This window comes from Saimiri boliviensis, chromosome 3 (genome assembly GCF_048565385.1).
Source record: "Saimiri boliviensis isolate mSaiBol1 chromosome 3, mSaiBol1.pri, whole genome shotgun sequence".
In the NCBI taxonomy this organism is placed as follows: Eukaryota; Metazoa; Chordata; class Mammalia; order Primates; family Cebidae; genus Saimiri; species Saimiri boliviensis.
In genome coordinates, this window is record NC_133451.1 from 130,724,758 (window position 1) to 131,013,115 (window position 288,358).

At 40.4% G+C, this 288,358-nt stretch overlaps 2 protein-coding genes, 2 non-coding genes and 1 pseudogene across 7 annotated transcripts; 3 read left to right on the top strand and 2 right to left on the bottom strand.

Annotated features, from left to right (window-relative positions):
• The first annotated feature begins 8,160 nt into the window (after positions 1-8,160).
• Positions 8,161-127,712, top strand: SPMIP2 (sperm microtubule inner protein 2). The gene is made up of 4 exons (XM_003927931.4): positions 8,161-10,063; positions 61,006-61,238; positions 74,473-74,531; positions 127,410-127,712. The coding sequence occupies exons 1-4, from the start codon at positions 10,000-10,002 to the stop codon at positions 127,681-127,683; spliced, it is 630 nt and encodes a 209-aa protein (XP_003927980.3). The 5' UTR covers positions 8,161-9,999; the 3' UTR covers positions 127,684-127,712.
• On the bottom strand, positions 35,610-36,335 carry LOC101034104 (proteasome activator complex subunit 2 pseudogene; annotated as a pseudogene).
• Positions 127,713-133,660: 5,948 nt separating the features above from the next.
• LOC120367791 (small nucleolar RNA SNORD55/SNORD39) lies at positions 133,661-133,739 on the top strand. Its single transcript, XR_005582075.1, has one exon. It is a non-coding gene; the product is annotated as a small nucleolar RNA SNORD55/SNORD39 (small nucleolar RNA).
• A 1,010-nt stretch (positions 133,740-134,749) lies between these two features.
• Positions 134,750-277,353, bottom strand: FNIP2 (folliculin interacting protein 2). 4 transcript variants are annotated; one of them, XM_010338558.3, is made up of 18 exons: positions 277,044-277,217; positions 209,568-209,694; positions 206,677-206,844; positions 204,299-204,399; positions 204,121-204,192; positions 202,131-202,231; positions 201,885-201,974; positions 200,322-200,393; positions 183,943-184,072; positions 176,637-176,838; positions 176,243-176,331; positions 174,763-174,909; positions 174,475-174,644; positions 168,537-169,857; positions 167,478-167,634; positions 144,440-144,640; positions 140,210-140,325; positions 134,750-138,299 (listed from the first exon to the last, which is right to left on the bottom strand). In XM_010338558.3, the coding sequence occupies exons 1-18, from the start codon at positions 277,148-277,150 to the stop codon at positions 138,221-138,223; spliced, it is 3,450 nt and encodes a 1,149-aa protein (XP_010336860.2). In that variant the 5' UTR covers positions 277,151-277,217; the 3' UTR covers positions 134,750-138,220. The 4 variants fall into 4 exon arrangements, with proteins under 4 accessions (XP_010336860.2, XP_003927979.1, XP_039335062.1 ...); XM_003927930.4 differs by lacking the exon at positions 277,044-277,217 and adding an exon at positions 234,291-249,100; XM_039479128.2 differs by lacking the exon at positions 201,885-201,974 and having other exon boundaries at positions 277,044-277,353.
• Positions 246,624-246,730, top strand: LOC120367831 (U6 spliceosomal RNA). Its single transcript, XR_005582106.1, has one exon. It is a non-coding gene; the product is annotated as a U6 spliceosomal RNA (small nuclear RNA).
• Positions 277,354-288,358: the final 11,005 nt, after the last annotated feature.

Below are 288,358 nucleotides of genomic sequence, written 5' to 3' on the forward strand. Positions count from 1 at the left end.
GATTCCTGACCCATGAAAACTGTGAAATGATAAATATTTGTTGTTTGAAGCCACTAAATTTTAGAGTAATTTGTTATGCAGCATCACATAATGAACCCCCCCATTTTTGTTCAGTTCCAGCCTTCCAACTTCTTCAGTCTGCCTTCTCTCGGCCTTTCTCCACCATAGCTATTGCCACCCACATTCCTTTTACTTCTTTTGTGCAAAAATTTAAAACTATCTCCTTTAGGTGGCTCTTTTAAGCTATGCCCTAAGGACTTCTCCTCCTTCACTTTCAACGGCCTAAAAATAATAAAGAAAAGTTTCAACCTAAGCTAAACTTTACTGCTAGCTGTTATAAGAACAATTTTTTTCAATTTAAGAAAGTGAGTAATCCAATATACATAATGTATCTACAACTTCATCATGTCAAAAATACCTTAGATTTTTTATATTTTATAAAGTTGAGATTAAACATCTTGATTAAATAATCAACTCCTTGAATAAACTTTTTATAGTAATTAGACAAATTATGTTCAAATATTTTATATTGAATATTTTTATTTTTGGCTTACATTTTATTCGGATTATTGCAACATGTTCTTGTGTGAGATGTGTCTACATATGAAACCCTCAACTTACCAGCCTTCTGGGCTCAGCTATAACTCTTTTTTTTTTTTTGAGACGAAGTCTCGCTCTGTTGCCCAGGCTGCAGTGGCATGATCTCCGCTCACTGCACCCCTGCACCTCAAGTGATTATCTTGCCTCAACTTCCCAAGTAGCTGGGATTACAGGTGCCAACCATCACACCTGGCTAATTTTTGTATTTCTAGTAGAGATGGGATTTCACTGTGTTGGCCAGGCTGGTCTCGAACTCCTGACCTCAGGTGATCAGTCCACCTTGGCCTCCCAAAGTGCTGGGATTACAGGCATGAGCCACCATGCCCAGCCAGCTCACCTATGACTTTAACACACTAAAGAAAATGCCTTGTGCCACCCTTGTCCCATTCATTACCTTGAAGAATGTTATATTGGAGGTAGCAAATAACTTAAAATTAGGCTTTTCCTCCATTGTTCTGGATGACTGGAGCACAGAGAAACTCTCACATCTTCCCCCTCCAGGGCAGTGTGTCCCTTCCCCACCTGCCCCCATTCTTCCCATACTTTTCTTGTCCATCTTGCTGTTTTTTCCCCCAGTTCCAAAGCTCCCAAGTTCATTCCCCACCACAATTTTATTTCTCCTTAATACAGAGCCTTTTGAATTGATTTTGTTTTTACTTTTGCCATCTAGGTTGTGTGATAGCAGGGAGGGGAGGGGTCTCCGCTTCCAACACAAAGGAAATCCCAGACCCATTTGTGTTTTCTTTCTCAGATACTGTCCTCCTCCTCAGCTCAAACTTCCTTGCCACTGAAAATAACAGTCTAAAAATGTATACTAGAGTTTAAATTAAATGATAAAATCTTGATAAACAAGAGAAGTCACTTTCTCATCGAAATCTTGCTGAATTTACTAAAAAAGAAACATTTTCAAAGTGGAATATTTTCTTAATCCTGGCCCAAACACTCATTTTATAAGCCAGTTTATAATCTATTTCAGGTAAATGGTAAAAGCTGTTTTTATATTATAATTATAAGACCCTCTTTGGGGATCAATATTCATATATTTTAATGTTCATTTTATGGCATGGCAAATATTAGGAGGTTATGTCTTCTCTTGCAACATCAAAAGAATGACACTGAAACTAATCCTGGATTATAGCCTGCTGTAAATTATGCACCTCAGGAAGCTGGATGAAGAGGAGACACTCAACTTCAGACATTGGTACTAAGGAGGAACTGCAGAAGGACTTTGTATTTCTAGTAGAGATAGGGTTTCACCATGTTGGTCTTCAATTCCTGATGTCAGGTGATCTGTCCACCTTGGCTTCTCACGCCTGTAATCCCATTACTTTGGGAGACCAAGGCAGGTGGGTCACTTGAGCTCAGGGGTTGGAGACCAGCCTGGGCAACATGGTAAAACTCTGTCCTTACTAAAAATACAAAAATTAGCCAGCTATGGTGGTGCATGTCTGTAATCCCAGCTACTCAGGAGGTTGAGGCTCGAGAATTGCCTGAATCCAGGAGGCGGAGTTTGCATGAGCAGAGATTGCACCACTGCACTCCAGCCTGGGCAACAGAGTGAGACTGTCTCAAAAAAAAAAAAAAAACACACACACACACACACACATACAAAAACCAAGTAAAACAAAAGTACCTAGCGAGGCCCTAGCCAGTCATCAGTGTGCTTGCTAAATAATTAAAAGAGTTGTCACCCAAAATTGTGCTGTTTTGTGGGAGCTCAAATAAACCTCCTGGGGACCCGCTTAAGAAAGCATCTCATAGCAGAAGGGACTTGTTGAGCCAAGGAGTCCAAGTCAGAATGGCTGCTCCAAGAACGGAATAGTAGCCAGAGCCCAGTGGCAGTTGAGAGATCTGGGGATCAGAGATTAGCAGAATTTCACTTTGGCCAATGGCCAATGTAGAGAAGTGCTCCACTGGCTTAGATAAAACATGTTTGAGCAGCAGCCTAGAAGAGAGTAAAGAGAGAAGCATGAGCATCTGGGACCTCCAGAGACGAGCTGGTGGACGGAGAAGAGGAGACATTTGAAAGGAGGTTGATTTTTTTATAGTTACAGGAGTGGGAAAGATATTAAACTAGGAAAGTATTAGGATTGAATGATATGGTCACCTCATTTGCACTCACAGGCTGGGAATTTGCAATAGCCTGCAGAGGGAATAGTTTCTAACTATGATCAGTTTTTCATATGGGGGAATTTCAATTATGTAAAAATAACATTTTGAAAAACATATTTGTTGAATATCAAAATTAGACTTGGGTTATTAAGACTCCAAAATAATTAGCCAGATTTGGGAATCAACATTCTGAGTCCTGGATGTACAATAGGGCAAAACTTTGACACTAAACTGTAGAACTCACCTCTTCAGTGAGTAATTCCGTGTCATAACACTATTGTGCGGATAACAAGAAAACCTTGGGGAAAGTGTTTAGCACAATGTCTGGCACATAGTAAGTGTCCAATTATATTTGTTCATTGATCAGTGAAAAAGGCTTCGCCAGAAAATTAAACTGGTGGGAGGAGAAAGACCACATAAAACACTAGAGCAATCTTCAAGGGCTTTTGATACCCACAACACCATGAAAGAGATGACAGTTTCTTTCACAAGGCAGAATAGAGAGAAAAGCATTCCGAACTGAGAGTCAGGAGTACTGGGGATTTTTGGTTGTGGTGGTGCTTCTACTTCCAATTCCCCTGGTACCTTTGGTTAACTCCTCAACTAACCTTTCCCAGTGTCAGACAGCTCATGGAAAAAATAAGAGGTTCAGTCTCAGTAATAGATAAGGTTGCTTTTAATGGTAACAACTCACACGTTTATAAGATGTGACCATTATTGTTTCTATAATACTGGGTTTAACTTACCTGTTGTTTTTTAAGTGTGTAGTATAGCAATTAGAAGATAGCAATTATAATGCTTCGTGTATTTAATTTTAAAAACCGTATGTCAGCCGGGCGCGGTGGCTCAAGCCTGTAATCCCAGCACTTTGGGAGGCCGAGGCAGGTGGATCACGAGGTCAAGAGATCGAGACCATCCTAGTCAACATGGTGAAACCCCGTCTCTACTAAAAATATAAAATATTAGCTGGGCATCGTGGCACATGCCTGTAATCCCAGCTACTCAGGAGGCTGAGGCAGGAGAATTACCTGAACCCAGGAGGCAGAGGTTGCAGTGAGCCGAGATCACGCCATTGCACTCCAGCCTGGCTGGGTAACAAGAGCGAAACTCCGTCTCAAAAAAAAAAACGAAAAACAAAACTGTGTGTCTACAGAAAAAGCCTAAATGTTGTATAATCCCCAATTAAATTAAGTACAACTGGGGGAAGTTGGGTTGATTGGCCTAGCAGGAATAGCCCCACTATACTCCCAGAGTCATCCTACCCAAATTAGAGTTAAATGGGCCAGAGGAAGACTACAGACTCTTTTGTGAGCTGGTGTTACAAATTCAAATACAAAAAGTAAAGTTATGATGGTCACTGTTTAAATTTGTGTTAATCGTCTGTGTTTTTTCAGGGAAGAATGGGGTGGGTGGCAAGGATTCAGGGCCACTGTGATGAGACCAATATTACAGCTGACATTTATTGAGTGTGTACCATGTATCAGGCACTGTGGCAAGCATTTTACATCCATTATCCCATTTGACCTATGGGTAGGCACAATGATTCTCATTTCATAGAAAAGCAACCTACCAATGTTACTCAGAAAAGTTGTTGGGATTTGAAGCCAAGTCTGTGGCTTTATTCAGTGTGTTTTCCAGATTATTTACTGAACCTAGAATACATGGAAAAGACATAAAAATATGTGGTACTAGGCTGAGTGTGGCAACTCACAAGTGTAATCCCAGCACTTAGGGAGGCTGAGGTAGGAGAATGGCTTGAGCCCAGGAGTTCAAAATCAGCCTGGGAAAGAGTGAGACATTGTTTCTACAAAATGTATAAAAATTAGCCAAGTGCAGTGGCACACACCTCTAGTCTCAGCTACTTGGAGGCTGAGGTTGGGGGAATTTCTTAAGCCCAGGAGTTTGAGGCTGTAGTGAGCTATAGTCCCACCACTGTACTTTAGCCTGGACAACAGTGAAACTCTGTCTCAAAAGAAAAAAAAGAAAAAAAAAAATATATATATATATACACACACATACACACACACACAAACACACACGTTTAAGTACCATGTATATTTAAGTACTATACACATAGTACTTAAAAGTATAAGGAAAGGTTCACTGAAACATAGTGACAAAGCTTCCCAGTTGGCAAAGTGTGCTTAGTAATAGGATATTTGAATGTTATTATGTAATTGTAGTATATTCTGACCTGTGTTCCTCTAGAGATCTATCACTGCTGTATGAAAAAAGCTTCTAGTTTGTATCTTCTGTATCATTAAAATGTATACCTTGATTATTTCGCAAACTGTTAAAACAAGATATTTTTACAGGGCCACTGCATTGGCCTCCACAGTTGTAACTGGTGAAGTAGTTATCAACTCTGAAGTAGCTATTAAATTATTGAAGCAAGACAATAGCCAAAATGAGCAGCAAACTCTGAGTTTCATTAGATGAGGCAACTATTGATTCATGAACAACAGAGATTTTCTCTAATAAAAGGCATCTGGTGGCCCATGGAAAATACTTTTAGTCTCAGCAATGAGTTCAGTCGCTGTCACAATATTTTATGACACTTTGGGCTTAATTTTAACTGCTCTATTAGCCTGTTGTGCAGTATGTACAAATCCACATCTAGTTAATGCCATCAATTTATTTATTGGCCTCAGTTTTCTTTCTTCTGTTTTTCTCTGTTATTTTGGGATGCTACCACTCACGAGTCAGCCAAACTAGAAAACTGGGGGTTGTACTTACTCTTCAGTGCACACTCCAAATGTGTATCCTCCATGCCTGGCTTAGTTCAGGCCCCATCTCCTCTTCCCTGGACCCTTCAGCAGTTACCTCCTGGGGCCCGGACTCCTCGCTTTTCTGAAGCCCATTCTCCACACAGTCAGGTGGCTTCTATTTAAATCCAATACCAACCAGTCTCTGCCCATTTAAAATCTTTCAGAGGGCCAGGTGCGGTGGCTCACGCCTGTAATTCCGGCATTTGGGGAGCCTGAGTCAAGAGGAGTGCTTGAGCCCAGAGTTCCAGACCAGTCTGGGCAACATAGTGAGACCCTCTTTCATGGAGTCCCAGCTCTTCTGGAGGCTGAGGTGGGAGGATGATCTGAGCCCAGGTCAAGGTTGTAGTGAGCTGTGATTGAGCCCCTGTGACTCAGTGAGACTCTGCCCCAAATAAATAAATAAATACCCTTAAGGGTCCTCATTGCCTACAGAGTAAAACTCTAGCCTTACCTCCCAGCTTACCCTGTTAGTCATGACTCTCCAGCAATGCGGAACTTGTATTTTTGCTGTGCACAGTGCTGCTGGCTGCTTCTCCCCTCCAGCCTTTGCTGAAGCTGTACCCTTTGCCCCAAGTGCCCTCACCACCCACCCCAACCTCCAGCTCCCTGTCCCTTGTCTGGATCCTAGCCATTCTCCACAACACAGTTCAAAACTCGCTTCCTCAAGGAAACCCTGCCTCACCACATCGTCAGCCCTCAGCTTCTGTCTGAGCTCCAGGCAAGTGATCCTCCTCTCTGTTCCCCTGACTCGAGAAATCAGGTATTTACTAAACGAATTACTACAATTATTACCCTTACTGCATTGTATTGACATTCTCTGTTTACGTGTCTCTTTAGAATGTTAGCTCCTGTGTCTCTTTAGAATGTTAGCTCATTTTTTAAAAATGTAGGATGGAACAAAGTCAACAACTTGATAGAAAAAGAGATAAAGACTAGACAATTCATAGTGTATAATGCACAGGTCCCTGACTCATGTGAAAACATGTTCAATCACACTAACAAAAACAGAGGTGTAAATTACTGTTACCATTTCTTACCTGTCATATTGAAAAAAATTAGAAAGTTTTATGACGCAGTCCGTGGGTGAGGCTGTGTAAAAATCGGCATTCTCAGGTATTGTGGGTGAGAATACAAAATGGTGTAACCATGATGGTGGCAGGGTTAGCAACACTGAGCAAAAGTACATGTGTCTTTTTTTTTTTTTGACCGAGCGATATCACTTCTAGGAATCTATCCCAAAGATGTCTGCAAAAAATCTGAGAAGATGTGTGCAGAAAACGACACTTGGTAGCAATTTTTTGTAATAGCAAAAAAATTGGAAACTGCCCAAATGACCACTAATAGTGGACTGGTTGAATAAACTGGTAAATGCATTTTGAAGCTGTACTAAAGAAGTGAGGGGGGAGAAATATCTTTGTAATGCTATGGAGTGATCTCCAGATGTATTGTTACGAGAAAAAAGCAAGGTAAAAGACACTATGTTCAGTATGTTACCATTTATTTAGGAAAGGTAAAGATATTTTATATATATATATATATATATATATATATAATTCCTCCATATATATGTTTGTTTTTGAGACAAGGTCTCACTCTGTCACCCAGGCTGCAGTGCAGCTCCCTGTAGTCTCAAATTCCTGGGTTCTCAAGTGATCCTCCCACCTAAGCCTCCCCAGTAGTGGGACCATAGGCACAGACCACTGTGTCCAGCTAATTTTTGTAGGGACGGGGTCTTGCATGTTGCCCAGGCTAATTTCAGACTCCTGGGCTCAAGCAGTTCACCCATCTTGAACTCCCAAAGTGCTGGGATTACAGGTGTAAGCCACTGTGCCATGCCTTGTAGTTCTATTTTTAAAAATGTTTCCTGCAAGAGAAAAAGGAGGGAACAGGAAGAGGGAACAAGGGTAGAAGGTAGACTTCTCTGACTATCTTTCTATCCCTTAAGGATTTTACTTTGAAACTATGTAAATATGTTACTTGAGAAATAAAATTTTAAATTTCTAAAATGTGAAACGGCACAAAACAAATGAACCTAAATATATCTCGAATTAGTAGAATAATTTTGTGAAGAAGAACTATCTGGTTCTTCTCTCGTATTTTCCCTTCCCTCCAGCCTTTGCCATCAGAATGTTTGACCCTAAGCCTGCAACAGATTAAAGTTTCTAACAGTCTCCAAGGCGAAGCAGAAGCCCACATTTCCCATGAAGGGTTAATGGGACGTCTTCCAACAAAAACCGAGATCTCCTTTCTTTTTTCTTCTTCCTTTTTGAGACAAAGTCTTGCTCTGTCACCCAGGCTGGAGTGCAATGGCGCCATCTCAGCTCACTACAAACTCTTCCTCCTGTGTTCAAGTGATTCTCCTGCCTCAGCCTCCTGAGTAGCTGGGATTACAGGTGCACACCACCACACCCAGCTAATTTTTGTATTTTAGTAGAGACGGGGTTTCACCATGTTGGCCAGACTGATCTCGAACTCCTGACTTCATGATCTGCCCACCTCGGCCTCCCAAAGTGCTGGGATTACATGCGTGAGCCACTGTGCCTAGCCGATCTCATTTGTTTTCTGCCTCGTTTACCAAATAATTATTTTCTTCATTTAGGTTCCTTCTTCCTTTCTCTTCTCAGCATCTTTAAAAACACAAGTGACATGTGCAGGCTTCTCTCTTCTAGGAATATCCAAAGTTGGGTACCTTGGAAAATGGTAGTTCCAAATACACAAATAGGAACTTTTCAAAGAAAGATACTTTCAGCTAGAGATAGAGAGCCCTTGACTATAGGAACCAGAATTAATTAACCATAGAAAAAGTAGGAAAGCTTCTGAAACTGTAGTGGGCCAGCAGGGAGGTAAAAAGAGTGCAATGCAGGTCAGGACCAAAGAAAATGACAGCAAAGATCAGTAACACAACAGTGAATGATGATTCTAGCTGCCCACACTGGGGAAATATATTCAGTTTCTGGCTAGAAGGGTTGAGTGATTAAAATGAGAAGCACTCTTGTATAATACATTTGTGCATATGTGTTTACGCTGTCTAGTTATCTCAGGTCAGGTTCTCTTGAAGTTGGGGGCAAGGTGGTAATTTGGGTTCAATACCTGTGAAAGGAAAGGAGAGGAAGCAGGATTGAACAGAGGAAGAAGAAGAACTATGATAAGGGCTCAACACAGCTTTTACCAACCTGATGACAAATGACTGGTCTTTATACTAATCACCTGACAGGCTGTCCTGGAAAAGGCTTGACCTCAGGCGGAGGAGGCAGCTCTCTGCAGCTAAAGCAGACACTGAAAGTGCTGACAGCTGGACGCTGTCTGCTGACAGTCCTTCCTCAAGCTGGGCTACAAGCCCTTCTTTGAAAGGGAACCTACCTGGGTAGCACATCTCTTTGCCTACCATAAGCCTACTGTAACCCTTTCCAGAGTTAATATAGTGTTTTGCTTTTAATTATCAATATATAAAAGGTATTACATTTACAGTAGAGAACTCCATATATTTAGTGTTGAATACAAATTTACTATTAGAATTTATCTTCAACAGATTATCAGATGGTCAATATATTTCTGTGCAAGCTAGGATTACTGTTCATTCATTTATTCATCCCACAAACATCTATTAACTATTTATTGCATACCAGTCTCTGGAAATTGAAATATAAATAAGTATGCTTTCATTATAAACTCCTAGAAGTCAGAGTCTAGTGGGGAGGTCGATAAAATAGACAAATAATTAATGTGATGAGTTAAAAAGATAGGTCTAAACACAGTGCTATAGAGGTTAAAGGGACATGAAGAAGAAAGTACTTAGCTGTGCCTGCAAACATACTCCTAGAAGAGCAGATGTGAGATGGGCTGTCAGAGAATAAGAAATATTTGCATAGCAACATTACAGGAAGAGCAAATTGTATGTGTAAAGGCTCAGAACAATGAAAAAGCATTACACAGATTGAGAACCGCAAATAAATTGACATGACCCAAGGACAAGCAGTGTTTAAGGAGGGATTGAAATATGAAACTGAAAATATATCTATACCCAATTATCTCATTCATTTATGTTATTTTTTTAACTGTATTTTATCTTACCAGTGTTTGTCAAATATATTTAACCATGGTTTGTGGGGGCTTTTTGTTTGTTTTTTGCTACAACACATTTCTGCAAGACATTCTTTGTGAAATGTTGGAAGACAGTGTTGATTGAGCCTGCCAGGTTATCTCAGACATAAGCACATACTGGATCTAGTACCTGAACAAGTGTGTTCTAACTTGATATTGACAAATAAGGAAAAGTTACTACTGGATGCAAGTTCTGGGAAGGCTATAGCAGTATCTCTATGCCCTTGGAGATTGGAACGCAGAACTCTGCTAAGAGGAACATCCTATCTCCCTGTCACAAAGAGTCCTTAGCAACCACCTGGTTCAGGTCACAGGCAGGGAGAGGAAGGACTGCAGAGTGTTTTGTTCTTTCTATGCAGCTTAACTGATTTGAAGAAGCTGAAGAAGAAAGTCAAGTAGCACAGTTAAGACTTCAGCCATGGCATCTGTATTGTACCAAAAGCCAATATCTACTACTGTGGGAAAACAAATGATTTTTACAGGTAAATAGTTTTTGTGTATGCTTTCACAAGGAGATCTAAACTTACTTTTTCTCTCACATATATGATTATATATAATGGACATAACAATGAAATGATCACTTTTTTTAAAAAAATCTGTTTGTTTTTTTGTTTTGAGACGGAGTCTCACTCTGTTGCCCAGGTTGAAGTGCAATGGTATGATCTCAGCTCGCTGCAACATCCTCCTCCCGTGTACAAGAGATTCTCCAGTCTCAGCCTCCCTAGTAGCTGGGATTATAGTCACCCACCATCATGCCCAGCTAATTTTTGCATTTTTGTAGAGATGGGGGTTTCAATATGTTGGCTAGGCTGGTCTTGAACTCCTGACCTCAGGTAATCTGCCCACTTTGGCCTCCGAAAGTGCTGGGATTACAGGCGTGAGCCATGTACCTGGCCCACCTATGTTTAATTTACATGATACTGCTATCTCATTATGCCCTCTCAGTCTGATCATCGGTATCTTGTCGCCGTAAGCATGTCTTTAACACACCAGTTGTCACTGTATTTGAGGTAACTTTCACAAAGGAGTATTTTTATTAGCATAGCTTTTATGGTTTGTGCAAGAGAAACTTCTTCAATATAATAAAAAACATACTTTTCATCAAATTTTTATTACTGATTTAAATTTCTCAACATTATAAATGACATATTTGATTGATAAAAATTTGAGCAAAATATGCATTAAACCTAGTTAAGTTATTAGTTTGTGTTTTGTTCCTTCAACTTTAAATATTTTGGACAGTGTGTGCCAAATTATAATAAAATCTAAAAATAGAATATGACTACTTGTGATAAGTCTATAAGACATAAACTAAACTTGATCTTATTTTCTTTTTTTCCAATTTATTAATTTATTGAGACAGAGTCTTGCTTGTTGCCCAGGCTGGGGTGCAGTGGCATGATCTTGGCTCTTTGCACCCTCCACCTTCCAGGTTCAAGTGATTTTCCTGCCTTAGCCTCCTGAGTAGCTCAGACTATAGGCAGGTGTCACCATGCCTGGTTATTTATTTATTTATTTATTTGTATGTTTAGTAGAGATGGCATTTCTCCATGTTGACCAGGCTGATCTCAAACTCCTGACCTCAAGTGATCTACCTACCTTGACCTCCCAAAGTGTTGGGATTGCAGGGGTGAGCCACCGTGCCTGGCCTTTTTTCCCCCCCAGATTGTGAGCATATTTTACAATGTTACAGAAAAATAATCAAATGCATTATTTATGGTGGGCATTTATGATTTGTGTTGCTCATCATCCATCTCATTCACTCCCTTTCTTGTGACTCACCCATCTTTGGGAAAACCATCTCTTTCCTCACTCTTACCCCTTTTTTACTCCTGTGACAAGAACTTTGTCAACTAGAATGCACTGCTTATCTGCGATTCTTTTGCCTTTATTCTTACAAACTCCATTCATTTCCAAAGTTAATTAGGCCCACACATTTTCTCTCTAGCCTCTTCGGTAAGGTGGTTTTATGCACTTGTAATATAGTTAGATTTCTTGTCACAGTCTGAATTCCTTCCTGAAATCCCATGATCTCCTAAATAATTTTTTTTAAAATTTGCATTCATTAAGGTTTGCTCTTTATGCTATAAAGCATATGGGGGTCTTGACAAATTCATAAGACCATGCATTCACCATTAGAGTACCATACAGAATAGTTTCAACACTTGAAAAATCCCCTGGGCTTCACCTGTTCATTCTCCCCTTCTCTCTTTCTCCCTAGCTTCTGGCAACCACTGATCTTTTCACTGTCCTACAGTTTTGCCTTTTCCTGAATGTCATAAAGCTGGAGTTATACAGTATGTAGTCTTTTCAGATTGGCTTCTTTGCCTTATCAATATCAATAAAGGTTTCTCCATATTATTTCATGATTTGATAGCTTATTTCTTTCTTTTTTTTCTTTCTTTCTTTTTTTTTTTGAGATGGATTTTCGCTCTTGTTACCCAGGCTGGAGTACAATGGCGTGATCTCGGCTCACTGCAACCTCCGCCTCCTGGGTTCAGGCAATTCTCCTGCCTCAGCCTCCAAAGTAGCTGGGATTACAGGCATGCACCGCCATGCCCAGCTAATTTTTTGTATTTTTAGTAGAGACGGGGTTTCACCATGTTGACCAGGATGGTCTTGATCTCTTGACCTCGTGATCCACCTGCCTCGGCCTCCCAAAGTGCTGGGATTACAGGCGTGAGTCACTGCACTCGGCCTGATAGCTTATTTCTTTATATCACTGAATAATATTTCAAAGTGTAGATGTGTCACATTTTTTTCATTCATTCACCTATTGAAAGACATCTTGGTGGCTTCCAATTTTTGGCCATTGTGAGAAATGCTTCTATATACATTTAAGTGCAGGCTTTTGCATGGATATGTTTTCAAATGTATTTGAGAAATGCCTAGGACAGTAATTGCTGGATCCTATGTTAAGCCAATCTGTCTTCTAAACTAGCTATACTATTTAATAAAAATTTCCATCAGTGATGAATCAGAGTCTCTGTTGCTTCGTGTTGTTGTCAGCCTTTGGTATTGTCTGTTTGTTTACTTTTTGCAATTCTATGTAGTTGTATCATAGTTTGTTTTAGTTCATAATTTCCTAATCACCAAAGATGTTAAGTATCTTTTCATATACTTACTTGCCATCTGTATATATTTGTTAGTGAAGTATCTGTTTATATTTGCCTATTTTATAATTTTTTTTTCTTACTGTTGAGTTTTAAGAGAGAGTGTGTGTGTATTTTAGAGACAAGATCTCACTATGTTGCCCAGGCTGGTATCAAATTCCTGAGCTCAAGCAATCCTCTCACCTCAGCCTTCCAAATTGCTGGGATTACAGGCATGAACCACTGCACCCAGCCCAAGTTTTGTATATATTTTGGATACAAATGTTTTATAAGTGTTTCATGAAAAAATTTTCTTACAGTCTATCACTTGTCTTTTTATTCTTTTAACAAAGTCTTTCACAGAGAAGAAACTTTTAGTTTTAATAAAATACAACTAAACATGTTTTTTCTTTTATGGTTTTTACTTTTGATACTACATTTTAGAACTGATCACCAAAAAACAAGGTCACTTAGATTTTTATCCTGTGTTTTCTTTTAGACATTTTACAACGTTATGTTTTCATTTAGGTCTATAATCCATTCTGGAGAGATTTTTGTGCCTTTTAAACTTTTAATTTTAATCAGCCAATAAATTTCCTCTTTTCCTTAGCCAGTTTGGGTTGGGTTTTCTGTCATTTGGGACTGTGCAAGAGTCTTAATACTTAAAATTTCTTATAACTGATGCCAGTGTATCTGCTTAGTTTTATGTATTTACATAGTTCAAATTCTTGTCACCTTTGATGGATATCTGTCTGTCATTATATTGACATATAATACTTAGCTTCATAGCCTCCTGTATTTTATAATTTCTCAATCTTCACTGTTACAAATTTATGTGAATACTTTGCATAAATTATTTTTCTTGTTCTCTTATCTTGTGGTATATTTGTAGAGAACAGAATTAGCAGGTGAAAGATACAAGCAGATGTATAACTTATTAATGCCACAAGTTTTAGAGGATTGTGTATACTATGAACAATGTATATGTATTTAAAGCCCATCAAATTATTTTTTTTTCAGACAGTCTCCCTCTGTTGCCCAGGCTGGAGTGAAGTGGCATGATCTCAGCTCACTGCAATCTCTCCTGGTAGGGTTCAAGTGAGTCTCATGCCTCAGCCTCCCGAGTAGCTGGAATTACAGGGGCACATCTCCATGCCCAGCTAATTTTTCACATTTTTAGTAGAGTTGGGATTTCACCATGTTGGCCAGGCTGATCTTGAACTCCTGACCTCAAGTGATCCATCTGCCTCGGCCTCCCAAAGTGCTGGGATTACAGGCATGAGCCACCGCAACCTACCTTGCCAATATTTTTAAAAATCATTTTTATTTACTTTTAATAAGGATATGTCAATCCGTTTTTGCCTTTGCCTTTTACAAACTTTATTGTGACTATTTTAAAACGCACACCAATGAACTCCTACTTAGATGTCACCCATATTCAACATTTATCAAAATTTTGCCACATTTGACTCACATCTCTCTTGTCTTTTTCTTGTGCAAAATATCTTAAGCCCAGATGTCATATTATTTCATTTATATATCTTATTTTTTGAGATGTGCATCTCAAAAAAAAAAAAAGAACATATTCTTACATAGCCACATTGCCCTGATTGCACCTAACAGAATTAATAACCATCCTTTGGCATCATGTAATTAACAACTCCATAATAAAGTTTTCCTGGCTGGGCTTGGTGGCTCATGCCTGTAATCCCAGCACTTTGGGAGGGCGAGGAAGGTGGATCACAAGGTCAAGAGATAGAGACCATACTGGCTGGCCAACATGCTAAAACCCCGTCTTTACTAAAAATACAAAACAGGAGAATTGCTTGAACCCAGAAGGCAGAGGTTGTAGTGAGCTGAGATTGTGCCACTGCACTCCAGCCTGGTGACAGAGTGAGACACTGTCTCAAAATAATAATAATAAAATAAATAAATACAATTTTCCTGATTGTCTCTATAATGTATTTTTACAGTTGGTTTTGAGAATAAGGATCCAACATACATTGCATTCAGCTATGTTTTCTCTTTTTGTCTCTTTTAAACTGGGCCAGTCTTCCCTTCTTTTTTTTCCCTGCCATTTATTTGTTGCAGAAACTGGATCAATTATACAGCAGAAATGTCCAACATTCTGAATTTGTCAATTGCTTCCTTCTCACATCATTTAGCTTTTCTTTTATTCTCTCTAAACTGGATTTGGCTCTAGAGACTTGATTATAAGCAAGTTGAACTCTCTAGGGATATTTGTGTCTTAGATGGTACTCCAGTCAATTCACAGAAATCAAACTTCTAAGCTGTTCAAGATTAGTAATTTTAACTCCTGTAAGGCCCATCACTTACTACCTTTCAAACCTATTAAGGCTTAGAGCTCTTTCTTTTTTTTTTTTTGAGACGGAGTTTCACTCTTGTTACCCATGCTGGAGTGCAATGGTGCAATCTCAGCTCACCGCAACCTCCGCCTCCTGGGTTCAGGCAATTCTCCTGCCTCAGCCTCCTGAGTAGCTGGGATTACAGGCACGCGCCACCATGCCCAGCTAATTTTTTGTGTTTTTAGTAGAGACGGGGTTTCACCATGTTGACCAGGATGGTCACGATCTCTTGACCTCGTGACCCACCCACCTTGGCCTCCCAAAGTGCTGGGATTACAGGCTTGAGCCACCGCGACCGGCCCTCTTTCTTTTTTTTTAAATCTGTTTTTAAATCTTGTAAAAACATTGGTTTAAGTGAAGTACTCAGGCTGGGCAAACAAAAGATTGATTTAATCTATGCAAATATTGTTTAGTTGTAATAAAAACATGAAAAATATCTTGTCCCTATTAATAATTAACGTAAGACAGTAAAATATGAGAAATAATTAAAACATTATTTTGGATGTCGATGTTAAAAAAAAAACACATAGGAGGATAAGAAAATACTGAGAAATTTTGCAGCAATCCTGAGAGTTACTGTAGAGCACTTTTAAGGGTTTCATAGGATTTTTATTGATTTCTGATTTAATTTTAAAGTGAACTTTTGGCTGAACATGGTGGCTCATGGCCTGTAATCCCAGCACCTGGGGGGCCAAGGCAGGTGGATCACTTGAGGTCAGGAGTTTGAGAACAGCATGACCAACATAATGAAGCCCCAACTCTACTAAAAATACAAAAACTTGCTGGGAATGGTGCTTACCCCTGTAATTCCAGCTACTCGAGAGGCTCAGGCATGAGAATCACGTGAACTCAGAAGGCAGAAGTTGCAATGAGCTGAGATCACACCATGGCAATGCAGCCTGGGTGACAGAGTGAGACTTCTTTTCAAATTAATTATTTAATTAATCAAATTAATTAATTAAAGTTTTGCTTTCTCTTGGCATAAGTATAACACTACTCTTTTTTTTTCTTTTGAGATAGGGTCTTACTCTGTCAACCAGGCTAGAGTGCAGTGGCACTATTATGGCTCACTGCAACCTTGACCTCCCTGGGCTCAGGTGATCCTCCTACCTCAGCCTCCCTAGTAGGTGAGACTACAGCATGTGCCATCATGCCTGGTTAATTTTTGTTTGTTTGTACAGATGGGGTTTCACCATATTGCCCAGGCTGGTCTTGAACTCCTGGGCTCAAGCAATCTGCCCACTTTGGCCTCCAAAAGTACTGGGATTACAGGTGTGAGCTACAGCACCCAGCCAACACTAATTTATTATTGATAACTACAGTTATTTTAATTTTCATTTTTAAAAATTTATATGGAGACTTCATTATTCTATGTGGTGATTCATAGTATGTATTTATCTGGTATACTTTGACTTCTTTGGTATATTTTGACTAATTTGATCACTCATTAAGTCTTATTTTTCTATCAAATTTTGATGTGTTTCCTTTTAGAATACATTTTTGATGCTAGTTTTTTATCCTATATATTTGAAATCCAATTTAACAAATTGAATGCCAATTAGATACTAAAAACTTGGCCATGAGCATTGGAGGATACGAAAATATACATGAAAAAAGTTCTCTTTTTTCTAGAAGCTTATAATCTATTGCATAACAGGAACATAATAGGGTTGGTTTGCTCAATTTAAATATCCATCACAGCATAGTGTGGCATGCAAAGGAAATACAAATCCAATTCCAAAAACCCTGAGAAATAAAGAAAAATTACCTCACATAACACTATACAAAGCTCAGCCATATGTTTTGTTTTGTTTTCCTACTCATTTCTCTTCTTTTTGAGTATCATAGTTACAGCATAAGTTACTTCCTGCATTGCAGTTGGATCTTGGAATTTATTTAGTTTTCAACTAATAAAGGGATCGAAATTCTTTTTGAAAAAACTATTAGTGGATCCAAAGCCTTTTTAAAAAGTTGATATATAACATATACTCTATTAAGTACATTAATTTGTCTTCAGCTTAATAAGGGAGCAACTTTATGTACACTTTTATATTAAAATAGTGAATATTTTTATCTCTCCAAAAAGTTTCTGTATTTCCTTTCACAGTCAATCCTCCCACAGTCAAACGCTGTTGTGAGTTCTATATTTCATGTTTTCGATAACTGTGAGTTTTAATCTAATAATGCAAGCTAATCATCTGTACTTTTTTTTTTTTTTTTTTTTCTTTTTTTGAGATGGAGTTTTACTCTTGTCGCCCAGGCTGGAGTACAACGGCACAATCTCTATTCACTGCAACTTCCGCCTCCCAGGTTCAAGCGATTCTTCTGTCTCAGCCTCCTGAGGAGCTCGGATTATAGGCACCCACACCTACGCCTGGCTAATTTTTGGTATTTTTAGTAGAGATGGGCTTTCACCATGTTGGCCAGGTTGGTCTCGAACTCCTGGCCTCAGGTGATCCACCCACCTCAGCCTCCTAAAATGCTGGGATTACAGGCATGAGCCACCGCGCCCTGCCTCATCTGTACTTTTAAAACATTTATTTGCTGGCTATTTTTCCACAGAAGTTTTAATACCAATTTGCTAAGTTGTATAATGACGTAGTGGGAAGATTTTATAAATAATGTTTGTTTTTTTGAAATGGAGTCTTGCTCTGTTGCCCAGGCTGGAGTGCGATGGCATGATCTCGGCTCACTGCAATCTCTGCCTTCTGGGTTCAAGCGATTTTCCTGCCTCAGCCTCCTGGGTAGCTGAGATTTCAGGCGTGTGCAACCACGCCCAGCTAAGCTGTGTATTTTTAGTAGAGATGGGGTTTTGCCATGTTGGCCAGGCTGGTCTCGAACTCCTCAGCTCAAGTGATCCACCTACCTTGGCCTCCCAAAGTGCCAGGTTACCGGTGCAAGCCACCGCGCCTGGCTTAGATAATGTTATTTTTGTATTACAAAGATTTTACTACAAAAACCTTATAAACAAAATTATAAAGAAAATTTTAAAAATACTTTAGAGCATGGTTATATATTTTTAAAACATCTTTATATACAAATGACATCATTTGCTTACCTAGTCCCAGGTCCTATGCAATTTTGAAGTTTAAAACTTGGGCTGAATGTGGTGGCTCCCACCTATAATCCTAGCACTTTGGAAGGCAGAGGTGGGAGGATCACTTGAGCCCAGGAGTTTGAGACCAGCCTGGGCAACACAGAGAGACTTCATCTCTACAAAAAAATAAAAATAAAAAAATTAGCTGAGTGTGGTGGTGCACACCTGTGGTTGCAGCTACTCAGAAGTCTGAGCAGGAGGATAGTTCGGTTTGGGAGGTTGAAGCTGCATTGGGCTGTGATCACACCACTGCACTCCAGTATGGGCAACAGAGCAAGGTCCTCCTATCTCAAAAGTAAAAAAAAAAAAAAAAAAAAAAAGATTAAAAATTACATTGATTTAAAAATACATTCGTTAATTCAGATTTTTCTTCATTAATTCCTACTTGGCCCAAATTAAATATAGCTGTGGAATAGTTAATATAGGACATAAAATTACAAAGGTACTATAACAGATAATCTAATTTCACCTATTTTTTCACATGGGAATACTCAGGGTTCAGGAAAGTTAAGTGACTTGCTGAAGGCCACACAGCCTTGATCAGAAGGATGGAAGCCTCTGCCTGCTCCCTGTTTATATGGGATATTTATGTGCCTTACATCCAGATTACTGACTAAATAAAAGTATTAATGTATTTAGTCAGCCATCATAGATCTACTAGATAATCTGCTCATGTAAACTAGAAATATTACAGAACTCTACCTTACAAAGGAGTGATCACAGCAGGAAATTTCTGTTAGAAATATATTAGAATTGGAAATACTCTCTAGGAAATGGCCAAAAAAACGATATGATGAATGAAGCTGTAAGTGGTAGGAGAAGTACATAAACGTATATGTAATTTTGAAATTTATTGCTCCATTAGCCAGCATTTCAGACCCACTTATTCGTCTTATTTTTTGCTCTGTGAAACTGTCATACTAATAGTTATGTCTCATATTCAATTATTTTAAAAATAGAAAATGACTTCACACTGAATTGTCTGTGGTTTCCTGTTTGAAGAAATAATAAAATAGTCCTACTGCAAATTCAGCTTAAGTCCCTGCACTGTAATCCACAAGGCAACTCTTTTAGATTTTAAAACACTGATTCATGACAAAACCTTACACACTTTAATAGCACTGAAATAACAGTTGACTAAACTGCATTTTATTTTATTTTTATCTGAATTGTATTCTGTTGTCATAGCATGCAGTTTGCTCTGAATCAAAATCTGTTCTATTATTTGAAGATACAGTGCAGACAATATACATATATCCTTACCATGATTCTTCAGCCTATTCAAAAATAATAAATTAAAAGCTAAGAGAGTGGGAAATGATCTTCTGATAGAATATAATGGGCCATTTATTTAAAACAAAATTGCCAAATATCTGGTTAGCTTAATCATATCCAGTGGCAGTGATTTATTTGCTTACTGAGGGCATATTAGATGCTAGGCACTTCTATCATACAGCAAAGTGGGAGACCTTATTCATTTTCCTCCACCAAACAGTTATTTTTATAAAATGTAGTATTACTTTTACAAAACCATAAGAGTTACATGAAAGCTTTATCTATAGGTGAAAGTAGCTCCAAATCAATCCTACCTTAAATTGATGGTCATCTAAATCAACACAATGTGATTTGCAGAAAAAAAAATCAGTTGCTGCCATCCATTTGAAAAGCACCTGAACCAACCCCTTAGGAGAGGACTTCTAAGGAAAAGCTTTGTCTTATGTGCATGTTTTTTTGGGTTTTGTTTTTTATATGCATAAACATAAATACACACAAGTATAAATATACGTATATAATATATGTAAATATATAACATGTAAATATATGTGTATATGTAAATATATAACATATGTAAATATGTATATGCATGAGCTAAGATGGGAGGAGGATTTATTTGCCTTTCCATGGCTTGATTTAATTTCCCAAAGTTGATACCTTGTAGGTTGTTAATATCACTTCTTTATTTTTTATTTTTTTATTTTTTAGCACACATTTATTTCTTAACCAAAGGGATAATCCTAATTAATTCAGCACTGAAATAGCTGCATGTGAAGTGTTTGTGATAAAGATAATTGAACACAGTAATGAAAAAAAAGCAGCAGTATGGAGATTTGCTCATTTAACTGAGCTTATTCATTCTTATAGCTAATCCTGTCCAAAGTGATGGTGGAATTTTTATTCTACCTTTTTATAGATCCGAGAACAGGTGACATTGTTCATGACACATTCTACCACAAATGTTCCATCTTTCAATTTTCTTGTTATTGTTCTTTTCTTCCCATCCCTCTCCTGATGCTGAACCAATGCTCCATCTGCAAAGTTGCAGACAGTCTGAGTTTTTCTGTCATGAGCTACAGTTTCTTCAAACTTCTCTCCTAGGGTACAAGAAAACTCTGCTGTTTTCTAAGTGCTCTTATGGTGAGGTTTTTGCCATCACAAATGATGATAACTCTGGTTTGGCCGTTGTGCCCATTTTTCTCAAAGCTGTTCTCCTAGTTCCTCCACATATTCATCAAAGCCTTTGCTGTTCACCAGCAAATCCAAGATCATGCCACTGCACTCCAGCCTGGGCGACAGAGCAAGACTTGGTTGGGCTTGAGAGTCTGCATTTCCATCAAGCTCCCAGGTGATGCCCACCCTGCTAGAGCCAGGACCACACTTTGAGTAGCAAAGATCTAAACTATTCTGGCTCCACCATTTACTTATTGTTGTGACCTTGGACAAGATACTTACCTGTCTCGGTTATACCACCTGTAAAATGATCGTAATAAAATCTACCTCATAGAGTTTTAAGTGCGGTATTGTGTGCAGAGTACTTAGTGTCTGGCATGTGGTAGGCTTCACATGTGTTAAATATGTGTATGTATATTGTCACCTGATATACATCGCAAGCAATGTAAGTAAACTGATGGCTACTGGGCCTAGACGATGAAGTTATTTGTGATGCTAATTATTAACCTGTTAAACACTGGCTTTTTGGATTTTCTTTTAAACCTGATCTAAATAACATTAAAGAAAAACAAGTTCCATTAAAAGTATTTTATAGTAGAGCCTGGGCATGATAGCCCATGCCTGTAATCCCACCACTTTGGGAGGCTGAGGTGGGTGAGATCACTTGAGGTCAGAAGTTGAAGACCAGCCTGGCCAACATCTGTACTAAAATGGCAAAACCCCATCTGTACTAAAAACAAAAAATAGCCAGGTGTGCTGCCAGGTGCCTGTAGTTCCAGCTACTTAAGAGGCTGAGGAGGTAAGTTGCTTGAACTTGGGAGGCAGAGGCTGCAGTGAGCTGAGATTGTGCCACTGCACTGTAGCCTGGACAACGGAGTGAGACTCCATCTCAAAAAAAAAAAAAAAAAAAAAAAAAAAATTATCATAGAATGGCCGAGTTTGGAATTCTGCCTATAAACTTCAATAGTTTACATAATCTTGGTTGATGAAAACTCTATGTCATTCCATAGTAAGAAAGAAAGATCTCATTAAGGTGTTCTAGTGGGAAGCTTTTAACTACAGGTGTCCTTTTGTCTGTTTACCCCAAGTCCTTTCCCTTTTCTTTTTTCCCTTTTCTGAAAGAGGAGAGGTAGCAAGTGCTGAACTACAGCAAGGAAGCACTTTGCCCTTAACTCCTGCTGTGTATGATCCTAGTCAATTTCATTCACAGCAAGTGATAAAGGATAAAGTGCCTCACTGTCTTGCTAATCCCAGTTGCCAGCAATTATCTCAGAAAAGGTAGAACCTTTCACTGTGCCTATTAAAAGCCCCCTTTAACCAAAGGTATCACCTTTTAGAAAATATACCTCAGGGAAAAGTCTGCAGTGGATAGAAGATTATCCATGCCTTCAAGAATAATGGCACTGAAAAAGACATCAAATCATTTAGTTGGTCAAATCATTTATTTGAGGCAGTACTTTCTAAAATAAAGGAGATAATTTCTGGAAAGGACAGCATTGCAGGAGTGGTGGTCATTTGAGAGGAAGAAATGAACAGCTGATGGATGCCCCTGCTCTGTAGTAAGGATTGAAACTGACAAACATCACATCATGTCTAGCTACTTTGTTTCCAAGCTAAGTCTGTATAGAACTCAATTCCTTCCTAGTTCAGGATGATGCCTAACTGGAGCTCTGACAAGGACCTACAACCTTGGGAAGCCCGGTAGAGGAGAGAAGAGATCTGCTTTATTGCTAAGTTTTATTCTTGGCAATCAGGTGACCTTCTTGGGCTGGAGGAGCAGAGAGGTGAGGGCAGAGCCAGAACAAGAAGTCGCTGGAACAAGTGCAGCAGCTTCTAAGTTTATTAAACAATGATCAAAACTCACAAATGCATAAATGGAGGCAAGGGTGGTTACTGAGGAAAAGAGAGACACAGTGTGCCATAAAATGTAAGCCCACATGCCTGTAATCCCAGCACTTTGGGAGGCCAAGGCGGGTGGATCACGAGGTCAAGAGATTGAGACCATCCTGGCCAACATGGTGAAACCCTGTCTCTACTAAAAATACAAAATTAGCTGGGTGTGGTGGTGCACACCTGTAGTCCCAGCTACTCGGGAGGTGGAGGCAGAAAAATCACTTGAACCAGGGAAGCAGAGGTTGCAGTGAGCTGAGATCGTGCCACTACACTACAACCTGATGATAGAGCCAGACTGTCTCAAAAAAAAAAAAAAAAAAAAGTGAGCCCAATCCTGTTTTTGGGTTCTTTGTGAACATTCTGTCCATGATACAGCCGTCCTGTTGGTGGAATTAGAGGATGACTCTAGAAGATTGTGAGATTTAGTCATAACATCTAGCTTTTATTTAAGTCAGATTATCTCCAAATTTAATTTAAGTCAAATTATCTCCAAATTTGTCCAGTCTTTTTTGTGAGAGGAAGTGACATAACCACAGGGTCCTCCAGAACCAATAGGATATAGCGAATCAGGGATTGGCTCATGTGATGATGGGGGAGAAAGCCTATGATCTGCTGTCTGTAAGCTGTAGCACCAGGAAAGCCAGTGTGGTACAGTTCCACTCCAAACCCGAAGGCCTGAGAACCAAGAACACTGATGTCCAAGTGGAGCACAGATTTGCCATTTTTCTACTTTTGGCTCTATTCATGCCCTCCAGGAATTGGACGATGCCCACCCACATGGGTGAGAGGGTCTTCTGTCCTCAGTTTGCCAATTCAAATGTTAATCTCTTCTGGAAACACCCTCACATATACACCCAGGAAAAATATGTAACGAGCTCTCTGAGCATCCTTTAGCTCAGTCAAGTTGACACGCAGTATTAACCATCACGGTCTTTCTGCAGGGAACTCTGAGCTAACTGCAATCCCGTGTCTACGGCACTGCAGAGCGAGATGTAATATGCGTAAGAACCACTTATGGAGACACTTAAGAATGCAGAGTCTCGGGCCCTATACCCCAGATTGTTTTGGGGGGCCTGGGAACCTGCATGTTAAAGAAGCACCCCAGGAGACTGTGATGTAGGCAGTCCATGACACACTGGGAGACACAATAGACCCAAGAGCGGTAGGAGCTGTGCCTGTTTCACTCCCTGAAGCTCACATGTGCTCCAAGTCTACCGCTCTTTACCATCTAACTTGAGGAGGAAGATCAGAAGGCTTGACTTGCAACCACTGATTTTTTTAAGCCCACAATTAAAAAATTAAAAGGATGGCAACATCCTTTTAATTGTGATTATTATTTAACTTAATTATTGAAATCAGTGTGTATCATACCATTCCATAAATGATGATGTAAAAATGGAATATGTTTTCCACCCAGTGAATGACGGCACTGGTGACAGGATAACTAGGAATCTAAGCAGTCAAAACTCGTGCAAACAAATCTGACGTTAAGGGAAGATGAGTGAATGAATGCTGGTAGCATTTGGGTTACATAAATTCTGTGTTCATTGCAAGGAAACAATACCTCCCACATCTCTTTCTTTTAGGGATTTCCAGATTCTTTCAGAGTTCCATTTACAAGCTAAGCGGCTATCACCACCCTCTTTTCATAAAACGGAAACAGAGCAAAGTAGGCATGCTCATCATCTGGGCTGAATAAAGAAGTTAAAAAAAATAAAACGGTCTATGATTCCAGATCACACCAAGGAACTGACATGGTCGATTTCATTTATTTTGTTTTCTGAGGATTCTATAGCCACTTAGAATGCAAGATCCACCACTGAACCAAACTCACCTTCCTCATAACCACCACTCACCATGGTATACACACTCTTGGAGGAATGAAAATGTCCTGAGGAATGCCAGCTCCTCTTGTCTGCATGGATACAAAACAATCCGTTACAGATCTTGGGGATTTATTTTCTCAAACTGAGTATCTTAGACTCCCTTGTAGTGAGCTAAAAATAAATAATATCATTGACCCAGGCATAAAACTACTCAGAAGATAGAGATTGAAATGAGGATTTGCAGTAGATCTTGTAACACCGTGTTGATTCTACTTCTGTTTCTGAAGGAAGGAAGATGCTGTGGAATTATTATCTATATATATGGATTGTGTGTGTGAAGACCATCAAGTATGAAGTTACATTATTCTATATATTGGTCAAGAACCCCATTAATCATGGTTAAATAAGCAATTTCCCTGCTGCTGCTCACCCGGGAGCACTCTGAAGCATGAGCACCAGCATGGAGCAGCTGCTCATTCACAAATCAATACAGGACACTGAAAGCCTCTGCCTCTGTGCTTTTGTGATGGAGGCTCACATGTGTCCTGATCCACAGCATCTTAATGTGAATGGCTTTGTCCAATTGGCCGTTACGGCTGCCTCTTATAGTACCTGTGTTTTAATGGCTTTGGAGGATGACTCTAGAAGATTGTGAGATTTACGCATAACATCTGGCTTTTAATTAAGTCAGGTTATCTCCAAATTTGGATGGGAGTTTGTCCAGTCATTTCTGTGTGATGAAGTGACAGAACCACAGACAGAAACGATACATGGTAAACCACTGCTTCCCCCCAAAAGAATGGCAGAGTGCCTTAGCTTAAATGTTTGGAAGCTGAAGCATACATTTGGGGCTGCGATAGTGGCCTTAGGAAAATTATGTATTGTGTGAAAAATGACCATCTGTTACAGCAGAGTTCAGAGTTCACAGAAGGTGGCATAAGGTAGCTCTGCAAATAACTGGAAAGGAAAAGACTCCCTCACCTCTAACCACCCCAGGGGCTGAAGGTCCAAGGGCAGGGATACTTCAGAGTGAGGAACTCATTTTGTCACATCTCAATTGCACATAGCTGAGTAGATAAAATTCTGAGCAAGTGACTGTAACATAAGGCAGCTTCAAAGTCAACTTATACCGTAAGTCATTTCTGTAGTCGGTTCATTAAAAGGGATCACAAATGTTTTGATCTCTGCTATCTCCTGCCCTCACCAAATGACTGATAGACCCTTAACCTCTCCTACTTCCCACCCACCCCCTGCTTATCTCTCCACACCTTCTTTCTCTTCTACAATTGCAAAGAGATGGAGGCGATAAGAGACCTCTTTGAGTTCCAATAATTCTCATGGGTTCCAGCTTGGCGGAAGACTTTAAAGCCCACTGACAATGCCTGGACTATCCCAATCCACTCCTGAAGCAGACACCGTACTCCTAGATTTGTATGATGTGTTCTTATTCTAGTCCATACCTGGCTTTGTCTTGCCTCCCTGTGTATCTTATAAGCTGCCTCATGCTTTCCTCTTCACCATTCTCAAATCTGCATTGGGTTGACTCGTTGGCTCTGAGCTATTGCTTGTTCCCCAGCGTTCAAATCACTTTCCTTCCCTGGTGTTGGTGAACTATCCACTTGGGTATATCACTGGCAGAAATTTCCTTGTGAAGCAGCCTATTTAGGCAACTCCAGCTGGGGAACCAAGACTTCTGGAATTCTCTTTTTGGCTCCAGCTTTACAGGATAGTGAGACAGGACATACAGGACATACCAGAACGGCCCAATACAGAGTACACGAAAAAAATTGTGTTACGTAGGGTGGGAGGAATCACCTGAGCCCAGGAGTTCAAGGCTGTAGTGAGCTATGATTGCACCACTGCACTGCAGCTTGGGCAACAAAGTGAGACTCTGTCTCTTAAAAAAAAAAAATTGTTGGAGGAAGGAGTAAATGAGTGAACTAATTTGCAGGGGCTTGAGAAGTTTGCCGTCTAAGGCCTTTGTGTGTGTGTGTGTGTGTGTGTCTTACTGTTCATAGGCACTAACTTACATGTTTAATTGACTCTTCTATCCAGAGAGTCACCCTGGATAACTGTTTATCTTTCACCTGGGTCAATAATAATCTCAGCACAAAGACAGTGCAGAAAAAAAACTGTCATTGTACACTGTTTTTGCTCACTTTTTCTTTGCCTGGAATAGGGTATGTTGATGGAAAGGAGAGGAGTCCTCCATAGTATCTTTTTCGTTTCTCATCTAACATTTCTCTGCTACTACTTTCTCAATGATTTATATTATTTGCTCACTAGTAAAGGACTGCTGAGAGCAACATCTAGAAGCAGATTTCAGAGAAACAGCTCCCACCTGCTTCCTCCAATCCATACTCCAAGCACCCGGGCCCCTCCCATCTCATCGCTCCCCACAGAGCTTTTCAGGGTGGTAGTTATTTACGCTCACTGCCCTTTGGAAGAGACAGGGATTTGCTTTCTAGCAGAAATGGAAAAGTAAAGGTGTTACAGATGCATTGTGGGAAGCAAGGGAGGGAATCACGCAACTGAAACGGAATGCATGTATCCCCCTTCTCCAGTGGCCCGTCTGCGGCTCACCTAGTGTCTCCCTGTGGGGGGCAGGCTGCTGTCAAAAAAGCGATATTGAAAGCCCACTTAGACTCCCACTGTAGCCTTTTTTAGCTGGCAAACACACTTGAAGTAGCCAGGCTGCAACCACAAGGGGTAACCAAAGAAAAGGTAGAAAAATAAAATAGAAGAGATGGCCATCTAGAAAGCCTCCCTAAGAGACAGGAAAAATAAATACATAACCAGCGTAATCCCTGGTTCTTTTTGTTAATTAGAAAATTGGGAGCTAGAAAAGGATCTGAAATTTTTAGATTGCTGAATTTTCCGCAATAATAACTAACATGAGAAAGTAACACCTGATGGAGCAAAAATAATGTTATGTTTTCATTTGTGAACAGCAGAATAATAATAAGCGGGTTAAAGGGAGTTCAGCTAATTAGCCCATGGTTATAGCTTTAATTTCTTCCTCTGTTGTAAGCTTTTGAAGTGGGTGGGAAACTATGAGGTTTTTAATATGGATCAATAGGATGTCATAAGGATCTGATTAATAGAGCTTGGCAGTGATTTTGGAAATCTGCTTTACACTGCATGTCTCTTACACAGAGAACAGGAAAATGTAACAGATTCCCATTCCCACATTTCACAAATATTTGATTGTATACTTGTATTTTTTTAAATTACAAATTCTAATTTTTTAAACTTGTGTGTTGACTTCATCAGTCTCAGTCCTGCTCAGGACCACATATTCCATGACTACTACACACTGACCACACCCTTCTCTGAATTTCTTTTTCAGTGAAAGGTGGGATCACCCAGCTTTGCTCTAGTTATTCAGTGCATAAGACTCTTTTCTTAGCTAGATTATAAGCTTTCTGAGGACTGGGCCAAGCTTTCTCTTCTTCTGCCGCCTTCTCATCCATCAACATGTCACACATGTACTAAGCACTTACTATAAATTTGAACAGCTATAATAATCATTCTAATTGCACAAAATTCTGGGTTTTTAATCTTTTATCAGTATTTTAATGTATATTATTCATATTTATGTATAAATTACAAAGCAAAGCATTGCAAAAAGCTAAATTTCTTTGTCCCAACTCTTTTTTTTTTTTCTAATAGAATAGACTGTTTCTCTTTCTTTGATCTAGCAAATCTTGAAACTTTTATATGACATGTGCAAAAGCATTAGGGCAGATGCTCAGAAAGTTGCAGCTGGTTTTATTGTCTTTGCTTTTCAAAAGGGATAAAGTGATACTGAATTAAATTTTATTTCTAAATGCTTTGCTGCACCTGAAAATAATTCTTTCCAAATGAAAACTTATTAGCTGTATTTTAAAAACTGAATTATTCCTACAGTGATGTAGTGCTATCATAAAATATGTTGCTTAGAGGTCTGCACATAACTGGTTTGCATGAGGCATTGGATTTTTCCTTTCCTTCAGTAAAGAAATTATTTTCCGCCGGGCGCAGTGGCTCAAGCCCGTAATCCCAGAACTTTGGGAGGACGAGGCGGGTGGATCACAAGGTCAAGAGATCGAGACCATCCTGGTCAACATGGTGAAACCCTGTCTCTACTAAAAATACAATAAATTAGCTGTGCATGGTGGCGTGTGCCTGTAATCCCAGCTACTCAGGAGGCTGAGGCAGGAGAATTGCCTGAACCAAGGAGGCGGAGGTTGCGGTGAGCCGAGATCCCGCCATTGCACTCCAGTCAGGGTAACAAGAGCGAAACTCTGTCTCAAAAAAAAAAAAAGAAATTATTTTTATAGCACGCAAATATACACATATATTCATTTATTCACAAATTTTTACTGTGTGTTAGGACACAGGCATTCCTTGCGTTTGTATACTAGTCAAGGAAGGGAAAGAGACAGAGGCAAAATAAATCTGGGACTTTCCAATTCTGCTAGTTTAGAGTCAGTTAACATCTGACAATATTGTTAAATTATTTACATTCTTGCAGGACTTAGGAAACCCCAAAATGGATTTTCCTGTAATTCAGTAAAAATGTAATTTTATTACCATCACTGTAATTATAACACATGGAAAAAATTAAGCTGCAATGCATAATGAAAATTTAAGAGTTATGGAAAGGTAGATGTAAATCAAGCTTGTCCAACCAGTGGCCCGTGGGCCGCATGCAGCCCAGAATGGCACTGAATGAGACCCAGCACAAATCTGTAAGCTTTCTTAAAACACGAGTTTTTTTTGCAATTTTTTTTTTAAAGTTCATCAGCTATGGTAAGTGTTAGTGTATATTATGTGTGGCCTGAGATAAGTCTTCTTCCGATGTGACCCAGAAAAGCCAAAAGATTGGAACCCCTGACATAAATGATGAAATACCCATCCGACACATTGGAAAAGCCAATGTAAAGAAAAAGCATAAAATGCAGACTTTTACACTAGTGGCTGATAGGCTGGCAGCACATCATGACAACATGGTTAGTGTGTGTGTTTAAACTGGTTTCAGGAGGAATACATCCACCTAGAGTGAGTGCCATTTTGGGGCTGCATATTAAAACATGAATGGTTTAATGTCAGGGTGGTGCTTTTCTCATTCTTTTCTTTTTAAAAAAAATCATGTTAAAAAGTGATGGGGAGGAAGGCAGCAAACCATACTGCCATGTGTGTACCTACGCAACAATCTTGCATGTTCTTCACATGTACCCCAAAACCTAAAATGCAATAAAAAAAAGAAGAAAAAAAAATCATGTTAAACATAACAGAAGTTATCTTTCAGTTATTTTAAAGTGCACAGTCCTGTGGCATTAAGTACATTCACATTGTTGTGCAACTATCACCCTGTTCATCTCCAGAACTTTCTCATCCTGTAAAACTGAAACTCTGTCCCTATTGAACACTCACTCTCCGTTCTCCCTTCCCCTAGCTTCTGGCAACTGCCACTTTACTCAGAACCTCATTAAGTGAAATCATGCAGTATTTGTCTTTTTGTGACTGGCTTATTGTACTTAGCATTAGTCCTCAAGGTTCATTTATATCACAGCATGTGTCTCAATTTCCTTCCTTTTTAAGACTAAGTAGTATTGCATTGTATGTTGCTATGATCTGAGTTTTTGTTCCCACCTCCAAATTCATATGTTGAAGCCCCAACCCCTCAGTGTGACTGTTTTGGAGGCCAGCCCTTTCGAAGGTAGCTGAGGTTAAATGTGGTGCTAAAACAATCTCATAGAACTGGTATCCTTATAAGAAAAGAAACGGGCATCAGATTGTCCTCTCTGTCTTCAGCTGCATGGAGGAAAAGCCATTTGAGAACATGACAGGAAGGTGGTCTCATACCAGCTGGGAAGAGAGGCTCACCAGTCACCACCCTGACAGCACCTTGATTTTAGATTTCAGGCCTCTGGAACTGTGAGAAGATCAGTTTCTGTTGTTTAAGCCACCCACTCTGTGGTATTTTCTTATGGAATCTTTAGGGAACCAATACGTATGTATTCACCACACGTGGGTTGCCTCTGTACCTCTTGACTATTGTGAATAATGCTGCTATGAACATGTGTGTGCACATACTTGAGTCCCTGCTTTCACTTCTTTTGGGTATATACCCAGAAGTGGGATCACTGGATCTCATGGTATTTCTGTTTAAGTTGTTGAGGAATCACCATACCTTTTTCGGCAGCAGCTACACCATTTTACATTTTCACCAGCAATATACAGGGGTTCTCATTTCAAAAACATTTAAATATATTTTGGTTACTGTGAAGAACCTGTGGCTACCGAGGAATGATTGTAGATGTGGGACTGCTGACAGCATATTCAAATCTGTAAAGTTCATTTGCTGTCCTGTAAGCAGTGATGCAACAGATGCACAACACTGCTTTTGAGGTGGAAATCGAAATAAACAGGATCCTTGGTGCCATTTTGTATCAGCATAACTTGATCAAATATTGGCCAGGTGCAGTGGCTTATGCCTGCAATCCCTGCAATTTAGGAGGTTGAGGTGGGAGAATCACTTGAGCCCAGGAGTTCGAGGCCAGCCTGGGTAACATAGTGAAACCTTATCTCTACAAAAATCCAAAAAAATTAGCTGGGCATGGTGGTAAGCACCTGTAATCCCAGCTACTCAGAAGGCTGTGGTGGGAGGATCATTTGAGCTCTGGAAATCGAGGCTGCAGTGAGCTGAGATGGCACCACTGCACTCCAGCCTGGATGACAGAGTGAGAGCCTCTCTTAAAAAAAAATATATTTCAACATACTGTGGTGCTAGGTTAGCTAAGGTTATTTATATTAAAAATAACATGTCTATTGAAAACACATGTTCTGGTCTTTCCTCTCTGGGTACTGTGAAGGTATCAGATTAGGTATCATCTCAGAGCCCATACCCCCTGAATTGAATTGTGGTATTTTCAATCATGATGTTATTTGTTTTCAACTCCACACTTCACATAATCATGTAGCTCATAAATTAAGTTTATGAATATATTTCTTCACATAGCCCATGATCTCTAAGTGCCGATACTCTTTGCTAAATAAAATATCTTTAAAAATTTTTTAATGGAGGTAGGGTCTCACTATGTTGCCCTGATTGGTTTTGAACTCCTGGGCTCAAGTGATCCTCCTACCTCAGCCTTCCAAGTCCTGGAACTACTGTTCTTGGCTTTAATTTTTTTCTTTATAATTATTTTCAACTTTTATAGATTTAAGAAGCCATTTGAGGAATAATTTTTTTTTTTTTTTTTTTTTTTTTTTTTTTTTTTGAGACGGAGTTTTTGCTCTTGTTACCCAGGCTGGAGTGCAATGGCGCGATCTCGGCTCACCGCAACCTCCGCCTCCTGGGTTCAGGCAATTCTCCTGCCTCAGCCTCCTGAGTAGCTGGGATTACAGGCACGTGCCACCATGCCCAGCTAATTTTTTTGTATTTTTAGTAGAGACGGGGTTTCACCATGTTGACCAGGTTGGTCTCGATCTCTCGACCTTGTGATCCACCCGCCTCGGCCTCCCAAAGTGCTGGGATTACAGGCTTGAGCCACCGCGCCCGGCCTGAGGAATAATTTTTATAAGCACAAATTAACCCAAAGAAAATGACAAAATACTAACTTTTGTAATAGTGGTTTTTAGTATAGCATCACTACTCTCTAAATACTTCAATTAATCCAAGATCATGATAAAAGCTTTTAACTGTTCTATACTATTCTTTACCTCCTTCGGCACACATCAAAGAATGGGGATTTATATTTCAAATATTCCGTACCCGTTAGGCATTCTAAATGTTCCCTAGAAATTATTTACAATGATTACATTTCCATTTTTCAGCCTACCTCAGTTGAAAGACAGAATTGAAGTAAAATTGGCAAGTGAAAGTCAATATTTAACTTGTACTTCACTTGGACATTTTATTCTGGTTTCAAGTTTTGAGGTAAATAATTGATTGAGGGAGGGGAGCAGGAGTCAGCTCTGTTTTGTTCAAGTTTCCTCAGGATTTTATACTAAGAGAGAAGTCATGCTGTTAACGTTTGCTGAACATGTAAATCTAGGAAGAAGAGAGAGTAAAATTTGATGACCATTTGGACTGTGAAAGATGTTACTATTTTAGAATAATTGGGGCTGAAACTCACAAGGTTATAATTTAATAGGACTAAATATAAAGCTTGAACTTAGAGTTTAAAAATCAACAATCCAAGTAGAGGATAGGTAAGACATTATGCAATCAGTTGGTGGGGAGTTTGTAGCTGGCTGCAGACTGGAGGTGTGCCCAGAGGTTGGCACAGTTGCCAAGAAAGCTGACACAGTGAAATGTGGTATTCGCAGAGAGCTGTGTTCCAGAAACAAACGCTGCCCTAATTGGACCACATGGTAGCATTATTTTTGGTTATGCATGCCGCATCTTAAGCCAGATGTTAATAAATGGAAGAGCATGAAGAGGCAGGACAGTGCAGAGCCTGAGAATGTCGTTACATGAACACCTGAAAGAAGTGGGGAAGCCTGATTTGCAAAAGAGCCTACAGTGAGCCTTTCCTGGGATCTGACGGGCTATTCCAACGAGACAGGGATTCTTTACCAGAATTCAGAATTCAGACTACAGTGTGACCGTTACAGGAAGGCAGATTTTAGTTCAATTATGGAAGAATAATTAGATCAGCCCAAAAATAGAATATGCTCTTGTTACTGGAAATATTTTGTCAGTTGGATGAGCATGTGCTGTCAAAGGGAGTCCCACACAGAGTGCAAGGTTGTACCTGCTGACCTCTGAAGGCTGCACCAATCCAAAGCTCCCTTAGAACGTACTGGAAACCATGTGTCTCTGCCAATACTGTATATAGTATAGCTGAATTTAAGGCTGTATTTATGTGATTTTCAAACATACAACTAGCCATGCAAAGTAGATGAACATGTCCACTAATATAACAGGGCATACATTTATTTTAGCATAGGGATTTTGCCCATGATCTCTGCTGCAGAAGCAACCAGAATTCACAAGCAGTTTTTCTGTTTTGTTTTGTTTTGACAGGGTGTCCTCTTTCTCTCAGGCTGGAGCGCAGTGGGACAATCACAATCCCTGCAGCTTTGACCTCCCAACCTCCCATACTCAAGTGATCGACCCACCTCAGCCTCCCAAGTAGCTGGGACTACCTACGCGTCTGGCTAATTTTTGCAATTTTGCAATTTTTTTAAAAAAACAGAGATGGGGTTTTGCCATATTGTCCAGGCTGGTCTCAAACCCCTGGGCTCAAGGGATCTGCCTGCCTTGACCTCCCAAAGTGCTAGGATTACAGGCACGACCCACTGAGCCGAGCCAGTAGAGCTCTTAACTAACCCTTATCAGAGTCTCTCAATAGCAACTGAAACATGGGGACATTTGAAGATAAAACTACCTTTCTATACAGAAGAGCAGCAGCTTGGTGTTCTTTGTTGATTATAGGAATATATAAATTGCAATTTCAGAGTCCATAATTAGATGCTTTGAAGAATGAGAACACCAACATTGCTAATCTTGGTACACTAATTAATAACTATTAGAAATTACTTGGCACTTCTTTCCCTTCAGAAACTACAGCAAGAGCATAGGGCAGGGGTCCTCAAACATTATGTGTCAAAAATCACTTGGAGGGATTGTTAAGATTGCTAAGCCCCATTTTCATGGTTTCTGTTTTAGGAGATATGAGGTGGGGCCTGAGATTTTGCATTTTTAATAAGTTCCCCAATGAGGCTTATGCTGTTGGTCAGGGAATCACATTTGCAGAACCACTGGCATAAAGAATGAATGAACACTGTATAAGAAGCCATGCTCTAATCAGAAAATGGCAAAGTATTTATGTGACTGGTGTGTGAGAGCCTGTTTGTACTTTCTTGAGAGAAACAATTATTAGCATTTCTTTCCAACTTTGCCTTCAGTGACATCACACAATAGTTTGAAGTTGACCGTGGTGGAAATGTTTATACCACAGATACTCGTAAATGCTAAAACCATAGCTTTTTCTCTTGAGAGCCCAGTAAACCACTGCTATAGCCTCGAAGCAAAATGAAAATATTGGATGATCGATGCAATGTTTCCCAAATTCACTTCACTCATAGTTTTATTGAATGTTTCTTGAGTCCTGGCTATAACCACAGCAATAGTTTTTCAATTATAATGTGTTGAAAGGGCTTAACAGGAATGGAATTCATGAAATAAAGTGTATTCTTGGATTAAAGACGACAATGCAATTTTTTTCTAATTAAGAATAGTCAACATTTGATCCACTTCATAAATGCGTATTAAAATTGTAACACGAAATGAACATAGTGATCATTAAATATATGTACAATACTAGTTCATCAACATCTAACATTTGCCAGCTGCTTAAAATGGGCACTGTCATAATTCTTTACATGAATTATCTCAATTCTTACAAAAGTCTGTGATGTAGATATGTTATCCCCCACCTTACAGATAAAACACTGAGTCAGAGTAACAGGTATGCGATACTGAGGTATCAGTGTGTATATGAAAGAGGTAGGTATGTATCAGATGATCTCATAGGTAATGTCCTGGAAACTTCACATACAGCATTTCTTTTCTCTTTTTTTTTTGTAGCAGAAAATGGTTTTGTACATGGTATGAAACAATAGAAATTCAAAACCTAAAGATAAGAGTTAGCTCTATCACTCAACTCTTTAAAAAGTTTATACAAATATGCAGTCAAAACCAACAAGGTATTGCCCTAATAAAGTTACCTTCAACTGGGCCAAACCTAAGGGTGAAGGTGGCTTCGGGGGTCATGGTGGAGGCAGAGGTGGCTTTGGAGGCTGAGGTGGTAGCAGAGGAGGCCAAGGAGGATTTGGTGGCAGAGGCCGGGAGACTTTGGAGGGTGAAGTGGCTTCCAAGGGGGCAGAGAAGGAGGAGGTGACCACAAGCCACAAGGAAAGAGGACGAAGTTTGAATAGTTTCTGTCCCTCCGCTTTCCCTTTTCCATTTGAAAGAAAGGACTCTGGAGTTTTTACTGTTACCTGATCAATGACAGCCTTCTGAGGACATTCCAAGACAGTATACAGTCCTGTGGTCTCCTTAGAAATCCGTATAGATAACATAGCATTTCTTTTTAAAAAGTTTGTACTTTACCTATTTATTTATTTGGGAGAGATTCAGTATGTTGCCCAAGCTGGACTTGAGCTCCTAGGCTCAAGAAATCCTCCCACCTCAGCATTGCAAGCAGCTGGGACTACAGGCACATGCGCCTTGCCAGGTGAACTATAACATTTCTTAAAGGCATTTACTGATAACTACATCATTATTATCTAATTACCATATTCTTTTTTTTCCCCCACACAGTATATAGGTTGTTTATTTTCCTTTTAGTCCTGGAATCAGTACATAGATGGCTTCTCTTCACCCTTTGGGTTGACAGTTTTCTCCAGATTGCTGCTGATGGTATGATGAAGCTCAGTGTACAAGGCCCTGAGCTCCCCATAAGCTGCCTCATCTTGCTCAGGCCCCAAAGCCCGGTAATCTATTACATGAATCTCCTTGGAGGTCTTGGCCACAACAACCCGTTGTTCTGAGCAGTACTCGGAAATGGTTCCACTTTGGTCTTGACGGCATTCACCCTCGCCAGCACCTTCTGGATTGCTACCATAAAATCATTTCCATTTTCAATCTTGGGGATCAGGTGCTGGATCCATGTGGTCAACAGAATGTATTTCTCTTTGATACACCAGACTTCTGGCTTAACCAGGGCAAGCAGAGACAGGACCTTCTCATTCCCAGGGAGAAATCCACACTTAAGGACTTCTTCTCCTGCTTATCTGTTTCCATCTCATCATCCTTGGGTAGAGGGCCTGGGATAGGGATGTCCAATGGGGCCCGGAGGGAAGTCAGGGCAGCTGCATTGAGGAGTCATCTTGCAAAAGCTGATTAAGGTATATGATTTTCTGCGGCAAGAATCTCTAGAGGAATCCTCAGCCTCCTGCAAAATATTCTGACTGAACACCTCCAACTGTTTGTGGGTCTCCCCACTCAGGTGCACTCCACACGGCTTGGCCATGCTGCTGTGGTCGCTAGATCTCTGGTCTCCTAATTTCCATGTTCTTTTTTCTTTTTTTCCTTGAGATGGAGGCTCGCTCTGTCACTATGAGGGTTCGAGTGATTCTCCTGTCTCAGCCTCCCAAGTAGCTGGGACTACAAGCACCGCCGCAAGGCCTGGCTAATTTTTTTGTATTTTTAGTAGAGACGGGTTTCACCATGTTGGCCAGGATGGTCTCGATCTCTTAACCTTGTGATCTGCCCACATCGGCCTCCCAAAGTGCTGGGATTACAGGTGTGAACCACTGCGCCCAGCTCCGGCTGATATTCTTAAATATGTTTTAGAAGCAAATACTGCTGGCATCAAAACTTTCACAGAACAATATTAGAACAACACTGGCATTCTAGGGAAAACAATGGTAAACATTGGGTTAGTGGCATTAAACTGTAATAACCTGACCAATCCTAACCCTTTTCTGTTGAGCTTTGCCTCTCAAAAGGAGAACCCTCAGCCCTCGTCTGTGGTTCGTGGACGTTATCAATGCATGCCACTTTGACCTCCCAATTTCTTTGCTTTCCTGATGTTGTCCTACCTGTGTTTAACATATGTGAAATTTATATATTATTAGTAAGTCGTTGGCAATCTGTAATTGCTCTGACTTTAAAACCTCTGTCGGCCAGCCGTGGTGGCTGACACCTGTAATCCCAGCATTTTGGGAGACCGAGGTGGATGGATCACCTGAGGTCGGGAGTTCGAGACCAGCCTGGGCAGCATGGCGAAACCCCATCTCTACTGAAAATACAAAAAAAAAAAAAAAATTAGCAGAGCGTGGTGGCAAGCATCTGTAATCCCAGCTACTTGGGAGGCTGAGGCAGGAGAATTGTTTGAACCCGGGAGACGGAGGTTGCAGTGGGTAGAGATTGCCCCATTGCGCTCTAGCCTGGGAAACAAGAGGGAAACTCCATCTCAAAACAAAAAAAAACCCACTTCTGTCTTTAAGTTTTTTTAAAAAATCTCTTTGATATAACCAGGTTGCAACCTGGGAATTTCTATCTGTCACCACTTAGTATCATCTTCAATTCATCTTTTTCATGTTCAGTAGTTTGTTCAAAGCCATAATATGACTAAAAATAAGTATTAGGTTGAATGAAAACCTTGGAAAGTTGGATGCCAGCATGTACAACATATCCTGTAGGGAGTGTAATCTCACTTTAAAAGGAATCCAACTGTGAGCAATTCGCTGTAGAAAGCTGGGGGGCAGGTTTCAGGGATGAGTAACCAGTTGAACTTTAAGTTGCATTGGCAGGGTGTGGTACCTTTTCCCACAGGTTAAAGCCACTAGTTTTTCATCTTGCATAAACATGGTTGCTCAAGTTAGTTTCATTTTGGTCTTCTGAATGACCCTTCTATGCTGCTTCTCTTCAGCCTAAAGTTAAGTACACTAAAAACCTCTCCCTCTCTAACAAACATTGCAACAAGTTTTCCAAATCTTAGTGAGCCAGTTGTAATTATCCACCAGCTTTAAAACTGTACCATAGAATTTCACAAGTTTCTAAACTCTAGACCAACACTGTTCAACAGAAACATAATTTGAACCACATATAATAGAACATTTTCTAGTAGCCACATTAAAAAGTTAAAAGAGGCCCAGGCACGGTGGCTCATGCCTGTAATCCCAGCCTTTGGGAGGCCAAAGCAGGCGGATCACTTGAAGTCAGAAGTTTGAGACCAGCCTGGCCAATGTGGCGAAACCCCATCTCTACTAAAAATACAAGAATTAGCTAGGCATGGTGGTGCACACCCATAGTCCCAGCTACTCAGGACGCTAAGGCAGGAGAATCTCTTGAATCTGGGAAATGGAGGTTGCAATGATCTAGGACTGTGATACTGCACTAGCCTGGGCCACGGAGTGAAACTCCCTCTTTAAAAAAAAAAAATTAAAACAGGTAAAAATAACTTTAATAATATACTTTGTTTAATCCAATATATTCAAATAGTTATCATTTCAATGTGAAATCAATATTAAAAGTTATTAACAAAATGTTTTACATTCTTTTGCACTAAGTTTGTGAAATCTGGTGTGTACTTTTGACTTACAGCCACAATAACACATGTGGCTAGTTGCTGCTCCATCAGAGAGTGTAGTGTAGAGTTGTTAAAACTCAGATTAATATTATCTTGGAACATCCACGTATCTAAACACCCTAGTTGATTTTTTTTTTTTTTTTTTGCAACTAAGTTTCTGGAAGGAGGTATTAATTAAACACTCTTGACCCGGTAGCTTTAATACCAGGTCATATAATTAATAGTTAGGATGAATAATAATGAATGAATTATGGTGAAAAACAGCTAGAAACTTACTGTGTATAAATATGTGAGTAATTTACTGAAATTTTGACCCAGTACAAAAATAGAACAACCATGTTAGATGCCGGAATTTCCATTATTATTTATAATCAAGTAGAGTCTACCCAGGCTAGGAATCTAGGAACTTACAAAGTGGCTCTTGATTATTTTAACATTTAACAAAAAACTAATGACTACATCATGCCTGTAATCCTAGCACTTTGGGAGGCCAAGGAAGGCGATCACCTGATGTCAGGAGTTTGAGAGCAGCCTGGCCAACATGGCAAAACCCCATCTCTACTAATAATACAAAAATTAGTCGGGTGTGGTGGCGTGGGCCTGTAATCACAGCTACTTGGGAGGCTAACATAGGAGAATCGCTTGAATGTGGGAGGTGGAGGTTGCAGTGAGCTGAGATCGCACCACTGGACTCCAGCCCTCCAGCCTGGGCAACATAATAAGATTCCATCTTAAAAAAAAAAAAAAAAAAAAAAAAAAGTGAACACAGAGTAGGTTCAGACAATTTCTAGTTTCTCTTCAAAATGGACTTAGCTTGGCCTGGGCAACATGACAAAACCCTGTCTCTATCAAAAATACAACAAAAAATTAGCTGGGTATGTTGGCACACGTGTGGTCCCAGCTCTTTGGGAGGCAGAGGTGGGAAGATCACTTGAACCCGGGAGGTAGAAGTTGTGAAGGCTGCAGTGAGCCGAGATTGCGCCACTGTGCTCTAGCCTGGGTAACAGAGTGAGACCCCATCTCAAAAAACAAAAAACAAAAAACAAAAATGGACTCAGCTGGTGATGACTTGTCAGAAGTCTGTGGATTCGTCTAAGTCCCTTTTCTATGTCCAACATTTTCTTACCTGGTCTAGGTTAGAATGTTCTTGTCCCCATCAGCATTCACAGAGCATTCTTATCTTTGCCTTTTAAGTCCTGGGGAGTGGTTGTTTGAGCTACCATTCTGACCCTGTTAGCTGAGCGGTTAGCATTTCTAGTAGCTGTGTTCTCTTTAAAGAGGAATATTTTTCTGTCTACCTTGAAGATAGGAAGTAGATTTTAAGCCCTCTTTTATGGAAGAAAAGATATCTTTCTTTTTTAGAGTGAAATGAAATCTGATCTCTTTCATCTCTTTGGCACCATGACACTTCTGTGTAAAATCATTAAATATTTCTCACAAGGGTAGTTCAGGGTATTGAATTTAATTATCTGAGGTGCCATACTGTACAGCCTACAATAGCATTAGCATGGTAGAAGATATGGACATGAGGGAAGGTGATGGAAATAACAGAAGGGGTTAGAAGGTACATACTATGGTGATAATAGCTATCATCAGGCATCTATTATATGCCCCATACAGGACTAGACATACCTCACATATGTTACATACAAAACCTTACTTAATTCTTACAACAAATATATGAGGTTGTTAGATGTGGTTTTATTTTTCAGATAAAGAAACTGAGCCTGAGAGATGGTATTTTGAAGAAGGTTATGAGCCTGTTATGAAATAGAATTAAGCTGAAGTATGGCCTGTTCTCTTTTCATGCTGCCTCCCAAAAAAGCAGAGCAAATGAAAAAGGAAACGATTTGCTGAAAACCAATTGCCAACCACAAGAAATATCGAATGAAAGGTCATAATGTGAATTACACAGAGAGTGATATAAACTTGGCAGGGAGAAATAAAATGTTTTGTCATTTCCCTGTGTAGCAGAGAGGGAAGAAAAAAATGGAAGGAACAACAAAAACAATGGTTTCCTGAGGTGATCATAAATGTGCTTTCACAGAGAATGAAGTTTTAGAGGAACAGTGGAAATTGAAGAAGTAGGAAGGACTGAATATATAGAAGTGATAGACAAGAATGATTAGGAGACCAGAGAGGGAGAAAAAAAATTCAGGTAACCATCATAGCACTAACTTTCAAACTTTTCTGACTACAGTTCACAGTAAGAAATACATTTTACATAGGAACCCAGTTAACAACAATCTTTGTGTGTGTGTGTGTGTAGTGATATATATCATTGAAACAAAGTTGCAAAAGCAATTTAGTGAAAAAGTGATCATCTTTTACAAATGGTGCTAGAATAACTGGATATCCATATACAAAGATAGTTGAACTTCATATCTCTTCTTATATACAAAAATGGACTTGAAATGGGTCATGGACCTATATGTGTAAACCTAAAACTATAAAACTTTTAAAAGAAAACATGGGAGAAAACCTTTGTGAGATTAGACAAACATTATTTAGGCTGGGCACAGTAGCTCACACTTGAGACCAGGAGTTGAGACCAACCTGGGCAACATAATGAAATCCCATCTCTACAGAAAATAATGTTTTTAACAAAAGAATTTTTAGGTATAACACCTATGATATGATCCATTAAAGAATAAGTTAATAAAGTAAACTTTATCAAAATTAAAAACGCCTGCTCTTCACACAACACTTTTAAAAATGAAACTACAAGCACAGATTAGGTGAAAATATTTGGAAGGTACCTATCTGATAAAGGACTTATATTGAGAGTATATAAAAAACTCTTGGTTTGGGGCCGGGCGCGGTGGCTCAAGCCTGTAATCCCAGCACTTTGGGAGGCCGAGGAGGGTGGATCACGAGGTCGAGAGATCGAGACCATCCTGGTCATCATGGTGAAACCCTGTCTCTACTAAAAATACAAAAAATTAGCTGAGCATAGTGGCACGTGCCTGTAATCCCAGCTACTCAGGAGGCTGAGACAGGAGAATTGCCTGAGCCCAGGAGGCAGAGGTTGCGGTGAGCCGAGATCGCGCCATTGCGCTCCAGCCTGGGTAACAAGAGCGAAACTCCGTCTCAAAAAAAAAAAAAAGAAAAAAACTCTTGGTTTAATATCCAGCATCTATAAGGAACAGAAACAAATTTACAAGAAAAAAACAAACAACCCCATTAAAAAGTGGGCAAAGGACATGAACACTTTTCAAGGAAGACATACATGTGGCCAAGAAGCATATGAAAAAAAGTTCAATGTCACTGATCATTAGAGAAATGCAAACCAAAACTACAATTAGGTATCACCTAACACCAGTCAGAATGGCTATTATGAAAAAGTAAAAAAATAACAGACGCTGGTGAGGTTGCAGAAAAAGGGAACACTTACAAATTGTTGGCTAGTGTGTAAATTAGTTCAACCATTGTGTAAAGCAGTGTGGTGATTCCTCAAAGAGCTAAAAACAGAACAGCCGTTTGATGCAGCAATCCCATTACTGGGTATATAACCAGTGGAATATAAATTCATCTGTCATAAAGACACGTGCACAGAAATGTTCATTGCAGCACTAATCACAATAGTAAACACATGGAATCAACCTAAATGCCCATTGCTGATAGATTGAATAAAGAAAACATGATACATATACACCATGGAATACCATGCAGCCATAAGAAAGAGTGAGATCATGTCTGTTGTGGGAACATGGATGGAACTGGAGGCCATTAGCCTTAGCAAACTAATGCAGGAATAGAAAACCAAATACTGTATGTTCTCACTTCTAAGTGGGAGCTAAATGATGAGAACTCATGGACACCAAGAAGAGAACAATAGTCTACTTGAGAGTAGAGGATGAGAGGAGGGAGAGGAGCAGAAAAAGTAACTACAGGTATTGATCGACTTACGACCTATGCAACTTACGACCATTCGACTTTACAACCACAATCGCTAGCCAGGACTGCTCCGCGTCTGCCAGCGCAAACGTTGCCCAGCTGGGCGTACGACAGTGCGGACCAGCTTCCGGCAGCACTACCATTTTTTACACCTGTATTTTGTATTTTTGTATGCACCTGTATTTTGTAATTTTGTATGTTTTGCAAATATTAAACCAGTTGTACTGGTAATGCAGTGTTTTACTTAAACCTGACGAATGTAAAAATAAGAAACAAAATGGTGTAGAGATGATACAAATGACATAAAATGAACAAAGAAAATTATTATATACAACAATAATGAAAGAAAATTAGGATAAAATATGACTTAAAGATTTTTACAACATCATTTCACAGTACTGTACATATAGCCTACTCAACTTACGACCAAATCATGTTACAACCGGCCTGTCGGAACCAATCGTGGTCGTAAGTCGAGCACTAGCTGTATTGGGTACTAGGGTTAGTACCTGGGTGACAAAATAATCTGTACAACAAACCCCTATGACATGAGTTTACCTATATAACCTGCACATGTACCCCCAAGCCTAAAATAAAAGTTAAAAAAGAAACAACTCAAGTCTCTCAATAAAAAGATGAGACAATTAAGAAATGGGCAAAAGATTTGAACACTTCACCAAAGAAGATATGTGGATGGCAAATAAGCAAAAGATGCTCTACATGATTAGTCATTAGAGATTGCCAATTAAAACTGCAATGAGATATCACTATGTACCTATTAGAATGCACCAGGTGAGAAGACCAAGTGTTGGCAAAGATGTGGAGAAAGTAGAACCTCATACACTGCTAGTGGGAATGCAAAAATGACACAACCACTGTTGAAGCAATCTGGAAGTTCCTTTACACATTAATACATCTTCCATATGATCCACCCATTCCGCTTCTAGTTATTTACCCAAGATAAATGAAAACAAATGTCCATAAAAAGATTTATGGACAAGTGTTCATATCAGCTCCAAATTGAAAAGAACCCCAAAGTCCATCAACAGGTAAAAGGATAAACTATTACATATCTGTACAATAGAATACTACTCAGTAATAAAAAGGAATAAACTATTGTTATGTGTTATAATTTGGATGATCTCAAAATAATTATGCTTAGTGTAAGAAGCCAGAGAAGCCAGGCACAGTAGCTCACGCCTGTAATCCCAGCACTTTGGGAGGCCAAGGTGGGCAGGTCAGTTGAGGTCAGGAGTTCGAGACCAGCTTGGCCAACATGGTGAAACCCTGTCTCTACCAGAAATACAAAAATTAGCTGGGTGTGATGGCGTGCACCTGTAATCCCAGCTACTCAGGAGGCTGAGGCAGAAGAATCGCTTGAACTTGGGAGGCGGAGGTTGCAGTGAGTGGAGATCGCACTGCACTCCAGCCCAGGCAACAGAGTGAGACTCCGTCTCAAAAATAAATAAATAAAATAAAAACCAGACAAAAAAGAGTGCATACTGTATGATTCGATGATCAAATACTCGAAACCACAAACTATAGTAACAGAAAGCAGAAAAGTGATTGCCTGGGTATGGGAAAAATGACTGTAGTGAGAATCCATAGATAGAGCTGCTACATCTCACAAATAAAAACATCGAGTGGCTAAATTTGAATTTCAGATGAATAAATTTCTTTAAATATAAGTATATACCATGCAAATGTTTGGGATATACTTATACTAAAAATGATTCATTGTTTATCTGAAATCCAAATTTAACTGGGCATTGTGTACTTTAACTCTGACAACCCTGTTCATGTGTGTACATATACGTATATATAAGTGTATAGGTGTATGCTTCAAATATGTGCAGTTTATTGTATGTCAATTACACCTCAATAAAGCTGGTTTTTTTAAAAAAAAAAAAGAAAGAAAGAAATTGAAGTTAACGAAGGAAGACAAAATGACTTTCCCAAGTTCTCTATGCCAATGGCAGCAAGGTCAAAACCAAAATCTTAATTGCCATTTTCCCTGTTCGAGGTTCTAAAAAATAAAAAATAAAAATTTTTTTTTAAAATGTTTATTTTCAGGGATGGGAAAATAAATCCTGAAAGTAAGAATATTCAGATAAAGATATTTAATTTGTAAATCTTAAATCTCATGTGGCTTTACCCACCTAATATTTCACCTGTTTATAAATCCATTTTGCAAGCTAAGTGCTGAAGCATAGTGAAATCCATTTTTGGAATGAATAAGAAGTCCCTTTATTTCAGTCTTCTTAATGATCAGGAAGCACAGCCAGTTCTCTGGCTGTCTCAAGTAGAGAAGGGCAAAGATTTTACAAAGGAGATACAAAAAATGTAAAGATTACCTGTCTGTTAATTACAGCTTTCTTGCTTTACACAAATATTTCTCAATAATCCAGATTGCAGGTTCACATACGTTTTTCTTACAGCATACTTTGAGCTATTTTCCCTTTATTATGTATTTGCAAGATTGAGAAACACCGCTTACTGGTCTAAATTACCCTGGCCTGAATTGAAGTCACTTACTGCCATCTAGAAACAGACAAGCTCTTCCTAATGTACTGTTTATCTAGGGAATTGCCATATTTCACCCAGGCTGAAAGTGTCATTTTCATAAATTACATTTAACTTGTCTATAATTGTGATACTCTTTGCTGTTGATGCCTACATTTAAATTTATTTTCTCTTTTTGAAGCAGAGGTAGTATTAATTCAATGGTAGTTTTTTTTTTTTTTTTTTTTTTTTTTCACTCTGTCTCCCAGGCTGGAGTGCAATGGCACAATTTTGGCTCACTGCAGCTTCAACTTCCTGACCTCCTGGACTCAAGCAATCTTCCAGCCTCAGCCTCTCAAGTAGCTGGGATCACAGGTGTATGCTACCACGCCCCGTTAATTTTTTGTTTTTTATTGTACTTTAGGTTCTGGGGTACGTGTGCAGATGATGCAGGATTGTTGCATAGGTACATACATGGCAATGTGGTTTGCTGCCTTCATTCCCCCGTCACCTACATCTGGCATTTCTCCCCATATTATCCCTCCCCATGTTATCCCCCACCTTCCCTCCCTCAGTCACCGCCAACAGAACCCGGTGTGTGATGCTCCCCTCCCTGTGTCCATGTGTTCTCATTGTTCAGTGCTCACCTCTGAGTGAGAACATGTGGTGTTTGATTTTCCGTTCTTGTGTCAGTTTGCTGTGAATGATGGTTTCCAGATTCATCTGTGCACCTACAAAGAACACGATTTTTATTTTTTGAGGAGACAGGATCTCACTATGTTTCCCAGGCTGGTCTTGAACTCCTGGACGCAAGTGATCCTCCTGTCTGGGCCTTCCAAAGTACAGTCATGAGCCACCACGCCTGGCCTTAATGATGCATACATTTTACAACCTATGTTATTACAGAGTGGAGAAGTTAGAGCACTGTTTCCACCCAGTCCAGTGCTGGTTGTGCTCTTTGGATTACATCATAATTACCATCATGACTCAGAGCAGTAAAAGAGCAATGCATACCTCTCAGCGCTTTCCAGTGTGGGTAAAACCAGGGCGATTCTTACCTAATGGTATTTCCAATCTATCTGTATAATTTAGTGTCATCCCCACTTTTCTATTTTTTTTTTATTGTGCTGGCAAATCTATTTTATATTCATGTATTCTCACTGGTCACTTACACAGCTCTAATAATAAGAAAACCAATTAACACAAAGGCAGAGATGAGATGGGGCCAGTTGACACTGGCAATGTAGAGGCAAGCAAGACTTTCCACTGGGACCTGTTATTGTCCAAATAAAAAGTACGATTATTTACAAATCTACCGAATAGTCCATTTAAATGAAATACTTATTTTTGCAGTTATGTAATCAATTAAGTATAATAAATAGAGAAGCTTCATATCTAAAATAGGCAAGGAGGAGGTGTAAGGTAAAAGATAAATGTGAAAACCACTGTAGTTCAGGGTGCAGTAAACCATGGCTCACGTGCCAAATCTGGCTTGCTACCTGTTTTTATACAGCTAAAAATGGGCTTTCACACTGTAAGTGGTTGAAAAAAATTAAAGAAAATTATTTACCAACCTATAAAATGATATAAAATTCTAATTTCAGTGCCCATAAATTAGATTTTATTAGAACACAGCCACACTTACTGGTTTACATATTGTCTGCTGCAGTGACAGGGTTGAATAGTTGTGATAGTGATTGCAGGTATGACCTACAAGTCTGCAATCTGACCTTTTCTGAAAAAAAAATATGGGCCGGGTGCAGTGGCTCATACCTGTAATCCTAGCACTTTGGGAAGCTAAATGGGGCGGATCACCAGGTCAGGCATTTGAGACCGGCTTAACCAACATGGTGAAACCTGTCTCTATTAAAAATACAAAAATTTGTTGGGCTTGGTGGCATGCACCTGTAATCCCAGCTACGCGGGAGACTGAGGCAGGAGAATTGCTTGAACCTGGGAGGCGAAGGTTGCAGTGAGCTGAGATCCCACCACTGCACTCCAGCCTGGGGGACAGAGTGAGACCCTGCCTCTAAACAACAAGAAGAGAAGAGCTCGAATATGGAGGAATACCAATAATTGCCCTCTCTCTTTCGTTTTGTGAGGATGGCTCTCAGTGAGCCCCTAGCTTGCCTCCAGTTCTATCCATTGCTTTAGCGTAAACCCATATCCTTGGCTGGGCTCACACCTGTAATCCCAGCACTTTGGAAGGCTGAAGCGGGACGATCACCTGAGGTCAGGAGTTTGAGACCAGCCTGACCAACATGGTGAAATCTTGTCTCTATTAAAAATACAAAATTAGTTGGGCATTCTGGCACCTGCCTGTAATTCCAGCTACTTGGAAGTCTGAGGCAGGAGAATCACTGGAACAGGGAGGTGGAGGTTGCAGTGAGCTGAGATTGTGCCACCGCACTCTAGCCTGGGAAACAAGAGTGAAATTTCGCCTCAAAAAAAAAAAAGAAAAAAAAAAAAGAAAGAAAGAAAGAAAGAAAAGAAAAAAAAAGCCATATCCACAAGTATGACAGTACAAACACCAAACTAATTATGATTTAGCTAGCAATTAAGACCAAAGAAGAGAAAAGAAGTAACTTAAAATAATTTTGTGTGATCGTAAAAGTAAATTGCACAAGAACAGTAAAAAGTTGCATTGTGTGTGTGTGTGTGGGGGGGGGGGTTGTTTTCTCTGTGAAATGTTTTCCTTTTTGCTTTGTAGCTGATTACCCAGAGGCCAGCACACTCTTCTCCCTTTCCAGAGAGCCTCCATTTTATTTGGGTGTCTACCCTGACCTCGCATGACTCAGGATTAAATTCTGAATCATTGAAGCCAGTCATCCAAATTCCAATTCCCTTGTCAGTGCTTGGTTTTAGGAAGAGATGACTCAATCCTGGTGAATAAAATGAGAGAGGAATTTATCTGAAGTTTTCTAGGAAGGGCTTCCCCGCTGATGAAACATACACACACCCTCTTGAACATCATTGTATCTGCTTATGATAGCTGAAACCATGACAGCCTCCTTGGGACCTCAAGGGGAACTTGCTAGAACCTGGGAAATGGAGGAGGATGCTGTGCACACAGATGGAGAAGACTGTGATTCAGAAAACATCATGGAGTTACTGAAGAAAGCAACCCTGGGTTCCTCCTGTCTCAGAAGATCTTATTATGGGACATAATTTTCCTTTCTTGTTTATTCCATTTTGCAATGGATTTCCTATTACTTGCAGCACTCAAATGGATTTTTATTTGTTCTACATACACAAATCTTGATAATTTTTTTCATGAAATATCTAGAGCCTATGTGAATGGTGAGAGTTTCTTATAATAAAATAGACTATATCATGTACATTTATGCTAGGAAAATTGCAAGCCAAAATAAAGAAAATGTAATTTACTTATTATCTACTTAAATTTTCCCTTCAGGTGAGATGGATATGTGGCGCATCACCTGGTTGCAACATTTTGTCAAGATGGGTCAGTTTTACTTTCCAACTGAAAGTCCAAGGATATTTACAAAATTTTTGATTCTGCCTTCTTTCTCTGCTAGCCAAGAAAACTATCGAATTTTATATTTTTGATTACATCAGCAAATTTAATGATCAAGAAGTCATTCAGCCAATATTACCAAGTATTTGCCTGGTGCATTGCACTGATCAGAATACTTAAGAGGTTCCAAAGCAAATGAAACATAGTGTGAGTCTCTAATGGGATTAACTCTCAAGCAAAGAGACAAGACACATACCAAAGGCTAGGACACCTCAGCACACAAATGAAACAGATCAAATTGTACTTAACGTTTCAGTGAATAATGTTTGCCATGAAGAATAGAAAATAGCAGTGTGTGTGTGTGTGTGTGTGTGTGTTTCTGTGACAGAGTCTCACTCTGTTGCCAGTCTAGAGTACAGTGGTGCCATCGTGGTTCACTGCAACCTCCATTTCCCAGGTTCAAGTGATTCTCCTGCCTCAGCCTCCTGAGTAGCTGGGACTTACAGGTGCGAGCCACCAAGTCCAGCTAATTTTTGTATTTTTAGAAGAGACAGGGTTTCACCATGTTGGTTAGGATGGTCTCAATTTATTGACCTTGGGATCCGTCTGCCTCAATCTCCCAAAGTGCTGGGATTATGGACATGAGCCACTGTTCCCAGCCGGAAAATGTTTTCTAAAAAAGGTAAGCATGGTCTTTAGATTGTATGGGAGGCCAGAAAAACAGGCCATGTCATAATGACTCTTGTCCACACTAAGCCAGCACTAGGCACGTGGTAAGGTGCCATCCATGTTATTTTAGCCATCAGTCAAGTTGTGCATAAGTGTCAGGTGAACTTTCTGATTCTTTGTGACTGAACGCCAATTTATAATTCTATGCATGATTATGTCAGTTACCTAATTGACACAATAATCCCACAAGTTTATTTTTAGAAGCAGTTTGATTAGTAACTGCTGCCCGTAATGTGTTCAGGTTGCCCACAGGAAAGTTTGTTTGACTACAAAAAATAAAAGTAACAAAGTCCAGGCATAGGGGCTCATGCTTGTAATCCCAGCACTTTGGGTGTCCAAAGTAGCAGGATCACTTGAGGCCAGGAATTCAAGATCAGCCTCGGTAACGTAGCAAGATCCTGTCTTTATTAAAAAGAAAAATGGAAAAAAAAAAAAGAGAGAGAGAGAGAAAGTTTATCATTTGAGATTAGAACTAAGGTATGTAGCAAGGATGCTTTTGCCTGCTGTTTATTTTGGTCATTCAGAAGTTTGATGAACTGAGTCTTTCAGTTCTTTCAGTGGTTAGACCCATTGCATAATTGTACCAACTGAATTGAAATGCAGCATTTAAAAATTTTCCAGTTCATGAGTCCATTCTGTGGTAAATATCAGAATTGGAGAGTCTGATTCACATGAGCAATTGTTGTAATTAATCTCTAGCAGTACCTCCTTTTTTCTTCCTTCTACGTGCACATGTCAGACATGCCCATTAGAGTGCATTTCATAGGTTCGAATCCCACTACCGCCCTCTGGCCTTTACCTTGGCTTGATTCCCTGGACAAGCTCAGCTGTTCTGCAGTGGGCAAATTATGCCTATAGTGTCAACAGATTGTTAAATATACTTATTGAAACCCTCATTTCTAAGTTCTACTTGATTCCTTTTAATTTATTTCTTTGGTGGGTTTCCATTTGGTTGCTGAACTAGAGGATTGACCTCATGAGGCAATATTATAAAATGAAATAACATTACTGTGAGCTGTCATCTTTCTATCTCTAAATACTAAAAATAAATGTAGTGAAAAGCAATTCTTCCTCTGACCTTAAACTTAAGTATCTTAACATAAATCCCAGAATAGGAGGGTTTTAAGGCAGTTCTGGAAATTAAGTTGCTCATTAGAAATTTAAAGAAATACTTGTTTCTCACCCAGTATGACTTTATATATTTTCAGTCTTATAATGGAACGCTTTAATTCACTTAATCGGCAATTCAATATCTGTTTCTTTTGTGGATATCCTACGTTCAAAGCACAGTGCTGGCCATTAAGAATTAACAGAGATAAGTAAGATAACAACTGCTACCCTCCAAGAGCAGCAAATGGGGAAGATTCAGTAAATTTGATATAGAAAAGAAGTGAAATTCAATGAAACTACCATTGACATCATGCTGAGTTTTAATTTTGACTTGAGAGAATTACATATGTTCTCCATAGAAGGAAGCATTTACAATAAGCCTTGTAGGATTTGGTTTAACAATGAGAAGAGGTTAAGGAAGGTATTACGGTCAAATTGTGAAGACACTATTCTGCAATCCCAAGAAATCTGAATGAACACAAATTTCCAAGCACTGGAGAAAATCATTTCATGTTTTTAAGGAAAGGGAGTATTTAATGTTATCTGAGTTTTAAATCATTCTTGGCAGCTGTGTGGATTAGAAACGAAAGAAACTAGAGCCAAAACTAGTTAAGGAGGCTGTGGTGAATCCAGATGATGAAGGACTGTTTGCTTCTAGCACCTGCCTCTCAAAGAATGTCAGTTTCCTGAAGGCAGGGACCTTTGTTTTTTTCACTGTTATATTCCAAGCACTCAGAACACTGCATGACATGTAGTAGCTGTTCGTAACTATGTGTTGAAGAAATAAATCAGTGAAAGAATAAATGAATGAACTAAATGAGACAATGAAACGGCAGAGAATCCCAGTAACAGCATGAAAATAGAAATAAATAAATAAAAAAAGAAACTGAAGAGGAATCAGAGATTTGCTTCAGAGATGGAATTTTCCCCTTCTCTGTTAACACATTGTAGTTGGGTTCCTTTTTTTTTTTTTTTTAGAGACAGGGTCTCACTCTGTTGCCTCGGCTGGAGTGCAGCGGCATGATCATAGCTCACTGCTGCCTCAAACTTCTGGGCTCAAGTGAGCCTCCTGCCCCAGCCTCCTGAGAAGCTGGGACTACCCAGGCAAGCCATGGGTGGCTGGCTAATTTTAAATTTTTTTTTGTAGAGACAAGGTCTTACTGTGCTGCTGAGGCAGGTCTCAGACTCCTGCATTCCAGTGAGCCTCCAATCGTAGCCTCCCATGGTGTGTGACACACCATGCCCAGCCTTTTTTTCAAATGTTGGCAGAAGATGAAGTTTGTTGGACTGACTGAACACACACACACACACATAAACACACACACACACTTGGGTTGCAAAGCATGTGCACTTTTCACCACACCTTCTAAAACTAAGTGCTTTTGACTCAGTACGTGCTGTGGTTTAAGTGTGCGCACCTCCCCAAATTCAGGTGTTGAAATTTAACGGCTGATGTGATCGTATTAAGAGGTGGGGCCTTTAAGAGATGATTAGGCTGTGTGGGCTCCTCCCTCATGAATGTAATTAAAGCCTTTATAAAGAAGGCTTTGCAAAGCCTCCAGCTTGCTTGCCCTTCCACCCCCTGCCCTCTCGGGGTCTGGTGTTCCTCCCCTGCAGAGGGTGCAGCAACAAGGCGCCATCTTGGAAGCGGAGAGAAGCCTTCATCCCATGACCCGCCGGCACCTTGATGTTGGACTCCCAGCCTTCATAACTGTATGGAAACAAATTTCTGTTCTTTAGAAGTTACTCAGTCTCAGGTATTTTGTTATAGCAGCACAAACCAAGAGAGCTGGCAAGTCATGGCTTTTTTCAAAAACTTACTGCAGCCCACAGAGCAACTAAGGAACTAACTACGGATAAATATCTACTCTCACGTTAACAGCAGGATGCATGTAAGTGACCCAGTAGGGAAAAAACATCTATGTTTAAATCAGTTTGGGAAACACTGGGTTATGTAATTGTAAATAGTTTATTTACCATAAGACTTATCAGAACTCTTAATATACTTTCATATGCTGTGAATATCTACAAGGCAAATGTATCAAGCTGTGTTCCCAAATGTATTTGACTATAGAGATCCCTGCCATACACACCACCACCTTCATGGTGCACTCATAGGAGCAGAATTTGATGAAGTATTTGGGAAAACACTGGCCTGGGTCTGGGCACAGTGGCTTGTGTCTGTAATCCCAGCACTTTGGAAGGCCAATGCAGGAGGATCACCTGAGGCCAGGAGTTTGGGACCAGCCTAGGCAACATAGCAAGACTCCATGACTACAAAATAAAAAATAATAATCAGCCAAATGTGGTGGCCTGCACCTGTAATCCTAGCTGCTCAAGAGGCTGAGTCAGCAGGCTCCCAGGAGCCCAAGTAGAGTGAGGTAGGATTGCATCACTTTACTTCAGCCTGGGTGAAGCAAGGTTCTGTTTCTTAAAAAAAAAAAAAAAAAAAAAAAAAAAAAGGGCATTTTCTGAAGGGAACACCTCAGAGTAAAATTTAAAAAAAAAACCTGGCTTAAACATACACTGCAATTCTATTAAGACTAACACAGTTCTTCTGTATTAGAAGAGATTGCAAAAAGTTCCTTATGACAGAGTTTTGTAAATGAGACCTCAACACCTGTCATATGGAGAGAGAAAACAGGTTTTCATGCTCTGACAATTCTGTGCTTGATCAAAGCAGATCTAAGTGAAAACCTGAAGCAAATGAAATTGAAGCTACAATGTGTTCATCAGAGGAAATTAGCCACTCAGTGAATACTCGGTGCATCATGGGAGTGATAGTGATTAGGAAGCTGTGAAAACACCTGCCAAAATGGTGTTTCTGAAAAACCCTCACATTTTCCGATTCTTTGGAAAGCTGAGATTCGTTTTCTGAGCACAGGCTTGTTATGCCTTGACCATCCTATCAGAGTACCTGGTCCGCTGTCAGAAAGTGGATCAGAGCCCTGGCCTACCTTGCACTTTCTGCAAATACTGAGATCCCTGATTTAAGAGCAAAAGGAAAGGAGCCACAGGAGCTGGGAAGGACTGAGGCAATGTTGTGACCACAACACAGATTCTATCTCCAAGGTCTTCGGTTAACTTTTGGAAAAGAAATGAAGTTTTTTCTGTCCCCGGTCTGCCCATACACTCCTACACTGATCTTGGTTCTGGGGCTTTGGAATTTCTTCCTGTGCCAGTAGCTTCATTGTCTATTTTTAATCAGTAAGTACCATTTCTTCCAGAAAGTCTTAGATCTCCTTTTCACTTTCACAACATCAACTTTCAATACCAATTTTAGCTGGGCTTGGTGGAATGTGCCTGTAGTCCTAGCTATTTAGGAGGCTGAGGTGGGAGAATACCTTAAGCCCAAAAGTTCAAGCCTCAGAGCATTATTATTGCACTTGTGAATAGCCACCACACTTCAGCCTGGGCATCATAGCAAGACTCTGTCTCTGTTATATATATATATGTATACACACACACACACACACACACACACTTTAAATTCTGAGACACATGTGCAGAACGTGCAGGTTTGTTACATGGGTATTTACGTACCATGGTGGTTTGCTGTGCCCCTTGACCTCATCATCTACGTTAGGTATTTCTCCTAATGCTATCCCTCCTCTAGCCCCTCACCCTCTGACAGGCCCCAGTGTGTGATGTTCCCCTCTCTGTGTCCATGTGTTCTCAGTGTTCAGCTCTCACTTATGAGTGAGAAAATGCAGTGTTTGGTTTTCTGTTGTGTTTGCTGAGAATGATGGTTTCCAGTTTCATCCATGTCCCTGCAAAGGTCATGAACCATCATTTTTTATGGCTGCATATTATTCCATGGGGTATATGTGGCACATATTCACCATCCAATCTATCATTGATGGGCATTTGAGTTGGTTCCAAGTCTTAGCTATTGTGAACAGTGCTGCAATAAACATACATGTGCATGTGTCTTTATAGTAGAATGATTTTATAATCCTTTGGGTATATATCCAGTAATGGGATTGCTGAGTCAAATGGTATTTCTGGCTTTAGATCTTTGAGGAATTACCACACTATCTTCCACAATGGTTGAATTAATTTACATTCCTGCCAACAGTGTAAAAGCATTTCTATTTCTTCACATCCTCTCCAGCATCTGTTGTTTCCTGACTTTTTAATGATCACCATTCTAACTGGCATGAGATGGTATCTCATTGTGGTTTTGATTTGCATTTCTCTAATAACCAGTGATGATGAGTTTTTTTTTTTTCGTATGTTTTTTGGCCACATAAATGTCTTCTTTTAAGAAGGGTCTGCTCATATTCTTTGCCCACTTCTTGATGATTGTTTTTTTCTTGTAAATTTGTTTAAGTTCTTTGTGGATTCTAGATCCTACTCCTTTCTCAGATGGATAGACTGCAAACATTTTCTCCCATTTTGTAGGTTGCCTGTTCACTATGTTGGTAGTTTCTTTTGTTGTGCAGAGGCTCCTTAGTTTAATTAGATGTCGTTTGTCTGTTTTTGCTTTTGTTGCTGATGCTTTTGGTGTTTTACTCATGAATTCTTTGCCCATGCCTATGTCCTGAATGGTATTGCCTAGGTTTTCTTCCAGAGTTTTTATGGTGTTCTTATGTTTAAGTCTTTAATCCATCTTGAATTAATTTTTGTGTAAGGTATAAGGAAGGGGTCCAGTTTCAGCTTTCTGCATATGGCTAGTCAGTTTCCCCAACACTATTTATTAAATAGGGAATTCTTTCTCCATTGCTTGTTTTTGTCAGGTTTGTCAAAGATCAGATGGTTGTAGATGCGTAGTGTTATTTCTGAGGTCTCTTTTCTGTTCCATTGGTCTATATATCTGTTTTGGTATCAGTACCATGCTGTTTTGGTTACTGTAGCCTTATAATGTAGTTTGAAGTCAGGTAGCATGATGCCTCCGGCTTTGTTTTTTTTTTTTTTTTTTTTTTTTTTTTTTTTGCTTAGGATTGTCTTGGCTATACAGGTTCTTTTTTGGTTCCATATGAAAGTTACAGTGGATTTTCTAATTCTGTGAAAAAGTCAGTGGTAGCTTGATGGGAATAGCATTGAATCTATAAATTACTTTGGGCAGCATGGCTATTTTCATGGTATTTGATTCTTCCTTTCTGTGAGCATGGAATTCTTTTCCATTTGTTTGTGTTGTCTCTTCTTTCCTTGAGCAGTGGTTTATAGTTCTCCTTGAAGAGGTCCTTCACATCCATTTTAAGTTGTATTCCTAGGTATTTTATTTTCTTTGTAGCATTTGTAAATAGGAGTTCACTCACGATTTGGCTGTTTGTCTATTATTAGTGTATAGGAATGCTTGTGATTTTTACACATTGATTTTGTATCTCGAGACTTTGCTGAAGTTGCTTATCAGCTTAAGGAGAGTTTGGGCTGAGACAATGGGGTTTTCTAAATATACAATCATGTCATCTGCAAACAGATAATTTGACTTCCTTTCTTCCTATCTGAATACTTTGTATTTCTTTCTCTTGCCTGATTTCCCTGGCCAGAACTTCCAGTACTATATTGAATAGGAGTGGCGAGAGAGGCCATCCTTGTCTCGTGTTGGTGTTCAAAGGGAATGCTTCCAGCTTTTTCCCATTTTGTGTGATATTGGGCTGTAAGTTTATCATAAATAGCTCTTATTATTTTGAGGTATCTTCCATCAATACCTAGCTTATTGAGAATTTTTAGCATGAAGGGATGTTGAATTTTATCAAAGGCCTTTTCTGTATCTATTGAGATAATCATGTGGTTTTTGTCATTGGTTCTGTTTATGGGATGGTTTATGTTTATTGATTTGCATACGTTGAACCAGCCTTGCATCCTAGGGATGAAGCTGACTTGATCGTGGTAGATAAGCTTCTTGATGTGCTGCTGGATTTGATTTGCCAGTATTTTATTGAGGCTTTTCCATTGATGTTAATCAGGGATATTGGCTTGAAATTTTTTTCAAGTGTATCTCTGCCATGTTTTGGTATCAGGATGATGCTGGCCTCATAAAACAAGTTAGGGAGGAGTCCCTCTTTTTCTATTGTTTGGGATAGTTTCAGAAGGAATGGTACAGATCCTCTTTGTACCTCTGGTAGAAGTTGGCTATAAATCTGTCTGGTTCTGAGCTTTTTTTGGTTGGTAAGCTATTAATTACTGCCTCAATTGTAGAACTTGCTATTGGTCTATTCAGGGATTTAACCTCTTCCTGGTTTAATCCTGAGAGTATGTATTTGTTCAGGAATTTATCCGTTTCTTCTAGATTTTCTAGTTTATTTGTGTAGAAGTATTTATACTACTCTCTGATGGTAGCTTGTATTTCTGTGGGATCAGTGATGATATCCCCTTTGTCATTTTTTATTGTGTCTATTTGATGCTTCTCTCTTTTCTTTTTTATTGGTCTGGCTAGCAGTCTATCTATTTGTTGATCTTTTAAAACAAATCCAGCTTCTGGATTCACTGATTCTTTTGAAGAGTTTTTTTGTGCCTCCATCTCCTTCAGTTCTGCTCTGATCTTAGTTATGTCTTGTCTTCTGCTAGCTTTTGAATTTGTTTGCTCTTGCTTCTCTAGTTCTTTTAATTGTGATGTTAGGGTGTCAACTTTAGATCTTTCCTGCTTTCTCCTATGGGCATTTAGTGCTATAAATTTCCCTCTAAACACTGCTTTAGCTATGTCCCAGAGATTCTGATTCTGGTATGTTGTGTCTTTGTTCTCATTGGTTTCAAAGAACTTCTTTATTTCTGCCTTAATTTTGTTATTTAACCAGTAGTCATTTAGGAGCAGGTTGTTGAGTTTCCATGTAATTGTGCAGTTTTAAGTGAGTTTTTTTTTTTTTTTTTTTTTTTTTTGAGATGGCGTTTCCCTCTTGTTACCCAGGCTGGAGTGCAATGGCGCAATCTCTGCTCACTGCAACCTCCGCCTCCTGGGTTCAGGCAATTCTTCTGCCTCAGTCTCCTGAGTAGCTGGGATTACAGGCACGCGCCACCATGCCCAGCTAATTTTTTGTATTTTTAGTGGAGACGGGGTTTTACCACGTTGAACCAGGATGGTCTCGATCTCTTGACCTTGTGATCCACCCGCTTTGGCCTCCCAAAGTGTTGAGATTACAGGCATGAGCCACTGCGCCCGGCCTTAAGTGAGTTTCTTAATCCTGAGTTCTAATTTGATTGCACTGTGGTCTGAGAGACTGTTAGGATTTCTGTTCTTTTGCATTTGCTGAGGAGTGTTTTACTTTTTATTATGTGGTCGATTTTAGAATAAGTGCTATGTGGCGCTAAGAAGAAGGTATACTCTGTTGATATGGGGTGGAGAGTTCTGTAGATGTCTATTAGGTCCACTTGGTCCAGAGCTGAGTTCAAGTTGTGAATAAAGCTGTTAATTTTCTGTCTTGTTGATCTGTCTAATATCGACAGTGGGGTATTCAAGTCTCTCACTATTTCTGTGTGGGAGCCTAATTCTTCTTGTATATCTCTAAGAACTTGCTTTATGTATCTGGGTGCTCCTGTATTGGGTGCATATATGTTTAGAATTAGCTTTTCTTGTTGCATTGATCCCTTTATATTATGTAATGCTCTTCTTTGTCTTTTTTGATCTTCATTGGTTTAAAGTCTGTTTTACTAGAGACAAGGATTGCAACTCCTGTTTTGTTTTGTTTTGTTTTGTTTTTTTTTTGCTTTCCATTTGCTTGGTAAATATTCCTCCATCCATTTATTTTGAGTCTATGTGTGTCTTTGCACGTGAGATGGGTCTCCTGAATACAGCACCCTGATGGGTCTTGACTATGCAATTTGCCAGTCTGTGTCTTTTAATTGGGGCATTTAGCCCATTTACATTTAAGGTTAATACTGTTATATGTGAATTTGATCCTGTCATTATGATGCTAGCTGGTTATTTTGCCCATAGGTTGATGAAATTTCTTCATAGTGTTTATGATCTTTACATTTTGGTTTGTTTTTGTGGTGGCTGGTACTAGTTTTTCCTTTCCATATTTAGTGCTTCCTTCAGGAACTCTTGCAAGGCAGGCCTGGTGGTGACAAAATCTCTCAGCATTTGCTTGTTTGTAAAGGATTTTATTTCTCCTTCACTTATGAAGCTTAGTTTGGCTAGATATGAAATTCTGGGTTGAAAATTCTTTAAGAATGTTGAATATTGTCTGCCACTCTCTTCTAGCTTGTTAGGGTTTCTGCAGAGAGGGCTGCTGTTAGTCTGATGGGCCTTCCTTTGTGTCTAACCCAAGCTGACAATGATGTGTCTTGGGGTTGCTCTTTGTGAGGACTGTCTTTGTGGTGTTCTCTCTATTTCCTGAATTTGAATGTTGGCCTGTCTTGCTAGGTTGGAGACGTTCTCCTGGATAATATCCTGAAGTATGTTTTCCAACATGGTTCCAGTCACTTTCAGGTACACCGTTCCTTTTCATTCTTTTCTCTCTAATCTTGTCTTCATGTTTTATTTCATTAAGTTGATCTTCAGTCTGATATCCTTTCTTCTGCTTGATTGATGTGGCTATTGATACTTGTATATGCATCAGGAAGTTCTCATGCTGTGTTTTTCAGCCCCATCAGGTCACTTGTTTTATTCTCTAGACTGGTTAGTCTAGCTAGCAATTCCTCTAAACCTTTTTCAAGGTTCTTAGCTTCCTTGCACATAGACCAATGGAACAGAATAGATATCTCAGAAATAAGACCACACGTCTACAAACATCTGATCCTTGACAAACCCGACAAAAACAAGCAATGGAGAAAAAATTTCCTATTTAATATATGGTGTTGGGAAAACTGGCTAGCCATATGCAGAAAACTGAAACTGGACCCTTTCCTTACACTTTATTCAAAAATTAACTCAAGATGGATTAAAGACTTAAACAAAAGACCTAAGACCATAAAGATCCTAGAAGAAAACCTAGGTAATACCATTTGTGACATAGGCATGGGCAAAGACTTCATGACTAAAACACCAAAAGCATCAGCAACAAAAGCCAAAATAGACAAATGGAATTTAAACTAAAGAGCTTCTGCACAGCAAAAGAAACTATCATAAGAGTGAACAGGCAACCTGCAAAATGGGAGAAAATATTTGCAGTCTATCCATCTGACGAAGAGCTAATATCCAGAATCTACAAAGAATTTAAACAAATTTACAAGAAAAAAAACAATCATCATGATGTGGGCAAAGAGTATGAACAGATACTTCTCAAAAGAAGACATTTATGTGGTCAAGAAATACATAAAAAACTCATCATGACTGGTCAGTAGAGAAATGTAAATCAAAACCACAATGAGATACTATCTCATGCCAGTTAGAATGGCAATCATGAAAAAGTCAGGAAACAACAGATGCTGGAGAGGATGTGGAGAAATAGAAATGCTTTTACACTTGGTGGGAGTATAAGTTAGTTCACCCATTGTGGAAGACAGTGTGGTGATTCCTCAAGGATTTGGAACTAGAAATACCATTTGATGCAGCAATCCCATTACTGGGTATATACCCAAAGGATTAGAAATCTTTCTATAAAGACACATGCACACATGTTTGTTGTGGCACTGTTCACAATAGCAAAGACTTGGAACCAACTCAAATGCCCATCAATGATAGATTGGATGATGAAAATGTGTCACATATACACCATGGAATACTATGCAGCCATAATGAAGGATGAGTTCATTCTTCTGAGGGACATAGATGAAGCTGGAAACCATCATTTTCAGCAAGCTAACATAGCAACACCAAACACCGCATGTTCTCAATCATAAGTGGAAGTTGACCAGTGAGAACATATGGACACAGGAAGGGGAACATCACACACCGGAACCTGTCAGTGGCTGAGGGCGTTGGGGAGGGATAGCATTGGGAGGAATACCTAATGTAGATGATGGGTTCATAGGTGCAGCAAACCACCATGGCACATGTATACTTATGTAGCAAACCTGCATGTTCTGCACATGTATCCCAGAACTTAAAGTATAATTTAAAAAAAGAATTTAAGTGATGTTTTTCCAGACCTTCTCTTATATCTGCTTGTTTCACCCACTTCTATAATTCATTGATTATTTTTTGTTCATTGTTTTACGTTTAAAATATAAATACTTCTTTCTTTAGTCATCATCTGTTATAAGCTATCCTCATCTAACAGTTTTCTCCATTTTTCAATTTTTGCTAATACATTTGGGGAGTATTCTAATACTCATTTCAGATTTTTATCTATCTAGATAAAATACCTCAGTGTCTGAAGGCCTACATTCTGCAAATGTGGCATTTGTTAAATTTTAGTATATATCAAGTCTTTTTGAGACAGTCTTGCTCTGCTGCTCAAGCTGTGCAGTGGCCCAATAGTAGTTCACTGCAACCTCCACCTCCTGGGCTTAACAATACTCTTACCTCTGTCTCCCAAACATCACAGGTGTGTGCCACCATGCCTGGCTAATTTTTAACTTTTTTTTTTTTTTTTTTTGTAGAGACAGGGTCTCACTAGTTATCCAGGATGGTCTCAGATTCCTGAGCTCAGGAGATCTGCTCACTTTGGCCTCTCAAAGTGCTGGGATTACAGGCATAAACCACCACATCCAGCCCATGTCTATAATAAGTTGATTTATAAACAAAGCAGTTTAGTGGGGCAATGTAGAGCCCAACCTTCACATCAGCCTGCCTGGGTAACAGAGAGCTTGTTAGCTGTAATTCTGGACAAGTAGCCAATCTTTCTGTACCTCATTTCCCCCATACATAAACTAGGGAAAATAATTTTGCAAATCTTATTTGGTTATTAATAAGCATTAACTGAATTAACATATCTAGAAGGCTTGTAATAGCACCTCGAACATAGTGCCATGTAAATTATTGGCTATTAGCATTTCCAAGGTTAAAATAGAAAAAGTATCTTAGAATAAAGGGTGGAGAAGTTTTAAATACTTTTTCTTTCACAGGTCCAGACTATGTAAAGGATTATTTGCCCAAAGTTCATCAACACACTTCCTATGTAGGAGAACAGCATCCCGTGTTAGAAAAAACCGGAGATCTCAGATATTTATGGAGGCCTGCCTTGAATAGAAGCTTCCCAGCAAAATATAAACATGAGTACGTTGGCGAAATTGGTTGGGGAATACCACAGTATAATTTTATCAACAGATCAAGACTGGAGAGTGGCTTTCATATCAAGGTATTGCTCTTAAATTTATGCTCTTCATAGTACACTGTTTTCTAAATTGAATTCTTTATGAATTTGCTTCCAAAGGAAATGTCGGGTGCTTGATTTCTCATTGAGACATAAAGAGGTTCGAATTTTGCAGGAAGACAAATGTGTGAATAAATGCATGGCTCCGCAACACTCCTGGAGCCCCTTTAATGCACCAAGGGAAGGGTATGAAGAAAATGAAGCCATGGATAGTCCAGAAGCCTTTGTGTTTGGCTTTGGAAGGTGTTCTGATTCACATTCAGGCTGAGGCACTTGCACACACTTCCCCCATCCTAGCACTGCGTCGTGCGTGGGTGGTACAAAGAGCAGCCGGTGCTGGGCATAATCTACAAACCTAACACATGCATCTCAGATCTTTAAGATTCACTGTATAGATAATGCCTTCATTTCAAGTGTTAATAATTCAGTGTATGTTGTCAGAGGGTTTTAGAAACCTTGTCTTATTTCCCTTTGGTGATATAGACATAGGCATGAGGTCACGGTGTCTCCTCTGAAACAGAAGAGTATACAAATGGTTTTAGAAGTAAAATCTGAGAATTTGGATATTTTTTTCCAGGAAGGCCTTTGCGTTGTTTGAAAATTGGATGTATGAATCATGCAATAACTGAATTTCCTCAAATTCTTAAGGCAAACCAAGACAGTCTCATCTGGTAAAAGTTAACAAAAGGAAAACTTTTTTTTTTGTCTTTTTTGAGACAGAGTCTCACTCTGTCGCCCAGGCTGGAGTGCAGTGGCGCGGTCTTGGTTCACTGTAACCTCTACCTCCGGTCAAGTGATTCTCCTGCCTCAGCCTGCCGAGTAGCTGGGACTACAGGCACGTGCCACTGTGCCCAGCTAATTTTTGTATTTTTAGTAGAAATGGGGTTTTACCATGTTGGCCAGTCTGGTCTCAAACTTCGGACCTCAGGTGATCTACCTGCTTCAGCCTCCCAAAGTGCTGAGATTACAGGCATGAGCCACCACACCCGGCCGGAAAACCCTTTTTCTGGACCAAACCATTGCAGTCTAGGAGGGTGGATGGGAGTGCAGTCTTAGGGGTTACACTGTGACTTAGGTCTAGCTCTGTGACCTCGGGCAAATGAGTTCACCTTTCTGCATCTTCGTCTGTTCCTCTTCTACAAGTCAGTATTCAGAGGCCCATTTCACAGGGTCACCTGACTGACTATCCTAGTTCTGCCACCTATTAGTGTGTATGGTCTTGGTTAAGTTCATTTACCTCTGTGCTTCAGTGTCTTTTTTTTTTTTTTTTTTGAGATGGAGTTTCCCTCTTGTTACCCAGGCTGGAGTGCAATGGCGCGATCTCGGCTCACCACAACCTCTGCCTCCTGGGTTCAGGCAATTCTCCTGCCTCAGCCTCCTGAGTAGCTGAGATTACAGGCATGCACCACCATGCCCAGCTAATTTTTTTGTATTTTTAGTAGAGACAGGGTTTCACCTTGTTGACCAGGATGGTCTTGATCTCTTGACCCTGTGATCCACCCGCCTCGGCCTCCCAAAGTGCTGGGATTACAGGCTTGAGCCACCGCGCCCGGCGCTTCAGACAAATGTGTGAATAAATTTGTCTTCATTATAAAATCTTAGTTCTAGGTTAACGGGTACACAATTTAATACTCGTAAAGCGCCAGAAGCAGTAACTGGCGTGTGTCAAGCCCTTTATGTGTTTCATTGTTATGCTGTGAGGACTAAATGTGAGAACACAAGGAATGCAGTGGGCACGATCCTGACACCAGGCTGACATCCAGATTTTAGCTGTTAGTACTGTTGTGGTTGTATTTCATTATTTCATTAAATTTAATATTATATTTAGCATATTGTAATATGTTAAAATGCCAGGGCCAAGAAAGTGCGCCGATGATAAGGAATGTCTCTTACAACATATTCCAAAGAAGACCGGTTTCTGAGCATGTGACAAGCTGAGTATAATGAATGCTTTTAAGTTCTTAAACTGTGTCCTTTTCCACTTGGGCACTAAAAAGGAAAATCTGAAATTTGATTAAATAGCAAACTAGCCACCAGCAAGAAGAGTCCGGCCCCAAAGCAAGGCAACTGGTTTGAATAAAGTCCAGAACTTGCGTTGTGTTGGTGTTTCTCATTGGGTGATGATGCCCTGCTCTCGGACACAGCCCTCAATCTGTCAGACCATCTTGAGTGTGTATAGCCTCTCTTCTTCTTTAACGTAAGGACCCATTTTTCTGCTCAAATGAACTGCAATCAAGCATTCTTGCGTCTTTAAAGCAAGCTGGGAATCCGAAAGAGACAATAGCTGTGAGTTAGCCTTCCAGGAATGTATTTATTCCGTATATTAGTATTTCTTGGACTGCTTTTAATCACTGCACTGCTGGGTAATGGGGTCCTCTCTGTCTCTGAGATTGTGAGCCATGCAGTGATTTTCTTCCCCAGCTGCGGCACCCTCAGAAACTGCTTGGAATATGCTGTAAGGGTTGTTGTTTATCATCTGTGCATTTTCTTGGCCCTGGTATTTTAACAGTAATTGTTTTCAAGGGTCTACTGTCACAGATAACAATCTTGAACAATACCTTAAAGCTCCTTGGACTTAGAGGTTTGTAATAGGGAAAACGAGATTCACTGAGAATGACCATACATACTAGCATTGAAGCATCTATAATTTCCTTATCAATTCAGATCTAGGTTTTGTCACTAGGGCTATTAATCTCTCCCTTTGCATCTAAGGCATACCTTTCTGTTTCCATCCAAGGCAGATCAAAATATCTTTTTTTTTTTTTTTTTTGAGACAATGTCTCATGCTGTCAGCCAGGCTGGAGTACAGTGGCACACTCAGAGCTCACTGCAGCCCCCATCTCCTGGGCTCAAACAGTCCTCCTACCTCAGCCTTCTGAGTAGCTGAAACTAGAGGCATATGCCACCACACCCAGATAATTAAAAAACAATTTTTTATTTTTCTTTTATTTTTATTTTTTTTTAGTAGAGACAACATCTATGTTGCCCAGACTGGTCTCAAACTCCTGAGCTTAAGTGATCCTCCTGCCTCAGCCTCCCAATGTGCTGGAATTACAGGCATGAGCCACCATGCCCAGCCCACAGTATCTTTTTTTGCATCTAGACTCAGACTTTGATTCCTTATCAACCCTGTGCTTCAGGCAGCTACTTCTAAAAAAATCAGACTTGGTGCATTAATTGACACCTGAGCTGATACATACACATACACTCCATACATACAAACATGTTCCTAATTACGACGAATACACAAGAGTGGTGGCATTAACCCAGGGCCCGCCTCACAAGGGAGCTGGTAAACTTCTCAGTGTGGTGTCACTGTGAGAAATGTCTCAATCCACTTCCTGTTCTTTTCCAGTTTCTTACCTGTCTGTACATCGTTTCCATATTCCTTGCTCTTCCTTGTCCTGTAATAATCCAAATCAAAATGATCACTTCTTGTTTTAGTCTAACTATAGAGACTCCTCAGTGTCTCTTGTGGCAATTACTCAGAGCTTAGATTTTAAGCAAACTTTCGTCTCCTGGATTTTTATAGCTCTAACAGCTGCTCTGCCTAATTTACTGCTCCAGGTTTATGTAAGACTGGCGGCTAAGGACACTCAGGCACCTCCAATCGAGTCTTGGTAAAATGCCTGGAGCAGCTGCCTCCTACCAGGGAATGGTCTCTCTCATTTGGGGCACTAGGAGGGGTTCTGCAGATCATCTGGCTTTTTGCAGGAAGATAATAACTTCCATGCTGAGTGACACCTGAAAAACTTTCCCCACGTTACGGAGGTCAGTAAAAATCACAAGATCGAGTTTCTTTTCTGGATTTTTAAAATGTTTAGCTATTTCCTACTCTTACATGGGTTACAATGCAATAATAATAAATGTATCTATAAACCAGAACAGACCATTACTTTTATTATCTCAGATTTAAGAGCAGCACATTCTTTTGAAAAATGAATTTGGTCTCTGCCAAACTATATGCAAGAATATATGGAGACAACTGAAACAATTTCTTTGGTTTCAATCCCATGCTAACCTGAGGAACTTTTCTAACTACTTCTTAGCTGGTCGTGTCTCCTCCTAGCTGGTGGTATCGCTGGCCTTTCTTTAACCCAAACCACAACAGGGTCTGCTGGGTTCCTAATGTCCATTTTCTACTCCTGTGCTCTGACCTCGTGACAAAATAATTTACTTGGTTTTCTCACAGAAACAATGTTATACTGAACAAGATGACTAACTTTTCATTGGTGTGATCCCAAAGACAATATTAAATCAATTAATCATAATATAACCAATATATATCTTTTAAAAACTCTAAGAGGTAATAGAATCGTGGGAACCCATCAATATATTTATAATAATATGATATAATAAAAACCAAAATTTTTGAGGCTTTGAAATCTCTGCCTCGATTTTAAGTGTTAAAAGTTCCGCTCTCATGAAATAGAATGTCTTTGTGACGGTTTTATGGATATTTGAGCAGACTTCGGATGAAATGTCAGATTTCTCGATGGCTAAGGAATAAACTCATCCAAGGTTGGTTTATTAGGCATTTTGCTCAGTGAATTTATTTTAAAAAGGTAAACATAGAAAGAGCTACGCTTGATTGTTGATTAAGAATGGTGCTGTGGTGATTTACAGCTGAGGAAACTGAGGGATAAACAGGTGAGGTTCCTTGCCTGAGGCCACACAGCTTGTAAATGGGAGAGCCAGAATTTCAACCCAAGTCATGTGAAATAAGGACTCAGAGGAATACAGGATGTATGAAATGCAATGATAGGCAATGAGTTAGAATATTAGGTTGGAACCACTTTATAAAGTACACAGCTGTGTTATTTTTCTATAACGCAGGGTCAGGCTGGGGTCGAACCTACTTGCCTTTCTCTTATAAGGTATACAGCCCTTTCTTCATGGTTCCCTCAGTTGTCTCGTAGCATCTGACTGGCATCATTTGCACACAATATAATTCATTTATAATATCAATAAATAGTAGAGGCTGGGCACAGTGGCTAATGCCTGTAATCCCAGCAGTTTGGGAGGCTGAGGCAGACGGATCATTTGGGGTCAGGAGTTTGAGATCAGCTTAGCTAATAAGTGAACCTGTCTCTACTAAAACACAAAAATAAGCTGGGGGTGGTGGCACATGCCTGTAAACTCAGCTACTCGGGAGGCTGAGGCAGGAGAATTGCTTAAACTCAGGAAGAGGAAGTTGCAGTGAGCCAAGATCGTGCCACTGCACTCCAGCCTGGGTGACAGAATGATAGTCCATCTTAAAAATAAATAAAATAATAAATAGTAGAGATGATGCCATCCACATATTTGACATAATAAGAAATAGCTTGATACTAGTTATTTTTGAATTTGTATTTTATAAACACTATTGCCTTTCAAAACATGCCAAATACAATTATTGGCATTATGGGGGAAAAAAAATGGAGTTCTCACCAAGCCAAACCCTCTTTCCTTGCACTAACTCCATGTAATCTTCCAAACTACCCTCTCCTACATAACAGTATCCTCTGTGTTTTCAGATTCATCTGGGAAAAACGTATTGCCAGCACAGAGTTGATAAGTCTGTAAACCACCAAAATACGTATTTCAGAATTTCTGCATTTTTTAATCCCCAAATTCTCATTTACCTTGGGGTTCATCTAGAGCAATCATAAAAATAGCCGCCAGTTTTAAGTCTCATTAAAATTCCTAATCTCCAGATGTTGTTATCAGTATAGACGATTTTAGAAACATAATAAAGCTTCCTTTCTCAACTAAGTTATAAAAGCAAAATAGAAAATAGCTTTTCTAAAATTAGGCATGTCTTGGGAGGGCTGCTGTTCTTTCCCAGATGAGTGTGTGTTCAGTATCACTTTTTACTTGCGTTTATTTGCATCCTAACAGTTTGTGGTTTAATATAAAAATAATTAGCACCTTTCATCCTTAAGGGCTGTATAAAGCAATATGTCTTAGGATACCAGCAGAAGAGGCTTTAGTGAGAGAGTACCACGTGCTGACCATCTGTGAGGCAGGAGAAACATTGATTGTGGAGACCAAATAACCCTCCTTTTTCTTAAAAATAATATATTAACATCATTAACCTCCTTATATACAGATGTTACATTTTCTCCATTTTACAAAGCTTAGCTTTATGGGACTCTCAAATACATTGAAGGAAACAATTTCCTTATAAAATTGTACTTGTGTCTAAATTTCCAGATTCTAAATTTTATGTTTGATGCTTCCTTTTTCTAACAGACCACAGAAACATCACGGGAGGCATGTATCACTGATTTGCACTCTCTGTGCTGTGTTCAAAGCGGTTCCACAAAGAATAATGCATTTGGAATGGAGGCTCTCTTGGTAGCCAGCAATGCTGCCACATTGCAGGGGGCATCCCGGCCCCAAATTACCTAGCCTCTCAAACACAGGGCTCTCTCTCTCTTTTAGAGGAGACTTTCTAGAAAATTATTAGCAAATTGGAGAACAAAAGTCCTAATCATCACATCACTTGTTAGGATGTGAAAATTTAGGCGAAAAAAGGAAAGAAAGAGAATCCAAGTAATGTAAAGCTTGGTAGATGATTTTATCCCTTAATTTAGGCAGGCTAAAAATACATTGTGGGTAGTTATAAACTCTTATAACTATTATTGACATAATATCTGGAGTATGTGCCTAAATGTAAATATCACCTTTTTAAAAAATTAAGCTTTTTAAAGTTAGTAATTAAGCATATGTCATAGATTTTTCAACAAATGTTATTTGATGATAGTGACATACAAAGCTAAGAAAAGATTCTATAACTTAGAATAGGTGCTAGTAAAATTGTGGTATGACTCCATAGATAGGCTGTTAAGTATATTGTCAAAGAATTCTGAAATTTGTGTGTGAGCCAATATCCCAAGTGCAGGTGGATCAAATACCAGGACATCTGTTTTCTAAATCTGGATTAATCCTGTGCTTTTAAGATCATGGGAGGAAACTCTTTAAATCATTGTAAATGTATGACTCTAGTTTTCCCTATTATTCATATACAACACTCCCAGGGTATCTCAGCTATATTGACAAATATGCATAGCATGCATAGCAAATGATACCAGAAACCTGGAGATTTCTTTTCCCAGGATTAAATATGGGAAACCAAGGAACTTTAATTGGGGAAGTTTAGGAACAATTCATTAAATATAGGGGGCCCCCACTCCACGGTCTCAGTTCTGTGTTTGGGCGTGAAGAAATTGCACTGAAAATATACGCTATAGAAATCCACTGTGACCACCTACTTGGGAAGAATTCATAGGAAAATTTCGCTGTGGAAGTTTAGTGGGACTATTGTCAATAAATGCACTGCACAATCCCAGCCACATTGCAATGGCTTTAAGCAAGTTGAGGTCTGAGATCTGTTGTATGTGTCTTTGTACTGACAACTTCAATCGCGGTTCCCTCCCACCATCTCCTAGTGCTTAGCATGGCATAGATGATTATCAGTAAATAATGAGAAATCTTTTTTTTTTTTTTTTTGAGACGGAGTTTCTCTCTTGTTACCCAGGCTGGAGTGCAATGGCGCGATCTCGGCTCGCTGCAACCTCCGCCTCCTGGCTTCAGGCAATTCTCCTGCCTCAGCCTCCTGAGTAGCTGGGATTACAGGCACGAGCCACCATGCCCAGCTAATTTTTTGTATTTTTAGTAGAGACGGGGTTTCATCATGTTGACCAGGATGGTCCCGATCTCTCGACCTTGTGATCCACCCGCCTCGGCCTCCCAAAGTGCTGGGATTACAGGCTTGAGCCACCACGCCCAGCATGATGAGAAATCTTATGCAGTGTCTTTGTTGAAAGAAATTTATTACTGTTGAATGAACAGTAAAAATTTATTACTATTGAATGAACAGTAATAAATTTTTAAGTGTGTTAGCAACTAATCTACGCCCAGCTTATTCAATAAAATCATTCAAAACTATTTACCTTTTATTTAAACAGAAACTTAAGGAAACTGGGCACAGTCTCCCTCATATCAAATCCCACGTTCATGTTGCTTCTTCTACAACCTGTAGTTGTAGAGCCGATTGGACAATTAACTTGGGAGAGTACATTTTCTAACCTTAGAATTAACAACAGTGTCAGACACATTAGAAAACTCCAAGGGTGAGTACAGTTGCAAAGTAGGCCCTTGATAACATTTCAGAAACTGTGCTGAACACATGTAGCATCTTGGAAGTACTTGAATAGCTTTCTGTTGCTTGAATAGTCCACTCAGATTTCAGACCCTGCTAGGAATCATCAACCAGCTCTGGATAAAGCGCTGATAACAGAATGGTTGGTTATCTGTCTCAAACCATAACAATTCCCAAGAAAATCATTTCCGGTTTTTCTTTTTTTAAAAAAAATCTTCGTGTATTTTGAATTATAGCATGAATTAAGGAACCTATTTATCTCCTTGGAAGGATAGTGGGAAAAAATAACAAATTTATCTTTGTTATTGTTGTTGTTGTTTTTTGATTTCCACCCACAGCATTGAAAAATATGCCTTTTCTCTGAGAATTAATGAGGCACTTAGCATTCATATCGCTTCTCAGGGTAAATCTGTGTTTGTGGTCTGATAGGGTTTGGCTTTGTGTCTCCCTCCAAATTTAATTTAGAATTGTAATTCTCATAATCTCCATCAGTCAAGAAAAGGACCTGGTAGGGGGAGGGTCATTGGATTGGAGGGGTGGTTTTCCCCATGCTGTTCTCCTGATGGTGAGTTCTCATAAGATCTGATGGTTTGATAAGGGGCTTCCCTCCTGGCTCTCTCTTGCCTGCCACCGTGTAAGACATGCCTGCTTCCTTTTCTGCCATGATTATAAGTTTCCTGAGGCCTCCCCAGCCATGTGGAACTGTGAGTCAATTAAATTAAACCTCTTTTTTTTTTTTTTTTTCCAGTTTACCCAATCTCGGGTAGTATTTTCATAGCAGGATGAAAATGGACTAATACATGGCCTTAGTGAAAAATGGAATGTGGCTTTCAAGCTAAAATAGCCAGTTGAAGAATTTTTTATATTCCCTCTTTTCTCCTTTGCATGCTAGTCTGAATACTGTTTTTTTTATAATGCCTCAGTTTTCCCATGTATGAAATGGGGATTATGTTGGTTTTCTATGGCATAACAAATTACCAAAAATTTAGCAGCTTAAATCAATACTCATTTATATGCTCACAGTTCTGTAGGTCAGAAATCCAGGGATGGCATGACTGGGCATGCCACTCAGCTCTCACAAAGATGAAGGTGTTAACTGTGGCTGTGAAGCCGTCTGAGGCTGGGGCTGTCTTCGAAGTTCATGTGGTTGTGGAAGACTTCTTATGGTTGTAGGGCTGAGGTTGTATTTATTTGCAGGTTGTCAGCCAGGGGCCATTCTCAACATTCAGAGGCCACCCAGGCACCTCACCCAATGACCCCTCCACATCTTTAAAGCCAGCTGTGGAGAGTCTCCTTCATGTTAAATCCCTCTAATGCTTCAAATCTCCTTTGCCAAGAAGAGCCTAGGTCTTTTTAAGAGCTCTCCTGATTAGCATACGCCCACTGAGAATAATCTCTGTTTCTTCAAGTCAGCTGATTTGGGACCTTAATTACATCTACAAAATCCCTTCACAGTAGCACCTAGGTTAGTATTCAGTTGAGTATCTGAGAGAACACCTGTCCACCAGAGGGGGAGAATCTTGGGTGTTCTCTCAGAATTCTGCCTACTGGCTGGACACAGTAACTCACAACTATAATCCCAGCACTTTGGGGGTCTGAGGCAGATGGATATCTTGAGCTCAGAAATTCAAGACCAGCCTGGGCAACATGGCAAGCTCCTGTCTCTACAAGCTGGGCATGGTGGTGTACACCTGTGGTCCCAGCTACTGAGGAGGCTGAGGTGGGAGGATTGCTTGAACTTGGGAGGCAAAGGTTGCAGTGAGCTGAAATTATGCCACTGCACTCTAGCTTGGGTGACAGAGCGAGACCCTGTCTCAAAAAAAAAAAAATCTGCACACCATAGGGTAACAATAATACTTTAGAGTATTGTTAAATGGATTGAGACACATGTAAAGCACTTAGAATGCTCAGCAAATGAGATGAGGCTGAACAAATGGGATATAGTATTATTAATGTCTCTGTATACTGTATTTTCCTGCCTACATGGATTTTGAAATTATAGTGTTACAAGCACACTAGAAACATGAGAGACTATGTTTCTCATTATTTGGATACTCCACAGAAAGCAGAGATACTGGGGCCACATGAACACACTCACAGAATCCAATGTTTAGTCTATTTGCTGCAAGTTGATGAATTCAAATTATTTAAAAACTACAGTAAAAGACCAGGATATCATTCATGTTGGTACTCAAGCCCATCTATAATGTGGCATAAAATGAAATATGTATGGGTCTCTGCATTGAACATTTTTTTTTTTTGCTTTAACAAGAGAAATACATCACAGAATCCATGCCTTAAACACTGACATTTTTCAGAAAGAATTGTTTCTACTCATGCTCTGAATGTAAAATGAATACTTCAGATGCTCCATTCATACAAAGGCCTTTATGTCCCCTTTCTCCCTGCAATAGTTCCAGTCTAGAATAGGCAACATTATGCAATTTGGTGACCCTGCTGCAACAATGGAAATGCTTCTCACAGGCTGTGGGAAAAAGACACCTTAAGGGGTTAACAGTAATATTTTGCAAATTGAGGCAAGTGAAGAAAAAAATACATTAGCATAAGAAAAGATAGCCGTAGGGAATTTTCCACTCAAATGTTTGATACTAAGAGTTCTGTGTTACCAAGGAGGAGGCTACAGAAGAAAACCCTTAGTGTCTACCGCATTCTTGAACTACATTGCCATTGTATTCATTCTATGGGTGAGAAAGACCTCATAGTTAGAGAGATGGAAAATTGTTCTTTCTAGTAAGAAATGTCAAAATTGAATATACTAAAAAAAGCTCTTGGATTGTTGCAACAAAGCAAAAGGATTCCTCAGGAACAGTCCCTAAAAGACTTCCTAAATGTGTCAGGACTAGGCTAGAGGTTAGAGATTAAAAATGAAAATCTTAAGCAATGACTTTAATTTTTTTTTTTTTTTTTTTTTTGGAGATGGAGTTTCACTCTTGCTACCCAGGCTGGAGAGCAATGGCGCGATCTCGGCTCACCGCAACCTCCGCCTCCTGGGTTTAGGCAATTCTCCTGCCTCAGCCTCCTGAGTAGTTGGGATTACAGGCACGTGCCACCATGCCCAGCTAATTTTTTGTATTTTTCGTAGAGATGGGGTTTCACCATGTTGACCAGGATGGTCTCGATCTCTCGACCTCGTGATCCACCCGCCTCGGCCTCCCAAAGTGCTGGGATTACAGGCTTGAGCCACCACGCCCGACCCGACTTTAATTTTTAACTAGAATGAGCCCCAAATGTCTGCAATTAATTTAACTCAAATGTAACAGTTTTTACTCATTTTAGAAATTGTGTACCTCACAGTATGTGAATGTAGTTAGCACGTATTTCCCTTTTGTTAATACACAATTATTTGAAGATTGATCTGTAGGAAATATCCAAACTGGAGTTGTAATTATTTTTGTTGAAAACATCCAAAATAAGTGTAAAAGGTTCTCACTGATTTAAGATAGAAAATATACTAATTGTTACCTGTTTCTATGAAGACGTTGAATTGGTTTTTAAATCAATCTTTACTCTTAGAAATGACTGGCCAGTTTAAAAAAAATGATTTATTTAAGTCTCAGTTTCATTGGGTTTAACACTACAATAAGCATAGCTGTTTAAATAAATCCTGATATATTTTGTTAAGATAGAGAAGGACCGGTTTATTTTAGATAACAAATTGTTTATGATATTAGGCACTGATAGCTATAGGAGGAATGGAAAAAAGACGTGTTGTTTTGTCTCTGAAAAAGATCTTCCCCAATTAAGAAGATGTAAGTTTTGGTTATTAAAAATAAGAATAGCATAAAATCAAAGATCATCCAAGTCCTGCAAAATTTATCCAGACGCTGATGATAAAAGTACTTAGAAGTCAATGTAAGCTCAATTTTCAGGGAATCGTGTCAGGAATCAATTGAGAAAGATGTCCTATGATCTTTCTATCATATGCAGATTATTTTCAAAATTTCTATGGAATAATGACCTTGTTTATCTTGTGCCTTCCTTTGTTTATTCAATTTATGTGTGAACATTAAAGAGATTAAGTTTTCAGGTCTTTATCCCTGAGAAGATGACACAAATGAATTTGCCTTCTCAAGCACAAAATAACTCTATGGTAGTCAATAAGGAAAGTCATTCTAAACTGAAGCTTGAGGGAAAAGGAAAAGGGAAGAGAATGTAAAAAGTACCAAGTAACGTCATTCCTTTAATGCTGAAATTTTTATAACAGGATTTTGCTACTTTTTGAGATGTTATGAATATTGCATCCCATATTAATGTAAGTAAAAAATGCATTCCACAACTGAAGTGAAATACTTTTTGATAACTCATGTCATGGTTTCTGAATCCTAGTATAGAAACTTGAGAAATGGTTATAGACCAAGACACTTTTCAATATAAATTTGACACTTTTATTCCCCGTGCTTGTTTACAAGACGTGCTATTCATTGGATAGTTCCTGGAGGAGTCACTATGTAGCAGCCACTCATTCATTAATAACAGATCATTTCAATGCACATGGGAGGGGGTGAGAATTATTTTTTAATCTGGGAACCGGCTCTAAGCCACTGAATACGTTATTGATACTCTGAATTATTCCTTCTGAAAGGCGTTTTTAGATCCACACTTTTACCATAGTCTGTCTATAATCCAGCTCTTTCCTACGTTTTTGCTACCACATTTTCTGATTTCATAAGGAGAAAGTAAAGTGAAAAGAGCTAACCTGTTTGAGTCTAAATGACAATAGTAGTTTAGAATGCTCTCTTATTTAGACATAGAATCATAAAGATGGAAAGCAGCTTATTGATGATGCCTTACGCTTTTCTTACTACCTGCCTAATACCCCTCATTTCAAAGGAAAGTAAAGCACATCAGGTCTTGTTATTTTACTTCTTGTACTTTTTTCTCTCTGTTCAGGAATCAAAAGACTATGTTCTTCCCTGATCTTCTTTTAGCTGAATTTAGCATTTCCTATTTCATTTTCCAGCCTGACCCCCTTTTTGTCTAGAAATATGGATACTTAGACATGTTGCCTATTTACTTTGGAATTAGGGTACATTAATTTTCTTCCTTTTACAGTATGCAGAACTAAGTCAAGCTTCTATTGATGCAATAACCCACAGATATCAAAACCCATGGTAAGCAAATATGACTATATTTTTTATTAATCAGTGTGTTTTTTCCTAATTTGGTAGCAGGATTCATTTTTTTAACTTTTAATTATATTATCACTTTCTTTTTATTTCATACAGGTTTTTTTAAATTTGTGAATTTTTTGTCTAATAAACACAGCAAATCTCCACTATCTGCTAAATATTAAGGGCAGAAAAGGAGTAAAGCAAGCACAGTTAGAATAAGAAACTTAGAATATAGTAAAGAACAAGAAACAAGCCTGAAGCTATTAAGAATGGCAATGGGGTTAGTAGATTAGCTTTAACTTTATAAATAATTATCTCTGTAGAAGAAACAACAATATTAATTTTTTTCAGATTAAAAAAACCTCATTTCATGCTGTTGACCTGGAAACCATCATAATGGGTAATCTTGGTTGATAAACATAATCTTACTAAAGTCACATAATGGCTTCAATTCGTGTTATCTTGTGACAGCTTCTGACCCAAATGAAACATGGGTAGCTCAAGGCATGTTAAATTACAGGAAACAAGCAAAAGCTGGCCTGTTGTATAGGTATAATGTATGATTCAGAGTCCTAAGAGGGAAAAGATCAATCAGCATCGCTCTTGCAAGACTGCAGATTGCATATTATCTTTGTTATCATAGGTTTTTGAAGGTAAGGATTTCTATGGCCTATTTTACTTCACTTTTAATTGTTGAAGGATTCAGCTTTTAGCATGTGCAAAATCACTGGATTTTTATTAGCCCTGACATGGCTATACTATACCAACATAAACTGCATCAAATAGAAAAAAGACTTCAAACTCCATGTGAAAGTCTGTTAGTTATTTCAGAACAAAAAAAGACCTTAGTGGGCAATTCCTGTAACTTATTAAGCATGTACCATATTTAAAGCCACAAAGAAACAGGTATACTTTATTGCATGAATAACACGTATTCTCATTAAAATATTCTATTTCATTTATTTAGATAGCATTGCAGGCATACAGTGTAAATACCCTGTGAAATATGTCCAAGCAAAGAAAAACATTAAAGACAACTGAAAATCAATGAAACTTCAAGAGGCATTGTGATAAAAACATGAAAATGTGTTGCGTTTATTTAAACATTAAAAACTTTTTGGAAGGTATCTGAGAAACACCGAAGCTCTGAGCATGTTCTCTGAATGAAAGAATGTTAGCTATATTCATTTCTAGGGAATATGCTATGGGTTCAACTGAGTCATGAGGATGTAGAATGCTTAGGAAAGAGACCTTGTATTTAGGAGACTGCAGATTCAACTAGGAAACGGGATATACGTGAAAAAAAAATTACTTTGCAAATACCGAGAGCCAAATTAATAATGAATAACTAGAAAATTACAGCTAGACATTTTTTAAATTAAATGTATTAACAACCCCCTGGACTCCTCTATAACTCCTGGCTTGGGTCCTATTTCTAACTAGTCAGAAACCAATAACCTGAATACTGCTTCCTTCTTGAGACTATAAGCACCTACCCTGTTTCAAAGCCCTTGATAGCAGGATACTCTTGAATAGGGCCCTGTCTCAGACAGGTTCAGGTGTGTCCCACCCCTTTGCATCCTGTAAGGTGGCCTGAGAGCCATCTTTCTCCTGGGCAAGGTTAGTGCTTAGCCTCCCAACCAATTTTTATGTTCTGCTTTTTTCAGTCAACAACATTCACTCAATACGTTCAGCAACTCCTGAGTTCAAAGCACTGTTAGATTCTGTGGCCAACATGGTGAACCAGCCAGCCTCAGTATATGCCCTTCCTGGAACTTGAATTCTAGGGGAGGAGACATACATTAAAGCAACTATGGCTTTTTAAAAATAATGTCTTGGCAGCCAGGTGCAGTGGCTCATGCCTGTAATCCCAGCACTTTAGGAGGTGGAGGCAGGCAGATCATGAGGTCAGGAGATCAAGACCATCCTGGCTAGTACAGCAAAACCCGTCTCTACTAAAAATTCAAAAAATTAGTCGGGCATGGTGGCATGTGCCTGAAGTCCCATCTACTTGGGAAGCTGAGGCAGGAGAATCACTTGAACTCAAGAGGTGTAGGTTGTAGTGAGCTGAGATTGTGCCACTACACTCCAGCCTGGGTGACAGAACAAGATTCCGTCTAAAAACTATATATATATTGGCTGGACACGGTGGCTCACACCCATAATCCTAGCATAGTGGCTCACACCCCTAATCTGCTGGGAGGCCCAGCGAGACAGGACGATCGCTTGAGGCCGGGAGTTTGAGTCTAGCCTTTGCAACATGGCAAAACCTTGTCTCTACAAATAATAGAAACTTAACTGGACATAGTGGCTGTGCCTGTCCCAGCTATTCAGGAGGCTGAGGTGGGAGGATGGCTTGAGCCCAGGAGTTTAAGACCCACCTGGGCAACATAGAGTCCTGATCTCTACAAGAAAAAAAATTTAAAAATTAACCAGGAGTGGTGGTGCATACCTGTGCTCCCAGCTACTCAGGAGGCTGAGGTGAGGTGGGAGGAACGTTTGAGCCCGGGAGGTTGAGGCTGCGGTGAGCCTTGTCATGCCAGTACACTCCAGCCTGGGTGACAGAGCCCCTTCTCCAAAAATAAAAAATAAATGACAAAACCCCAACCATACTGTTTCTCAAACTTAAAAACAAATTTTTTAAAATTACAAATGTAAATCATGCTTAGGGTAATAAATAAAAAATATAGAGCTATATTGAGCAAAAGTTAATATCTGACCCAAATCCATCCAGTTTCTGATAAAATAGTTCATTATAAAGAATACAGGATAAAGGAGGTTTTTGCAGGGCACCCACCTGGTGAGGTGTTTGCTGAGGGAAGTGATTAAACTGATGCTGAAAAGAAAGGTGAGGCTGGGTGTGGTGGCTCATGCCTGTGATCCCAGGACTTTGGGAGGGAGGGCAGGGCAGGTGATCACTTGAGGTCAGGAATTAAAGACCAGCCTGACAACATGGTGAAACTCTGTCTGTACTAATAATACAAAAATTAGCCGGTTGTGGTGGTAGGCACCTGCAATCCCAGCTATTCAGGAGGCTGAGGCAGGAGAATTGCTTAAACCCGGGAGGTGGAGGTTGCAGTGAGATGAGATTGTGCCACTGTACTCCAGCTTGGGTGACAAAGAAACTGTGTCTCAAAAAAAAGAAAGAAAAAGAAAAGGTAGGTGACTATAAGATCATTCCTGCCCAAGAGAACAGCATGAGCCAGGCCCTGAGGTGGGAAAGAGTACATCAAATTACAACCTGTGCTGCAAGACCATATAGAAAGCAGTGAGGAGAGTAGTGAGATGAGGATCAGATTTTGTAGACTCTTGTGACCCAGGCTAGAGAATTTGGATTTTAATAAACATAAGAACAAAGAAAATTCATTAGAAGATGTAAAATAGAAAGCAACATGATCCTAATTGCTTTGTTAAGATCATTCTGGAATGTTGGAATGCTACATGCAGAATGGATTGGAAGGTGACAAGAACAGCTGTATAAAGATCAGGGCTGGGTGCAGTGGTTGACGCCTGTGAGCCCAGCACATTGGGAGGCCGAGGTGTGCAGATCACACGAGGTCAGGAGTTCAAGAGCATCCTGGCCAACATGGTGAAACCCCATCTCTACTAAAAATACAAAAATTAGCCAGATGTGGTGATGCACACCTGTAATCCCAGCTACTGGGGAGGCTGAGGCAGGAGGATCACTTGAACCCAGGAGGCAGAGGTCGTTGTGAGCTGAGATCATGCCACTACACTTCAGCCTGGGCAACACAGTGAGACTCTTATCTCAAGAACAAAAAGAGAGAAAGAAGGAAAGAAGAAAGGGAAGGAAAGGAAGGAACAGCCAGGAGACAATTTCATTTTTACAGGGCCATCTTGAGTTTTCAGTGGGCTTTGCAAACAAGCCAAAACAAATGTGATTATGGAGAGCTGGGGCCAGGGGAAAGGTTCAGTGGAGCTTTTAAAGAAAGGTGGGCTTTAAGTAAAAGGAGAAAAGAGGAGACAATATTAACTATAATGATGGGAAGTAAAGCATGTGTGTACAGCAATCTGATGAAGCAGATTTAACATTAATTATACAGCTGAAGAAACTGATGTCAGAGATTATGTCACATGACCAAGGTCACAGAGCTCACGTTTCAGTCCAGGCTGACTGATTCTGTTGGTCTGGGTTGGGATCTGGATTTGGACATTTTGTTTATCTTTTTTTGAGACAGAGTCTCGCTCTGTTGCCCAGGCTGGAGTTCAATGGCGTGATCTCTGCTCACTACAACTTCTGCCTCCCAGGTTTAAGCCATTCTCCTGCCTCAACCTCCCAAGTAGCTGGAACTACAGTCATGCGCCATCAAGCCTAGCTAATTTTTGTATTTTTAGTAGAGATGGGGTTTTGCCATATTGCCCAGGCTGGTCTCGAACTCTGACCTCGGGCGATCCACCTGCCTCAGCCCCCCAAAGTGCTGGGATTATAGGTGTGAGCCACCGCATTCAGCTTGGGCTTGGACATTTTAAAAGAGCTCTACCAATGATTGTGATGTGTCACCAGGGCTGAGAACCACTAGTGACAACTGAGAAATGAAGGGGACTGAGCCTTGTGGAGTGCCCACATTGAGGGCAAGATAAATGGGAGCCACTAAAGAAGAAAAGGAGCCTTATAGGTCAATTCCTGTAGAAGGCTACATACAAAAGCCAGCGAAGAATTTGGAGAGGAAGAGTTTAATACAAGGAAACAAAGAAATCAAGGAAAACACAGCAGACAAATATTTAGGGGTGATCAGTGGCCTCAGAAAAAGCAGTATGGGAAAAGTAGGATGCTTTGAGTCAGCGTCACTCGTGCTGAGGAATGTTTGTCTACTGACATAATGCAGGCAAGTGTCCACTTTTTATGACGTGAGAAATTCAGTTAGAGCACAATTACAGGATTTCCTCCATTTGAAGGCATATGTTTTACATTTTAATATCTTGAAATCAGGATGTGTTTTATAATAGTTGTTTATAAATGCAGTGTTCAAATGTGGTACCTCCTTTTGTCCTCCTGTGCAAAACTGTATTAATGGCCATGTGCATTGGCTCAGTCCAGGCATAGTGGCTCATGCCTGTAATCCTAGTACTTTGGGAGGTCGAGGTGGGCAGATCACCTGAGGTCAGGGATTTGAGACCAGCCTGGCCAACATGGTGAAACCCGATCTCTACTAAAAATACAAAAATTAGCTGTGATCCCAGCTACTCAGAAGGCTGAGGTAGGAAAATCTTTTGACTAGAAGGCAGAGGTTGCAGTGAGCTGAGATCATGCCACTGCACTGTAGCCTGGGCAATGGAGCAAGGCTCCATCTCAAAAAAATAAAATAAATTAATGGTGTGTTATACAATGAATTATACCTTAAAGACTGATAAATATGTAGTTTAGCAAATATGAAATGATGACTGTGCTAAGTACTCAGAGTTTGACAATTTGTAAGCAGACTTCTTGCTCTCAGGTTGCTCACAGACTTTTCATGGCAGATGTAACAGACGATTTCAGCACAAGGTTCACTGATGGAGACAGAGTAGTTATTAGGTTAACTGTTTTTTGTTTGGGGTGTGTGTGTGTGTGTGTGTGTGTGTGTGTGTGTGTGTTTTAAATCTTTAATCCATTTTGATTTGAAAAAAAATTTAAAGTAAAGGAAATACACTCTTGTTTTAACTATCCCAAGTTTCTCTAGATATGTGACCTGATGATTTGTTTATTTTCAAACAATCTCTTCTGTTTGCAATGTGGTGTTTCCCTATATATATATCTACAGTATTTCTAATTTCAACAAGAAGAATAAAAAGCCTTAATAGGAAATAGAGGAAGAGTTTACAGTCCAATTAAGAGAGGTCATAAGAGAATGTATTGGCAAACAATGAATTGCCAGGGCTTTTGTTTTTTTCTCTGAGGTGAGTGGATTCTGTAGCAGCTACTCACCACTACTGAAGAGCACACCCTATTTTCTAGGCCTTTAATAAATAATCTGAAGACTAATTTCAGAAATGCCTCTGTTTTTCTTTTCTAATGAGAGCAAACTTTCTTTTGTGATCATCTTTCGTACTAGATGTTTCTGAGTCATTGAACTCAAGAAAAACTATTTCCAGGCATAGGACTTCTTTAGCTCTTTGGAATATAACTTATTAGACAGCTGGGTATGATATTTATCTCAGAGTCAGTGGGTTTCTGTGAAGCTACAATGATTCAAAGGTAAACGAGTTTGGAAAGGGACAGTGTTCTTGTAATTCTTTTGTATTAGTCTGTTTTCACATTGCTGATAACGACATACCGAAAGGAGATCATTTTGGAGCTCTAAAATTTGCCCTGCTGGATTTTGGATTTACATGGGCCCTGTAACTTCTTGGTTTTGGCCAATTTCTCTCATTTGAACAGCTGTATTTACCCAAACCTGTACCCACATTGTATCTAGGAGGTAACTAACTTGCTTTTTAAAAAAATACTGTGATTGTTGTATGTATTACATATACATTGAAAACCCTGGGAGAAATGATATAATCCTTGCTTTGAACCATCATACATATTTTAAAGAAAACATTGGGAGTAATACAGTCTATTTTATTTCCCAAGACATTTCTCATTTTATTTATTCTTCCTTGTTCCCTGAAGTTCCAAGTTTCTATCTGGTAAACTTTTCTTTCACCTGAGGAACTTCAACAATTTTTTTTTGAAAGACCACATCTGCTGGTGACAAATTCTTAGTTTCCCTTGATTTGAGAATCTTAAATCTGTAAGTAGACTGTAGTAGTTTGTTTTCACACTGCTGATAAAGACATATCTGAGACTGGACAATTTACCAAAAAAGAGATTTCACTGGACTTCCAGTTACATGTGGCTGGGGAAGCCTCACGATCATGGCCAAAGGCAAGGAGGAGCAAGTAACATCTTACATGGATAGCAATAGGCAAAGAGAGAATGAGGAAGACACGAAAACAGAGACCCCTGATGAAAACATCAGATCTTGTTGAGACTTACTCAGTACCATGAGAACAGTATGGAGGAAACTGCCCCTGTGATTCAATTATCTGCCTCCAGGTCCCTCCCACAACACTTGGGACTACAACTCAAGATGAGATTTGGGTGGGGACACAGAGACCATATCTTTTTGCCCCTGGCCCCTGCCAAATCTCATGTCCTCACATTTCAAAACAAATCATGCCTTCCCAACAGTCTCCCAAAGTCTTAACTCATTTCAGCATTACCTCAAAAGACCACAGTCCAAATTTCATCTGAGACAAGGCAAGTCCCTTCTGCCTATGAACCTGTAAAATCAAAAGCAAGCTAATTATTTCCTAGGTACAATGGGCCTGCAGACATTCAGTAATACAACTGTTTGAAATGGGAGAAACTGGCCAGAACAAAGAGGATACAGTGGCCACAAAAGTCCAAAATCCAGAGGGGCAGTCAATCTTAAGGCTCCAAAATGATCTTCTTTGACTCCATGTCTCACATCCAGGTCATGCTGATGCAAGAGGTGGGTTCTCATGGTCTTGGACAGCTCTGCCCCTGTGGCTTTGCAGGGTACATACAGCCTCCCTCACAGCTGCTTTCACGGTCTGGCATTGAGTGTCTGCAGCTCTTCCAGGTGCATGGTGCAGGCTGTCAGTGCATCTACCATTCTGGGGTCCTGAGGATTGTGGCCCTTTTCTCCCAGCTCCACTAGGTGGTACCCTAGCAGGGACTCTGTGTGGGAGCTTTGACCCCACATTTCCCTTCTCCATTGCCCTAGCAGAGGTTCTCCATGAAAGCCCTATCCCTGCAGTAAACTTCTGCCTGGGCATCCAGGCATTTCCATATATTTGAAATCATCTAGGTGGAGGTTCCCAAACACCAATTCAGGCACCCACAGGCTTAACACCATGTGGAAGCTGCCAAGGTTTGGGGATTGCCCCATCTGAAGCCAAGGCCAAAGCTCTACATTGGCCCCTTTCAGCTACAACTGGAGTGGATGGGATACAGGGCACTAAGTCCCTAGGCTGCACACAGCACAGGGACCCTGGGCTCAGCCTACAAATCCATTTTCTCCTAGGCCTTAAACCTGTGATGAGAGGGGCCACGTGAAGACGTCTGACATACCCTGGAGACATTTTCCCCGTTGTCTCCAGGATTAATTCAGCTCCTCATTACTTATGCAAATTTTTGCAGGCATCTTGAATTTCTCAGAAAATGGCTTTTTCTTTTTTGAATTGTCCAGCTGCAAATTTTCTGAACTTTTATACTCTACTGGCTTTATAAAACTGAATGCCATTAACAACACCCAAGTCACCTCTTGAATGCTTTGCTGCTTAGAAATTTCTTCTGCAAGATACCCTAAATCATCTCTCTCAAGTTCAAAGATCCGCAAATCTCTAGGGCAGGAGCAAAATGCCATCAGTCTCTTTGCTAAAACATAATGAGTCATCTTTGCTCCAGTTCCCAACCAGTTCCTCATCTCCATCTGAGACCACCTCAGCCTAGGCCTTATTGTCCATATTGCTATTAGGCTTCTGGTCAAAGCCATTCAACACATCTTTAGGAAGTTCCAAACTTTATCACATTTTCCTCTCTTCTTCTGAGGCCTCCAAACTGTTCCAGCCTCTGCCTATTATCCAGTTCCAAAGTTGCTTCCACATTTTTGGTATCTTTTCAGCAACGCCCAACTCCTGGTACCAACTTACTGTATTAGTCCATTTTCACACTGCTGATAAAGACATACTTGAGACTGGGAAGAAAAAGAGGCTTAATTGGACTTAGAGTTCCGCAAAACCTTCTGACATAATAGTGGCAAGAGAAAATGAGGAAGATGTACAAGCAGAAACCCCTAATAAAACCCATCAGATCTCCTGAGACTTATTGACTACCATGAGAACAGTATGGGGGAAGCTACTCCCATGATTCAAATTATCTCCCACTGCGTCCCTCCCACGGCACATGAAAATTATGGGAGTACAATTCAAGATGAGGTTTGGTTGGGGATACAGACAAACCATATCATCTTTCTACTCATGATTTAATAAATATTTTTTTCAAGTCATCTTTTCATAAAAAGCATGGAATACTGATTCATTGGTAAATTTTACTTCCTTTCAGTGTGTTAATTTCCTTACCTCAGATACAGTGGATCAGTAAACATGAAATACTTAAATATAAATCCTTAAAGTTAAAATGTCAAACCAGCAATCCCAAATTACCCAAAAAGTGTTTGTCTCCTGTACAAAGCAAATAGATTCTGAATTTCCCTGCTATTTTATAGGTCAGAAAGAGGAATTTAGGACAAAGTACTTTTGGAAAGTCTACCCTAAGTCTTTTCCCCTTTTCTTCACCCTACATCTATAGTGAGAATCTATGGAAAACTACCCAAGGTTCTGAAATCACTGAGCAATCTGAGCTTCCATCCATCCCTGACATATTTCAGCTAGTCACCTAGTTACGGAAAGCATTTCACTGCAATAGGAACTCACACATGGGAACTTGGCTCCTCAGATACCGTTTCCCACTAATCTGACATTCTCTGTAGATCTATAGATCTAGCTTGTCAAATATTTTCTATTCTTTTCTGTATGCATTTTTGGGGGAGGTGGTTGTGCTTTTCGTTGTACTTGGAATAACTTTCAAACTTTCTCACAAAGCATTCTCCCTGCGTCTGTTTGTTTGACTTATTCATCAAATGGGGAATTTAACATTCTTTCTTCATTCAATAGTTAAATCTCTGCACTGCTTAATGAGGAGCCGCATATAGAAAGGTGGTCCCTTAAGGTTATATTGTTACCTTACCTTTACTATGTCTGGATTTGTTTGGATACACAAATGCTTACCATTGTGTAACAATTGTCTACAGTATTCAGTACAGTAACATGCTGTATAGGTTTGTAGCCTAAGAGCAATAGGATATACCAAATAGCCTAGGAGGTTTGTGTAAGTGGGCTCTATGATGTCCACACAGTGATGAAATCACCTATGAGCACCTTTCTCAGGACATATCCCATTGTTAAACAATGCGTGACTGCATTTAGTAAGCACGTACTAGGTGGTAAGCACTACAGCAAAGCATTTAGAAAACTAAGATAAATAAAAATCTGGCACCTACCATCAAAAAGCTTATAACAGGGGAAATAAAAATAGGATATAAAAATGGCAGTTTAATATGCCAGGATATGTGAAGCAGTGTGCTATGGCTGCTCACAGGAGGAAACATCTCCAGCTCTATGGAAGCTCCAAAACATAAGCTTGAACATGTTTTCTCCTTTGTGACCCCTTTAACATTCCCCAGACCCTCCCTTCAGTCTGATTTTTTTTTTTTTTTTTAAATTGTACTTTGGGCTCTAGGGTACATGTACACATCCTGCATCCTGCAGGATTGTCGCATAACTACATACATGCCGTGGTGGTTTGCTGCCTCCACCCCACCCCCCCAGTCACCTGCATCAGGCATTTCTCCTGATGTTACCCCTCCCCATACTCCCTGCCCCACGCTGTCCCTCCTCTCCCCTCCCCTCCACCCCTCACCTAGTCCAATGAGTGTTGTTCCCTTCCCTCTGCCCATGTATTCTCATTGTTCATCACCCACCTATGAGTGAAAACGTGGTGTTTGGTTTTCTGTTCCTGTGTTAGTTTACTGAGAATTTTCATTTCTAGATTCATCTATATCTCTACAAAGGACACAAACTCATCGTTTTTTTATGTGCATAGTATTCCATGGTGTATATGTGCCACATTTTCTTTGTCCAATCTATCATTGATGGGTATTTGGGTTGGTTTCAGGTCTTTGCTATTGTAAACAGTGCCACAGCGAACATATGTGTGCATGTGTCCTTATAGTAGAACAATTTATAATCCTTTGGCTATATACCCAGTAATGGGATTGCTGGGTCAAATGAAATTTCTATTTCTAGATCCTTGAGGAATCGCTACACTGTCTTCCACAATGGGTGAACTAATTTACACTCCCACCAACAGTGTAAAAAGTGTTCCTTTTCTCCACATCCTCTCCAGCATCTGTTGTCTCCAGATTTTTTAATGATCACCATTCTAACTGGCATGAGATGGTATCTCAATGTGGTTTTGATTTCCATTTCTCTAATGACCAATAATGATGAGCATTTTTTCATATGTTTGTTGGCCTTATATATGTCTTCTTTTGAAAAGTGTCTATTCATATCATTCACCTACTTTTGGATGTTTTTTTTTTTTTTTCTTGTAAATCTGCTTTAGTTCTTTGTAGATTCTGGATATTAGCTCTTTGTCAGATGGGTAGATTGCAAAGATTTTTCCCATTCTGTTGGTTGCCATTTCACTCTAATGATTTTTTTTTTTTTTTTTTGGCTGTGCAGAAGCTCTTAAGTTTAATTAGGTCCCATTTGTCTATTTTGCCTTTTGTTGCCATTGCATTTGGTCATGAAGTCCTTGCCTATGCCTATGTCCTGAATGGTGTTGCCCAAGTTTTCTTCTAGTGTTTTTATGGTGTTAGTTCTTATGTTTAAAGCTTTAATCTATCTGGAGTTAATTTTTGTAAAAGGTGTAAGGAAGGGGTCCAGTTTCAGCTTCCTGCATATGGCTAGCCAGTTTTCCCAACACCATTTATTAAGAAGGGAATCCTTTCCCCATTGCTTGTTTTTGTCCGGTTGTCAAAGATCCGATGGCTGTAGATATGTGGCATTGCTTCCGAGGCCTCCGTTCTGTTCCACTGGTCTATATCTCTGTTTTGGTACCAGTACCATGCTGTTTTGATTACTGTAGCCTTGTAGTATAGTTTGAAGTTAGGTATCGTGATGCCTCCAGCTTTGTTCTTTTTGCTTAGGATTCTCTTGGCTATGGGGGCCCTCTTTTGGTTCCATATGATGTTTAAAGTGTTGTTTTTTTTTTTCCCAATTCTGTGAAGAAGGTCAGTGGTAGCTTGATGGGAATAGCAGTGAATCTGTAAATTACTTTGGGCAGTATGGCCATTTTCATGATTCTTCCTAATCATGAGCATGGAATGTTTTTCCATCTGTTTGTGTCCTTATTTCCTTGATCAGTGGTTTGTACTTCTCCTTGAAGAGATCTTTTGCCTCCTTTTTTTAGCTGTATTCCTAGGTATTTTATTCTCTTTGTGCAATTGTAAATGGCAGTTTGATCATGATTTCGCTGTTTGTCTGTTGTTGGTGTTCAGGAATGCTTGTGATTTCTGCACATTGATTTTCTATCCTGAGACTTTGCTGAAGTTGCTTATCAGCTTAAAGAGGTTTTGGGCTGAGATGATGAGGGCCTTCTAAATATACGACCATGTCATCTGCAAATAGGGACAATTTGACTTCTTCTTTTCCTAATTGAGTGCCTTTCATTTCTTTTTCTTGCCTAATTGCTCTGGCTAGAACTTGCAATACAATATTGAATAGGAGTGGTGAGAGAGGGCATCCTTGTCTAGTGCCAGTTTTTAAAGGCAGTGCTTTTAGTTTTTGCCCTTTCAGTATGATATTGGCTGTGGGTTTGTCATAAATAGCTTTTATTATTTTGAGATATGTTCCTTCAATACCTAGTTTATTGAGAGTTTTTAGCATAAAGGGTTGTTGCATTTTGTCAAGGCCTTCTCTGCATCTATAGAGATAATCATGTGGTTTTGTCTTTGGTTCTGTTTATGTGGTGGATTACGTTTATAGATTTGCATATGTTGAACCAGACTTGCATCCTCAGAATGAAGCCTACTTGATTGTGGTGCATAAGCTTTTTGATGTGCTGTTGGATTCAGTTTGCCAGTATTTTATTGAAGATTTTTGTATTAATGTTCATCATGGATATTGGCCTGTAGTTTTCTTTTTTAGTTGTGTCTCTGCCAGTTTTGGTGTCAGGATGATGTTGGTCTCATGAAAAGAGTTAGAGAGGATTCCCTCTTTTTGTATTGTTTGGAATAATTTCAACAGGAATGGTACCAGCTCCGCTTTATATGTCTGGTAGAATTTGGTTGTCAACCCCTCTGGACATAGACATTTTTTGGTTGGTAGGCTATTAACTGCTGCCTTGACCTCAGACCTTGTTATTGGTCTATTCAGGGTTTCAACATCTTCTTGGCTTAGTCTTGGGAGTATGCAAGTGTCCAGGAATTTATTCATTTCTTCCAGATTTACTGGTTTGTGTGCATAGAGCTGTTTGTAGTAATCTCCTATGGTAGTTTGTATTTCTGAGGAATTTGTGGTAATCTCCCCTCTATCATTTTTTATTGTATCTATTTGATTCTTCTCTCTTTTCTTTTTATTAGTCTAGCTAGTGGTCTATTTTGTTGATCTTTCCAAAAAACCATATCCTGAATTTACTGATTTTTTGAAAAGTTTTTTGTGTGTCTGTCTCCTTCAGTTCTGCTCTGATCTTACTTATTTCCTGTCTTCTGCTAGCTTTTGAGTTTTTTTTGATCTTGCTCCTCTAGCTCTTTCAATTTTGATGATAGGGTGTTGATTTTAGATCTTTCCTTGTTTCTCATGTGGGCATTTATTGCTATAAATTTCCCTCTAGACACTGCTTTAAATGTGTCCCATAGATTCTGGTACATTGTGTCTTCATTCTCGTTGGTTTCAAAGAATATTTTTATTTCTGCCTTCATTTCATTGTTTATCCATTCATCATTCAGGAGCGAGTTGTTCAGTTTCCATGTGATTGTGTGGTTTTCAATGCTTTTCTTAACCCTGAGTTCCTTTTTTAAAAAAATTGCATTTTAGATTTTGGGGTACATGTGAAGACCATGCAAGATTGTTGCATAGGTACACACATGGTGGTATGATTTGCTGCCTTCCTCCCCATCACCTATATCTGGCATTTCTCCCCATTCTGTTTCTCCCCAACTCCCCACCCCCTGCTGTCACTCCCCTATTTCCCCTGCTACAGACCACAGTGTGTGATGCTCCCCTCCCTGTGTCCATGTGTTCTCATTGTTCAACACTCGCCTATGAGTGAGAACATGTGGTGTTTAATTTTCCGTTCTTGTGTCAGTTTGCTGATAATGATGGTTTCTAGGTTCATCCATGTTCCTACAAAGAACAAGAACTCATCGTTTTTGATGGCAGCATAGTATTCCATGGTGTATATGTGCCACATTTTCCCTGTTCAGTCTATCGTCAATGGACATTTGGGTTTGTTCCAGGTCTTTGCTATTGTAAACAGTGCTCCTATGAATATTCGTGTGAATGCGTCCTTATAGTAGAATGATTTATAATCCTTTGGGTATATACCCAGTAATGAGATTGCTGGGTCAAATGGAATTTCTATTTCTAGGTCCTTGAGGAATCTCCACAGTCTTCCACAATGGTTGAACTAATTTACACTCCCATCAACAGTGTAAAAGTGTTCCTATTTCTCCACATCCTTTCCAGCATCTGTTGCCTCCTGATTTTTTAATGATCACCATTCTAACTGGCATGAGATGGTATCTCAATGTAGTTTTGATTTGCATTTCTCTAATGACCAGTGAGGATGAGCATTTTTTCATATGTTTGTTGGCCTCATATATGTCTTCATTTGTAAAGTATCTGTTCATGTCCTTCACCACTTTTGAATGGGCTTGTTTGTTTTTTTCTTGTAAATCTGTTTTAGTTCTTTGTAAATTCTGGATATCAGCCCTTTGTCAGATGGATAGACGGCAAAATTTTTTTCCCATTCTGTTCGTTGCCGATTCGCTCTAATGACTATTTCTTTTGTTATGCAGAAGCTGTGGAGTTTGATTAGGTTCCATTTTATTTTGGCTTTTGTTGCCAATGCTTTTGGTGTTTTGGTCATGAAGTCCTTGCCTATGTGTACGTCCTGAATGGTTTTGCCTAGGTTTCCTTCTAGGGTTTTTATGGTGTTAGGTCTATGTTTAAGTCTTTAATCCATCTGGAGGGAATTTTAGTGTAAAGTGTCAGGAAGGGGTCCAGTTTCTGCTTTCTGCACATGGCTAGCCAGTTTTCCCAACACCATTTCTCAAACAGGGAATGCTTTCCATATTGCTTGTTTTTGTCAGGTTTGTCAAAGATCAGATGGTTGTAGATGTGTAGTGTTACCTCCGAGGCCTCTGTTCCACTCCATTGGTCTATGTCTCTGTTTTGGTACCAGTACCATGCTGTTTTGATTACTGTAGCCTTGTAGTATAGTTTGAAGTCTGTTAGTGTGATGCCTCCTGCTTTTTTTTTTTTTTTTTTTTTTTGGCTTAGAATTGACTTGGCTATGTGGGCTCTCTTTCAGTTCCATATGAAGTTTAAGGTGCTTTTTTCCAGTTCTGTGAAGAAGGTCATCGGTAGCCTGATGGGGATGGCATTGAATCTGTAAATTACATTGGGCAGTATGTCCATTTTCATGATATTGATTATTCCTAACCATGAACATGGAATGTTTCTCCATCTGTTTGTGTCCTTTTTTACTTCATTGAGCAGTGGCTTGTAGTTCACCTTGAAGAGGTCCTTTATGTTCCTTGTAAGTTGTATTCCTAGGTATTTTATTCTCTTTGCAGCAATTGTGAATGGCAGTTCGTTCTTGATGTGGCTCTCTTTAAGTCTGTTATTGGTGTATAGGAATGCTTGTGATTTTTGCACATTGATTTTGTATCCTGAGACTATGCTGAAGTTGCTTATCAGTTTCAGGAGATTTTGGGCTGAGACGATGGGGTCTTCTAGATATACAATCATGTTGTCTACAAATAGAGGCAATTTGATTTCCTCCTTTCCTATTTGAATACCCTTTATTTCTTTTTCTTGACTGATTTCTCTGGCTAAAACTTCCAATACTATATAGAATGGGAGTGGTGAGAGAGGGCATCCTCATCTAGTGCCAGATTTCAAAGGGAATTTCTTCCAGATTTTGTCCTTTCAGTATGATATTGGCTGTTCATTTGTCATAAATAGCTTTTATTATTTTGAGATACATTCCATCAATACCTAGTTTATTGAGGGTTTTTAGCATAAAGGGCTGTTGAATTTTGTCAAAGGCCTTCTCTGCATCAATTGAGATAATCACATGGTTTTTGTCTTTGGTTCTGTTTATGTGGTGAATTATGTTAATAGACTTGCATATGTTGAACTAGCCTTGCATCCCTGGGATGAAGCCTACTCAATCATGGTGGATAAGCTCTTTGATATGCTGTTGCAGTCGGTTTGCCAGTATTTTATTGAAGATTTTTGCATCTATGTTCATCGTGGATATTGGCCTGACGTTTTCTTTTCTTGTTGAGTCTCTGCTGGGTTTTGGTATCAGGATGATGTTGGTCTCATAAAATGATTTGGGAAGGGTTCCCTCTCTTTGGATTGTTTGAAATAGTTTCAGAAGGAATGGTATCAGCTCCTCTTTGTATGGCTGGTAGAATTCGGCTGTGAACCTGTCGGGACCTGGGTTTTTTTTGGGTGGTAGGCTCTTAATTGCTGCCTCAACTTCAGCCCTTGTTATTGGTCTATTCAGGATTTTGGCTTCTTCCTGGTTTAGGCTTGGGAGGAGGCAAGTGTCCAGGAATTATCCGTTTCTTCCAGGTTTACTAGTTTCTGTGCATAGAGTTTTTGTAATAATCTCTGATGGTAGTTTGTATTTCTGTGGAATCTGTGGTGATATCCCCTTTATCGTTTTTTATTGCATCTATTTGGTTATTCTCTCTTTTCTTTTTTTAAAATATGGCTAGTGGTCTGTCTCTTTTGTTGATCTTTTCAAAAAACCAGCTCCTAGATATAATGAGTTTTTGAAGGGTTTTTTGTGTCTCCATCTTCTTCAGTTCTGCTCAGATCTTAGTTATTTCTTGTCTTCTGCTAGGTTTTGAGTTTTTTTGGTCTAGCTCCTCTAGCTCTTTCAATTTTGATGATAGTGCGTCAATTTTAGATCTTTCCTTGCTTCTCATGTTGGCTTTTATTGCTATATATTTTCCTCTACAGACTGTTTTAAATGTGTCCCAGAGATTCTGGTATGTTGTGCCTTCATTCTTGTTTGTTTTGAAGAACATCTTTATTTCTGCCATCATTTCATTGTTTATCCAGTCAACTTTCTAGAGCCAGTTGTTCAGTTTTCATAAAGTTGTGTGGTTCTGAGTTAGTTTCTTAATTTTGAGTTCTAACTTGATGGCACTGTGGTCTGAGAGACTGTTTGTTATGATTTCCGTTCTTTTGCATTTGCTGAGGGGTGATTTACTTCCAATTATGTGGTCAATTTTAGAGTAGGTGTGACGTGGTGCTGAGAAGAATGTATATTCTGTGGATTTGGGGTGGAGAGTTCAGTAAATGTCTATTAGGTTTGCCTGGTCCAGGTCTGAGTTCAAGTCCTGGATATCCTTGTTAATTTTCTGACTCGTTGATCTGTCTAATATTAACAATGGGGTGTTAAAGTCTCCCAATATTATTGTGTGGGAGTCTAAGTCTCTTTGTAAGTCATTAAGAATGTGCTTTATGTATCTGGGTGCTCCTGTATTGGGTGCATATATATTTAGGATCGTTAGCTCTTCTTGTTGTATTGATCCTTTTACTATTATGTAATGTTCTTCTTTGTCTCTTTCGATATTTGTTGTTTTAAAGTTTATTTTATATGAGATGAGAATTGCAGCTCCTGCTTTTTTTTGCTCTCCATTTGCTTGGTAAATCTTCCTCCATCTCTTTATGTTGAGCCTTTGTGTATCCTTGCATGTGAGATGGGTTTCCTGGATACAGCACACTGATGGGTTTTGGCTTTTTATCCAATTTGCCAGTCTGTGTCTTTTGATTGGACTATTTAGCTTATTTACATTTAGGGTTAATATTGTTATGTGTGAATTTGATCCTGCCATTTTGCTGCTAGCTGGCTGTTTTTCTTGTTAGTTGATGCAGTTTCTTCATTGTGTTGATGGTCTTTACCATTTGGTATGTTTTTGGAGGGGCTGGTACTGGTTATTCCTTTCTAGGTTTAGTGCCTCTTTCAGGAGCTCTTGTAAAGCAGGCCTGGTGGTGATAAAATCTCTGAGTACTTGCTTGTTCGTAAAGGATTGTATTTTTTCTTGACTTATGAAGCTTAGGTTGGCTGGATATGAAATTCTGGGTTGAAAATTCTTTTCTTTAAGGATGTTGAATATTGGCTCCCACTCTCTTCTGGCTTGTAGGGTTTCTGCTGAGAGATCTGCTGTGAGTCTGATGAGCTTCCCTTTGTGGGTAACCCGACCTTTCTCTCTGGCTGCCCTTAGCATTTCTCCTTCATTTCAACCCTGGTGAATCTGACGATTATGTGCCTTGGGGTTGCTCTTCTTAAGGAATATCTTTGTGGTGTTCTTTGTATTTCCTGGACTTGAATATTGGCCTGCCTTGCTAGGTTCAGGAAGTTTTCCTGGATAATATCCTGCAGAGTATTTTCCAGCTTGGATTCATTCTCTTTGTCACATTCAGGTACACCTATCAAATGTAGATTAGGTCTTTTCACATAGTTCCATATTTCTTGGAGACTTTGTTCCTTCCTTTTTACCCTTTTTTCTCTAATCTTGCCTTCTCGTTTTGTTTCACTGAGTTGATCTTCAACCTCTGATATTCTTTATTCTGCTTGGTCAATTCAGCTGTTGAAACTTGTGTATGCTTCATGAAGTTCTCGTGTTGTGTTTTTCAGCTCCACCAATTCACTTATATTCCTCTCTAAGTTGTTTATTCTCATTTCGTCAAATCTTTTTTCAAGGTTTTTAGTTTCTTCTTTGCATTGGGTTAGAACAGGCATCCCCAAGCTATGGCCCGCAGGCCGCATGCAGCCCCCTGAGGCCATTTATCCGCCCCCCCGCCGCACTTCAGGAAGGGGCACCTCTTTCATTGGTGGTCAGTGAGAGGAGCACAGTATGTGGCAGCCCTCCAATGGTCTGAGGGACAGTGAACTGGCCCCCTGTGTAAAAAGTTTGGGGACGCCTGGGTTAGAACATGTTCTTTTAGCTCACAGAAGTTTCTTATTACCCACCCTCTGAAGCCTGATTCTGTCAATTTATCACACTCATTCTCCCTCCAGCCTTGTGCCCTTGCTGGTGAGGAGTGGTGATCCCGTGTAGGAGGAGAGGTGTTCTGATTTCTGGTGTTTTCATCCTTTTTGTGCTGGTTTCTTCCCATCTTTGTGTATTTATTCACCTGTCATCTTTGTATTTGTTGACTTTTGGATTGGGTCTCTGAGTGGATGTCCAGTTTGTTGATGATGAAGTGATTTCTTTGTGTTTCTTAGTTTTCCTTCTACCAGTCAGGCCCCTCTGCTGTAGGACTGCTGAGGTCCACTCCAGGCCCTGCTTGCCTGGGGATCACCTGAAGCAGCTGCAGAACAGTAAGGGTTGCTGCCAGTTTCTTCTGCTGTCTTTGTCCCTGAAGGATACCCACCTGATGTCAGTCTCAGCTCTCCTTTATGAGGTGATTCTGGATATATGGGGGTCAGGAAGCTGCTTGAGGAGACATTCTATCCTTTATAGGAGTTCAAGTGCTCAGCTTTGAGCTCCATTGTTCATTCAGAGTTGCTGAGCAGGTACGTTTAAGTCTGCTGCAGCTGAACTCATAAACCCCCTTTTTTCCCCGCAGGTGCTCTGTCCTGTGAAGTTAGGGCTTTATTTATGAGTTTCTGTTGTGCCGCTGGCTTTTTTCAGGGCTGCCCTGCCCAGTGAGGAGGCAACCTAGTCACTGTCTGCCTGCAGAGGCTTTGCTGAGCTGGTGTGGGCTCCGCCCAGCTGCCATATGAACTTCCCTGCAGTCCTGTTTTTATGGGTGTAGTCAGAACTGCCTCGGCAGTGGTGGCCCACCTGTGTAACAGCAGAGTCTCTCTGTAATGGCGGGCTGCCTCAGTGATGGTGGGCTGCCTCAGTAATGGCAGACTACCTCCATAGTTGTAGAGTGCCTCCATAATGGCGGACACCCCTCTCCCACAGAACTGGACCACCCCGGGTTTAGTTTTGCTTGCTGTGACCTCTCAATCCAGAGCATTTCTGATTGCTGTTTTTTTTGTGGGGGTAGGACCAGCCAAGCCTGATCACCTGGCTCCCTGCCTCAGAGCCTTTTTTTTTTTTTTTGTCTCCCAGGTGTTCCAGTCGCCTGCTGAAAAGGCGCCTGGATCTGTGTGATTTCCTGTGTGGTGACCCACTGCACCAGCTGAAATGGCTGCACTGAGATTTGTGGCACTTTTTTGCCCGGGAATCTCCTGGCCTGGCTCCCTGTTTCAGTACCCTTTTCTATCAGTTGAATGGGTGACTCTGTCTTCCCCGAGCTCCAATCACCAGCTAAAACAGTGCCTGGACCCATGTATTTTGTATGGAGAACCACTGCGCCAGGATGCCAGCCAAAACAGCCACTCCGGCTGAAACAGCCACACTGGCTGCACCACCGAAACAGCTGCACTGGTGACCCATGGGGCTCCTCTGCTTGGGAATCTCCTGGTCTGTGGGCAATAAAAATCTCCCTGGAAATGCGGCATCCAGTCATCCTCCACGCTTTCACTGGGAGCTGCAATCCTGAGCTGCTCCTAATCAGCCATCTTGGATCCGTCCCTTAATCCTGAGTTCTAATTTGATTGTGCTGTGGTCTGAGAGACTGTCATGATTTCCGTTCTTTTGCATTTGCTGAGGAGTGATTTACTTCCAAGTATTTGGTCAATTTTAGAGTAAGTGTGATGTGGTTGGTGCTGAGAAGAATGTATATTCTGTGGATTTGGGGTAGAGTGTTCTGTAAATGTCTGTTAGGTCCATTTGGTCCAGATCTGAGTTCAAGTCCTGAATATCCTTGTTGACTTTCTGTCTCATTGATCTGTCCAATATTGTCAGTGGAATGTTAAAGTCACCCACTATTATTCTGTGGGAATCTAAGTCTCTTTGTAGGTTTGTAAGAACTTGCTTTATGTATCTGGGTGCTCCTTCATTGGGTGCATATATATGTAGGATAGTTAGCTCTTCTTGTTACCTTGATCCTTTTACCATTATGTAATTCCCTTCTTTGTTGGTTTAAAATCCGTTTTATCAGAGACTAGGATTGCTACCTCTGCTTTTTTTATGCTCTCCATTTGCTTGGTAAATCTTCCTCCATCCCTTTATTTTGAGTCTATGTGAATCTTTGCATGTGAGATGGGTCTCTTGAATACAGCACACAGATGGGTCTTGGCATTTATCCAGTTTGCCAGTCTGTGTCTTTTGATTGGGGCATTTAGGCCATTTGCATTCAACGTTAATATTGTTTTCTTTGAATTTGATCCTGCTATTTTGTTCCACTGGCTGGTTGTTTTGCCTGTTAATTGACATGGCTCCTTCATTGCATTATTATTTTTTACCATTTGGTATGTTTTTGCAGTGGCTAGTACTGGTTGTTCCTTTCCATGTTTAGTGCTTCCTTCAGGACCTCTTGTAAGACAGGTCTTGTAGCAACGAAATCTCCCAGAAATTGCTTGTCCATAAAGGATTTTATTTTTTTTCACTTATGAAGCTTAGTTTGGCCAGATATGAAATTCTGGGTTGAAAGTTTTTTTCTTTAAGGATGTTGAATATTGGCCCCTACTCCCTTCTAGCTTGTAGGGTTTCTGCCAAGAAATCTGCTGTGAGTCTGATGGTCTTTCCTTTGTGGGTGACTCAACCTTTCTCTATGGCTGCCCTTAGGATTTTTTCCTTCATTTCCACTCTGGTGAATCTGATGATTATGTGGCTTGGGCTTGATCTTCTTGAGGACTATCTTTGTGGTGTTCTTTGTATTTCCTGGATTTGAATTGGCCTGCCTTATTTGGTTGGGGAAGTTCTCTTGAATAGTATCCTGAAGAGTGTTTTCTAGCTTGGATTCATTCTCCCCATCACATTCAGGTATACTGATCAAGTGTAGATTAGGTCTCTTCACATAGTCCCATACTTCTTGGAGGCTTTGTTCATTTCTTTTCACTCTTTTTTTTCTCTAATCTTGTCTTCTCATTTTATTTCATTGATTTGATCTTCAATCTCTGATATCCTTTCTTTCACTTGGTTGATTTGGCTACTGAAACTTGTGTATGCTTCACAAAGTTCTTGTGCTATGATTTTCAGCTCCATCAAGTTATTTATTATCTTTTCTAAGCTGGTTATTCTAGGTAGAATTTTGTCTAACCTTTTTTCAATGTTCTTAGTTTCTTTGCATTGGTTTAGAGCATGGTCTTTTAACTCAGAGAAATTTATTATTACCCACCTTCTGAAGCCTTCTTCTGTCAATTTGTCAAACTCGTTCTCTATCTTGTTTTGTTCTCTTGATGGTGAGGAGTTGTGGTCCCCGGAAGGAGAAGAGGTGTTCTGGTCTTTGATGGTTTTATCCTTTGTGCACTGGTTTCTTCCCATCTTTGGGGGTTTATCTCCTTTTGATCTTTGAAGTTGGTCATTTCGGGAGGAATCTCTGGACGTTCTTTCTGTTGAGGTTGGAGCTATATCGTTTTTGGCCTGTAGAGGCGCTGCTGGGCTGCCTCGGATTAGTCAGGCTGCTGGGTGGGTGGTCTTCTCCTGGAATATGTTTATGCAGGTGAGATTAGCCCTGCCTTCCCAATGGCATCTTTCCTTCCCTGAGCTGAATCTTCCCAGTTGGGGTCAAACTGGTGTATTTGCTGTGATGCTCTCTAGCACCTGGGCTTCAGTTTGAGTTTTGTGGGGGTGGGGTCTTCTAAGCCTTATGGACTGTTTCCCTGCTTTCACTCTGCCTCTTTCTGTGGGACAGAAGTTCCATCCCACTGGCCTTAGTCCAGACTTCTACTCAGGTCCCTGCTGGCAACTTGCAGCACCAGGAGGGAGCTGTTGCTCAATTTGCTTCGACAACCCAGGGCGTCCCTCAGTCTGGCAGGGCTCTCGTGGACCATGGGTTGCAGGAGGGATGAGGGAAGCACAGGATCTGAATCGGAGTACTGAGGGGGTGCAGTCCCCGACTACTGAGCCAGCTGCATGTTCCAGGTGGGGATGGCCCCACCCTGTCTTGGTTCTCCCTCCCTGGGCTTCTATCGCCCTGCTTTTGGCTCACTTTCCCTGGGCTATTTTCAGTGTCCTACCAGTCCCACCGAAACAAACCTGGCACCTCGCTTGGAATTGTGAAGTCCTCTAGCTCTCTGCATCTCATTCTCTGGGAGCTGCATTCTGGTGTTGTCTCCTCTCAGCCATCTTGGTGCACGCCCTTGATGTTTGTTTTTGAGATGGAGTCTGTGTTGCCTCGGCTAGAGTGCAATGGTGCAATATTGGCTCACTGCAACCTCTGCCTCTCTGGTTCAAGCAGTTCTGCCTCAGCCTCCTGAGTAGCTGGAATTACAGGTATGCACCCCCATTCTGGTCTAATTTTTGTGTTTTTAGTAGAGATGGGATTTCACCATGTTGGCCAGTCTGGTCTTGAATTCTTGACCTCAGATTATCTAAATGCCTTGGTCTCTCAAAGTGATGGAATTTACAGGTGTGAGCCACCATGCCTGACCTCAGCCTCCATTTTGAAGACCGACTCAACTCCCTTGTCGATTGGTCCTCCCGGCGAGATCGTGCAGCAGGCAGAGTTTTGCTTTCCCCTTCCCTTGCATTGAACACGGTGCTGCGCATAAATGGGCACTCGATGCCAATTGCTGAATTGTGTTTAAGAGACAAGTCCTGGTCTATATTGTACCCCTAAAAGCTCTAATGGCTACAGTTCAGGCTTGAGAAGCTGAATGGGTTCAAATGATAAGGACATCCTGAGAGAGGAAATTCAAGCCAGGCATAAAAGGAACATCTTAGGGAAACATTTAGCTGCCTCCTTGGGTGAATTTTTCAATATGTGCACATGAAAGACGAGATTATTAAGTCAACGGAGTTACAGTTAAATACCATTCTAGAAAGAAATGATGACATGACTCTGATCTAATGTCACAATAAAGATGCCTCTTCACCAACTGGAGGTGCCTGATAAATTTGCCACTTACTTGCTGATTTACGGATTTGTCTTAAGGAACACTTCAAGTTCCTGTGGACCGTCATCTTAGTATGTGGGGTTGGGGTTCAAGAGGCTGCAAATCCCTAAGTAAGGACAGCCAAAGTGGTTGTCAGCCGCAAAGACCAGAGAAACGTGAGCTTTAAAGGATCAGAATTAACTATAACCTCTCCCAGCTTTTCATTTGCTTGAAAGTCACAGAAACACAGCTCTTTTCAATGTTGCCTCTCCTAGTCTGCTTTTTTTTTTTTTTTTTTAATAGAAGCAAGATCATACATAACTGATCCGCTTTCTTTCTTGTGGTCTGTCTGCTCATAATCCTAGACTTCATTAGTTAGCACCCACATTCAACAGACATGCAGCATGGCTGAGTTGAAAGAGCACTGAATTGAGAATCGAGAAAATTGGGTTCACTAGGAATTTATCCTTCCCAAATAAGTAATAAAGGAGATATACAAAGGTTTTGCTGGAAGTCTAACCATATGTGATCAGGAATAAAAAGTCAGAAATCACTTAATGCCCCACCAATAGGGAATTCTAATCGGTCGTGAAGCAGTATCTATATGCTAATTTAGCATGATGGCTTTGAAGACAGAATTCCTGAATTTAAGTCCCAGCTTCACCACCTCCTACCTATGACGTCTTGGATAAGTTATTTAAACTACTTATGCCTCAGTTTTCCAATCTGTAAAATAACAGAATCTACTCCACTGGATTGTTGTATAGATTGTATTATTATATATACAGACTTAGAACAGCATTTGGTACACACGAAGGGCTTAATAAATAGTATGACCATATAATTTATCACCTAAGACAGCACTGGGACAATGACTTCCATAGTTGATAGAAGATGACTTTTAACCGAGAATTTTATACCCAACCAATGGCCAAGTGGGAAGGAAGAAAAAAGGAAAGTTTCAGCATGTATGTACTCAAAAAACGTACCTCCAAGCTTATTTTTTTCCCTAATAGGCAACTGAAGAATGTTATCTAGCAGGACAAGCAGGTAAAACATAAAGGAGTCCAGTCCAAGAGCCAATATACCCATCACAGGTGAAGGGCAAAGGGAATTCCTTAGACAGTGTTGAAGGACTAGGAATGTGGCCTTGCAGGCACCTAGGGGAACTTTCAATTCAGATAGGAACAAGCAAAGTGGGAGCTCCAAAAGGAGCTTTATTGAGTATAAGTATTGGGTTAAATACAGTACTAGAACCAAATGGGCTAAAACTGATTGTTTTGGGGGAAGAGAACATTAGAGCAGGTAACAGGGAGAGAAGGGGAGTAACTTTTTAATAATAAGCATTTTAGTGTTATTTGCATGATTTTCTAAATGTATCTAAATTATTAAAATGGGAAAAAGCACACTATTATGTACATGTACAAGTGTTCTATTTGGTAAAAATAAACGTCTCTATTTTTACTTAATAATTTAAAAAATTGATTTCCTTTGGTTTTCTCTGACCTCTTTCTGGATATTTTATTAGTTAGATATTATACATTTTAATCTTTTATTATTTCTTTCCTCTTCTTTTCCATCTCTTGGACTTTTTGTTCTACTTTTGAAGGATTAACTGATCACTATGGTATACAATTTCTTTACTGAATCTTTATACTGATTATCTTTAGCCAACAATATGAATATTAATAGATATATTTGCTTTGTTATTTTAGCGGCACTATAAACCTAAAATAGCAATAGTCAACAAGAATGTTGTTAGAGTTTCTAAATTGAAAAAAAAAATTGCAATCTAGAGCTAGGACTTTCAGTGCTAAGGAAATATTCACCGACCTGAATAAACAGGGCTTTTTGTTTATCCAGAAAGGCGTAAGGTGTGCCTATATTTTGCATTAGTTGGGTGGTGTGTAGAAAATTGCCTGTTTCATTTCATAAGAAATACTGCCAAACTCAGTTGTTAAACTAGCACAGACTTAATGTCAGCCACTATTTTAAACCACATTCGTACATAAATGCACCCTTTTTTTCCTTGGAGTTGTTTTCCTCAAAACATCCATAAATCTGGACAGTTTTCTGTTTTTAAGACTGTCAGTGCTTGACACGTTGGAGGGATTTCCATAAGCATTAAGTAGCAAAGTTCTGTGATTTTTTTTTTTTTTGGAGATAATTAGTGCAAATTCTTAATTTGGCCCTTTAGGTCAGTTCAGTAGAAACTGTCTTCCCGCTTCTTTTCCCAAGCCTCTTCCTCCCTCCCTTGCTTCCCCTTCAGCTGGGCAGTGGAGGAGCAGGGTTCTCAGGAAGCTGCTGTGGTAGTTAGGTCTGTACAGAGCTCCAGCACACAGATAGTTGGTGCTGATATATTCATTTAATAAATATCCAAATGCCAACTACGTACCAGGCACTGTGCTAGCCTGGGATGCAGAAGTGAACAAGACAGACATAGTTCTTGCTTTCTTTACTTGCTATTAGGAAGACAGGACAGAAACAGCTTAATACATCATTGATCATTTACTTGTAATCATACTAGGTGCCACAAGGGAGAAATGCAGAATGCACAGTCAGTCTTTGGTGAATGAATGATGCATCAGTCCATTTTCACATGGCTATACAGAATGACCTGAAATGGGGTAATTTATAAAGGAAAGAGGCTTAATTAATGCACAGTTCCACATGGCTGGGGAGGCCTCAGGAAACTTACAATCATGGCAGAAGGCAAAGGAGAAGCAAGGCACACCTTACATGGCAGCAGGAAGCAGAGGGGTGGGGGGGGGGGAAGTGCCACACTTTTAAACCTTCAGAGTTCTCATGAGAACTCACTATCACAAGAACAGCATGGGGGAAACTGCCCCCATGATACAATCACCTCCCACCAGGTCCCTCCCCTGAAATGCAGGGATTACAATTCGAGATGAAATTTGGGTGGGGACACAGAGCCAAACCTTATCAAATGAATATTCTTCATCTCAGAATGGAGCACTGAGAGCAAACAGATGAGATGTCACTGACTTTTGAAAAGCTACTGTTTTTAAAAGAAAATCTTGCTCAAAAGGCTATACTGTGTTTTTAAGAAGAAAATTTACTAATTTATTACTTGATGCCAAGTTGGGGAAAAAATCAGTTCATTTCAGAGTGTGGCCTTTACGGCAAGTTCTTCTCCACATAAATTATGAAAGCTACATCTCAATTATCTCATACACATCAAAGTGTGTGAGAAAGAGGCACTATCAATTCACTGGCCTGTCATCTATAAGTTCTCAGCATTTCAGAGAGAACCGTAACTCTCTTACAGCATGTTTCAGGCGACTAGAGTTACCGAGGGAACAGCTCCTGGACCTAACAAAATGATTTATGGTGATGAAATCAAAGCCTGAACTGTGAAGTACAAGGAAGTAAACAGATGAGCTAAGATGTTAGGTCTTGGCAAAGTTCATGTACTGAACAGAAGACTATAGAAAAAAAATTATGGAGAAGTTATGTTACAAGTCTTATGTCCGCTTCCTGGTTGGGGTCAAACTAGTTCAAAGATTTTGAATTTGGTAAAATTTCAGCTTTCAGTCACAGGGAATGTCTTATCTGCAGCACATAGCTTCTCATTGGTGTCATCGTTATGTCTGTGGCTGGTGTGGTTTTCCAACTGCTCGTCAGCAATGTGATGAGGAAGAGAGCCACGTGGCTCTGTGATATTTGATGACTATGAAAAAAAAACCATCAAGAGTCCCTGTAGCCAGGGTGCTTTAAAATTATTGATAGTCAGAAGGAGAGTAGTTGTTCAGTATTTGTCTTTTTCTTGGAACTCACTTTATTCCAAATGATCTCTTTCATGTTCAATGAAGAGGAAATGCCTTTTTCTGACCACTTTTGTTAAAACTTTCAATTGGACCGTTCATTTTTTCAGTCAGTAAATCAATAAGTACTTTAATAGCATGGTCCTTTCCATCAAACTGTTCCTTGTATAGTGGAGAGAGTGGACACATAGGTAACTCTGAAACACATGGCCAGAGCAGTGAGGCGCCAGGGTATTGCACGTATCACCCAGAACATGGGTGAAGAGAAAAGGCACAGAGGCTCTCTGTGGAGGAAATTGAAAAATAAAGTTTGGTGGAAAAGGAAGGGAAGTGATGTGGGGGAGTGGTTCAAGAAGAGCAGACCTCAGTAACAAAAGTCCAGTAGTGAGAAATAGCGTGAACTGATGCAGGTGAGGGGCATAGTAAGGCTAGACCCCAAAGTGTCATCACGAACAGTGCAGGGACCGATGAAGACAGTGACGTAGTTGGGGGCAAGTTAATTCTTGAGTTCTGACCTGTAGAGGAGGGGGAAAGCCAGGAAGGAATTTAAATTTTGTCCACTTTTACATAGTGCCCAAAGTGACAAGGCCAGGTTTACGTTCGGGATAGAAGATAGATGTGAGTGGGGCATGATCAGGCGGGAATCTGTCAGTTAGCCCAGGAGAATGATGGTGGCCTAGAGGAGTGGCATCAAGGCGGAGAGGAGGGACAGATTTCAGAATTATTCAGGAGAAAAATTATTAGGACTTATCAGAAGGCATGAAAGTAATGATGGAGGCAGTGACAACTCCAAATTGTCTAGTTTGAGTGAAGAAGCAGCAGCAGATCAACTCAGATGCAGCATGGAAGAAGTGTCTCCCTTAATGGGGAAGATGATGAGATGAGTTCAGGTGGGTTTGAGGTTTCTGTGGGACCACGGGTGACAAGCAGAGGTAGATGTATGAAGCTAGATGGAAATGCTGTAGTGAAGAGCTTTATCTGCCATCATTTTTTGGCTGCATTTGAACATGTATGAGTGGATGACAAGGGAAAAGACCACAGGAATAAGGGCAGAACTGTAGGAAATTCGACCTCTGATTGTAAAAAGAAGAGCCTTGAGAGAAGATATAGAAGAAGCAGAGGAGCCCCTGGAAGGCTGAGGTTCACTGTGAAATAAGACATGAAATAAGAAATAAGATGTCTACTTTCTTAGACAGAGTAGCCAGGCTGTCATTGAGACTTGGTGAGAATAGAACAACTAGAACAATTTAGGGGAAGGGGAAGGCTAAGAGGCATGGGAAGTATGAATAGGAGGGGAAGTGGAATAAACCAAAATATGCCCTGGTTTTTGAAAAACTTGGATAAGAAAAGGAGGAAAATGTGAAGAGTAACTAGAGGCAGATGAAAGGCCAAGTGTAGAGATTTTTTTTTTTTTTTTTTTAGGATGGAAGAAGCTTGATCTAGGGAAGGTCTTATTGCTGTTGAACAATGTTCTGCTGTCAACAGTGATACAGTTGTGGGTTTCAGGGCACAGGTGGTTATGGAGGCCTTAGACGAGAGAAAGCATCCCTCATTCCCAGAGACTAAAAAGGAGAGGGGACGGGCTTGCATATGTGGTTAGGGATGCATTTGTACATGTAACTGTGGGGCAGGGGTCTATGGTAGCAGTTGATGAAGTTTAAACCTGATGGCCTTGTTCTCCATGGAGTCATCGTCTTCATTTGTTTGTTTGTTGCGATTTTAAAAAATAGTGGTAAAAAAGATATAATGAACGTTACTGTTGTAATCATTTTAAGTGTATAATTCAGTGGTCTATGAAGTCATGTTAAAAACTCTGTTCTATAGAGAACTGATGAGAGCGACGGGAATGAGAAGTGAGCAGAGGTCTGGAGGAAACAAGGAAGGCCCACTTGAAGTCAGAGGCCATGTGTTTGTATCAGCAAGGTTATCCAGTTGTTCTGTAGAAGAGTTATGCCACCACCTCGATATAGGATCCAAGAAAAATTGGAATTGGGGCAGCTGGCTAACCTTATGGAAAAAGTAAAATTATAGCTGTACCTCATAGCCTGCAATAAAATTAATCCAGATGAACTAAGCAATTAATTGCTTTAAAGGCCTGATATTAAAACACAGAATAAAATATATAGTAACCTTTATATTATGTTTATAGAGTCTGAGGGTACAAAAGGCAGACTGTAGCAGTAAGCATGACGTTGATGATTTGTATGTTATCACTTTTTCTTTAAATGTTGACTCAGACTTATATGTTCCTCAAGAGTAGCTCTTTGAAATATTTTATTGTGTATTGTACATTTTTTATGTTTATTCTTTGTAATTCTAATTCAATTTTCAAACAAATTTTCTTTATTCCATCAAACTATGGACAAATATAGTCCCAAGAAAATAAGACAACTTCTTGCCCTAAAAGAGCTTATCATCTAGTTGGCGGGGAGAATATATAAATAGGTAATTTTACCAGAGTATATTAGGATGCAGTGATAGAAATTTTGAGTTAACCAATATTTAGGGATTATCTATTTGTGTTTTGTTTGTTTTTTTGAGACAGAGTCTTGCTCTGTGGTCCAGGCTGGAGTGCAGTGGTGCAATCTCAGCTCACTGCAACCTTTGCCTCCTGGGTTTAAGTGATTCTTGGGCCTCAGCCTCCCAAATAGCTGGGATTACAGGCGCCTGCCACCACACTCGGCTAATTTTTGTATTTTTAGTAGAGATGGGGTTTTACAATGTTAGCCAGGCTGGTTTTGAACCCCTGACCTCAAGTGATCTGTCCGCCTCCCAAAGTGCTGGGATTACAGGCATGAGCCAGAGCTCCTGACCAGGATTACCTATTTGTGCTGACACGGCGCTTAATGCTGGGTTTGGATACTTAACAAAGTTTAACAACTTAGTGCAAAGCCTGTTAACATCGGGGGGATCTTAGAGGGTGCAGTGGAAACACATTTTCTGGGAGTCTAAACTTTGAGTAGGGATCAGGAAGGCTGAGTAAGTTCACCTGAGCTTGAAGGATGGGTAGGAGTTAGCTTCTAGAAGTGCTGGATTTCGAGTCCAAGATGCTGCTATTTTAGAGATGGAACTTCACACATTCAGATGCATTAACTCGGAGCACAATTACCACACACTGGACAATAAAAAAGTTTCACTTCTAGTTTCTACAGCAATATGTAAAGATGGCAGAGTTTATGCAGTATGCTGTGGCTTGTTTCTGTCTAGCTGCCTAAAGGCTAACTCATTAAAATTCAAGGATGAATTACATGGTGGGTGGCAGAACAAATGTATTCTTCACTGAGCAGAGCTAGGACCTTCAATACAGTTTTTCCCAGAACCAAAGTCACTCTTTGCAGCTGTTCAGTAAGACATGATTCAAATATCACCTCCTCCTCCAAATCTACCATGACACCACCAGCTCTTAATCTGCATTAGACCCATATGGTAATGAGAGCAATAAGAAAAAAAAAAATAGAGCAATGCTGGTTCCATCCTTGATTTTTCTTGCGACCAGGTACATATCTCACCTAGTTATAAAATAATTTAAATATTAATGTTTTTAAAAGCTAAATATGTCTCTAGTTGATGGTGTAATTCACAGAGAAGAATTATTCCAAGAGATTTAAAGCATAATAATTTGAGTAGAAATCTCTGTTTTGTTTTTTGAGACAGGGTCTTACTCTGTCACTCAGCCTAGAGGGCAGTAATGTGATCGTAGCTAACTGCAACCTTGAACTCCTGGGCTCAAACAATCCTCCCGACAGAGCCTCCCAAGCAGCTGAGATTATAGGCAGGCACCACCGCAGCCAGCTAATTTTTAAAAATTTTTATGTAGATACAGAGTCTCACTATGTTTCCCAGGCTTGTCTGGACTTCCTGGCCTCAAGAAATCCTCCCAACTCAGCCACCCGAAAAGTATAAATCTCTAATGGGGTGTACCCAAAGAACAAAAAGAGCAGCAGAAAGCTTGGTAGAAGTGTTCATATTGTTGCTCAGATCCTGTTGTGGGTATATTGTGGGATAAAACAAATGATCAATCATGTGATGTTCTTATTTAGTCATTCCTGGTTTGGTTGAGTGCCAGCATTCTTAGAGTGGGAGAGAGAAAATGCAGATGTTAACATGAAATAACTGAAAAACAAACCCTGAATTTGATTGGAAGATTATATATGTCTCTCTGTCTATCTGTGCACTTGCATTTTTTACTAGCTCTATTCTCTGTAAAGTCCTAGACACAGAGATCAACTCAGTAGCTGTGATGTCTCCTAGTACTCAGATTCTTCAAACACCTTTTCCCCTGAAAGAAATTGGTGCTTCTTGAAGAAATGGCAGATTCTGGATCTGGAGAAGGAAATGAAAAAGATGAACCTAGAACATCCTGCCATGTCAGACAGTAACAAAGTCATCAGAGACTACTGCCGTCCTGTCCGAGGGACTTAGGAGTGAAACCTGCAGAAGATTTCTGCTGGCCAACAAAATAGAGGCAATAGCTGCAATGGATCAATACACATCGTATGTTACATATCCATGGAATGACTCCATGAGCATTCATGAGTCCATATTAAATTGGTCACATTATTTTAAAACCAACTTATTATTTTGCAAATGGTAAATAAGAAGAAAGAAACATGAATTCCACCTTTGCAATACACTACTACGTAACCAAGTTGAAAATAAAATTACTTCAAAAAAAAAATCAAAGTAATTCAGCTTAAAAAAAAGAAAAAAAGAAGAAGAAACAACAACAGAATTAGGACATCACCGCTTTGCAAACCCTGATAAGTCAATGAATCTAAGAACTGAAAAAGGCTGCCAAAATCACAAAAAGAGTGAAGATGAGATATTTAGTGCTTCTTGGTGGAAAAACACACAACCACCTAGGGAGTATGTTTTATGGGACTAATTGTTTTCTTCTCCAAGTTCTTATGGTGGACTGTGAACTCCCGGTACCTCAGAATGTGACTGTATAGGAGACAGGGCCTTGAAAGAGGTAATTAAGTTAAAATGAGGTCATTGTGATGGGCCCTAATCCCTTCTAAAGGTGGGAGCATAGGAAGAGGAAATTTGGACAGATACAGAGGGAGAACCATGTAAAGACACAGGGAGAAGATGGCCACGTACAAGCCAAGGAGAGAGGCCTCAGGAGAAACCAACTCTGTGGACACCTTGATCTTGGACTTCTAGCTTCAAGAATTCCAAGAAAATTCATTTCTATTGTTTAAGCCACCCTGTCTATGGTACTTGGTTATGGCCACCCTAAGAAACTAGGTAGTCTTGCCCCCCAAAACCCAACTCATGCCCCCCAAAACCCAAAATAGATGATGGGATGGGGATTAGTAAGTAGGCCAGAGATGAAATAAGATTGTCTATATATGGATAACTTTTGAAGTTGAGTAATTAGTTCTGTGATTCTTTATGCTATTTTGTCTTTTTTTCCTGTATATTTAAAATTTGCAAAGTAACTAAAATAAGTTGTATCAACTTTATTCTTAGTTAATAAATGTCACGATTTACCATCTGGATAGATAAACTTTTCCAAAATTAAACTGAGTCAATACTGCTATACTCTCCCAAAGAACTTTCACTCCAGTTGCTACCAATCAGCTCACGGAAACACTGTCCTCCTTCCTTCCCTGTGTTGTCCTCTGATGTATAAATTAGCAAGTGATGCCAAGGAAGCACCAGCATGAAGAGAAACTAGACTTGATTTAGTTTCAGAAGCCCCAAGCTGCTGGAATCGGCAGACCTTCCTGAATGTCTTACATAAAATCTCCCACCTCTCTGGGAACATCAGGAATTACATTCAACTCTTCTAATAGGTAGCCCTAGATGATCTAATAGACCGCATTTCTGGTAAGATTTTGGACAGCTGCCTCTGGGGCTGTGTACACGAGAAAACCTGATGTGATCATTACTCCATATAAATCATTTAAAAATACTGAGCAAAAATCAATAAACACTCTGTGTATTTCTACATCATGGACAAACTCTTGGCAACAGTAACCTTTGGCAGTATGTTATTCTGCCCAGGAAGACAACATGCTTGATTTAGAGTGCATGGCTGGTGTAACTAGAAGCCCAGCTGGAGCCCATAAGGGCAACCAGCAATGTTGGTGACATCACTATGGCAAGGATGGCATTTTTCACATTCTGGAGCTTGGGAAGGCAATCTGGCAAATTAGTGAAAAAGTGTTCACTTAGGGTAATGTAAGACCTTTCTTGTTTCAATTAATTCTTTGGAATAGTGGTAGAATATTTAACAAGGCTTTCAAGTAAAGTGGTTGTGTTTCCTATGAAACTGAAGCAATAAATCAAACCAAAATAGTCACAACCTGAGGTTTGAAGCATATGGTGTGTGTAATTTTGCTGAACTGCGTAATCTTTTCGATGCTTTCCTTACAGAGGAGAGCCCTAGAGAGTGGGCTTTTCCTTCTTAAAGGAAAAATAAATATGTTTACATTTTGTTATGTCTGTCTGCCTTTTAACAATGGCATTCAAGCAATATTAATATGTCTGAAATAGGTATAATGGCAATTTGGGATGACATGTCTTGGGCTTTCTCAAATACTTCTTTAGGGAGTGACTTAGTTTTGATCTCGAGACAGTGTAGCTAGCATACGAGTGTGGGATGATCCAATTTTGTTTAGAAACTTAATTCTGTCCCATTTTTGCAAAATAGTTTTATCCATAGATACTCAGACCTATTTCATAAATTAATCTTTGAATTGTTAATGATCATAAACATTTTTGCTATTTTAGGAGGGTAGAAACTCTTGAGCAAGAATAAAATATTTAAGCTGGTATAAAAAATTAACTTTCATATTTCATTATGAACAACTGATTATCCTTGGAAGTTTATTGCCATCAGATAATCTTTTAGTACCCATTTCACTCATGTACAGGTATAGCAGTAAATTAGCTATTGTTTATGCATATACTAATGTTTGTGTCTTTTGCCATGAGTCTGTATTACATAGACTTTTCACTTTCTTTGTGGGTTCCCAGAGGACCTGGTACATGGCTGAACACGTAATTGGTGTTTGCTCAATAACTTTGGCCAAGAATGTCTAAAGTTCGGAGAAACAGATGGAAAGCTTCTGGATCCTTATTGTCCTGATTAATCAGTTGAATGTTACTTTGGACCTTTATTTTAAATAGGATGTTAACATTCAGAGGTAGAACCTCAATTTTCCCAGCATCCGGCAGACTGCAAATAAAACAAGTAACCATGTCTAGATAAGTCTCTGTAAGCTCCTGTGGATTTTGATCACTAAAATTTTGCTGCTTTTTATAAGCCCCTTGCTGTTGCACTTACCAAGAATCTCCCAAGCATCAACTATCCTTGGGTAAACTCCATTAACGTTTAAATTTTTCTCTACTAATAATAGCTAAAATGGTTGTATATTCATTCGTTCATCCAAATACAAAGAAAAAAATTTGTATTTGTTCATCCAACTATAATATATAAAGATGACTTTCGGTTTTTAATCATCTCCATGACAATTATTGATCTAGTATTAAATAAGCGTTCTCCCAGAGGATTAAGATTAAATGTTTTGCAAATAAGATACATTATGCATGATTCTGTGGCAGCAGGGAGAAAAGGAAGATTAATGTGTGAGAAATAAGGTTGGATCAGCTCAGTGATGATATGTCTAAAATGAACTGTAGTCTCGGTTTACCCTGTTCCTCGTTTGTGGTATAACCCTTCAAACTATGCTCTCTCAAGGACAGCTGATCATGCCTTAGAGTACCCTTCCTAGCTGTGTGCACTGAGGCCTGGTCTCTGGTTCTGGAATAAACAGGAGCACAGAAGGGTAAAAGGGAGTATTTTCTCAGGCAGCCAGGGTCACTGACATCATGCCACATATGTGGCTGACTGTGTCAGCAGTAACACCCACCCCACCTATGTAGCCCTTTAAAGTCCTAATTGTGATTTCCTGGAAGATTCTGTCTGTAGGTGTGGACTACACCATCACACACAAAAAAGATCTTTAAAGAGCAGAGGTCTTGTTTTCCTGCAAATGTTCCAACGAGAAAATAACAGGGAAAGAAGGCTTGTTCTCCCAGAAAGCACAGATCCTGCCAAATGGTTTCTAAATGTGTTTCTCAAAAATTTCCATGTGCCATCAATGGCTTTTTAGTACTTTTGGAAATGGAAGGAGCAGAAATTGGTACCACTGTGAGAAAGCAAACATTGAAGGAAACCAGCTTGCTGAGAAAACAGGTAGTCGTGCTTTTAAGTCACAGCGCAGATATGGCACCAGACCTCTTCACAAGCTTGAAGTACACGAGTACACAGAGTTACATCACATTCTGATGCTTCAAGGAAAATGCTGAAGTCCCAAAGGAAGTTTCCACATCACTTCTCTATTTGAAACTCAAGTGAATGACTCTTTCTGGGGTTTATATTAGGCAACTAGAGTAACTCACTGGAACTTCAGCAAACAGTAATTTTCTTCTTTAATCTTGGAATCCAAAAAGACAGTAATTTAACCACTTATTAGAACTATTTTTAGTCAACCAGAAAATATCCAGAAGATGTGGGTCTGAATGCCAAAGAGAAGAATATAAGGATTGTTCCTGGGCAGGACTGAAGCTGGGTGGCCAGTTATCCAGAATAACTGTCTGGCTTCATCCATTTCAGTCCACATGTTTATTCAAGCTGCTTATTTTGTCAACATACCGGGAGTTCATTGAATTGTTTGGTCATGAATCAAAGGGTTTGACATGGACGCTACTGTGGGCCCAGCTCGAGTCACAAGAAGGTGGAAGACCAAAGACCCAGCTTGGCAGCATCCTCAGAGGGTCCCTTCTTCAACCATCTGGAGTGTTTTCTCTGGCAAAGGAGTGAAAATGAAAGTCGAGCTTGTCCCACTGGTTTTAGACAGTTACATAAGCAAGGCACAGCCAGTCCTTTCCTCCCTGAAGGCTGAAGCCTATTTTATCATCTCACTCCATTTCCCTGCTGTTCAGGCTGCTAGGAAAATTTTGGTCATTTCTCAAATAACCAACAATTTTTAAGGAAAATTTAAATATGTTTTGTTATTTAAAATCGGTTCCACCACACCCCAAACCCTTTATCATGTATAGTCACAATTTCTGTCGCCAGAGATAGAAAAAACACTCTTTTTTTGGTATCACTATAGAAGCAAGCAAAATTGTCAGAAAATGTGATCTATGTCAGGAATTCTGCTAGATGCTGAAGATACAAAAACATAAGGAACAATTCCTTCCCTTTATCACAGATTTACTGAGGGCAGGAGTCAACATGACAACCCTAAGTGTCACCGGTATGAACAATGGTCTGTGGGGAAGACGGGAGGGAATCTTTGTGTCCCAGTGTTGCAGGTGGGTAGATACTGAGGGATGCTTTGTGGGACAGGTAACGCTTCAGCTGCATTTTCAAGGCTGTGTGGGAAATTAAAAGAAGAGTGTGGAGGTGGGGGCAGGAAAGGAATTCCAGCCATGTGGAATTGCATAAACCGAAGCACGGAAGAGTGAACCATCGTGATGTCTTGAGGGAATGGCAGGTTGTCTGGCATGGATAAAACACAGGGTATTGTTTTGAAAGTGTGGTGGGAAGCAAAGATGAAATTGCAGCACAGGGAACAGACTGTGTAGTGTTTTAAATTCCACACTGAAGATTTTGTGCTTAATTTGAATAGGCCATGAGCTGTTGTTTTAAATTTTTTAAGTAAGGAAGTGATATAATCAAATCATATGTTAGAAAGAATATCTGATATATAATAAGTATAGAAAACTGCTGAATGAATGGAGCTAAGGAAGGAGAGACCGAGGGAGATAAGTGATAACTACAGTCATCCTGATGATGGGAGCCTGAATTAGAGAGCTGGGGGTGGTGGGATAGCTTAAAGAAAGACTCAGTGGGACTTGGCAACTAACTATGTGTGGAGGAATGGAGAAGTAAAAGTGAAAGCTAATTCTGATATGTCTCTCTTGGGTGGCAGAGTATATGGTGATATCATTGACCAAAATAGGGAAGACAGAAAGGAGAGTGTATTTTGAGGGGTGACAGGTGGGTAGAGAAAGCAGAGAGATGGGGAGATAAGTTGAGAGGCAGCATTCTACAATATACAGCTGACATGTATAAATTTTTACTGTGGGTCAAACACCATTTTAAATGCTTTGTAAGTATTAACTCATTTAATCCTCATAAAGAGTAGTATCACAGTATTGTTCCTATTTTATTTTTGAGACTGAGTCTTGCTGTATTAAATAACTCTTGCTGTGTCACCCAGGCTGGAGTGCAGTGGTGTGATCTTGGTTCACTACAACCTCCGCCTCCCGGGTTCCAGCAATTCTCATGCCTCATCTTCCTGAGTGGCTGGGATTACAGGCACTCACCATCACACCTGGCTAATTTTTTTTTATTTTTTGGAGAGATTGGGTTTCACCATGTTAGCCAGGCTGGTCTTGAACTCCTGACCTCTAGTGATTCACCCACCTAGGCCTCCCAAAGTGCTGGGATTATAGGCGTGAGCCACTGTACCTAGCCTGTTCCTGTTTTATAGACGAGATAATTGCATAGGTTTGGAAGGCAACAACTCCTGCGTTCAAATCCCAGCTTTCCTGCTTTTCAGCAGTCTGATCTTGAATATGTAAAAAAATAGGTAATAACTATCATATAAAATTATTACAAAGATTAGAGATAATACATATAAACCAACTGGCATAGTGTCTGTAACCTCATATGTCTCAAGATATACTAGAAAGTATTATTATTATCAGTGATGAGATATCCTTGTGCTAGGTCCAGTAAAAAATCAGGCATTTGTGTCTAGATTGTAAGAACTGAAAGTAAAATATTTAAACATCAATATGTTGATGTTGGTTGGATCCTTGGATATAAATACTATTCCCTGGCTTGGAGGTGAGTGGCAGTGTATGAAGAGGTAAGAACTGGGGGTAGAATTCTAGAAAATACCAATGGTAAAGGAGCAGGAAGAATAAAAGATTCTTCCAAAAGAAATATAGATGAAATAATATTAGAAGTAAGAAGGGAGACATAGAAAAGTTTTAAAAGCTCAAGAGCAAAGGGTTTCTAAGAAGAAGGCGATATCAACAACCACAAATGCTTCTGGGAAGCCATATTGGAAAATCTAAAAAGAGATGATTTGATCTGACAGATACAAGAGAGGTTGCTGTTGGCGGGGGTAAGAACCATTACAGTGAAGTAATGGTAACCCAAGGCACAACTTCAGCAGATGAAGGAGAAGTAAATGAAGAAGTAGAAACAAAAGAACAGGAAGTTTTTTCCTTTAAATAGTGAGTCTCCATTTCATCTGCCAGTGATTCCATTTGGAAAGCACTTTAGGAATGGTGGACTAAGGACCTCCAAAAATATGCTCCTCTAAAAAGGAAATAAGATCACTGGCAAAAATTGTCAAAATCACCTTCTTAAAAACACTGGAGACCAGGCACAGTGGTTTATGCCTGTAATCCCAGCACTTTGGGAGCCTGAGGTGGGTGGATCACTTGAGGTCAGGAGTTCAAGACCAGACTAGCCAACATGGTGAAAACTGTCTCTACTAAAAATACAAAAATTAGCTGAGTGTGGTGGTGTACTCCTGTAATCCCAGCTACCTGGGAGGCTGAGGCAGGAGAATCGTTTGAACCGGGGAGGTGGAGGTTGCAGTGAGCCGAGCTCACGCCATTGCACTCCAGCCTGGCAACAGACTGAGACTCCATCTCAAATAAATAAATAAATAACAACAACAACAACAACAACAACAACAACACCCCTGGGAATGAACCAAATGCTTGCAGCAATTCTTGGAGCATTTATTTGAGAAACATGGCCGAACCTTGGTAATAGTGATTTTTGTGGCATCTGAAATTGCGCTATTCTCATCTCTTCCTAAATCCATGGCAGCCTTAAAAATCAACAGCTTCACATCCACGGAAACTGTAAACATCAGTAGCTTACCAGTCACTGGAAGCTGAACACAGATTCGAAGCTCTTTGAGAAGCCCTGTACCCAAAGACAGGTCATATTTGACGTGTCTTGAAATCTCTTGAAAAACTTTATTCTCAGGGCTTGTTTTTGTCTGACCTGACTGTGTGTGAACAGCTCTATCCCATGGGCATTTGCCAAAAGCAAAAAATTAAGACACCCAGAGAAATTAGAAAGAATGGCCCATACACAGGGTAAAAAAACAGTCAATAGAAACGATCTCCAAGGAAACGGAAACGTTGGATTTACCAAACAAAAACTTTATTATTTATTTATTTGAGACAGAGTGTTGCTTTTTCACCTAGGCTGGAGAGAAGTGGTGTGATCTTGACTCACTGTAACCTCTGCCTCTTGGGTTCAAGCAATTCTCCTGCCTCGGCCTCCTGAGTAGCTGGGATTACAGGTACCTACCTCTGTGCATGGCTGATTTTTGTATTTTTCACAGAGATGGGGTTTCACCATGTTGGTCAGGCTGGTCTTGAATTTCTGACCTCAAGTGATCCAACTGCCTCAGCCTCCCAAAGTACTGGGATTACAGGCATGAGTCACTGTGCCCAGATCTGACATACGATTCTTGAAATTGTTTAGTGTTAAGACTTTTAATTGTCTTCCTTAAAAGAACACTGCACAAACAGATATATTATTTCTTTATGGAAAGAAAAATTGTACCCAGTATTTCTACCTGAAGCCAGGCTGTTCTTGAACTCCTAGCCTCAATCTATCCACCCACCTGAGCCTCCCAAAGTGCTAGGATTATAGCCATGAGCCACTATGCCCAGCCCAGACAAAGACTTTAAATCAGCTATTATAAATATGTTCAAATCACTAAAGGAACCATATCTAAAGAATTAAAGGAGAGTATGAAAATATTTTATCAAGCAGAGAATATCAATAACAAGATAGCAATCATTTAAAAAATTCTGAAGTTGCTAGGTCACACCTATAATTCCAGCACTTTGGGAGGCCAAGGTGGGCAGATCACTTGAGGTCAAGAATCTGAGAACAGCTTAGCCAACATGGTGAAACCTCATCCCTACTAAAAATACAAATGTCAGCAGGACGTGGTGGCATGTGCCTGTAGTCCCGACTATTCGGGAGGCCTAGGCACAAAAATCACCTGAGTCTGGGAGGCGGAGATTGCAGTGACATTGGGCCACATCTCTCCAGCCTGGGCAAAATAGTCAGACCCTGTCTAAAAATAAAAATAATAATAATAATAAATTCTGGGCTATGCACAGTGGCTCACACCTGTAATCCCAGCACTTTGAGAGGCCAAGGCGGGCAGATCACCTTAGGTCAAGAGTTCCAGACCAGCCTGGGCAACATGGTGAAACCTGTCTCTACTAAAAATACAAAAATTAGCCAGGCATAGTGGCAATGCCTCTAGTCGCAGCTGCTTGGGAGGCTGAAGTATGAGAATTGCTTGAACCCAGGAGGTAGAGGTTGCAGTGAACAGAGATCATGCCACTGCATTCCAGCCCTGGTGACAGAATGAGACCCCACTTATAAAATTCTGGAGTTGAAAAGTATAATAAAAAATAAGGAATTTACTAAATTTTCTAGAGGAACTCAAGAGGAGATTTGTACTGTCAAAAAGTAATCAGTGAGCTCGAATATAGGTCAATTGAAATTATTCCAGTCTAAGTGACCAAAAAAAAAAAAAGAAAGAAAAATGAACAGAGCCTCTGAGATGGTAGGATACCATCAAGTGTGCCAACATAGAAAAATGGTAATCTCAGAAATAGAGAAAGGGGAAGAAAGACTATATGAAGAAATGATAGCCAAAACTTCCCAGATTTGATGAAAAACAGTAATCTATATGTTCAAGAGGTTTAACAAACTCTGAGTAAGATAAGCTCAAAGACTCATCATAGTCAAACTGTTTAAAGGTAAAGACAGAGAATCTAGAAAGTAAAAAATGAAAACTGACTATCATATAAATAAGAGATCCTTAGTAAAGCCTGGGCACCATGGCTCATGACTCTAATCCCAGTGTTTTGAGAGGCCATCGCAGAAGGATTGCTTGAGGCCAGGCCTGGCCAGGAATTGAGACCAGCCTAGGCAATGTAGTCAGACCTCATCTCTATCCAAATAAAAATAAAAACTTCAGCTGGGTATAGTAGTGCATGCCTATAGTCATGAATACTCAGGAGGCTAAGGTAGAAGGATCACTTGAGTTCAGGAGTTCAAAGCTGCAGTGAGCTATGATCCCACTATAGTCCTTTTAAAAAGGCGACAGTCTCTTTTAAAAAAAAAAGCCAGGTATGGTAGCTCATGCCTGTAATCACAGCACTTTGGGAGGCTAAGATGGGTGGATCCCTTGGCCCCAGGAGTTTAGGACCAGCCTGGCAACATTATGAAACTCTGTCTCTGTAACAAATGCAGAAATTAGGCAAAGTAGTGTACACCTGTAGTTCTAGCTACTTGGGAGGCTGCGGTTGTGAGGACTACTTGAACATGGGAGGCGAAGGCTTCACTGAGCTGTGATTGTACCGCTGCATTCCAGCCTAGGTGACAGAGTGAGACTTCTTTTAACTCAGAGAGAGCAAGAGAAAGAGAGAGAGAGCGAGCGAGAGAGAGAGCGAGCGATCCTCAATAAGATTTACATGAATTAACAGCAGAAACCATGGAAGCCAGAAGGCAAGAGGATGACATATTCAAAGTGTTAAAGGAAAGACTGTCAGCCAAGAATTCTATGTATGCAGCAATTTGTAGTATGCAGCAATACTATGCTTCTGTGCTTCAAAAATGAAAAAGATGTTCTCAGATAAACAAAAATGGAAAATTTTTTTCACTAGCAGATCTGCCTTGCAAGAAATGTTAAAGAGGATATTTCAGACTAAAATGAAAGGGCCATACACATGAACTCAAATCCACATAAAGAAATAAAGAGCACTGGTACAGGGCACTGGTAAATACATAGGTATGTTATAAAGTCAATATTAATATATTTTTGATTTGTAACTTCTCTTTTCTCCTATGTGATTTAAAAGATAACTACATAAAACAGTAATTATAAAATTATGTTGATAGGCTTATAATTTAGAAAAATGTAATTTGTCTGAAACTAATAGCAAAGGAGAAAAGAGGAAATGGAGTTATACTGAAGCAAAATTTTTCATATGATGGAAATTAAGTTGGTATTAATCCTAACTAACTAGATTATTTTGAAATAAGGTATTAATGATAATCCCCAGGCGAACCAATAAGAAAGTAACTCAAAATCACATACTAAAAGATACAACAAGGAAATTAAAATAGTGTACTATTTAAATGAAATGCAAGGCTAAAATGTTAAAAAAATATCTATTTGCCACAAAAGAACACATGAAGAAATAGAGAAACAAAAAATATTTAAGACTTATAGAAAACAAATATCAAAATTACAGATATAAATCCTACCAAATCAATGACTATGACTATATTAAGTGCAAATGGACTGAACAATCAAATTAAAAGTCAAACATTGTGCTGGGTTTGGTGGCATATGCCTGTAATCCCATCACTTTGGGAGGCCAAGGCAGGAAGACGGCTTGGGGACAGGAGCTTGAGACCAGACTGGGCAATAGAGTGAGGCCCCATCTCTACAAAAAGAATTTTTTTTAAGTAACCAGGCATGGTGGCATGCACCTGTAGTCCCAGCTACTCAGGAGACTGATGTGGCAAGATCACTTGAGCCCATTCCTTTTTGTAACATTTTTCATGACTTTCACAGACAATCTTCAACATGCCCGAACTTTCTTACTTTGTTTTATAGCTGCCTTTATTAAAGGTGCATTCTTATCTATAACTTTCTTAATATTTCTTTCTCTTCTTCCTATTTTCTCTCTCTCCTTTGTCTTACCCTTTGTGTCTTTCTCTGATCTCTGTCTCTTCCAGTTTCTCTCTTTTTCTTTCCTTCTATTTGTCTCTATAATCTTTGTTTCTGTCCCAATCTCTTTTTGCCAGACTCATAGGATCTTTTCCTTAAGTCTCTATTTCATTTGTGCTCTTTCTTTCTCTGGTTCTCCACATCTGCCGTTTCCTCTCCTTTCTCTTTTTGATTTCTTTTCTTACTTTGTCCCTCTCCTAGTTTCTCTTTTTTCTTTGCTGGTCTTTCCCTTGCTGTATATTAAATGCTTAGATAAGATTCTGTGTTTCTGCCAGGTACAGTGGCTCATGCCTATAATCCCAGGACTTTGGGAAGCTGAGGTGGGCAAATCATCTGAGGTCGGGAGTTTGAGACCAGCCTTGCCAACATGGAGAAATGCTGTCTCTCCTAAAAATACAAAATTAGCCAGGTGTGCTGGTGCATGCCTGTAATCCCAGCTACTTGGGAGGTTGAGGCAGGAGAATCACTTGAACCTGGGAGGCAGAAGTTGTGGTAAGCTGGGATTGCACCATTGCACTCCAGCCTGGGCAAGAAGAGTGAAACTCCATCTAAAAAAAAAAAAAAAAAAAAAAAATTCTGGATTTGGGGTATTAACTCTTTAATTTCTTTTATTATTAATTCCTTAAGGTCCTGTATATTCTAATGGGGATTTCTTACCTATTTGTAACCTTTAAGACACCTCAACTAAAGAATACTGACCCCACGGCTTTTCTTTCCTTGGTATTTTCCAAGGAATACTTCACCATCTTTCCTGTGGCTTCTCTTACCTATCCCTGTTTTTAGAAACAGTCTCCATACTGGGTGCCAGTTAGTTTCTTGCCTATCCCATTTTTCAGAGGCTTGTCCTTCTTTTTCACAGGGAGAGTTCTAACTATCCCCGCCCCACTTCTGGAGGTCTCTTTCACTCCTTTCCTTTCGTTTCAACCTCTCTGGCCTTTAGGCTATATGAAATGGTCACAGAACTTTCAGGTCCATTCATTTTGCCCTGACTGGCCTCTAGGCTGTATGAAACTATCACAGATCTTTCAGAGAAGAGCCACTCACATCAAACTCACACATGGACACCCACACTCAACCTCCAGAATTTTGACCACCAAGGAAGTCCTTTGTGATCCCCTTTTGACATTTCCTACCTTGGTCTGTGCACAGAGTTGCCTGGCCAATGCAACACTGCAAGTGTTTTCCCCATGCTGCTGAGTTTGGGTTTATTCCTTGCATCAGGTGGGTCCTGATTCCTTATTCCTGAGGCCACCGCAGTGAGGCAGCAGGGCACATCTCTTCATGAAGGAGAACCAGAGAGTGCTCCCAGAGGGGAATGGGTCCCTGTATGGGCCACTGTTTTGTTAGAAATGCTTGTTCCTGGGTGCCAACAGCAAAAGTTAGCATTCAGACAAAATGTTTTCTCATCAAGGCAATTTTACCTTCTGCAGAAAGGGTGTTACCTATCAGCAATCCTGCCATGAGAGCACACTGAATAAAGGAAAGGCAGGAATATTTATTCTTTACACGTTGGATCTTCACTGCTGTGTCCTATCTCCATTGGTTGGAGCTGGACTTCAGTCTAAGCTAAAGCAGATTGGCTAACAACTTAAAACTTTCCTAAATAGGTAAAGGCAATGGAGAACAAAGGAAGAGAGGAAGTTGGTCACAAAAGGACTTAGAAAAGTAATAACATTTCTGAAGAAGGAACAGGCATAGGCTGTGAGCTGGGACATGCCTGGGAGCATGTCCAGCACAAATATCTTGGTTAAAGTACAAGGACATAGAATGTACTTACTCCTTTACATCTAACAGGTACATAAAATAGAGTTAATAATGAGTTACTAGCAGAAAGTAAGAAGGTTTTGAAGAAAGTTAGTCTTGAAAAGAAACTATTATTTCTAACATTCATTATTATTATTAAGAAGGGAAACTTGGAAGAGGAACTTTTTACTTTCTACAACAATGGTGCTGGGATGACTAGATATCCATCAACAAACTATAATATATTCATGCAGTGAAATATTATTTGGCCATAAAAAGGAATGTAGTACATTCTACAACATGGACAATTTTTGATATAATTATTCTAACTGAAAGACAATCACAAAAGGCCACATTTTATATGATTCCATTTATATAAAATGTCCCCAGTAGGAAAATGCATAGAGATAGTAGATTAGTTGTTGCTAGGGGCTGGAGGAAGGGGAGAATGGGGACTGAGTGTTAATAAATACAAAGTATCTTTTTGGGGATAGTGAAAATGTCTGAAATTATTAAGTGGTGGCGATTGTATAATCTTTTGAATATTAGAAAACCCTACTTAATTGTTCACTTAAATGTGTGTGGGTTCAATAACATGAATTATATCTCAATTTAAAAATGACCTAAAACGATTAAATAATATGATCGAACAATCTGGATCTAGTGATATAAAATCAATTTATTTAATCAGCAGATATATACAATATCCTCTTCCAGACATTTGGGGATGTCTCAGAAATATCTCACCATCTTCTTCTCCCCTTCCCCGACAATATAGTCTTAGAGCTACTAGGTACAGCCTGGCAAAGTGATTGCCTGCCCCAGAGTGGGAAACTGGGAGACCGTGGTGGTCCAGAGCAGGGTGAGAAGGGGTCTGCTGGGGAGAATATCCTGAGTTGGGATGTTGGGTTCTAAGTGGTGTGAGCAAGGCATACACAAGGCAGAGGGATGGCAGTAGCATTGGGAAATTGCTTATAGTCAAGGAGACAGATCAGGTAAGTAAATATGTAAAAGGAATGGGAGCCATGTTTATCACTGTAGTAGAAGAAATTTATAAATATGGCAAGGGAGAAAACTAGAATTTTCCAAACAAAAACTAGTTTTGTCTAGGGGTGACACAGGAGCAGTGTTGCCCCTAGAGCAATAAGAATGCTTAACATCGAGATCTTGGTTTCTAAATACCATTCTCCATGAAAAGGAACTAGAGTTCTGTATTAGTCTTTTTTCCCACTGCTATAAAGATACACCTGAGACTGGGTCATTTATAAAGAAAAGAGGTTTAATTGGCTCATGGTTCTGCAGGCTGTACAGGCTGCTGCTTCTAGGGAGGGCTCAGGAAACTTACAGTCATGGCTAAAGATGGAGGGAAAGCGGAAGCAGGTATGTCTTCTCATGGCCAACAAGAGAGAGAAAGAGCAAAGGGGAAGGTGTTACACACTTCCTTTTCTTTCTTTCTTTCTTTTTTTCTCTTTCTTTTTCCTTCCTTCCTTCTTTCTTTTTCTTTCCGTCTTTCTTTTTCCTTCTTTCTTTTCTTCTTTCTTTCTCCCTCCCTTCCTCTTTCCTTCCTTCCTTCCTTCGTTCTTCTTTCCTTCTTTCTTTTTCTTTTTCCTTCTCTCTCTCTCTCTTTTTCTCTCTCTCTTTCTCTCTCTTCTTTCTTTCTTTCTTTCTTTCTTTCTTTCTTTCTTTCTTTCTTTCTTTCCGAGACAGAGTCTCACTCTGTCACCCAGGCTGGAGTGCAGTGGCATGATCTTGGCTCACTGCAATCTCCACCGCCCAGGTTGAAGCAGTTCCTGTGCCTCAGCTTCTCAAGTAGGTGAGATTACAGGCATGCACCACCATGCCCAGTTAATTATGTTTGTGTATTTAGTAGAGATGGGTTTCACTTATGTTCAACAGACTGGTCTGGAACTCCTGAACTCTGGTGATTTTCCTGCCTTGGCCTCCCAAAGTGCTGGGATTACAGGCCTGAGCCACTGTGTCCGGCCTCCACACTTTTAAACAACTAGATCTTGTGAGAACTCTGTCATGAGACAGTGTTAGGGGGATGGTGCTAAATGATTAGAAACCACCCCTGTAATCCAATCACCCCCCACCAGGCCCCGCCTCCAAGAAGTCCCTTCATAAAATGGATTATTCCAGGGCTGAGGTGGGAAAAGATGACCATGGAACATCTTTTGTGCCAAAACATAAGGAAGTTTATGAAGATTGACAGGGACATGTCAAAAGGACACAGAAGGCAGATTGAAGGGCTTCTACTAGCCAAATCTGGGATAACTTGAGCATCAAAATGAAAATGTTTGTGATGGATTATTACTTATTGGATAAGGCAGGAAACCATGAGCCCATACTGAAATAAATCGACTTAAACAAGTAACACATTTGATATGGGATGAGATTTTTACATAAATTTAAAGTATTTTTCTAGAAACTAATAACAAGAAATGTGATAGGATAAAGGAGAATTCTGGTAGATAGTATTTTAAGCAAATGACCTAAGTGAATGTCATCAGTAATGGGACAACTCAAAACTACGGTTATTCTGTGTGATTCCTGTCCAAAGATGCATAACCCGAATCTAACCCAGAGGAAACATAAGAGACCCAAAGTGACAGACATCTACAAAATAACTGGCCTGGATTCTTCAAAAGTATCAAGGCTATGTGAAAGTCACAGGAAGACTGAGAAATGGTTCCAGATCGAAGGAGACATAAAAACTAAATGTAACTTGTGATTCTGATCGAGATCCTTTTGCAAAATGGGCATTATTGGGATGCCTGGCCAAACTTGAGTGGTGTCTGAGGATTTGATGTTAGTAATATAAAAATGTTAACTTTTCAATTTTCTCTGCTTTTGACAGTTATGTTGAGGTTCTGTAGAATGTCCTTGTTTGTGGGAATTGCACACTGAAGTACTTGGGGATGAGGGGTCTCCTGTCAGCAACACACTTATAACTGGTTCGGGAAAAGAAGATTTGGTACTGTGCTTCCAACTTTTCTATAAGCTTCAGATTGTTTCAAAGAAAGAAAAGCATGTGACCCTAGGGGGCCTATTTATTGTAATAATTAAGTAGTAAGAATGTTGCACTAAAAATGTGTGGTGGTGGTGGTGTTCACCGTGGCGCATGCATGTGTTTGATGCTATTTTGTGTGTGCCCCTGACACCTGACCATCACCCAGGCCTGGCACTCATGACCCAACTGGAGCCAAACCTTCTCCTCCTTGGTTTGTCTCTTTAGACGTTGGGGCCCATCTGAAAGATCAATATAGTGTGGGTAAATGCCCATAGTCGATGTGGCCAGTATAGTTGTAAAACCTTTAGTATCTTTGAACTACATCTAATTTCTAACTTTCTATTGCTTCTGGTGATCCCAATTTCAGGGACCTAGGAGATACTGAATTTAAATTACAAGGTTATTAAATAGTTTAGCACTTAAGTGAAGACTAAAGATGGGCAAGGATTTTTCTTTTCTAAACACTTCTATATAGTTACTTGTATAACATGGTAAAGAAAAGGTGACATTTGTGTGAAATGGTTTTCCCATGCGTCGTTAATCAAGCTAATATGAACTATAAGCAATATCTGTTGCTTACATTCTCATCATCAGCTATCCTGCCTTTTAAACTTCCTTGAAATTATTTTTAGCTATTCATCTGTACTTGTAAATAACAAAACTCAGTTAAACTGAACCGCAGGTATCTGGTCCTACATAGCTCCCTGCAGGGAGGGGAAAGGGGCTGTAGAGCAGGTGGAGGTGAAGGGAGTGGGAGGGGAGCAGGCATCTCATCACTCGGTTCTGATCTTCCTTGTCCTTCCCTCATTTTCCATTCTTCAAGATTAGTTGAGTGTCAGTTATATGCCAGGCAGGGTAATGGCACTGGGGAGCCAGTGATGAAACAGATACACTCTGGGTCTTTTCAGGAGCACTGAATTTGTAGGGAGAGAGTCTGCTGAGCTAGGAATTCAAGAATATTCTGGCTGGGTATGGTGGCTCACAACTGTAATCCAAGCCCTCAGGAGACCAAAGCGGGCAGATCATGAGGTCAGGAGTTTGAGACTAGCCTCACCAATATGGTTAAATCTCATCTCTACTAAAAATACAAAAAAACCCAGCCTGGTCTTGAACTCCTGACCTCAGGTGATCCGCCCACCTCAGCCTCCCAAAGTGCTGGGATTACAGGCGTGAGCCATCGCGCCCGGCAGGTTTTAGTTTTTATTTTTCTTACCATGCTTATGTTTCGCTCTGTCTTCTCAAACACATGGAGAACATTTATAAGTCCTGTTTCACATCCTTGTCTGCTAATTCTATCATTGTTTCCCTGAGAAAACATCTGTTTTTCTGAGTCTGACTTGCCCATTTTTGTTAAGATGAAAAATGTAATATTACTAAGATCTCCTCTGGGTGTACTTAGTCATCTTGAAAGTTGCACTAAGTTATCAATGGAGTATCAGAAAATAAGACCTTTGGAAAAAGATCTAAATATGTTTAGCTCAATAGCACTCAATGCAATATGAAATCACAGTTGATATTGGACGGAAAATTTTAAGGAACAGAAATTCAATCTCTCATATCAACATAAACATCAGACACAAACCATAATTTACCATGCACTGACTTCTTCCTATTTTTCTAAAGAGAATGTTTAAAAGTTTGAGCTGAATTATATGACACAATATAATTGCATTTCCACAAGTTTTTGATTTAAATAGCCTACATGTTAAAACAAGGACCTCTTAGATTTACTTAAGAGTTTTACATAAACACAAAAAATGTTCTAGACTAACTGTTTCAATTTTAGAAGCACCATGTGGACACATAGCCTTTAAAAGATATTAAAATTGTGTAAAGTACACATGCAGCTTAACCTTTACTTACTTGTTTTTGAACATTTTTTTAATTTAAATTATTTTCTTCAAACTTGACCTGAAATAAAAATAGCTATCTCCACCAATAGAACATTCAAGCTGGGGCAGGACGAAGACAAGGCTTGAATCCGTAGGTCCTGGGTAATTCCTTGGCTAATATTTTCCCCAGGCTGCAACTAAAATCCAGCTTCCGTGAGTAGAGAGGAGTGTTGTCATTTGGTTATTTCCACCAAATTAAAAACTTAATGCTTTCACTGAGTTAAAATGGAATCCTGCTTAAGCCAAAGTCAGTCAAAACTCTCTCTCTCACACACACACACACACACACACACAAATTAGCCAAGCATGGTGGCATGTGCCTGTAACCCCAGCTATTTTCTCCAGCCTGGGTGACAGAGTGAGACTCTGTCTCACAAAATAATAAAATAAAATAAAATAAAATTCTAGTACTTTCCACAGAAGAAGTCAGGCCAGGCGTGATGGCTCATACCTGTAATCCCAGCACTTTGGGAGGCCGAGGCAGGTGGATCACCTGAGGTCAGAAGTTCAAGACCAGCCTGGCTACCATGGTGATACCCCATCTTTACTAAAAACACAAAAATTAGCCAGGCGTGGTGGCAGACATTTGTAATCCCAGCTACTTTGGAGGCTGAGGTGGGTAAATTGCTTGAACCAAGGATGCAGAGGCTGCAGTGAGCTGAGATTGTGCCATTGCACTCCAGCCTGGGTGACAGAGTGAAACTCTGTCTTAAAAAAAAAAAAAAAAAGTCAAATAGTGCTATTAAAGGAGAAAAATTGCTGCATGACAGGAATAAGAAAAGCCTTCATGGAAAAGGTGATGTTGAAAGCCCCAACTTAGTTGCAGCTTTCCAGAAAGAAGGAAGAGAGAGAATCACAAGCAGAAGGAAATTGAAGCAAGGCTGAGTCTCAGAGTGCAGCTTCTCTGGAGCTCGAGGTGAAGGCAAAGGCACAAGGAAGGACTGTGTGTGTCTGAGAGTAGGGACAGGAGGATCCACTGGGGTTGGACCTTTTCCCCCCCTACTCTGTCACCCAGGGCTGGAGTGCAGTGACTTGATCTCGACTCAGTGCAGCCTCTGCCGCCCGGGTTCAAGAGATTCTCCTGCCTTGGCCTCCTGAGTAGCTGTAATTATAGGTGTGTGCTGCCATGCCCAGCTAATTTTTTGTATTTTTAGTAGAGACAGGGTTGCACCATGTTGGCCAGGTTGGTCTCGAACTCCTGACCTCAGATGATCTGCCCGCTTCAGCCTTCCAAAGTGCTGGGATTACAGGCCACCACACCCAGCAGGACCATTTTTAAAAAGAAAGCAGACAGGCCAGGCAGTGGCTCACACCTGTAATTCTAGCACTTTGGTAGGCCGAGGTGAGTGGATCACAAGGTCAGGAGTTCAGGACCAGCCTGACCAATATGGCACAACCCTGTCTCTACTAAAAATAATAATAAAAAAATTATCCAGGCATAGTGGCACTCACCTGTAATCCCAACTACTCGGGAGGCTGAGGCAGGATAATCGCTTACTTGGGAGGTAGAGGTTGCAGTGAGCTAAGATTGTGTCATAGCACTCCAGCCTGGGTGACAGAGTGAGACTCTGTCTCTAAATAAATCAATTAATTAAAGCAGACAAAAATCAATCAGCAACAACAAACTCCCCTGTATGCTACGCTGAGGAGTTTGGACTTTCTTCTAGGATGATGGGATGTCAGGGGAGGGTCTGCTGGAGACACCCATGATCACTTCCCTCCCAGCACAGGAATTCTGTGATTCTCAGGAGCAGGAAGGAACTGCCTGACCTCTGTATGCTGTGAGAATTGCTCACACTCTTGCTTCACTGAGCTCTCTGCTCACACATTACCTCTTCCTCTCCTGTCTAACCTCATGAAAACAGCATGCCCAAGACTTTCTACTCCTCATCTGCCTTTATTTTTCTACCTAGAACTTCCCAAGTATTTCACTTATCTGTGTGGTGTTTGTCTCCCCCACAGGTATATAAGCTCTATGACAACAGCGACTTTGTCTTATTACTATTGGTCCTCACGGTGCCTTGTACTGTGCCAGCCATATAGAAAATGCCTGTAGATTCTTGAATGAGTGAAGAGTGATGCAAATCTCCCACAAATCACGGTCCAAGACCTTGGAAACTCACAGTCTCGGATTCTAGAAAGAGAACTTTGCAGTCTCTAAGGGGCTCTTGCAGCCCAGGTTGAGAGATGGTGAATAAGAAGTCTCAAGAGGCTCTCTAAACAACAACAGCTTTCCAAACACGTTGGCAAATCCCAACCCTTACAATTCTGTTTCTGTCTGTTCCCCAGAGCCAGCCTTTGATAATGGAAAGGCAGGGCTGAGATAATGTTCTATTTTAGGGTTGTTAGAACTTAGCCAAAGATCTCACCAGGGCAAGAGGAAGAAGCCTAGATCTTTCCTCTAAAATGTAGTCCAAAGCCAGAGCTTGGACTAGAAAAGCTGGTGATTTCCTGAATGTGCATGAGACCTCAAAATGGGCAGGTCATGTCCCTCAGGAGATCACATGGGTCTCATGATGCCTCGGCCTTAGCGTATCACTTTCAACTTCACAGCATCTTCCATGCTAGGCTCTGAAGGGACATAGGGCCACCATGGTACAGTAGAGCCTTCATCAACAAGCTTCCTAGACAAGTGTCGCTCTTGGGGGTAGTTCTTTGGATCTCTAGGAGTCTGCTGATGTAGAGTGGCCAGAGTCCAGAAACTTCTCGGAATTGGTCACGTCTTCTGCTTTCCCAAGCCACATGGCTAGAATCATCTTAAATTACTAGAAAAACAGACAAATCTCAATGATCTGAAAACCGGTGGCCTTGTTTCTAGGTCTTTACCATTTGAGAACCAATCAATGTGTTCCTGTTCCAGGCAACCAAAACCTCATGTCCTGGATATGCAAGGAAAACAGAGTCGTGCCTCTTTTGCCTGGCATATGAGTGACTTCGAGGACACTGATCGGAGAAATTCCAAATGGGCTACTCTTGTTAGGCAGAGTAAGTCACTAATGCCAAGAGCTTCCGAGCCGTCTAAGCTGCCGAAGCTACCAAAAAAGGAAAAGGTACGATTTTTTGCTTTTCTAAATCGTCATAGAAAATGTCAGGCTGCTTTAACATATAAATTGGGGCGGGGCTTTTCATACTAATACTAAGTTTGATAGCTTCTTTTAAACCATCGAAGCATTTTGTAATCCATATTGGATTGCCACAGTGATGTTTATTCAGTGGGTAAGTGGGCATCATTCCCCTTTTATAGTTAAAACAAGGGGTTGCGTCCTCAGAATTTCTTATCACTAGGTTTGACCTCGAGATAACAGCCATTCCTGTGATTTCCAAGAACCGAGAAAGCATTGTTTATGAAATGGAGGTAAATCTGTAGCTCCCCTCAAACCCCTCACAGACTGGTTCGCAGAGCAAACTTATACCCATTTGAATGCTAGGATTTCCCCTGAACTACTTATGGAATCATGGGCAAGCTGCCTAATTCCCTGTATGGGTTTTTATAAGTAAAATGGGGATTTGGGTATCTGTTCTGAATATTTCACAGAGTTAGGAGGAGAATTAAGTAAAGAATGTGGAAGTATATATTCAACAACTATTTCCTGAGGTCTGTGTACAAACCATTCGCCAATAATAGCTTTCTGCCTAATCCCACAGCACAATGAACTTTGCAGGCGTCCAGTTTTCTCAATGGAGTTTGACAGCAAATTTCCATGATAGAAAAAGGAATAGAATCACTCAGGCCCATTCTGAGACTCCTGTTCCCCACACATAGAAAGACTTCTTGCTCTTTTGGAGAATCTTGCCAACTCACTAGAATGTTACTCACCCTCTGTTGCCAGAGATCTGATTCATTAGCAAGTAATTATGTCTACTTGAGACATTCTGTGCAGGAGGGAGACTTAGTTGTCCGCCTCAGAAGATGCTGACCTTAGGAATAGTTCGTATTGAAAAAGGGAACAGTTCAACAAATAACATTTCTATGTAGTCTGAATTTTGGGATAGGTCCAAATGAAGTGATTTATTGCCGTGTGTGGAGGAGGGCTTGGATTAGTTACTTTCCATCACTGAACTAATTTTGTGTCAGATTAGAGCTATTACGGATTAAATTATCCCAAACGCCTCGATCATTCACCAAAGCCAGTTGAGATATTTTTTGCATTAAGAAAGTCTGTTAAAAGACTTCTTATTTTGATTTCAAATTTGTAGAGCAAGTTGTAACAACAGCACAAAGAGCTCTGAATGTACTCTTTCCCCAGCCCCATCTGTTGTTCATTTTATTCGCCTTAGTGTTTGCTTTCTTGCTCTCTGTCTTGCACCATTTGAGGTCACATTGCAGACATGATGCCCCCCCAACTTCTCCTGTCTTTTAAAAAAAGATATGGTGGTCTTACTGTGTTGCCCAGGCTGGAGTGCAGTGGCTACTCAAGGTGCATAACCACAGTGCACCACAGCCCTGAACTCCTGGACTCAAACGATCATCCCACCTGAGCCTCCCGAGTAGCTAGGACTATAGGCACAGACCCTGTGGATTAAATGGTCTACAGGCTAGACCCTTCACTCCTAAATATTTCAGGGTGTATTTCCTAAGAACAAGGATGCTCTTCCACCCAACCACAGTATAACGTATAAGATTCAGGAAATTTAACATTGATACAGTGTATTATTATCTAATCTAAAGTTCATAGTCGTATTTTCTTAAATAGCAGATGGTGGTGGTTTGCACCTATAATCCCAGCACTTTGGGAGGCTAAGGTGGAAGGATCACTTGAGCCCAGGAGTTTCAGAGCAACCTGGGCAACATAGTGAGACCCTGTCTCTACAAAAAATATTAAAAATTAGGCAGGTGTGGTGGTACACGTCTGTAATCCCAGCTACTCAGGAGGCTGAGGTGGGAGGTTTGCTTGAGCACAAACCTTCAAGTCTGCAGTGAGCTATGATTTTGTCACTGCCCTCCAGGCTGCATGACAGAGAGCCTGACTGTCTTAAATAATAACAATAGCAACAAGGTATTAACTGATAACCTTTGTTATATCTGGATCCAATCTAGGACCATGTATTACATTTAGTTATCACGATAGTCTCTTCAGTCTCCTTCAGTTTGGAAGAGTTCCGCAGTCTGGTGTTTTATAACATGGACATTTTTGAGGAATGTAAATGGGCTTGTCTGATGTTTCCTCAGGAGTGGGTTCAGGTTATGTGTTTTTGTCAGGAATCCCAGAGAAGTGACGTAGCTGTATGCTCAGTGCATCACATCAAAAGGCACCTGAGGCTGGTTTAACCCGTTATTCATGAGAGTAAGTTGAGCACTTGGTCATACGCCATTCCAGAAATGAACAACATACTGAATCATTCAAAATAATTTCTCTTTATATCAATGAGGCTTTCTTCTAAATTTCCAGAGATACATTAGATACTTGTCACACAAGTTCATTTTTTGGACTAACCTGCAGAGTTTGTGTGGATGCTTCAGTAAATAATCCCTCTTTTACATGAATCCTCTTCAAGGAAAATAAATTGGGACAAGTGCTCTTATATATTCAAGAGCAAATAATGAATACCACATGTGAAAAAGCCTCCAGCGCAATGCCTCACACAGAGCCGCCAGTGAGTGGCTATCATTACTATTCTTACTTGAGATGCCAACGCATTTTGCATTCTTATGCTGCAAGAATCAGAACCATGCCCTGAAAGCCTCTAAAAAGTAGAAATTTGTCTGTGTTACTGGGCCACTTGGGGGAAATTTTAAAAGCTTAGACCTATAGACAGTATCACAAGCTTTCTTATCAAAAGAGATGGTTGAGAAGGGAGATATTTTATATTGATGCTTTTGAGTTTGGTTTTCCATTTATAAACAAGTTTAGAGAGCTTAATTACAGTGTTTCTAAAAACTATAATTTAGGGGATTTAACAGTATGTATCATTCTTGTATACATTCACCAAAAAATGTTCTTATAAATGCTTTTGGAAATTCATTTAGTCTCTAAACTGCTTCTTCTATAATGTCCCAAATCTCTCTTTTTAAATCACAAACTGTCTATTAAGTTCTATCTTCTATTCCATTCATTATTTCCCCATTCCGGATTTCCGATAGTTCTTTTCCTTCATGTAATAGCTACCCAAGTGTTGTAAAATTTATGTACATGTGATAGACACTTTTAATGTAATTCATTTCTTTGCTGGCAAATATTCTCATTGTCTTCCTTCATTCCAATACATGGACATCAGTCTCATGATCATTCTTTTCCTCATCCACTCGAGTTTGAGAGCAGTACTCTTAAATTTTAAAGGTCATATGCATCACCTGGGGATCATGTTAAGATGCAGATTATAATTCAGTAGGTCTGAAATGGGTTTGAGATTTTGCATTTCTGTCAAGCTCCTAGGAAGTGCAGTTAGTTGTTGCTGGTGTGGGGACCTTGAGGAGCAAGGGGCTGGAGGACTGACAATGAATTCAATTTTGTGCTAGGAACAGGAAGGACTTGATGAGGCAAAGGGAAGAGGGAACGGAGGGGGATTTGGTGAGGCAAAGGAAAGTCTATTCTAGGAAGAATCCACTTAACAGGGCAAAGACAATGATAACCTAGCACCTCTGGGGAAGTATATGTGGTTCAGTGTGGCTGAAGATAGAACACAAGAGTTATCTGGCGATGAGGCTGGAGATGAATCAGCTGGGTCATTTGAGTGCCCAGGGCTGGGCTTTTATTTTTTTTTGAGATGGAGTCTCATTCTGTTGCCCAGGCTGGAGTGTAGTGGTGCAATCTTGGCTCACTGCAGCCTCCGCCTCCTGGGTTCAAGTGATTCTCCTGCCTCAGCCTCCCAAGTAGCTAGGATTACAGGTGCACACCACTACGCCCAGCTAATGTTTGCATTTTTAGTAGAGACAAGGTTTCACTATGTTGGCCAGGCTGATCTCAAACTCTGACCTCAAGTGATCCACCCACCTTGGCCTCCCAAAGTGTAGGGATTACAGGCGTGTGCCACAGCTCTCAGCCTAGGCTGACCTTAAATAAAGAAGTGACAGGGTTAAATTTTCATTTTAGAAAGATGGAGGCATCAGCTGGGAGGACTGATTAGAGCTGCTTGATTACGAAAAGGTGGTGTGTTTGGAAGGCATTTCGGTAACTCAATTGAGAACGAGGAAGGATTGTTGTAAGGCTGAAAGAAAGGCGCAAACGTAACGCATTTGAGACATAAGGAAGGTTGTTTCGACAGCTTTCAGTGCTGACTAGACGTGGGAAAAAAATTTGTTATTGTGGGAGGAAGGATATAGAGGCTGAACCCTCAGATCTCTGTGAGGTGGTGGGGAGTGGGAGCCAGGTGCCAGCACATAGAGAATGAATAGGAAGCAAAGAAGTGAAAGGCAAGTAAAGCTCTCTAGAAAATGTTTAGCTCTCGATAAAGGAAAGACAGGATAAAAAGAGGGGACATAGGAGAAGGAAGAACTTAATATAAGGGGCTTTAAAAAAATACGTTTTGAGTAGAAAAAAGTAAATTGAGAACCTAAAGGTGAGGGAAGGGGATAACTGATGGTTTGAGATCCTCAAGAAAAAAGAGGGAGAGGCATGACTTATAGGAATTAATATGTAACTGTAGGGATGAATCTTTATAGGAAGGGAACTCTTTTCCTCCCCACCTGCCCCTGCCTTTTTCTTTGAGTTGGAGTCTCGTCCTGTCACCCAGTCTGGAGTGCAATGGCACGATTTCAGTTCACTGCAGTCTCTGCCTTTCAGGTTCAAATGATTCTCCTGCCTCAGTGTCCAGAGTAGCTAGGATTACAGGTGCCTGCAACCACGCCCAGCTAATTTTTTTATTTGTGGTAGAGATAGGGTTTGACCATGTTGGCCAGGCTGGTCTCGCACTCCTGACCTCAGGTGATCCACCTGCCTCAGCCTCCCAAAGTGCTGGGATTACAGGCATGAGCCACCATGCCCAGACTTTTCCTCCACTTTTAACAAAATGTTACCTTTTTCCTTCTCAGAGGGTTGCTTCTGTTTTTCAGTTCTTTTTAACACATATTCAGACTGTGTGACATCTATGTCAACCTTTATGGGGTAATTCTCAAGTTGGTAGTGTTTATTATGTTAAAGGTATTTGCTTGAGTCTACTTCCTGTAATTTGGAATGATGATTTTTTTGATCCTACTCAACTCTATTTAGGGTTATCATGCCATATCATTGGGCTGATCTCCTAAGTACCTGTATCAGTCAGGGTTTTCCAGAGAAACAGAACCAATGGTGTGTGTGTGTGTGTGTGTGTGTGTGCGCGTGCACAGGCACACAAGAGCTGGGAGAGGTGTTTAGGCTTAAAGTAAGTTTAGAGATGTTTTATTTTGGATCCAGTGACTGTGGAAGTTGGCAAATCGAAATGCAGCAGGGTCGGCCAACAGGGCAGAGACCCTGGGAGGAACTGATGTTGCAGCTCAAGCCTGAAGGCAGTTTGCAGGCAGAATTCTCTCTTCCTGGGGAAACGTCAATCTTTCTCTTAAAACCTTCAATAGATTGAATGAGGCCTACCACATTATGGAGGATAATCATTGTTATTCAAAGTCTACTGACTTAAATATTAACTCACATAAGAAATAGCTGCACAGCATCATCCAGATTGGTGTTTGACCAAATATCAGAGTACTATAGCCTAGCCAAGTTGACACATAAAATTAACCATCACAGGCTAGGCCTGGTGGCTCACGCCTATAATCCCAATGCTTTGGGAAGCTGAGGCAGGAAGATCCTGTAAGTCCTAGAGTTCAAGATCAGCCTGGGCAACAGAGTGAGACCCTGTCTCTACAAAAAAAAAAAAAATTTTTTTTTTAAAATTATCTGGGTGTGTTGGTGCATGCCTGTAGTCCCAACTACTTGGGAGGCTGAGACAGGAGGTTCACTTGAGGCCAGAAGTTTGAGGTTCCTGTGAGGTATGATCATGCCACTGTACTCCAGCCTTGGTGACAAAGTAAGACCTTGTCTCTTAAACAAACAAACAAAAAACCCTAACCATCACAGTACCCCTCCCTCTCATCTGTTGTGAGGATTAAATCAGGTTAACATACAAAAAACACCTGACAGAACGGTCCAAGCACTAGGGAAGCAAAAAGCACTGTGGTGTGCACGTGTGTTTAAATCCTTTTATCGATGGCATGATTTTAAAGCTGTTTCACCCGAGTGCACAGTGGGAAAACCAACCTTGGAGAGCTGAGCATGCAGGAAAAGGAAAAAAAAAAAAAAAAGCTCCTGGGAAAAATACTTGAAATTTTCATTTATCAGAAAGGATTTTGAAATATCTACTGTAATTTCCCCCATGGTCTTTAAGAGAACATAACTCAGTATAGCTTATGTTGGTACCAACAGTTGCATTCAATGGCATATTTTTTCCTGAGACCAGATGTATCAGTGGACATTGTCCCTTTTCACAGCAAATATTTTACAATGCCCCCTTATTACCCTAAAATAAAATTTACAAAGTACTCAATTTATATCAAACCAATATGGTACCCTATTGTAATTTAAAATAAATGTAAAAGTAATTTATAATACTACTTTAATCCATAACTATTGGGGCACTAGATTAGAAAATACAATGCAGTAGACAGATGAAGTAAGCGTCCACATACAGAGTCTTCATGAATGCAGTAGCTATGAGTGAAGACCGATAGAGACGTGCTGTATTGGTGACTCAAATTCCATGGGTACCAGAGCTGTTGGTAACACAGTTTTCCAAAAGTATGTCAATTCTTGGTAAAGACCAAGTGACCAATTCTTGTTAACATTCTAAACCTTACAAAGTAAAAATCCTCCCTCAATTTATACAACAGCTGCATTCCTGGAGAATGCATTATGTACTAAAATCATGTTAAACATATATTGTATTATGTACAGCAGAATTATCAGATCATTATAAATGGGCTTTCTTAGCCACATAAATGTCCAGCAGGACATTGAATGGTTACACAGGAGGTGGGACAGTTCCTCGTCCCGTGGGGCTATTTCTCGTGGTGCAGGACATTTTGCCTGTCACCTGAGCTCCCACCTTCTCTGTGTCAGTAATCCTAACCTGTCATTATGCTAACCAAAAATGTCCCCGCATTTCCAGAACACCCTGGTTGAAAACCACTAACATATATAATTGGCTTGTTTTCAGCATGAATTATTAGAAATGAAACCTCTATATTTGATTAAATGTAACACGCAAATCACTTGTAGCACCAGGAAAATGTTCAAGATAAATTCAAAAGGTTTATTGCACCAAATGCCACAGAAAAATGGATCAAAATAATACACAAACAAGTTTAAAAAAAATTCCCACACAATGACACTGGTATCTATTCAAACTGATCAAAAACGAAGTCCTATCAATTTCTCTTAGGGAGCTTCAAATAAGAAATTCCAGAATTTTCTCTTTTTTGAAATACCACTTAAGTTTAAGCATATTGCAATCTTGCTTTCAAGATATATGGTTCATCATGTTTTGACATTTAAAAATTAACATTCAGAGGGGACTGCTTGATTTAGGCAAAAATTATATTAAAATACCCTCTCCCCCAAGCACAATAAAAAACAAATTGTTCACATTTACCAAGAGAAGCTGAAGACATTTTCATTTTAACAGTGAAAGTATGCATGAACAAAATACTCTCAAAAGTACATAGTAGTGGAAAAATCCAGACATTTAAAAGAATTTTGGGATCACTTTATATTCTGTATTTTTATGTACAACCAACTCTAGTGAAGAACCTAAAAAGCTACAGACTAAATTTTTATAAAATCTCAGGACCTAATTACAAGAGCCCAAACAACAGTTTAGTATCATTTAGCAAGCCGGGGATTTTTTTCTCCCTCCAAAAAAGTTAATTTTGAAAAATATGGTTAAGTTTAAAAAGTTGCAGTGTGTAAACGGCAGTTCCATGGGATGTGAAAAGATTATAGTTACTTTCATTAAAAAACAGCACACTTCAGAAAAATGGATTGAAGCCTGTACAAAAAGCTATTTAACACTGATAAAAAATAAAATACTTTGGAATTATGCACAAGTATGGAAGCTACATTTTAATTTTTCATTGTCATAGTCTAAAACGTACACAATTACCTTTACATTCATTTCACTTATCGATTTATTAAAAATAAAACTGCAACATGCTAGAAAGAGGTCCATCACAGGGACATTTACGGACTTCTGCTCTGTCATGCCTCACTAGCTTGCTTAGAAAAGCAAGATGCTACAAAAGTTACACTCAACAGGTAAGACGTAATAAGTTGAAGAAACCCTAAAGGTGGAATCCTATCAACTGAGGTAGATTTCTTTTCTTTCTTTTTTAGAAAAATTTTTATTTTTTTCTTGAGGTGGGCATGGGAGTGGGTGGGATCCCTTTCTTGCCTCTGCGGCTAAGCCAGAATGAAGCCACTGGGTGGTGCACGATGTGTGAGCGGGTGGATCTCAACACAAGTCCATGAGTTGTTTTCTTTTTCGCTTTTAGGAAGAGGTTGAATTTAAGACAAAGAAACTTGAATGTTAAATATTTAAAGGATTATAAAAGAGCAGCAACATTCTTGGTCTATTTTTGTAGGCAACAGATATGAGGATTAGGTTCTGACTGGAATCCTGAGTGTCGCGGAGACAGCCCCCACACGTGACCCACCTGTTTTCCAACAGGCATTTTTCCAAGAGTGAGTTTTGGAACATTAAGAGGCAAATTTTCTCAGGCTTTGAGGGATCTGGGCTGAATTTTTTTTAATGTATAGAGTTTAGAACAAACCATTTAAAGCTCAGTGTCCCCTATATGGGTCTAATTATCAACAAGCCACTATGTCCACATTAGAATTGAACTGATTTTGTAACAAGTTATTTTCTGTGAAACCCTGGAAGGTGGTGAATGAGGGAAAGTGCCCAAAACATGTAAACAAGAAAAAAGGAACTAGAGACGAGGGGAATGCTTTAAACTGTAAAAGCTGTAACATCAGCTCTGACAGTTAACACGTAATGAGAAATGGATGTGGGGTGGGCTGAGCCACAGGTGAGGTTCCTTCTCTCTCTGTAACACAACAGCAAACAATGATGTGATGGAACTACAGAACACCAAAGTCAAATGCTAGGCAAAAGGAAATAGGAACACATTAAAAAGAATGAACATTTCCATTTTCAATGAATGACATAAAATGAAAATTAACCATCTTACAAATCTTAATACACTTATCTACATTTTGCATCATTAAAAAAAAAGGGGGGAAAGTAGCAGTTCTGATTTTTATCAAATAAAAAAATTGAAGTCATTCTAGTCCCTAATAGGGAAGTTACTTCATATTTCTTAGGTACAAAGACACATGAAAAGAACTGGAATTAATTCATAAAACAGTGGAAGGGAATCGGAGCCTGTTCAAGAACTACAAAGTGCTAACGCTGTTTAGCTTTGCTAGATTAGCTCCTTTTAATGACCAATGTTTTAAAGTCTTTTACTTTACCCTGGATATCAGTACATAGTCTGTTTCACGGTCAGTAAACTATAGTTTCTTTCATATTAACAAAAACAATTTTTTTTTGCATGAACTTTGGGAAATAATTCATTTTGGTAGGTTTTATACAATGGGTAAGTTAATTTCTGGAAAAATGTTTTGAAAAGGATGTAGGAATTAGAAGGCACAGAAATGATAATGTAAAAATTGAGATCATATATGGATTTTTTCTAGATGTTCAAGCTAATTGCTTTCATTAGTCATCCTGAACTGTTGCAGGTTTCATTTCCCACCAGGACCGCTGTGCCTTTTAAAGTAGAAATAGTTATTTGTATTAACTGTAAGAAAAAAGTGGCTTCAGCTGGAAGAACTTACCAACAGAAACACTCTTGAGCTTATAGAAATAACTTTGGTAAATGGCCTCTCTTAAAAAGGCTGCTGAAAGCTCTAAAATACAAGGATAAAACATGGTTTCAGACTGTACACTTTGCTGCTACAAACTACATCTTGATGGGATTAAGAGGCTACATTGATTCTTGGGTTTATTGCACCAACAATCCATCTCTGACCTACCTGTGGCTGCATCTGAAACAAGGTAAACTCCCAGAAGAAATGAAAACAGTGGGTCCCTAAAGCACTCTTCCCAACAGGCAATACTTTTACATGTCTTATGTCAAATAGTCAACTGCTACCGCCACTGGAGCTGAAGATGGCACAGTGTGGCTTTCTTCGTTTCACCCTGTGTAAAAAGCAAACCCTGACCTGGAATCCAAAGTCTGCGTTCTGACTGTCGTCTAAGAATAGCAACGTATGTTTTCTCCAGTTTGGGGAGCTCATGCTCAAACCTGGAAGCAGTTTCCTACTGGAATGTTATGTACACTGTCGACCTCCCCGCTCAAGTCACTTGTCCTTATTCTGCCCAAACAGCACAAGGCGATCTGTCCCAATAGCTTAGCGTTTAGTGTAGTGCTTATGTTTCCTCCTATCAAAAAGGTCTCTTTGATTCATGGGTAACAAATGGCCTGAAGTGTTCCAGACAATCACAAATGCCATTATGTCAAGTAAACCTAAGTCTTCAATGAAGCATCAGCTTGACAGCAAAAACACAAAACAAAAAGGTGGAATGACTGTTTCTGTTTGCTCTTCTCATGCTTTTGACATCACAGAGAGCTTATTCCTTTCTCCTTCCGTTGAGAATTTGATTTTTTTCTTCCAAGGAAGAACTATCCTGAGCTTTAGCTTATAAGAGTATTTGAGCCACATAAGGAGAATGAGTACTGGCAATAGCAGTCAACAGAGGCAGGTCGTTGGATTCAATCCTGAATATCGAGAAAAGAAAAGAATATTACTTGAAAATAGCATGAGAAAGTGTTATTTCTAGGTACCAAGTTTGAGTATCATTTAAAACTAATGAAAAAGCAAAGCAGAAGGAAGGATAATAAACTTATTCTTTTCATAAAATATTCCAGTGGACACTGACCAGGGAGGCAAAGGGAGAGAAACACAGGAAGTGTGTTGTGCCTGTGTGAGACATAAAGCTCTTTCATGGCAGGGGCCACCAGACTTTCTCACTTTCCTGTGTTCCCTGTATAACTTCATTGTATCATACTTTAAGGTTTTCTCATTACAAACTCATTCTTCCACTCCACACTCCTAAATGCATACTGATTTTTCACCTAAGGGCAGATTGCTCTTAGAAAAATGGTGATGGTAGCAATTTCTGAAACCTTGGGCATGTGTTCAAAGGTTATACGACTGAGATCCTCAGAAGATTCTGAGAGCAAGGTGACACTAAAAGATACCGAGTTAAGAGACATGGTAGTTTCAAACGGACACAGCACTGGCTGCCTCTCTTCCAGCTGAGGTGGATACAGTATGGGCACTGGCTAAATGATGTCAGGTGTCATTAAAAAAATTCAACTGTTTCAGTCTGTGGAATGTGTCCTAATTCTTTCCCTTGACTTTCTCAAAATAATAAAAAATTAAAACAGTATCTGGCATCACTTCATGGGGTTTTCTAGTTCGTCTCCAGTCATGCTACATACAGATCCGATTTCAGAGTGGACAGAAGTTCTCTAGCGCTTTTAGTCCTACTGGCCCTGACTGTGGGCGGAGGGGGATAAGGAAAGGATGAACATGGGCCCACTAATAAGGCACTAAGAGGACCTAGAGAAGAGCAAAGGGGAATCGCAGCTTATGATAACAGGTGCTGATGCACACCTGTGAGGGTCGAGGACCAGGGAAAGTCCTCGAAATGTAAGGTGCACATCGGCAGTGGACAGTCTAATAAGGCAGGATTGAAGTAAGAGGCTGCTAGAGAGAGAAACAAAAGCAAAGAAATCACAAAGAGGCATGTTGCAAGTTAACTGCAAAAGCAAACACCTTATAAGGGGGAAATACTTAGTAAATAAAGTATGTAAGAAAAATCTATGACAGGAAATGCCCAGAGCCAAATAGTACAGGCATCACATTCTGGGTGTGAAAGATGAAAAATCTGAGGAAAATACAAAGGCCCAGGTCTCTTAGCAGGCTTAGAGAATTTAAACGTCCACAATATAAACGATATTTTCTTGTCCTGAGTTTGGGGAATTGTCATCATGGATGAGCGGGGGGCAGTTCCCCAAATGGACAATGTCTTTGTTCTCTTTTGAAAAATCAAGCAGACAGTAAAACGAAGGTCAGAATTTCTTCCTCTAGAGAAGTTATAGCAAATACCCTCTGGAGGATGACAGGAAATTTTAGTATCACATGTCTCCTCTTCAGTGGGCTTATAATAAAGGAAGGAAACCGCTGTCACCCTGCAGACACTCAGGCAGGCTCAAGCCCAGAAGGGCCCTTCCTGCCACCGGGCGGAATGTGTGACCTGCTCCTCCTCCAGGAAGTGAAATGTAAACACCAGCTGCTGCTGCATGTCCCACAGCTTGTGACTTCAGCACCTTACTCAGTTACTGGAAACGGGCAGTGTGGGATTAAATTTTCTTTTCAAGCCTAAGATAATCCACGCAGAGGAGTAACAGAGCACCACCAGCCTAAACCCCTGCGATTGTTTGGGGCGTATGAAGCCCAGTATCAATCAGATACAAGGAACATGCTGTTCACAGGGGAGCTGCAGAGGCATGTATCTGATGGACTCCACATACTTTGATGGGTGACCAGGGCCTGAGTTTACGTTGGCACAGGCTGAACACATCAGTGGGTACAATGCTTCACAGCACTTCACAGAACTCACCCCAGTACGACACCTAATTCTTTCACATGGACTCGTGTGTGTCCCCGGAGATACTCAGACAGCATTTTGCTTTTAAGGTACATCTCCTGTAGTCTGTCTTCAAGATGCATGATGCACTGCAAAGCCAAGAACATTCATAATGAGGAAGAGAAGTCAAATATCTGCCAATATTTAAAGAATTTCCTTAATTCATTTCTAACTATATAGTTTCAATCTCATCCGTTTCAAATACACTTACAAAATCACAAGCCATCACAAACCCTACCGCTACCAGGTATAAGAATAGGTTCTTGTAAAACAAAACTTACTTTTGCTAACTATTAAGATTTACATATGTATTATTCTGGTCTTCTTAAGTATTTTTTCATAGTTGAAATCATTCCGAAAGTACATTCCTTGCCTTTAAACACTTTATAATAATCCTTTCCCACATTATTAAGAACTCTTTATTGATATAATTTTTATAGCTAAACAATCTTGAGAATGTGAATTTACACTTACCCACATAGCAATTTGCATTTTTGTTCTTATAAATAATTTAGTAAACAGTATCTCTTTTGTTTTCTCCTCCCAGTATCTCAGATTATTCTGGCCCAATGCATTTCCACAGGAGACTGACTGGAATAGGTCACTTTGAACCTGCCCCACAGCATTTTTTTTTTTTTCTTCAAGAATATATTTTAACTAGGTCTTTAGTAACAATAAAGAAAAGGCAATTATTTTCAGGACATCTTTTCCCTTGGAATGGTGTTCTGCTGCATTTTTTAGGGACTAGCAACCATCTGTGTCTTTCACCAGAGGCAAATGCTTTTGCATTTGGCAGGCAGAGCTACCCAAGCAGCTTCAGTAAGACACCTGATGGCTTTGGCAACGGTAATTCCATCATACATAATTTTCTTCTAGACCATTAGGCCTGTTATTTTCAAGGTAAAAAAATTAACAGATGCATTTGAAAATGTTGATCTTGACCATCTGGGCTGATCAGTGGCATGGAAAAATATCTATGAGAGATGCAATGTTTTCAGTTTTTCATTGGTTTAAAATCTTAAATGCATTGTGTCAGGTGGATGAAACACAACTGCTAAGTGACTAAGAGTTATAAAGCAAGAGAGATTTCACCAATTCTCATAGAAATGCTCCTCCAAGTAAACAAAGTGGTGAAAGGATCTCTAATTAGCTTTCAGTTCCTTATGGAGTGAAACAGAAAATTTTCAATAAGAGTTACAAAATATTAAAAAGTATTCATATTACATTGAATCCTTTCTCTTTTGAAAAAGTAATTACAGTGTTTACAGTCTGAAAACTATATGATGCAATGTGAAAATAAGAACTCTGGTCTATATGTATATATACTAGACATGAAATCCAAGCATTTAGACAACTTTTAGCCAGGCACAGTGGCTCATGCATGTAATCCCAGCACTTTGGGAGGCTAAGGTAGGAGGATTACTTGAGTCCAGGAGCTCGAGACCAGCCTAGGCAACATAGTGAGACCCTGTCTCCACAAAAATTAAAAAATTACCTGGGCATAGTGGCATACACCTGTAGTCCTAACTACTTGGGAGGCTGAGGTAGCAAAATTGCTTGAGCCCAGGAGGTCAAGGCTGCAGTGAGCCCAGATCATGCTACTGCACTATGGCTTGGGTAACAAAATGAGACTCTGTCTCAAAAAAAAAAAAAAAAAAAAAAAAAAAAAAACCATTAAAAAAAATACTTGAGTATTAAATCGAACAGTGCTGGGGGCTTTCTAATTCCCCTTTCTGGGATTTTATTGGATTTCTCCAATTTTTAATTTCCGAAATTTCAAATAGCTACTTTCACTTTTTGTATTGAAGGTTCTAAAAGCCATTTAAATCACAGGTTCCATTCAAGTGATTTTTTTTTTTAAGTGAATTTTAAATTGCAGGTAAAATTTTCTTTCATCTTGGTTTTGTTAGGTTAAATAAGGCTTTCATACTACTAAGTGCTTGAACATACTTCTGTCCAAATGAAGTAAAAAGAATTAACTATAATTGCTTTGATAACCAAGATACCAATTATGACAAGATCTATGTATCATAGAATGAAATACAAAAGTTTGGCAAATACTTTAAGATTTATAACTATGAAGCCTAATACACATTCCTTCCCTTACAGAAAAGGAAACATTAGCCTCTAAATCAGCATAACTCAACCTGCTTCTAGAAGGAAAAATGGCCTACAACTGTAGAATGAAAAGTAAGATCATAATCCATAAATGCTTCTCATACTGCCCCAGGACAGATGTCTTCCAAGAGTATGCTTCAGCTTAACATACAGAGTTTGGAAAATAAAGAGAGTGTGGAAAAAAAGGTGTTGTCAGTCTTTGCAATCATTCATGAAACTAATTGTTATTAACTATCATACTAACAGTAGCTGTTTACTGAATGCTTATAACATCTAACACCATTCCAAATGCTGTATGTTAATTCTCTTAATATAATCTCATAACCATATGAGATGGGTTCTATTATTTCCCCAGCTTTGCAGATAAGGAAATTGAGGCTTTGAAAGGTTACATGGTTAGGAAAGAGCAGAACTTGTATTTAACTCCAGGCTGTTGGACTCTAAAGCTAACATATATGGCCTTTAAAGTATCTTATATTGGCATGGTGCTTTGGCAGTAAAAAGCAGTTATCACATTCCTAATTTTCAGAAGATTCTCACAAAACCCTTGTTGAACAGGTACTATCTTCATTTTACAAATAAGAAAGCTGAGGCTTGGAGAGTCTCAGGATTGCCCATTGTAACACAACTAACCAATGGCAAAGCCTAGACCATAACCCAGCTACGCAGTGTGGTCCTCCTGCCTTGCCACGCTGTCAGGACTTTGATAACAACTAGATGGTATTCGGAGCACCTTCTTCAAAGCCATAAAAGTCTTGACTCTTTTTAAGGAATGGGTACATGTATAGATTCAGTCATAAAAACCCAGGCCAGTGACCACTGCATTTGCAATTAGCGTAGGTAATTAATGTTCAAAAGCTTCCTGCTTTGTTGAGTAAACAGGTTGGCATCATTTTTGGAGGCCAGGAGGCAGACAACAGCTATTCTGGGTTTGGGCTGTGCTTCAGAGAACAGTGCTATGCAGACTCTTTCCTGACACACCTGTCTCGAAGGTCAGCCCATCCAGGCTTTAACTAGCTGTATGCCATATGCCCATAAGCTTCTCTCTCTCTCTCAAGTGTTCATCATCACTAGAAACGCTTTTCTTCTTTTGAAACCTTTCCCCCTCCCTCTCTAAATGTATTTTCTCTTTCTTTCAATTTCTCAGCACATACACAGATTCGGAAAAGATCTTTTGTTGTGGATGTTAATTCCAGTGGCTAGCAGGGAGCTACTGACAGCTTTCTAAGAGTTTATAGGCTCTGTTTGTTGTTTGTATTTAAAGCATTGTTATGAAAGTGATTTTAAAATTCCATTTGGAAAGAAACAATTAGGCCAGGTGCGGTGGCTCACACCTGTAATCCCAGCACTTTGGGAGGCAGAGGCGGGCTGATTGCTTGAGCCCAGGAATTCGAGACCAGCCTGAGCAACACGGCAAAACCTGTCTCTACAAGAAATACAAAAATTAGCTGGCGTGGTGGCACATGCCTGTGGTCCCAGCTACTCAGGAGGGTGAGGTGGGAGGATCGCTTGAGCACAGGAGGCATAGGTTGCAGTGAGTGAAGATCACCCCATCATATCACTGCAGCCTGGGTGACAGAGTAAGACCCTATCTCAAAAAAAAAAAAAAAAAAAAAGCAACAATTGATATTACATGTGTATAGTACTTCCAAATTTGAAATGTTTGCACAAACCATACTCTATTTTATCCTTAACACCTTTGTGAAAATGTTCACTTAACAGAGGGAACTACAATCCTTTTACAAACTGGCCTACTTATTTTAATGCCAATCTAATAAAAGGAGAACTCATGAGTTCCCCAGTACATGATTTACAATTTCCTTTTATGCTTGATCTCTCCACCCGTTCCTTATTTACTGCACCATATATCTTGTTCCAAAAAATTCCAGTGCTACTCCTTGTTATTTGTTTCATGGAAGAGCTACTGTTACTGAAATCTATCCTGTTGCTGGTTTTATGTTGCATGTTCTAGTTTTAGTTATGCCAACCTCCAATAAACTTTTGAGTTTGTGATTGTATAAGCAAAATGTCATTAAAAGTATTTTAAAACTGTATTTCTTTGGTGATGTAAGAACCAGTACTTACAAAATCAGCAGGGAGGTGAAGCTTGTAGAGCTGTAAGATGGACTGAAGCAAACTGGACACCTGACTAGAGACCAGGACATCCTGGCCTAGTTTCATGTTGTCTGTTGCTTTCCTCTGACTCGTAGCTACCTGCACACTCCATTTATCCGTGTCTGCGATAATACAGACAGCTTCAGCTATTGGCTCATCCAACACTGGATGCTGAAAGAGAAACACAGTAGGTCAACTTCCCACCATACCTCCGAGTGATGATCAGAATGTCCGCAGTCTTTTTGTTTGGCGTTACACTAACAGTTTAGAAGTTGGAGGTAGGAGCTACAGAAATTTGGAGCTTTACAGGGACTCAAAGAGGAGTGTCATTAAATCATTATTTTAAATTAATTTCATAAAACTGCATTTAATCCTTTTTTTCCCTTACACCTAGGAGGTTTGCTATAACCATTGTTAAATGTTCACAGAAAGCAAAAAGATACATGCCGTCACTACAGTTCAGGATATTAAAATTCATTTCTTTTTGAAAGGATGCACTCTCCTTTGAAAATGGGGAAAGTGTACGTAAGGTGTAGGATATTCCATCCTCATTTCCCTAATAACAAAGCTAGGCAGGATAACTGAGTATTTCCTTAAAGTTACAGCTTTAATCATGAAGCAAAGTTGGGTAACTGTGTGTGCTACGTATACAAATCATCTCTAATAACCATCTAAAATCACCAGGTGAATCCAAAGGGTCAAAGTTTCACTACTGATAAATAATAATTAAAATGTGAAATTCTTGACAGCTGGGCAGTTATGAATACAGCAGATTTAACAACTGGTAAATTGTGCCATAGGGTAAATAGGGTAAACATTGAAGCCATCACAAGGACTTTTTAAAAAAATCTAATTTCCCAAAACAAAGTGTAACTGCTTGGGAGGGGTGGGTGGGGGAGGGGGAGACTAGAGAGAGCCAGAGACAGAGAGACCTGCTTCAAAGCCAATGCACATAGGCACAGTTTCCTAACCCTCATTACCAAGGAATATTAGTACTGGCTGCATCTGTCCTTAACCCTTTCTACTATCCTGGGGTGACTGCTTGATTTTTTTGGCTGCTTAAATAACTTCCTCCAATAAATCCATCTGAATTTGCCTTTGAAGAATGGTCTGTCTTAGATAAGGCCCAGTGAGACTGCAATCAGGCGTCCACCCTTCCGTCCATCAAGGTGTGGTTGTATGGCCCAAGCTACGCCAGCTGGATGCTCCTTGGAGAAAGGAAAATTCCTGGGAAATCCTTGTGGGTACTACAGAAGACCAAAAGTCCCTGGCACCACCATATTCCTTCTCAGACAGCATTAGTAAAGGCCTGGTGAGACTTAGTACAAACACCTTCAAATAGTTCATGGTTCCTGGAACTCCAGAATTGCTTTGTTGCCTATTTCAACCCTCATTCTTTGGTTTTCTCATCAATTCTATATATTCTCGATATTCTTCCACTAAAGTCGCTCCTGTAAACAAGAGTTACTAACTGCAACAAAGAACCCAAAGAGATACACAACTTTGCCACAGGACCATGGTTACCTGTGATTTTTACAACTTAAGCCAAGTAGTGGGAAGGCTGCAAATACAAATCAAAGACGCGTGGTGCCACACTGTAATTTTAACAGGTGATCTGACTCCCTAGTCTTAGACTCTGTGATTAAAAGAGGAGCCTGGGCAGCTTCATATTCCTGCTCACAAATGGGGAAGAGAGTGGTGAGATGAATGAAAACTTCGTGGGGACCAGCAGTTTTTCCTACTATTGTCTAAGGGGGAATAGTAGGAAAAATATAAGCCCTATTATCAGAGTTTATATTTTTTCCATTGAAAGGAACAGGCAAAGTCTAAGGTTCAATATTTATCTGTTCAAATAGTTTTAAATATGAGATCTAAAGAATTTGATAAAGTATACTTTGAATTCATAAAGCCCAGTTTCCCAAGATAGTTCTCGTTTTGTAGAATTATTAATTGAAGAGAACAAAGATTTTCTTACATGCATAATGACCTCCTCACCATTTTCAACCAAAGGTAATGACCCTTTCACCCCGACGCTTCTTACATAGGCATATATACACTCTCCACAATGGACACCTAAAGACACAGGGCCTTGGTGACTTCTCTTTACAAGTTCCTCCAAGGTCTTGTTCATCAGTGTGTCATAAATTTATCGCAAGATGCCATCAATCTGTCTGGTCCTTATGAAAAAAAAAAAAAAAAGGAAATTTGAACACTTAAAATATTTGTATTTGGGGTTCAAGCTCCTTCACTGCTTTGCATCTGTTAGAAATCCACAACATGCTGGTCATGCCATGGAACAGATCTGTATTAGGGACCGTTCCCTCATACTGACCATATGTCAACATACAATGAGTTGAACATACACCTGTCACCTTTCACAGTGAATTCTGGCTTTTGTGAGGGGAAGGGGGAGGAGGAGGACTGATTTGCAGTAGGTAATTTGGCCCTAGGTTCAAATCAAACTTAGTCTTCTAAATGATCTTCCCACCGCAGTGATAGGGAAGGGAAAAGTGTGCCAATCCCCTTATCCAACAGTGCAGGGACTATAAATTATATGGTACCACTACCAACATAAAGGGCTTTGTTTTAAGCAACTAATTGCTGGGATAAGAACCAAGAAGCGTACTAGGAAGGTGATGGATGGAAGATTCTAAAACTCTTACCTGCTTAGTTACTTTTAAAATAATTGAGCCAACCTCTCTGCCCCTTTTTGTTACTGATATAACCTAGGCTTGCAGAATTTTCATGTAAAAACATGAAAAATGAGCACAAGTCTTTTTATTTATTTTTTAGAGACAAGAGGTTACTTTTGCCCAGGCTGGAGTGCAGAAGTCTGATCACAGTTCATAGTAACCTCAAGCTTCTGGGCTCAAGTGATCCTCCTGCCTCAGCTTCCCAAGCAGCTGGGACTACAGACATGTGCCACCACACCTGGCTAATTAAAAGAATTTTTTTTTGTAGAGATGGGGTCTTGCTATGTTGCCCAGCCTAGTCTCAAACTCCTGGCTTCAAGCGCTCCTCCCACCTCTGCCTCCAAAGAACAGGGATTATAGCTGTGAGCCACTCCATTTGGCCTCTAAAGTTTCTTATTTTATTTATTTTTTTTGAGACAGTTTTGTTCTGTTGCCAGGCTAGAGTGAAGTGGTGCAATCTCGGCTCACTGCAACACCTGCCTCCTGGGTTCAAGCAATTTTCATGTCTCCTGGGTAGCTAGAACACAGGTGTGTACCACTATACCCAGCTAATTTTTATATTTTTAATAGAGACAGGGTTTTGCTGTGTTTGCCAGGCTGGTCTCAAACTCCTGGCCTCAAGTGATCTGCCTGCCTCAACCTCCGAAAATGCTGGGACTACAGGCTCACAAGTAATTTTTAAATCACTGGAGCAAAGAGGCAGAATTCTGAGGCAGAGACTTGAGTAAAGACTTAAGAATAATGTCTAAAGATGGAGGCAAACTGACAAATCTTCTCTCTGCATCCTTAGCCTCTAGCACAGGAGCTGGCATTTGAAAAATGTTACTTGCTGAATGAAAATGAAACAGATTAAAACACAAGCAAATGACAAGAGTTGGTGAGCATCTTGTGTTCCCTACAGCGTGGATCGCTGACTTTCATGCATGCAGGCCCCAGGAACAGAAAAGAACCAGTAGAACATTTTCAAAAGAGCATCTTAAAAAAAAATACTCCAAGAATTACACATTCTCAGGCTATTAAATACATACCACACAATTCTCTGAATCAATCCAATTGCCTCCATCTAATTATATCACTTAGTAGCTACTTACTTATCTACTAAAGAATAAACAACTTTTAAAGAAAGAACAAACTAGAGGGGAGTCTAAATATTCAAGAAAAAGAAATGAATGCTGGAAAGAGATAAAAATATCATCAGCTACTTTAGTTACAATGCAAAGGACAGCGGAGCCACTGCTGGCCATCCCTGATCAGGCCTGAACTTGCACTGGGTCAGAGAGTTGAAGCTGAAGTTCTGGTGACTGGAGATTTCTGATAATCTTTCCAAAGGAAACTCCTCCCCATTAGAGAGTGGGCAGTGTAAACAGACTTACCAGTTAATCTCTAGGTTTTCAGAATTTAAAGAACTCTAAGATCCAGAAAACTATGTTTGGATTTGTCGCAGAAATATATACCGGCACATACCTTATGCCCTGGAATTCAATTTAACATTTCTCTTATGAGGACACTTTGTTTTTGTTTGTTTGTTTTTGAGAAAGAGTCTCTCTTTGTCTCCCAGGCTGGGGTGCAGCGGTGCGTTCTCGGCTCACTACAACCTCCGCCTCCTGGGCTCAAGCAATTCTCCTGCCTCATCCTCCTGGGTAGCTGGGATTACAGGAACCTGCCACCATGCCTGGCTAATGTTTTGTATTTTTGGTAGAGATGAGGTTTCACTGTGTTGGCCAGGCTGCTCTCAAACTCCTGACCTCAAGTGATTGACCCACCTTGGCCTCCCAAAGTGCTGGGATTACAGGCGTGAATCACCATGCCTGGCTGGGAAGACTATTTTTAAGGCATCTATAGAACCACAGTAAACAAACACTGAATTATATGTATGCTTCTTTATAATACTATTTCTTACAGCTATACCTTAATAGAAGTTAGTAAATAGTAAAACCTGTCAAGTAAGTTTTTTCAGTTTACAATTTTATCAAGTTCATGTGCATAGCAGGTTTCATACATACACTTATTTGCAGGAACATACATGTAGCAGTTTTTGTTTTTTTTTTTTTTTTGAGACAGTCTCACTCTGTCACCCAGTGCTGGAGTGCAGTGGTGCAATCTCGGCTCACTGCAACCTCCACCTCCTGGATCCAAGCGATTCTCCTGCCTCAGCCTCCGGAGTAGCTGGGACCACAGGTGCGTGCCACCACGCCTGCCTAATTTTTTGTATTTTTAGTAGAGGCAGGGTTTCATGGTGTTAGCCAGAATGGTCTCGATCTCCTGACCTTGTGATCTGTCCCCCTCGGCCACCCAAAGTGCTAGGATTATAGGCGTGAGCCACTACACCCGGCCCACATGTAGCAGTATTTTTAAGAAATTAAGTACTCCAAAAAATGCGAACCTAAGATTGACTGATTTAAACACCTATGAAAAGCCTGATCCACCATCTGCTATTCTTAGAACCTGGAGTTTGGGCATGGGGACTAAAGAAAAGGAATAGGAAGGAGGGGCGTGGCTGTACCCCAACGCCGACAACTGAACCATGGTGAGCCTCACTTTGGCCTCCCAAACACCTTAAGGAAAAGGGAGATATGATCTGGATACCTGTTGGTTTAGTAAGATTACCTGGCAAAATTCCTCTTCTTAATGTTAAAATCTTTTTTCCCAAAGGTTTTTTTTTTTTTTTTTTTTTTACCTTGACTATCTCTAGAAAAACAAACCAAAAAGTCCACATTGTACTGTTACCTTTTTAAAAGTTCTCCTGCAAACCATTATTGTCTCAGATTAATCAGGTCCTCCGATGTAAGAGTTCCAAATGAAAATCTGAGAGAAATACTAATATTAAATATAGTCATTTCCATTTAAAATGCCCGTTTGAGAAACTTTACAAACCTGATGGATGCTGACATACATCAATTTCCCTCTTCTCTCTCAAGCTAAGGAGCCGATGTTTTTTCTTTTCTTTTCTTTTCTTTTCTTTTTTTTTTTGAGACGGAGTTTCGCCCTTGTTACCCAGGCTGGAGTGCAATGGCGCGATCTCGGCTCACCGCAACCTCCGCCTCCTGGGCTCAGGCAATTCTCCTGCCTCAGCCTCCTGAGTAGCTGGGATTACAGGCACGTGCCACCATGCCCAGCTAATTTTTTGCACTTTTAGTAGAGACGGGGTTTCACCATGTTGACCAGGATGGTCTCAATCTCTCGACCTCGTGATCCACCCGCCTCGGCCTCCCAAAGTGCTGGGATTACAGGCTTGAGCCACCGCGCCCAGCCTTTTCTTTTCTTTTTTTTGAGACAGAGTCTCACTCTGTTGCCCAGGCTGGAATGCAATGGTACGATCTCGACTCACCGCAACCTCTGCTTCCCAGGCTCAAATGAGTCTCGTGCCTCAGCTTCCCGAGTAGCTGGGGCTACAGGCACATCACCATACCCAGCTAATTTTTGTATTTTTTTAGTAGAGGTGGGGTTGCGCCATGTTGGCCAGGCTGGTTGTAAACTCCTGGCCTCAAGTGATCCACCTCCCTTTACCTGGCCAAGAGCTGATGGTTTTAAGTGTGGTACTTCCTCACATGCGCTCGCTCTCTCTCCTGCCACCTTGTGAAGAAGGTACTTGCTTCTCCTCCAGCATGCAGAACTGAGAGTCAATTAAGCCTCTTTCTTTTATAAATTGCCCAATCTTGGGCAGTATTTAACAGCGGTGTGAAAATGGGACTCATACAGCCTCCTTCTCCAGGCCAAAAAGACTCTTGCTCTTACCTCAGGTTGTGCCCAGAATGTCTTCCCTGCCACCCCATCTCAAGTCTACAATCCCTCGAGGACCCGGCTTGGGTCCACCCCTTGCCCTGGAAACCTTCCCCCTACACATCGCACTGCTCTTCCTCTGACCTCTGAGAACACTTGCTGTCCACACCATTCATTTAGGCATTTCATCACACAGTGTCTTCACTTGTTCCTGATTTCACGTTTGTTTACTCAGTGATTTTATAAGTAATTCAAGGAGCAAACTTATATTTCTTTTTCTTCTGTGGCCTTTGAAAGAAACATAACAAAGTGCTGGGCATGTGCAAAATATCATACATAATCTACCTTTAGTAAACGGTTTATTTTTGGATTCCACTCAGTTCCTATTAAGTCATCTGTGCCTTTTTTTTTTCTGGCATATTATACCTCCAATGCAGAATAATTAATACATTTCTTTTCTATGTGCCACATTTAAATGACTGATATTCCATGTGATTATCTATTTTTAACCCAATGAAGAGTGAGGAAATGCCGTTCTTATATATATGCTTCCCATTAACCACTTATTCATTCATCACGCCATTTCTCCTGTTGGGGGAGGCAGGAACACAGTGCTGCTCTACAGATAGGAACATTCGAGACAAACAAATATATATATAAAGAGCATATTAAGTATCTTGGTATGTAAGAAATAGAGTCTAGGAACTCACAAGTGTTTCCAACTTTTAGCCCAATGAGTCTGCCAAACCCTCTACTATAAAATCCAAGGACCACATCAGGGTAGAAATCCCTTAGAAGACAAGAGTGCAAGAAGTGTGAATGATGGTCTGAATTTACTGTCATCAGGAGGAGACACAGCTACTTCCATCATGCACTTTGCTACAAAGGTTCCCCATCTTTATGCTGCTTGACACTGACCCTTTATCATTGTTCAAAGCTATCAGCCCACATTTGTATTACAGAAAGCAGGAGCATGGAGACTTCTGTATTCATAACCAGCTCTGAAATCTGCACAACAGTTATAACAGTGCGGGTTTAACTGTCAGGGATAAGCCACTGGGAAGCCTCTTTAAAATACAAAGGGAACAGGCAACTTATGATTCAGGTAACTGGAAGCACGTCCCTCTGCGTTTTTCTCTGAGATATCCTGGATAATAAAATACATGATTCTTTGGCTTCATTTGCCTATTTGTTAATCGTTTTATATAATTCTGGTATGTTTTATACATTTATTAAACTGTACTTGAATAAGAGAATGCTACATGATAAAATGCCTTTCCACAATGATTCTCATTATGTTACGGCACCATGACTTAATATTAGCCTTTACACAGCTGCAAGAAAGGCCTTTAGTCAGTCATGCAAAGAGCCCAGTATGATGAATGCAATGACAGTCACCTTCTCAGCATTACTCCTAGCTGAAGGTCCTCAGATCCCCTTTGGTATTTTCCTGCCTCCTCAGAGGAGAAGACCCACCCATGTAACTCCATCTTTCACAATCTTGGAATTCAAGATTCAGGCCGTGCAAGATAGTCCTTGGCCAACCTACTCCACTAGGATGGCTGAGAACCACTGAAAGGACTGCAGAGGTGTCTAAATTGTAGACCAGTTTTTTAAAAAAATGTAAACAAACCACAAAACCCCTCCAGTCTCAAATCCATCTAGAGAAAACAAAACTGGTTATCACTCATTATTCTTAAACCATCTCTTCCAATATATAAAGTCATCTAGAATTTTTTTTTTAACTACATGTTGAGTAGACATTCCTGATAGCAGTTTTACTGAGAGAGGGGACAGACAGACCTCCTGATGGTGGCAAAGCCGGCTCTGAGATATGCTGAAGGGGTCATCAGGGAAAGGGGCTTCGATTCCCTGGAAGAGCCATGCTATCCCCTGCACCATTCCTTGCTTCTCATTCTCACTCTGCTACTGACCCGAGCTGAGTCCTCACCACAGCCACCCTGTGTGCACGTCCTCAGCACCCTGGTCTCCCGCTGCCACACACCTGACCATGCTGTTTTCACTGCTTATTTATTTCTTGGTATTTCCTGTTAAATCGTAAACTCCCTGAGGAGAGGTGCCATGTCTTCCTCTCTCTGGCTACTTCTAAGAGTTTTCTTTATCTTTGATCTTCAGTTGTTAAGTGTGAATTTTTTTTTATATTCTCCCTACAGTTGCTTATTTAACCTGAAAATTTTCAGCTATTCTTTCTTTGAATATTACTTTCTCTCATTTTCTCTATTCTCTTTCTGCGTATGTTATAAAGTCTCTTTATTCTGGCCTCCACATCTTGTACTTGCTCTTTGATATTTTTCATGTCTTTTTGTCTCAGAACTCAAAAAGATAATTTCTTAAGTAGCCTCCATTTCAAATTCTAATTCTCTTTAGCTGTATTTAATCTGCTCTGTTCTTTAACCTATCCCTGGAGTTTTATTTTCAGGTATTGTTTTTCCATTTTAGAAGTTCTTTTTAGTTCTTATATGAATCTACATGATCATTTATCACTGTCCTCTCTTTTTTTAAGGTTCCAATTCCTTTTTTTTTTTTTAATTACCGTAAACATTTTAAACATAGCTTCTTTAACAGTTGTTGCCGACTGCAGGAGTGCTAATTCTCCTGCTTGTATGTGCTTGCTCTCTGCTCATGATGATTTCCTGGTTTCCCACATATGTTTGTAATTTCTGAATGTGGGCCTATCTTACTGGAGCAATGTTTCATTTTCCTACATGAATCTCATGAGTTTGTGGTTGTGAAAGTGTCTAAAGTAGTGTGCTTTCTTCTGCCAGAGTCCTAAAAGTTTCTATGCTCCTGGTTTTTATGTTTATTTCTTGGGTAGGGATTCGCAAATCACTTGGGTAGAATAAATCTGGACCTGAAACCCACAAATAGCACAGACCAGGGGTTTTGATTTCTCATGGGTAACTTTATTTTCCCCAACCTGTTTCCAGCCTGTTTCTTTGCTGCTTCACTGCTTATGTCTGGTGATTTCTAGTCTCCTTTTCATGCAAGAATAGTTATCTAAAACTCCAGGCTTTAGGTAAGCGGCTTGATTCCAGGTCTCAAGCCTTATGTGCAATATAAGACCACAATCTCTCATCCTCGGGTGAATCCGAGAACCTCAGCACCAAATTCCTCGGACCTGTATCAAAACTGAAATCCCGGAGGACCAGCTCATGCTACTGCTTTGGTTTAGATTTCTATTCATCTCTGGCACAAAAGGATTTCCAATTTTTTCACATACACAGGAATTATAACAGTGGGGCAGCAATGAGGATGGTGATATTTCATCTATCACTATATAGTTTTAGAGGGGAGACATGCCATGTATACCAGTTTAGTACATGTTGCTGGAACTTTCCCACATCAGATCTTTTTTTTAGGTGGGGTGTGGGGGTGTGGGGTTGGGGAGGGGGAAACAGGGTCTCACTCTCACCCAGGCTGGAATGTACTAGCTCCATCATAGCTCACTGCAGTCTCAACTTCCAGAGCTCAAATCATCATCCCATCTCAGCCTCCTGACTAGCTAGGACCATGGGCACACAGCCACCATACCCCAGCTAATTCTACCTCAGATTTTGACTACTGCTATAACCACAGTGCCAAGCACATAAAAGGTACCTGATAAGTATTTTTCAACAGATAAATCTCTGAGATGTGATTCTCCCCACTCCACCTCAAAAGCATCTCCAGCTTCTCTGCCCCATCAAGTGACACAAGTTATCCCAACCACCTGAAGTGCCACCACTGGAGATTTCTAGTGCATCAAACATATTTTTAACCCATGAAAATATCAGAAGGGGTAACAATCATATATGACCTTATCATAACTCTTTACATTTGCTTATCAGAAATTTTTCTCTTGGAAACAGGTTTAACATCAGTCACTAAAGGCTTAAGAATTGTAACGAGGTAAAGAAGAAGAGGAAAATCAATCATTTTGGACCTTGGGACATGGCTGAGGGATCCTGGTAGGTATACATGAAGACTTGGGGGTAGAGGGAAAGAAGGAAGGGTCCAAAGTGTGGGGAAATGGTCTGGAGGCATGCAGAAAAAACGCCTGACCTCCTGTGAATCTGTGCTATGTGCTCACCAGGCTCATGCCCAAATGTAGCCAGTGGCCTTGAAGAAAACAGTATGCAGCCTCTGGAATAGCTGCACTGTCAGGCTGGCTGCTTGCTGAGTTCAGTCTGAAGTTGAGAAGAGGTGCTCAAGGTCAGAAAGGGTTATCAGAATAAAGTTGTGTGATGAGATGTGCAACTCCAAAATAAAACCAGAGAGGGTTAGTAGCTTTTTTTTTTTTTTTTTTTTTTTTTTTTTTCCAGAGAATGGCACAGGTGTTCAAATATCTTGTAGGTAGTAAAAAATTTGGGGAAAAACATCAAAATTAGACATGTGTCGAACTCTGTCACGATGCAAAAGACATGAAACCCAAGAGACTTATAATAAATGTTTATTCTCCTTCATGTAAAGACAATGAACACACAGAGCTGCAGGCATCATGTCTAAACATCTGATTCTTCCCCTTTGTATTTTAAAGAAAGGCCATCTCCCTTTTCTCTTTACTTCAGAAAAAAGGGATACTTGTAATAGACACACACGGCTGTAACTCCAGTTTTATGGGGAAGAGTCAACTAATGTTAGTGAGCACTTTCTATGTGTCAGGCACCAGGCATGGTGCTGGGGATATACAGGGAAATTAAGTCCCTGCTTTCTGCTTCAAGGTGCCTGCAGCCCTCGTGAGAGGAAGACCACTGGAACAGAACAGGGACATGGTGCCTAGAATTATTTCGAAGAAGAGGCAACATATGAAATGGGTCTTCAAAAATGTAAGAAAGTGTGTTCCATAGTGCCATAGGCAAAGAAAGTATAATCTGATAGGCAGATAGGTGTGAGTAAAGGTGGACTATATACAGAATGGCAAATAGTGTGACTGGGGCATAAGAGGAGATACAGGGTATGTGTGTGTGTGTGTACTTGAAGGACATAAAAGGGACAATTCCGGCTAAGAAGTTTATAGTTTATTTTCTTAGAAAATAGGAAGCTATTCAAGCAAAAGAGTAAATGACTGTCTCGTGCTTTAGAAAGTCCTCTTGCAGCACTGTACAAGCTGAACAAAAGGAGTAAAGCGGACACAGGGATGTCATTCGGGAAGATCAAAAGAACTTAAAAACACTAGTCACATTGAGAAGGGGAGAGAATCACAATGATTTCAGATTGGAGTTGGAGATACCTAGAGATCAGTTATTTTATTTGTTTTTACCACAGTCTACGATAAGAAATACATTTTAACACCATGATCTGGCAGAGGTGCTTACATGACATCATGGCCTGGCAGGACATGCCATTTACATACAAGTGTGACATGTGTGCATATGTGTGTATAAATACACACATAATACAAAGGTTTGACTAATCAATAAGCCTAATTATGTCTAATGATTTTAGTTCTATGTCATTAAAAAACTGGTAATCAAAACCCATTTATAGGTCAAAATATGTAGTTTTAAAAACGCTCCATAGGCCAAGGGGCATAGGTAGTGTTGCACTGAGGGCCGTGGCTATAGAAGACAGTGCCAGAGGCCCGAGGCACTGCCATGTGTATTATCCAGTCAGGGGGAAAAGAAAACAAGAGATGTTCCGAAACAGCAGATTTGTCCTACATAGATGGTTTCTTTGTATCCTATTGACTGTAAGGTTGTTGCTGACCTGAGGTATTTAATGTTACGTGTGAGATACTTAAGTAATGACTTACCATTTGAAGGGGCTTGCTGTTCTTTTCTAGTCCTACAGGTTGATTGCACTGCATGGACTAATTAGGTATTCATGAGCATGTATATATCACAGCCATGCTCTTAGCAAAGCTCTCTATCTGTGCTACCGATTCCTGCATGATATTTCTGGAGTCAATCTGTTGCTATGCTTAAAATTAAATGGAAGAGGCTGCTGTCTCCAATGGTTACTTCATCTTATAAATTATTTTGTAAAATGCCTGAAGCCCTAGAGCACAGTTGATTTTTTAAAAACATCAAAATGTAGTGTTAATTTTGGTCTTGATGAGCCTGCCCTGCAGAGTTAGAGCTGTCCAGTCTGTTCCTGGGCAGAGTGAAAGTGAATGTTTTTAGCACTCAATGAATGTGTGTACTGGTTCTGTTCAGTCATCCCCAACAGTAGGCCCCTGAGATTGACAAGGCCATTGACTAGTTAGGAGAACTTTAAATACATATGCATATATATGCATATAGCTTTCTTAACTCTGACAGTAATTTTCATTTTTGCTAAAATAAGGGTTGTCATTCTCCTCTCCCTTATTAAAAACATGATGTATTGCTGTATCATTTACAAAGCACTTTCACATTTTATAGCACTTTAGGTTCTGGGGTACATGTGCAGAACGTGCAGGATTGTTGCACAGGTACACACATGGCAATGTGGTTTGCTGCCTCCATCCCTCCATCACCTATATCTGGCATTACTACCCATGTCATCCCTCCCCAATTCCCTACCCCCAGCTGTCTCTCCCCTAGTCCCCTGCAACAGACTCCAGTGTGTGATGCTCCCCTCTGTGTCCATGTGTTCTCATTGTTCAATATCCACCTATGAGTGAGAACATGTAGCATTTGATTTTCTGTTCTTGTGTCAGTTTGCTGAGAATGATGGTTTCCACATTCATCTGTGTCCCTACAAAGGACACAAACTCATCGTTTTTATGGTTGCATAGTATTCCATGGTGTATATGTTCCATATTTTCTTTCTCCAGTCTATCACTGATGGCCATTTGGGTTGGTTCCAGGTCTTTGCTATTGTAAACAGTGCTGCAATGAACACACGTGTGCATGTGTCTTTATAATAGAATGATTTATAATCCTTTGGATATATACCAGTAATGGGATTGCTGGGTCAAATGGAATTTCTATTTCTAGATCTTTGAGGAATCGCCACACTGTCTTCCACAATGGTTGAATTAACTTATACTCCCACCAACAGTGTAAGAGTGTTCCTATTTCTCCACATCTTCTCCAGCATCTGTCTCCTGATTTTTTAATGATCGCCATTCTAACTGGCGTGAGATGGTATCTCAATGTGGTTCTGATTTGCATTTCTCTAATGATCAGTGATGATGAGCATTTTTTCATATGTTTGTTGGCCTCACATATGTATTCTTTTGAAAAATGTCTGTTCATGTCCTTCACCCACTTCTGAATGGGTTTTTTTCTTGTAAATCTGTTTTAGTTCTTTATAGATTCTGGATATTAGCTCTTTGTCAGGTGGGTAGATGGCAAAAATTTTTTCCCATTCTGTTGGTTGCCGGTTCACTCTAATGATTGTTTCTTTTGTGGTACAGAAGCTCTGGAGTTTATTAGATCCCATTTGTCTATTTTGGCTTTTGTTGCCAATGCTTTTGGTGTTTTAGTCATGAAGTCCTTGCCTATGCCTGTGCCCTGAATGGTTCTGCCTAGGTTTTCTTCTAGGGTTTTTATGGTGTTAGGTCTTATGTTTAAGTCTTTAATCCATCTGGAGTTAATTTTAGTGTAAGGTGTCAGGAAGGGGTCCAGTTTCTGCTTTCTGCACATGGCTAGCCAGTTTTCCCAACACCATTTCTCAAACAGGGAATCCTTTCCCCATTGCTTGTTTTTGTCAGGTTTGTCAAAGATCAGATGGTTGTAGATGTGTACTGTTGCCTCCGAGGCCTCTGTTCTGTTCCATTGGTCTATATCTCTATTTTGGTACCAGTAACATGCTGTTTTGATTACTATAGCCTTGTAGCATAATTTGAAGTCAGGTAGCATGATACCTCCAGCTTTGTTCTTTTTGCTTAGAATTGACTTGGCTATGTAAGGTCTCTTTTGGTTCCATATGAAGTTTAAGGTGCTTTTTTCCAGTTCTGTGAAGAGGGTCATTGGTAGCTTGAGGGGGACAGAATTGAATCTATAATTACTTTGGGCAGTATGGCCATTTTCACAATATTGATTCTTCCTAACCATGAGCATGGAATGTTTTTCCATTTGTTTGTGTCCTCTCTTATTTCCTTGAGCAGTGGTTTGTAGTTCTCCTTGAAGAGGTCCTTTATATCCTTTGTTAGTTGTATTCCCAGGTATTTTATTCTCTTTGTAGCAATTGTGAATGGCAGTTCCCTCTTGATTTGGCTCTCTTTAAGTCTGTTATTGGTGTATAGGAAGGCTTGTGATTTCTGCACATTGATTTCGTATCCTGAGACTTTGCTGAAGTTATCAGTTTCAGGAGATTTTAGGCTGAGACAATGGGGTCTTCTAAATATACAGTCATGTCATCCACAAATAGAGACAATTTGACTTCCTCCTTTTCTAATTGAATACACTTTATTTCTTTTTCTTGCCTAATTGCTCTGGCTAGAACTTCCAGTACTATATTGAATAGGAATGGTGAGAGAGGACATCCTTGTGTAGTGCCAGATTTCAAAGGGAATGCTTCCAGTTTTTACCCATTCAGTATGGTATTTGCTGTGGGTTTGTTTTAAACAGTCTTTATTATTTTGAGATACGTTCCATTGATACTTCGTTTTACTGAGACTGTTTAGCATAAAGGGCTGTTGAATTTTGTCAAAGGCCTTCTCTGTATCTATTGAGATAATCATGTGGTTTTTGTCTTTGGTTCTGTTTATGCGGTGAATTCTGTTTATAGACTTGTGTATATTGAACCAGCCTTGCATCCCTGGAATGAAGCCTACTTGATGGTGATGGATAAGGTTTTTGATGTGCTGTTGCAATCTGTTTGCCAGTATTTCATTGAAGATTTTTGCATCTATGTTCATCATGGATATTGGCTTGAAGCTGTCCTTTCTTCTTGAGTCTCTGCCGGGTTTTGGTATCAGGATGATATTGGTTTCATAAAATGTTTTGGGAAGGATTCCCTCTTTTTGCATTGTTTGGAATAGTTTCAGAAGGAATGGTACCAGCTCTTCTTTGTATGTCTGGTAGAATTCAGCTGTGAACCTACCTGGACCTGGGCTTTTTTTGGTTGGTAGGCTATTAATTGCTTCCTCAACTTCAGCCCTTGTTATTGGTCTATTCAGGGTTTCAGATTCTTCCTGGTTTATGCTTGGGAGGGTGCAAGTGTCTAAGAATTTATCCATTTCCTCCAGGTTTACTGGTTTGTGTGCATAGAGTTGTTTGTAGTAATCTCTGATGGTAGTTTGTGTTTCTGTGGAATCTATGGTGATATCCCCTTTATTGTTTTTTATTGCATCCCTTTGATTCTTCTCTCTTTTCTTTTTTATTAATCTGGCTAGTGGTCTCTTTTGTTGATCTTTTCAAAAACCAGCTCCTGGATTTGTTGATTTTTTTGAAGGCTTTTTGGTGTCTCTATCTTCTTCAGTTCCGCTCTGATCTTAGTTATTTCTTGCTTTCTGCTAGCTTTTGAATTTTTTTGATCTTGCTCCTCTAGCTCTTTCAATTTTGATGACAGCATGTTGATTTTAGATCATTCCTTGCTTTTCATGTGGGCATTTATTGCTATAAATTTTCCTCTAGACACTGCTTTAAATGTGTCCCAGAGATTCTGGTATGTTGTGTCTTCATTCTTGTTGGTTTCGAAGAACATCTTTATTTCTACCATCATTTCATTGTTTATCCAGTCAACATTCAAGAGCCAGTTGTTCAGTTTCCATGAAGTTGTGAGGTTCTGGGTTAGTTTCTTAATTCTGAGTTCTAATTTGATTGCACTGTGGTCTCAGAGACTGTTTGTTATGATTTCCATTCTTTTGCATTTGCTGAGGAGTGATTTACTTCCAATTATGTGATCAATTTTAGAGTAGGTGCAATGTGGTGCTGAGAAGAATGTATATTCTTTGGATTTGGGGTGGAGAGTTCTGTAAATGTCTATTAGGTTTGCTTGATCCAGATCTGAGTTCAAATCCTGGATATCCTTGTTAATTTTCTGTCTCCTTGATCTAATATTGACAGTGGAGTGAGTTAAAGTCTCCTACTATTATTGTGTGGGAGTCTAAGTCTCTTTGTAGGTCATTAAGAACTTGCTTTATGTACCTGGGTTCTCCTGTATTGGGTGTGTATATATTTAAGATCGTTAACTCTTCTTACTGAATTGATCCTTTTACCATTCTGCAATGTGCTTCTTTGTGTCTTTTGATCTTTGTTGGTTTAAAGTCTATTTTATCAGAGACTAGGATTGCCAATTCCTTTTTTTTTTGGCTCTCCATTTACTTGGTAAATCTTCCTCCATCTCTTTATTTTGAGTCTATATGTGTCCTTGCACGTGAAATGGGTTTCCTAGATACAGCACACCAATAGGTTTTGACTTTTTATCCAATTTGCCAGTCTGTGTTTTTTATTGGGGCATTTAGCCCATTTACGCTTTAGGTTAATATTGTTATGTGTGAATATGATCCTGCCATTTTGATGCTAGCTGGTTGTTTTGCCCTTTAGTTGATGCAGTTTCTTCATTGTGTCAATGGTCTTTACCATTTGGTATGTTTTTGGAGTGGCTGGTACTGTTTGTTCCTTTCTATGTTTAGTGCTTGTCTCAGGAGCTCTTGTAAAGCAGGCCTGGTGGTGATGAAAGCTCTGAGCAATTGCTCATTTGCAAAGGATTTTATTTCTCCTTTGCTTATGACACTTAGTTTGGCTGGATATGAAATTCTAGGTTGAAAGTTCTTTTCTTTAAGGATGTTGAATTTTGGCCCCCACTCTCTTCTGGCTTATAGGGTTTCTGCTGAGAGATCCATTGTGAGTCTAATGGGCTTCCCTTTGTAGGTAACCCGACCTTTCTCGCTGGCCGCCATTAGCATTTTTTCCTTCATTTCAACCCTGTGAATCTGGATTATGTTTCTTGGGGTTGCTCTTCTTGAGAAATATCTTTCTCGTGTTCTCTGTATTTCCTGGACTTGAATATTGGCCTGCCTTGCTAGGTTGGGGAAGTTTTCCTGGATAATATCCTGAAGAGTGTTTTCCAGCTTGGATTCATTCCCTCCGTCACATTCAGGTACACCTATCAAACGCAGATTAGGTATTTTCACATAATCTCATATTTCTTGGAGGCTTTGTTCATTTCTTTTTACTCTTTTTTCTCTAATCTTGCCTTCTTGTTTTATTTCATTGAGTTGATCTTCAATCTCTGATATCCTTTCTTGTGCTTGGCCAATTCAGCTATTGAAACTTGTGTATGCATTGTGAAGTTCTCATGTTTTGTTTTTCAGCTCTGTCAAGTCATTTATATTCTTCTCTAAGCTGTTTATTCTCATTAGCATTTTGTCAAACCTTTTTTCAAGGTTCTTGGTTTCTTTGCATTGGGTTAGAACATGTTCATTTAGCTCAAAGAAGTTTGTTATTACCCACTTTCTGAAGCCTGTTTCAGTCAATTCATCAGACTCGTTCTCCATCCAGCCTTGTTCCCTTGCTGGTGAGGAGTTGTGACTCCTTGGAGGAGGAGAAGCATTCTGGTTTTGGGTGTTTTCATACTTTTTGCACTGGTTTCTTCCCATCTTTGTGGATTTATCTACCTGTGGTCTTTGTAGTTGGTAACTTTCACATGGGATCTCTGAGTGGACATTCTTTTTGTTGATGATGAATTTATTTCTTTCTGTTTCTTAGGTTTCCTTCTAACAGTCAGGCCCCTCTGCTGTAGGACTGCTGGAGGTCCACTCCAGACCCTGCTTGCCTGGGGATCACCTGCGGCAGCTGCAGAACAGTAAGGGTTGCTGCCAGTTTCTTCTGTTATCTTTGTCCCAGAAGGATACATGCCAGATGTCAGCCTGAGCTCTCCTTTATGAGGTGTCTCTTCAGATACACAGGGTTTGGGGAGTTGCCTGAGCGGAGTGTTTGTCCCTTATAGGAGCTCAAGTGCTGAGCTGTGAGCTCCACTGTTCCATTCAGAGCTGCTGGGCAGGGACATTAAGTCTGGGCAGCAGAACTCATAACCAACTTTTTTTCCCAGGTGCTCTGTCTTGGGAAGGTGGGGCTTTATTTATAAGTTCCTGACATGCTGCTGACTTTTAGCCCAGTGAGGAGGCAGCCTAGTCACAATGTGCCAGCAGAGGCATTGCTGAGCTGCTGTGGGCTCTGCCCAGCTGCTGTGTCAACTTCCTTGCAGTTTTCTTTATAGAGGTATAGTTAGAACTGCCTCAGTAATGGCGGTCTGCCTCGATGCAGGCTGTCTCTGTAATGGCGAACTGCCTCAGTAGTGGTGGATTGCCTTGGTAATGGCGGACTGCCTTGATAGTGGTGGACTGCCTCGGTAGTGTGGACTACCTTGGTAATGGCAGATACCCTCCCCCCCACAGAGCTGGACCGTCCCAGGTCAGCTGTGCTTGCTGTGAAACTCTCAATCCAGAGTGTTTCAGACTGCTGGTCTTTGTGGGACCAGCTGAGCCAGATCACCTGGCTCCCTCTTTCAGCCCCCTTTTTTTCAGTTGAACGGGCGATTCTGTCTCCCAGGCATTCTGGGCACCAGTTGAAATGGCCACCCTGATTTGTGTGAGTTTTTGTGCGGAGACCTGCTGTGCAGGCTGAAACAGCTGTGCTGGAAACTCCTGGTGCTTTTCCGCCTGGGAATCTCCTGGTCTGTGGGCAGCAAAAACTCGTTTGGAAATGCGGTTGTCACTCACTTTCTGCGTTCTTGCTGGGAACTGCATGCCAGAGCTGTTCCTATTTGGCCATCTTGGATCTCGAGATAGAGTTTTGCAATACTGCCCAGGCTGACCTCAAAGGATCCTCCCACCTTGGCCTCCCAAAGCTCTGGCATTACAGGGGTGAAGCACCACATCTGGCCCACATATAATAATAACTAACATTTACTGGGCATTTATCAGTGTGCCAGGCAATGTGCTAACCACTTGATATGCATTATCTCACAGAATATTCAAACCCAGCCTATGACATAAGTACCGTTCGCAGTATGGATTAGAAAATTAAAGACACTTCACCAACGCCACAGAGCCACTAAGGGGTGAAACATAATTCAAACTTAGGTTTGTCTGTCTTCAGAAGTTAACTTCCTATCCACTGAATCATATTTCATCTGTTCCTCCAAATACATTTTTCTGGGGCTTAGCAATGCCAGTTGATTTACCTGAAATTATCAGCAAAGGAGTGGCAATATGAGGACTCAAACCCAAACCATCAACACTAAGTCAGTGATCTTCCATCACCTTACACTGCAACATAATAACCCCTACAGCACCCCTGTCAGCGGTAGTCACAGGCCAGACACAGGAGGAAAAAGGAGAGGGAAAAGGCTACTCAAGAGTCACAGGCATAGAATGCTGCTGGCACACACCCCCACTCTCTTTCCATTTAAAGTCAAAAGGAAAACAGAGCAAAGAATGCCTAAGATGTGGCAAGAAAAAAAATGAAACCATATTACTTTACACTAATTTAACGCAGCTGTATAACCTATATGTTAGGAGGCAGAGAGAGTTCAAATGACAGAAAAGAGGTAGTATATGGACTAAATAAGGATACGTGTTTAAATATTTAAAGAACTTCTGAATCTTGACGTGAAAGTCAGCAATAAAAATGAAAACAGATGAAACAAAGTTACTATATCTTTCTTTCATAAGAGGCTAGGACAAGAAAAGTTCAAAAAAATTCTTAATATTGGAGGCTCTACAAAGCAATCTCTCAATGAGAGAAAAACTCCAAACTGGTAGTTATAAAAATGTAATGAGACAGGATCACTTGGGCCCAGTTCAAGTCCAGCCAGGGCAATACAGGGAGACCCCAATCTCTTTAAAAAAAAAAAAAAGGTGCACATTTAATTAACATAACACAGATTATAAAGTCCAAATTGTGTACAGGTCTAGAAAATAGATCAATAACCTGAACCAACTGCTTTTAAAGAATTAAAAATCCTTCTCTAAAAAGAATTGTAAGTACCAAAGCCTGCTGAAGTCTAGCATGAGCACTGAAATTCATATTCAAAAAATAGGTTTGTTTTTTCTTATTTTTTTAATGCTTTTATTTTTGAGATGAAGTCTTGCTATGTTGCCCAAGCTGGTCTTGAACTCCTGAGCTCAAGCGATCTACCCAACTTGGCCTCTCAAAATGCTGGGATTACAAGCATAACTGTGGCCAACTCAAAAAACAGATTTTGGAAGCAAGTTATAATAAAGCAATTTATTACAATTTTCTTCAACAAGCTATTATTTCAGCTCTAACTCTGGTCATATACTTGGTTTTGGATCTCTGCTTCTTTCTCTGGCAAAATCAAGAATTTAAATATTCACTAGGTTTTATGGAGCAGTAAAATCAGTATAATGTTTAAAAAAAAATTCCTAAAATATTTTTCAACAAATGTTTGTAAATGGATGTCGAAAGCAAGCCTGTTTTGTGTGTGTGTTTTAAAAAACACTGCCATAGACCAGAGTGCCAGTCTGAGAGGCAGTTTAAACAGAACACTACTTCAAGAGCAAAATTTGTTACGATGAATGTGTCAAGTGAAATTAGAAATCCACTAATGCTAATTGGATATATTCTGAACATATTAAACTTCTGAATATATTTTCATGAACCCTTTGCAATTTCCTATAAACACCCATGCATGGCTGCACTTTGGATTTACCCACACTTTGGATTTACCCACTTTGGATTTACACACAATATAGGTTATTATGCTTAATAACTTTCAATCTCTCAGGGTGAAACCATAGTTTAAAGAAATGAGAAAAGCTACAGTGTGAAGACACCCCTTCTAAAAGGGAAAATGAAATATTAAAAAGCTTGAAGAATAATGACAAACATGGCTGTGTTTTTTCAAATATAAGAATTATAGAGCCAGATGGTCACCATGAAAATCTAATACACAAAAATTAGAACTTGCCAGCCTATGGAAAACATAAAATATTTCATGAATGGTTTTACAGATAAGTTCAAGGAGGGTTATCAATCGATAGATTGCATTTCCAGAGTGGTCAGTGAGTAAATCCAGGACATATGTCACTGAGGACAATCCTGTTATTTCCTGTGTAGTCTCTTGGTACCTTTGTCAGAAGCAGATCACTGGGCTTCATGGAAGAAAGGTCTAGTAAGCAACACTAATGTTCTTAGGAATCAAAATGATAGCAGAGCAGGAAAAAACGCACCCACAGTTTGGCATGTGTGAATATAAACATGAGGTGCTGACAGAAAAGGTGCCTTAATGTTATAGGAAGTTACTAAACACACGTAAGTACAGTATGTGAAATTGCCAAGGCATCAGACATTGTTTTGGACAACTTAGAAAGATAGCATTACACAATGAGGGCATTGTTCTTACTGGGTTCACTGATGCATGAACCTGTGAAATGATAGACGACTATACGGTGCCTACAACTGTGAAGGGAAATTATGATATTACATAATTATGATATTATAGAGACAAAAGCAATTTCATAGCTTCATTCCATGAATATCCTGGTGAGGGGTGGTGTGTGACCACAAAGCAGGGGTGGGGTTGGGAACATTTGGCCACACACGTGTACACTGGGCCGGCTTTCCCCAGCTTCGGACAGCCCTAGCCTCATCTCTTTGCCCTCCTCATTGAGGGACGTTATGAGGACATCTGCTTCACTACTGACATTTTTTCCCATTTCACATAAATATCCTTAGCCTGTTTAGCCTGTGTCTGATGTTTAGTCTTCACAGAGGAGATGCTCAAGGCCAAAGATAACATGCAATGCCTTTCTTTCCACCTCAGAAAAAATACTTGTTGGCCCAGAGGTAGGTAACAGGCCAAATTCCAATTTTCTTAACGTGATGAGGACTTTCCCTATTGCACAAGATACAAAATGTTTCCAGTACAAAAGGTCTATTTTTGCACATCTTCCCAATTAAAAACAGACCCATCAGACTGAAAATTTCCTTAACTGCTTAGTTCCTGTCGCACTGCAGATAGCAGAAAAGCACTTAATGGCAGCCACGAGACAATTTTCCAGTAAGACTTGTTAATCTTTATACAGTCATCCTCATGCAGCCATCAAAGTGAACTTAATGACAAATCAGTTAAAACAAATCACGTTTAGGAACTTGTTTAAGCATTGAATAAAAACAAACCATATGTGATACCTCTTCAGTCCTCACCGTGACGGCATATAATTATCACCATCTGTGCTGTTTATTCCATTTGTCCAGCCTAACTGCTCCCCTAAACACCCCCAGAGCAACTCTTTGCCCTTCTCTGTCCTGTTCTGGGCCCCAGGAGGCTGACCTCTAAGCACCACAGGGCTGTGTCTGCATCAGCCGTGCCCCTGCTCTCCGGCTTTCAGCTGGGCTTAGCCAATGAGAGGCAGCAGAAAGAGATCAGAGAACGGGAGGAGGGATGGCAGGAAGTCATCCCCTCCTCACTGCTCCTGCAGTCAGGCCGCCCCTCGCCCCTCGTCCTGGCTCAGGCTTCAGGGCTCTGATGTCGCGCTCCCTCCCCTTGCTCTCCCAGGCCCAGGTGTGCTTCTAGCTTCCAGCTGCTGCTAGGCCCCAAGTGCTTCACTAGCCCTAGCTGGTTCCCATAACCCTGCCCGCATCTCCATCAACAATCCTTAACCTAGTCTTTCTTCAGTCTAAACACCTGTTGTCGGCCAAGACCTTGGCTGACAGACTGTCAGCAGCCAGAGGGTCCATGCTGGGATCACTTACGTGGACCGTGTGGACGAGGTCGGCCACCAGGCACTGCTTCAGCTTCTCGTCACTGCTGGTCCCATGAAGCACAAGATCAGGCATGTATGTGGGGCAGTAGCCCGCCAGAAGGGAGCGGCCAAAGTTCCTTACATTCTGAGTGCTGATGCTCTGAGACCTAAAACAACATTTGGCCCATTAAAATGCACAGCTGAAAATGTACCTTCGTCATTATCATTGGTACAGGCACCCCAATGACACAGGGAAACAAAACAGATTCAGGGTGATCCATGTCACCAAGCCTCAAGTTAAGCGGATCACAGGTGTAGAAAAAGGAGAGGACTGGGGGAGAAAAGCGAGTATTTTAAAGTGGAAGGTGGGGGGTGGCAAGGAAAGTATATCCACGGCTAGGTATGAGTTTATTTTTGTTCCTCACATTGGACATCCACCAGGCAGTCTGTGTCAAAATACTGATGAAAAGTCTGAGGAAGGGCTCTTGCCAAAAGCCTGGCTTGAGAAATCTGATATATCTGCACAGACTAGTGCCAACGACAGTGCCGAAGATCAGAAGAAATCTCTAATTACTGCTTTCAGTCATCACAGACCAGATAATCAACCTGATGGAGTGTTAAGGAAGAGGTGCGGTTTCCCAACCACCTCGGGCTGCTCTGGTCGGCAGGAGAGAGGCCACACGGTGAGTGTAATCCACCACCTCCCAAGCAAGGCATCTGCTGCCCGCCACGGACCTTCCCTGCAGTTGACAGAAAATTAAACTCCCTGTTCCCTCCCCCACCTCCACCACATCCCTTAGCTTCCCCCAGAGGGGCACGATAGCTTCGAAGACAACCACCGGCCGCCGGCCCCTGTGAGCTCAGTGGTGCTAAGCCGGTGACCATCCTTGGAAGGGCAGGCAGGAGGCCGTTTGTAATGGAATTGATAGTACTGCTAATGTTCTGTGGAAAAAAAAAAAAAAAATACCGTGTGGGAAGCAGACCACATACAGTAGCTAACGCGATCACTGGTGTCAGGTCAGCGGAATTGGCACTCAGGGCCCTGTACTTCCCAGCCTGCCGGAGTTACCTTGGCAGAGGCAGCTCCACTTCCACGGACCCTGCAGTCCCGTCAGCACCGTGACCCAGGTCCAGCAGGGCTGAAGCGCAGGCTTCGTCGTCACTGTCTCCCAGGGCGCTATCCGAGCTTTCATTTCGGGGAATGTCTCCTTCAGTCCTGAAGTTGGCCTTCTTGTCGGCATCCCCACAGGGGATATTTGCAGCAGCCGCCGGGCCAGGGCCCCGCTGGACACACCTGGGGGAACCAGGCTCCAGCGCAGGTGCAGCCTTCACATACAAAGCCCCGGCTGCCTCCAGCCTCCTCCCTCCGGTCCCTGCCGCAGCGGCGGAGGCTGCGTCCGAGTCGGCAGCCTGGCTGAGCTGCCCGGCAGCATCTGCCGCCGCTTCGTTTCTGCTGCCTCTGTCCTCTGCAAAACCTTTGTCAGACTCGCCTTCGTCCCCCTCCAAAGGCTGATTCTGAGGGCAGCAGACGCTCTCCTGAAAGCCAGGGTTGAAAGGGCTCCCAGAAACCTGCGGGTCCTGAGCCACATCGGTGGCCGTCCTGGCCCCCAGCGAGGGGCCACAGGTCTTCATCCGTTCCTCCATTTTTTTCATGCGGCTTTCCAAGTCAGACTCTGGAGATGCGGAGCTCCCGATCTGGAAAGTGACCTTTTCTAAGGGAGGTCTCTCCCGGAGATGTCTGTCAGGGCAAGGCCAGGCCACTGACCGGTCTGGCAGTCTCGTAGGCATCTCCACTTTACACAGCTCACAGACACCTTGCTCCTCCAGCTTCATTCCTGCCCCCAGAACTGCACAGCTGGAAAGTCTGGAAGAGCCATCTTGCGGTGCCTCTTTATTTTTTTCATCCCCACAAAAGCCATTCTGAGGTTTCCAGGAACTGTCGGATGCTGGCTCCTGGTACCCTGTGCTACAAGCCTCAGAACTCTGCTCCGGCCTCCTGTGAGCTTCTTTGTCAGGTTTAAGACCCAGGTCTCTACTGTCATTGCCCTCTGGGCTCTCAGGAAACTCTGCCGGCCAGGGGTTTTGTCTCTCAGCTGCTGTTGGTGGTAGGATGGGGGGTACAAGAGCAGGCTCGTTCCTCACCGTAACGACCACATACTCGGACTCCTCCACCTCTCCTTTCTCCAACGCTGTCATGATCTTGCTCCCGTTTAAAACCTGGTCACCTTCACCGTGATTGCCACTCCAGGTCAGCTGGTTTTCTTGTAGCTCAGAGCAACGGAGAAAGTAGGTCAGGACATAAAGTATTCGCTGGACCAAGTCCTTCTGCTTCCCTACCACCACGGTGCGAGTCAGTCTCACTGGAGAGCCTATGGCTCCGTAAAGATCACCTAGACAGCAAAGGTGGACACAAAGGCAGTGGTCTCTGGAGTTAGCACGTCACAGATACATCAGCCTTTACAAGAGCAAAATGGGTGACTTATTCCCAATCTGGAATCACTGCTTCTGACTCCTGATTTCTACTTTCTAGTAATGATGACATTTTAGTTTTGCCACTGTAAGAGTGTCAGCCTGGACACAGGCTGCGGCTGGTCACCCCTGGTGTGTGGGAGTCATGCTGCTGTGCACACAGTCCCTCCCAGTGCCTGCTGGGTCTTCCCCGCAGCCCAGCTGGTCCACCAATGAGATGGCCCAAGGAAAGCTAAAGCCAGAGCTCTGAATATGTGACAAGATCTAATACTATATATCTTGGAAACTAGAATAGTAAGAATTTGTTGGAAGAATCCCAGGACACTGGGCCTTGGGAGAAAATCCAAATTCAGGAATTTCTCAACAGAAGGGCAGTGAATTAATTCAAAATACTTAATGAGGTGGTCTACATAAAATTATTTTAATATGCATACACACACCAAGTAGAATCAGTTTGATTAACAAGAAGAAAATCACTTAGTCTTGAATAATGAGTCTGAAGGTTTTATTTTACTTCACTTGAAGTGAAGTAAAATATACCTGTAATCCCAGCACTTTGGGAGGCTGAGGCAGGTGATCACTTGAGGTCAGGAGTTCAAGACCAGCCTGGCCAACATGGCAAAATCCTGACTCTTCCCAAATACAAAAATTAGCCAGGCATGGTGGTGTGTACCTGTAGTCCCAGCTACTTGAGAGGCCGAGGCAGGAGAATTGCTTGAACCTGGGATCCAGAGACTGCAGTGAGCTGAGCGAGATTGTGCCACTGCACTCCAGCCCGGGTGACAGAGCAAGACTCTGTCTCAGAAAAGAAAAGAAAAGAAAAGAAAAGAAAAGAAAAGAAAAGAAAATTCAACTGGAAAAAAAATGTCCATTAGTTATATCCTGACAAGTTGATTAAAAACTGACTAATGTACCATGGGCTCTACAATCAGCTTAAGGAGGAAAGAATAAGGGGAAATGTATCATCCAACCATCCAGCAATAAGCCTTTCATCAAAAGTACTTAAGTGCTTAACTATTAAAACTACTGCATTTGATAATTTATATTTTATAATAAGTTACACGTTTGATAATATGGAAAATTATAATAACCTATGTCTACTAACTGGACAGGCACTGTGTTAAGATCCTAAAGATGAATCTCGGACGGGTGTGGTGGCTCACGCCTGTAATCCCAACACTTTAGGAGGCCGAGGTGGGTAGAACACCTGAGGTCAGCAGTTTGAGACTAGCCTGGCTAACGTGGTGAAACCCTATCTCTGCCAAAAATACAAACATTTAGCTGGGCTTGGTTGCGGACACCTGTAATCCCAGCTACTCAGGAGGCTGAGGCAGGAGAATAGCTTGAACTTGGGAGGCGGAGGTTGCAGTGAGCTGAGATCACACTACCACACTCCAGCCTGGGCGACAGAGCAAGACTCCATCTCAAAAAAAAAAAAAAAAAAAAGAATAACCAGAATGTTGGAACAAATCAAAACCTAAGAAGATACTAAATAAACGAGAAGTGATACATGATAATTGGTATAAATCAGAATTTAGGAAGTTTGAAACCCTCTGAGGAATGCATCTAGAGAGGAAGGAAAGCAGTTATAAAGGCATATACTAGATAAAACTAATTAAAATAGATGAATATGGAAAAAAAAAGTTATGAGAACCATCGGAAAGTACCTCCTCCTGGGACCCATTAGGAAATACCTCCTTCTGCAAGTATTCCCTTGTGTACGGCTCCTAAGAACATTCAAAGGGCAGGACAGAAATCATAAACAATCCTCTCTACAAAATGACTAGATTATAGGCTGACAGGGCTTTAATTGAGAGGCCTTTCCAAGTGACTGAGAAATCAGACTAGAGTAACTCAGAACTGTAGTCTGAAGCTAGGACTTTTGTTTGAGAAAACCTTCCTAAGAGCTCATTACTGTTACTTTGATTACATCTGTCTGTTGCTGCAGGATATCAAGTCATTTCAGAAATTCATGAGACTTTTTTTGTTAAATCAGTTGCAATATTAATAAAGAAGAAACATTACTTATCCAAAATCTGGTACAACAAACCACAGGGGAAAGGCCACTCAGAATGATATTATTATTTTTTAGCAATGCATTTGAGTATTGTACATTTTAATAACCAAGGAATAAATGGAAATGGTAAAACAAGGAAGGTTATTAAAAATACAACTTATAATAATTTAAACTATAGAAAGTAACGAGAGCAATGTGTGTGGAAACAGTGCTATTACGTTATAGCCAAACTTCATAAAATAAAGCATTATTAAAACAATATACCCATAATATTAAATATTTACTGGATCTTGGAAGTTGAAGGCAATTTCTTTTTGAGTCCTGGATAATTGAAGCTAATTTTTAGAGTGGATTTGTTTTCATGAGTATAATTTTTTAAAATGAAGAAATTGCACAACCATATGAATGTACTTAACCCAACTGAACTGTACACTTTGAAACGGTTAAGATAATAAACATTGTTATATGCTTTTTACCTGAATTAAAAATAAAAATTTAAAAGAGAGTCAAAAGACACAGTGGCACCTGTCCTGGAAAAGCTCTCAGAGGAGTCTTTGCAAATGATTCCAGATAGTCTTCTCTTTTACTTAGGAATCCGGATTAAAATTATATCTGTATCATTGTGTATTCCCAGCGGTTTCGATTTTCATGTTTACTGTGACTTGCTAAATACTGCATGAAAACAATAAAATGTGAAGCAACTGCTTCTGCTTGTCAAATTATTGAACCTCCCTCCCCCTCTAAAACTTCTTTGTAATAATGGAAACTCGGCCATCACTTAACACTTGGCTTTATAAAGCTACCACAGGCCTTTGCTGCCCGGGGCCTCGTCCCCTCCTCACCCTCCTCTTGTCAATAGCCAAACCCCTGATGGATTTGTTTGGGAGAAGGGAGGACTGAAGTCTTTCAACAATACATGATCTCCTCTGAAAGATGAGGATTGTGAACCCACAGGAAAAGACTCTCCCTTGTTATGCTGAACACAGGGAACTAATGGCTCTCAATTAGTTACATTTCAAATGAGAAGCACCGCCTAATTATAAACACATTTATCTAACTAAATGCACGCTACTTAATTAGCATTGTTTTGAAATGGGTGACCCAGCAGCATGGAATACAATGTTTCCTTACTATCCAGCCCCCTTTGCTTTTCCACTTAATGAGCCTGCATTTTTTTTTTTAAGACTATTATTGTTCCATGAAACAAAAACAACCGTGTTCTGTGTTTCCCAGGAAAAACTCCCTGTATGACCAAGAATGAGCCAGGCATGTTCTGAGTAACGATCAAATCAGGGTAATTAGGATATCCAGCACCCCAAACTTTTTTTTTTTTTTTTTTTTTTTGAGACAGAGTCTCGCTGTTGCCCAGGTGGGAGGGCAGTGGCGCAATCTCGGCTCACTGAAACCTCTGCCTCTGAGGCTCAAGCAATTCTCCTGCCTCAGCCTCCCGAGCATCTGAAACCACAGGCACCCACCACGAAGCCTGGGCAATTTTTTTTGTATGTTTAGTGGAGACGGAGTTTCACTGTGTTATCCAGGATGGTCTCAATCTCCTGACCTCGTGATCCACCTGCCTCGGCCTCCCAAAGTGCTGGGACCACAGGTGTGAACCACCACGCCTGGCCCCCACCCCAAACTTTGATCATTTCTTTGTGTTGGGAACAGTGGAAAACTCTATTCTAGCTTTCTCTGAAAATAAGCTATTCTTAACTATCGTAATCCTACAGTGCTAAAGAACACTAGAACTTATTCCTCCTATCCAGTTGTAATTTTGCATTTTTTAACTAGCCTCTTTCCATATCCCCTCTCCCTTAAGTCCATCTAAATATCCATAAATTCTTTACTTAACTGAGTTAGAACACATCTTTTACCTCTAACCATGAGGGGACTTGTATTCTCTTAAGACCACAAGGACACGACAACATCTGTATTGTTACAAAATGAGGCTAAGAGTACTAAAGGTAGGGATGAGAATCTAATGAATATGTGTAAAAACAGTGCTTGGCTCCTAGTGTCAGCTTTCATTATTATTAAAACATGCTGCTTTCCAGGATGAGGTGCTTTTCTGTGGATATTTTTGATTGTTACAACTTCAGGCGGGAGGAAGGAGGGGCAGTTCTACTGGCACCTAGTAAACGGAGGCCAAGCATGCCATTCAACATCTGCTAATGCGCAAGACAGCTCTTCCCACGCCCCACAACAACTCAACCAACAAAGAATTATCTGGTCAACAGGGCTGAGGTTAAGAAATTCTGCTCTAGGGTAAACAGCCACTGTGGAATGGGAGAACACAGTTGGTTACGCTGCTTTAAGAGTGTAGCACAAAGCTGCCAGTAGGGAAAGAAGAGGAAGGGGGTGGCCCTACAGTTCGAATCCATGGACCAACTTCCTATTCCCCGTCTGCCCAATGACAACCTGTGAATTATTGGGTGAGAGAGCCAGTATAAACTACAAATACTAGCATTTTTTGCAACTCCATCCCATAAATAATATTATCTGAATAGTCAAATTAGGTACTAACCCAGCTGTGCCCAGAGAGGATTATACGGATGTGTTTTGGCCAGCATGTTCACTGACTGGGAGGTACGTTTCTCTGAGAAGGCTTTAATGGGAGGGTGATCCACAGGCATGACCGTTGGGACCCAGGCCAGGTGGTAGGTTAACACTGCAGTCAGTAAGGCAGCAAAAAACCTTGGAGAAATGGAAAAAGAAACAACCAGCTTAGTCAATGCAAAAAGACGGATGTCCTATGCAGTACCTACATTGGCTATGGGAGTTGCATACAAGTCTCCAGAGAGTTGAAGCTTACTGGTTTTTATTGATCTGTTCTATCAGAAGTGTAAACTCCTTGAGAAAGCGCTGGCAGAGCTGGTTTTTTTCCAAAGTGCTGGACATCATGGTAAGCCATACCGGTTCAGCTATCCTCGGAACAGAATATAAGTTCCTGATAGTTCCTCTACAGAAGAGAAAGACAGGGAAACACAAAAGTGTCAGAAACACTATTGTGGATAATCTTGGTGTAAGAGAATAAAGGAGAAAACAACTTGAATCTATGCAGTCCTTAAGGGATTCAAGCACCACACATAACAGGGGTTGGCAAACTATGGCCCACAGGCCAAATCCGACTGCCACCTTCTTTTGTAAAAAAAAGGTTTGGGTCACAGCCATGTTCATTCATTTATTTATTGTCTATGGCTGCTTCTGTGGGACAATGGCTAAGTTGGATTGCTGCTATGGAGACTCTACAGAAACATTAAGTACAGAACTACAAAGCCGTACTTTCAGTTTCTTCACCTTTGAAAAACGGACACTTCATTAAAGTAGGACCCAGAGTCGGAAGCACAAGCCAGTGTCCAGTCTGACCACAGCAGAGCAACAGACAAATCTCCAGTGCTTCCCCAAAAAACCATGGCAGGTTTACTAATCATCAGATTACCTCCAAAGAGCACAACTTTGTCATTTCTCATATATGACTTAAATCTTAGTGATCACCAGATAACAAGTAACATGTTACTTGAGTACTTTATATATAACCCATAGTTCAAAAAGCCTTGTGATTTTGCTCCAGATAGCATTATAGGTTCATTGGCATATATTTTAAGCATCATAAAAGTGTTCTAACATTCAAAGGATTATAACATTTTTTTATCCTTCAGCTATGGAGTAACAGTTTGACTCATTAGCTCATGACTGCTTTGGAGTGGGATTCCATTCCCCATCAAGAAACTGGTCGACAAAATGGTGCAACAATCCCAACTCAGCATGATGAGAGAGGATCCCACCACAGTTTACCTTTCCATGCAGATACTAGGAGCAAGGTCTCCAGATACCAGTTTCCAGAGGACACTGGGTATAAACTAGGACTGACCTGGCAAACTGGAACGTATTATCTCCCTGACGTGTATAACCTCTCCATCTGTGCTTTGAATAAGCATCCCTGAACTCAAGTTTCCACATCTGTAAAATGGGGTTAGTAGTGCTTAGGCTTTCTGTGAGGCTGACATAAGATAATGAATAGACTGGTGAGAGATACCTGAATATTAGTTTTCCCCCTTCATCCTGTTAAAAACATTCCTATCAGGGACTGTCAGTTGAGCAGTAGTGAGGATTACTCGGTGGTCAATTACTTAGATTTTTTGCTTCATGTGTTCTGTTTCCATCTTGCAGGGTGGAACCACAAAAGTGAGGAATAACTGCCAGGCCCCCAATTCTTCCAAGTCACAGTTTCTCTTTACTCACGGCTGCTCACAAGTATCTCCTGCTGGATTTGCCAAACTTTGTCACATTACCTGAATTCTCCCAGAGCTTCCATCAATCGGCTGACGTAAAACTGGACTCGGAGGCTTGATTCTGCTATTTTCCTACAGGAGATCATAGCCTTTATTGAAGAGAAAGCAAGCCAAATTACTGAGAAGAAATTTTATAACTTATCTTCTGGGCTTTATTAATTAAAAAATATTATGCAATCAATTAAAAACACTCAAGATAATAACGCAAAGCAGTCATTTCCTTCCCTAAGGCAACCCAGTATCTGGTAACTAACATTAATGTGCCTAAGAATTTATCACTGCTATGGGTGACTTAACTCTCTTAGGAAAGATCTGATACATAAGCAAAGAAATTCTGCCATCTTCAAAGCCCCAAATCACTTCTCTATTTGACTCTGGATTACATCCTTATTACCTTTTCAATTGCACTCTTCAGCCTGTTCATGTGAGATTCAAACAGGGGAAAATGAGAAAAGAAGAAGTCCTGGAAATTCCTTTGTGCTTCTTCTTTCTCACATAGGGAAAAGATGATACTTATGGCAATTTTCTTCCTCCTAACCATAGCTGGATTAGAACTACAGGTTTCTTCAGCCAAGCTGAATGTCTCATCAGTTGACCTGGAGGGAAACAGAAGTTTGCAAAGTTGCCATGCATCAATGAGTCACACTGAAGATCAACTGTAATGCCTGGGATGACACCCAGAACTTTCTGTCGTAACTAAGAGTATATCTGCCTTCACTTCATTCTCTTCTATAATTCACCGGCATGAAGATGAGAACGTCAGCTTGCTTGCCACACAGCATTATCCTAACATGGGAAGAAACTCAAATGAAAACTACAAGTAATTTAAATTTCCGTTTGTTACTCTTGTCCTTTTCCTTTGGATCATTTTATGTCAAATTGATGATATTTAGGAAGGAGTGTGAAGTATCTGTTTACCCAAAACACAGCCCCTTTGCTTTGGCTGATAGATAGCAATAGATAAGACCAAAGAGAAATGATCCTTCATGGTATTCTGTTGAACAAGAGTATCACATTTGAACATTTACTGGCACTTCCAGGATTACTTTCCCAGGGCTATTGTTCCCCGCCCCCAGGGCTATTAAAACCACTAGATGGAAGTGACTCTTCTAAGTGCTCAGATTAAGCCATGTGATTAAGCTCTCTGAAAATCCTCCAAGCAGAAAGACTTACCTCTCTTCTGCTACAGCAGAATTTAAAAAAAAAAAAAAAAAAAAAAAAATCTGAGTCTTTTGGGAGAGTTGGCTTCTATGATGACAGCCACGAAGCTCAAAACTTCTAAATATAATTTTAATTTGTCTTAAGGGGTAAGCCTCACAAAAATGGCCTAACCATGTCACTTACTTAACTATTGAGAAAAGCCAGTGTAGCTACCACATAACTACTAACAGCAAGAATACAAATAAAAAAGTTTTTTTCTACAGAAACACTGACACAAAGGATGTAACAGTGCAAATGAAAGCCCTAGACTAGCACATAGTAGGCGTATGCAATCCATTTTATCTTTCTCACAAACTCCATCATCTAGTCTCATATCTCTGCCAATATGGGAAGGTACTACTTCCTCCATTTTCTTTATTACAAATTACAACATAACAATTACTTGTCCTGGGCAGAATATGAGAATTAGCCTTCTGCCCCTGGTCTTCAACTTACTTAGTTAGGCCTTTACTCATAGTCTTTAATGCTCATGTGATTTCAAATAAATCCAGATTTTATTATTAAACAAGCATACACCAAAAGTGTTATGCTCAGTGTTAAGCTATTTAATTAATATAATTAATTTTGGGGGGACACAGGCACACACCACCTTGCCTGGCTACTTTTTTTTTTTTTTGGTAGAGATGGAGTCTCCCTGTGTTGCCCAAGATGGCCTTGAACTCCTGAGCTCAAGTGATTCTTCCGCCTCAGCATCCCAAAGTGCTGGGATCACAGACATGAGCCACTGTGCCTGGCTGTTTCATTTTTAAAGGAAAGGAGATAGATATCTTATTATAACCTCAGTTAGATGTGACTAGTTCCCTTAACTTCAAGCAAGAGCCTGGAGATGTAGGTATGGTTGGTAAATCAGTAAAAGGATTTCACTCCAGATGTGTCACTGAAGGCACAAGGTGCTGTTATAACTGCTACACATTGTAATAAACCATCACCTGCTTTCTCTGGGAAATCCCTGTATTCTAATCATCAGAGAAGATTCCTGAGGCTTCCTACAGTCCTCATACAGTCCTCTCTCTTTTTTTACCAAAGTACTGATACTAAAGCCTTGTTTCCTTGCACTACAGTAGTTGATTTCTGTTCTGTTTGGGGAATTCTCCTGAGTTTATGTTACAGTAAGGCTTGCTTGCAAACCTTTCCTCTTTGCTGTCATCTTATATTTCCCTTCTTCTTCCAAAGGAAAATGACCCTATCAGTCCACTCATCTTTAGGCCAGCTTGATCTTTAATAATCAAATTGTAATAAACACTGAACATCATCATCCTCTCCACCCTATAAACAATAGCCAGTGCTCTCGTCAGTGTTAATGTAGCAGAGAGTGCCACCTGCTGAATTTCTGAAAAACTTCCATAGCTATAATAGAGTGGATAATTTACTTGCTTCACTATAACCTTCCACTGAATTCTAAATCAACTGAGCTTCATTCTGCAGTCTTGGATTAACCATGCAACCTGGAATAAATCAGGTCATGTAGTATCTTACTTATAATTTAAAAATTATTCTACAAAAAAGGATGTTTAAGAATATTTCCAAAAATTTAAGTATGGGCCCCAGTACTTCATCACATCTTTATCTCCATGTCACCAGAGAAGGTACACAGGCTGTTCTGCAAATGTGGAAACTGAGGCAGAGTGCTGACTCAACTTTTTTCAGGAACAGAAAGGTTCTTAGTGACAATGCTGGAGTTAGAACCCAGGATTCCTATCTTCTAGTTTAGGCTCATTACTTGGATACTGGCAATGACCAAGGACTCTGACTCTATGCCTAATCTGTCTGCTGGTGCTCATGCTAGCCAATGCATCATACCAGGCAGAGCACTGAGGGAAGGGGGCTGGAAGCAGTCTGATCAGCTGACAGTCCTGAGAGTCAAGGAAAGACTGCAGCTACACACAATTTTTTTCCTTATAAAGAAATCAAACAGAAGTTTGTTAACACTTATGAATAAGCATTTATGTACATTGTAGGTACTACTAAGGCAAAAATGACTATTTAAGTACATCTCAATAATCTATCATTGATATCAGGATTCTTTGGTCTAATTATTATTTGTTTCAGCTTTGAACTTATGCTCAATCTATGTATTACATTGGACCATATGAAATTGTAGGTCAAGGAACATCGCATCAGCAACTTTATAAGGTTGGTCCAATTTAATAATTCAAATCAAAAGGCTTCCTGGGACATTATACTTTGCTCTTTAAGGTTTCAGTTGCCTCGGTAAGTGATGGAATCCCTGAGGTTAGCTGTTAAATGCCTGAGCCCCATTCCCCATTTAATCAAATTCCCCCCTTTTAATCAAAGCTTACCACCTGGCACAGCAGGGGGCCCTGAGGTCAGTGTGAAGCCAGCTGTTAAGATTTGTGAATATTGAAAACATTCATTCTAGTTTAAGGAATAAAGTGTTGCCCAATTCTAACAAAAAAAGAAAACTGTGACTATCAGCCCTGCTACCTTTAACTCTCTAAGGAAGGACATTTTTAATTACCATGAATTGTCTGTCAAAGAGAAGCAATCATAATGGTTGGTACCCCCTGTTCTCCTGCCTATAGCATAAAAAACTAATTTTCCCACCTGCATACCTGCCAAAGAGGAGAGATCAACTACAACATCCTTTAAATGAAGGGACCTTCACAGGCACAGTGATCAGTTTAAAACGTCTGCTACCCATGCATTCTCGGAGTTTAGCAGTTCTCTATTAGGGCTGGCTGCGTGGGCATGTGACCGTGCTCACACAGGGTCCTGCCCTCGCTAGCCCCCCAGGCTTCATTTCACGTTCTGTGATTACCATCTTGAATTTTTAATAATTTTATCTTTGAACTTTTGTGCTATAAATCAAGTCTAATGAGACAATGAAGCTCAGAAAAGGATACCCCAAAGTATGGCACTTTGGTATGCTGAGTATTTTGAACCGAAGGACAGGGGCTCAGAAGCAAGACCTTGCTTTTCTGACTTTCTCTTGCCCTTCCTTCTCCTGCTCCCCTTTCTCCCCAAAGGCATAGAAACTAAGATTCCTGTTCCCCAAGGTAAGTCACAAAAACCTGAGCCTCTTTTTTCCCCAAAGCCAACTGTAAAACCTATTATAGAAATACTATTCTAACTTCCTCCCACCTTTGTAAGTGCTGGCCACAAATAATTTCTCTGACTTACCTTGTCTGAAAATAGATCATAAGACCCTCCCATTCCAGAGGGGTCTTACCCTCTACCTGGGAGGAAGGAATGCTATACAGAGAGGTCAAAAAGAATTCTGACGAGACAGGTGCTGCTGGGTTTTCCTGCTTAAGTTTATTACCATTAGATCATATTCCTTTATCCAATCACATTTCTACATGGCAGTCCATTCTTTGTTGAATGTAAGCATAAAAACATAGTTTTCTTTGGGTTCCTCAATCTTCATTTCTAAAGGCACCATGTCATGTGAAACTTGGACTAAATAAAATTGTTATCTTTCTCTCTTGTTACCCTGTATTTGTTATAGGAGTGTCAGCCATGACCCTTATGATATGGAGGAATATTATCGTACCCTTTCCACCCCTATACGTGCACATGAGTAGTGACGACACTGGGCAGCAGTTTGTATATGGGTGATCTGAGAACCAAGGATTTGCAGCCCAGACAGTGAGAAACTGGCCCAGCACTAGGCACGTACCCACAAGTCTGAGGCAGGCCACGGTGTTACAAGACTCTAAAGTGGAATGGCTGGGTCTTGGACCCACACAGACGGCTGTGACTGTGGCGACAGCAGAAGCTGCAGTAGCCATAGTTGTGGGAGATAGGGGAATAGGGGAGAGAGAGGAAGGATTCTGGCAGCTTCAGGAACCACAGTGGAAGGCCAGCTTGCCCATTAGTCACCGGAGCCAGTCCCTATACAGTCTGCACAGATATTTAACTCTCTGACCTGAACCCCAGGACAGTAAATTATCACAAAGTAAAAGCCTAAATGGGGACATTGCAATAAAAAATATCAGGGAATTATTATAATTTGGTAAACAGTTTAGACTGTTTCTGAAAACTGCTGCAACAATGCAAAGTAAATATTCATAGGCATAGAAAGAGAAATTGAATGTAAAGATGTTATACTGGACAAAAAAACCCACACTGTTTTCATATGAAGCTTCAGATGAACAAATTATTAAAGAGGAAGGCCATTTTAAAATTAATTTTTCCTCGTAATTGAGGACACAGTGATAGAATGCATAAATAGGCATTTTGAATTATATATAACTCATGAGAACATTTTTAGTTTCTTGTAAGATCTCCACAAGTTACAGGAAATGTCAGAAGAAATATTAAAATAACCTTGTATAAATTTACATCTAAAATTAAATTCAGACTTACTCAAAATGGATGTGTGAAGAATTAAATCTTTTAAAAAACTGTTTAACAAGAATCATCTGATCCAGATGTACTAAAATTTACATCTTGAAAGTTAATAAAAAATTTATCCAAATGTTGCCATGGTCCATAAAGCTATGTAACACTGCATCAGCAGAAAGATCCTTCTCCAAGTAAAAAGTTATCAAAAATTATTTGCCACCTTGCATTTGCCAGGACTATCATTTTCAATTATATCAATTGAAAGCCAAGTTACTAAAACTATAAACTTTGATGACCAAACAAATGTATTTGCAGAAAAGTCTTATGACACAAGATATCACATATTATAATATAAAATTATGACACCAAAAATATTATGTTTGGAATTTATAAGTTTATATTATCATTCATCTATCACCATAATCTCTATTACATCTTTTATATATATATGCTTCAAGATAAACTTTTTTTCCTTTTTAATCCCTTTAATAGCACTTTTCTTGTTTTTTGAATAACAAGCACCACATATTTATTTTGCACTGGTCCCATAAATTAGGTAGCCAGCCTTGACTGTAATCACAACCTTTCCGAATGTGGGATACTTATTTTAGCTGTAAGTTCACTAGAGATTCGCTAGTTCCCAATGCCAGATCTCAAATCAAATTAGTTTTGAAAAATTTCAAAGGAGTTGAGAAACATGATTTCAACTTTGAATTTAAACCTGAAGGGATAAAAAAGCATTTTCAGAAAAGAGAAGATGTTGAAAAAGGATGGTTTCCAAGACTTAACTCTTCCAATCACAGAAGCTGGTATAATGCCAGTGAGGACGGTGGTGGCGCCTTCTCCTGACAGTTGCAGTAATGATAATGATAATGATAATGATAATGACAGCAATAATAATAGCAAATAATTCACACTGGCCGTATTTTATTGCCCACATCCTATGTCTTGGCTAAACACTGGACTTGCTTTATCTCGTTTAACCCTCCCAGCAACACTGTGAGGCTGTGCTACTATTATCATATTGCAGATGAGGATGCAATGCCTAGAATCCACGTTAACTTATTCTATCATACACCTACTGAGTGACAGAGCTAGGTCTTGTGTTCACACAAAATTCCAAGCTTTTAATCATTTAATCCAAAGTCCACCAACCAAAAAGCAGCTTCTTGATGGGTGATGAAGCTGTAATTTTGTTCTTTCTCGCTAGCTTCTAGGATTGTGAAAGAGACAGAAGTGAGGCAAGCAACCTGATGTGTGCTACTCACACCCCCCGACCCGTCAGTTTCTCGGCTTGTCCCTTCAGTGCCATCTCTTCCAGGAAGGGCTCCCTCATTCCCCCCATGACCATCACTGTGTTTTCTCCATCCTGAGTCTCACAGCACTTTATATCTGCCTATGATATTTGTCACATAACATCTTTATACCATTATTTATGTGTGTACCACCTTATAAACTACTTAAGTACAGGCACAAAGCTGAAATGTCTTATACCTTCACAGATCCCTGCATATGGTGAGGAATAGTCAATTTACTAAATCAGTTAATTGACATGCATTTTTATAGGTACACAAAAAAATTTCCCTTCAAGTATTTGGACTGTAGGAAGAAAAAGTTGGAAGCTATGAATGTAACAGCAAACGTACATTTTTGCACACAACTGAACTTTAGATGCAAAAACCAACCGAAATGAAAGCAGAAAATACCTAGATGCCAACTCTATTTATAATCATGTTCATAAGGTTTAGTTTAAGAATTTACATTACACAAAGAGAATATATCACAGACCCTTGACTTCATATATTTTTGAATACCACATTGGTATCACTGTGGCCACAAAGAGACTCACCTCCCTTATTACTTATAAAAGCTACATCTGGAAGGGACCCTATTTAAAGAGAGCACACCATTTTACATGAAAACCCAATCTAGCTCATGAAACAACTATCCAGATACTTCCCAGTGTCTTCCAAAGGAGGAGATTTTTAAATTTTAGCTTTTATTTATTCTTTCCTTCGAACTTCTAATTTGTAAACTTGCAGGCTAAGCTGAAGCTAATAAAAAAGTTTGGTTCTTTTTCCTCTGACAATAGGCGCGAACAGTTGCCCTGCCAGTTTCATCAAGCTGCCTACACTAGTGCTCTTCTCGGCAAGAGGAAACTTGCAACTCACCTCCTTGGAATGATGCCATTTTCCAAACTTGTTGTCTGACTTCGAAGCCAGCGGCGCTGGTAACTGCTGGAAGAAGATGTAGAGGAGCTTGGAGATGGGAACGGCGTGATCAAAAGACTGCTTAATGAGGCTGTAGGAAGAATTTAGAATTGGAAAGTTGAGGACAATTAGTCCTTACGTAGCTACATAAAGCACATCATCATCAATATATTTAATATCGTGGAACTGTACATTTAAAATTGTGTATTTCATATCACTGAACTGTACACTTCGCCATTAAAAAAATGACAAAAACCGTGATTACCTTTGCATCAACCTAATAAATGGTTAAGAAGGTAAATGTTATGTTATGTGTATTTTAATGCAATCCAAAAATTGGAAAAAAAAATCTATGCCAAGTTAACCTAAAATTTCAGGTTCTACCAGTCATATCCAGCAGGGGGAGACTATAATTTCTCTCTTCCTAAGATTTCTGAATAGCAAAGAAAACATCCTTTAAAAAGGAAAACAAATTAAAGGAAATAAGAGTCACAGATATAGCAAGTGCATAAATTAGCAGGCCCATATTACAAATGCAAAATAATCATTACTCAGAATGTAGATTGCAGATTTCTACTAAAATGGTCCACATAACATAACCATATTGCCAACTGGTAACTAATGCCATACACAATGCTTACTTACACATATTTCCTCCTAAGAACTCCTTCACTCTATACTTTGAGGTAAAGTTTAGGCAACTAAGTTTTTTCCCCCCCCAGAGTAGCCTGTATCCCAACCCCCATCTCCATATATACAATACTGATCCTCCTTCCTTCCAGCCCCTACTGCTACTCTCTTGTCTGTGAAAAAGAAACCTCTACTCTTCAATATGCTTTCTGCTTGGATTACTTATTTGCCTCTAAGCCTTTCTCTGCCTCCTCCTGCAACATATTAGACGCCTACAGTTGTGTCTTGGAAAGTATGAGCTGACAGTGCCAACCCAGACTTTTCTAACAAGCAGGGAGGAGGAACTAGTCTCTCTCAGGTAGCCAAAGTGTTTCTTTCAAGTCAAGCTGCTTGATGAACATCTACTGGTTTGAAAGAATGGAAGAAAACAGACTTGTTCTGCTTGACTTCCCTAGGGCTAAGGAATCAGACATTGAAATGTCACTCAGTCCAGTGGAAAAGAAAATAGGGTGCTATGAATGGCCAGTCAACATTTCTGAAGCAAATCACAGGGCAAAGGAAATTGATTTTGCTAACTACAGCATACTATGCTCATGGATATCACTTGAAAAAGCACTGTCTCCACATGAACTATTACATTTTTATTTATACTTTTGTAGCCAAATGTAAATAACCTGATAAAGCAGTGCCTCCACATGAACTATTATATTTTCATTTATACTTTTATAGCCAAATGTAAATAACCTGACTCCTTGGCCTGAACTCTGGGAGTTACTTTGCTATCAATTAATAAGAAATGCCAGGTGTGCTAGGCAACTGGGGTACAGTGGTGTACAAGTCTATAATAGCATTAGCGAACACGATGACTCAAGTTTCTTTCCAAAGCAAAGGTCTATCAGGTGCTTTTCCTTTTATCTAGCTGATATTTACAGAAAATTTGTTTGGTAGGTCTTAATCATCTTTGCATCGATTGTACCCGTAACAGCACCTTGACCACAGCAGGCAATTAGCAAATACTTCCTGAATGTATGGAACTTTGTTTAACCGAACTGTTACCCACATGTGGCTGGCCCCAGTAAGCTAACCTGGTTGCCACCTTGAGACCAGACTTAAATCCCCCAAACCAAATTCACATTTCAAGTATCAGTAAAGAGGTAATTAATTTTACTGAGAATTTTGAAGGGAGTTAGAAGAGAGCTTTTCCTCAGAGTCACGCAAAACTACCTAATAGAATATCCCAATTAGATATTTCTGCCCTGCCCCCTAGAGTTCCCAAAGTCCTCTGTAGAATCCAGAAGCCCCCGTCCGTATCTCCAGGATCCTGCCTCTCTCCTTGCCTTATGCTGAGCAAATCAACTTCTTCCAGGCAGGGAGAGGACAAGGTTGACGAGTGGTACTTGTTGGTATTTTTCTCCTGTCACAGTACTGGGGCTCAGAAAACAATATTCCAAAATATGGTGCCTTGGCATGCTGAGCACTTTGAACCAAAGGGCACTGGAAGGCCTCAGAAGTCAACTCTGTCTCAGCCCTTCTCCTGCCCTTCTTTCTTCTGCTCCCCATCCTCCCTGCAAGGCAAACCACAGAAACTAAAATTCCTCCTCATCAAGGCAAGCCATAGAAACTAGATCCCCTTTTCTCCAAAGCCAGCCATGAAACTTAGAACTGTTACTCTAACATTCCCTTGCCTTTCTTTGTAAGAGCAGGCTACAAAGAAATTCTTAGGCCTAGTTTCTCTGAAAGTAGAATGTAAGACCCTCAATTCCGGAAGGGGTCCAGTCCTATACCTGGCAGGAAAAAATGCCACACAGAGAGATCAAGACAAATTGGGATGGGCCCTTGCTGGATGGGTTTTCCCCTTCAGTCTTACTATAAGATCATTCCCTTCTGTCCAACCAGTTCTACCTGGCTACCCACTCTTCACCAAATCTAAGCATAAAAACGGACAGTTTTCCCTTGAGTCTTTGGGTATCTCTGAAGACTCCCATGCCATATAAAATTTTGATGCATTCTTCAATATGACAATTGCAATTTTCAACTTCAGAATTTCTGCTTGATTCTTTTAAATTATTTCTATTTCTTCATTAAATAAGGATTCTGAATTCCTTCTCTGTGTTCTCTTGAATTTTCAGTTTCCTCAACACAGCTGCTATTTTGAATTCTCTGTCTGAAAGGTCACATATCTCTGCCTCTCCAGGACTGGCCCCTGATGCCTTATTTAGTCCATTTGGTAAGGTAATGTGATCCTGGTTGGTCTTTATGCTTGTGGATGTCAGTCAGTGTTTGGCCATTGAAAAGTAAGGTTATTTATTGTCATATTCACAAGCTGGGCTTGTTTGTACCCATCCTTCTTGGGCAGGCTTTCCAAGTATTTGAAGGGACTTGGGTACTGTGATCTAAGTTTGTGGTCACTGCAGCTGTATCTGCAGTAGGGAATACCCCAAGCCAACTGACACTGTGCTTCCCTTGGCTGATCTTAGATAAGATCTAGAAAAATTCTCTGGATTATCAGTCAAAGACTCTTGTTCTCTTCCCTTACTTTCTCCCAAACAGAGTTTCTCTTTCTCTCTCTCTGCTGAGCTGGAGGAGGGGTGACACAAACATCCTTGTGACCACGACCACTGAGACTGCACTGGGTCAGACTTGAAGCCAGCGCAACACCGGATGTTACCCAAGCCCCGCTGCAACTCCTACCTGGTTACCGCCTATGTTTGCTCAAGAATATAGGGCTCTAAAATCAGCAGGTGGTGAAGCCAGTCAGGGTTGTATTCTTCCCTTAAAGTTCCCCCTGCTGGGTCCTGAGATGCTGTCTTAGAGTCAAGGCCTGGAGTCACAAACCTTAGGAATCTACCTGGTGTTCTGCTCTGCTGCAGCTGAGTTTGCACCCAAGCCACAAGACAAAGTCATTCCAACTCTTCCCTCCCCTTTCTCCAGGCAGAGGGGTCTCTCCCGTTGTCCACCAGCGCGACAGGCCCACAGCGGGTACTGCCAGCCCATAGCTGATGTTCACTTAACCCCAAGGCCTCTCCAGTGAGCTTATGGTGAATGTGGTGAGGCCTGGGACTCAGCCTTAGGGCAGCGGGCTCCCCTCTGGCCCAGGGCAGGTCCACAGATGCTGTTCAAGAGCCAACATCTGGAACTGAGGACCCTAAAAGCCTTCTTGGTGCTCTACCCCACAGTGGCCAAGCTGGTACCCTGGTGCAAGACAGAGTCCTCTTCATTCTTTCCTCTGCTTTTCTCAAGCATAAGGGGCCTTTCCTCATAGTCACCACAGGTGTGAATATGCCAGGTCACATCATGTCTCAGAGTCTCACCCAGGGCCTTAGAAGTCAGCAGGTGATGAATACTGCCAGGACTGGGTCCTTCCCTTCAAGGCAGTGGGTTCCCTTGTGGCCTAGGCTGTGTCTGAAAATGTTGTCTGGGGTCGAGGGCCTAGAATGGGGACCTCAAGACACTGCCCAGTGCTCTATCCTGCTGGGTCTGAGCTGGTATCCAGGTTGCAAGACAAAGTCCTCTTTACTCTTCCCTCTCCTCTCATCAAGTGGAAGAAAGGAGTCCCGCCTGCGCCTAGGAGCTATACTGTCTGGGGCTGGGAGACTGGTGTGACACAAGCCCTCCCTTAGCTGCCCTGGCTGATGTATCACTAGGCCACTGGCTCCGAGCCCAGCACGGCATCAGGACTGGCCTAGAAGTTGCAGTCCTTGTGGCCTAGACAGCCTTTCAAGTTTTTTTATTTAGGACCCTCGAGCACTTCGGCCCATGGTGGCAAGGCTTTCCAAAACTCAAGTTCCAACTGCTGGGATGGGCGTCTCCTTCTGGCTAGGGCTGGAGTAAGTGCTCGTGGGCGTCAGCTGATCTCTGCCTGGTGTTGGCAGCACTGCATTCCAATGCAAAGTTTCTCCCCCCAGCGCACAGATTCCCTTTCTGCACCAAGCAGCCAGGGGATAGGGGAGGGGTGGCGTTGGCAATTTAAGACTGTCTCTCTTTCCCTCCTACCTTCTATGAAGTTAAAACCGGGTCCTGTTGCTCACCTGATTTTTGGTTCTTATGAAGGAGCTTTTTTGTGTGTGGACAGTTTTCAGATTTGGTGTTCCTGCAGGGAGGACAATCAGTGGAGGCTTCCTTCAGCCATCTTGCTCTGCCTCCTTTTCACGTAAAATTTTGATTAACTAAATTTGTTATGCTTTTCTCTTGTTAACCTATATTTGGTTACAGGCATGTCAGCTATGACCCTTATGAGGGATGATAAAAGGTATCACACCCTTTCTGCCGCTACAACACAAGATAGCGATGACCCTGAGGTCCAATTTATTCTGGAAATTATCTGTATTGCATAATTCAGGTTAGCAAACTGAGTAAAAGTCCAGGCTCCTGGTTCAAATCTTGCTTCTGTGTCTAATAGCTGACACTTGGACAGCAGTTTATTTAACCTGTCAGCTTTCTCATCTGTAAAACCGGGACAATAAAGTACCACACCTTGGTATTTTTCATGAAAGCTGCTATCTGCTTGTGGATTCTGAATTGTTTAGTGGATCAAAATCAACATTTAAAAAAAACAGAAAAGAAAATAGAGAATATTGGACTGTTAATATAGAGGTGTTACTAGATCATGATGTAAAATGCATTAGCAAAGGTTGTAGATGAAAGAAAAATGTGAAAAACAGCTATTTCATAAGCTTCCTGTGAAGATCAAACAAATCAATACATGTACAACACTGAACCCAGTGCCCCACATGATAAACGTTAGCTTTTCACGCCTAATCATTCTTGGAAAAGGTGGGCCAAGTAAGACACGTCAGAGTATGAAACGATTATTAGTTCTGATTAATTATGAGAATAACTTAGAACTTGTAATAGAGACGTAACAAGGGAAGGCAAAAAATCAAAGAGGACATTCCTTTTTTCCTGCTGGATGACACTTATTACGGCATGCAAATGAGACAGTTGATATTAAAGTGTTGGCTTAGTGCTTTCCAGCATTTCCTCCTCAAAAATATTTTAAGATTTTTAAGTAAAAGTGCTGTGGCACATCACTGTTAATCATATACTCTAGATAACAATTCAGTAAACTTTCAAATGCAAGAGGACTAACCTTAACCTGAAAACAACTGCCATTTTCATGATAAAAGGCAGGATTTAGTCAACATGAGTGTATTTGAAAGTTGGCTTGGCTCACTGTCTGAATGGCAGTGCCTTCTGATGGCACATGCATTCAGCACAATGCACGCAGTGCTAGAGTGCTGGTATACATCTGAGCCACCTGGAGAGCTTGTTTAAAAAGAAAGCTTCACGGAGGTGGTGGTACAAGCATGTGTGTCCAGTAACTTGGAGCCTGAGGCAGGAAGACAGCTCAAGCCCAGAGAATCGCTTGAGCCTAGGAGCTTGAGTTCAGCCTGAACATAATGAGACCTCATCTCTTAAAAAAAAAAAAAAAAGACAGGACAGCAACATGGGCTCTCCCCTAGTTGATTCACTACCTTTGAAATAGGGCCTAGCATCTACATGGTAATGAAAAGAACTTTTGCATGAGTTCAGTGCTAGCTATGCCCCCAATTAACTCTGTGTACTGGATAAAGAAATTCTCCAATTGGTGTCTCAGTTAAAACATGCATGATTTTTAGTTAAATTATTCACAGGCTCAGTTTCAGTTTTAAGTGTTATATCTAAATGTTCCTTAATATTTTTAGGAGCTTTTCTTTTTACAATACTTTCATAATTAGAAAAAAAGTTAATACATATAGGTTGCAAAGACTTTGGCAGTTTGTGCATTAAGAAGAAAATTAAAATTAACCCCAGTCTCATCACCAGATTACTGTTAACATTTTAACCCTGGTTAACTCCCTACTTAAACAACTGTGCTTTTGTCGCCACCCTCCTAGCTACGGAGGTATATTCAACTAGCATCCATTTATTCCTGCAGAGATTAACAATCAGAAAAGAGAATCACTCTAAAGATTTTAAAATGCTGATTGCTGCTGTTCCTGGCATGTGCCAATCAGGTTCAAGATTAATGTTGAACTTTCTCTAGAAAAAAAAAAAAAATCGCTACTTGTGACAGTTTACTAGAAAACAGTGGACTGATTATTTGACAAAAGAATTTGGATTTGACCAAATAAGGCCCTGAAACTCTTAAATTTATTCACTCAATGAATATTTACTGAACGCTTATGAAGCGCCTGCACCACACTAGGGACCTAGGATAGAAACTGAAGGGACACAGGCAGAGTAGCTGCAACTCACACTCACGGAATAAATATTGTTTCAGACTGTGGTGACTACTATAGAAATAAGTTACCATGATTTTCTCTAAGTAACTAGGACAAAGGCTTCTGGATTTCGTAGAGGTAAATTCTTTAATCAGGGGTCAGAGGGTATCTTTTTGAAAATGGGTCATCTCAACTGAGACTCAAATGCCAACAAAAGCCACCCATGGAAAAGGCCCAAAGAGAAGACATCCCAGACATTCTATATGAAAAGAACCAGATAATATCAATAATTACCAAAAAAATCCATGCATACTCCTACATGTGTGTGTATATATATATATATATGTATATATATATGTCTGTATATAAATATATATATGTATATGGATGGACTTATTTTCTCCCCTCATTCAAATATTCATTGAGCATCTAGGAGATAACCAGTACTATACAAGATTCTGGGAACAGAAAGGTTGGGTGGGTTTCTGCCCTCATGGAGCTCATACTCTGAGGGAGAAGAAAAACAAAAGTCTTCAAGGATTTAATAATATTACCACAGAATACGGTAAGTCTAGAAAGAAAGTGCAAAAAATCAAGCACTCAGAAGCAGCTCCAATTTCTTCAAAGGAAAAAGTTTTGAGGTTGGCTTATTTACTCTGCTGAAAAATGTGATTATAGTTCCAAACAAGAGCACCCTCAGACTTTGTGCAGGAAATAGGGCTATAGCAAACGATCAGGGTAGGACCCTAGAACAGCAGATCTATGCTCTGCTAGGCACTTTCATTTGCAAGGAGACATCTAGGGAAAGGATGCTGCAGAGAACTCCTAACTCTTCTGTATCTTCAGCAGCCATCCAAATACATGTGGAAACAATCCCATCAAAATAAAAAAAAGGATCAGTGGGCTCACACCCCTTATTTCCTCTCCAGGTTCATTCTGTGCCACTCTTTCATCCCCACGATACATCTTTGCACTAGCCTTTCCCATACCCAAGATGCTCTTTGTTGTGATCTTTGCATAGCTGGTCCCTACTGGCATTCAAGTCTCAGCTGAAATTTCATCTTTTTAGAGAGGGCTTCCATAAGTTTTCTTTTCCTCAATGGTAAGTGGTTACCTACATTTTATTGTCTATTATCTGTCTCTCCTTTATTGAATATAAAATCTCTGAGATCAGGGATAATGTCCATTTGATCACTGATCTATTCACATATCCTAGAAGACATGTCTGCCACGTGAGATGCTCAAGAAATCCTGCTAAATGAAGAATGAGCAAACGATGTGAAGGATGGCAGTGATGTGCATCTCAATCAAATGCGACAGAAATTAAGCATTAGAGAAATAAATTTCTAGACGGAATTCAAATGCTGAATTTGTTAAAAGTTTTCTGTGGCCAAAGCAGTATATACGGCATTTAGATTTTCTTTTTCTCAACACACAAACACAGGAGTATTTAAAAGGTAAATGAGTAGAACTGTAGTTATTGTCTAGCAGGAAAATTTCATCTAAAATAAACCAAACCTGTTAACTTAATAGAAAAATCAAATTTTAAGGAATACATTTTAGTTCCCAAGTCACAAAATGATTTTAGGACTTTAAAGGCCACAAAAGCTAAACGGGTACTTTAAAGTTTTAGTAAAATTCCTATAAAGACCCTTTAATAAAAAGCCAATGTTCTTATCACCTTGATTTCAAAACATCTTAAAATTTTTCCTTTTTAGAAAATGTGTATAAATTTCTAAAATTGTATAAATTTCTAAAAAAATTATATAGGATTTAAAACAAATTTATAAGGGGCACAAATGCAGTTTTGTTATATGAGTATGTTGTATGGTAAAATACCTTAAATTTAAATTTATCTAAGGTATAAACACTAGCCACCTTGGTAACCACTCACTCCCTGCATTTACGTGCCAAATTATTCTCATATCTTTTGTCTTTTATCCATAGTTTGGGCTCTAAGAAAGAAGTGTCTACAAAAGACTTACAAAGGGCATAAAAATGTGGTCCTTTATTATTCCATTTAAGTAAAAGTTATTCAGTCTGGCTTCACAAAGGATTTTAATTCAAGTTACACTGAATTTATAGATTAATTTGCAGAATTTGATTTATCACTCCATTTATTTAGGTCTTCTTTTAATATTTTTTACAATTTCTCCATAGCAGTATCACACATTTTTTTTCTTAGATTTATTCCTTTATCCCTTATAGTTTTTATTGCTATCTGCATTACTTTCTAATTTTTCTTAAACAGGTATATAAGTATGCAAATTTAGAAAGAAAAAAGCTAAAGCAAAAGAGCCAACAAATTTGTGGAAATGAAAAAGATAAATATCCATGCCAGGAAAATACCGAGGGCCTGAAATAGGAGAAGTATGAAGAAATAAGAAACTGAGCCACACTACAGATTATCAAGCTCACATATATGAAGACAAGGCAAAGCAAGGCTAAGGCCAAGGCCAAGATTCAATGGTAAAGATACGACCAGGCATTTGTAGATTTGGATAATTTATTACTTACATAGACAGCGAAAAGAAGAATAAGCCAAAGGTGCCAGCTCCCAGTGATCCTTGCCCCACTTACCAAAAAGGACAACACCAAGACAAAAGGGGCCAAATGCCTACGAGGCAAGTTATGGGCTATCCCATTGCTGGGGAGTCAGTTCTAGACTGCAGCTAACTAACTGCTTTTATATACTGCAGCTCTAGTCTGAGGCAGGCAGGGCAGAATGTCCCATACCTCATCAGAACTCTGGAGTTGATGAGAAACTACCATGACAGCCTCCCAGGGGAGGTAGGGAAGTGTTCCTGGAGGATCAAGTCATACTGCCAGGACTCAGATAAGTGCAGCTCAAGCAGTTGCCTATATGGAATTGTGCAAGGTCAATGGGGTGTCACAGCCTTTCCCCCATACAAAGAACAAACAAAAACGGTACCTCCTTTGCTCTTGCTCCTCTCTACAAAGCACTCTATCAGTTCAGTCAGTGAAGGGTTCAAGTACAACTGGGATGTCATCCTTCATTATTCAATGGTGGCCCACATTGTAATAAAGAATCTGACTTATTTCTTGATGTTCAATGGCTGATAGCTTTACCCTCTTCTCCCTCTTCGCCTTCTGCTCCACACCTGGGCAAACTGATGAGAAAGCTCAGGTGCTCTCTCCTTTGGTGCCAGTGAGAATTTCAAATGATATGCAGGAACCTTCACTCCAGCCTTACCCCGCAACCACCATAAAAGCCCCGGTCTAATCCCCCGTCCCATTCTCTCAGGACATTTTCCAGCCAGCTCAAGAAGCCCACCCTATTCTCTCCCCAGAAGAGCCTCATTATATGAGTAATAAGCCCTTTCATATCCTCTTGGTGTGTGAATGTAGAGTCATCAATCTTGACATCTAAACCAAATTTTGGGTGGTTGTCCATCCCGCATCTGTAGAGTGATCAAATCATGTCTTATTTGAACACTATGATAATGTGTATTCTTATCCTGAAAGTTCATTTCAAAGCATTTAAATAAAAATGTTTAAAAGTACATATTACAAGTTTTCCTTATACTGACATTCTGCTTATTTTACCACTTTTAAGAACAGAGGAAATGCAGGTGCAGGCAGAATGGAGAAAGTATTTCGCTTATCAATGATATGAACATCTTGTTGAAGAAGAATCTAAAGCTGAATTCAGGACCATAGACAAGGCTTGATGACACTGGTCTCAATCCCAGCCCTCTGAACCTTACTCTACTCATGTACTCAAGACTTCGAAATTTTAGCTTCTGGTCAGGCACAGTGGCTCATGCCTGTAATCCCAGCACTTTGGGAGGCCAAGGTGGTGGATCACCTGAGGTTGGGAGTTCAAGACCAACCTGCCCAACATGGCAAAACCCTGTTTCTATTGAAAATACAAAAATCAGCTGGGTGTGGTGGTGTGTGCCTGTGATGCCAGCTACTCTGGAGGGTGAGGCAGGAGAATCGCTTGAACTTGGGAGGTGGAGGTTGCAGTGAGCCGAGACTGTGCCACTGCACTCCAGCCTGGGCAACAAAGCGAGACCTTGTCTCAAAAGAAACAAAAAACAAAAAAAATTTAGCTTCTGATCAAACCCATCTCACTAGAGCCAGTTTCCTATTTCTTTTTCTTTTCTTTTCTTTTGAGATGGAGTCTCGCTCTGTTGCCCAGGCTGGAGTGGTAATGGCACAATCTCGGCTCACTGAAACCTCTGCCTCCCGGTTTCAAGCGATTCTTCTGCCTCAGACTCCAGAGTAGCCGAGACTACAGGTGCGTGCCAGCACACCCGGCTAATTTTTGTATTTTCAGTAGAGACGGGGTATCACCATATTGGCCAGGCTGTTCTCAAACTCCTGACCCTATGATCTACCTACCTTGCCCTCCCAAAGTGCTGGGATTATAGATGTGAGCTACTGTGCCTGGCGCAGTTTCCCATTTCTAAATTATAGCCGACTACGAACAACTGGAGAACTTGTAGACGCTTCAAGGTAAAAATTTATCCCAATCTCTGTAGCTAAAAAATTATCTCAATATCCGTCTGCCCTGAATGGGGCCTCCTGCTGTCCCTGTACTGGCTAATGTCCACCTTCCACTTGCTTTTTCAGGTTAGAAACTGGAGAGGCATCCTTGGTTCCTCCTTCCTCCTCCGTATCCTGTGTCCCATTCATCACCAGACTTTGCCAATGCAACCTCCTAGGATGACTGAAAACCACCCCTCTTCTTTCCCAAGACTCTACTTGAACATTTCGAATGGGAACCACTAGAATAACCCCTATGTTTTGGATTTGTACATGTAAAGAGGACATATTCAAAATATCTAAAAGGAAATACAATGAGGATGCACTCCCCTCCATATCTGCTCCAGCTTGTGCTGCTTTTTCCAAAGACAGTCTGAGTGAAGAAATGGCTGACTCCAGAATAGGGGTAGGAAATATACAAGATGACTCTGGAGCACTTGTGCCAGAAAGTAAGGAGGTGCTCAAAACACTCACCCCAACCCCTCACAGAGAGTGGTATGTTAAAGGAGCATGGGAGCCTACTGAGAGAGTTCTCAATGGCCAAAACCGAAACGATTCGAGCAACAAAAGAAATGAAGTGGTGGGGCGCTGTGGCTTATGCCTGTAACCCCAATATTTTGGGAGGCTGAGGTGGGAGAATTGCTTGAGCCCAGGAGTTTGAGAGCAGCCTGGACAACATAGTGGGGCCTTGTTTCTACATAAAACGAATAAAAAATTGCTGGGTGTGGTGTTGCATGACTATAGTCCCAGCTACTCAGGGGGCTGAGGGAGGATCCCTTCTGCTCAGGATTTTGATGCTGCAGTGGTGCAGTGAGCTATGATCACACCAGTGCACTCCAGCCTAGGAGAAAGCAAGACTGTCTCAAACAAACAAACAAACAAAAAGAAATGAAGTAGTGTTGGTTTATAGTCCAAAGTGAAAAATAAATATCTTTGAGTCCATAGCAGTATAATGAGTTAACCAGTAAATGGGAGAAGAGACCTATCTCCCATGCAGAAGAAGTCCAAATAATTTATGTAGATATTCTGTCCTCAAAGAGGGGCAGCATAATTCCCCACCCCTTTGGCGTGGGCTAAGCAGAGTGACTTCTTTCTAAAGTACACAGTGTAGAGAGAAGGAAATAAAGGGTAACTTACAGTGGAGAGTGGACAGAGAAACTGACAAACACTACCTCAGTCAAGTAATCAAGGCCAATATTAACCATCATAAATCATGTTGGGAGCATATACCCTTGATAGGATGTGATGAAAATGGCACTTTACTTCTGTGATCTTCCTTCCCCAAACCCATAACCTCAGTGTAGTCACGAAAAAAAATTAAACAAATTCTAATAATGGAGCTAACCGGTACTCCTCAAGATTACCAAAAAACCAAAGAAAATCTGAGACATCGCCACAGCTAAGAGAAGCCTGAAGAACATGACAACCAAGTCCAATGTCCCAGAACCAGAAAAGGCCATTAGGCAAAAAACCACGGAAATTTGAAAACCGTGAACTTTATTTAGCTAATAGTAATAATGTGTCAGTATTGGTTCATTCATTGTAACTAATATATCATACTAATATAAGATGTTAATAATAGGGTAAACTGCGTGCAGGTTACATGGGAACTCTTGCGGTACCGTCTCAATTTTTCTTTAAGAAAAATCTCATTACACTACTATGGCATGGTAGCTCACACCTATAATCTCAGCACTTTGAGAGGCCAACGCGGGTGGATTGCTTGAGCTCAGGAATTCCAGACCAGCCTGGGCAACATGGTGAAACCTCATCTCTACCAAAAATACAAAAATTAGACAGGTGTGGTGGCGCGTAACTGTAGTCCCAGCTACTTGGGAGGTGGGAGGATGGCTTAAGTCTGCGGGTCAGAAGTTACAGTGAGCCAAGATTGTGCCATTGCACTCCAGCCTTGGCAACAGAGCCAGAAAAAAAAAAAAAAAAACAGGCCTAAAAGAGAATAAATAATATCTTTATGTCTTTAATTTCTCTACATCTTCTACTGCTAACTTAACTCTGACACTTTGAGTCCCTGCTGTTTCAGAACTTGGGCCTTTGTCCCTACAGAACTTTAGATGGGTACAAGGAGAGAAACCTTAGAGAACAAACCTCACTGTGAACATAAAGAGTTCTTACACTAACAGAGTATTAAATCCCACCACAGATGTCAACCTCACGCTAGTCTTGACATGGACTCCGTGACTTCAGAACTGCTCCCAGGTATGATATCTGAAGGTAAACGCATCTACCAGGATAGCACGGAGAGCAAAATGCTACTGAGGGCCATTTGCAGCCCCCTCCACCATCTGTGCTCCCTTCCTCCCAACAGGAGAGCTGGACACTGGAAGTAAAGGCTGCCCAGAATAGAAGTCAAACTACCAAGGAAAGCCCGTCTTCTCCAAATTCCAAAATTCACATTGGTATCAAGGCCTATCCTCCACTCCCTCCAATCTGGTCAGTCCCAGTTCCTCTCATGGACTGTGAAAAAGCATTCAGATCTGGCTGAATCTTTACTTGTAATCTGACTTTCTACTTTAACTTGAACTTGGCTTCCCAACTTTTCTGTTTCGCAAAGAGCAAGGAAAAGCAGTTTCAGGAGAAATTTAGAATCTGAATACAAAACAAGTAAGATTTCAACCTGTACAACGTGAGCCATTTATATGAGCTACATTATAAACGGAAAGTTACCTAGGAAAATCCAAATATCCTTCTAATAATGTTTGTTATTAGGTCCCTCAAATTCCCTGAATCTTTTTTCCACAACAAAAAAGGACATAAACAAATAAATAAGGTTACAGCTGTATAGAAACTGTGATGCTGGTGTTCAGAACGAGCCCCAGTAGCTGAATGGTTCTCATATTTCTTTCTTTTATTTATTTATTTATTTTTAAGATGGAGTTTCGCTCTTATTGCCCAGGCTGGAGTGCAATGGCATGATCTTGGCTCACCGCAACTTCTGCCTCCCAGGCTCAAGTGATTCTTCTGCCTCAGCCTCCCTACTAGCTGGGATTACAGGCATGCGCCACCACACCTGGCTGATTTTGTATTTTTAGTAGAGACGGGGTTTCTCCATGTTGGTCAGGCTGGTCTCGAACTCCCGATCTCAGGTGATCTGCCTGCCTTGGCCTCCCAAAGTGCTGGGATTACAGATGTGAGCCACTGCGCCTGGCCTGTTTCTCATCTTTCTTTCTTTCACAGAGAGCTAAAGAGCTCCTGCCACACAGAGGCAAACATGTTAAACTTCGGCACCCACTGAGACAGCCGTCTTCACTAAGAGGGACCTTGGTTCTAGGGCTGTGCTTCCACTCTGCGACTACTGCTGAAGCCCACACCTTGCCTGGAAAGTCAACTGTAACAAAGTCCTACTGCCAGTCCTGCCAGGAGCTAGGTTGCGGGTGGTTCCAAAGGCAGGGAGCCCAGCCTTGAAACACAAAGCTCTGTAACACATGCTCCCTGTCCTTGAGTAACTGACACAACTCACTTATCCGACAGTGTCCCACAAAAACTGGAGGAGTTATCTTGAGCACTGTTAAACAGAAACAAAACGAAGCCAGTTCACTTACAGTTTGATATGTTGCCCTTTACCGTCTCAGATTTTATGTTGTACAAAGGGGTCTGTAAGTAAAAATGATACAGGGCTGATCGATTAGTCTCTCTCTGTTCTTTCTTTTGAGATGAAGTCTTTGTCACCCAGTCTGGAGTACAGTGGTGCAATCTCGGTTCACTGCAACCTCTGCCTCCTGGGTATAAGTGATTCTCATGCCTCAGCCTCATTAGCCTCATTAGTAGCTGGGACTACAAGTAAGTGCTACTATGCCTGGCTAATTTTTTTTTTTTTTTTTTTTTTTTTTTTTAGAGATGAGCTTTCACCATGTTGGTCAGACTGGTCTCAAACTCTTGACCTCAAGTGATCTGCTCCCCTTGGCCTCCCAAAGTGCTCGGATTACAGGCATGAGCCACTGTGCTGGGCCTGATCAGTGAGAGTTTCTGACCTAAGGTTCCCAGCCCAACTTTACAGAAAAGATTATGAACACCAAAAAACATCAATTTTAACCACAAATAAAATACTATATACTTTACATTATGTGACATATGTAAACCAAACCAGGGACTCAGTAACAAATCACATTTCATTTAGTAACCCAAGAGCAGAGTTGCACAGAGTGGGATAAAAGGCTCTGAGACTACACAGGAGCACAGGGACCTTTGAATAGTGTCTAAGGGGTGGGGCTGGACAGAGAAATGAGTGAAAGGCCAGGAAGAACAGCATTTGAGGCCTGGATCCAGTCTGAGCACGGGCGAGCTGGCCCATTTGTCGAAGGTGTCATGTATCACAAGAGAAACCAGCAGGGTGCTCCTAGTCTCCTGGAAGGTACGGGCTTGCCTGTAGGATATGTATGGATCAGGCAGAGCACCACACACCACCAAGTCTTTGAATTTCAGTTCACTCATTCATCACCCTTCTCAGATTTGTCAAGAAGGCAAAACTCAAAAGCAGTCATATACAAAAGGTAAAACCAAGAGATCTTAAAAGCAGTAATAGAAAAGTTTAGGCCATGAAGCAAGAAGAGAAGGCTACCTGATAAAATCTACATCAGCATGTCTCTAGAACAGAAGAAAAGAAACGGTGACCAGGTCAGCTGGCCAGCCCTCCCACTGTCACAGATTTACTTCCACAAACCCTTCTCTTCCTCTGATTTTATACTCAATAGCCGAGCAAGCACATTACTAGTACAATTGGCTCAAGGAAGCACTCTGGAAAGAAACTTCTTAACAAACATTAGTCTCATATGAATTTGAGTGTTAGGAAAAAACAGCTTATGTTGCACAATCACTCACAGATGCTGTACATTAAAGTTTCAGATCTTTAGATATGTCAGACTATCTTAGGAAGGAAAAAGAACAGGATGCGGGTTATCTACCTATCTTCTACTTTCCCAACTGCTCACCATTGTGATAGCTCACTGTTAGTTAAACCAATAAGCAGAGTACAAGTACCTGATCGAGCAATGCCACTGTCCCTGTCTTCGTTCTGTCCTCTGCTTGGCATATCAACTGGTGTGCTGTGTGCTGAGGTAAGGAACAAGGAAATCATGTTATCGGGCTCTTCAGAGTTAAAGTTTGTAAAACAACTGAGGTAATTTTTACATTTCAAAGAAGGCTACTGCTACTGATGATTGGCATAAGCTTACAATAGAGACTAACTAGAAAGCAAAATTAAATATATAAAAAGATGGTGAGAAGAAGAGAGAACCAAGTAACCATCTGACTGTATTCAATTGTAGCATATGAACTTTTTTGAGTGATGTTCAACTCTTAAAAACAAATGGAAGAATTATTATTTGAATAATTAATTATCTGAATAATAAATGATTTGTGCAGTTGATGCAATGAACAAACATTTTCAGGTAGTTGTTTTTTTTTTAGTAGTAGTATTTAAATAGCAATGTATTTTCAAAATGCTTTATAATCAGTTTTAGTAGCAACTGTAGGCGACTTAGGGAAGAGAAATACTTGAAAACCATTTCATAAATTCGAAAAATGTTTCTCTGTTTATAACCCACTCTCTTGGCAGATAGAAAACATTTATGTTCATTTTCAAATATTTCTTCCTCCATTTCTTTCCATATACACCCATACACAATATTATTGTAGAGTTACTTAGAAAAACTCATGTCCTGGCATGAATTTTGGAAAACACTCTGAAGTATTATAGACTTCTAGGAATGCTTCAGATTGGCCTAAGCTGTATACTTACTGAGCTAGAAGGCAGATGTGATGCTGCTGTAGTGAAGTTCTACAATGGACAAGCAGCCCAGTGCTCTGCCTGATTATTACACCTGCCAGCTGTTTTTTAAAGCATGTTTATTTTCACAATTGTAAAGTGAGTATTTGTTATCCTCACTCTAAGCAGGTGGGAGGATGTTGGTTTCATTAGGGTATCAGCTAACTATGGTGCTTAGCATATCTCAGGCCACAAAGAAAAGAAAGAAAAACACCATTTGCTATACTCACAACTTTAAATGTTAGTAATGGAGGTTCCCCACAAGTTAATCATGCCAAGACAAGTTAAATCTCAGAGATACCAAGATGACTATACCTGTAAATAACCTAGAAATTGTATTTACACTACTTAAATGAGAGAGAGACAGAGAGAGAAGTCTTCCATGCTCTTATTAGCGTGACTTTTAAAGAAACTCCGTGCAGGTAAGGATGCAGTTGAATAAGTGGGTAAAAGACACCAAGGCAAAGGGAAACAGTTCATAGTAGCAGAAGAGGCCCAGAAAAACCAGAAAAAAAAAAATCCTCTTAGAAATAATAAGGGCTCATTTCAGATTAAAATCAGCTTACACTTAGAGTATTAGTGAAGACATTTATGAGAGAGGTTCATTGGTGGAATTTTCAAAACACCATGGATTTGGCCGCATTTGAAACCAATATCTGCTATCACAAGAGCCCCTTGGATTTCTAGAGAGGCACAAGTAGGATTTTTTTCCTAAGAACCTGCTCAGGATTTATTAACGTGTGTGGGTCACACTGTACTCAGCATTCCACACAAACCTGCAAAGAAAGAAGCACTCCGGGTGAGCCGGAGAGGTCCTCCTTCAGCTACCCCCTGCAGCAGTTTGCTGCTGCATGCTTGCAGCAGACCTAGAGATGGAAACACATAGAAGAGGGCAAACAAAGTACACACACCAAAAATAAACATAGATTAAAGATAATGCAAAAAAAAAATACTCAAATAAAGCAAAACACACACCCACAATAGTGTATTCAGAAAGAAAGAATTTGAGTGTCTGATTTTACCTAGGTTACTTGCAGTACGACAAGGACCCAAACTATTCTGATTTGTGTTCAGTTTTCCCAAATTAGGGTCTTGGTTGATGTACTCAAAGCTGTCTTGCAAGCTGTATCCAGGGAGCGGGGGAGGAGAAAGAGGACAAAAATGTCAAGAAGCTACTAAAGCTGTTTTCTAATAGACTTCCAAATATAGACAACAACTAATCAGTCCCTCAATATTTTTTTTTTAAATAAACAAATGAAGTCTCACATCTACCAAAGGGAATTAAACTTGCAACTTCAGGTGAATTTGTTTGGAAGAAAATGCTATTTTGGAGGTAGCTCAACCCATGTAACTAAACAACTGTATTTCTAACAATTTCCTATTATATAATGAGACACCAAACTGTAAATTTTGCTTCAGTGACTTGGGATACTACTAGTCATTTCTACATTTTGCTTAAGCAACTGACACACAACAAGTTGCCATCCATTTCAAGTATTTTACATAAACCCTCAAAAGGAAATTAACTTGTTGTTAACATCAATGAGCAATTCAGCAACTTTTTTCAGGAATAAAATATAACAAATTATAATTCTTATAGGAGTTTCATTTCACAACTTCTAAAAACAATTACTCATAAAAATATGAGGGAAGCAGACTTTAATAATTTGTTGTATTCATTAACAATTAAAATAAAGACTTTTGCTGTGTGTAGAACTGACAAAAACAACGACAAAAAGACTTTGAGAATAGTACAGCATAATGAAGCCAAAATCATTTTTATATAAATCTGCATTTAAAGGAATTAATGAAATAAATATTCAGGTAATCTCAAGGGTCAGTTAAAAACAAATCTCATAAGAAATAAATAACAATTCTCATATTGGCTTAAGTCATGACAGTCCAATGTTAAATGCTCAAACTGTTTTGTTGAAGAGTAAGCCAAGACTCATTCAATGGTATTCAAACATACAGAGAAATATTTTTAATTTCCCAGGATAAGAAAAAACAGCTTTCACTTGACCCCTAAGAATGTCCTTTAGTTTATAACAAGCTTTTCTTTCAAATTTATCAAAGTATAACTGGTGCTTTGTTTTAAAAAAGGAAGTATATAAAATATTTCTACTTGAAAGTTCAAGATATATGAATGAATATGCGAAAATGAGTTTAAGTTATTAGATATTTCAGAATTCATTATGCAGAAGTGTAAAATCAGAGGAAAAAAGTCAGGAGTTTTTTAAAAAGTAAAAATATTGCATGCCCCAAGTACCAATCAATCACAAAGGCTAAACCGACCACTCAGAATAGATGGCAAGCACAAACCAACCACCCGGCCACACAGGTGCTTATCAGACTGGAAAAACTCCTTAGGCACTTTAATCCTTCAGAAATAATTTGAGATAGGATCTTGGTTTGTCACCCAGGTTAGAGTACAGTGGCACAATTACTCTTCACTGCAGCCTCAACCTCTCAGGTTCAAGTGATCCTCCCTTATCAGCCTCCCAAGTAGCTGGGACCACAGACATGCACCACCATGCCTGGCTAATTTATTATTATTATTATTATTTGTAGAGACAGGATCTCCCTATGATGCACAGGCTTGTTTTGAACTCCTAGGCTCAAGTGACCCTCCCACTGTAATCCCAACGTATTGGGATTCCAGGCATGAATCACCATGCCAAGATTGCTTTTTAAAAAAAGATAAAATAGTACTGGAAAACACAGTAAGATCACTAATGTAGCCCCTTTCCTTTTTTTATTTTTTATTTTCCAAGAAACTAAAAATTGGCAACTGGGTAACAGATGACTCATTTGTCTTTAGGGCCACCTAATAAAGTCAAAGGTTTTTCTCACTGTTTATAGGACAGTAGTAGCCACTTTTAAAACACCTTTGTTAATTTGGACTTATTCTGCTTCTCATTTCAAAATGCCTTGTGACCCTTAAAGAATTACTCTTTCAAGAAATACATACTTTAAAAAAATGGGGTGGGGAGTGCAAAATCCTACACTTACTTATTTGTACTTCCACAGAAGCTGCCCATTCTAGCAGAGAAGACTTTACTAATCATCAGTTGTGGAGGAGAACTGGGGAAAAAAAGGAAGGAGAGGGGGAAAAATACATTTATGAGTTAAGGAGTCAATAGCACCACTGCACTTCTCAAAACTAGTAGAATAGGAAGCCTAGACTCACCGGATGTAGTGTATCTTTAAGGTGGAGCCTTTGTAACTCATTGCAACTGAGCCAAACATCATTTCCCCCAACATGTTGACATCAGAAGCTGGTCTTGTGTACTACATGCAAGAAACCAAAATCAAAGTTAGTACGTGGAAAGTGATAAGCAATAAAACAGAAAATAATTTTTATTAATCTCATTAGTGTCATCGATAATTAAAACTATTTCTCAAAGCTTCAAGTGGTCATTTTACAATCTTAATTTATAATGGCGATTGCCTATTTGCCCCCCAAAGTATTACTAATGTTTGTGATTTCTCTTTTATACACAATATTGTCATATAGGAGCCAAGTGTTTTATCAGAGTTCATTTTTATTTTTGTTATGAGACACAAAGATTACTATTATTTCTATTTATAAACCCTGAATAGAAGATTAAAATATGAAAATAACAGTAACTCTACCCTTGCTACTAAGAAAATATCCTGAAAAGAAATATGGTTCATAACAGTACGGCAAAAAAATGCCCAATGCTGCAGGTAGGGTTTTGTGAGGGCCCAAAAGATAACAACAGATGGTCTGATAACCCTAAAGTTTTACAAAAGTATTTCAAAAACATTTGTCCCCTCCAGCTTCTGACCAGTCTCTCTCATCCTTTTGCCATTCAAAGGGTGGACTGCCTGTCTCCCCTTCCTCCACTATCGCTGGCTTGTTATTCTTATGTTCAAACTAGTCCAACTACTCCAATGATGACCTCCTCTCTCCGAGTCAAATCCAATGGACACTTTCCAGTTTGCTTTATTAAACTTCTTTCAATATATCTGATGCTGTTCATGACTCTCCATTATGAATCTCTTCTTTCTCAGATCATCCCTTACTGTGGTTTTGCCTGGAGGTCACCCCTACTAACTGCCTGCATTTTCAACTATTCTTTTGATTTTGATAATTGTTTACACAGAATACCCCTTACATCTTTGTCTCTAGGCCCAGAGCTCTCCTGGAGATCTAGAACCTTATACCCCAATACATCCATTCACCTAGTGACATCTGAATGAGTGTCTTGGGATATAGGATTCTTAGTACCTATGCTAAATGCTGGTGACACACTGATGAACACAATAGGTATGAATGTGGAGCAAATCGGTGTGCCACCAGGTGGCCACAAAGCAACCATGGTTCTGCCCCTTGACGTTAGGATTCTCTGTCAGTGTGCTTTCCAAGCAAGGAAAAACACAGGAATCACCCTTAACATACGCTTCCAAATCTTTTTTAAAACTCCTAATACACAGACACAGACAGACACACAAGTATACACACACTGACACACAAACACACACTTGCTTATACAAGGTTGCAGAGGCGGAAAGAGAAAGATAAATCTATCAGCTCTGTTCAGTTAGGTTCCTCTCTCTCGTTATAGCTCACACCAACTTCTTCCCAGTACACACTGACAGAAATCAACTGGTTTTCACATTCTTTATTACTAACTTCCACCCACCTCCTTCATTTATAATCTGCTTTTTCTTGGGGTACAAGGGTCACATGCCAACTGTAATTCTCAACCTGCTGAAAATTCTACTCTATACTTTTTAAACTGCAATCCACTTTGAGACCCAGGCGCACTATGTCTCAAAAAGGGCAAAAGAGTGGCACAAATCCTGACTATGAAATTAACAAAGTTCTCTGGATCCATAGCTACTGCTAATTTCCCTGGTGTTGTTTTTCCAGCAAAATAGTAGACAAGATTCTACGAGGGCTTAAAACAAGTTCAATATATTCCCCATCAATTGATATCCTTCTGCCATTTAATATTTATAAAACATCTCTTCCTTTTTATCTTGTTAGTCAATATTTCTCAATAATCTTAATCCCTTTCCTTGCACGTGCGCGCGCGCGCACACACACACACACACACACACCCCCTATAAAAAATGCCACCAGCCTTGTATCCTTCATACTCAAATTAGATCTTGCCATTTCTTTCCTCTCCCATACAAGGCTTTCTTCCTTTTACTGGCATGTTCTGTTCTCTTAGGATGCCCATATACATTCCCAGAATCCTTAGGAATTCTTACAACAAAACTGGAAAGTACATGTTTATTATTCTGGATCAGACAGCAAAGGAAACAAAGCAAGGTAATTTGCCTAACTGGCAATATTTCTTCCTCATCCAGTACACAGTAGGCTGTATCACCTCTGCTTGATTACAGTTTTTATTGGAGATAAAAGCCACAGAGCAAAAACAACATCAATGTGAAACATTTAAGAGTACCCTGTTGAATACTTGTCCTCCTATTTCTGGAGCAGAGCCCTCAAGCAGGCATTATTTCCTGAGGAGAAATTATAGTAAATAACTTTACCCCCAGGGGCTATTCCCACAGAAGGGATGGTTGTACCTGGTACTTTGGAAGCTGCTCCTTCGCATGGTGTGAAGATCCCCCAGAAGAACTGTGGGAAGAGATGAAGCTGCTGCTGCTGCTGCTGCTGCTGCTGACGCTGCTGCTGACGCTGCTGCTCCCCTGGCAGCACTTGGCTGATATTTTAATAGGGATATCTTCTGTTTTCTAGGTTGAGAGAGACAGGCAAGGCAAAACATTGCTAAGTATATCAGGTTCGTCAACAGTTCTTTATTGGGAATTCCTTTTCAAAAGCATTCTGGTGCCTAAGTTGCATTAAAAACCAGAAACTTGTATTTTTTTTCTAGTAATGACAAAAACATGGTTCCTGAGAGTCTATAATGGGAAGGCAGAATGCTGAAGAAGGGTTCTAGACAAAAGGAGGTAGGTTATGTATTAAGACTTTATCCTCTTCAAATAATTTAACTACTATTTATACTTCATATAATTGATCTCTGTTTTGGTTATTAGATTTTTGGTTATTAGCTTTTTAGTACTATGTAGAGTCATAATCCATTGAATTGAAGAGGAGAAAGATGAGGCTTCAGATCTAAATTTTTACTAAGCACATGGAACTAATAAAATTATTAACCTGGGCAGACTGGCTTGTGTTTTTAATGACACACCTCCTCTAGTAAAGGCAACAGGAAGGAAAATCATGAGGCTGAATTTGTAAGGGATGAAACCAAAACCCTGAAACAGGAGCTACTGTGAATCACATAGCATGTGATGGAAATATGGTCTTCAAAGGTTAAGGACAATAGAGGATTCTCTACTATACGTTCCCCAAATAGAGTTTGTCACTAATTTTTATCACAGTGACAAAAATATAAGGATAAACCTTTATTAATATTTAACTTCCCCTTGAATATATTACTCCCTGCAGAAGCCTCCTGCACCCTCCATGGTAAGTTGTTTCTATTCTGAGTCTTCTTTGCCTTTTTTTCCTTGTGCAGCTTTTGCTTGGAGAAACATGAATGCAACTGCAGCTTATCTAATCTCCAGTGTGACAGTCACACTGGTGGTCTAATGCAAATGCCTACAGTCACGTGCTTGATACAAACTCATGATGTTTTGTGCTTGCCAAGGGAGGCTGGGGCGGTGGGGACTGAAAACGGGGAAAGAATGTAAGGAAAACACAAAATGTGCTGGACCAAAACCGTCACTCCAGCAATGATGGCATTCAAAGTGGCACTTGGTTATTCCTGAGCATCCAGCACTCCCTCAACACTCTCTCAACATACAGCTGTTACTTAGTATCACTTAAGCCAGAAACACAGCCCCTCAAAAGGCCTCAGTGACACAAGTCCCACCTGCCTCAGACTGATAGGCCCTTTGGCTAGAGTACAACACGCTGAAGAGTCTATAATTGGAGATGGCACTTGGTATAGTGAATAGCGCACTAACTGGATTCGTTTGTAGACTCGGGCAAGCTACAAACCTCCTGAACCTAAGAGTCCTTTTTGGTTCGATGAGTGCTTCTAAGAAAGCCTATGTTTCCAGATTCCAGCATGATCACTGCTGCAGTACACTGAAGATTCCAGTTCCTTTTGAAAACTTGTGTTTCTTTTCCGCTCCACAAGCCACCACTAGGAGCAGTCCCAGTGATAGGTGATAGAAGCTCAACTAAAACATCCTTGTTTGGCCTTCAGAGAAATGGGAAATCATTCAAGAAATCAAGAGGTAAACCATCTCCTGTCCACCAAAGGGCCAATTGCTGGCTCACCTAAATTTCAGTCACAAAGCTAACCAGGAAAGCCTACAGTGAATCACCTGAGAGATTTCTTGGTCTCACCACCCTCCCCTCCACCTACCTAACAAGCCCAACAACTACTGTAATGATTAGCCACCTGGCAGAATTCCACTTTAAAATATTGTAGAATCCACCCAGCTAAACTGTGTTTAACCAAACACTTCCTTCCTGCAGAAATGATCCTTATCAAAAGCAGGAACACCACCCCTTGGCCTCGGAGAGACAAAGACTGTGTTATAAACTGTTCATTTACTTAGCTGCACATTCTACGAACTGCCAGTATTTGGTCGGTATAGGTAGCAACTTATTGAACATAGAAAGAATGAATACAAATGGATTTATTTAATTTGTAGGCATCTGAACAAATATTGAAAAGAGCATAAAGGTCTAAAGTGAATTTAGAAGTACTGTGGTCTCCTCTCCAAAAAGACCCAGAAGGGATCAGACTCTTCTCACCTTCAACATGTTATTTTACCATTCCCCTTCTGGCTCCAAGGGACCAAGAGCTGCTCTGTCCTCATTCTACCCATCCCTTGTCCCTCACCTCACACCACCACCACCACTACCACCCAACTCTCCACGGAAAAAAAAGGGTGGGGAATAATTAAAAGCTCCCCTGGTCATAAGGGTTTGAGAAACAATCCTTTTTGAAGGCAACGATGAAGATTTGCATATGGAAGGCATGTAAGTGAGTAAGGCTGTTTGATTTTGTTAACCCAGTGCTACTTCTTATCTATGAGAAACACTAGACAGAATGATATTCAGGCTCACACTTTTTTTTTTTTTTAAATGAATTTTAGAGTTCTCCCTTCCCATTACATTTGAGGCACACACTTGCCATCAAAATCTTACTGGATTGCAACTCACCAGCAAATTTGCCTCTAGTACTATTAATAGTTCGCTACTTAGCTCCTGTCATGATGACTTGCTAACAGCTTCACTTGTGTTTAGTAGTGAGCATACTCATACCTGTTGGGGGTAGGGCTTTGATTATTCAATGCTTGCTTATGTTTCTTCTGAACTATGAATGGCACTGTACAATATAACTCAAAGAGAAGATTACAGATTAATCAATGATTGATCAGAGGGGGGTTAAAAGCACAAAAGAAAAAGGAGAAAGCAACTCAGCATTTCATACCTGAGCTGTCACCTCTTCAACCTTTTGAACAGCTTTAGAGTCAAACAAGACTTGTCTGCCTCTCCTTTCACAGTCCTGGTAAACTATCAGGCGAATCTCATTCAGGTCAAACTCCGAACATGACCAACTGTGGATTAAAAAGAGAGAAAGAAGTTATGTTATCCACAACACGTGAGATGATCACGGACAGATAAGCTTCCCAGTCATCATGCCTGCGTGCACATCAAAAGGTCACAACCATGCAGGGATAGTGATCCTCTCAGAACTGGGGCACCAGTGAGCCTGGGACAGATAGCCTTCCTTTTATGTGGATTCCAACTGGCCATACAAAAATCGCCAGTTTTCATGACAAGGGTAGAGAAGACTGCTTTAAATAATAAATCACTGGAGAGAAAGCTTCTCCTTCCAAAGCCAGTTTGGACCCAGATGGCAGTCAGAAATCATAAGGACATGCGGAGAGGGCTAAATTTGGATGCCTGGGTTCTGGGGACAGCATATCGGAGTTAAAGGAGTGTTAAAGCTTCTGTGTTGTTGGGCCAGGGACCAATTGGAGCAAGTCGGTAGAGCCTTCTCTTCCTCTCCCACTCACCCACACTGAGGTCAAATTGAGAGTAATTACACACCCTAAAATTTATTATTTTCCCCGATTATGGCTAGCTCTAATACAGGAGTTTCAAAAGCCAAGTGCATCACTGTAGAGTATCAGAATTGCTAGTAATTACAGTCAGCAAGAAGAGAAGCATGTTTCTAAGCAAACCAAAAGCAACTGGGATCAAACTGCTCTGAGGAAAATATAGGTTCATTCTTAGTAAATGACAGAGTGAGGAAACTATAGAAAAAGTAATCATTTAAAAATGCACGGCTTTGGGCATACTCAGTTTTTAACCCATCCAGTCCAGTCAACACGTATTTGAGTGTCTGTGATGTTCCAGGCACTGTGGTTGCTGCTGGAGACTCAGCAGTTAATTAACTGGAAAGACCTGGTCCCCGCCCTAACGGAGTTCATGGTTCAGTGGGGAATATTAGGCAAAGAATCACAGATGAATGTATCACTACAAACTGTGAAAGTTCAAAAAGGAGCAGTAAACAGTTTCAGATTTCCAGACTGAAGAGGTGGGGAAGAGAGACAGGGAAGTCTCTAAGGACTTGAGGTGACATTTAAAGACAGACCTGAAGAAGTAAAACGGAGGAAGCACACCACAGGAACAGAGAGGGACGTGCTAAGGTCTAAGACTGCCGAACTGGAGAAGGAAACAGACAAAGGCCAGACAGCGAGTGCCGCGAGGTAGAAAGGATGGCAGGCAGGGGCCAGGATCATGCTTTCCCTCCTCGAGAAACCAAGGAAAACAGATGCTTGATAAGATCAGGTCTGCACTTTTTGAAAGTTCAATCTGGCTGTTAAGGAAAACGGGGGTGGAACAGATGAAGACTGGAAGCAGGAAAGCCAAACAGCATTCATAATTAGAGTTCCAGCCCTTCATAATGAAGGCTAGAGCTGCAGCGGCAGAGGAGGGGGAAAGGGGACTGACTGTGGTGGCATGCTCCCAGGACAGAGCTGAGCCGGTTTCCCAATGGACCAGAGAGGTGCCCAAGGTGAAAGGCAGCCAACTGGTTAGAGAAGCCGAGGGGGAGCTCTGAAGGGACAGACGAGGACAGATAGACAAGCAGAGAGACATACAAAAGCAAACTGTAAAACTAGGAGGCGGTATAAATGAAGTCAGACACATCTGGATTAAAATCCAAATGCCTCCGGCCTTCTAGTTCTTCATCAGTACAATGAGAATGTTAAGCCTGCCCTTACAAAGGCTGTATGGATTAAATGAAATGCATCAAGTGTTTCATACAAAGAGTGACATACAGTAAGTGCTCCAAAATGGCAATCATTACCTCAGAGGATTTACTATTATGATTTTTAAAGAAAATTAATACAGTGTCTGATAATCACAAATTGTGCATCTCTGGTCTTTTCTGTTTTCAGGCAGTTAATATTGAACATGTTCTTTTTGGGTAGCGATTTGTTTTCTTAAATCCCTACAGCAAAACATAACAAAGTTCTGGTTGTACCTTTTTTCAATAAGCTGTGTCCTAAACTATCGTGCCCAGCATCCTTTCTTCCTAATTTTGATAACAATACGGCAAGTTTATTTTCAGACCATTTCCCTCTACTCTCAGTCCAGAGAGAGTCCATGTTTCAGGTCTGGCTAATGAGACATGGTCATATGACCCAGGCTGGCTGTGTGAGTCAGGCCCAAAACTCAGTTGTTCAGCTCGTAAGTAGTAACCCTGGCATTGGCAGTGGCTATTTTTGCCATCATGAAGTAAGGGCCTGTCTGAAAATGAAGTCAGCATGGAGGAAAGCAGAGGTGAGCAATGGAATGAAACAGATTCCTGGCAGCACCAGAAGCCAGTTGTTCCTGAGTAAGTACCATTCCTGGAATTAGTTCACGGTTACTTACAACCAACACAGTCTGATGACTATGACTCAGACCACTGAATTTTAAAATTACAGAAGGCCGAGGAGGGCGGAACACTTGAGGTCAGGAGTTCAAGACCAGCCTGGCAAACCACGGCCAACATGGTAAAACCCCATCTACACTAAAAATATGAAAATTAGCCAGGTGCACTGGTGGGCACCCATAATTCCAGCTACTTGGGAGGCTGAAGCAGCAGAATCGCTTGAACCTGGGAGGCAGAGGTTACAGTGAGCCGAGATGGTACCACTGTACTTCAGTCTGGGTGACAGAGGGAGATTCCATCTCAAAATTTAAAAAGTTACACAAGATCATTAAAAAGGCCCTGAAACTATATATTATTATAAAATAGTACATATGTTGAAGTTGTTAAAAGTAAAAAAAAAAAAAAAAAAAAAATCAGAATTGCCTTGCATTTTCTTTTCAATCAGTTTTGCCCTAATAATTACATTTTACCAAGACAGCATAATCTATAACCAAGTTGTTCAATCCTCATTTTTGAAGAATAAAATGTATTCAAGTATCAAACTGAAAACAGCTAGTGTAGAAGAGATAAAATTCAATGATGATCATAACACCTTATTAAATGTTTCAGGTTATTTTTCAATGAAAAAAAGATGGAAATAAAAATCATGGAAGATTGTTCTGATCCAGGAGTCTAAAAATAATCTTTTTTAATTTAAAAATTTTAAAAAGACACAGAGGGGAAAAATATGTATTTCAGATTGTCTCATTTTTTAATCCAAATGCTTTAGAAGTATTTTATAAGATATAAGTGATAGACACAGTGGCTCGTAACTGTAATCCCAACTACTTAGGTTGCTGAAACAAAGAGTATCAGTTGAGCCCAGGAATTCCAGACAAGACTGCACAGCACAGCAAGACTCAGATTCTTTTAAAACTTGAAAAAAATTAGCTGGTTATTATGGTATGCACCTGTAGTCCCAGCTACTTAGGAGGCTGAGGCGGGAGGATCACTCGAGCCCAGGAGTTCAAGGCTGCAATGAGCCAATGATCACACCATTGCACTCGGACTCTAGCCTTGATGACAGAGCGAGATCCCATCTCTTAAACAAACAAACAAACAAAAAACAAAAAAACAAAACAAAATGGTCAGGTGCAATGGCTCACGTATGTAATCCCAGCAATTTGGGAGACTGAGGCTGATTGATCACTTGAGCCCAGGAGTTTGAGGACAGCCAGGGCAACAGGGTGAAACGTCATCTCTACTAAAAACAGAAAAAGTTAGCTGAGCATGGTGGGGCACACCTGTAGTCCTAGCTACTGGAGTGTGTAGGCTGAGATGGTAGAATCACCTGAGCTCGGGAAGTCGAGGCTGCTGTGAGCTGAGATCACATCATTGCATTCCAGCCTGGGCGACAGAGTGAGACTGTATCTCAAAATAAATAAATAAATAAATAAAATAAAATAAAAAGAGGAAAACTCTATTCTTCCATATGAATACTCTCTTTGGTTTAATACATAAATATAATTTCAACATTGACATTTCTTTTCTTTCTTCCTTATTTTTTGGAGACAGGGTTTTGCTCTGTCACCCAGGCTAGAGTGCAGTGGCACCATCTCGGCTCACCGCAGCCTCAACCTCCTGCTCAAGCAATTCTTTCACCTCAGCCCCCCAAGTAGCAGGGACGACAGGTATGCACCACCATGCCTACCTAATTTCTTTGTATTTTTTGTAGAGACAGAGTTTTACATGGTAAAGCCCTGGACCAATAAGGAGCTGGTCTCAAACTCCTGAGGCTCAGGCAATCTGCCTGCCTCAGCCTCCCAAAGCACAGGGAGACACTGACATTTTAATGTTAGTAGAGGAAAAAACAGTTGCATAATTTGGTCAAGGAAACAGAGGCAGAACAAAGGCCATTAGTGCTTCAGAATGAGAGAGGCTGGGGATCAAATCTCAGCTCTGCCTCCCACCAGTTCTACAGTTTTGGGAATGTCTCCCCTAGGAGTACTTACAGGTCCTGTTACGAAGATTAAAAGAGACGATCTAAGGAAATTTCCAGCACACTCCCAGCCCCTTTCCCAGCCAACCCTGATACAACACGTCTTGAGTTACTGATAGCCACATGTCACACACATTCTCTTCACATTCATATTCACTTCTACATTCAACTAGCAGTTACTGTGGAGCTTCCAAGAGCACGGACCACAGTTCCTGGTGCTTTATTGAAGACATCTCTCATATGACTGGGAGCCATTCAGCATGACTTAAAGGGGTATGAAAATAAGTCTCGGGGCTTTTGCCTTAAATATCTGACCATTTCAGAACAATGTATTCTAATCCGAGTTACTTCATTTCTCTGTTCTTGCTTAACACAAAGAATGATCAATGTCCTTGGCATCAGGGTGTTATTTATGGCTACTTTTTGACTTCAAGCACAATAAGGTAAGATGATTTGTCTACCTTTTCTTATTGTAAAATTTAAGCAAAATGACTTATATGGACTCTTTTTGGTTTTAAAATTCCTTGATGCCACGATTTGCCTGGTTAGAACTGAAACCAGGCCTTATTTCTGGGACTACTCAAGAGTGAAAAGGCAAATAACCAAAGTCTCAATTACTTCCCTGAAACATGACAGGCACTAGTTCAAGTGATCTGAAACACAGAAAACACAATTCTCTTTAAAATATCTAAAGCCATATACTGTAGTTTAAATAGTGTCCCCTCAAAAGATGGTGTTCAAGTTCTAATTTCTATACCTATGAATATGACTTTGCTTGGAAACAGGGTCTCTGCAGATATAATCAAGTGAAGATGAGGTCATATTAAATTAGTAGGGGCCCTAATCCAATGACTGGTGTCCTCCTAGGAAGGGGGAAATTTGGACAAAGACACAGAAAGAATAATGAACAGGGAAGTCACTGCGGACTGAGGGCACAGAACAAATACAAAAAGACAATATCACTGGGTGCTTGGACTGTGTCCTGCAGAAGAACCACACGGCAAATGAGGCTGGAAAAGGACTTGAGGACTACTTGTGAGGGACTGTAAATGCTATGCCAAGGAATGCATCTGTTGCTCTGCAAGCTGTGGTATGCCAATTCCAAGATTTCAAGAAAGAGAATGACATGATCTGACCTGTGTTTTAGGAGGAGAACTAAAGTGGTTTGAGAAGACCACTTTCAGGACAAATGCGGAGATAGTGACTTGTAAATCCAGGGTTTCGAGGAGTCATGGCCAATAAGGAAAAGAGCAGTAGTTGTATAATGTGCTGCAGGGTGATTTGCTATAGCCTTCAAGACCAGTTCTAGTGTAGGTATTGATTCTTCTCTTGAACTTTTACAGGAATCAGAGAAGTGATCATGGGTATCCCCACATTGAAAAAGCATCAGTTTTTCCTCTTGGTCTCACACAAGGAAACCACCCTATACAGTCAAAAATAAGTTTACATAAAGAGTTTAAAGAACAGTCTTGTGACCCAAGAAGGTAGGTATTTAAACCTTCAGGAATGATAGAAAACTTTCAATGGTCCAAGAAAAGGTAAAACAAAACAAAACAAAGACAAACAATAATGATCACAACAAAAACTGACAAAAATACTTTCTATTTCACCAGCAGTTCCTGCCAGCCTACTACCTGGCAAGCATTCTGAGACAGAGCAGTGAGCAAACCGTAACCCTGCCCCTATGAAATGTACTATGTGACATTTTCCAACCACTCTTCAACCCTATTCTATACTCTTTTTTTTCTGCCAACCTCCACAATTTCCTTACTCTCTTAAAAAACAAAAAAGTTTCTAAGTACAAACAGAAATCTCTCAAAAGGTTTGCTCAAAAAGAGTGGGAAAACCCAAAGGGCTTGGCAATGAAAGTTCACCATCAGCACAAAATATACGTTATTTCTCACCTCGTAACAAGCTGTTTATTTCAAGAAAAAAAAATTATGTAAATAGATGGCAGTAACAGATTTGGAATTCATTTATCTTTTGGTATGTTAGCACTCTCAGGAAGACTGCACTGGCTCTCCTTTCTTCCCCTATTTTGCACTTATACAGCCTTAGCTGTGTGAATTGCCCAGTGCAATTTCAGAGGAACTGCATAAAAACTCACCACTGAGTTGCTGTCCTGTGATCAGGAGTATAGTAAACAGCACTTAAAGATTCCAGTTCTCATCAGAAGCTTTAATATATATTGCTTACCTAAAGATATTAATATTAATTTACAAACAATTCCAATTAAATGTAGTCCACCATTGTTATATTATCAACACATAGCTATACTGCATGTTGGTCGCAAATTCCTACATCTTTAAGAAATTAGGTGATATATAAATCCTTTATTCTTTTTGTAAAGGAAAATGTGGAATGAAAGAGGAAATATGTTTAATCAGCAGCAACGACATGGCAGGAGCACTGTAACATAAAACTATACTTCTGAGTTCATTCCTTCTGCACACTTACATAGGCACTGTGAAACGTACCAGGAGCAGAAATTAACTAGATCCAGTCTTTATCTCAATATGCTTACAACTGGGAATGCAAAGGCCAAATATAAATACTAAGTTAACTATACTGCTGCAGGTACCGAGATAAATGTCTACAGGGACTTATGGGGACTCTAAAGGAGAAAGAGGTCAAGTCCACATAGATGGGTGAGGGATGAATGTGAGTCACAGAGGACATGATGCTTGTGACATAGATTAGGATTCAGCAGGGTCAACAGAGCTTCCAACTCTAGCTCTACTGCGTTCAACCCAGATGATTTTAGGAACACTCCAACCCTAGCGCTGAGCTTTCCTAAAATGCATCTGCCTTATCTACCTACCTCACAAGATTGTTCACGAAAAACAGAAAATAAGTTATGAAAGCACTTTTAAAACTGTAAAGCATAATTCAAAGATCTCAGATACGCAGTTCCTTAACGGAGTGCCTTGGGGTTAGATGTTTCAGAATTCAGAATTTTTTTTAGAAATCAGAAAGATGCTACACTACACATTACATAATACCTCTTCCAGGGACTGAGATATAATCGGACCCCCAAATCAAATTAATATTTCACCAGCCCAAGTTATGAATATTTATGCGAAGTGGGTTAGAGAGACACTATAAACAGCCTCACAACAGCTCAGATCAATTCCAAAAGATTTTCCAGAAATTTTAGGATTTTGGAATTACAGGATAAAGGATGGTTGATTAATTTAGTGATTACCATGTCTGAGAAAAGGACAAAAGACTGGAATAAATAACTTTCAGTTTCTCTACATTTTCCTGAATATAACTGATCTCTAACAATAATGACAGTCAAAAGTTTATGTGTAAGTAGGTTGTTTGTAACTCTAAGCTTGTTTTTTCCCTACCTGCCAATAAAACAATGCCTAAATGGTAGCAAAGGTCACAAGTTAAAACCACGTAAGTCTTTAAATGTGTTCATACAGCAGTGACAGAACATTATCATATCTGTCACAATACAGCCTAAGATTTGGGTGCTATAAACAGGGAACTACAAAGTACAGAGAGGAAACGACAGAATTTCTTCCTTCTTTTCTGAGTTCAGGATCACATTAAGTAAAACTCTTAAAGAGGTAAAGTTTGTATGTGGCACGTACAGCACCACTACCCACATTCCACTGCCCTGAGGCCACACAGCAGAGACAAAACAGCAGAGCACTGCACTGGATGTCTGATTGCCTAGGCTGGAGGCAGGGTCCCACAGTCTAATCTCAGTCACTCCTTCACCTCTTAACCCAGTGTCTCCTCCTCTATAAAAGGATGGGTTGGGGCCAGGTGAGGTGGCTCACACCTGTAATCCTGGCACTTTGGGAAGCTGAGGCAGACCTATCACTTGAGGCCAGGAGTTTGAGACCAGCCTGACTAACATGGTGAAACCCATCTCTACTAAAAATATGAAAATTAGCCAGATGGTGGGTGCCTTGATCATAGCTACTTGGGAGGCTAAGACACAAGAATCACTTAGACATGGGAGATGGAGGCTGCAGTGAGCCGAGATCACACAGCTGTACTCCAGCCTGGGCAACAAAGTGAGACTCTGTCTGAAAAAGGGAAAAAGAAAAAATGGGGAATGGGGTGCAACTAAAATTATGCCTAAAAGTCTGGTGCTTCCAATTCTAACACATTGTAATCCCAAGTTATCTATTAAATGTGCATAGTGTAATTTAGAATAGATGATCTCAGCCAGATACTATAAGTAAAGCGATCTTAATGAATTAACCTACATTATTACTACATGGTATCCCTTAAACCTTCCAACAAAACGCTGTGTATAGAATGCTACTGTAAGTCTAGAAAAAGGAAAAACTGGGGGTGGGGAACTCTGTGTTTTATTATACATGTGTAGACTGTCTCTAAAAAATATACAATGAATTGGTTATACTAGTTGTCTCTGGAGTAGAAAGCTGGATTACTGGATAAAAAAGAAAGCAGAAGGCTTTTCATTCTACACTCTTTACAGAGCAAAGGGAAAGACTTTCTCTACGCTACGTAATACACATCCATCCCTCCATCCTAGTGAGAAGGAGTGTAGACTGGACCCAGGCATCCTGGGCCAGGTCCTACCTCTGCCTCTTCCCAGCAATGTAACTTTGGTGAGTTACCTGACCTCTTTGTGCCTCAATAGCCTTATCTGCAAAATGGAGATAATACAATAGTACCAACCTTCTAAGTGCTGCTTTGGTGATCAAATGTAAAGCACTTAACACAGAGCCAGGCACACTGGAAGTGTGCTCTAAACATGCACCATAATTTTGTGTCTTTTGAATACTAAGATGTGTGATTGTATTATCTCTTGAAAAAGTAAAAACAACAAAGATGAAGACTACAACAAGAACATCCTATTTTTTTTTAACCCAAAGAATCTATTATTGCTTTGAAGTAAACCCTTAAAACCCTTAATCACGGTTTCCTTTAAGAGGCTTCTTGGTAGCTGAAGCATGAGGCAGTGGGTGAACTCCTACAGGGAAACCACCTTAATGAATTCTAAGCATTCAGATTCAGTTTTCAAATATGTAGTTTGGCCCGGACAATGGCATTTATTGAGCTTTCTTCTCGGCACTCATACACTACATTTTCCTGTCCTTCTTCATTCCCTCCCTCTTCCAAGGACCGGAGGAAGTTTCTCTCTAAAAAAGCAATCCCTCTGGGAGGCTGAGGCAGAAGAACTGCTTGAACCCGGGAGGCCGAGGTTGCAGCGAGTCGAGATCATGCCACTGCCCTCCAACCTGGGTGACACAGCAAGACTCTGTCTCAAAAAAAAAAAATAAAAATAAAAAATAAAAATATTTTTAAAAAGCAATCCCTCTTCTCATTTATTAAATCCATCATCTATGGCTTTCAGTTTCTGATTGCTGTTCTAGTGGTGTATCAAATGGATTTCCATCATATTAAATAACTGCCTTTTTTGCTGCATAATTCTCACAGAGCCTAGAGACACCAATTCCAGAAGTTCTGGTGTTTGCATGTAGGCAGGCGAAGGCTGCTGATCAGAACTACACAGCACATGCACAAATAATTGCCTAACATTTTAGAGTTTACCAAACACTTCTTCAGAATTCACCTGACCCGACCTTCTCAAATGTCCTGTGAGAGTCTGTATTGTATAACATATTGTATGAACTTTAACACGGTTATGGCCAGTAAGTGGCTAAGTCAGGACTAAAATCAGTATCTCCTGACTCCAGATTCTGTGTTCATCCAAGTCTACTACACTAGCGCCTTGATACCAGTAACACGTTAGGGTAACATTCTCTTCCTTCTAGGACCTTCCTCGGCATGTCCTTCTGAGATGTAAAAACCTGTACTCCAGCGTGCGCAGAGTGAGTCCCCATCTCTTAAAAGAAGAAGCAAGACGGATCCAAGACAGCCAATTAGGAGCAGCTCAGGATTGCAGCTCCCAGTGAAAGTGCGGAGAGCGAGTGGACGCCGCATTTCCAGACAGATTTTTATTGCCCACAGACCAGGAGATTCCCCGGTGGAGGAGCCCCACGGGTCACCAGCGTGACTGGTTTGGCTGGCACAGCTGTTTCAGCTGGTGGGGCTGTTTCGCCTGTACAAAATACATGGGTCTGGCTGCCATTTTAGCTGGCGATTGGAGCTCCGGGAAGGCAGACTCGCCCATTCATCTGATTAAAAAAGGGACTGAAACAGGGAGCCAGGCCAGGAGATTCCTGGGCAAAAAAGTGCCACGAATCTCAGCGCCACTGTTTCAGCTGGCGCACTGGGTTGCCACAGGGGAAATCACACAGAACCCACCACCTTTTCAACAGGCGACTGGAACACCTGGGAGACGGTCGACCATTCAATTAAAAAAAAAAAAAAGGCTCTGAGGCAGGGAGCCAGGTGATCAGGCTCAGCTGGTCCCAGCCCCACAAAAAAACAGCAACTGGAAACACTCTGGATTGAGAGTTTCACAGCAAGCCCAGCTGAACCCCGGTGGTCTAGCTCTGTGGGGGATGGGTGTCCACCATTAGCAAGGCAGTCCACCACTACGGAGGTAGTTTGCCATTGCTGAGGCAGCCTGCCATTACAGAGAGGGTCTGCTATTATAGAGGCCGGCCGCCATTGCCGAGGCAGTTCTAACTACACCTGTATAAACAGGACTGCAGGGAAGTTCACAGGGCAGCTGGGCGGAGCCCACAGCAGCTCAGCAAAGCCTCTGCTGGCAGACAGTGACTAGGCTGCCTCCTCACTGGGCAGGGCAGCCCTGAAAAAAGGCAGCAACACAACAAAAACTCATAAATAAAGCCCTCACTCCCTGGGACAGAACACCTGGGAAAAAATAAAAGGCAGTGGGGGGGCAGAGGGGGGGTTATGAGTTCTGCTATAGCAGACTTAAACATACCTGCCCAGCAGCCCTGAATGAACAACGGAGCTCACAGCTCAGCACTTGAGCTCCTATGAAGGACAGACAGACTTCTCAAGCAGCTCCCTGACCCCTGTATATCCAGAGTTACCTCATAAAGGAGAGCTCAAATAGACATTTGGTGGGTATCCTTCTGGGACAAAGATAGCAGCAGAAGAAACTGGCAGCAACCCTTACTGTTCTGCAGCAGCTTCAGGGGATCCCCAGGCAAGGAGGGCCTGGAGTGAACCTCAGCAGTCCTACAGCAGAGGGGCCAGACTGTTAGAAGGAAAACTAAGAAACAAAGAAATAACTTCATCATCAACAAACTGGACGTCCACTCGGAGACCCACTCTGAAAGTCAACAACTACAAAGACAACAAGTGGATAAAACTGCAAAGATAAGAAGAAACCAGCGCAAAAAGGTTGAAAACACCCGAAACCAGACTACCTCTCCTCCTACAAGGGATCACTACTCCTCACTAGCAAGGGAAAAGGCTGAATGGAGAATGAGTGTGATGAATTGACAGAATCAGGCGTCAGAAGGTGGGCAATAAGAAACTTCTATGAGCTAAAAGAACATGTTCTAACCCAGTACAAAGAAGACACTAAAAACCTTGAAAAAAGATTTGACGAAACGAGAATAAACAACTTATATAGGAATATAAGTGAAGTGATGGAGCTGAAAAACACAACACGAGAACTACACAAAGCATATACAAGTTTCAACAGCCGAAATGACCAAGCAGAATAAAGGATATCAGAGGTGGAAGATCAACTCAGTGAAATAAAATGAGAAGATAAGATTAGAGAAAAAAGGGTAAAAACGAATGAACAAAGTCTCCAAGAAATATGGGACTATGTGAAAAGACCTAATCTACGTTTGATAGGTGTACCTGAATGTGACAAAGAGAATGAATCCAAGCTGGAAAATACTCTGCAGGATATTATCCAGGAAAAATTCCCCAACCTAGCAAGGCAGGCCAATATTCAAGTCCAGGAAATACAGAGACCACCACAAAGATATTCCTCAAGAAGAGCAACCCAAAGGCACATAATCGTCAGATTCACCAGGGTTAAAATGAAGGAGAAATGCTAAGGGCAGCCAGAGAGAAAGGTCGGGTAACCCACAAAGGAAAGCCCATCAGACTCACAGCAGATCTCTCAGCAGAAACCCTACAAGCTAGAAGAAGAGTGGGGGCCAATATTCAACATCCTTATAGAAAAGAACTTTCAACCTAGAATTTCATATCCAGCCAAACTAAGCTTCATAAGTCAAGGAAAAATAAAATCCTTTGCAAACAAGCAAGTACTCAGAGATTTCATCACCACCAGGCCTGCTTTATAAGAGCTCCTGAAAGAGGCTCTACATATACAAAGGAACAACCAGTACCAGCCACTCCAAAAAGGTGCCAAAGACACAATGAAGAAACTGCATCAACTAATGGGCAAAACAGCCAGCTGGCATCAAAATGGCAGGATCAAATTCACACATAATATTAACCCTGAATGTAAATGAGCTAAATGCCCCAATCAAAAGACACAGACTGGCAAATTGGATACAAAGCAAAAACCCATTGGTGTACTGTATCCAGGAAACCCATCTCACATGCAGAGATACACAAAGGCTCAAAATAAAGGGATGGAGGAAGATTTACCAAGCAAATGGAGAGCAAAAAAAAAGCAGGAGTTGCAATTCTCATCTCTAATAAAATGGACTTTGAAGAAAAGAGAGAATAATCAAATAGGTGCAATAAAAAATGATAAAGGGGTATCACCATAGATTCCACAGAAATATAAGCCATCATCAGATTATTACAAACAACTCTATGCATAGAAACTAGTAAACCTGGAAGAAATGGATAAATTCCTGGACACTTGCATCCTCCCAAGCCTAAACCAGGAAGAAGTCAAAACCCTGAATAGACCAATGACAAAGGCAGAAGTTTAAGCAGCAATTAAAAGCCTACCACCCCCAAAAAAGCCCAGGGCCTGATGGGTTCACAGCTGAATTCTACCAGACATATACAAAGAGGAGCTGGTACCATTCCTTCTGAAACTATTCCAAACAATCCAAAAAGAGGGAATCCTTCCCAAATCATTTTATGAGAACAACATCATCCTGATACCAAAGCCCGGAAGACTCACCAAGAAAAAAAATTTCAGGACAATATCCATGATGAACATAGATGCAAAAATCTTCAATAAAATACTGGCAAACCAACTGCAACAGCACATCAAAAAGCTTATCCGCCATGATCAAGTAGGCTTCATTCCGGGATGCAAGGCTGGTTCAACATACACAAGTCTATAAACGTAATTCACCACATAAACAGAACCACAGACAAAAACCGCATGATTATCTGAATAGATGCAGAGAAGGCCTTTGACAAAACTCAACAGCCCTTTATGCTAAAAAAAAAAAAAAAAAAAAAAAAAAAAAGCCCCAGTAAACTAGGTATTGATGGAACATATCATAAAATAATAACAAAGATCAAAAGAGACAAAGAAGGACATTACAGAATGGTTAAAGGATCAATGCAACAAGAAGAGCTAATGATCCTAAATATATATGCACCCAATGCAGGAGCACCCAGATACGTAAGACAAGTTCTTAATTACTTACAAAGAGACTTAGACTCCCATACAATAATAGTGGGAGACTTTAACACCCCATTTTCAATATTAGACAGATCAACCAGATAGAAAATTAACAAGGATATCCAGGACTTGAACTCAGATCTGGACCAAGCAAACCTAATAGACAGTTACAGAACTCTCCACCCCAAATCCACAGAATATACATTATTCTCAGCACCACATTGCACCTACTCTAAAATTGACCACATAATTGGAAGTAAATTACTCCTCAGCAAATGTAAAAGAGTAGAAATCATAACAGTCTCTCAGACCACAGTGCAATCAAGTTAGAACTCAGAATTCAGAAACTAACTCGGAACCACACAGCTTCATGGAAACTGAACAACTTGCTCTTGAATGTTGACTGCATAAACAATGAAATGAAGGCAGAAATAAAGATGATCTTCGAAACCAAAAAGAACAAAGACACAACATACCAGAATCTCTGGGACACATTTAAAGCAGTCTCTAAAGAAAAATATATAGGAATAAATGCCAACATGAGAAGCAAGGAACGATCTAAAATTAATTCCAGATGGATTAAAGACTTAAGCATAAGACCTAACACCATAAAAACCCTAGAAGAAAATCTAGGCAGAACCATTCAGGACATAGGTGTAGGCAAGGACTTCATGACCAAAACACCAAAAGCATTGGCAACAAAAGCCAAAATAGACAAATGGGACCTAATCAAACTCCACAGCTTCTGCACAGCAAAAGAAACAGTCATTAGAGTGAATTGGCAAACAACAGAATGGGAAAAAATTTTTGCAGTCTACCCATCTGACAAAGGGCTGGTATCCAGAATCCACAAAGAACTAAAACAGATTTACAATAAAAAAAGCAAACAAACCATTCAAAAGTGGGCGAAGGATATGAACAGACACTCTACAAAAGAAGACATACCTGAAGCCAACAAACATATGAAAAAATGTTCATCCTTACTGGTCATTAGAGAAATGCAAATCAAAACTACATTGATATACCTTCTCACACCAGTTAGAATGGTGATGATTAAAAAATCTGGAGACCATAGATGCTGGAGAGGATATGGATGAATAGGAACACTTTTACACTGTTGGTGGGAGTGAAAATTAGTTCATCCATTGTGGAAGACAGTGTGGCGATTCCTGAAGGACCTAGAAACAGAAATTCCATTTGACCCAGCAATCCCATTATTGGGTATATCCCATAAGGACACATGCACATGAATGTTCATTGCAGCACAGTTTACAATAGCAAAGACCTGGAACCAACCTAAATTCCCATCGATGATAGACTGGACAGGGAAAATGTGGCACATATACACCATGGAATATTATGCAGCCATCAAAAATGATGAGTCTGTGTCCTTTGTAGAGTCATGGATAAATCTGGAGACCATCATTCTCAGCAAACTGACACAAGAACAGAAAATCAAACACTGCATGTTCTCACTCATAGGTGGGTGTTGAACAATGAGAACACATGGACACAGGGAGGGGAGCATCACACACTGAGGTCTGTTGGGGAGAAATAGGGGAGGGTCAGTGGGGGGTGGGGAGTTGGAGAGAGAGAGCATGGGGAGAAATGCCAGATATAGGTGATGGGGAGGAAGGCAGCAAATCACACTGCCATGTGTGTACCTATGCAACAATCTTGCATGTTCTTCACATGTACCCCAAAACCTAAAATGCAATAAAAAAAAGAAAAGCACCAAGATCAAACTAATATATAATTTTTTTACCTTAAAAAAAAGGAAGAAGAAGAAAGAAGGAGGAGGAGGAAGAGAAAGTATGGGATTGACAAAAGAATAGGGAAACTGGTCAAGGGAAGAGAATAGAGAGTTTGGGAAAAATCCACATAAATATAAATCAACCGATATTTGACAAAGGAGCAACAGTGATACAATGGAGCAAAGACAGTCTTCTCAACAAATGCTGCTGGAGTATCTGGACATCCACGTGCAAAAAAAAAAAGGAATCTCAACACAGACCTTACATCCTTCACAAAAATAAACCCCAAATGGCTTACAAACCTAAGTGTAAAAAGCAAAACTACAAAACTCACAGAAGATAACACCAGAGAAAATATACACGACCTTGGGCATGGCGAAGGATTTTTAGATACAACATGAAAGCCATGGTCCATGAAAGAAATTATTGAGAAGCTGGACTTCGTTAAAATTAAAAACTTCTGCTCTGAGAAAGACACTGTCAAGGGAATGAGAAGACAAGACACAGACTGAGACAAAACAATCACAAAAAATATATCTGATAAACAACTATTTTATCCAAAACAAAGAACACTTAAAACTCAGTAAGAAATCAAACCTCCTGATGAAAAAGTGGCAAAAGATCTGAACAGACACCTCACCAAAGATCATATAAATGGGAAATAAGCATATGAAAAGTTGATCCACATTGTTTGTCATTAGAGAAACACAAATTTAGACAACAAGAGATACTACTACATGCCTATTAGAATGGCCAAAGTCCGGAACACTGACAATGCCAAATGCTGGTGAGGATGTGGAGCAACAGAAACTCTCATCCACTGGTGGCAGTGCTATTGTTTTGGAAGAGTTTGGCAGTTTCTTACGAAACTAAACATACTTCTACCTTACAATCCAGCAATGGGACTCCTTGTTATTTAACCAAATTAGTGGAAAAGCAGGCAGCTATGTACATGAGCTTGATTCATAATTGCCAAAACGTGGAAGCAACCAAGATGTCCTTCAGTATGCAAAGAGATGGTCAATGGAACATTATTCAGTGCTAAAAAAGAAATAAACCATCAAGTTATGAAGAGACATGAAGAGACCTTGAATGTATATTTCTAACTGAAAGAAACCAATCTGAAAAGGCTACATACTGTATGACTCTAATCAAATGACATTCTGGAAAAGGCAAAACTGTGGAGACAGTAAAAAGACAAGTGGTTGCCTGGGGTTAGGGGAAACAGAGGGATAAATAGGCGAGATGCAGAGGATTTCTAAGGCAGTGAAACTATCTAATATGAATAGCGGATGTGTGTCATTACACTTCTGTCAAAACCTATAGAATATACAACACTAAGAGTGAACCTGAATGCCAGCTATGGACTTTGGGTGACAGTGATGTGCCAATACAGATTCCTCAGTGGTCACACAGATATCACTGTGGCATGGGATGGTGATACTGTGGGGGCAAGGTACATATGGGAATTCTGTAATTTCTGCTCAGTTTTGCTCTGAACCTAAAATTGCTCTAAAAAATATTTAAAAGGAAAAAAATTATTTTAATTTCAGTTGTCAAAGGAACTTTAAAAAATATATTAACTTTCAGGAATAAGTACTAGTTTAAACATTTGTGACAGGATTATTTTCTGAAGACATTTTTTGTCTGTTAGAGTTTGCTACAGAATATCCTGTAAAGATGGGAACCAAGGACATACAACCTGAGCTTCAGATGTAGCTATCAAGTCTATCTCTGCTCAGCAGAATTACAGGCCGTCTCCTCCTTGTTCTATCCACCTGGCTGGGAAAAGGAGGGTCAGTCCTCACATTCTGCTCTACAGAAGGCATCCAACCACCACATGTGGTCTTGCTCCTACTGACAGAGGGGAATGTTCCCCTAAAATAGTTCACAGTGAGGTAGGTATTAGTGACTTCCTACAGAGAACAATGCTTAAATACAAAGAAATGAGAATTTAATAATAGGAGTTTTTGATGTCAAACAGGGTCCAGTGGGAAAGATATTAAGGGCAGGTGACCTCTGCCTCCCTCTCATACCACAGTATGCAGCTGCCAGACCATCCACCAGCACACCTCCACTCCATTCACATTCCCATGAAGGATCATGTACTTTCTGAATCCAAATCATCTTTGCCCTGAGGCAATATCCTTATTTTTAGGATGCACACCAGGCATGTTCCTGCCTTAAGATCTTTGTACTTCCTGTTCCCTCTGTTGAAAATGTACTTCCTCAAACACCCACATGGCTTGTTCACTCACGTGGAAAAAGATTACCACTGAGCTATTTCTGACTCCCTTGATTACCCAAGGCCGAGTCTTTACATTTCTCTAACTTTGGGACTCATGGATCACTGGCAGATTATCAGACTATTAGCTGGAAAGGACTTCAGACACTGCCTCCTGTCCACTGGTTCTCAAGTTGGCTCATTGTTAGAAATACCCTAGAAGCTGTGTGTGTGTGTGTGTGTGTGTGTGTGTGTGTGTAAAATCAACAATGCTTCATAAGTTCTACCTCCAGGAATCTGGTTCAATGAATCTGAAGCTGAGGCTTAATAAACAGCATTCCATTCTACCATCTTTCTTTCTTTTTTAGAAAACAAAAACAGAAAGATGAGATGATGTTCCCAAAGACAGTGATTTCAAGGCAGAGAAGACCCTCAGATCACAAAATCAGGGTAGAGAAGATCACCATGTCAAAAGTCCTTCCATTTTATCTGGTATTAAGTCTAGTTTCTCATATGCTAGAGAGCTGAAAATTAGTAAGTGGGAAAACAGCTTAACTAAGTTCCTTTTTTTGCCTTTGGACAGGGTGAGGCATGAAAGTGAAAGGATATGGCATAGTGAGAAAAATGGATTTTCATTCACATCTGTTCTGTAAAACCTAAAGTAGTATTTTTAAAAAACTTTTTTTTTTTTTTGCGATAGTCTCGTTCTGTTGCCCAAGCTGGAGTGCTGTGGCACAATCACTGCAACTTAGGCCTCCTGGGTTCAAGCAATTCTCCTTCCTCACCCTCCTGAGTAGCTTGGATTACAGGCACATGGCACCATGCCCAGCTAATTTTTGTATTTTTAGTAGAGACAGGGTTTCACCATGTTGATCGGGTTGGTCTCAATCTCCTGACCTCATGATCCACCTGGCTCGGCCTCCCAAAGTGCTGGAATTACAGGCATGAGCCATCGCATCTGGCCTAAAAAACCTTGCTTAAACCCTTAAAGACATAAGGCTGACAGATGGATGTACACCTGATACCTAAATATCCCCTTGGGAACTCATAAAAGGAAAGAAAATTCCCAGGAACCTTGGTGTTTTTAGAACCCACAGACTGGATTTCCTTCGGTGACTTTTGACAGTTATAATCTTAGATGGGTCACAAGTTATTGCTCTTGCCAATTCCCACCAGGGCTTGCTACCTCACTGTTCAGCAATTATTCATCTTTTGTCACTATAACAATAAAAGGATAAGGCTAAGCCAGAGCCTGACTCACCACAGGAGTCATAACAGGAGACTCAGAGATGTTGGAGGACCAGTTCAGCCAACATTCCAGTTCAGCACAGAGCTGAGTAGAACTTGAGGAAAAAAGCCTTCAGAAGCCGCCCAATCAGTGACTGGCCCGCAGACTCCAGAGCTGGACTAACCTCATCTTCTGCCTGGAACACTGTCATTCCGGATGCAGTTTGCTATGGTGACTAATAACAAGTGCTTTACTCTGTTATATCATCAATGCTTATCCAAATATGACCCAGACAAAAGCTGATGTCAGTTGTTAGCATCTATGAAAATCTCCTATATTAAGACTGCTATAGACTGGATAGGGAAAATGTGGTACATATACACCATGGAATATTACGCAGCCATCAAAAACGATGAGTTCACGTCCTTTGTAGGGACATGGATGAACCTGGAAACCATCATTCTCAGCAAACTGACACAAGAGCAGAAAATCAAACACCGCATATTCTCACTCATAGGTGGGTGTTGAACAATAAGAACACATGGACACAGGGAGGGGAGCACTACACACTGGGGTCCATTGGGGGGAAATGGGGGAGGGACGGGGGGGTGGGGGGTGGGAAGAGATAGCATGGGGAGAAATGACAGATACAGGCAAGGGGACGGAAGGCAGAAAACCACACTGCCATGTGTGTACCTATGCAACAATCTTGCATGTTCTTCACATGTACCCCAAAACCTAAAATGCAATTAAAAAAAAAAAAAGACTGCTGACTTATTCCTCCTAAGTGATGTATCCTCAGAGGGAAAAGACAAATGTTCTTGAACCCTAAATCAGACATGACACTGCATTCCTTGACTCATTCACTCTTATCGGTCTGGAATCATAGCTCAAAATCCCTACCATCGGCCAGCAGAAATAAACTATTCTAACTAGTCAAAGAAAAATTCTCATGGTACATAAAAGTAAAAAAGGAAGGAATGCAGGAAGTGCAGAAGAACGTGTGACAGCAATACTCAATGCATTGAAAGAGTCACACCCAACCATTTATGACCTCTCAATGAAGCTTGCCACAAAGCACAAGACCATCAGCTGACTAGAGTTTGTTTTTTTTCTCTACCCACTTCATTTGACCTGTCCAACAGCTACATTTTCTATTAAGTGGTATCAGGGTAGAGTGGTTTTCACATTGTTTCTAGGTATAGCACACAGTGAGAAACATTCTTTCCACTCCTACAAAGCCTGCATTACACTTTCTTTTAATGACCTTTTATTATACTCTTCAGAATTCTTTGGTGGGTTGCCTTAGCATATCTCTCTCTAAATCTGTGACTATTTTTATATTTCCTAGTCAGTAATCCCAACTGCTATAAATAAAGAGTGGTCATAAAATCATGGTCAGTTTATCTATGTGAAACAGCTCACCAGGGAAAAATGCATCCAGGTTTCTTCTGTCCTTACTTTCTTATTAAGTAACTACCATAGACAGTCTAAGGATTTCCCTTTTTTAATAGAATTACCTCATCTAAAATGTACATAAAATGAGTATCTATACTCATTAATCCTTCTGCTTCTTCTATCCTGGCGATTCTAAAGCAGTATAGAGAATTTCTTCTGAATCGAAGTTTCAAGATCTGAAACTGTAAAGCACAATTGACTCTGAAGTGCTCTGTTTCAGTTCCTCTTCAGTGTACAAAGGGTATACTTTAAAGACACGGCAAGTTTTCTTTTGCCACCAGAGCAACAATGATCCACAGATATGTGTGGCAAGTCCCAGATTTCTCATATAAACAGCCCTATGGATTGTTTGCTAATTTGCTGGGAAAGTTTCAAAAACTCGAAAGTTGCTATAGTCAGTATTTTAAGAAAGAGGATTAGAAGCAATTGTTTGAAGATGATACTATATACCTGGCATCATATTTAAGTCACTAGATTTTCTTTTTTTCTGAGATGGAGTCTTGCTGTGTTGCCCAGGCTGGGGTGCGGTGGTATGATCTCAGTTCACTGCAACCTCCGCTTCCCGGATTCAAGTGATTCTCCTGCCTCAGTGTCCCAAGTAGCTGGGATTAAAGATGCCTGCCACCATGCCTGGCTAATTTTGGTATTTTTAGTATAGATGTGGTTTTACCATATTGGTCAGGCTGGTCTCAAACTCTTTTTTTTTTTTTTTTTTTTTTTTTTTTTTTGAGACGGAGTTTCGCTCTTGTTACCCAGGCTGGAGTGCAATGGCGCAATCTCGGCTCACCGCAACCTCACCTCCTGGGTTCAGGCAATTCTCCTGCCTCAGCCTCCTGAGTAGCTGGGATTACAGGCACGTGCCACCACGCCCAGCTAATTTTTTTTGTATTTTTAGTAGAGACAGGGTTTCACCATGTTGACCAGGTTGGTCTCGATCTCTCGACCTCGTGATCCACCCGCCTCTGCCTCCCAAAGTGCTGGGATTACAGGCTTGAGCCACCGCGCCCGGCGGTCTCAAACTCTTGACCTCAAGTGATTCTCCTGCCTTGGCTTTCCAAAGTGCTGGTATTACAAACATGAGCCACCATGCCCAGCCAAGAGTCACTAGATTTGAAGGGAGTTTCAGCAAGGTATTTTTACTTACAAGCCATTTAAGATACCTCTCAGCAAACTCTGCAGTTTTTTGTTGACTCTGGAATTTCATGAAATGAATTGAACCCCAATATCCACCTTTATAGAGGTTAGGGGGAATGGAAATGGAGATGCAGAGGACAATTCCTCTCCTGAAATGTGTCATGCTACATGAGCCACAATGAGATGACCAACATGTTTCTTTCTGCATTGTTTGTTTGTTTTACACTGTGGCCATCATCACGTGTACAACATAATTCTACTGTAACTGTGGAATCTTTCTCTTCATCTTTTCAGTTACTGAAAAATCATGAGAAGAAAAAAAAAAACCCTGCTTGTCAGTGTGGTGAACTAAGGAGACCACCTGGAACTACTGATTTAAGATATCAAAGAACAAGAAGGGGTTGGAAGTCCTAGCTACCTGACTGCCACATGACTTGGACAAACAGATAACTCGTGAGCACTCTGGAGCCAGGTCCTTCAGTGCAAGCACCTGTCAATAATTGACTTCTACCCTTAAATTGGCCTAAGTCCTAAAGAAATTCTGGAAACCAAGCACAATACTGCAAGTAAGCAATGTTTCTAAGATCACAGTAAGGAGAAGAGAAAGCAGATGAGGTCTACCACACCACGTTGTTTGACTAGAGATGAATTCCAACTAATTGACAAATGCATGCCATTATTTTACAAAGTGCTAAAAAAAAAATTCTCAGCACTAGAGAAGTAAATCTAATGGAAGGTAAAACAAGGAAAGAGGATAACAGGCATGAAAATGTCAAAGTTTAAACCATCGCTTAAATAAAATGATTAAAATCTTAGCAAAGAATAGCACGTGCACTGAAGGTGAGAAGCAGCAGTTCAAATAAAAAATGTTAGGTTTCCAAAAAATTGGCCCTGCATATTATTTTCTTACATGGACATTCGCTCCCTACCTTTCATCCTAAATAGCTATTCTGGGATCTAGAATTGTACAGAATAACAAAAATAGGAAATATAGAAGGCCGTACTACATCTAAGAATCTCAGAAGAAGAAAGAATTTTTAAAAGAATCTGAGTCAATTACATAGTTGAACAGTTAAGAGTGAAACTCAGAGAAGCCTGGAGACTGGCCCGGGGTTAGAGGCAGCAGAGCTTAGGGATCAGGATTCAGATAAACTTGAGTGTCACTCCATTACTCTCTCCTATCACTCAGCTACCCTTTCTTGATAAGACACAGATAAAAACAGATAGTATAAAAGTGAAATTATTATCTGAACACTCTAGTTATTTTTCTAATGTACCATATTATTACCTCCTCCTCTACAAATAGATCTCTTTAACTGAATGAAGAGACTGTGACCTAACACTTGTAAAGTAACTTCCCCACTTCTCTCTCACTCCCCAATCTACTGGGCTCCTACACTTTGGTGGACTACCTCCCATTTTACTAAGCTTCTTTTTTCTTTTTTCTAGATGGAGATCTTACTCTGTTGCCCTGTTTTATTAAGTTTCTATTTTTAAAAAATGACAAAGATTTTTACGGAACAAAAGCTGCATTCTGATTATTTTTAACCAAACCAAGAAACATACTTATGGGATAAACAGATGATGAGACATGTTAATTTTGAGAAAACTTCTGTAATAAAAAAAACATTTTAAGTGAATTTATTTTAGGATTATTATTATTATTATTATTATTTGAGATGGAGTTTCACTCTTGTTACCGAGGCTGGAGTGCAATGGCACGATCTTGGCTCACCGCAACCTCCGCCTCCTGGGTTCAGGCAATTCTCCTGCCTCAGCCTCCTGAGTAGCTGGGATTACAGGCACGCACCACCATGCCCAGCTAATTTTTTGTATTTTTAGTAGAGACAGGGTTTCACCATGTTGACCAGGACGGTCTCGATCTCTTGACCTCGTGATCCACCCTCCTCGACCTCCCAAAGTGCTGGGATTACAGGCTTGAGCCACCGCGCCCGGCCGTATTATTATTATTTTAAAAAGACAGGGTCTTACTCAGTTGCCCAGACTGAAGTATAGGGGTAAAATCACAATTTATTGCAGCCTACAACTCTTGGGCGCAAACAATCTCCCACCTCAGCTTCCCAAGCAGCTGGCACCACAGCTCCATGCCCTTATAACCAGCTAATTATTTTTATTTTTTTGCAGAGATGGGGTCTTGCTATGTTACCCTGGCTGGTCTTGAACTCCTAGGCTCAAGTGATCCTCCCACTTCATTTTCCCAAAGTGTTTGGATTACAGGATTGAGCCACCATGCCCAGGTTAAATGAACTTATAAACTCTCTTATACACTAATCATTAACTTATGGCTCTCCTTACTATCTATGGAAGAATTTGGAATGAAATGCAATTCTCAAAAGAGTTTTTTTGTTTTTACTAATATGCAATAAAATTCTTTACAAATGGTGTTTCAATTAAGTACCACTAATAACAAAATAAATAAATTATTCCAAAGTGGACTTAATAATAAACCAAAAAGAATATTGCAGGTATGTTATTCTTTTTAGACAAGTTCCATTATTAAAATTTCCTGCTCATAATGCATCCTTCTCATGGAGAGGGTTTTCCAGAGGAAGCCTGGGTCTCCCCCACCACCCTGCCTCCAAATGGAAAAGCACATCCACCTGCTCACCACGCAGACTATGAAGTGAGAACGCCCAGGCCTGTGCCCCATCTACTAACTGTGCTGGTACTTCAGGATGGCACCTTTTTTCCCTGATAATTACTACGAACAGTATCATCCAAGCTTCAACAGACAAAGGTGTAAACATTTCTTACAAGTTGGCTCCAGCAGAGGTAATGAAATGAAGAAAATAGGTGGGTAGTGGATTCACAACAGTCACTAAAAAATACCCATGCTTACATCTTTTCTGTAAGAGAAAGAACTTGTCTCTGCACACCCACCAGTAACCCTATTTCTCCTACTTAAAAGCACTTACAAGAAGCAACAACTTTCAGATCAACACAACTCCATCTCCTTAGTACACAGTGAATTAAATAAAAAATTATCTGAGATTTCGAAACAGAACTAAAGTTTCAAACCTGTTGTTGAGTTCCGTGTGGTCAGTGCTCCTGTCCACCCTGGCGTGTTTTTTAATCTTTGAGCATAAAAGCGCCCTGTGAATCTTCCCAGCACGAGGAACAGCATCACTCACACATCGGGCTGAGTCTTGCCAGCTCCCGGACTGCTTTGTGGTCTTCCCTGTGCCGCCACACATCTCCTGAGCGGTTTAATGTTCTTCCGGTTTACCTCAACCACCAACATGGACTTGGACACAAATCCTGAAGTTCCTTTGTTATGTGAGGAATATTCCGTAGAGACCAGCAATTCTAAACAATCATTACACTGCTATGCAGTATGTGAGAAAAGTTAGCTGGCAGCAGCGTACTAATTTCCCCTTTCAAAATTAAAAAAAAAAAAAAAGGTGGAACATTCGTTTGTTACGTAAATTAACCCCGCCAATAATTTAGGAAGTCAGATCCATCTATTATATTATAAAACGTGCTGTCTGCAATCCCACTATAAACGTAGACAAGTCCTACTTTTGTTCCTAAGCTTGTACTCCAGTTAGCAGAGACAAGACACTTAACAGGTTGAGCAGCTTGGACTGACTCACTCCATCTGTGCTCCCTAGCTGGAGATTATGTAGTAGTCAAGTAATTGGTCACAAGACCTATTCATATGGCTCTGGGCAATGCAGTGGCTTGCCTTCCGAAGCTGCAAGGTTGTTCTGACATTGGCCACACCACCCTCTTAATGGCTCTCATGTGAGCCAGTGTCAGCTGACAGGTCTTACTCTGCAACCTTGCAAAATTCTACTCACAGCAAGCAAGGGATGGTTACCCACAACAGCCAAATGTAGGACTTAATGTATAGATGGCATGGGGTGGTGGGACACAGATTCGCAACATATCCTTGCTTTAATACAAGGGGGAAAAATGATCATGAGCAGCCATATACCCTTGAAACTCTTGCATTGAATTTCTAGGCATATTCAAGCTAAGAAAGTTCAACCTGAGGACAAAAGCAGCTCAATTTTGATTTCTGATGCTAATATTCTTCATCTGAAAAAGGAGAACAATGCTACAGAATCAATATGATTCTGTGGGTTCATAAAGAAAACATTTTTCTTTTATTAGAAATAAAAATAAAAAATAAAAAATAAAGAAATAAAAATCAAGATCCTTGGAATACAGGTCAAATCTTGACACACAAAACTACAAGGGATTGCCCCAATTCTTTACCTTTTCCTGGTCCTGGAATTTGGTGAAGAAAACATTAATAGATCCCTAAAATCTGATAAACTCTTGGCTAGTCCTTTGGCTTCAGCAGTTTTTAAATGTACCTTTGTATTAGGATGGTCCAAAAGCAATTGCGGTTTTTGCCGTCATTTGTAATATATGGTATCCATACATTTCACTCCACAAGTGTGAGAAAAGCTAACACCATGGCATGGCCTTCTTATGACATTCTGATGTATATATGTATATAATCCTTAAAACTCCTTCAAAAAATATCTGAAATTCACTCTCTCCTGAGAAATAAAAATTGCAACATAACCTACGACAACTTGAATTCTCTGTGGCACACGCTAAATTGATAGTATCGTGATACAATCAGAAAAAGAAAATAAATTCCTTTTTCCAAGAACACATTTTGAGCTTAAAACTTAACCGACATGGCCAAAGTATGATCATGAGTTCTCTTTTCCCATAAACTGCCTTAAAAGTCACTTTCTCTTTTTAACAGAGAATTAAAAGATTACTTATGCAAGCACTATAAAAGCACCTGTAGATAATGCTTATAATTGCAGTGCTTTGAGAGGCCAAGCTGAGAGAACTACAGTACTTGAGGCAGGATTTAAAGACTGGCCTGGACAACATAGCAAGACCTCTTCTCTACAAAAAATGAGAAAATTAGCCAGGAGTGGTGGCATGTGCCTGTAGTCCAGCTACTCAGGAAACTGAGATGGGAGGAACAGGTGAGCTATGACCGCACCACTGCACTCCAGCCTGGACAACAGAGAGAGACCCTGTGTCAAAAAAAAAAAAAAAAAAAAAGTGTATCATGTATAATATCTCTCTTATATACTAGATTATAAATTCCTTGCATGTAAGCCTAGGTCTTGACATTCATTTTCATACCTCATGCAGGTTTTATCCATGGTAGATGTCCGACAGATACTTTCTGATTGGTTTAATAACACTAAATATTTGCATTAAAACTATTATATGGGCTGGGTGCGGTGGCTCACACTGACAATCCCAGCACTTTGGGAGGCTGAGGTGGCCGCTCAACTCCTTATCATTTGAGGTCAGGAGTTCGAGATCAGTCTGGCCAACATGGTGAAACCCCATCTCTACTAAAAAAAAATATACAAAAACATTAGCCAGGTGTGGTGGTGTATGCCTGTAGTCCAGTTACTTGGGAGTCTGAGGCAGGAGAATTGCTTGAACTTGAGAGGCAGAGGTTGCAGTGAACTGAGATCACGCCGCTGCACTCTAGCCTAGGCGACACAGCAAGACTCTGTCTCAAAAGAAAACAAAAAACAAAAAACAAAACAAAACAAAAACCCAAAACTATGATATGAATCTAACTGCAACAAGCAGTGCGCTTCCTTGATAGTCAGATGCATACGTTTGATCAGCAGGGTGCCTGTACACTCACACTCCATTTCTCCCTTTCTCTCCTACAGCAAAAGCTCCCATAGAGACTTTTAACATCTTGTGATCACTCCAATCACAGCATATCTTAACAGAAAAGATTTTTAGATTTTTTTAAAAGTGAAATGACAGCTCCTCTGTTACTCTGCTTAGTAAGACATAATTCCACAGTTCAAAATCTGATAAAATGTAATAAAACAGAAATGCAAAACAAAACCATACCTATTAGATTTAAAAAGGGATGCCTCTATATGACTTCAAATTTCCTCATGTTTAAATGGGAGCTTGGAAATTTCTTCAGTAGTGGAAAATCCATAATTGTATCATCTCAACCATTCCTCTGAGACATTAGAGTAACTCAGAGAGGTATGTGTAGATTTTTCTGCTTAACAGTCTATTCTCTTCCTCAATCCAAACTCCCTGTTGTCTTGATCTTCTCTTTCCTAAAATAGAATCATATACTTCTAGAGGTATTCATACTGTGATTCATTATCACGCTGGGTGCTCTGCTCTTAAATATTAAATACGTTGCATATTACAATTTATCATCAAACCTATTTGCAACTCTACACATGGCCAGTTATCTATTTCCTTTCTACAGTTCATCCACGTATCATAGAAAATAATTTGGGTTATCCAAAGTTTACACATTTACAAAGCATCTGCCATCACTGGCTAGACTCCCACACTCCACACACAGTTCACCAGGTTGTGGACTGGAACTGCAGCTGCCACCATTGCTACTTTCACAATGCTGATGAACTTTGTAAGACACTGGAAGGGAGGACCACAGAAGTACGAAAGCAAGACGAATCCATGTGGTATATGTAAGGAAGGGAGACTACTGCTTTGATTTACTAAAGCTGCTATTTGTACTGTTTCCAATCTCATATGCCAGGTACTAGGTGGTCCTAGAGAAGAGTGCCAAGTTTAAGAATCAATAAATAGCACAGCATCACTTAGATCATCAAAGGCAAGTATCTAGTACTCAAGACAAGTCCAACCTCTTTTCCCTGTGGCCAGAATCTCCAATCAATCACAACACTGTCTCCCGTGACGGCCCGACTCCTCTCCAAATCCTCTGGATGCAGTGCCGCCAGGACCCACCTCCAATCCAGAATCTGACGTCTGAGAAAAAGCCCATTCCCATGCCTGATTTACAGTTGGGAGAAGCAAAGTCATGGAAGTTTCTAGGTTAAGTATTCATGCATTTCTGTAATTCCTTGATCTCACATTCTTCACATGATGAAAAGCAATGGTCATGATATGTAATAAAAAATTAACTCAAAAGCAACAATTGAGAAATGTAGCTTGAAGGAGAAAAATCTAAGACATAATACAGCTCCCTAAAAAGTCTATTCTAATTACTCTCATTTAATGAGACTTGCAGTAAATAATCTTTCTCCTTTCAGCATGTCCAGTCTTGAAAGAAAAAAAAAAAAAAAACCTCTTTCTCTGTCTATTCACATTACTTGAATGAGAAAAAAAGGAAAAATAAATACAGGATGGGAGGGAGTGGCGGAAGTTTATGATCCACAGCATCACAAATGACCCTCCTCTTTATCAGGGTAATTCCCTCTCATGGTTCCATAACGCCTTCTCCTTGCACAAAAACAAATGATCACAAATCTTTCTACCAGAGATCTTTAAAGCACGGTCCCCAGAAAGACACAAAACAGTATGGGATGCTGTTTCTTGATCCCAGTACTGGTACTATGAACACACAGCAACATGAACAGGTACACTGCTTTGTATATTATAATTCAATCAAAATTTATTCAAGACAAAACAGGTCCTCCTCCTAGGCTACAGCAGTAGATTAAGGTAAGGGGGTGTGAAAGCTTTTCTGAAGCAGTCTACTTTAGGGAAATGGGCTTTGGAGACAGATCCGGGATTGGAACCAAGTCTGTCAATACTTGGCTGTTTTCAGAAATGTGAATATGGATAGTGCCTAAGAGTTAGTTATGCACCAGGCCATCCTCACAATACCAGTTCAGTGTTTGATCAAACAATAACACACCTATCCTAATGCCATCTAAACTCACCTGATGAACTCAGCGCTAAGGAAATTTGTCAAAATATACAAATTCAGACATATAGGGTCAAAAACACTGATAGTTAGATCCACTAAGTGGTCTTCTACGTGTTTCATGAGTTTCATTTAATCACAGGGAAGTAGATAGTAGTAATATCTTCTCTTAACAGAAGAGGAGAATGAAGCACAGAAAGGTGAAGGAAGTGGTCGAAGGTATATAGTTGTCAGTGGCAGAGTCAGGACTTAAATCTAGGCATCCTTACTTATGAGTGAGCCCATCCTGCTCATCCTTACACCGTGTCCGCGCCTGACCACTGAGACAGGTCTGGGAAGGGGCTGAGGAGGAGGCAACTGGATATCACTGACTGATAAGTGAAATTCTTTCTTCTACATCTCAAAGTCCATGCCACCTAGAATGTTTAGATTCTCACTAATTCAGTCCTCTGAGGACAAGGCCCAAGTCATGCGCTTTGTGAGTGACTAAGTATCTTGTGGGACACCTTGTCATCGACCCTACCCTACTCACTCACCCCTGTAAACAATCCCTGTGCAGGAGCCAGGTACACCAGCCGCACCCGCCTCCCCAGGATTCTGCTCTGCCCTCCACTCCCAGTCCAGCACTTCAGCTAGGGACAGACTCTGAGGCAATGTGATTTATATTTTTTAATCCATACAAAGTTAGCTTAAATATATAATAAAAATCAATCAGTATGACTCTTTTGACTTACAATGTGGAAATACCTGGGAAGTAATTTAACTTTCAGATCCAGATCAAAGTCAGATGGAAATTCAGTAAGATCTGCGGTTCCTAATTATAATCTAGATTATTTTCAACTCACATGTCTCCATACCTTAAAGAGTAAAGCATTTGGTACCCAGAGCACAGACAGAAGGCACCCAGTAACTGAAAGAATCAATGAATGAGTGGCACATCTTTATAAAATCTGTGAAACATAGAAAATTCTTATGTTAAAATAAAAAGAACAGGATAAAAATCGTATATGCAGTTTGACAACAAGCATGGTTTTTAAAAACTGAATGTAGAGAAAGGAAGTATCAGAAAGCAAAAAAAAAAGAAAGCATAGAAAAAAATATCAGAATGATTTTGAGAACCCATGATCAAGATGCTTTTTAAAAATTCTGTATTTTCCAATTTTCTAATAATAGGCATGTATTACTTATAAGCAATGGTTAAAACTATTTTTTAAAAAATTCTTGCCATTAATGATAACCTGATTTCTTTAATCTACAATAATTCTGCAAGCTTTATTATTTTTATTTTTATTTTTTTGAGACAGAGTCTTGCTCTGTCTCCAGGCTGGAGTGCAGTGGCGCAGTCGTGGCTCACCGCAACCTCCGCCTCCTGGGTTCAAGCGATTCTTCTGCCTTAGTCTCTCGAGTAGCTGGAACCACAGGTGTGTGCCACCATGCCTGGCTAATTTTTTTATTTTTAGTAGAGACAGGGTTTCAGCATGTTGGCCAGGATGGTCTTGATATCTTGACCTCGTGATCCGCCTACCTCGGCCTCCCAAAGTGCTGGGATTACAGACCTGTGCCACAGTGCCCGGCCCTACAAGCTTTATTTTAAGAGAATTGTCAGAGTCAAAACAACCTCAGAGAGCTGGAAGGAAAAGCAAAGCACTCACCCTGGAAGGGTACAATTTGAGTCCCACAATCTTTCCTTCAACATTATTGCTATCATTAATATTTATATAAACCAGCAAAACAATGTAGCTTTAGATACCCTCCTAAAGTATCTAAACAAAGCTCCAGAATGTCCCTTTATCTGGAAACTTTGTTTAGTGCTGAATAGCAATGTAATATACATAACAATAAGAGGAATTTTTAAAGTACACATATTATACACTTTTTTTTGAAAAAGTGCTACCAAAAGGCTATCTGACCAAGTACCAGCATCCAGACAACATAGAGATAAGGAAAAGAAAGATAAGGCTCCAGGAAATCCCCAACCTGATAAATGAAACTGCAGCCCAGAAGGGCTACAATGAAGCTGTGTTTGTAACTACTTCATATCTAAACTTTAACACCAAAAAGAGGTAGCCAGGTCAGGCCTCCAGTGTAACTCCACCCATGAGAAAAGGCACTGCATATCTATTTGTCTCAATAAGATGATTCATCCTTTCTGGAATCAGGGAGATAACCAGCAATTTAGATAAAGTCTTTTTTGTTTAAAGGCCCAATATGGGAACTCGATCTACAATCTACTTTTCTTATGTATGGGTTTTATAACCCATCTCCATGTTTCACTGAAATTAATAGCAGCTATGGGATTATTTTTAAGACTGCCAAAGGTTAGAAACACATCAGCAACAAAATATTACATAACTTTTAAAGTTTAACTTTGATTTCAAGCCAGGCTGTCACCAGCATTTGGACCTAGGAAAGACATCAGTAGTCCAGACCTGCTTAAGAAGTTGGAAGCTGAGCTACTGGGTCGGGGCCATCATCTCAGCAATCATTCACAGATCTCTCATTCTCTGCAAATCATGTGATCAGGGTACTGCGTTATCAAGTAAGGTCGAAGGTGTCTGGAAGAGTTGTTGCAGAAATTCTTATTTCACACATTTGCTTACTCTACCTACTTCACAGAAAACAGCCCTATGGCAGTGCCACTTTTCAATGCTCCCATTCTCCACATCAACACTGAAATTATTTAATTCATGAGAAGCATGTTTGAAAAAATACCTAGCAGAGAAAACTCGTGGCTGTCTCCAGCACCCTTCCATTTGGATGTATAGCTATAACATAATTGAATTTTCTGTTAATGGTTTGGAACTTTCTGTTGCTGATGCCCGGATTCCTCAGCAGGCAATGCAGAGCTGTACAAAGCCCAGTACTAAGATGCTGTCAGTATTAAGCAGCAGCAGTTCACATGCCCAAAACCACTACTGACAAGTTAGCCACCTCATGAACATGAAGGCAAAACCTTCTCATTAGTCTGTACCTTCTCATATGCCTTGTTCTATCCAACTATACACCTATGTCCCACACTAGACTGGTCTCTGTTTTCCTGGAGAGGAATGTTTTTGTGAAAAGGCTTCTCTCTTACATTTACAACATTTTTAAGCATTTATAATTTTAACAGTTATAATATTGAGATATAACTATCTCACAGAGGAATAAAAAATTCATTGAGGCTACTGTAAATGGCATCAAATACATACTATTATTGCTATTAGGGTAATTTGGAATTACTAAGAGTTATTCATTAATCTGTGTTACAATTAAATTAGCCACCAAATAGGATTAAACTAAACAAAGAACATCTGACATTCTTCCAGTTTACAAAGGCATTTCATTGCTTTTGTAGAATAATTTATGAACTCACTTTTTAAATGTGCTATCTAAAGACTTAAAACTCCACTCATTTCATCTTTTCAAACATGTCATGTGGCAGACCCTGTTCAGGATGCTGATGATACATGAAACAAACCCCCACCACCTTTATGAAGTTTACATGATAGTGGCAGAAAAAAAAAATCAATAATTCAGAAAAATATTCGGTGTGCCAAAACAAATAGTGAACGCTATAGCAGAAGATGAAGCAGGGAAAGGGTAAGCAATAGGGAATACTGAAGGGCAGGGAAATTTACCTAATTATCCATCTCTCTAGATGGAGATTAAAGACTTGAATTAAGAAAAAACCTACAAGGGCCAGATGTGATAGCTCACACCTGTAATCCAAACATTTTGGGAGGCTGAGGTGGCAGGATCACTGAGTTTGAGACCTGCCTGGGCAACACAGCAAGACCTCGTCTCTATAACAAATTTAAAAGTAATGAGGCATGGTGGTGCACACGTGTAATGCTAACTACTCAGGAGGCCGAGGTGGGCAGATCACTTGAGCCCAGGAGTTTGAGGCTTCGGTGAGCTATGATCCTACCACTGCACTTCAGCTTGAGTGACAGGGCGAGACGCTGACTCTAGAAAACAACAACAAAGACTTACACAAAAACAAAAACAAAAAACCTAGAAGCCTTGGTCTTTTAAAGGCTGTTAGTGTAAACAGTTGTAAACAAGAAAAAGAGGAAAATTAAATTGTGTACCGACAGTCTTAAAGCAGATGTAGTGATGGAGTAACAGGTTTCCCAATGGTGTGGGAGAAGGTCTTGTCAGAAGGCCCTCTCTTCTCTCAATACCAGTGATATGAAGGCCAGGCAAAAAGTTTTCTCTGGAGCATGTGGCACTCCTGGCTTCCTCTTGACTCCTGCCTATGGAGAGATGGCAGCTTCCATCACAAATTCTACTGCTACCACCCTAATCCAAGCCTGGTGGATTTGGGGTGTGTTTGTTTGAGACAGGGTCTTGCTCTGTCACCCAGGCTGGAGTGCAGTGGCAAGATCATGCCTCACTGCAGCCTCGACCTCCTAAGCTTGAAGAATCGTTCCACCTCAGCCTCTTGAGTAGCTCAGACTACAAGCATGCGCCACCATACCTGGCTAATGTTTGTGGTTTCTGTAGAGATGGGGTTTCACCATGTTGCCCAGGCTGGTCTCAAACTCCCAGGGTCAAGCGAGCTGCCCACCTCAGCCATCCAAAGCTCTAGGATTATAGGTGTGAGTTACCATGCCCAGCAAAGCCCAGTGTTTTGCCAGGACTACCGTAATAGCCTTTGTACTGGTATCCCACTAATTCTTGGCCTGCTACAAATCCATTCAATGGAAGTCAATGTATATAACAGAATAACAAAGTTAATGAGTATTCATGGAAATCTAAGTAGTGGTTAAGTTAGTGATAGTTCTCCTTCAGTTTTGGTCTGACAGGCAAAAATAGAGATACCTATCCACAATATAGCTACAATTAAGGGTTTCCCATACAATATGTTCATCACTGGTAAATTAGTGAAAAAGACTCTTAAAGTGCTCTAAGAGTTCTAATAGCCACAAAGACTAAGCTCCTTGGGAGTTGAAAGAAATCAATTTAGGAGAAGAGAAAGCTGAGAAATGAAAGACTGGGAAAGGATATTCAGCTTTGAATCAGCAGACTCTCATTTCTCTGAGTCAGTTCCTCATGATCAGGCTGGGTATGAGGAACTCAGGAGACGCCAGCCACCAGCCACGTAATCACCGTCAGCAGGGTCCCTGCTGAGAGAGGGTGTCACACCAGGGAACAGAACTTTGGATGAGAAGGCAAGAGCTAAGTCTAGTTCTGACCTGTCATTGATTACCCACATGATTCTGGGGGAAAGACACTAGACTCTCTGGGCCTCGGTTTCCTTAACCATAAATAGGCAAGTGTTGTTGAAGATGTTAAATGTGAGCATTTAAAAGTACTTTCGAAAAACTATAAAACTCTAGACAAATGTGATGTGTTAATTTTCATATACACAAGCCCAAAAGTACTCACTGTCCTATTTGAGTTGCTAAGCTCATAGATGATTGCATTGTATTTATACAACATGAAGCCAAGATAAATAACTCTGGCCACAATAACACCTGGCAAATAATGGTTTTACCCAAGAAAGTCAATCACCTTCTCACCCCGTTTCCCCTTCCCCAAAAACATAGCCAATTTTCTGGAAGCTCCTGGCAATTAAACACTAAGATAGATCCATCACAAAGTTCCTTGGGAACAATAAACTCTAGAATGAATTACTGCAACAGTTAGAAAACTATATGTATGAAACAATCTTTCTTTTGTGTGTGTGTGTGTGTGTGTGTGTGTGTGTGTGTGTGACTGAGTGTCGCTCTTATTGCCTAGGCTGGAGTGCAATGGTGTGATCTCGGCTCATCACAACCTCCATCTCCCGGGTTCAAGCAATTCTCCTGCCTCCACCTCCCAAGTAGCTGGGACTACCAGCATGCATCACCATGCCCGGCTAATTTTTTGCATTTTTAGTAGAGAAAGGGTTCTTCCATGTTGGTGAGGTTGGACTCAAACTCACAACCTCAAGTGATCCACCCACCTCAACCTCCCAAAGTGGTGGGATTATAGGTGTGAGCCACCTCACCCAGCCCAACTATCTTCCAATATAAGGTATTCTCTCTTCTCATAAATCACCTTTCAACCTCTCAGGTATCCTCAGTCACATCAATTTTCCCTTCTAAAGCACCCCTCAACTAACTTTACAAGCTGAATCCTCTAAGTTCTTTTAGGCCATCTGCTCTATAAAAACTTCCCAAATGGTCCCTTTCTGAAGACATTTCAATATGTGTAATAGGAAGACAGAATGTCCTTATAAACGATGCCTCTGAAGGATTTGCTACCTCTCTTGTAGCTGAGAACCTCCCTAACTACAACCATGGTTCAACCTTCCCCTTGGCTATACCTTGGAACAAGTCACTGTGTCTACACATTGCCTCAAACCACGGTTTAGTGCAGCGGTCCCCAACCTTTTTTGGCACCAGGGACCGGCTTCATGGAAGACAATTTTTTCCATGGACTGGGGGTGGGGGATGGTTTCGGGATGAAACTGTTGTACCTCAGATCATCAAGCATTAGATTCTTGTAAGGAGTGTGCAACCTAGATCACTCGCGTGAACAGTTCACATAGGGTTCATGCTGCTGTGCAAACCTAATGAATGATGCTGCTGATCCGGACAGGGGGCGGAGCTCAGGCGGTAACATCAGCAACCGGGATCATACCGGGATCAGCTGTAAATACAGACGAAGCCGTGCTTGCCTGCCCGCTGCTCACCTCCTGCTGTGTGGCTGGTCCCAACTCCTAGTTGGGTTTAGGTTTGAAGACCTGATTTAGGAAAGAATAACTGCAAGCCGTGCGCAATTCCCATAAAAAAAAAAAAAAACGAACGTGTGTGGAAGTGGTGTTTCCTCAAGGTAACTTTGGATCTGTAATTTTAAATAAATAATATTATTTAAATAAATAATTTTCAAAGTTGAGTGCTTTAGCTGCTATTTATTACAAAGGTATTAATCTCCCCTTACATCTTATCAGATCCATCAGAATGTAGATGTTGGTTAGGAATTCCTGAGCCAGATGATGAACTTCGAGGACATGGACCACATCTTTAATTTCTTGTGTGTTTTGCTTGTGCAGTTAATACTAACACTGAACAGAGAGCAGGCAGTTAGTAAGTGGGTCTTAAATTAGCTCCTTTTAAATGAACCCCTTTTCTGTTATATTTACTAAGGCTGCATTGCAAATAGCTGTTCACCTAAGTTCTAAAAATAGTCACTCTCAGGGACAAAGAAACCTCATTATATCATGGCTCAATGTGACATAGATTCAAACGCTCCTTTGAGAAAGAATTGCACATTTAAAAATATGATTGCATTTGATTAGTCCAAAATCCAAGCTAATGATAACCCTGATACCAGTTCTTAAAGGAATTCAGTTATATTCCATCCAGTAGAACTGTCATAAATGTTGACTTCATTTTATTATAGAAGAATTTCAAAGGAAAATGAATAAACCTCTCTTAGTAGAGGGGTTTTAAGTACACATGACAGTAATCCTTTTGTTTATAAGGGATACATTCAGGTATACTAACAACTTAAAGAGGATTAATATAACTGGATCCAAGAATTTGGTCTTTAGAAGTATATCATTTAATACAATTATCAAATTATTCCATGGAAATCCAAAAAATAACTCAAAGAGACAGTGCTCTTCAACAGCATGATAATATAAGCCACAAATATAATTTTAAATGTTCTAGTACCCATATTTAAAACTGCAATAAGAAACATGTGAGGTGCTCGCTTTGGCAGCACATGTACTAAAATTGGAGCAATACAGAGAAGATTAGCAGGGCCCCTGAGCAAGGATGAAATGCAAATTCATGAAGTGTTCCATATTTTTTTAATACCTAGGTGATAGGGTGATAGGTGCAACAAATCACCATGGCACACATTTACCTATGTAACAAACCTGCACGTCTTGCATGTGTACCTTGGAACTTAAAAAAGATAACAGGAAAACACATGTGAGGACTGAACGTGGTGGCTCATGCCTGTAATCCCAGTACTTTGGGAGGCCAAGGCTCACTTGGGAGGATCACTTGAGCTCAGGAGTTCAAGATCAGCCTGGGCAACATAGGGAGACTCTTCGTCTACAAAAATTTTTTTTTAAATTAGCTTGGTATGGTGGCACACTCGTAGTCCCAGCTACTTGGGAGGCTGAGACAGGAGGCTCACTTGAGCGCAGGAGGTCAAGGCTGCAGTGAGCCACGGTCACACCACTGCACTCTAGCCTGGGCCACAGAGCAGGCACAAACAAACAATCAACAAGTGAAATGAATTTGAGTATTTTGTTTAATCCAACATATACAAAATCTTAATTCAACATGTTATCAATCTGAAAAATTATTAACTTTTTCACAGAATACTTCACATTCTTTATTTCATTCTAGGTCTTCAAAATCCAATGTGAATTTTACACTTAGAGAATATCTCAATTCAGGCTAGCCACATTTCAAGGGCCCACTTAGACATGTGGCTGGTCTTCACTGAACTGGGCAGCACAGTTCTAGACAACTCTTCACATAAATGACAATAGTAGTGAACACATATGGTTTGCCTCTGTTCCATTTACAAACCTCATCACGGCAACCAACAAAAGGGTATGAAACCTAACCCCTTGGCCAGTAGGAAAGCTTGGAAGGCTGGAATCCGAGTGTCCAGAATTGTCAGTGAAACTGTAAAGACAGTCAGGAGGAAGCTGATGTAGCTCCACAACCCCTGGGCAAACAGAAGTGAGAGGAATCATTACCTCTATTTACCAAACCATAAGTATGCTCATTTGCCAATCTTAAATGTCATCATGATGAAAATCACATGATACGGGAACTGAAAACTGAAGAATTACGATAACAAAGACAACTCTGGAAGTGTAACATCCATTGAACGCTGCAGAAGAAAAAGCATCTTATAGCAACTAGTCAAACTGGAGCAACTCTTGAGTATTAATTCCCGTCCCCCTCCCCTCCTCTCCCTAAACTCATCAGTAAACAAATCTTGATTCTTTCTCTGCATCTTTCCATGGTAAAATGCTGTGGGTCTTGTAAACTGAAAAAATACACTGTACTCTGTGCAGCAAAGAATCTGCCACTCATGTGATATTTGGTATAGGCCTCTATATACCTGCCTTTACATCTGAACATTTAGGATTCCTACATCATGACTCAGGGTTCTTGGAATCTCTGGAAATTTGCACACACAGCTGCACCTTGTAGGCACATTCCAACTGTCTTTATTAGCACTCTAGGTCCTCTGACCTAAGTATCCCTGTATCACCCCTTAGAGCTCAAAGTTCCCATGAACGGTCTATCTAAAAACAAATACGCTGTTCTCTGCCTTCTTTAATTGCCCTCGTTTCTACCCTCCCCCATTTTCCAACAAGACTTTGACTACATTCTCTCATCCTTGCAGCTGTAATTACTCCCTGCATGCCTGCCCTCTAACTTCATACAATCTTCCAGTCCCTTGATAATTTCCTTTATCAAACCCATCCTGAATTCACCTCTTTATCTTTCAAAGCCAACGAGTCATCACTTAATTCCCCACCTCATTCTATCCTTCAATTGGACTGGCCTCCAAAACTCATTCTAGGGTGAAGCCACCCATTTACCTTCTCCACTCTAAGGCTGCTGAGTGCTACAGAGAGCTTCCACTGTGCAGCCCATTCTCATTAAGTGAAGCAGTTATGTGCTACAGCCACTGTGAACACTGAATTAGTGAATACTGAACCACTGCTTCCAGGGGGGAAATAAAGAGTCAGGTTCCTGAAAGCCTCTGATTACAACATTTTCATCAATGAATTAATATATGATTTGTTTTATAGTGTGTGTGTGCTTCTGTTTAAAGATACCCTATTTAATGTATATTGTTGCTTCATTAACACCAGACTCATAGGCAAGAGCACTATTAACTCACACCTGAACAAAGCTTACCTAAATACAATGCCTCTGTAAGACACAGCACAGGTTCTTACAGTAGGACCACTGGACAGCACTTCAGCACTATACTCGGGTCTATTTAAATAGTGACATTACCGGCCGGGCGCGGTGGTTCAAGCCTGTAATCCCAGCACTGTGGGAGGTTGAGGTGGGTGGATCACGAGGTCAAGAGATCGAGACCATCCTGGTCAACATGGTGAAACCCCGTCTCTACTAAAAATGCAAAAAATTAGCTGGGCATGGTGGCGTGTGCCTGTAATCCCAGCTACTCAGGAGGCTGAGGCAGGAGAATTGCCTGAACCCAGGAGGCGGAGGTTGCAGTGAGCCGAGATGGCGCCATTGCACTCCAGCCTGGGTAACAAGAGCGAAACTCCGTCTCAAAAAAAAAAAAAAAAAAAAAAAAAAAAAAGTGACATTACCAAGAAACAGCAAAAAAAAAAAAAAAAAAAAAAAAAAGGCAATAAATTCATTGTGAAAAGGAAGGACACTTGTTTATAGTAAAAGAGCTGAAACAGGATGGCAGAGTGTTATCCTGTTTGACTTCAGCTGAGAACATGCATGTAAAGTGACTCAAATATTTTGCCATTCTGCATATGTCTATCAGTGACCATGAAAGTGCCAGGAGTATTGATCTGGGGGTTACAAATTTTAGTCGGTAGGTGAATTTACTAATAAGGAATCTGAAAATAATGAGGTCTGTGCTCAGCACCTGATGCGTGTGCATACGTGTGTATGTGCGCATGTGTGTGTGTTGAGACAGCGTCTTGCTCTGTCTCCCAGGCTAGAGTGCAGTGATGCAATCATGGCTTACTGTAGCTTTGACCTACTAGGCTCAAGTGATCCTCCTGCCTGCCTCAGCCTCCCAAGTAGCTGTGACCACAGGTGTGCACCACCATGCCCAGCCAATTTTTTTTTAGAAGTGGGGTCTCGCTGGGCGCGGTGGCTCAAGCCTGTAATCCCAGCACTTTGGGAGGCCGAGGCGGGTGGATCACATGGTCAAGAGATCGAGACCATCCTGGTCAACATGGTGAAACCCCATCTCTACTAAAAATGCAAAAAATTAGCTGGGCATGGTGGCGTGTGCCTGTAATCCCAGCTACTCAGGAGGCTGAGGCAGGAGAACTGCCTGAACCCAGGAGGCGGAGGTTGCAGTGAGCTGAGATCGCGCCATTGCACTCCAGCCTGGGTAACAAGAGCCGAAACTCGGTCTCAAAAAAAAAAAAAAGAAATGGGGTCTCACTATGTTGCCCAGGCTGGTCTTGAACTCCTGGGCTCAAGTAATCATCCTCCTTGGCTTCCAAAGTCCTGGGATTATAAGCATGAGCCACCATGCCCAGCTGATAGGTTTTTGTGAACATTTTCTCTACTAAACTGGAAGCTCTGTGAAAGTAGATCATGTGTTATTCTTTCACTTGTTCCTGGAAACTAGCACAGGGCTTGGTATACAGAAAACACTCATAAGTGTTTGCTAACCAGAGTTACACCCACATTCACCTTTGCAGCCTCCTATGGAAAAAAATCTTGCTGCTTCTATGTAAGAAAAAGACAGAGATCCCTGTTCTCCAGAACCCACTGTCTATTATCCCTAAGGGACAGTGTTTCTGATTAACAGCTGCCCCTATCACCATGTTTTACCTATTTTCAAGCCTTCTGTGTATGGCATGCTTGCACTTGAGATTACTGATGTATATAGCCCTCAGAATGCAGGATGCAGAGAACACACAGGAAATGAAACACAGAGGGTCATTACTGACAGTCTTATCTGATGGCCTGAGCAGGGATGCGTTACATTCTGTTTTGGCATTCTAAAACAGGATTTCTTGCATCCCAACAGTGGCTGGTGGGTAACTGGTAAAATTTCTGGTATTGCAAACATAATAACATGAAAACTCTTTTAGGATTCTCAGTGCACTCTGGGTGCAGTGGCTCACACCTGTGATCCCACTTTGGGAGGCCAAGGCAGGTGGATCACCTGAGGTCAGGAGTTTGAGACCAACCTGGCCAACATTGAGAAACCCTGTCTCTACTAAAAATACAAAAATTAGCTGGGCATGGTAGCAGGCACCTGTAATCTCAGCTACTCAGGAGGCTGAGGCAGGAGAATCACTTAAACCTGGGAGGTGGAGGTTGCAGTGAGTTGAGATCATGCCATTGCACTCCAGCCTGGGCAACAGAGTGAGACTCCGTCTCACACACACACACACACACACACACACACACACACATACACACACAGAGAGAGAGAAAAGAAAAAGAAAGAAAAAAAGGATTCTCAGTGCAGAAGGAACAGCTAAAGATTAGAGCATCTGTAGGCACTAAAAATAAAAATGAAGTTATAGAGGGGATTGGAAGCAATACTGCCTGAAAGTGTTGACAGAGAAATCACAAATTCCTATCAGAAAATTCTACCTTCTCATTTATTGATACCCCCTCCTCCACCTACCTCTTCACCCTCACCCCTCTCCATTCCATTAAATTAGGTTAGGTTTTCAGAAAACTGTTTAATTCTAATCATGATAACCTGGTATTTATTTTTGGAGAATCACCTGCAAACAAAATGGAAAGACAAGAATTTAAAAATTATGACCACTAATATAAAAACAACTTTAAAATGTGTATTTAGCATCTAACTCTCCAAATAAAAATATACAAATCCAAGATAGTGCTAAGTGAAGAAAAATGAAAATTAAAGGTATCTACTACTAAGCTCAGACACCCAAATCATCTAACAAACCTTTATTGAGCACTTTGTTATTTTCCTTTATATTTTATTTTAGAGACAGGGTCTCACTATGTTGCTCAGGCTGGAGCCCAGTGGTGCGATCACAGATCACTGCAGCTTGGAACTCCTGGGCTCAACTGATCCTCCTGCCTCAGCCTTCTTAGTATCTAGAATTACAAGTACATATCTCCACACCCAACTAATTTTTATAACTTTTTGGAGAGATGGAATCTAATTATATTGCTTAGCCTGGTCCCGAACTCCTAGCCTCAAGTGATCCTCCCGTCTCGCCTCCCAAAATGCTGGTATTCAGGTGTGAGCCACCATGCCCAGCCTACTGAGCAATTCTGTAAGGCATTCCAGTGCCTACTTTTTGACATACAGGTTTAGTATTACTTAACCAGAATATTTATTAGAAGTAAATATTAAACCAAAATATTTATTAGAATAATGGCTATAAGTTAACCTGATTTTTATAGGATGGCCAGATTTATTAATAAGATATTAATAGGATCCCATAATTTATTATAGGATTCATTAATATATTTACAAATATTCTAAAATTGGAAAAAACTCCAAATCCCTCAAGGGATCAGAAGTGTTTTGGATTTGGAGTTTTTTCAGATTTCGGAATATTTGTATACACACCATGAGATATCTTGGAGATAGAACCCAAGTCTCAACATGAAATTCACTTATGTTTCTTTCATATCCACCTTATATATATACAGCCAGAAGGTAATTTTATATAACATTTTTAGTAATTTTGCATATGAAGCAAAGTTTTGATTGTGTTGGGACTGTGACCCATCACATAAGGCCAGGTGTCAAATCTCCCACTCGACATGTCATGTCAATGCTCAAAAGTTATTCCCTAGTATCACTCTTGGACTACTCCAAACCTTTAAGGGCTTTAAACAAAAGAATTACAGCAGTGCAGCAAACCCCGAGCCTTTTCCCTTGGGTAAGGCATAATTTCACCTAGAACACCTCCAACACTGCCAGGACCTAATCAGGTCACCACAACACCTGGAGGTGGAAAAAACGGACTCTCATTGCTTTCAGTCAGAAACTACTCTAATTTGGGTGCACTTCAGATTTTTGAATTAAGAATACTGAATCTGTACTGACAGTTCCTGTTACACATGTCATAACAGAAGAACAGGGAACAAACCTTCATGAACTGACCTTCTCAAGGGCAGGGTGTTATCTTATTCATTCTTGTATTATTAGTATTATTTTTTTGAGATGGAATTGCACCCTTGTTATCAGACTGGGGATTATAGGCATGTGTCACCACGCCCGGCTAATTTTGTACTTTTAGTAGAGACAGGATTTCTCCATGTTGGTCAGGCTGGTCTCAAACTCCTAACCTCAGGTGATTCACCCACCTTGGCCTCCCAAAGTGCTGGGATTACAGGCGTGAGCCACCGTGCCCGGTCATTCTTGTATTCTAACAATGTTTTGTACCTAGAGAATGGAAAATGTCAACAGATGCTTTTGAATGAACATTTACTGTTGGGGATCCTAGAAATTCATTTGTAAGTTTACTTTCAGAGCTCAGAGCACACATCAGAAACATCATTATAAAGGGAGTCAGAGTACCTGACCTTCCTATAAAAACCATGTTAACTTATAGCCATTATTCCAATAAATAAATGAACTGTCTTTTATAACATAGTATCTTAGGTATGAAAAAATGAGTTCTGAGTGGTAGAAGCCTGCGATTTCTCTCTCTCTCTCTCTCGTACACACGCGCACACACACACACACACACACACACACAATGCTTTTAGAGGCACTGAGGTTGGAGGGTGAAGGGTAGAAGAGTGTAGCTGTGAAAGCAGCTTGGGGTCAGGTGATCCTTATGTTTCCCCACTGCCCCCTGAAAATCTGACCGATTGTACAGCAATTATTCCCTAGTATCACTCTTGCATTACCCTCCAAACCTTTAATGACTTTAAACAAAAGAAGCACAGCAGCACAGCAAACCCCTTGTCCCCTTTTCCTTTAGGAAAGGTATTATTTCACATAGAACAGCTCCACCACTGCCAGGACCTAACCAGGTAAACCCTGGAGTTGGAAAAAATGGGCTTTCATTACTTGTACTCAGAAACTATCCTACTTTTGCATAAGCTTTCCCTTTTGTTTTTACTTTTTACTCTTGCCTAAAGATGAAGCATGAAAGGTCAGGTGGCTTGCACTGTTACATTATGGCCACAGCACAACTGATGACCAACAAAACGAAGTGCCAGGAAATCCCGCGAGTGTGCCATAGAGACCTGGGGAGCAGGGAGGTGGTAACAGCTGTCAGATTAAATCCAGACTTGTGGTCACCGTTAACCTGCATGTTCCCTGTGAGTCTAGTCTTTCCTATGTGGAACGCACTTTCACTTTTTCTTAAAGAATGCAGCAACTTTTCAAGAGGCCTGTCCATAGGTATGGCCTCTTCTCCCAAGTAAATAAACAACACAAAGCAATCATGTGCTACAATTCCAGAAGCTGCTATAAAGCAACCTAGGTTAAACTTCCCTATCATCTCCTTTCTTCTAAAATTACCCATCAAAAACCCCAAATAAAAGGCAAAAAGATTGTCACAAAAAGAAAGAAAAGCAGAGGTTAAATGCATAAGATTACAGCATAAGCTAAGGGGGCCTTTGCTTATTGACTTATTCAGACATTTATCTCATGTCTATATGTATCAAGCTTTTATATCGCAAAGTGAAGAATACAGATTCGGCATGGTCACTCCTGACCTCAGAGAGCAGTAGTAAGTCATGCACAGACAGTTATACTCCAGGGGGACAGAGTGCTCAGTGCAATGAGTCTGTGAAAGAGCAGATTGTCGGCAAAGGCTTCACAGAATCAGAGGACTTAAAACGTGCCCAGTACAGTCCTAACTGCAAGAACCATACACTTAAATCTCATAGCATCTACATGAGGCAGTTACTATTATTCCCAACATACCAATGAGAAAACAGCAGCATAGCACGGCCTGGTTAAGCAACTTGTTCCAGACCATACAGCGATTAAGTGACAGTGTCAGGATTCAAAACCTGAAGTCTGATTCTAAGCCCACTCCCGCTCTTAATCATCACACCGGTTAGGAGTGAGTTAGGTTAAAGGAGGAAGGAAGGAGGCAAGTTCCCAGACAAAAATCTTCATAAAGAGAAAACTCAAAATTGATTGAGGAACTGAGACAAATTCACTTTGACTGAGCTTCAGAGTATCAGAGGAAGAGCAAAAAGAAATGAGGCAGGGCCACCACACAGAAGTGGCTGGATGTGATTTTCAGAGGTACATATTCTGTCTCAGCCCATCAATGCCAGAAAGAAGCAAAAGTCTAATCCTATCATCAAAACTGAAAGAGCTAGAGGAGGAAGATAAAAAAACTGAAGAGCTTGCAGAAGACAAGAAATAACTAACATCACAGCAGAACTGAAGGAGATAAAGACACAAAAAAAACCCTTCAAAAAATCAATAAATCCAGGAGCTGGTTTTTTGAAAAGATCAACAAAATAGACCACTAGACAGATTAATAAAAAAGAAAAGAGAGAATAATCAAATAGATGCAATAAAAAATGATAAATGGGATATCACCACCAATTCCACAGAATTACAAACTATCATCAGAGATTACTAAAAACAATTCTATACACATAAACCAGTGAACCTGGAAGTAATGGATACTTGCACCTGGACACTTGCACCTTCCCAATCATAAACCAGGAAGAAGTTGAAACCCTGAATAGACAAATAACAAGGGCTGAAGTTGAGGAAGGAATTAATAGCCTACCAACCAATAAAAGTCCAGATGGGTTCACAGTCAAATTCTACCAGACATACAAAGTGGAGCTGGTACCATTCCTTCTGAAACTATTCCAAACAATGCAAAAAGAGGGAATCCTTCCCAAATCGTTTTATGAGACCAATAACATCTGATACCAAAACTTGGCAGAGAATCAACAAAAAAAAGAAAACTTCAGGCCAAAATCCATGATGAACATAGATGCAAAAATCTTCAATAAAATACTGGCAAACCGACTGCAACAGCACATCAAAAAGCTTATCCACCATGATCAAGTAGGCTTCATCCCGGGGATGCAAGGCTGGTTCAGCATATGCAAGTCTATAAATGTAATCCACCACATAAATAAAATCAAAGACAAAAAACACATGATTATTTCAATAGATGAAAAGAAGGCCTTGACAAAATTCAACAGCTTTATGCTAAAAAGTCTCAGTAAAACTAGGTACTGATGAAACGTATCTCAAAATAATAAAAGCTAAAAGCTATTTACAACAAACCAACAGCCAATATCATACTGAATGGGCAAAAACTGGAAGCATTCCCTTTGAAATGTGGCACTAGACAGGGAGGTCCTCTCTCACCACTCCTATTTAATACAGTATTGGAAATTCTAGCCAGAGCAATCAGGCAAGAAAAAGAAATAAAGGGTATTCAATTAGGAAAGGAGGAAGTCAAATTGTCTATTTGTGGATGACATGACTATATATTTAGAAGACCCCATCGTCTCAGCCCAAAATCTCCTGAAACTGATAAGCAACTTCAGCAAAGTCTCAGGATACAAAATCAATGTGCAGAAATCACAAGCATTACTATACACCAATAACAGACTTAAAGAGAGCCAAATCAAGAGTGAACTCCCATTCACAATTGCTACAAAGAGAATAAAATACCTAGGAATACAACTAACAAAGGATGTAAAGGACCTCTTCAAGGAGAACTACAAACCACTGCTCAAGGAAATAAGAGAGGACACAAACAGATGGAAAAACATTCCATGCTCATGGTTAGGAAGAATAAATATCATGAAAATGGCCATACTGCCCAAAGTAATTTATAAATTCAATTCTATCCCCATCAAGCTACAAATGACCTTCTTCATAAAACTGGAAAAAAAACACCTTAAACTTTATATGGAACCTGAAGAGAGACTGCATAGGCAAGACAATCCTAAGCAAAAAGAACAAAGCTGGAGGCATCACACTACCATCTGGCATGTGCCGTGTCGTGTGCTGCACAAGGGTTCAAGGATCAAAGAGGGAACAGTGAGGGATGAAGAAAGACACAGACACAGACATGGAGAAAGCTGGGCCAAGCGGTCTGGGAGGTGAGGATGTCAGTCTCTCTGGCCCTGACCTGTCTCAGTGTACTTTATTTTATATGTTCACAAAGCACATAGCAGAGGGAGGGTACAGTTATTTAGAACAGGATGTGGTTATTATTCTTATACTTCAGTTAACATACTTCAGCTAAAAACTATCTTGCAGCAAGATCAGCGAAAGCTGGTTATCTCTCTAGGCCCGTCTGTTCTCTCCGAGACATATATATCCTCCTCCTGTGGTTTTACTTCCCTAAAGTTCAACCAAAGTTCACAGGAGCCTTTCTGCTGATCCCCCCAGAGGAGGTGTGCTACTCTGGCTCCCTATACTACCTGACTTCAAACTATACTACAAGGCTACAGTAATCAAAACTGCATGGTACTGGTACCAAAACAGAGATATAGACCAATGGAACAGAACAGAGGCCTTGAAGGCAACACAACACATCTACAACCATCTGATCTTTACAAACCAGAGAAAAACAAGCAGTGGGGAAGGATTCTCTGTTTAATAAATGGTGTGGGGAAAACTGGCTAGCCATGCGCAGAAAGCAGAAACCGGACCCCTTCCTGACACCTTACACTAAAATTAACTCCAGGTGGATTAAAGACATAAACATAAGACCTAACACAATAAAAAACCTAGAAGAAAACCTAGGTAAAACCATTCAGGACATAGGCATAGGCAAGGACTTCATGACTAAAACACCAAAAGCACTGGCAACAAATAGACAAATTGACAAATAGTCAAAATAGACAAATGGGATCTAAACTCCAGAGCTTCTATACCAGAAAAGAAACAATCATTAGAGTTAATTGGCAACCAACAGAATGGGAAAAAATTTTTGTAATCTACCCATCTGACAAAGGGCTAATATCCAGAATCTACAAAGAACTAAAATAGATTTACAAGAAAAAAAAAACAAATCCATTCAAAAGTGGGCAAAGGATATGAACAGACAATTTTCAGAAGAAGACATATATGAGGCCAACAAACATGAAAAAATGTTCATCATCACTGGTCATTAGAGAAATGCAAATCAAAACCACATTGACAATACCATCTCACGCCAGTTAGAATGGCGATCATTAAAAAATCTAGAGGCAACAGAGGCTGGAGAGGATGTGGAGAAATAGGAACACTTTTACACTGTTGATGGGAGTGTAAATTAGTTCAACCATTGTGGAAGACAGTGTGGCGATTCCTCAAGAACCTAGAAATAGAAATTCCATTTGACCCAGCAATCTCATTACTGGGTATATATCCAAAGGATTATAAATCATTCTATTACAAAGACACATGCACATGTATGTTCATTGCGGCACTGTTTACAATAGCAAAGACCTGGAACCAACCCAAATGCCCATCAATTATAGACTGGACAAGGAAAATGTGGCACATGTATACCATGGAGTACTATGCAGCCATAAAAAATGATGAGATCGTATCCTTTGTAGGGACATGGATGAATCTGGAAACCATCATTCTCAGCAAACTGACACGAGAACAGAAAATCAAACACTGAATGTTCTCACCCATAGGCAGATGTCGAACAATGAGAACACATGGACACAGGAGCATCACACGCTGGGATCTGTTGGTGGGGCTAAGGGAGAGACAGTGGAGGGTGGGGAGGTTGGGGAGGGGTAACATGGGGAGAAATGCTAGATACAGGTGATGGAAGGATGGAGGCAGCAAACCACATTGCCATGTATGTACCTATGCAACAATCCTGCATGATCTGCACATGTACCCCAGAACCTAAAGTAAAATTAAAAAAAAAAAGAAAATGACCAAAAAAATTCCAACATGCAAGAGAATATAGTTATATAATTACAAATCATAAAAATGTATTTCAGCTATAAATTCAGAGGAGTTTTTTAACTACAAAACAAGGGAACTTGCCATACTCAGGACTAAAAATTGGCTGAGGCGTGATGCAGGAATGAAAAGGTCTGCATTCCACATTTTGTCCTATCCATAAGGGTAACTACCTCTGTAACTTTGGCCAGTGAGCCTTTTTCTATTCTACAAAAGAAATATAACTGCTTTGGAAAAGAAAACCCATGTAAATATCAAGTTTACAGTTAACTTCCTTTTATCATTTATACTTTGAAATACTAGTCTTTGGCACAGAGCAGCACATTTAACCATATGCAGCTTTCTCCACAATTTTTAGAAAACTATGGGAAAAACTGGTTTGTACAACACGTAATTCCGAACTTTGGCATCCTAAACCTCCAAAATCCATAGCTCATTTCTGCTTTGAAATCCCCACTATGTTTTATTGGCTAAACAAATCTTTGTCTTTGCCAAGGAAAATAAATGATTTCAAAAAAAAGGTCTCTGGTTAATTGCCCTCATGGGGGCTTGAAAATACTCTGAACTTTCTCAACAACAGCTAAATCCAAGTTCCTCCCCTCCTACACTTTGGGAAATGGATCAGCTACCTAAAGTCACAGATCTTTCTGTCCCAAGAGTAAAATTCAAAAATCACAGACTTGGGACCCCAAACGCAATGGAGACTCAGAAGATATCTTTCCCACTACTGTTTCCTATTCCCACCCCCACTAAGAAATTACTTCATCTTAGTCAATTAAAGTGACAAATTAAAAGTACAGCATCATGAAGCGAGAATCACAAAAAAGTCATAATAAAGAAACCCTAGATAAAAATTGCAGTGTCTTTGCCTGGTTAATTTGTATGTTTTTAGAAAACGGGGGAAAAGAATCTCACAGAATAAAGGTTGCAAAGGCTGACTACAGGCACCTTTTTCCAAACCAAGCTGTGTTGTTTTGAAAATAAAAACTGCTGTCAACTCTCATTATCATATGAGGACAGGCATAATTTATAGGTGAAATAATTATTTTCAAGTCCTGGGTTTGTTCATTTATTTCAGAACTGACATTCACAAAAATGCAAATGGAAGGAATGAGCTTCTGGCAGCTCCTTGAAGCTGTAATAGCATATGACCTATGCACTGGTAAATCTAGTTTTGTTTTGTTTTGTTTTTTAACTCTGGCCATGAGAAATCAAAATAAGCATTCTTTTATTCATCTGAATCTCCTGTGCAATTAACGCTTTTACTATACAAATTGCATTAGTACACAGATATTTGGTCACTTGTTTTTATGAAGATAAAACAGCATAAAGCCAGTAGAATATTTATCTTGGACACGGAACTGGAGTAGGTCCAGAAAACAAAAGGACAGATAAGCATTTCTCTGGAAGGAGAAATATAAACAGAGTGGTCTTTTCAGCAATGAATGTGAAGACTGAACTTAACATTTTCATAACTGATCCAGACAAGAGACTGGTCATGGGTAGGGCCATCCCTGTAGATGACGGCACCAAAAGTTTTTCTCCAGGTAATTCCCAAGTAAAGGGAATAAACAGTAAGATCTTTCAAGTTTCTAGGAACAAATAAATGGCAAATGAGTTTCAGTCCAGGCAAAGGTCAGGATGGGTTTAGACAAAAAAGATCTTCAAATTATTCTTGTGACAGACCCTAAATTCTAAGTTTTGTTCCATAGAAAGAATTTATTAAAGAGAGTCATCAGCTGGGGAGAGAGGAGGGGACAAGAAAATGCTAAGTAAATCAGATATGACCTCAGAAACAAAATGAGTATTACTTTGCCTTCATATGTAAAACGGTGTGTTTTAAATAAAAATACCTCATACGTTTCTTGGCAGCGCATTTCAAAAGTGTAAACTGGAACTGGTGTGGAAAATTAAACAGAGTCTCTGAAGTTAAAAATACAAAATGAAATAACCCTGTAACTGGCAAGAAAAAAAATGGAGTAAATACAGTAAGCAGTATGGGTAGCGCTGGGCGTGGGGCCTCACACCTGTAATTCTACCACTTCGGGAGACCAAGATGGGAGGATCGCTTGAGCCCAGGAGTTCAAGACCAGCCTTGTCAATATAGCAATACTTCATCTCTTATTAAATTTAAAATGAAAGAAAGAGTGAGAGAGCACAAGAAAGAAAGAGAAAGGGAAAGAAGGAAGGAAGGAAGGCAGGCAGGCAGGCAGGCAGGCATGGGTAAGATAAACATATTTATTAAATTCTAAAATAATGGAGATGTTCTTAAAACTTCAAATTTGGAGACTAACATGTTTTAAAAAAAAAGAAAGGAACTTTATATACTGGCTAACTAACTTACATATTTTTAAGTACTGGGAGTAGCTGAAAACAAATGCAGGTTCAAATAAATGCTTTAAACATCTACCAAGCTCCTACTAATGTACTGCACTTAGTATTATGCTGCACACTACTGGGACAATTTGCTCTCAAGATATAATCTGGTAAAGTATTTGGATAAATAAAAAACAGCTAGTGGAATGTGGTAACTGCCATATAAGAAGAAATATGCTAAAATATACTCAGTAGTTTAGAGCAAGGATCCCCAACCCTTGGGTCACAGACCGGTACCAGACCATGGCCTGTTAGGAACCAGGCCACAAAGCAGGATGTGAGTGGCAGGTAAGTGGGCGTGACCATCTGAGCTCCACCTCTTGTCAGATCAGTGGTGGCATTAGATTCTCATAGGAGCATGAACCCTATTATGAACGGTGCATGCGAGGGATGTAAGCTGCACACTCCTTTTGAGAATCTAATGTCTGATGTTCTGTCACTATCTCCTGTCACCCCCAGATGGGACCATCTAGTTGCAGGAAAACAGGCTAAGGGCTCCCACTGATTCTACATTTGGTGAAGTGTACAGTTACTTCATTAGTTATTATAATGTAATAATAATACAAAGTACACAACAAATGTAATGTGCTTGAATCATCCCAAAACCATCCCCTACTCCACTGTCCATGAAAAAAATTGTCTGCCATGAAACTGTTCCCTGATGCCAAAAAGGTGGGGGACCACTGGTTTAAAGGGAGCAGCATGCCCATTTGGGCAGCTGGCAAAGATAATCAGAGGTAGCATCTCAACTGAGTTTGGAAGAAGGAACAGAATTTCTATAAAAGTTTCTTTGGAGGAGGGAACAGAAAAAGTTAAGTCTTAAAGAGCAAGAGATGGATTTCCTGGGCTCTTTGGCAAACATTGGCTTAATATCTTCTAACAACTACAGCTTCATGAATATCACAACTTGCAGTGTCCAACTGCACCTCAAATTCCACATGTACAAGACCAATTTTTCCTTGTAACTTCCCTATTTCCACTAATTATGCTACCCACATTATTTGGGCTCAAAATTTGGAAGTTCTTTTATATATTATGATTTTATTTATTCTTTTTGTTTATAATTATCTCCCCACCACTTTCACATCCTGCCCAGCTTTCCTCTGAAATGTGACTCATGTACATTCCTCCACCCATACCGGTTAGGTCCCCAAGGAAGGGAAAGCAATGGAAGACATAATAAACCCTTAATTACTTGCAAGCTTTGATGCAAATCTCAGCGTAGTAAGCTGAACTGGTCCAGGCTCTGGAGCTGGATGGGCCCAGATGGAGAATTCCAGCTATGAGGATTTCAGGCCACCCAGAGCCTAGAGCAATATTTCAAATACCTTCTTCCCCTTCCCTGACAAGGCCACACAGGAATCTCTATTTTACTAATCTGATTGTGAAAGGACTCCTGAGAAGGCCAAGCAAAAAAGAGAAAAAGATCAATCCTGCTTGCCTCAGTGCTTCAGGCAGAGTTGGTCTAGATCCACATCCCAAATATTTCTAAGATGAAAAGAAAAGTGGACACTTTGGAACAGAGGGGTAATAAATGAGATACTTCGGAATGAAAGAAGAAGAGAGAACCAATTATTTTATCTGTGAAGGTAACGCCCCTCCCCAACTAAAAACATCTCTGAGGTAAACTTCTGCAGGGAAAATGATGAGTTGGAGGCCCTATGCCTTGTACAGAATGGTTTCTAAATAAATGGAGAGAGAGCACAGGTCTAATACATTATAGCAATGCTTTCACCCCAGGGAAGTTATCTACTGTGGTCTGGTGATTGGACCACAACAATGCTCACCATCAATTGCTAATCTTGACATAATTCTGAAAGGAACTTGCCTCTTAAATAGTATTAAGCATGCTAGCTTAGCATGCTAGCAGGTCATGGCAAGCTCAAGACAACTCACTCTGCTACTGCTGTGTTAAACACAATATTGACTTTAACAGTCCAAGCTGTAAAACTCAATGCTCTGCTGGAGTAAACTAAAGAGCAGCATGGCACAGTGATCAGCTATTAAATCAAAGTCCAGTACAAACTGGATTTGAAGAAAGAAGACAAAATTATGAACAAATTAAAGTGTGGATTTGCACCTACTGGAGCTAGACTGCTTTTTAACAGCCTTGGAGCAAGCAGAGATTGCCCGCTTCCCTGGGCACATTATCTTAACTAGCACCCTCCCCCCACGACACACAATTTCAGGCAGTATTTAGCACTTTGTAGATAAGATTACTGGTCAATTGGGAGCTTTCCGCCACTAGCTTCTGATACAAATGCCTCTCCCCTTTCTCTCCCTTTTTCCAACCCTCTCCCTTTTCTGTTTGTAAAAACATAATTGTGAGCAACTGAATTAGTCGGAGCCTTCAAACACAAACTCCTTTCCTCGCAGTAAGTCAGGAATTTTAGGATCAGCTGCCATAACTGGCTCCTCACACGTGTTTGTGAAATGAATCAAAGAGGCAAGAGAACTGTCAGGAATCTAACTTGAGGAAAAAAACAAAAAACAAAAAAGAAGCTTCTGAAAGGAGATATTTATATATCTGGTAGGTTTACCAAGTATAGATTTTGCCACAGGCTGGAGGGGAAGCTGTAAAGACTGGGAGCATGAAGTTGTCCGCTTGTATGAGTTTTGTTTTTTTCCCTTTGAAGATAACAGAGGTCTGAGATAGGGGAAAGAGAGGGAAGACTGAGGAATACACATATATTCTACTTGCTGATATCATATATCATACACTAAAACTGCACTAACTTGCATCCCAGCACCAAAATTTAAGTTAAGGTCCCTGTGTTTAGCGAGCTGCTCCACCAATCCACTACTCAAAACCACAGTGGCTCCACACTACCTTCAGAGCAGGAACTCCACCTTTTGGTACAGACAAGCTACTTGCCATTTCCCTATGACCTTGAGATCAGCAGAGATTGGATTAATACAGGGAAACAGCTGGAAGGAAAGATAATCTTTAAGTCTCTGAGAGTTATGAGAGTCACTACATATTGAATTTCTAATAGTCGCCAAGCACTATGTGGTAGGATTGATGTGTATTATCTCTAGTCTTCAGACAACCTTGCAAGAAAGGCAACTTTATGCCCATTTTACAGATGAAAAAACTTATTTAGAGAGCACAGTGTGCCCTACATTGTAAGTGGGAGAGTCAGGTTTGAATTCAAAAATGTAAATCCAGGCTGGACGCAGTGGCTTGTGCCTGTAATCCCAGCACCTTGGGGAGGCCAAGATGGGCAGATCACTTGAAGCCAGGAGTTTGAGACCGGACTGGCCAACACGGTGAAACCCCATCTCCACCAAAAAAATACAAAAATTAGCCAGGCATGGAGGCGTGCACCTGTAGTCCCAGCTACTTGGGAGGCTGAAGCGGTAGAGTCACTTGAACCTGGAAGGTGGGGGTTGCAATGAGCTGAGATAGCGTCATTGTACTCATGTTAAAACAAAAACAAAACAAAAGAAACAAAACATGTAAATCCTTAACATAGGCCCTACTCTAATAAGACTCGAAGTATAGACTGGAAATCCTCTCCATCTGCACTTTGGGGTTACCTAAATTTAAAATTTTAAATGAATAATGCTTGCAACGACTTGCACAGTTTGGTCTAAATGTATCTTGCCTCACAATCAGAGAATACTCTGATTTAACAGAAACCGGTCCACTCATTTTAAACTCAGAAACACCTCTAAGGTAAAAAGTTTTTCACCTGTCTGCATTCTACCTATCAGCTCTTTCTCCTCCACAAAGCCTCCCTAACTAGCCCAGACTAAAGAGCCCTCCCTCATCCCTTCCTTTCATCTTAACAGGACTTTAGAGACTTGGTCCTGAACTACTGTTTTATATTATTAATTAGTTTTTCACACACAATATGTATTATTGCATAATTAACAGTAAGCTCCCTAGAAATAGTACTTAGCCGAGGCTAGGGTACAGTGGTACAATCCTGGCTCACTGCAACCTCCACCTCTGGGGTTCAAGCAATTCTCTTGCCTCAGCCTCCCTAGTAAATGGGACTACAGGTGTGCACCACTGCGCCCTGCTAATTATTTTGTATTTTTAGTAGAGACAGGTTTCACCATATTAGTCAGGCTGGTTTTGAGCTTCTGACCTCAAATAATCTGTCTGCCTCGGCCTCCCAAAGTGCTGGGACTACAGGTGTGAGCCTCTGCACCCGGCTAGACTTCATACTTTCTTATAAACTCACAAATCTACCACTGAATTTCATCAAATATTAATCTGCAGAGAGAGAATACAGAGATCTACTAAGAAAGAGCTGACTGACTTCAGTTTGAATTCCCAGGGTCACTAGTTAACCACTCAATCTCAAGCAAGCCTCAAGTGTTCTTCCACCAGTTATAATAAATTTATAATCTATAAATTGGCTAATAAAAATATCTATTATCAAAGGATAACACGAGACATTCGTGAAAGGACTTAAGTAAAAAGCACTTGGTATAGGGGCTAGCAAATGGTAAAGAATATTATTTTTTTTCTTAATGCTAGAAGGGTCTCCCTTAATATGCTTGAGAAATAGCTATTCTAAAAGCATTCTAAAAGATTTCAGGGATGTCATTTACATATATATTCTACAATTATGTCTTCATTAATTAACAAAGTTTACAATATCTTTATAATTATAAATAAATGGCTATTTGTATTATAATAGAATGTTATATTTTTCCTTTTTTTTTTTTTCCTGAGACAGGATCTCACTCTGTCACCCAGGCTGGAGTACAGCAGTGTGATCATGGCTCACTACAGCCTCAACCTGTTGGATTCAAAGGATCCCACCAACTCAGCCCCACAAGTAGCTATAAGCACAGGCATGTGCCTAACTAATTTTTTTTAAAAATTATTTTGTAGAGATGGAGTTTCCTTTTGTTGCCAGACTGGTCTCAAACTCCTGGGCTCAAGAGATCCTTCCACCTCAGTCTCCCAATGTACTGGGATTACAAGCATGAGCCACCATGCCTGGCTTCTAATTTTTATTTTTTGCTCACACATTTTATAGGATATTTATGGTAAGGCATGGCGGCTCATGCTTATAATCCCAGAACTTCAGAGACTCAGGTCGGGGGATCACTTGCACCCAGGAGTTCAAGACTATGCTGGGCAACACAGTGAGACCTCTCGTCTCTACCAAAAAAAAAAAAAAAAAAAAAATTGCTGGGTATCGTGCTGCATGCCTGTCTGTGGTCCTAGCTACTTGGGAGGCTGAGGTGGGAGGATCACTTAAGCCAGGGAGGTAGAGGCTGCACTGAGCTGGATTCCACCACTGTATTCCAGCCTGGGTGACAGAGTAAGAGGCTATCTTAAAAAAAAAAAAAAAAAATTACCCACAATCTCATTAACCCATAATGCCAACTGTGCTTTATTATTTTTCTGTTTTTCTTTGTAGTTCTTGGTCATACATTTGCATATTTTACTAATATGTTTCATCTTAAAGATACCAACTGGTGTTGGTTACTTTCATTTAACACAAACATTTTATATTAACAGTCGTCACAATCGTTTCATTTAACTATGATATTAATATCCTACAAAGTTGACATAATAATTTAGAGACATTCCTGCTACTGGACAATTGTTAAGATCCTTTTTTATTTAACATTATAATGATAATATATAAAGAACATCTTTGTGCACAAACATTTGTTTTTTAAACATTTTCATGCATAAATGTTTTTTTTCTCTTCAATTACTGAGTTAAAAAAGTATGAGCATTTTGAAGTCTGGAAAGCACAGCCAAACTGAGCTGTAAGCGTTTAACAATCTGCACGCATACTGGACTAGACAAGTGATCAACAACTACCCAGAATAAGCTAGGGTCCATGTTTCTCCACCACCCTACCACTGTTTCTTCAGGGTACTTTAAATCATCTTCACTAAACAGCCACTATATGCTATTGGTAGGTGTATAAACAGGTGCAACCTTTCTGGAGTGTAATTTGGCAGAAAATCCATCCTGGGTTCTTATCCTGGAAATACACCTGAGCATATGCATAAGAATCTTCCAACCAGGAAGTTCACCATTTCTAACAATAAAGCGTGAGAGTAAATAATCTATCACTAGAGGACTGGTTAAAATTACAATAGTCCCCTGTTATCCACAGGTGATACCTTTCAAGACTTCCAGTGGATGCCTGAAACAGTGGTTAATGCCAAACTCTGCATATACTATGTTTTTTTCCCATACATACCTATGATAAAGTTTAATTTGTAAATTAGGCACAGTAAGAGATTAACAAATAATAAAATAGAACAATTATGATATAATATAGTCACAGTTATATGAACATGATCTCTTTCTCAGAAAATAGATCATACTATAGTCACCCTCCTTCTCCTTGTGATGATGTGAGATGACAAATGTGATAAGATGAAGTGACAATGGAGATTCCATCATGCTACTCAGAACGGTGTGCAATTCAAAGCTTATGAATTGTTTATTTCTGGTATCTTCTTTCTTCTTTTTTAAATGGTACTGCTCCTTGCAGAGCAGAGCAAACTCAGAGGCAGTGCACCCAGAGTTGGTCCATTTTTGGGATTTTCAACTTAGTATCGTCAGACTGAGGTTGACAGCAGAAAGTGAAACCTCAGATAAGGGAAGACTACCATAGTATGCGTGGCTGCACACTTAAATTACCTGGGGAGGGTTTCAAAAAGACAAACACAAAGCCCCAGCCCAGAACTATTAAATCAAGATCTCTGAGAAGCAGTCTGGGCATTTAAAGCTCTCTAGGTGACTTCAGTGTCTGACCAGGCTTGCAAACTACTGGGTTAAGTATTATACATGCATTTATTCAAAGGAATACAAAGCAATCTTTAGCAAAATGATGAACAGTGTATGCAGCAACTACCATTTTGTCTGAGGGAAATAATTTTTGTCTTGTATTTGCATAGAGTATTTCTAAAAGCATACAAAAGAAACTGGTACAGCAATGGTAGCCTTTGGGAAGAAAGATTGGGGTGTGAAGTAAGAGGCATATATTTCAACATACTTTATATAAACTTTTAACCAGGTATATTTAAAAATAATCTTAAAATCAAATCATAATTTCAGGTATAAGCAATTTATCAGGTACACATGGCACTAAGAAATATATGGCAACCCCACTGCAGGGCCAGTTACCAGTATCCACAGGGTCTTCCATGGAGCCTGCACACTCAGCACCAAGTGGCTACCAGGGATCCATCTCTGCCCTCTGTGCAGGGCAGGGCCAGTAATTCCTGCCACCTCCTCTGCCCTAGCAACTAACTTACTCAGTGTACCATTCTAAAGCAAACAGTCATTGCCTGATATGCTTGGAGAAAATGTTTACTCATGCCTCACCTCCTCACACAGCGTAGGTTACCATTAATGATATGTTACTCTGACACATTCTCTTTAAAGAACATGTCAGATTCATAAATCCATTTCTAAATTAGTTTCTCAAATGGAAAAAAACACATGGAAAGCAGAGATGATTCCATCTTTTTTCTAAAGTGCTTACTTCATTTAACATGCAAATACAGTCTTTGCAGGGTTCAGAATACCAGTATTGTTTTCACAATTAAGTGTACTATTATCTTAAATTTGAGAGAACCAATTTGCTCATTTCATTCCATAATGTATTTCAGTTTTACCAAGCCACACAAGACTCAAATGAATCTAAAAAATATACAGAGAAGAGTTCTACACCAGCAACCCACAGATAACAATTTCATAGCTTCATAAATATTTAAATAGTTTTTCAGTAGGTCATTTCTGACAGCTGTGGGATTTCATAACTGGGTCTCTCATGTATCACTTAAGCAAGTGTCTTTTTAAATGTTTTTTGGGGGGAGGTGAGGGGTGCAGATCAATTAGCCTTTTAGAGCACTTTTACCCTATCGTTTTGATACCAGAAAAACCATTCACTAATATTGACAAAAAGGAGAAAATTTCTTTATCTGTAACAAGATTCATTTTCTAAAATGTCATAATGCATGCTAGAAACATCAAGAAATATTTCAAGAGATCAGATTCTAGAATACTGGAGACTCTTCAAGGATTATCAATGTTCAAAATTGTTGAATGAATGAATGAATTCATTTTTATTAAACACCAACTTCCTGCCAAGCACTGCATTAAAAGCAGAGACACAATGGCAAGGCTGGGATTCAGAACCCTCACAGCCATGCTCTAACTATCAAATGTCTGTTTTCTTGTTTCAATCAGTTATTTCAAATGCATGCTTTAAATTTAAAAGACTTTATGGCATTGAATTTAAAAGGTATTTGTGTTACTATTTCTTAATCATATTTTATGAAAGAACTTGAGTAAATGAGGATAGCTAATGAAGAACTGAATGATAACATACTTTCCCCCCATAACCCCAGAGGTTTTGACTATAAGACAAAAAAAGAAAATGTCCAATTTTCCAGGCATATCAGAAAAAGCTGGCAGTGTGCAGTATTTACAAGTTGTTAAAGGCAGAACCAGTTGGACTGGTGAATTTGCTGCTGCTTCCTAACACATCCTAAATGAACACCTGTTTCATCTCTTGAAGAACGTGCAGGTTAACATCTAACTTGTCTTCAACTTCTGAAGAAAGAGTTGCCATGACAACATGCAACTACCTTTACTGGGAATCAGACTGAGGTCCCCACCAGATATGTAGGTTCTCAATTAGTCCCCCTCGGCTTTTGGGGGATGAATTTCTACTGCCTCAGTGCTCTCTCTCACTTAGATACCCTACATGAATTGATTGTCATTTTCAATTAGACATCAGTACATAACCAAACACCAATCATTTATTTAAAGATATATATCAAATACAGAAATCTCTTATTTATGATTAAAAAGTCTTAGGTGTGGTGATAAAATCATCTTCACAAAGCAATATATAAATCTCTTATAGCACTATGACGCACACAAATTCTAGAGTATAATTACAAATTAAGCAAGTTTACAAGGACAAATAACTAGAAAAATAATTCCTAGAAATGAAAGGCATACAGTTCAGTGGAGAGGAATATGACAATCAGGGATCCAGACTCACACTAATACTAAAATCTTATGTAATAGAAAGAGTACTCTGCTATACAACATTTATCCACAACACTATAGCATTAATGGCTACATTTTATTGCACTTAATATATTGTATTATTCTGGCACAAACAGAAAGTGTAATAAGGAAAAAAAATATGTAGCATGATGCATGAGAAGGCACATTGTCCTTTTCAGAAGTCCATTATAAAGGCAGCTGGACAGATTCTGGCTGAACACAAGTGGGGTGCCAGCCCATCTCCTTCCATCCCCATTCCACCCTCCCATTCAAGCACTGGTTACAAAAGTGTCTGTGTAGCCATGAGTAGTGAGTCATGGATGTTCCATTTACAGATGGGGTGGAGTTGAGGGAAATCACTATTACATGCCCAGTTAGCTGGAAAAGGCCATCCTGTTTTTCCTTTTTCACATAATAATCATTTTTCACAAATCTGAGATAAAGAATGTTTGGTAAGTAGGAACTCACCAAATATTTCAGCACTCTTACAACCAAAGGAAAGACTTACTTTTACAGCCAAGTACAAGATCTCATAGTCCAGGCCTAACAATTCACACTATGCAGCCAGGGGGCTTGTACAATCAGTATAAAACATTTGTTCCTTTTTGCCCACACCAAGAAAAACAGTGGCTGGAGAAATAAAGCACATTACCAGTTCCCAAATCAGATTCACCCACCAGGAGTTCATGCTGGCAGCCAAAGTATTTCATGACTGCAACGACAGTCTTTTATAGCTTCCTTTTCCAAGGAAACACAACGGCAAAGTAGCTTCCTTAAGCTGACCTTGCAGGCAAACCGCAAGAAACGCAACCTAAAGCAAGAAGAAAAACCAGTGCGCTTTTTGGAGCTGAATACTCCATGCATTAAAAGACCACATGCCTCAGACCCTCTCTTAGTACCACCTACCAATTCAAATAATAATGCATAATATGACAAATTCGCATTTCAGAACTTAAAATCATAATACACATTTTAGCTTTTAAAGCATCTAATCCAGGTCTTTTATCCACATTCCTTCAAAACCCAAAGGACAGTGTCAGTCTTTTCTAAACATTTCAAATAAAGCTTGAGCTGCATGCAGCTCCTAAACTGTACTTTGAGACCCCAGGAAGACTACACTGGGATCTGAAGCTCTGGCGAAGCAGTGACCCTGCCAAATTAGTAAACAGTTTGCACATACCTATGTCCTATAATTACTGACATCACCAATTAACTTGGCCTCTGAGGTTTATAATGAATTTAGTGGTTTGTTTCTTTTGTTTTGTTTTTTTGAGACAGAGTCTTCCACTGTTACCCAGGCTGCAGTGCAATGGCACAATCTTGGCTCACTGCAACCTCCGCCTCCCAGGATCATGCATTTCTCCTGCTTCAGCCTCCCAAGTAGCTGAGATTACAGGCACCTGCCACCATGCCCGGCTAATTCTTGCATTTTTATAGAGACGGGGTTTCACTATGTTGGCCAGACTGCTCTCGAACTCCTAACCTCATGATCTGTCTGCCTCGGCCTCCCAAAGTGCTGAGATTACAAGCACGAGCCACTGCGCCCAGCACTGAATTTGGTTTTAAATGCATCCAATTTCATAACAAACATATGACTTAATAATAGGAGCTAACAGTTATTTTGATAAAGAAGGAAAAGTCTATGAAGAAATTTATTCAAATCAGGTTTCTCCACAAACATTATCCTTACTCTACTCCCTCACGGTGTGGAATACACTAAATGCTATTTAAGTTATTTTAAATAATTAAATAATATAATAGTTAAATAATCTAGAATATTTAGGTTTAAAAATAATACAAATCACAAAAGTAGCACAAATTCATTAGAGCAAAATCCAAAAATACCAACCAGAATAAAACACAAAAAATTAAAATAAAATTTTCACCTACCTCTTGGCAACCACTGTTATAATATGTTGGTGTATAGTGTTGCTAGCCCTATTCTGCACATGCATAATCACTCCTATTTTTAAATCTTTTTCACATAAATGTATAACTTGCTTTTACTTTTTAAAACTTATATAAGTTTATGGGGTATAAGTGTCATTTTGTTACACGCATAGATTGTGCAGTGGTGAAGGGTGAAGTCAGGCTATTAAAGTTGCTTTTACTTCTTCTATTGAGAACATTTTTCTGTATTTTGTGTGTCTGTGTATAAAATTATGATTTGGCTGCTACAGAATGTCATCCATTGTGTGACTGTATCATTTTGCTTAACCAATTTCCTTTTTTGCTTGAATGTGATTTTATTCTTGATAATAAAAATTTGCAAATAACTATGAAAAAACCAGCACGCCCTATTTCTACAAATCTTTCTGATGTCCTGTCACCTCAACCAGGTGTGAGTGAGTGCTCGCTGAACATCTTTAACACCCCTTTGAAAACTTAGGATCTCTGTTTCATGACTGACTGCATCAAGGTTAAAAACCCAATACACAAGCAGATACAGTTCACTTCCACTCTGTCTCAAGTCTCTCAACTACAGAAAGAAAACAGCCTCTGAGAAATGGTTCCATTTTCATAAAGCCTCAACAGGAATAATAATGAACTCCATGACCTAAAAAAACGTACTTGGGGCCGGACGAGGTGGCTCACACCTGTAATCCCAGCGCTTTGGGAGACTGAGGTGGGTGGATCATTAGAGGTCAGGAGATTGAGACCAGCCTGGCCAACATGGTGAAACCCTGTCTCTACTAAAAATACAAAAATTCGCCGAGCACCGTGGCCATGTGCCTGTAATCCCAGCTACTTGGGAGGCTGAGGCAGGAGAATTGCTTGAGCCTAAGAGGCAGAAGTTGCAGTGAGCTGAGATCGCGCTACTGCATTCCAGTCTGGGGGACAGAGTGAGATCCTGTCCCAAAAAAAAAAAATTAAAAAGGTATTTGGTAACACTTAAAATCATTTTGTATTGCATGTTATTCTTTTCTAAAGATTTTCAAGCTCATTACTTCCTTACCACAACTCTATTACATGGATTGATGTCATCACTTTACAAATGACAAAGCTTAGGACCAGAAAAACGGAGTCTTGTTGGGTCTCACATCAACATGTTACATGAGGTAGGACTAAATCAATGGCCTCCTCAATTTGTGTTTCAATCGCTTTTAACAGAACTCACAGCATTCAAAGAAACGGTTCCCTTCTTCACCTCTGAAAAATCACTCATCAGTGCATAGTATGTTTCAGGACAAGGAGATGTGATGTAAGGAGTGTGCCAGCAGACCCAAGGCAGCAGGCAAGAGAAATCTCCAGAAAGACTTTTTTAGAATGTAGTCAAAAGAAATCAAAACTGCTATTTATATGTCACATTTTACATTACTGGCATTAAAAATGTTGAGTGTACTAGAACAAAACTGTTTTTTTTCCAAAATATTCTCCACCCTACTTCAGCACAAATCTCATTAGAAATGCTTGCATCTGGAGACTTATTAGTGGAAGGGGAGGAAGCACTTCTGTGTAATTTTCCTCTGGGTAAGGGAAGAGTAAATCACAATCCTGCCCTTAGTCACTCCAAGCACAAGAACAGAAAATAAGTTCTTAATTCTGTGCTTATATAAAAATCTACTCTTTATCAGCATGTATCTCTTTGTTACAGTTTCCAATGTGTTGTCTGCTGTTTATTCATCTCAGTGTATACTCTGTTGTCCTTTACATTGTAAACTCCAGTAGGTGAGATCATGGGTGGCCTGCCTAGATTTATAAAGGTAGAGCACTCGGCCACAAGCACAGAGGTATCAGGTGCTATTTGGTAAGTGGATTAAGTTATATTTATACGAACTCCATAACAGATTAAATTTGTTCTAACAAAAGAGTGGGGATTAGCACTAACTAGGCCATGTGGCCTTAGGTATACTCTTCTCTGGCATTTACACAACTAGCTAATAAGCAGCTGCAATGCCTTCACTTGTGCTTCATATCCCAGATAATACATATGCTTACCTACTTCATTTAACTGCTCCAAAATAAAACATTTGATAGCCCAGGGTCTTTTTACCTCCCTGTTAAACATTTTCGGGGGAGCTACCCCATTAATTTATAAAAGACATGAAGAAAAAAACCAACACAAACAACCTTAAGATAATGCTTCAAACTTGAAACACACATGTAAGTCACTGGGCATACCTTGGCTTGAAAACATCCCGGCCCTAAATCCAAGGTAACCAAGAACATAATTCTATTTTTGACTTGAGTCACTGTACGCATCATTTTTTTTCGTTGTTCCTAATTTATTTTTCTGGTACAAAGCGTTATTCAAATGTAAATACCATAATCATATAGCATTCCTGGCTACTTCTCCCAAGCATATAAGTTTGATCAATCATGATTCCTTTTGTTTTCCTAGCAACCTCTTTCCTCAAAGCTATGAAAAGGGCTTTTTGTTAAGCTCCTAAAGGAAATACTCCAGAAGAAATCTTGACTCTGATGATCCTGTTTTTAGATGAAATGCCAGGAGGCATGAAGTCCTGAAAAGGACCAGTGATACAAACTAGTTATATTGGACAATAGATTTCCTCCCCAGTCAAGTGTGTGAAAACTGGAGGAATGAGAACGGTCATAAACCCAGCAAAGGGACTAGAAGTGCACAAGAGTAAAAAGAGTTACAGCAAGGGCAAAACAATTCTGAGAAGAGAAGTTTAAAATAACCAGTGAAGGTCCATCATGGAAACAGAAAATACACAAACTCTAAAACAAACAAACAAAAAGTTGGATCTTAGATTTTCCCCCATATACACTACAAAACTGCCCAAAAGTCTACCTGAATCCCCAGTGAACTTCCAGTCTCCAGATCTCTGCTCCTTGTGTTGCAGCCTGTATTTAAATACACTAAATACATACAAGTTACATCCTGTAATACAAATTCATGTTAGGAATACTTGATTTTTAATCTAAGGGTTTTACCGTAACTTCTAAAACTCTATTCAACTACAAGGTAGGCTCCCAAGGGCATCTAATGCCCTGCATAAGGTACCTTGTTCCCCCGGAAGTACATACCAGCTCCTATTTGGCAAAATGGGTAAAAGGAAACACAGGTTCACAAATTTTTAGGTAGAGAGAAAAATTTTCCTGGAGGCTTTTCCCAGTCCAGCTACACAGCATCTTAGAGTTAGGCCAGGTAAAAGAGCAAAAGGAAAGACTTGCTTGGGGTCTCCTTGGTCAGTCTGGTGAGCACAGGATGATTTGTTCACATTTTCCAGCATCCTTGCTCACATCTGCTACTTTACTTTCTTTTCCATGGTGACCTGTATCAGGGATACTACTGAAGGGGGGGACCCTTATCAAGTAGGATGTTCAACTGGGATCCCCAAATTCTCCAACAACATCAACCTCAAATACTTGCAGAAAATTCTAATGAGGTCAAAAAAAAAAAAAAAAGATGGTACTTGGCATAATTTTCTGTTCTTCATTGTACACCAATGAGAAGACAGAACACTACTGAAAATGTTCCCACAAGGTGGGAACCAATTTCCCTAACATGGCCCAAAGCCCTAAATATAGCCACAATTTTTTTTTTTTTTCAAATAAACTCAGTTAAACTTGTGGAAAGAGGAAATGATGGTGGGCAACTGGGCAAGGAGAGCACAGAACACAATGACAATGTAACCGCCACTATCTCCTCCTGAATTCAAATGGCTTTAAATGTCCTTGGCAAGAGCTGCCAACGTACACACACCTGTAATACCCCATGCCCCATACGCTCCAGGCTTTGTACCCTTGATGGAGTCTGAGTTACAGAGAGGGAAGGGAAGAAATTACACACCTTGGGTCCGAAGTAACTCTATCATTCTGAGGAGGTCCATGGCATCACTAATACTCAGACTAGCAAAAGGCATAGAATTCCCCACTCAAATTATAAGGCTTGTTAGCCTAAAGAAAACATGAAAAATTAACTTGGGAAGTTTAAAGTCCTCACAATATGCCTTACACACACACACACACACACACACACACACACACATTATTTAATTTTCACGACTACAGAGACTGTTTGAAATGATGGAATTCAAGAAAAGCAAAACCTAGAACATAAAACTTAATCCAGAACTTAGTTCAAAGTTTCACTTAAAACTTTTAAAAGGTTTATTATACTGGGTCTAGATCTGTTTAACAATAAACTGTCTTTGCAAGACATTTTGGGCAAAAAGCACCTCACAGAGTGCTAGAATTGGGAGTTGATGTTCAATTTTAAAATGTGCTGAAAAATTGTTAAAGATAAATTTCTCAAAGGCAATATGGGATATTTTAAGGTATCTTCTAAAGTTAGCCCTTGAAATCAGAATAGCATAGGGATTTTTAAAGACAGTATTCTGTGGTCAAACTGCTTGGGTCAAAACGCTGGCTCTACCACTGACAGGTGTGGATTTCGGGCAAGCCGCCTAAGTTCTCTGCGACTTTAAGTTTCCTCACCTGTAAAATGGGAATCATAATAGCGCCTACCTCACCGCATTGTTAAAAAAGTAAATGAGACGGAAATCAACATAAAGCAAGACAGCAAGCTCTGCATAAATGCTATCAATATTCAAAGGTATGTGTTCGGGAGATCAAATCTATTAAACATACACATCAGCTGTAATCAACTGAAATCTCGGAAATTCCATAATTGCCTCTTACTCCCCCTTTCCACACATCATGCGGCATCAACCTTCCAAATGATGTGGAAATTACATACTTTCATTCATCCGTCTGAGAGCTTGTCATATATGGCAAGAAAGAAGAAAGATGCATTTTTTGTGTGACTGTTGCTCCTTCACAACTTCAAAACACTGTCACGTACACAATAGGTTGAAGCAGCCCTCAAAATGACAGCTCACAGCTTTGCAGGGCCCGCAGAGGCACCCAGGCGGCTCTGCCCGGAAGGGGTTCACCCCAATAACCGGAGCCAAGCGCAGCGCACGCCTGGGAACCCCAAGGAACGCAAGAGAACTCTGAAAGGGGGAAGGACCCCGGGCAGTGGAGAGAGGGGAAGAAGGGTCGCGGAAGGTCCGGAGCCACGCTCGGATGCGGCGCGTCCACGCCGACCAGCCCGGGACCGGGTGCCGGCGAAGGGCAGCGCCGTCCCGGGCAGCCCCTTCCCGGTCCCCTCCCCGTCCCATCCCCGGCGAGCACCGAAGCCAACTCCGGTCCGCGCCAGACGCGCCCCCGGCGCCCCCTCACCTAAAGGCGGGTCCTTCCTTGGGAGCCCTGCCCTGGGCAGACGCCGCCGCCGAGCTGCCGCCGCTGCCCCTTTTGTTGAAGAGCTTCTGGAGCAGGGTCGGGGCCATGATGCCGCCGCCGCAGCTCCGGCCGTGGAGCTCGTGGGGCCGGCGGCTCAGCGCGCAGCCGGGGGCGGCGGCGGCGGCGGCGGGGCCATGGCGGCGGCGCGGCCGCCCAGCCTTGCGGGAGCGCGGGGCCGCTGCGGCTGAGTAACTCTGCTGGGCGCCGGGGCCGCCGGCTGCGGGTCATATGACCGGGCCGGCCCGCCGCCGCCTCGCGCGCTGACAGTTATCTCCTGCGGGAGGAGCCCGCAGCCCCGCGGCGGCGCGGGAGGAGCGCGGAGGCCCCGGCGGCGGCCATTGGCCCGGCGGCCGCCCGCCCCGGGCTCACGTAACCCCGGCGGGAGGCGGGAGGCGCGGCCCGGAGCGGGCGGGCGGCCCGGTGACTCCGGCACGCGGGGGCCGGGGCCGGGGGCGGCGCGGCGCTTAAAGGGGCCCGGGGGGCGGGGGCGGCCGCCGGGACGCAGCTCCGCGAGCGGCGTGGGGTTCCCCCGGGGCCTTCGCTCTGCCGCACGTGGAGCGTGCAGCTAGGCCGATCTTTGTTCTTTAAAGACAAAGCCCCTGAACTTGGGTCCTCGCTTTGTTCAGGTGCAGGAGCCCGCTCACGGAAGGCGAGTGCTGGGGGACGGGGCTTGGCACGCGCGGTGGCCGCTTCGGGGCGGCTGCGACTTGAATCACACAGCAACCCAGGGTTGGGGCAGGTTCCTTCCATATCCAGATTCGATTCCTGCAGGCTTTCACAGAATTTAAACTGCTTATCCAAATCATTTGTTCTGTTTGGCGTCTTGGGCCACCATACCACGGTTATATAAGAAGTTGCGTTTGGAATGTGAAGCTCCCCCTTTAAAACACACACACACACGGAACTCTACACAGATTTAGAAACTTAAACTATTTCATAAGAAGGGATTGTTTTCCTATTGCATATTTAAAATTACGGTATAATAGTCTGTGATCAACGGCAGATACTTGGTTTGAGGAAGGGAGGAGTTCCGGTGTTTCAGTCCACTCTACTGCCCTGCCCCACTCCACTCCCCTTTGAAATTTAATCCTTGGTGGTGCACGGCTCTAAACAGCCACTGTAGGACGTGTTACCAGATTCAAAGCAACTTCTTAATCTATGTTTTACAGCGTTTGGCTTCACGAATTTTTCTGATGATGGGAAATGGAGCTAAAGTTGGTAAGATCCCAACCATCCCTCTTCCAGCTTCTCCATGAGCAGTGAACAGTAACTTCACCCCTGGGCTCTCTCACACTTGTTGAGAGGAGGACTCCTGGAGACTCAAAAAGAGAAAAATATTTCCAAAAACATAAGTAATCAAGAATACCTAATCTGGGCCTATTTTAATTTGCATTTTCTTTTCTTCTTTTTTTTTTTTTAATTGTGTTAGTTTCTGGACTTGGTTGGGAACTAGCTGTGAATAATGTGCTGAAATTTCACAAAGGTAAGAGAGAGGTGGTAGAAACGGAAACTTAATCATTGTTTCCTTCAGATTTTTACTGTTAAAATGGTGGAATAAGTGTTTCTCCTGATGAGCAATCATCCTTTTGCACAATTGAGTGTCCACAGAATCCTGATTGGCAGCATTGCTATTTCTGCCTCCTGAAGGCCTTTCCCTCCTAGGGCTGCCAGTGTTGGTCACTATGCTATATAGAAGGTATTGGCTTGATACGTTGTACCTTTCAGACACAGTCCGAGGCCATACTATGGCCAGCAACACACCGCCTTTTCTTACTCCATCCTTGGTCAGAAAATGTCCTTTATTCTCCAGACTAAAATCAGCATGCTCCTTGTGAGCCCAGCAGCTTTTGTAACTGCATATGGAAGAGGAATTTGACATATTGTGGCTCATTCCTCACTTCCTGGGACTCTTGTAGTTCTAACCCAGTCCAAATAGACAAGATCATCCAAAAGAGGCAATTAAAAAATCATAACCTGTTCTAGCCATCATCTTCAATTTTGGTTTTGACTGGACATTTAAAAGTATTAAAGCCAGGACTTCACTTAAAGGAGACAAAAGGAATCAAAATGCTTCCCCTCTCCCTCTTTCTCCCTTTGCCTCCTCTCAGCATCACATTCCTTCTCATCCTGGTTCTGGCCACACCTCCTGCTTTGGATTTTTAAAGTATACAAAAATCCTGGCCAACGAAGTTCTGGGATACAGCTCTAACCAGCTCTCCTGGTCTTCCCACCCCCCGCCCCTGCCTTGGCTATTCAAAGCCTCTACAAAAACCCAATCTTTTGCCCCTCATCCATTGGTCACTGCCTGATCCTTGAGGCTTGTCATAATCTCAAGTTCTAGCACTGGTCACGTGGCCCAGTTCCATACATCTCCTTCGTTCACCTCTTCCCACTCACCCTATCTTGGAGAATATATACCAGTTGGCTGTTCCTGTATGCAGCTGTCAAGAGGAACAGGGAATATGACAATATCCTGAATGCTTGGAGATGACGGAACAACACTAAAATGGGAAATGGCAAGTTGTGAAGGGCTGACTTACTTAGTCTGGTCCATTCTGAGTCCTGGTGACAGTTCTCTTCAATTAGTGTATATTCTGTAAGTTGTTTTAGTTCTGCTTCTGCAGTTAGACTGGCACTGATACTGTTTGTAGCCTATGTAATACCTGTCACCCTTATTCCTAACAGGAGGCTAGAGGGAAAGGAACTGGAAGAGAAGGAGTAATTCTGGAATAAGTTTCCTCACTCTTAACAGAGACAGAGAGATAGGTAGGGTTTTTTTCTTCCTTTGGATATTACATGTCTAGGTCTAATGCCACAGCCATGTTGCTACAAGCCTAAGGATGAAACCAGGACCAGAGGTGGCAAAGAGACATAGAAGCGAGCTGGGTCCTTGATGGCATTAGTGACCATAATCCCTCTACCCTAAGCTGACACTCTCCATTAGGTGGGATAGTATTTCTGTTTTCTTAGAGACCAGTCTATAAGAGGCCGAGGCCAGTTCATGTTTTCTATCCTTCTCTTTATTGCTTTTATATGAGACAAATAACACCAATCTGTTTCTCTCTCAATATGCCAGAGAAAATACTCATCACTAATGGTCCTGTTCTGTTTTTTCATACTGTTAAGTCATTTTGCAAATCATTTACAGAACTAAGAATAAAGGAATACTGAAAAATAATTCTTAAAGATTTTAATTTAAATATAGCAAACCTACTTTTTTATTCTAACTTCCTGCATTTGAAGGAATATTTACTCTAATGAACAATATTTTTTAGACAAAGCTGACTACTTATCAATCAGCATATATGAACCAGGAACACAATCATCTTATAACTATTGATTCCAGGTTTCGAATACATTTTTTTTTTTTTTTGAGACAGTCTCACTCTGTCACCCAGGCTGGAGTACAGTAGCACAATCTCAGCTCACTGCAACGTCTGCCTCCTGGGTGCAAGCAATTCCCATGCCTCAGCCTCTGGAGTAGCTGGGACTACAGGCAACCATCACCACACTTGGCTAATTTTTTGTATTTTTAGTAGAGATAGGTTTCTTTCATCATGCTGGCCAGGCTGGTCTCGAATTCCTGACCACAAGTGATTCACCTGCCTCAGCCTCCCAAAGTGCTGGGATTACAGGTATGAGCCACCACACCTGGCCTCAGATACATCTCGAATGATTCTGACTTATCATGACCTTTGTGCTGCTTGCACCCGAATAAACAAAAAGCAGTGCTTTTGAAAACTGATGGCTCATCATTTTTTTGAAGAGATAATAGCTATTTTCTTGGTTTCTTAGTTGCAAAATATTTTCATTTTTAGATTTATAAACACCAATTAAAATGAAAAATTCAATGAATTTTTTCATCTTGTCCTCATAGATTTCCTTCTTTTCACCTTTTTATATATATGTCTGCTTTTACCATTTGTTATCTTATAAACTCTATGAAGTATATTGGATACACAGCATCATAAAAGATGACAATATGTCACACTTTTTTTAGGATGGCTCAGGTTCTCGTTGCAAAATATTGAATAAGGAAGTAATTCCTATTAAATGCCAAAGTGGATGAGAATACCCTATTTCCTTTTTATCCTTAGGTATATATTGTTGAATTGTCAGTTCTTGAGTTTGAGAAAATTTATCTAGGATATCATCATCTAAAGACTCATAGTCTGAGATTTCGCTTACGTGTTTCAGGTCAGGCACGATGGCTCACACCAATAAATCCCAGCACTTTGGGAGGCCTGGGTGGGAGGATTGCTTGAGCCCAGGAGTTTAAGACCAGTCTGGGCAACAGCATGGGACCCTCTCTCCACAAAAATTTTTAAAAATAGTCAGGCATGATGGTATACACCCATAGTCCTACCTACTCAAGAGGCTGAGGCAGGAGGATCACTTGAGCCTAGGAGTTTGAGGCAGCAGTGAGCTATGATCACACCACTGCACTCCAGCCTGGGAAACAGAGCAAGATCCTGTCTCTAAAATAAAATAAATAAATAAAATTTCACCGTCATCTTTAAAGTATAGAGTACTCTGTCTTTTTGCATTAGACATCTGCTTTTCCTAATTATCAGAAATGTTTTTCTTTATCAATTTTCTTCTCTTTGCCATTATGGGAAAAAATGAAAAATTCTGAATATCAACAAAAGCTTTAATAAACAACAACAAGTACTAGGAAAATAATGTCTCCAGAATTGTTTTCTACCCTGTTAAAAGATAGTAAAGTGTTTTGGGCATTACAATAAGATAATGGGAGAATTATCTAATAGCAATGATTGATTTCACTTTTGTCCCCAGTTTTTCTGTAATAACACCCACCTTCCTATTTTTAGCTTGTTTTATACAGTTGGGAATAATTGCTGAATAATGTTGAAATAATTTCTAGGATCGTGATACAGCAAAATTTCTGGAGCTAGAGGAAATCAGAATAACCAAGATCCTGTTAAGTTATGAAAGGGTCCAGTGGACACTATGTGAGACTTGCAAGATAGAGTTTTATTTTATTTTTTAAAAGGGAAATTTACCTTTTTTTTGGAAAAAGGAATCTAAGAACAAATAAAAGTAACAAAATAGCCATCCTTATAAGCACTTGGAACCAGCCAGGCACAGCGGCTCATGCCTGTCATCCCAGCACTCTGAAAGGCTGAGGTGGGAGGATTGCTTTAGCCAGGAGTTAAAGACCAGCTTAAGCAACATAGTGAGACTATATCTCTACAAAAAGTTAAAAAGAAATTGGGCGTGGTGGTATGTGCCTGTAGTCCCAGCTACTCAGGAAGCTGAAGTGGGAGAATCACTTGAGCCTGGAAAGTTGAGGCTGTAGTGAGCCTTGATGATGCCACTGCACTCCAGTCTGGGTGACAGAGTGAGACCCTGTTTAAAAACAAACAACGAGCTCTCAGGGAAGAAAACCTCAAAATCTATAATTGAATCTAATGAACCCTGATGGCATAAGGGTTAATCCACTGTAAATTGATGCTTCTGGTATTAGCAGCTGAACTCCATCCACCTGACAGCCTTACAATGGCAATCGGTGACCTCCTTGGTGCTGAAATCAAGGGACATTTTTCTCTTCCCTGCAATCAATTCAATTGACCACTTGCTCCTTTTGGAAACTTTCATCTTTCAGTATGGCAGACCTCTTCTAGTTTTAACTAACCTTGTTGGCTACTCAGTCTCCACTGGTGGGTCTTCCTTTCCCATCCTTTTATTTATTTATTTAGAGACAGGATCTCGCTCTGTTGCCACGGCTGGAGTGCAGTGGCACAAACAGCTCACTGCAGCCTCAGCCTACTAGATTCAAGCAGTTCTGCCTCAGCCTCCTGAGTAGCTGGGACCACCGGTGCTCACCACCACACCCAGCTAATTTTTTTATTTTTATTTTTGGAGATAGCCTCTCTTACCGTTTAAAGTATGAAATTCCTCAGGCTTCTCATCTCTCACTTCTATTCGTCTAATTTGTGTTCTTTATCTCCCTAGATAAAGTCATCCATCCCTGCAACTTTAAATGCCATCTGTCAATGACACCTAATCTTTTTCCTTTGACCTGACCTCTCTTCAGAATTTTACAACCAGCTACCTACTTGATATGTCCACTGGAATATCTTAAAAGCATCACACACTGAACCCTTGATCTTTGCTTGATCCAAATCCTGCTTCCCTTTGTCATCTTCCCTATCTCAGTAAATGGCACCTTCCTTTTACACATTTGTTTAAACTGAAACTTAGGAAGCATCCATAACCCTTCTGTTTCTCTCATTATCCAAAATATTTCTCATCCATTTATCTCTCTATTCATTGCCACCACCCTAGTCCAAGCCCCATTTATCTGGTTTATCTCCTGGACTTTGGCAGTAGCAGTTGGTGACTTTCTTGCCCAACTCCTATCTACTCTAGGGCAGCTGCTGTAGGGATCACTTATAAACGTAACTTTTTTTCATGTCACTTCCTTAATTTAAAATTTTTAGGCGTTTTTCATCACACTTAGTAAAATCCAGAATTCTAGGCTTTGCCAAGAGAGGTCCCTGCGTCCCTCCCTCTCCAAATTCATCTCACATCACTGGAGAGGAGTAGCATGATCTCAGCTCACTGCAACCTCTGCTTCCTAGGCTCAGGCGATCCTCCCACCTCAGCCTCCTAAGTAGCTGGGACTACAGGCACATACTGTCACATCTGGCTAATTTTTTTGTATTTATGGTGACAGGGTTTTGCCATGTTGCTCAGGCTGGTCTGAAACTTTTGAGCTCAAGCAATCTACTGGCCTCAGACTCTCAAAGTGCTGAGATTACTGGTGTGTGCCACTGCGCTGGGCACTCATTCCCATTTATCTTTTAGTTCTCAACTTAATGTCACTTATTCACATGTTGACTGGCTGATTCCCTCAATCTATTTTCTTAATTGAAGGCCCCAACCTTGCCCCCAGTGTTTCTGTTATAGAACCCTTTTCTATTCCTTTAAAGCACTTACTGTAATTTTTAATTAACCAATAAATAAATTGATAACACCTCTGTCCCACACTAAATGTATATTCCTTTGGGTCAGGGACTATGTCTAACTTGTTGACTAATATGCCTGGCACATGGTATCTCCTCAGAAATGTATTTGTTGACTGACTGAATGAATGAATTCAACAAATGAATGAAGTTCACAATCCCTATACCATGGTAAGCTCTAGACCCTCACAAAAGAATTTTCCATGGAAACTGCTAGATGAGGAAGACTTTCTTACCTTTTTCCATTTGTTTATTTTGGGAGGAAGAAGAGATTATTGCTGTTCAGTTGTAAGTCCCCAATAGGAAACTGGTCATATAGGAGACTTAGATTTTTGTTTTTGATTACCTGGCTTAACGCCAAAGCCCTTTTGCTTCAGCATCACCAAATTGGTTCTCTTACCACAAATGTGAATATTGTCTTTCTGAATCACCTGACATTTAATACTATCTGCTTTCTCTCTCTTCTCCCTCTTATACCAAATTGCCTTCCTGAGACAAAGCAGTCTGTATCAGTTATTGCCTTTTACTTCAAATAATAGAAACTCCAGCCCAAAGTGGCTTAAACAATAAAAGGATATTTTACCTCATAAAATATTCGGTCTAAAAGTAGGACAGGCGCCAGTCATGGCATGCTAGAACCATCTTTGCTTCTCTGGGATTACCTTGGCTCTGCTCTTTTCTTTCTTTCTTTCTTTTCTTTTCTTTTGTTTTCTTTTTCTTTTTTTTTATTTTTTGAGACAGAGTTTCACTCTTGTTACCCAGGCTGGAGTGCAATGGCACGATCCCGGCTCACTGCAACCTCCGCCTCCTGGATTCAGGCAATTCTCCTGCCTCAGCCTCCTGAGTAGCTGGGATTACAGGCACGCGCCACCATGCCCAGCTAATTTTTTGTATTTTTAGTAGAGACGGGGTTTCACCATGTTGAACAGGATGGTCTTGATCCTTGACCTTGTGATCCACCCGCCTCGGCCTCCCAAATTGCTGGGATTACAGGCGTGAGCCACTGCACCCGGCGTCTGCTCTTTTCTGTGTGTTAAATTTTTCAGGCTAGCACCAAGATGGCCACCACACTTCCAGGGTCTATGTGCAGGTGCAACTACATCCAGCAGGAGATGGGGCTGGTCTCTCCCTGTGTGTTTCATTTTCTCAGAAGTTCTGCAGCATCTAATCACTGGCAGGGGGATGTGGTGTTATGATTGTCTTTGACTAATGAGACTATTCCCTGAGTCACCCGGTGGAGTGATACTAGAATAAAACCAAGTCTCTCAAAAAGAGAGGGGTGAGTGGGGAAAATGACTGTTGGCCAAACAACCATGAGAACTGGCTGCACATACATTAATTTATGAATTACAAAATGCAGACAACTGTATTTTTGCTGAGTTATTTTTCAAGAGCCTACTACATTATAACTATGGATTATTTCTTAAGGGATGAGACAGAGACTATGGATTTGTGCATATCTAACTCCATGCATAGATTCTGTGAGATATTAGGCACTGCATACATTTCTTTTTTGAGATGAGTCTCGCTCCGTTGCTCTGGCTGGAGTGCAGTAGCATGATCTTAGCTCAGTGCAACCTCTAACCCCTGGGTTCAAGCAATTCTCATGCCTTAGCCTCTCGAGTAAGGATTACAGGTGTGCACTACCACGCCCCGCTAATTTTTGTACTTTTAGTGGAGACAGCGTTTCTCCATGTTGGCCAGGCTGGTCTGGAACTCCTGACCTCAGGTGATTCACCCACCTTGACCTCCCAAAGTGCTGGGATTACAAGCGTGAGTCCTGAATACGTTTTTTTAAACAAATGTCAAAAGGTTCATATGACACTATGCCTTCTCAGTTTTAAAAAATTGCTCCCAAGAAACTTTCTTCTCCCAACCCAAACTTTTTTTTTTTTTTAATAGTTTTTCAGGTTCTGATTCAGAAAATATTTAGCTGCCAGGTGCAGTGGCTCACACCTGTAATCTGATAATCCCAGTGCTTTGGGAGGCCGAGGTAGGCGGATCACTTGAGACCAGGACTTCGAGATCACCCTGGCAACACGGTGAAACCCTGTCTCTATGGAAAAAAAAATACAAAAATTAAGCAGACATGGTGGTGTGGATCAGTTGACCCCAGGAGGCTGAGGTTGTAAGGAGTTGAGATCACGAGACTGCACTCCAGCCTAAATGACAGAGTGACAACCTGTTTCCAAAAGAAAAAAGGTGAGAAAATATTTACATTTACCAATTTCTTTTTTTTTGTTTGTTTGGTTTTTTGTTTGTTTGTTTGTTTTTTTGAGATGGAGTTTCACTCTTGTTACCCAGGCTGGAGTGCAATGGCGCGATCTCGGCTTACCACAACCTCCGCCTCCTGAGTTCAGGCAATTCTCCTGCCTCAGCCTCCTGAGTAGCTGGGATTACAGGCACATGCCACCATGCCCAGCTAATGTTTTGTATTTTTAGTAGAGACGGGGTTTCACCATGTTCACCAGGATGGTCTCGATCTCTTGACCTCGTTGATCCACCCGCGTCGGCCTCCCAAAGTGCTGGGATTACAGCCTTGAGCCACTGCGCCTGGCCTACATTTACCAATTTCTTAATGCTTCTGTGGTACTTTACTTTGGTCTAGGCACTCAATAAAAGCTTCTTGAATTAATTTATATGTTTCAGACTCTGTGGACTTTATTTTACCTCCAGAGGTGAGGTGTTGAGAGAGGTACAGAAACTCTCCCGAACACACATGCACACTGCATAAAATTTAGAAAATGAAGAAAAGTACAAAGATGAATATAACAATGTATCTATTCCACAACCTGGAGAGATAGAAATAGGTACAGTTAACATACTTAGAACCTTTTTTTCTTCCTTTTTGTTCTTTCTTGTTACTTATTTGGCAGGGATTTTTATTTGGGGATCTGATGAGACGCCTTTGGTCAGGAGTTCAAAAAACATCATTTTTGCTGCTTTTAAATCATTAATTCTTTCTAAATTTATCTAGTTCATGACATATTTAGTCAATGTTCAGTCATTCCAGCACCAGCTGTATTCTAGTCAGTGGCCCTCAAGCATGTGCTGCACAAGAATTACTCAGGAATTCCATTTACAGATTGTGATTTCACCACAAGCATTCCCTTCCCCACCCCTCGCTTCTTCAAAGCCCACTAAAATGACAGCAGAGGAATAAAAACACATTAATCTACAATAATAAAGACAGAGAGAAGGGAGTCAGCATTAGAGGTTTCAACAAGTATTTGGACAAAGATACATATTTAGAAGATGGAAAGTGGGTGAAGAAGTAGTAATTAACTTAGCAGAGAGTAAGAGGTCAAAACCTAAGTATAAAGATAGGGATCAGTTTCCCTCAGAGATCCCTTAAAGTGTCAGCATTTGGGATATACGAAGTGTCACTCAAGGAGAGATCAGTTGTGTAGGCTCAAAATATGAGAGAATCTAAGACCCCTGGTTCCTTCTTTTTTTTTTTTTTTTTTTTTTTTTCTTTTTTTGAGATGGAGTTTCGCTCTGTTGCCCAGACTGGAATGCATTAGCACCATCTTCGCTCACTGCAACCTCTGTCTCCCAGGTTCAAACAATTCTCCTGCCTCAGCCTCCCAAGTAACGGGGACTACAGGCATATGCCACCACACCGAGCTGATTTCTGTATTTTCAGTAGAGGTGGGGGTTTTACCATGTTGGCCAGGCTGGTCTCGAACTTCTCACCTCAGGAAATCCACCCACCTCGGTCTCCCAAAGTGCTGGAATTACAGGCATAAGCCACCACACCTGCCTGACTCCAGGTTCCTTTCTGCACCTACCCTGCACGGCTGAACAACTGTCCCTCAGTGGACCAAAAGAGGAGAATCAAGTGAATGCTGAGCTCCTGGAGAAGTGGATGGCAACAGAGAAAAGCTCTACAGACATTTACAGTTGGGAAAGTCCAGTGAAGAGATGTTTCACTGCTGGAGCATCTACTCGTGAACCTCATAAATCAGTACTCCACACAGAGAACTTCAAGTGTTTGGGGTGTCATTCTTAAATATGAAGGATAATCCAAGAATCACTAGATATTTGATGAATACCTCCCAAATGGTAAGGAAAACACATACTCAGAACTCAGAGGGACCTGGAGGAGTGGAGACAGTGCAAGAAGAAGGCAATTTCATAAAAAACTATAATAGGCTGGGCATGATGGCTCACACCTGTAATCTCAGCACTTTGGGAAGCTGAGGAGGGTGGATCACTTGAGGCCAGGAGTTGGAGACCAGCCTGGCCAACATGGGGAAGCCCGTC

Coding starts and splice junctions, on each gene's coding strand:
- SPMIP2 (XM_003927931.4), top strand. CDS start 10,000: ATGGCATCTGTATTGTACCAAAAGCCAATATCTACTACTGTGGGAAAA. Junction 10,064..61,005: donor AAAACAAATGATTTTTACAG/GTAAATAGTTTT, acceptor TTTCTTTCACAG/GTCCAGACTATGTAAAGGAT. Junction 61,239..74,472: donor AGAGTGGCTTTCATATCAAG/GTATTGCTCTTA, acceptor TTCCTTTTACAG/TATGCAGAACTAAGTCAAGC.
- FNIP2 (XM_003927930.4), bottom strand. CDS start 234,466: ATGTGTGGCGGCACAGGGAAGACCACAAAGCAGTCCGGGAGCTGGCAA. Junction 204,193..204,298: donor TTAAAGATACACTACATCCG/GTGAGTCTAGGC, acceptor TTTTTTCCCCAG/TTCTCCTCCACAACTGATGA. Junction 174,910..176,242: donor GAAGCTCTGGGAGAATTCAG/GTAATGTGACAA, acceptor TCTCTTCTGTAG/AGGAACTATCAGGAACTTAT.